The 288,358-nt window shown below is 36.8% G+C and overlaps 2 protein-coding genes, 2 long non-coding RNA genes, 1 other non-coding gene and 1 pseudogene across 9 annotated transcripts; 2 read left to right on the plus strand and 4 right to left on the minus strand.

Moving 5' to 3' along the window:
- The first annotated feature begins 9,293 nt into the window (after positions 1–9,293).
- Positions 9,294–21,254, plus strand: LOC116588311 (myosin IC heavy chain-like). Of its 2 annotated transcripts, none has more exons than XM_032339222.1 (2): positions 9,294–10,252; positions 20,680–21,254. In XM_032339222.1, exons 1-2 carry the CDS (start codon positions 9,736–9,738, stop codon positions 20,766–20,768), a joined length of 606 nt encoding a protein of 201 aa, XP_032195113.1. In that variant the 5' UTR covers positions 9,294–9,735; the 3' UTR covers positions 20,769–21,254. The 2 variants fall into 2 exon arrangements, with proteins under 2 accessions (XP_032195113.1, XP_032195114.1); XM_032339223.1 differs by having other exon boundaries at positions 9,295–10,053.
- Positions 21,255–23,599: 2,345 nt separating this feature from the next.
- On the minus strand, positions 23,600–42,148 carry IRAK1BP1 (interleukin 1 receptor associated kinase 1 binding protein 1). 3 transcript variants are annotated; one of them, XM_032339218.1, is made up of 5 exons: positions 41,739–42,148; positions 32,965–33,030; positions 27,077–27,130; positions 24,185–24,315; positions 23,600–24,085 (listed from the first exon to the last, which is right to left on the minus strand). In XM_032339218.1, exons 1-5 carry the CDS (start codon positions 42,051–42,053, stop codon positions 23,815–23,817), a joined length of 837 nt encoding a protein of 278 aa, XP_032195109.1. In that variant the 5' UTR covers positions 42,054–42,148; the 3' UTR covers positions 23,600–23,814. The 3 variants fall into 3 exon arrangements, with proteins under 3 accessions (XP_032195109.1, XP_032195110.1, XP_032195111.1); XM_032339219.1 differs by lacking the exon at positions 27,077–27,130 and having other exon boundaries at positions 41,739–42,143; XM_032339220.1 differs by lacking the exons at positions 27,077–27,130; positions 32,965–33,030.
- LOC116588314 lies at positions 42,124–147,778 on the plus strand. 2 transcript variants are annotated; one of them, XR_004284883.1, is made up of 5 exons: positions 92,527–92,568; positions 97,054–97,125; positions 114,480–114,533; positions 146,258–146,356; positions 147,557–147,778. It is a non-coding gene; the product is annotated as an uncharacterized LOC116588314 (long non-coding RNA). The 2 variants fall into 2 exon arrangements; XR_004284882.1 differs by lacking the exons at positions 92,527–92,568; positions 97,054–97,125 and adding an exon at positions 42,124–42,190.
- On the minus strand, positions 84,976–109,427 carry LOC116588317. The gene is made up of 3 exons (XR_004284886.1): positions 109,416–109,427; positions 102,661–102,668; positions 84,976–85,049 (listed from the first exon to the last, which is right to left on the minus strand). It is a non-coding gene; the product is annotated as an uncharacterized LOC116588317 (long non-coding RNA).
- On the minus strand, positions 92,869–93,979 carry LOC116588308 (annotated as a pseudogene).
- A 126,386-nt stretch (positions 147,779–274,164) lies between the features above and the next one.
- Positions 274,165–274,274, minus strand: LOC116589578. The gene has a single exon (XR_004285348.1). It is a non-coding gene; the product is annotated as a U6 spliceosomal RNA (small nuclear RNA).
- Positions 274,275–288,358: the final 14,084 nt, after the last annotated feature.

Below are 288,358 nucleotides of genomic sequence, written 5' to 3' on the forward strand. Positions count from 1 at the left end.
CCACCCAGGCATCCCTACTCACTTGCCTTTTAATATGTACATTTAATAAGACAATTTACTATCTGCAGTTTACTGTACTTGGTGATAAATATATTCAGATATTTCTAAGAGATAAAGGGACAGTTTGTATTTTTTTCAAAATGTGAAGTAAAATTTCTGCAAAAAAGATGGAATGTTGAAAATTTTCACTTGTTGAAAGTTACACAAAATAAGATTTGTGATTTCCTAGATTTTTTTTTCTAGATTTCCTAGAAGTTTGTTCAGATTGGCATACATTTTTGACTTCCTAAGAATCCCGATTTTAGTATAAAGAATGCATAAGGCTATAATAAGTGTTAATTCAGATTAATGGGATGATTTGTGATTTTATGCTATTAATGATCATTTCTCCCTAAAAATTTTTGTTTAAATGACTATAAAATAAATTTCTAAGTTGAGGAAAGCAGGTAAATATTTCCAAAGTGCTTTTTTCCCCCCTCTTTCGAACTAAGCTGATACTAATATCTAGTACGTACTTACAAGGACCAGTTGAGAAAAATTTCATTTTCAGCAATACTTTTTACTGGTTTCTCTTTTGTAATAACATCAACTTTATCTTCGAAGCTGTTTCCCTATAAGGACAGTAAGAAAAACCAAAGCACAAGACTTGGTCCCTTGTAATATATACCTTGTATTTGTAATTTTTTTGCACTTAACACATTTACTGTATGTTGATTGCTCTTTGGTTTTGTTTGGGAAAAGAACAGAAAGGATTCCATGAAGTTTCTGCCTAATCAGCTAGACATGGTGGCTGCAGTGTAATGGAATGAACTAGGCTTAGAGTTGAGCATCTCTTTTAGCTTCACTTTCTTCATATGTAAAGTTAAAAAAAAAAAAAAACAGAAGATTAGATAATCTGCAATGTCCAATTCATTTCAAATAATCAAATGATTATGTCTCATATGTATATTGTCCCCTGTACTTGTGGTTCAATCTTGACTTTATGTTTAATCCATAAATAAATAATGCCATGCTATGTTTAACTTCCAGGCAAGCTGTATCTTGTGACCGTGACTTACTGTAGCAAGTGCAAGATCCGAACCCTTAGAGAAAGGAGGTGTGAGTTGTAATATTTGTTTACACTAATAAATACTAAAGTTTGTGATTTTCCCAGAGCCCTCTGGAAAGTCTCAAAGATAGTTTCTGTATGAAATACATCGTGAAATTTTTATTTTAGGGTTCAATTTTGGGAAAGCAAAATCAAAAGTTTTCAGAGAAGATTTAATCATTTCATTAAGACAGGATCATGGGTGCCTTAGAATAATAGTTGGTTCCCCCCTCAATAAAAGTGAAATAAAACACTTAAAAAGAAACATAGAAAGCAGAACAATTTCAAGGAAACTTAACATCTTTCCCTAGTGGGAAACTTCTTTAATTTTGCTCTTTGTTTTAATAATCAAGGATGTTATAAAGTCTGTAAAACAAAGCCAAGCAAATTATTCTGATGAGATAGGGAAAATCTATCTGAGCAGATAATATAGAAGTTGAAGAGCAATTTAGTCTTCTATTGAGTTCTTTTTAAAAAAAATATTTTATTTATTTATTTGACAAAGATCACAAGTACACAGGCAGGCAGAGAGAGGGGGGTGGGAAGCAGTCTCCCCGCTAAGCAGAGAGCCAGACACAGGGCTCCATCCCAGGACCCTAAGATCTGAACGGAAGGCAGAGGCTTAACCCACTGAGCCACCCAGGCGCCCCCACAGTCTTCTATTGAGCTCTTTAAGACCAGTTTGTTATTTTAATGGAGAACAGCAAATTCTAGTTTGGTATTGACATAGTCCTTAACAGTAAAATTTTTACCACTCTTTCATTCCCTTCCTTTTGTTGTAAGTACATCAAAACTGGGGGAGTTTTGCCAAATTTTTTAATACATTTCGTAAGTTTCTTTTCAGACTCTTACTCTCTCTTCTAGAGCCTCAAGTTTTTCATGTTTTGTAATAAATAGACACTTCAAAACACTGTTGAAAAATTCATTCTGTTATTTTGATACTTAATTATATTTTTCTGTCAGTATTTTTCCCAGTATTTGGTCTCAGCTATATATGTTAATTACAAATTTTAAGCGATGTAACTATTTTACTGAGAAAACTCAAAGGAAAGGAATTGGGAACTGTCCAATGGAAGCATTTTTGCAGAATAACAAAGCTCATGAATACACATAACTTTGAAACCTTAAAGTTGCAAAAATAAACATGTCCATTAAATACATAACCCAAAGATAGCCATCCATAGTATATAAATACAAGAAGCAAATGTACATAAAATTATGCTCAGTGAGCAATATTTCAGAATTGAATCCTACATGCAATTAAATAGGTATCCAATGATTACCCATTAATTAATTTAATATTAATCCAAAGTTTTAAGTTACCTGAGGATCTTGGAAGTTATGTCCAAGCTGATATGCTATGAAACATAATTACTATTATACAAACATTTATGAGAATCACTATTCAATTTATTTGAAGACATTTTATATTTTTATTCTCAATATTATGTAAGTAATGTTAGCTCATCTAGTCAGTAGACTGACATGAGAAATTTAAGGGCTTCAGATTAACTTGTCTCTTAAGCAAGCCCAATGTTCATTTTAAAAATTAAATGTATTCTTGGATTATACTATATACTTATATGGAAAAGACAGCCATTCTTTAATTATTTAAAATATTAAATAATTTTCATAACCAGAATTATTAAATCAGCTTAATTTACCCAAATATTCACCTTAATTATATGAACTGGGACTCTTAAAATGTTTGTGAGCTACTTGTTTTTGTAAGAACGATTGTCAGGGTCTCTTAGAAGTACTACAAAAAAACCTGGGTGGGGAGGATGTGGTTTCCAATTACCATATTATAATATTTTAAATGCCCAGTTTTCAACAAAAAATTGAGGCCTGCAAAGAAGAAGAAAAGTATGACTATTCACAGGAAGGTAAGACCACTGTATTAGATACAAAACTGATTAAGACCAATACAATACAATACAGACCAATACAATAACTTTGTAGTTTTTCCAATGAACAGAAATGATTTTTAACTCTACTGGATAAAAGCTACAAGTTAACATGTAATTTTACTTGATTTGGTGGGACCTTTAGCCAAAATCTTAAAAGTCACTGGGAAGGACTTCATAAGCTCAGCTAAAACATTACCCCCACATTTATGAAACATAATTTCATCAAGTTTTGTGCTGTTTTCATGATACAAGGACAACCATGTTAGAACTGTTTAGGCCATATTTATCCTGGAGAAATAATAAACATCATGGCCATTGCTCTAGATAGAACTCTATCTTACAGACTCTGAGGTCCCAGTTTTGTTTTCTCATGAGTCACGAAAATCTGCTAATCGCCATGGTGACCTATTTCCTCTTTAACTTTAGTCAGCCTTCCTCACTTATGAAGACCACTTAAAAGATTGTCTGGAATATATTTCTCTGTCGTTACTAATACGAAACCACGAATGCTAATTAAACTCTCATAGTAGTTAGGGTGGCTGTTTTATAAAATAGAGTGACATTATTTCACCAGATATCAAACTACAATTAATAAATGAGCTTGCTATATAAAAACAGTACAAAACTTGGAGCAAGTGAAATTCTCCTTCTGTTCCTCTTCAGACATGCCACTGAGTGAACAAATTCTAGCTTTTTTGCTAACCATTCTGACCATCTCTTTTGTGATTTTTTTTTCACTTAAATATAGATTTTTCTCTAAGCCGTCTTCGCAAGCTACATGTACCCAAGTGCCAAACTCATACTGATAATAATGATCATTGATGTACCAATTGAACACTATGTGCCAAGCACTATTCCACATTCTTTACATTATAGTATTTTATTTTTTAAAGATTGTATGTTTAAGTAATCTCTACACCCAACATGGGGCTCGAATTTACAACCCTGAGATCGAGTTGCATGCTTTTAGCATAGAGTATCTCTTTTAGACTGCAGAATAGTTTTATGAGTTAGATACAATTATTGTTCCAATGTTATATTAGGGAAAGCACAGAGATTAAGTAACTTGCTCTCTACTCAAAAATGAGTTGACTGGATTAATAAGTGATTTCTATATATAATTTGAAGGATTTGAATAAAGGAAGTACCTGTGAAAGAAAACTGGGAGGGAGCTAGGAAAAGCTAAGAGCCATCAGATGTGAGGTTAAGTGTAACTCCAAATGAAGGAGAAAGGAAAGTAAGGTTAGATGAAAGTATCTTTGACTGCTGTGTAGTCTAAGGAAGACTCAGCAGGACAACTGGGGAGTCCTTGAACCAAAGTTGACCACCAGAGGAGTCCCCCATTTCCCATGTAGGCATACATCTGCTTTAGTAACCCTGCCTGCCAAATATTGGCAAGAAGAGCCTCAGAAAGGTGAGTCAATGGCACAAATGTAGCAATGGTACTTAGAGTTTAGGTGCAGGGGCCCCTGGTCTATTAAGCTCCCTGTAGCTGGAGTTCTTCAAGGCACATTCTCATGACTACCACAATATGCTCGAGCAGCTTTTGACTTGTAGTCATATGGTCAGTGTAACATTTTTGCTTAATTATTGCCATCACTTCTAACCTCTTGAGTACATTGTTAAAAATGCAGACTCACAGTCCTTGAATAATTTTCTCTGCAAATCTCGGTTGTTCATAATTTAATTCATGATATGCAACCCAGTATCCACTGATCCATATGATGTGGCCAGAAGTTCATATGGGAAGCATGATAACAATTCTGTCTATAATACCTAAGATATAAAAACTATAGCTTGCTAATATTAAGTAGTATCAATAAAATTTATTAATCTTATTAAGCCAACATAATGACCTAATAAAGGATTGTTGTTCCATCATTACATCTGGGCAATGGATGACTCACTGGAAATCTTGAGAACAATTTTATACATGCCATACTTCACAGAAAGCTTTGAAATTGTTTAGGAGTGTTGTCTTGAGTTAATCTTTACATGATAGAGGTCTTCAACCAGGAGTCAGAGGACTTCAAGCAAAGTCAACAGACTTTGCTGCCTGACTTTTTTTTTTTTGGTCATAGAGTTTGGATGCCTGTCAACCAATAGCCCTGGTGTACAAAAGCTAGATATTCTATTTTAGAAACATGAAAGCACTGTACAAATAATTTTAATGTGCTGGATACTGTGATACCAAAACTCAGATAATGGCTCATATTCAAAATTAAGATTCATTTCAGTGAAGACTTTAAAGAAGTTACCCTCTGAGTTAACCTTTTTATGTCTTCTCAGCTGAGGGACAAGTTAAGAGACACCCTTTTTCTTGAGTTTTGAGAAAATTTTTCAATGTTCTCTTACAAGTTATTAATCACCCAGGAGTTAGTTAACAAATGCATTAACTTGTTGATCCCTAGTTAAAAAAAGTTTCTTTTAATTTAGAGGAACTGTGGGCACCTGGCTGGCTCAAATGGTTAGGCATCGGACTGTTGGTTTTGGCTCAGGTCCTAATCTCAGGGATCAGAGATGGGCTCCATGCTCATCATGAAGTCTGCTTCTCTACTCCCTCTGCTCCTTCCTCCCTTCAAATAAATAAATAAATCTTAATTTAGAGGAATGGTTAAAATGGTCTACATTACAAATTTTATTTTGGAATACTGCATGTTACTCAAGTATTTTGGCATAGTATGATATTGCAATGATTACAAATATTGATTTTATATTGTCATCTTGTGCTTACTAAGGAGCAGCTAGAAAGTGTCATAAGATGTAAGACTATATCTTCTCCTGATTCTTATTTGCTTCTCTCCATTTTACTTACTATTTTATTAATATCAGTATTTTTCCAAGAAATCTAACAAATACCCATTTTTAATTTCTTTGACAGAAATAGTTGAAATACTGCTAAAGAAACAAAGGATTTCACTTTACATATGTGTTAGTTTGTTCTCACTTTTTGGCTTAAATTGTGTTTAATTTTTTCCCGATTTAACTAATATATAATTGACAAAAATTGTATATATTTAAGATATATAATAATGTGATGGTTTGAGATATACAGTGCGAAATGATTGCCACAGTCAAGTTAATTCATATATCCATCACCTCACATGGTTACCTTTTTTTTTTAGTCTGGTGAGAACACTTAAGATCTACTCTTTTAGCAAATTTCAAGTATACAATACAGTATTATTAACTATAATCACCATTCTTGTAATTTAGATCTCCAGAATTTATTGATAACAAAGTTTATACATTTGGCCAGCCTCTTCCAGTTCCCTCTCCGCTTCTTGGGCCCTGGAAACCACTGTTCCCCTATCTGGTTCTAGGAGTTCCACTTTTTTTGTTACTTAAAAATCCTTCAACCTGGTGTCTTGGGATAACCACCTGGAACGATATTTCAGACAGCCCAGAATCATATCAAGATAACTATAGAAACTGAAACCATCTTTTTGAGGATACATATCAAAATAGCAGTCTTGCACAGTGAATTTGCTGCTTCTCTTTTTGTCACTAGAGCCTGAAACCCCTATAGAAATGGAAAGATGGATGGAAGTTAAGATGGACACACTTAATTTGCTTCAAATTAAGTGCTTCAGCAAGACTTGACTTAAAACTGAACAAATTTTTCTCCTTTTCGTTCTTGAAACCTCCACCTCCCCTCCACTTGTTTTTTTTTTCTTTTTAAAGATTTTTCATTTATCCGACAGACAGAGACCACAAGTAGGCAGAGGCAGGCAGAGAGAGAGGAGGAAGCAGGCTCCCCACTGAGCAGAGAGCCCAATGCTGGGCTCGATCCCAGGACCCTGGGACCATGACCCGAGCCGAAGGCAGAGGCTTTAACCCACTAAGCCACCCAGGCGCCCCACCCCCTCCACTTGTTTTTCTGTAGAATCCTTTGTTCAAGGAACTTGGTATCAATATTGATATTTCTCTAACCTCAGTGTACACTTAGTAAGGAGTCTCGGATGGCTGGCGCTTGTGCTTCTCGGCCCCTGGAAACCACTGCTCCCCTGTCCCGTTCCAGGAGTTCCACTTTTTTAGATTCCACATATAAATGAGATCATTTCCTCTGCTATTTGTGCCATCAATCATGTTTTCCCAGTCCATTTTATGCCAAATGTAAAATGTGCTTATACAACATGTGTATTTAGGCTCTTTTAGATGTCTTGTAAATTATAAACATTCTAATATTTCTCTTTTTTTTGTAGTAAAGTTTTTTTTTTGTTTTGTTTTTTTAGATTTTATTTATTTGACAGTGAGATCACAAATAGGCAGAGAGGCAAGCAGAGAGAGAGAAGGAAGCAGGCTCCCTGCTAAGCAGAGAGCCCGATGTAGGACTCCGAAGACCCCAAGACCATGACCTAAGCTGAAGGCAGATGCTTAACCCATTGAGCCACCTAGGTGCCCCTCAAATATTTCTCTTTAAAAATTCTCTTTAACGAAGTTAAAGCCCTAGTGGTAATATCATTTTTGTACTTTTTGGTGGCATATTCTTTGTCTCTTTAAATGACAATAATTTTGTAATGTTTTCAAAATTTAGTCATGTTTTTACACGAGGTATAATTCATTCATTTTCACTGCTGTATAATACTTATTGTATTATATGTGTTAATATGTGACCATATAACAATCTAATCATTCTGTTGCCAATAGATGTGGTGGTTCTTTCCAGCTTTTTGCTATTATGGACATCATTTCCGGTGTTTCCTTTTGTCCCACAACAACTCATCTCCTGCACTGTTGCTGACAGTGAATGAGTGTGTGTGTGTTTATGTTCAGTAAATCCAATTCTCGTGCTCATCAGTAGACCCCTTGAGAGACATGAGGAGCCCAGCTGGCCCCACTTACGAGATTCCTACTGAAACAGCCCTGATTCTATATTTTCCTATAAAATGCTTTAGTGTTTTACTCTGGGATGGTCTGCCCTTTTGAAGGCATTAGCCTGTTGCAACCTCCTTTGCTTGGCAAACTAATTAGACTATTGTTCCTCTTTATCCTGAACTCTGTTTTCATGTCATATTTTCGCTCTGGATCACAGAATTCAGTTTTAGACACTGAACCGACGCTGTCCCTCTCTCCTGTATACTCTGTACTACCGACATCAGACATGAGAATGTGAAAATGAACCTCTTATCACCAAAGTTTTCTAGGAAGAAGTAAACACACACATACAAGCTCCTCTGGGGGGCTGTCCCAGAAAAAAAGCTACAATGGTGAAAAAAGTCTTGGAAGAGTCAAATGTCCCTGGTCTTCAATTACGGTTCTGTATTTATGAACTGTTAAGTCATTTAACTTTCCGAGTCTTTTTGCACAACAACAAACAGGCCATTATGATTCCTGAATGGCCTGCTTTCTGCTGTGGTATAGAAGATCAAATAAAACCTCCATTTATCCCACAACACCTGCTGTGTCCCAGCCACTATACTAGGTCCAGACATGAAACATATGGCTCTTGTCATAGAAGAGCTCACCAGGCTAGAGTGTGGTTCTCTGCTACTCACGGGAATCAATCACCTAGAGGATGATTTTTAAAAATATGGTGGCCTGAGTTCCCTGCATCCTGGTCATCCTGGACAAATTTCTTAAGCTCTCTTAGTTTATACTCCACCTGTATGGTGGAGATAATAGAAGCTACTACAAAGGGTAGTTGTATTAAATAATTCATAACACCTGCTTCACCTTGGGCCTGGGGCAGAGTTGTAGGTAATAAACTGCTGCAGATGGGCTGGGGAAGGTAAGTGACAACACAGCTGGAGCCGTGATCTTTGCTACAATGGAGACACACAGGTGCTCTGAAGACTCCAGGAGGGTAATTTAACTCAGCTGGAATGCCATCCCCGAAGGGAGGTCAGAGGCCAGTTTTTAACTCAAAGATGAGTAAATTAGCCAGACAAGCCCTGGGAGGCAATTGGGAAGAGGAATCTCCCAGAGAAAAGAGGCTGTTCAGTTCCCTTGGAGCCTACAAGGAGGGATGAGACTGGGGGAAGCACAGAGACCAGATCTTGAGGGGCCTTTGAAAGCAGGCAGAGGGGGTTGGCCTCTGGGCTGCTGTCCATCAGAAGCCACCAATCAGTTTTAAACTAGGAGGCGCCTGGCTGGCTCAGTGGGTTAAATCCTCTGCTTTCAGCTGGGGTCATGATCCCAGGGTGCTGGAATCGAGCCCCACATCGGGCTCTCTGCTCAGCGGGGAGCCTGCTTCCTCCTCTCTCTCTGCCTGCCTCTCTGCCTGCTTGTGATCTCTGTCAAATAAATAAATAAAATCTAAAAAAAAAAAAAAAAAACCAAAACCCACAAAACTAGGAAGAACGCGATCATAGTCGCGTTTAAGTTAGGTCACTGCGTCCTGGTGTGGATCCGAGGGGCTCGGATTTTGAAAGTGGAGTGGGGTGATCAGTGGGACTGGTGACCTAATGTCAGGCTGTTGCAACAGGGACAGAGGAGGAGTCTGAGAAGAGATGGGAGAAAATGGGCAAACTCGACAGCCCCGGGCGGGATGAGGAGAGTAAGGGATGAGGAGGACAGAAGGCCGGCCATCCTGCCTCTTGCCACTAACAGTGGCCAAAGAAGCGCGGGGCCAAACCTGACAGGAGCTCGAGTTCTGTGGGGGAACCACTGCGGATTCCGCGTAGGGCGCGGCGAGTCGGGACGGCCTGCAGGCCCGCGGACTGAGGCAGCCGGGTGAGGGCCCCGCGGGCGGCGCCTTCTTCCGGCTAACGCCCCCAGCGGAGGGTGCGCGCGGCGATGCCGGGGCGGGGGGGCGTTCGGGGGGGGGCCGGGGTACGGGGGGGAGCGCGGTCTGAGGTCCCTGCAGTCGCCGCCGGCGCCCCTCCCCGAGGTGAGAAGTGCGCGCCTCCGCCTGACCGCGCGGGCGGAAGTGGGGGGCTCCCCGGGGCCGGCCCGGAACCCGGCTTTCTGAGGGAGCGGGGCCGCGTGCCGACCGAGACCCCTGGCCAGAGCGCGGGCCGCGCGAGGGCCCTCCTCTCCCGCGCTCCGGGAACAGGGTTGAGGAGGAAACCGGGCGACGGCGGCGCCCTCTCTCCCTCTGTGGCGTCATTTCAGGTATTCGGGGGTGAGGAAGAAAGAGACGACGTGTATAACTTAGTGCTCCTTTTGGGACCTGGGGGACGACAGGTGTTCATCTTTCCGCCTTCAAGTCCGCTTCCGTCGTCTGCACCTTCTCTCGCTCTCTGCCGTGTTTCCTCCCTTCGTTACATCCCATGGCTGGAGTTCGTCATTTACCTTGTGGCGTTTAAACAACGTGGGTGAACCCCTGTATCGTTACAATTCTAGAAACAGCAGCTGCTGACTCTACCGGAAATAGATTTTTGTGTCAAATGGGAGGCCAGGGGGGACTGCTTTCCCTGAATAGTCCTCTCCGGGGATTCTGTTCTGGGTTCCTGAGCTGGGTTCACCCATGTGTGTTTCCCTGGAACGTCCCTTAGTGCCCAGCACTGTGAGGCCGCGGGGCCGACTGCCGGCGTATTCGTGACGATCGGTGTCGTCTGCGTGCAGGGGGAAGCCAGGATCCTCTCCTGTCCTGGTGAACTGAAATGAAGTGCTCAGACCCCCGTCCGAGCGGCGGTGCGGAGCTGTCTCGGCCAGGGAGAGCAGCAGCAGCAGCTGATTCCTGCTCCTGGCTTTTATTTTTTATTTTATTTTTTAACGGAAAAGCAAGGACAGATGTCTCAAAAAGAAGACCGAGGGGATGGCAAAAATCTTAAAGCAGGCTTGCACTTTCCCCTTTGCGTAGGCCGGGAGGGAGTCAATCATGGGGTCAAGGAGGAGCGGGATTTGGGATGGCGCTCGCCACCTGCAGAAAGGGGGGGAACTGAAGGTCACCTTCTTTCATAGCTCCTAACTTATGCCCTGCCCCTGGGGATCCTGGGATCCTGCTCCTCCCAGGGCACTGCGGTCAGCAGTAGGCCGAGAGCAGGAATTCTCCTGATGTTTGAGCGGCTTCCACACTCACGCCCTAGGGTTCACAATATATTTTCTAAGAATAACCCTACCTTCTCTCTGTGACCTGATCACCCCCCCCCCCCAAGCTTGCCCTCATTTCCCTGTCATGGACCTGGCACTGTCATCCAAGAGCTGCCCTTTCCCTTGCATTTCCTCAGATAAACGACAAGGCTTGAGCATCTGGCTTCATGCTACCTTGCCTTTTCTTTCTTTTTTTTTTTTTTTTCCCCATCCTTTTCCTATATTCTTCACAGAAACAGCATACTGTAATGGAAAGATGCCATTTTTAAAAAGATTTATTTTAGAGGGGGCAGAGGGAGCGGGAAAATCTCAAGCAGACTCCTCCACTCAGTGTGGAGACCTCTAGGGGATCCAGCCCACCACCAGGAGATCATGACCTGAGCAGAAATGAAGACTTGGTTGCTTAACTGACTGAACCACCCAGGTGTTGTGGAAAGTCAGCATTTTTAACGACCATATTATGAAAAATAGCAAACATATAGAATAACATCAAACATCTAATCACTGAATTTCCAAAAATCTCCTGCTGTAAATATTTTTTAGTTTGTTTGAATCAGAACCCAAATGAGCTTCATACGTTGTAATTGGTTAATTTATTTTAACTGATCCATTCATTCTCCCTCCGTCTGGACTTCATCTCAGCCTCTGTATCTTTTTATTGTTACTGGAGTAAGTTGTTTTTTTTTTTTTTATAAGATCTTATTCTTTGTTATATAAGATTTTATTTATTTGAGAGGAAGAGAGAGCACATTTGCATGCACAGGAGTTGGGGGGTGAGGGAGGAACAGAGAGAGAGGGATAAGAAGACTCTGAGCTGAGCTTCGGAGCCCCATGTGGGTTTGATCCTACAGTCCTGAGATCATGACCAGAGCTGAAATCAAGAGTCAGGTGCTTAACCAACTGAGCCACCCTAGTGCCCAGTAAGATTTTATTTTTAAGTAACTCTGCACCCACCATGGGACTCAAACTTACAATCCCCGGATCAAGAGTTGTATGCTCCACTGACTGAGCCTGCCAGGCACCCCAAGTTATTATTTTTTTTAAAGATTTTATGTATTTGACAGAGAGAGACACAGCGAGAGAGGGAACACTAGTAAGAGGAGTGGGAGAGGGAGAAGCAGGCATCCAGCTGAGCAGGGAGCCAGATGCGGGGCTTGATCCCAGGACCCAGGATCATGATCTGAGTCTAAGGCAGACACCTAACCACAGAGCCACCCAGGTGCCCCAGGTTAGTGTTTCATGGCCCTTCTCTTACATTGTGAAATGTGACACTCACGGGCGATGTTCAGATTTAGAGTTGTGGAATTCTTGTGCATTTTTCATGTGCTTAAAGCTAACATTTTGGCTTGGAATAATTTAACAAGGGCTTATAAATAGAAGTCTCTGGACTTCAGGGTGGCTCGGATGGTTTAGCATCTGCCTTTGGCTCAGGTCCTTATTTCAGGGTCATAGGACTGCAGCCCACATTGGCTCCCTAGTCAGCAGAGAGCCTGTTTCTCCCTCTCCCTCTGCCCGCCCCACCCCCTCTCTTTCTCTGTGTGTCAAATAAATAAAATGTTTTTTAAAAAACAACAAATACAAGTCTTATATTATGCTTCCATCAAGGGGGAATCTTTGATGTACTTTATAAAACACACACATACTCTAACACATGTACCTATAGTGGGTTTGCTGAGAGAAGCTGGGTTAAAATCATTGCAATTCAGAGAAAGAGAAGGATGTGCTGACCTGCAGGTCAATCTGTTATTTGCTTGCTTTCCCTTCTTAAATTAGTAGTTTTCCTTCTCCTCAATATATACTTTTCCCTCTTATTTCATATTTTCTCTCTGGTTCCAAGACTTTGATGTTATTGCCTTTGATGTTATTATTCTTCATAGTTTTTCACCAATGCTGTTATGCCAAAGACCACACATCAAAGATGCTGTAGAAGAGGTTTGGGATTAAGTAGAAGGTTGGCCCAGAGTCGACCTCTATGGTCCTTTAATTCCAAGATTTCAAGCAAATCAAGGAACAAAGCTGATGCAGGGAAAGAAGTTGAAAGTCCGGAGAGAAACCAGTAGGCTACTGCTGGTAAACAGTCAGCTGATGGTGGCTTAAAAAATTATTGCATACTGATTTTCTGTTCCAATGCATGTGTAAAACCAGCAGTTCTTTTGGTGGATGTACACACGGCAGCCATAACACAGAGCCTGTGTTACGTGGACCGACAGGTGCCGTCTCAGGTACCAGAATGAGAAGAGCTCAACTCAGCAGAAAAGCCCACTGTAATTTGGCTATCCCGTTGTTTTTGTTTTGTTTTGGTTTGGTTTTGGGGTTTTTTTTTTTCTGGGCCAGTTTCTAACCTTTCATTGCTTTGTTTATTTTTTTTTTAGGGATTTATTTATTTATTTATTTTAGAGAAAGAAAGTGTGCAAGTCGGGGGGGTTGGGGTGGGGTCAGGAAGAGAAAGAGAATCCTAAGCAGGCTCCATGCCTAGCATGGAGCCTGAGGCAGGAGGGATCTCACCACCCTGAGACCATGAGCTGAAACCAAAAGTCAGACCGTTAACTGACTGAGCCACCCAGGCTCCCCTCTAACCTTTCATTGTTTTAATACAGGAACGCTGGATTAAATGGGTCTCAGAAATGTCAATCTTCCCTTAAAAAAGTATCTTCTAATCCTAGTGAAGGAAGTTTTTCTTGCAGTCTAAGACTTCTCTTTAATTAGTATTACCTATATGGAGTGAGCTTTCACCTGGGCTCAAAAATATAAGACACTTGTTAAGTGAACCCAAATTTTGTGGGAAATTGGGTGCTTGAATCAGGGGAAATATGTTATGCTATCTATTATTTATTTTGAGTAGTAACTGGGGAGAAAACTAATGACCTGGTAATGCTTATGATTAGCTTTCAATCCAAAAAATAAAAATGCCAAAAACTAAAAATGAGTAACTTTTGGGAGTAGTAACTGGAAAACATCTATTGCTTCATGGGCAGATACTGCCTAAGGAATTTCCACATTAAAGGTGCATGAACATTGTTTTGCCCTCTTTGCCCAATAATACTACCTAGAAAAGCATCTTGGAAGACTTATTACTGTGGAGATTGTGGCAGATAGTGTGCTATGGTTTTATAGGCAGCTTTACCAGTTCAGTGTTTTGTTTTAGGGGTATGGTGACAACTCTGCTCAGAGTCTTAAAGGAGAAAAAAAGTTGTGCTGTATTCTAAATCTTTTATTTCCTTTCATGCTTAAAAAAAATGCTACTGCCCTTCAGAGGAGACCTTGACATATTATTTAAGATAATATTTTTGGGATTGCAGGGGCAGAAAATAATGATTAACTTAGTGGCTTGTGGCAAATAAAGGTTGTAAACAACATGTGCACATTTTATCATTTTTGTTGAAAAGTTAAGTCCAGGGATAGAAACCTCCTAACATATTGATACAATCATTCTTCTGTAGCTCTTTGAAAACAAAACTAATCCAAGATCAGTATGCATTCTCTTTTTGTAGTGGAATCTTTGTAATCAAAACATCCCTCCTTTTTCATGGAGGGCAGGAGTGGGTGGCTTAATAAATTATAACACTATATCTATTTATCCAGGTTAGAAGAATACTTCTCAACAGTATTTGAGTTATTTGGCTACTTAAAAGTTGTAGTTACCTTTAGGAATAAACAGGAAATCTACTAAGAACTAGCTTAAAAGAATAAAAACTAGCTTGCTTGAGCACTAATGGGCAAACAGGAGCTCAGACAATTTTGGAACAAAGTGAGGTCCCTTATAACCTTAGTTGACAAAGTGTGATTCCTGAAAAATACTGATTTTTTAGCTTTATTTCAAGGAAAATGAAGCAAAACTATGAGGATAATGAAAAAGTGATCTTAGTTTGATCTTAGTTCACTTTTTCATTCTTTCTTTCCTTCCTTCATTCTTTCCTTTCTCAGAGAGAGATCACAAGCAGGGGAAGAGGCAGGCAGAGGGAGAAGCAGGCTCCCCCAGGGCAAGGAGCTGGATGTGAGACTTGATCCCAGGACCCTGGGATCATGACCCGGCCTGAAGGCAGGTGCTTAGCCGACTGAGCCACCCAGGCATTCTGTTCACTTTATTTCATCTCCCTATATACTTGGAAAAGAAACCACATTCAGAAAAAGGAATATTCGGCCTTCCATATACTTGATGGTAGTTTATTCCAGCATACATAAAATCTTACTTTCAGCAATTTATTCGTGTATATTCTACTTATCCTTTGGGGGAAAAGAGATACCGAGTAACTCTTGCTATTTCAGACAGGTACCATGTATCATGTCACTGAAGGCTGAGGTAGAGGGTAAGTATGATTTTTTGGCTTCCCCAAATCTGGATTTTACCCCAAGCCTCCATTATTTTGTTTGCAGTTTTGTGAATTCTTGGGACATCAGAGAACGGTAGCAAAATATTATTATAAAATCGCATATCAATGCTAAATATTGGTATGTAGGACTTTAGAATTCTTTTTGCCATCAGATGACAAATTTTCACCCTACAAGGAGAAAAACTCCAAAGAATTCCAGAGGTTACTGATTGTCCATCCCATAAAGTGTATTTCACTTTCTAAAAATAATGTGTTCCTAAAAGATTTTTCTAAATAATTTTATCTTATTTACATTCCTTTTATTTTTTTAAAAAATATTTTATTTATTAGAGAGAGAGAGAGAGTATGAGTTGGGAGAGAAGCAAAGGGAGAGGGAGAAGCAGGATCCCTGCTGAGCAGGAAGGACTTAAGGCTCCATTCCAGGACCAGAGCTGAAGGCAGATGCTTATGCGCCACTGAGCCACCCAGGCGCCCTGTGATCTGTATTCCTTTTAAACATGTATAAAATGAGAAAAAGATCCTTTATGGAAAAAGGAAATTGGCTGTAAGGAAAAATGAAATTATTGTAGAAATGCCAAAAAATGTCATATAGCCTGATTATACTTTTCTGATTGAAAGATTACATTCTTGTTAAAAAATAATCTGAAGTTTGGACACCTAATTTCACAAAAGAAAATTTCCTGGTCATGTTATGGAATGTGCGCATGTACTTTAATACTCTTGATTCATGAGAGTTCTATTTTTTACTCTTGTACAGGTTAGCTCAGTGTGGTTGTATAAAAGACAAGTCTCCCTCTCCAAAGATAGCTAGACATTGTGTAACCAGCAACATCATTTGCTGTATATTAATATGCATAATGCCACTTGCTATTTTAAGCATTTTATTTGTTTTTAATGCTGATTTTTGGGATGGTTTTAGATGGTCATACCAGAGAATGAAAGATAATACATATAAGATGAAAGATGATGCATATAAAACACTGGTTATTAAGACAAGATAGTATACATTTATGTGATGTAAATCTGCTTTCAAATTTTACCTTTGAGTACTAACCTGATTCCTGGCTTGCACATACCCTTTCCAAAATATATTTTGAATTAAGATATTATGTACAAAATAAAGGAGTTAGGAAAAGTCGTTTCTGATCATCTGGAAGATTTATCAGGTTTCTTATAGTCTACTTAATACTTATTAAATCCATGTTATTCTTACATAAACATTTTAAAGACCAGGGAACGAAGAGTAAGAATAATTACTTCCTATTTAAAAAAGAGGCAGTGGTGCCTGGGTGGTACAGTGGATTAAGTGTCATGGTTTAGGCTCAGGTCGTGATCTCAGGGTGGTGAGATCAAGCCTGGAGTTGGGCTCACGCTCATTGTGAAGTCTGCTTGAGATTCTCTTCCTCTCCCTCTGGCCCTCCTGCTTGTGCTCTTTCTCCTAAAATAAATAAATAAATCTTTAAAAAAATAAGAAAGAGGAGGCAGATTCATTTTCTTTAAACTATAGTGTTAGTAGTAATGGGAATACAGCAAAGAAGTAATCCCTTTTATTTTGATGATTTATATATTTACATATCTGGCTCTATACATACATATAAATATTAATATAATTTTTTAGATAATAATGGAAATCCATGAATTTAAAAGCATCAAGACCACTTGAGAATGAAAAATGGTCTAAAAATAATTACTTGCAAAGGGATAGCTCTGACCACAGGCATCTAGTAAACAGAATAGTTTAATGAGTACTACAAATGTAAAAGGATTATCCAAAGTCCATTTCAAACCTTGAGGGTAGGAATAATTTATTTTTGACATTTGTGTGCAGATTTATTTTGATTTTCTGTGCATAAGAATGAGAAAAACTGTAAGAAATAATTAGGCAACTTGATATTTGTTCCAACGTTTGTCCCAGATTATTTTAGGCGTGGCTGGAAAGTGGGATGTATTTTGGAAAGAGTATGAAAAAAGAAATATGCTGTAGGTAACATAATATACCTTATTTTCTGTCCCTACTAAGACTTGATAAACAGTTTAAAACAATCTATTTTTTTTGCAAATCAGTCATGAAAACTTCTTCATCCATGAAAATTCATCCGAGTTATCAGTGGCAAAAACTAAAAGACATTCTACTTTGTGATATGGCTGACTCAATTAAGGGCACTTATGTTTAAGCTTTTGGCTGTTTATCCTGACTTTTTAGGACTTGACAGGGAACATAAATGGGAAAGAGTAGTTTGTAATGTGAGACAGGGTAGGAAGGGGAGAAGGGTATTCAGAATTTGTTTTTTTAAACAAAATTTTGGTGATTACTTTTTATTAATTTCAAGCATTTTAAATTTTAGCTTTTGCCCCTTTTTCATAAATGATGCTGTAAGTGTAGCATTACAGCTACACTACATTCCATATTCCTGATCATGATTTTAAAAATTCTGCAGATTTACTTGTTTCTTTCTAGGCTTCATACTCAACTTAGGCATAGGTGCATTGCATTTATCTGCAAGTGTTTAGAAGGCTTGGATAATAGTTCTGATAAGTAGTAGAAAGTACAACCTCCATTTTTACCTCTTGTCATGCTGTGCTGTCTTTCAAGTTCATTATTCTCTCAATTCTCATGTTGCCTTTCTGAACACTCTAGTTCACACATAGAAAAGCAGTAGTTGGGTGGGCTATGTGGATACTGCTGGGATTTCTACTATTCCTGCCTTCAGGGCTACTGTGGTGGTGAAAATGGAAGGAATTTGTATGAACTCAGAGCTGCCGGTATTCTCAGAGTTTTTCAGTGGTGTGGTTGTTGCAGTGTTATGTTTCCAGTTATTCCCAAATAATATGAAAAATCATTAGTTAATATTGGTTAATGAAGTGTTTAAACATTTACATAAAACATTTCTTTTTAAAAATAATTTATTTATTTATTTAACAGCACAAACAAGAGGAGCAGCAGGCAGGGGGACAGGGAGAAACAGGCTCCCCACTGAGTGAGGAGCCCAATGTGGGACTAGATCCCAGGACCCTGGGATCATGACTTGAGCCGAAGGCAGATGCTTAACTGACTGAGCCACCCAGGTGCCCCTACATAAAACATTTCTAATGTGTTGAATTTAATATTAGCTAATTCTCTATTATTCATATGAAGTACTAAAAAATGGAGTATTTTAAATGAATGTAATGTTTAAGAGTAGTAACATTTGGAATACTGTGAAATTTCATTCCTACAGAATGAAACCAGTATAGTGATTCCTCAGATACACGATGACCTCTGTGGTTTGCAAATACATTTTTTAAAGGTTTCTTTCTGCTGCATATTCATATTGATTTCTTTGCAGAGACATATCAGTTTATAATCCCTGCATCTTTATCATTTTAGAAATAGGTACAATGATGATGAAAAAGAAATCTATGCTTACCTTACATGATTCTGAACTATGAAACATTTGATATATTAAAAATAATTTTGTATTTGGTTGACACTCAACATTGAGTTAATTATACCTTAACTCCACTCCAATATAGAATATAGTATCTTAGATTTTCCATGATTCATTTAGCATAAACTAAGAAAAATTTTCTTTTGATGTTATTTTCTTACTTGGGCTAGAGTTGATATATTTGAATCATTGTACTAATTCTTTTTAAATGAAATTACAATTATATGACTGATCAATAAAAGGTAAAAGCATAAAAACTTTTTGAGTTACAAATGCATTATTGCTACCAGGTACAAATATGATTTCCTAAAATAGCTTTGGAAGTAAAATTAATGCTAATGGAAACAGATTCAATTTAGGCATCTGTTTATTAAAAGTTCTACATTAATTTATTAGATGCAGTTTTATAGTGGTTAATCAGAATTTCAAAAGCAACTTTCCCTGAGCACTGTGTTATGTGCAGTTGTGAGGAATGTGTGGCAGGAGTGACAATGACTCTGTTGTGCTGGGGTGAAGGGCAGAGATACACACTTAGAGCTGATCTGAAAGATTTAAAAAAAAATTTTTTTTTTTAAAGATTTTATTTATTTGACAGAGGGAGGGAGAGATCACAAGTAGGCAGAGAGTCAGGCAGAGAGAGTGGGAAGCAGGCTCCCCACCAGCAGAGAGCCCGATGCGGGGCTCAATGCCAGCACCCTGAGATCATGACCTGAGCCGAAGGCAGAGTCTTAACCCACTGAGCCACCCAGGCAGCCCTGATCTGAAAGCTTAAAATGAATATAGGCTCTGAAATAATTTAAGAGACTAGTTTAGACAACAAAATATTTGTTGTTGCATAGCCACAGACTTCTTTTCTGAGAATGCTAAGCTTTGGAGAAATAAAAATATAACCATTTAGCGATAAAATATGCAAACATTTTGGAACATCAGATTAGTGCTTTGCATTTTCCTTCCCTACTTCTGTGTATACCAACATTCAAGTACTCTGCTATAAACGCTATCCCTCTGATAGGGAATAAAGCGAAATATCTGACAGCCAGTTTTTCCTCCTCTTAGCCTTTTATTAGCCAGGGATACAGGGAAAAGAAATAGAAGATAGAGCCTTGCTCTTGAGGAGTTCAGTCTTGGGTAGAGACAAATGAAACATAATTAGTATGTAATTAATGTGATCAGTGTAAAGCTGATGTATGTATGAACTATTAATCTGTTTTTTTAACTCTTTGCCCAAAATTGTTTGCAGAAAGGAAGCAGAGGCTAAGTGATAGAATCTTTATATTTAAAAAAATAGACATACACATATGCCCCCTTCCTCCCCAGATGGTAAGTAACATGGTATTTGGAGGATTTTTTTTTTTTTTTTTTTTTTTTTTTTAGGGATCACTAACTGGTTTTAGGATCATTTAGATTAGCACTTTCTCCTGATGCCTGGGCTTTTCATCCCTTAGTGTGGAAACTAAGATAGGGTGGAAACTATTTTGAGGTGGGACTGGTGATCATTTACAAGGAAGGTAGCTAACTGAGGGTAATTGTTGGTTGGGATGCTGAAGCCAGAACTCCAGAAGAGTTGCTGAAACAGAAATATCCCCCTGATAAACAGGTTGGAAAAGGTTAGTATTCTTTTAATAAAACAGCACAAATCATTCCTCTTGAAAAATATCTATTACCTTATCCTGAGAACAGTGTTTGATTTGGATTAGTCACTATGAATTCAAACAAAACTGAACATGTTAAAGTAATTTAGGCCACATTAGATTATGGGTAGAAGATGTCTGGCTGTAAATCCAATATACATAAAAAATACTAAATATTATTTTAGTTAAACTATGTAGTGGGGTTCTTTTGGGACTGAGTAGGAAAGCATTTGCCTCCCATTCAATTTTGTAATGTAGATAATAATATATTAACTCCCATATTTGACCTCATAATTCATGTTTTCATATTTCTAGGCCAGAGAGAAGAATTCCTTGCTATCAAGTTCTCATCAACAAGTCAAATGGAATTAGGATATCCTCGACCTACATTCCTGAGGACATAACAATAATTATGGGATATGAAGTACAGCATCTTAAAGTTATAAACTATTTTTTCAGGTCTTATTAATTTATGTTGAACTAAAATTAACTGTCAAGTAAGAACACTGATACTTAAAGGTAAATTGCTACTATAAAAAAATGTAACCTTTGCCATGTAATGGAATAGAATCCTAAATTTTATCAGTAATATTAAGAATATTTACTTAATAGTATTTCTTTTTACAAAGGTGCTTGGAGTATAGTGGATCTGTTTCAGATATCCTAATGGGAATTTTTTTTTTTTTTTTCAGAAAACAGCAATTATAATTTGCTGCTTTCTGAAAAGATTTTTTAAAAAGGGGGGGGTTCACAAGAAAGAAATTTTGTCAGGGTTAGGTTTGGAATAGGCTTATTCTAGCAGCCTTTGTGGTACATGTCCCCTGAGTCATTGTGAGATTGAATTATATGCCATGTGTCAAAAATTAAACTGCCAACAATTGACAACTAAATTTGATACCCTTCATCTTGAGAAGTTGGGATGTTATACATAATCCAGGCCAGTCCTTGAAGGATTTTTTTTCTCTTAGCCACTTTACAGAATTGCAGGACTGCCCAATTTATAGGCTTTTTTTTTTTTTTTTTTGGAAGCACCATCTTTAAAAAAATCCTGTAAATTCTAAAAAGTGTTCGGTAACTTAACATTTATTTTTAGGTATTTCATGCTAAGCTGAAAACTCTCTTTACCAAATATGATGAAACCAAAATATAATGAAGCTACAGCTAAGAAAAATCTACCCATTTAATGAAATTTTTATTGAGTATAAATATTTGTTTCCTTGGTATTCAGCCCCAATATACTTTTCTACCCAACTGGATAAATCAAAGCTAAAATATACTTTATCTCTTTTTTTGGAAATAAAAAACATATCTTAAACTGATTTTGTGATAATGTCTTTAATATAACTATTTAAAAATCCATCTTAATGGAAGACTTGGAAGAGCCAACTTTTAGTTTAGTTGGGTTGACAGTAATCAAAGAATGTGGTTGCTATAATGGCTACTATTTATTGACTGACAGCTGTGGTATGGTAGGCATTATTCTCATGGTCTTGTATTTATCAATTTTAATCCTTAGAGTAATACTGCAAGGTAGGTATTTAGCATCATTTTTTTTGGTGAGGAAAGAGAAGCTTAATGAGATCAAAGTGCCTTGCTTGCTAAGTTTACACATCTGGTAAATTTGCCCAGAAGATATTTGAGAGCCTACTCTTTGTTGGCCCTGACACTACGTCAGGTTTGAGAATGCAGCTATGAACAAGACAAGATCTTCATTCTAAAGGAGCTTACACTCCTTTAGTAATAAAGCTGTAAAGTCTGAATTTGAACACAGGGTGTCAGATCCTAAAGCTTTTCTTCTTAGCTTTCACTTTCCCTCCTGCCACCGACCCTACAGAGGAGATGGATAAAACTATTTCAGTGCCACTTAAGGAAGTGGGCAGCGATATAAACTACATACTGGAGCATGTGGTAGGAAAATATTGGTATAGGAGGATGGAGATAGGTCAGAGGAAAAACCCTAGGGCCCATACCTCTGTGGTGGGGAATGGGAAACCTGTGCTGCCTAACAGTTCTGGTTGATGATCACTTGCAGATAATGTGCCATGCAACAGGAATGCCAGGTACTTGCTGCTACATCTCAAACAGCCTGAAGGTATTATCGCAAGTGTAGAACCCTACACTGTGCAACACAGTAGCCATTAAACCACTTCAAGTACTTAAAATGGTGTCTAGTACAATAAAGGAACTGAATTTTAAATTTTTAAAAAATTTAATTTGAAAATTGCTACCTGAAATTACTTCTTGATGTAGTTACTAGCTCTTTTAATCTTGTTTGGAACTTGCATGTATGAATCTAGTTTTTCAACTACATTTTAGGAAATAAATACAGATCAGGTATTTCTTTTTTTTTTTTTTTTTAAAGATTTTATTTATTTATTTGACAGAGAGAGATCACAGTAGACAGAGAGGCAGGCAGAGAGAGAGAGGGAAGCAGGCTCCCTGCCGAGCAGAGAGCCCGATGCGGGACTTGATCCCAGGACCCTGAGATCATGACCTGAGCCGAAGGCAGCGGCTTAACCCACTGAGCCACCCAGGCGCCCAGATCAGGTATTTCTGATGTAAATTTAGTATATGAATTAAGATGTTATGATGTAAACTACAAATTTTGAAAACAGTATAAAAAATAGAAATTATTTTTAAAATAATTATTTTAAAAATATTGATTACATACTGAAATAATAATATTTTGGACACCTTAGATTAAATTAAATATTAAACTTAGTTTCAACTGCTTTTTTATTTTTTATATTTTACTTTTTTAAATATATATCTCCTAAGTAATTCTAAATTACATATGTGGCTTGCATTTATTTGTATTGGAAAGTGCTGGTATAATCAAAGGAGCCCGGTGAAGAGGATCTGGTTTATATATTTTATTCCTGGCATCAAAATATTTTCCTAGTATACCTCACTACCCTTTTATCAAAAGTTATGTATTCCTTGTCATTAAGACTGCCAATATTTATTCCTGTAGTAGAAATATAAAAATTTCTTATACATGACTTATATTGTCAGTATATAATTGTGCACATATAACATATTTATTTTCAGAGTATTTGCCATAATAAGTTTTTTGTCAAAGATTTTATTTATTTATTTGTCAGAGAGAGAGGGAGAGAGAGACAGTGAGCAAGCGAGCACAAGCAGGCAGAGAGGCAGAGAAGCAGGCTCCCTGCTGAGCAAGGAGCCAGATGCGACTCAATTCTCGGACCCTGGGACCATGACCTGAGCTGAAGGCAGCGGTTTAACCAACTAAGCCACCCAGGCGTCCCCCCATAGTAAGTTTTTAAAAATGGAAAGTAAACCTAGGTACTTGTGGAACTATATTCAAGAACTGACAGATTTTGGGGAGAAATACTTTATAGAATATACAATATATATTTTCAGGACAAAGCAAACATAAAAAGTATAAAAATAAAATGATACAAACAATATATTTTAGTTGGAATTTCAGAGGTTTTTTCTTTTCTTCTCTTTGCCCTTTACTTCAAAAGTTATAAATACTTTTGAAGCAGCATGTATTGTTGCACTTTTGATTTTTTGTTGTATGGTTAATGAACCTGAGAGTCTGGATGACTGGAGATCATCTATCTGGCCTTCCCATTCTTTTGTTTCCTCTTCTTTGATTAATAAAGGTTTTCCTAGAGTTTGGCCAACAACGTTACAGACTTCTTGAGCTTTGCGCCGTGCGTTCTCAACAGCAACAAGACAGGCTTTTCGTCTTAGGAATTAAATGCAGACATTATTAATATGACATTCAATGAACTCTAACACTGAATAGTTTTAATTGGTAATTTAGTTAAAGATGTACTTAACTTACCGAAGATTCTCAACAGAACTTGGAGTATGATAGAACTGGGGTTGGCTGATGACAACAGAGCTATCTAACTTTTCAATAAGAAAGTTACAAATATTTTGCATTTTTCCAAATTCAGTAAATGTAATGCAGACCTGTAAATGAAATGACACTTGAAATTATTTTCATGGTTGATGCATTCTTTCAAAATTTTCTCTAAATGTGAGTAAAAGAAGTAAAGCCAGATAATAATGACGTCATTTTATAATATGTGACAGATAAGCCTACTTGACCCTTACAACTAAATTACTACATTTTATTGAATTTCTTTAAAGTAGTGTCTCAACTTTTCAACATATGAAATTCAGCTGTAATAACTAATGATCTTGTCTGTTAATTCTAATATCTACATTGGTTCTGGATGGGTCTGATTCTTTTATCCTTATTGTGAGCTTTATTTCCATGCTATTTTGCATGCAAGGCAATCTGTAAATTAACTTCATGGGAGGTATTGGATATTCTTGTATTTCTATAAATACTGATCTCTTTAGGTTTGCTTTTAAGATTTACTGGCTCACTTGGTTGGACCTCTGCCTTTGGCTGGGGTCATGATTCCAGGGTCCTGGGATGAAGCCCCGCATCAGGCTCCCTGCTCAGTGGGGAGTCTGCTTCTCCCTCTGCCTCTCCCCCTACTCCCCAGCCCACGTTAGCTCCCTCTCTTGCTTGCTTGCTCTCAAAGAAATTAAAAAAACAAACAAACAAAAAACTTATTAGGTGGGATTAGAGTAATGTTCAATCTGGCGCTAATTATTACCCCCTAATGAGTATAGAGAAGTGTCTATACTCCACCTCATGCCCTATTAATCAAGATTTTCTAGTCTGGCTGGTGTTGCACCTCAGCCTTATATGAACCCCAAACACTGTTTCCTCTAATTTTTGGGGTGACTTTTTTTCTAGCCTCTGGTCATTTCTGCACATGTATGTCTAATGGGTATTCTGCTGAATACTTGAGGGAATGGGGGAGGTGTTCCCTCTGTAGTTCTCTGAAGACCTCTCTTTGTGTAGCCCTCGACTCTCCTACAAACTCTCTAGCCGTCTTGTTTGGGCTCTCAATTCCACTTCCTCAATACAAGGAGTTTGCCAGGCTCTGTGTGGTTTTCCTACCCTGGGAAGGTGCCTGGACACTCTTAACACAGCAATATGGACATGGTAGGACCCCCCCCCCCCGCAAGATTTTATTTATTTGAGAGAGAGAGAGAGAATGAGTTGGGGGAGGGACAGAGGGAGAGCGGGAAGCAGGCTCTCAGCTGAGCAGGAAGACCAACACTGCACCCTGCATGGGGCTGGATCCCAGGATCATGACCTGAGCCAAAGGCAGATTCTTTTTTTTTTTTTTTTTAAAGGTTTTATTTATTTATTTGACAGAGAGAGATCATAAGTAGGCAGAGAGGCAGGCAAAGAAAGAGAGGGAAGCAGGCTTCAAGCCTAGCAGGGAGCCCAATGCAGGGCTCGATCTCATGACCCTGAGATCATGACATGAGCCGAAGGCAGAGGCTTTAACCCACTGAGCCACCCAGGCGCCCCCAGAGGCAGATTCTTAAGTGACTGAGCCACCCAAGCACACCAACACGGTAGGACTTTTTGTTTCTTTTTTCTCAGGGATCACTGTGTTTCACTTCCTTATAATCACTCTTTGAAAAGCACTCTTTCACATACTTTGTACATTTTTTGGTTTCAGGTAGGAAGGTAAATCTGGTTCATGTTATTCTATCTCAGCCAGAAGCAGAAGTCTTGTCTGCCTTTTTAAGAGAAGTCTTTTAAGTATTTTTGTTTGTTTGTTTCTTTTTTTTTTTTTAATTATGGTATCAGTCAAAATATCAATCTATTAGTCAAAAATCAATATCCCCAGCCTCATCCAGGTTGCTAGTTTTTAACCTCTGAATAGTTAAAAAATTTGCCTTTCCATCCTGGTTGAAAAATCAAAGTTCCAAAATGCCCGTAGACTACCTTTAATAATAAATACAGGGGTCTTCTGGGTGGCTCTTAGGTTTAGGTCATGATCTCAGGGTTGTGAGATTGAGCCCCTTGCCAGCTCCGTGCTCAGTAGAGAGTCTGCTTGAAGATTATCTCCCTCTGCCTCCTCTGCCACTTGTGCTCTCTCTTTCTCACTCTCAAATAATTTTTAAAAAATAATGAAAAATAAAGGGATGCCTAAGTAGCTCAGTTGGTTAAGCATGTGACTCGATTTTGGCTCAGGTCATGATATCAGGGTTGTGAGATTAAGATTCTCTCTCCCCTTCTGTCCCCTCACCACTTGTGTGCTCACTCTCCCTAAAAAAAAAAAGAAAAAAAAAAGACAATATAATACTCTTCTGCATTTGTATAGTGTATGGAAAAAATCCTGTCTCTTGTTGCTATATTTAACCTGTAAGAGTGTCACAGAGGCACTGTATATACACTTCATTACATGTTATGAAGTATAGCAAGATTTTACAGTGCCTCTGTGGAGTTGGAAGGTAACTAAATTTGAGAGGTTTTGAGAGTTCAAAGGGTTTCTTTGCATGCAGATTAAAGTGATTGAGCATAACAGGTTCCGTATCAACAAAAGCAATTCTTTGCTACATAAGTGTCCTTGAATTAAACTTTTTTTTTTTAAGATTTATTTTAGAGTGAGAGAGTGAACAAATGTGGGGGAGGAGCAGGATAGGGAACCAGAAACTTAGCAGACTCCCTGTTGAGCTCAGAATCTGATGCAGGGTTTGATCTCAAGAACCCGAGATAATGACCTGAGTAGAAACTAAGAGTCGGACATTTACTGACTGCGACACAGGGCCCTGAAATAAATTTTATTTAAAAAAAAATTTCCAATTTCTACTCTGACAGCTTAAAATGAAAACAGTGTTTATAAATATATACCCGCTTTGCTATGAAACATGCTGAATCTTTTGTATGCATCCTTGGTATTCTTTGCTACTAAAAAAAAAAAAGTAGTAGTATATGGAAGGAAGGACAGTGAAAATTCCTAAGCAGTTTTCAGAAAAGATACTAGTTCTTTTTTTTTCAATTCCCTACCACCCCTAATTATCTGAGGCAAATCTAGTCCCACAGAATCAGGTTTAACATGTGGTACTTACCTGCTCTATATCTAGACATAACAGGAAAATCTATCTGTTGAGATCAGTTCAGAGTTGCCCAGACACAATTTTCTCTGCCCTGCATCCTTCTTATCACTACCATGACTTACAAAGTTAGCAGATGAGCTTTTAGAGCTACATCTACATTGGTGAACAGACTATCAGCTCTTTGTCTTTGTCCCAAAGCACGGACAAACTATAGTTTAGGAATGTGTGGGTAAAATGATTAGTAAGAAGTAAATTAGTAGAAAAAAAACTGTATTCTGCTTTTTCTAACAGTTTAAGAACTGTTTTAAGCCTTCCAATGCCCTGAACTTCTTTTAAATTCAGTAATGTGGTGTATAATCAATACACAGCTAGGTAGAAATCCCAAGTTAATGAGGCAGAGTCACTTTACTAAAGAATAGAGGTGTTGCATCACAATATTTAAAAAGAGGTATTCAGGATAAAAAACTTTCAATCTATCTCATACATTGCAGATAAAAAAATTCAAGATAAATTCATATATCATATTCAAAATCCTCTATATGTTTCTTCAGGGCAAAATAATGTGATTACAAATCTACACACATATATAGATTTTACATACTATCTTGTACTAGCTATATTAAATTATAAAACAGACTGAGACATAAATGCTTCCCATCTCTTTGGTCAAGAAGAATCATTAGTTTAGAAATTTTAGTACTGGGGCGCCTGGGTGGCTCAGTGGTTAAGCCGTTGCCTTCGGCTCGGGTCATGATCTCAGGGTCCTGGGATCGAGCCCCGCATCGGGCTCTCTGCTCAGCAGGGAGCCTGCTTCCTCCTCTCTCTCTGCCTGCCTCTCTGCCTGCTTGTGATCTCTCTCTGTCAAATAAATAAATAAAATCTTTAAAAAAAAAAAAAAAGAAATTTTAGTACTGAAAAAAAAAACTGAACTCCAAAATAGGTGGTGGGTTTTTTTCCTGTTTTTTTACATAAACCCTACCCCCTAACATGGAGCTCGAATTCATGATCCCAAGATCAAGGGCTGCGTGCTCTGCTGACTCAGCCAGCCATATACCCCGAAAATAGGAGATTTTAAGTGCTTTCAATGAATTTGTCTATTAGATAAGTAAAATCTGTTTATTAAAAATTTCTGCAAACGAGACTTCTGAATTATTGCTACTCTCAATTACCATAAAAAAAAAAACCAGGCCAAAGTCCTTTTTAAAAATACTTTGAGTTCTAATTTCCAAAAATGTACAGCAGATAACACTGAACAAACTGCATGTAGTAGGGTAGATGCTTTTCAATTCTAAGCAGGATTCTAGAACAAATTATTTTAAAAATTAGTTTGTAAGAAATTAGAAAAGAAAGAAAAAAGGTTTCTGTGAGAAGGAAAGAAGACAAGGCCCTTTGTTCTATCATTTGTTATATCATTTTGTTCTATTGCCACAGACCTCAAATACTTTGCATATTTTCTTTTGTCATTTTGCCACAATCTGATCTGATCTTCCCTCTTTAAATCTTCACTGCTTTCTTAGTCCTGTCTCTGAAGAAAAGAATACGAATCTTTCTCATTTTAATGGTCCTGGAACAATAAAATAAGAACACAGGAACTAAAGACTGTAAGTCTTATAAGGTTCTCTAAGTATTGAGTTTCTTGATGAGATATTAAGTAGAAAACAAATCTGACTTTTGACTTTGCTTTTATTCCTGAGAGCGAAGTTCACCAACTCAATGCTTCTCTTCTAAACTATCTTCCGAACCACTGCCAAATTATTTCTATCCAAAGGCTAATCTATTGAGGATATAGATTTGAGATTAAGAACAAGTCATCATGTACTAAACTTGACTTCCTAGCTGGCAAGTTATCAGAGAAATACTATAGCAATAAAGTATTTATATTTTACTTATTTAAATAAATCTTAGGATATACTGACATATAGTCTTCATGGGAACATTGTTGGTTAGTGTCATAGTTGATTAATGCTACTTAATATTTTTATTAATTACACAGATGGGTACACAGATGATCAGATCAGCAGGTGACAAAAAGCTGGCAGGATGGACTATAAACCCTGCTTGATAAAATCAAGATCCAAAAAGATCCTAACAGGCTGGAAATACAGGTTAAATCTAGTGGATAAAATTTTACAGAGGTAAATTTAAACACATTTCATTTTGAAATAGCAATAACAAAGTATAAAATAAGAGAAATTTGACTTAAAATCAGCATGTGAGAAAGTTCAGTTAATTGTAATTACTAATTAGGCCTGTGAGCTCAAAAGAAGGTTAACACTGTGATGCGAGTATAAGAAGTTCAGTCTTAAACATTCTAGGATAAAGAAGATAATCATCCTTCTCTACTACTGATTGGCTAAATCACAATTAGGACACTATAGCTGCAGGTGCTTTAGATGGAAATTAGCTCAATAAAGAGTTTGTCTTACTATAAGAAATGACTAAAGAAACTGGGGAGTCTTACCCCTGAAGAAGAAAAAAGTAGCATCAACATGCTACTGAACCTCAAGTATCTATCTGAAGGAACAAGTTTAGTCTTTTGTTCTTGGAGAGGTGCATAATGGAGGAATACTAGTAAGTCAATTCTGGCTTAATGTTATATTGTATTGATTAGATGTCTGAAAATGGAAAAAACTGTTTATATTCATGCACTTACATAATTTCTAACTTTCGATATTATCTTTAAAATAAAGAGAGGGTAGGTGGGAGTTTAAAATAAAGAGAGAGTAGGTGGGAGTTTAGATAAAGAATCTCTGAAGTCCCTTTCAGGATGAAAATTTTAGTTATTATGTAATGTTCTACCATCTGATCTTACTTTATATATTTAACTGTCCATGAGAATATTAGTATGTTAGACATTATTTTGTACATTGTGACCCCTGGTCTCCACTGACTGCAGATGGCAGGATATAAGAATTCTGGCTATTGAGGAACCCTATACAAAATATAATCAGATTCTCTGAAGAAACTGAGTACATGACGTTAAGAAATAAGTATAGCAGAAGGAAGATGAGCAGTGTTTAGTCAAGTCCTCATTTAGTCATGTTCTTACAGCAAAACAAGCAGCTCTAATGCATTTTCTGTAACTGCACAATGAGTCCCTAAAAGAACTCAATCTGAAAAACAGGCCAGTTTTCCATGAAGCCTGTCTGTGCATTTGCTGGGACCATTCTTTTTCCTCCTTACTTCCTGGTGTTACCCTCACAATAAACCCAATTTACTTAAGATAATGTGAGCCAATGAACATTCACTATAGCCTGAAATCCTGACAGGCAGTAACTACTGGAGGAGTTCCTGAGTAACTCCCGGCTTTTGATCTCCATAATATGGAATCTTACTACTCTGTTCTATCCCCTGTTGTGATTTTTTTTTTTTTTTTTTGGATATCTAATCTCTACTGTGAACATCACCCAAAAAAGCCCCAAACTGAAAACCTATTTTAAGAAAACAATTGATATGAGACAATGATATCATAGTGTATATAATAAAAATCATTAAAAATTATATTAAAACTTTTCACATTTGAGAAGTTTCATAACTCTTTTTTAATAACTCCCTTTTTAAAAAACTATAGTTGGCATACATGTCACATTAGTTTCAGGTATACAACACAGTGCTTGAGCAAATCTATACTTTTTTTTTTTTTTTTTAAAGATTTTAAGTAATCTCTACGCCCAACATGGGGCTAGAACTTATCAACACCAAGATGGAGAGTCACATGCTCCACCAACCAACCCAGCTGGCCAGGTGCCCCAACAAGTCTATACTTTGGGCTCTGCTCACCAGAAGTGTGTGTGGCTACCATCTGTCACCATACAACACTGTTACAATACTACTGACTGTATGCCCTATGCTGTACCTTTCCTTTCTGTGACTTAGTCATTCATAACTGGAAGACTATACCTCTCACTCCCCACTCCCTCACCCATTTTGTCCATTCCCTCAGACCCCTTTCATCTTGTTTTGAAAGATACTTTTTAGTCCCAACTACTATAAAATAAATTTTGTCATGTGGATTCCTAAAATTATCAGGAGTAATTTAAAAATTCCTTGAGATAGTTCAATTAATTGATAATCTTAAGTGGTGAAATCACAAAACTATTAAATTAAGTACTGGAACAACAATGTTTGTAAAAATTACTATCTCAAAGAGGTAAGAAGCCAGGATTCTAATTTCCATTCTAATTCTTGCAACAGTCTTTGAGAAGTCTGAGCCCAAGTTATTTGAGATTAAAGTCACATCCTTAATACTAGAAAAATAATCTATTATCTGCCTAAAGGACAGATGATTTCTCGAGAAATTTCCCACCTCTAACGATAAAGGTTATCTGACTAGATCAATAAGAGTCCACTCTAACTCCATTCTTGTTTGCTTCCTGTGACAGGAGGCAGTATGGACCTAGCACCTATCCTAAGATGTTTAGAAGCTGAAACAACAGCTGTCCTATAACCTAACCACAGCTATACATACTCTGATTTCATGAAATCCTGATCATAAAAATCTATAAAGATAAGTAAAAAGTATAGGCAGTAGTAGGAACTAAATGTTATCAGTGAGTGCACAAAAAATATTTTGTTCTTTCTAATCTGGGCAAAGGTTGAGTGCTTTTTATTTTGTTATTTTTAAAATTATTTTAAAGACTTTATTTTAGTTTTAAAGATTTTATTTGAGAGAGAAAGAGAGAGGATGAGCAAGAGGAGAGGGAGAGGGGGAGGGACAAGTAGACTCCCTGGTGAGGACAGAGCCCAACATGGGCTTGGGGCTCCATCACAGAATCCTGAGATCATGACCTGAGCTAAGTCAGACACTTAACTGACTGAGCCACCTAGATGCCCCTTAAAGATTTTATTTTTAATCTGTACACTCAATGTGGGGCGTGAACTCACAACCCCCAGCATCAAGAGTTGACAGCTCTACTAACTAAGCCAACAAGGTGTCCCAAGTGGTTTTTATTTTTGAAGCTTTATTCATTTTAGAGAGTCTGAATGCACATGTGGAGAGGGAGAGAATCTCAGACTCCTTAGTGAACACAGAGCCCAAAGTAGAACTCATCTCATGACCCTGAGTTTATGACCTGAGGCAAAATCAAGAGTCCGATGCTTAACCAACTGAGCCACAAAGGAGCCCACAAGTGGTTTTATTTTTAAATAAAATTTAACTTACCACAACACAGTAAAATTGCATTACAAAAGAAAAGAATGTTGAAAGTGTTTTAATCCTTATGTTTATTAATTTACTTTTTATCTGAGAAGAAATTTCTCTCCTATAGTGTTTCCTGCTTACAAAGTGATAATTTTATTACAATTTTATTAGGTGGCAATTAACTGCCACTTCCTCCTTACTATTTTTATTCCATTTCAAAATTATTTCTCGCAAATAAATCTCATTAAAATTTATTTTAAAAGTTCACACAGGGGCACCTGGCTAGCTCAGTGGGAAAAGCATGTGACTCTTGATCTTGAGGTCCTCAGTTCAAGCCCCATGTTGGTTGTAGAGATTACTAAAAAAAATAAGTAAACAAAAAACCTCCACAGATATGAATACCAAGAGTGATTTTGAGAAAAATAATCTTTTATTAATACCATGAGAAGAATTTCTCCTGTATCTTTCAAGTACAAAAATAAATGCAAATTATTCCCACAAAGTCATGCTGTTTCCAATTATTTGTCATGATAAGTACATACCTCTGCTTCCATGTGATAAGCATTTTCCACTCTTCTAAAATCCTTTGTCACAGTTACATTTTCTGCCTGAAGCAGAAAGTACAAGAGTATGATTACTAACGGTTTGGCTACTAAATGCAGTGGCTCTAAAACATAAAGTAGAAACCTGAACTTACTAAAATCAGAATGACAGAGTATGTGGAAAAAACTGGTTTGCTTCATGTTTAAAACTTTCCTAAAAGTTACATAAAATAAATTCAAAGTCTATAAATATTTGCTGAAAATTTTATAATCGTCACTTCATTTGTAGTAATTTTTACATTAGTACACAAAGTAGGAACTTAAGAGTGGTATACAAATGAGGAATTATTTGTACATAAAGCATTCTGAATGTTACAGGGGTATGTGTTACAGGGGTATGTCTGCTGATCATGCTAAATAAACCTAAATTTGTTTCAGTGTGGTTATATTCCTGGTAATGAGAAAATATGAGATTTTCTGCTTAACTATAGGGTAATGGTTCCCAAGGTAGAAGGAAATTTTGCTCCCCAGGGAAATTTGTTAATGTCTGGAGGTATATTCGGTTGTTAAAATGGGTTAGGGGAGTACATTAATGTGATGTAGTAACTAGACAGTGAATAAATGCTCCTGTTTACCAGGAACCAAGGAGGTTCCTGAGATATGGGACTATCAGCTGCAAAACTGGGACAGTCCTAGGTAAATTAGGACAAGTTGGTCACCTGATGGGTAGGGGCCAGGAATATAGCTAAATATTCTACAGTGCAGAGGACAGCTCCCCATAACAAAGAATTGTTTTCGTAGAGGATGTTAAAAATAATGTTGAGATTGGGAAATCCTGAGATATCGGCTACAAACTAAAAAATACTAAAATATACCGGCCTAGTCCATTAAGTTTTCCCAATTACGCTCCTGGGAAGCTATTTTATATCCAAATATAAAGGGCCGATTTTATTTTATTTATTTATTTATTTATTTATTTGACAGAGAGAGAGAGATCACAAGTCGGCGGAGAGTCAGGCAGAGAGAGAGAGAGAAGCAGGCTCCAGCTGAGCAAAGAGCCCGATGCAGGGCTCGATCCCAGGACACTGAGATCATGACCTGAGCCGAAGGCAGCGGCTTAATCCACTGAGCCACCCAGGCGCCCCAAAAAGGGCCGATTTTAAAACACAAAACAGTCAGTATAAGAATAACTAAAGTCTATGAAGGTAGACATTCTGAATAGATACAAAAAACCATGTTATGGCAGGAGTAAAATTAAAAAGGATAAACATGAAGAAAGTCATAAAACCTCACAGAAAAAATGCTTGAGTAAATGTACCAGGACACAATATTATAAAATCAGCAATTCTCCTGAAATTAATACATAAACAGTGCAAAATATGAACAGAAGTTTTATTTGGACTGCAGAATTTTATACTGTCTGGATTTTCTGACTGTATCTTCATGGTGTCATTTAACATATCCCTCAAAGACAGGAAATCTTTTTAGTAGAAAAGTAATGAGAGAAGTTGCCCTACAAATGTTTTGCAAAGATATAATTACCAAGATGTAATTAAATAATGTGGTACTAATGAAAAGAACTAGTATTCTGAAACTGATCCAAGAATGTCTGGATTGCAAATATAATACCAGTAACATTTCAAAGTAACATTTCAAATCAGTAGGCATAAGAAGCAGTATGGAATCCTTATGTCATACATTCTACCTCTACTTTTTCTACGAAGCAACTATGTGGTTCAAGGTAAATAATCATAGGTCTAAACCATTCAGGATTATCACACCTAACTTGCTACAAGATTATGGTTAAAAATAGGCAGAAATCCAATCGAAGCTAATTAGTATATGCCATTTCTCTGGCCACAAGGACAAATTTAGGTTGTCAATTTGCATTGAACTACAGGAGTATGTGCATATATATGTATATGCACATATATATACATATATCTATATGTGTATATATATATATATATATATATTCATTGAGAGAGAGCACAGACAGAAGCAGGGGGAGAGGCAGAAGCAGACTCCTTGCTGAGCAAGGAGCCCAAAGTAGGTGGAGGCTCCACCCAGGAACTCAGGATCATGAACTGAGCCAAAGGTAGACGCTTAACTGACTGAGCCACCCAGGCACCCCGGAATATTTGTTTTTATGTGGTTGTGGGAAATGAGAACTATTGTCTTTCTTGTTATGGTACAGTATGTGGTGTAAGGCTTGGAAATGTTGCAGCTGTTTTGGTATCATGCAGGAAGCTGCAGGAAAGCCAGGAGAGCTGCATCAAAATAGAGTCTTGACCACTACATACTTAAAGGGCACATTACTGATTTAAGATTATGTAAAGCAATACTTTTAAGTTTTTATTAATTTAAAAATTTTTTTAATACTTTTTATTTTCAAGGCAATTTGAGTTAGGTTCTTGCACAAGCAGTAAGGGATAAGACCTCAATACATGATTTCAGTATAGCAACTCAACCATTTAGGAGAAAATAAAACCTTTTTTTCCTTATACCAAAATAAATTCTAACATAGCAAATATTTAGTGTAGTATAAAGGGTCCCTATAGGTTCCAGGAAATATTAGTTAATGGTTATATAACCTTAAGCTTTGGAAGGACCCAATAAGTGTTACACCAAGGGCAAGAGACCTACAGAAAAGATTAATGAATCTGACAAAATAAAACTTAAAAATTTTGAATGTTCAATACTGTAAAAAGTTATATGGCAAAGATAAAATTGGGAAAATTTTTGCAATACATGAAAGAATTACTGATAATCTTAATTTTAACGTTCTCTTAATCTTGAAAAAGAAGAACAAAGCTAGAGGTATCACAACCCCAGATATCAAAATATACTACAAAGCAGCAGTAATCAGAAGAGTAAATACTGGCACAAAAATAGACACATAGATGAATGGAATGGAAGAGAGAGCTCAGTAATAATCCCACACTTATATGGCCTATGACAATTAACTAATCTATGACAAAGGATACAAGAATATACAGTGGGAAAAAGGCAGTCTCTTCAACAGATGGTGCTGGGAAACCTGGACAGCTACATGCAAAAGAATGAAACTGTACCAGTTTCTCATACCATACATAAAAGTAAACTCAAAATGGATTAAAGACCTAGATGTAAGACTTAAAACCATAAAATTCCTAGAAGAAAAACCAGGCAATAACTTTTCTTACATAGCCATAGAAACATTTTTCTAGGTCTGTCTCTTCTGGCAAGGAAAACAAAAGCAAAATTAAGCTATTGATACTACAAGAAAATCAAAAGCTTTTGCACAGGGAAGGAAACCATCAATAAAACAAAAAGGCAGTCTACTGAGTGGGAAAAGATAATTTGCAAATGATATATCCATAAGGGGTTAATATCAAAAACAGATAAAGAATTTACACAACTCAGCACCACAAAAACAAATAATTCAATTAAAAAACGGGCAGAGGACCCGAATAGACATTCTTCCAAAGAAGGTATAGTGATGGCCAACAGACACATGAAAAGATGCTCTTCACTCATCTCAGGGAAATGCAAATTAAAACCACAATGAGATATCACCTCATATCTGTCAGAACGACTAAAACAGAAAACACAAGAAATAACAAATGTTAGTGAGGATGTGGAGAAAAACGAACCCTTGTACACGACTGTTAAGACTGCAAACTGGTGCAGCCACAAACAATACGGTGGTTCCTCAAAAAGTTAGAATTACCATATGATCAGTGTAATTCCACTACTAGGTATTTACCCAAAGAAGACAAAAACACTAATTAAAAAAGATGTCTGCATCCTTATGTTTATTGTAGCATTATTTATAATAGCCAAGATATGGAAGTAACCTAAGTGTTCATCTATAGGTGAATGGATAAAGAAGATGTGAGACTGGGTTTGGCTCAGGTTATGATCCCAGGATCCTGGAATCCTCTGCTGTGTGGGGAACCTGCTTCTCTCTCTCCCACTCCCTCTGCTGTGTTCCCTGTCTCACTGGGTCTCTCTCTGTCAAATAAATAAATAAAATCTTAGAAAAAAAAAAGTGAGACAGATATTCAGACACACACACACACTGGACTATTAGTCATAAAAAAGGAATGAAATCTTGCCATTTTTAACAATATGGATGTATATAGAGTACATACTGCTAAGTAATAAGTCAGCCAGAAGACAAATACCATATGATTATACACATATGTAGAACTTTAATAAAAAGCAAATGAACAAACAAAAAGAGACCAGAAAAGATTCTTAACTGCAGAGAACAAACCGACGGTTGCCAGAGGGAAGCGGGGAGTAGGATATAGATTGTTAAAGGGGATTAGGAGTATAATTATCTTGATGAGCATTGAGAAATGCACAGAATTATTGAATCATTATACTGTACAGCTGAAACTAATTTTTTAGAAGTTCCCATAAATTAATGGACAAAGTATTATGAATTGGCAATTTATATGAAAAAAGCTTAATCTCAAATGTAAAAAAATAAAACACAGGAAATGACAGTAACTTTTTTTGACTACTGAATTGGCAAAATTAAAAAAGAAAATAATACTGACTATGCCAACAATATGTTTGTAGTGAAGATGTAAACTTTTCTCCTAGACTGTAATTTTTTAATTTTTAGATTTTAGATTTAAATTAAATTAAATTAATTTTTAATTTAATTTTTTAAAGTATGTGTAAGCGAGGAATTCATGTCCAAAAAACATATTTAAAAATGTATAAACACCTAACAACAAGGAAAATAATTTTGTCACCATTTTTAATAATTAAAGACTGAAGCCAACTCATATGGTATGTTCAATCTATTCCTACTACTTCCTATCTTAATTTGAATGCCTCCAGAAATGGACTCTGAGACAAGGATGTGAGTACAGGCAGTTAACTTTTAAGATGATCCCAAGAAATACTACTACAGGGGAATGAGAGGTGAAACAAAAGGAAAGCAAGCCATTAAAGTATGCATTTGTCAAACAGTCACCACTGTGGGCAACTGGAACTTATTCCTGCAGAGAAACTCTGGGAACCAGGGCAGAACACATGCCTCAGTTATCCTGCCCAAGGGGTAAGGTCTCTTTCCACTCACTCCTCTCAGTTGTTAGTTGAAAGCTTCTAGAGCTTGAGAGGGGTTGTTAATTCTTTAGCACTACTGGCTGGCCCACTTGTAGGTGGAGCCAGGAAAAACTGCATCCGGAAAAACTGGCAAGGAATTCACAAGTGTTGGCAGATGGAAGTTGGGCCTGTATGCACACAAATGTGAAGTGCCAAGGGATACAAGTGTGGGATATCAATAGCATCTGCTACAACCCCTACTTAAAACTCAGTCACCCACTGGCAAGACAATAAAGCAGCAACATACTGGTTAAGAGCAAGAGTTTGAGGTCAAAATTCTTGACTGGAGTCTAAACTCTGCCACTTCCTACCTGTATGACCTTGGGCAAACTACCTGCCAATAATCACTCTGATCTTGAGAGTTCTGATCTATAAACAGCAACTGAAATGCCAGTCTCATGTGGTGGGAATGAGTATGAAATGAGATAACATTTGCAAAAGGTCTGGCAATTAAACAGGTGTGTGTGTTTTTTTTTTAATCCCAGTAATATCCAAACTCCTCAATATAGCAACGCCTTCATCCATGTTCGGTCTACAGCTTTCTTCTTCAGTCTCCTCCATTTTTCCCAACTAAAATGCCGGTCTCATGTGGTGGGAATGAGTATGAAATGAGATAACATTTGCAAAAGGTCTAGCAATTAAACAGGTGCTTTTTTTTTTTTTTTTAATCCCAGTAATATCCAAACTCCTCAATATAGCAACGCCTTCATCCATGTTCTGTCTACAGCTTTCTTCTTCAGTCTCCTCCATTTTCCCCATCTAGTCCTGTGTCCTAGCCATAATGCACAGCATATAGAGCTCAGAACACACATACTTGCTGCATTCTAGTGTGTAACTGGAATGCTTTCCTTTCACTGTTCAAGATCTGACACGAGAGTCACTTCCATTATGAAACCTTTCTGGAATCCCTCAAGTAAAATGAACATTATTACCTCTCTTACTCTACTGAATTGTCTCAGGTACATATTTTCTTCACAGCACTTATTATATATTAGTCTATTCCTATCATAAGACTCCTTCAGCACAGTGACTAAGTTTTACTCATTCTCTACTTTAGGTGCCCAGCAACATGAATCTATTACATATTTATTGAAAAAAAAAATGATGAGCCTATGGAGGGAACATACAAACCAGAAAGCAAAATAATTACAGATCATATTAAGTGCTATTTTAAAATAAGCAGTGATAGGAAATGCTTAAAAAATGTTTGATGGTTGAATAAGTAAATACTGCTTAGAACTTTAAAACATTTTTCCATGAAAACAACACTACAAACGAGGGTATGCCTTCACATGTGAAACTACATATGATCATAAAATTATCCATAATAGAGTTGAATAGTTTATTTAGGGCCTCATTTTTTTCTTTTAGTCATTCAAAAACCACTTTTTGAGTATATATTATGTGAGGTGTATAAAGCATCAAGCATGGGTTCAAACCATTAAACCCATGAATGCAAAGCAAGTGATAGAAAATGGCCCAAGCTCTGGAGAAGTTTAGAATATGAAGGAGACACCAGTAAAGCAACAGTTAAAATATAGAATGGTAAGTTTTATTACAAGTGGGGAATGGAACATGTTCCCCACTTGTAATAAATAATGGAACTAGCAAAGACTAGTGTTATGCTAGAAAAGGAATGCCAAGGAGGTGAGCTTGGCTGGTTCTTAAAGGAAAAAATGGGAGTCAGCTAGTCAAGGAGGGAAGAGAGATGACAGAAAATGGGAGAATTAGGGTCCATCTATTAAGCAAAGGAATGTGGAATATGAGGAGACTTGTAAGTAGGGGAGTGATGTTTAAAAATCCAAAACTCCAAAGTCTAAAATGAATAAAGACTTTGTGAAAACCCATTATAATTCATTCTGAAAAGTAGCATAATTGATTTTTTTTAAAAGATTTTATTTATTTATTTGAGAGAGAATGAGTGAGAGAGAACATGAGAGAGGAGAAGGTCAGAGGGAGAAGCAGACTCCCCAAGGAGCTGGGAGCCCGATGAGGGACTCAATCCTGGAAGTCCAGGATCATGACCTGAGCCAAAGGCAGCTGCTCAACCAACTGAACCACCCAGGCGCCCGCATAATTGATTTTTTGCATTTTCTACTGAACAAATGATCTCCATGACTGCATACTTAATTAGCAGAGATAATTGGGAGATTACTGACCTTCTGTGTCTTGAACACTGAACCCAAATATAATTATTAAATTATATTATTAAATATAATTATTAAGTCAGATGTAGTAATTTATTGCTTTACATATTAGAAGTTACAGCCATGTGAACTTGATATACATTTTGTGTAAATAAATTAGGAATTAGTCATATGCAAACAGGACTGGAAAATTTTCTACATATTAAACCATTTAATTCACGTTATTTATAATTAGCATTTGAATTCTTTTATCTTTTTTTAAAAGATTTTATTTATTTATTTGATAGTGAGAGAGAGGATGAGAGAAGGAACGCAAGCAGGTGGAGTGGGAGGAGGAGAAGGCTTCCCACTGAGGTGGGAGCCTGATGCTGGGCTGGATCCCAGGACGCTGGGATCGTGACCCGAGCGGAAAGCAGACACTTAACCACTGAGCCACCCAGGCACCCTTGAATTCTTTCAAACTGTCATTGAGACATCTTTTCCAAATGACTTTTTAAATAATTCTATGTTTGTAAATGCAGTACAAATATATTTTTCCTTAAAATAAAGACTTGCTTTTGGGCCTGTGTCATGTCTAACAATAGACAAGAAGCACTTTTATGAACTTGGTGTTATCCTGGATAAATCACAACGCTGGCGTTTTGAGTCCCACTGTGCAGAATGAAGGAAATGAGTTGATCCGTTCTGTGGTTTCTAATTTCCTTCTATTCTAATTATCTGGCGCCAGCTATGGTTAGAACAAATAGAGATTTCAGTTTCAAAAAGACAAAAGTTCAAATACCGCCCTGGCTGAAATTGAGAGCATGATTTAACCTCTTTAAATCGAACTAGGGGTATTAAAACCTTACAGAGCTGTCGTTCAGATTACATAAAGCTGGTTCATTTTTTTTTTCTTCTTAGAAGTAGAGTCGAGGTAAGATGTATTCAGTGTTTGGTTCATGGACATCTCTGGTAAGTAGAGGTATTTCATTCATGTGGCATCTACAATATACTGGCTCAGCTGTCTTGAAAGTTAAAACTAAAATAACTTCAGAATTTTTTTCTTTTTGTCTTTATAAAAGGATAATGGATGCAACTTTCCTACCCACGTTACTGTTTGCGAAAAATACTGAAGAGCCACTCCACGCGAAGCTTAACCCGGTTAGGAGAGACCAGGCCGAGTTTTCCCGCACTTGGTCATCGCATAGTGCAGAATCAAAACAAAGAATGATTTACATCTCGAGTGTCAAGTCTAACAGTTCCTATCAAGGTTAAGAACAAAATCACGGCGGCAAATACCGCCCCATAAAAACCTACTCGATTTGCCTTCTTGCACTTTAAAAGTCAATGGGGGGAATAACAACTTTGTTGGCCGAAGTGTCACTCCGCCAGGTTCTGGCGCTTTCTAATACCAGACAGACCAACGCGCCCCAGGCACTGAAGCCCCTCCCCACCTCCTCCTGGCTCCAGGGGCTGCCGGGGCCGAACCTCCGCCTCCGGTGTTTACGGTCGGTCCCGTGGCCTCCCCTGCGAAGCTCTCACCTGCAGGCCCTGCTGCTGGAGGCTCTGCGTGATGTAGTCTAGGCGGCGGCACACGCTCTTCTTGGCCTCAGCCGCCGTCTCCTTGGTGCTGCTCACTAACACCGCCACCTGCGCCCGGTCTGGGCTGGCGGAAAGCTCCGCGGTGCCGCTTACGTGCACCTCACGAGTCGCAGTTTGGGTCTGTGCTGAGGAGAGCGGGCGACGGAAGCCGGGCAGCAACTCACTGCCCGAGACCACATTGTTCTCCCGGCCCCGGTCAGCCCAAGGAACCAGTTCCACGAACACCCGCGACTGAGGGGCCTGTTGCAACGACATAGTGAAGGTAGCTATGTTTCCATAGCAACGCAGAGCCTACGGCGGCCGAAGGAGCCCAAGTGTTCCAGGGCTTTCTTGAGCGCGGCGCAAAGGATTCCGGGATGGGCTTGGGAGCCCGAGTTTTTTGAGTCGGAGCTGTGAGTAGGATTTTGCCGTACCTCCTTTACCTGGTGTTGGCTGGGCACGTCATTATAGTTTTAAGCGTGTTTACCTAAGGTTTTCAAAGACCATAGTGAGTTTTTCCTTTGAGAGCTCCGCCTCTCCACGCCCACCGCCCGCGTCTGACCCTCTGACGAGCTGACGGCCAGGAAAGCTCCAGGGAGGCCAGGCGGGGCAGAGCCGGACTGCGTTTGTACTTCTGCGAGGCGGCTCTGCCATTGTCCCCAGCCTTGCCTAATCTGACGTGACTCTACCTCTTGGATAGAGCTCTTTGAGGCCCCACAGCGCCGTGGCACCCGAGAGATTTCTGTTGGAATGAACTGCTCTCTGCCAGTTTGATCTTGAGTTTATAATTTCTAGAGTTTCAGTTTCATTGCCTTTACTGTCATATCGATAATCCATTTCACATTTGCCGTATGGGAAGTGCTTGCCATATGGGAAGCAAAGAAAAAATAATGGAGAGACGATAGTAGTAATAGATCTGACATCATTTTCGGCTCTTGACTTTTCTCTAAAATTTCTAGAATGGTTCTGGCTTTGAATACGGACAGGAGAGACTCAACAGGTATCAAAGTTCATTCAACATGAACGTTGTTGGTGCAGTACTACTAGGTTCTTATCTGTATCCCTTTCTTGAGAGAACACTACAAACTTCAACCGACTGATCCCCACTGGGGGGATTTCTTCTTACCACTAAGTATGTAAAATATATTTTTACATAGATAGTACCCTTCGGTCCCATGACGGGGAAAAAAACCGAAGTCCTTTTAAAAATAAATAATTTAAAAAGAAAGACATTCTCTTGAAAGGAGACTGAAAAAGCCAACACACAATCCTCATGAAGTTTATCATTTTTCTCTTGTTTTTGATTAGTAAGATAAAAAAATTCAGCTAAGTTAGATGTTACCCCCTTCACACTTTCATTTGGTTCATGTCTGGATTAAAGTAATTTTGTACCTATTTTGATGTTTATTGTTCGCTAAAACCGATTGTGATTATTTTAATTTAAAAACTTTCCTTCATAAATTTTTTATAATTTGAGACCCCCAAAATAGTGTTTCTTGCATTTGGTGGAAAATTATTTTTCCCTTATGATAAATGTGGAACAATATCATCTCCAAAATGAATTATCGAATGAATGAATGTCATTAGTACAAAGCAACAGGGGTTTTAAGTGCATGTAACTATTTAGGATACGATAAAAACATTTAAAGTAAATGGGAAAATGAGTAAATGGTACAGGGGTAATTGATTAGCTATCTGAAAAAAAGAATTGATCTGTATCTTACATCCTACATTGAAAGTAGAATTCAGATGAGATAAAAAGGACTGGAAGAAGATAAAGGTGAACCTAAATATACTGGAAAATGGAAGAACTTTCTTTTTTTTTTTAAATACCTACCTACAATCTAGCAATCATCTTTTATCCATCCATCCATCCATCACCATATATATCTTATCTACCTACCTACCAACCTACCTGCCTATTAGCTGTCAATCTATTATCTATCATCCATCCTATCTACCTATCAGCTATCATCTATTATCTGTCCATCCCGTCTTTCTTTCTTTCTTATCATCTATCGCTTATCTATGATCTCTCCATCCATCCATCATATCTATTTAACATCTCTCTATCATCCATCTATCTATAATCTATATCTATCTAATTCTGCATGGACTAGAAAAACAGAAGAACTTTCTAAGCTCAATTTCAAATGTAGCAGCCATTAAAGGTTTGAAAATTTTTACTGCACTAAAAAAACCTTCAGTATATAAAACAAAACAAAATAGGTGTGAGGGGCCAAAATAAGTTGGGAAAAATAGTTGTAACATTTATTTTGGATAAAAGGCTGATAACCTTAATGTTTAGAGAGGTCTAACCAGAAAAAAAAATAAAAGAAAAATGGATAATAAGCATAGGCAAACTGAATTAGTCAGCTAAGCCTGTTGTAACAACATACCACAAACTAGGAGGCTTAACAGAAATTTATTTTCTCACATTTCTGGGGACTAAAAGTCCAAGATCAAGATGCCCACAGTTTTAGTGTCTCCTGAGGCCTCTCTCCTTAATTTGCAGACAACCTTTTCATGTGTCTTTCCATGGCCTTTCTTACGTTGGCAAGCATCCCTGGGGTTTCTTCCTCTTCTTGCAACAGCTCCAGTCCTAGTGATTCGAGCTCCATGCTTGTAACTTAGTTAAACCTTAATTTCTTCTTTAAGGCTCTATCTCTAAATACAGTCACATGGGGGGTGGTTAGTACTTCAACATATGAATGAGAAGGGAAGACATATAATTCATATAACACAAATCAAGAAAGCAGGAGTAATAAAGCCTGTGTCATGAAGGAAAAATGAAAAGTGTTTATTTTCACCAGTAGTTAAAGAAATGCAAATTTACTATAGTGAAGTAACTTTTTTGGGATGAGTCATTTTGGTAAATAATAAAGGCAATGGGAAAAAAGAAATAGATAAAAGAGTAATTTTGAAAGAAGAATGAAATTGTTTTTGGTGACAGAACTATATAGTAAATAAGAGAGGGATAAGCCAAAGATGACTGAGGTTTTCAGCCAGGATAACTGGGAGAATAAATGAGGATGATGGAGTAAATGTATTTGTTCAATTTATAATGACCTGGTTCTCTCTCAGGGTCAAGGCAAAGCTTCTAGCAACCATTTTTAGTAAGATGACCCTCTCCACAATTTGTTTGGATCTGGGATAGGTACCTAATTCAAGCCGGGCCAGTTAGAGGTGTTTTTTGGCTTTATTTATTGGTTTGGTTTGGTTTTTAGCATAGGAATTTGTATTTACACCAAATTAAAAAAATTAAGTCTTAAGATGGTAGGCCATGACATGCATTCTTTTTTTCTTTTATGTAAATTCAATTAGCCAACTTATAGTACATCATTTTTTTTAGATGTAGTGTTCAGTAATTTATTAGTTTCATAAAACACCCAGAGCTCATCACATCTCATGCCCTCATTAATGGCCATCACCCAATTACCTCAGCCCCACCACTTCCCCTCCAGTATAGTTAGGATCTGTCACAGTTTTTCTTCTTCTCTGATGACTTCCCATACAGTTTTCTCTTCCTTTCTCTAAAGTCTTCTGCCCTGTTTCTTATATTCCACATAAGAGTGAAACCATATGATAATTGTCTTTCTCTGCTTAACTTATTTTGCTCAGCATAATACCCTCCAGTTCTACCCATGTCAGTATAAATGGTAAGTAGTCATCCTTTCTGATGGCTGAATAATATTCCATTGTGTGTATATGCCATTTATCTGTTGATGGACATCTTGGCTCATTCCACAGTTTGGGTATTGTGGACATTGCTGCTATGAACATTGAGGTTCAGATGCCCCTTTGGATCATCTCTACACTACATTTTATCTACACTTGTGTGTATATACACTATATATGTACTACATTTGTATCTCCGGGGGACATCCCTAGTAGTACAATTGCTGGGTCATAGCATAGCTCTATTTTTACCTTCTTAAGAAACCTCCATACTGTTTTTCCAGAACCTCCATACTGTACCAGCTTGCACTCACTCCCACCAGCAGTGTAAGAGGGTTCCCCTTTCTCCATATTCTCACAAACATTTGTTGTTTCCTGTCGTTAATTTTAGTCATTCTGACTGGTGTGAGGTGGTATCTAATTGTGGTTTTTGATTTGTATTTCCTTGGTGCCAAGTGGTGTGGAGCATTTTTTCATATGTCTGTTGGCCATTTGTATGTCTTCTTGGAGAAATGTCTGTTCATGTCTTCTGCCTTTTCCTTGACTGGATTATTTATATTTTGGGTGTTGAGTTTGATGAGTTCTTTATAGATCTTGGATACTAGCCCTTTATCTGGTATGTCATTTGCAAATATCTTCTTCATTCTGTCAGTTGTCTTTTGGTTTTGTTGACTGTTTCCTTTGTTGTACAAAAGCTTTTTATCTTGATGAAGTCCCGGTAGTTTATTTTGCCTTTGTTTCCCTTGCCTTTGGAGACATGTCTAGCAAGAAGTTGCTGTGGCAGGGTCAGAGAGGTTGCAGCCTATGTTCTCCTCTAGAATTTTGATGGATTCCTATCTCACATTTAGGTCTTCTGTCCGTTTTGAGTTGTTCTTTGTGTATGGTGTAAGAAAATGGGCTGCAAGCGTGGTTCACCATTCGCAAATCAATCAACATGACACGTTGCATTAATAAAAGAAAGGTCAAGAACCATATGATCCTCTCAATTGATGCAAAAAAAGGATTTGACAAAATACAGCATCCTTTCTTGATTAAAACTCGCCACAGTGTAGGGATGGAGAGAACAACCTCAATATCATAAAAACCATCTACAAAAAGCCCACAGTGAATATCATTCCCAGTGGGGAAATACAGAGCTTTTCCCCTAAGGTCAGGAACATGACAGGGATGCTGACTCTTACCACTGTTGTTCAACTTAGTACTAGAAGTCCTGGCCTCAGCAATCAGAAAACATAAAGAAATAAAAGGCATTCAAATTGGCAAAGAAGAAGCGAAATTTTCACTCTTTGAAGATGACATGATAGTTTATGTGGGAAACCCAAGGGACTCCACCCCAAAATTGCTAGAAACTCATATAGGAATTCAGCAACATGGCAAGATATAAAATCAAGACCAGTTGCATTTCTGTACACTAACAATGAGATAGAAACAAGAGAAATTAAGGAGTTGATCTCATTTACAGTTGTACCCCAAACCATAAAATACTTAGGATTAAACCCAACCAAAAAGGTAAAGGATCTATACTCTAAAAACTACAGAACACTTATGAAAGAAATTGAGGAAGACACAAAGAAATGGAAAAACATTCTCTGCTTATAGATTGGAAGAATAAGTGTTAAAATCTCTATGCTACCCAGAGCAATTGACATATTCAATTCAATCCTTATCAAAATACCATCAACTTTTCTCACAGAGCTGGCATAAATCATTCTAAAATTTATATGGAACCAGGAAAGACCCCAAATAGCCAGAGGTGTATTAAAAAAGAAAACCAAAGCTGGTGGCATCACAGTGCCAGGCTGCAAGCTATATTACAAGGTTGCAATCATCAAGACAGTATGGTACTAAACATGGATCAGTGGAACAGAATAGAGAACCCAGAAATGGACCCTCAAATGTATGGTCAACTGATCTTTGACAAAGCAAGAAAGAATATCCAATGGAAAAAAATAAAGTCTCTTCAACAAATGGTGTTGGGGAAATTGGACAGGCATATGGCATATGTAGAAGCATGACATGCATTCTTATATACATTTAAAACCTTGAGAGATATAGATTGGCCATTTTCCAATACTGTTTCTAGTAGAAAAGCAGAACATGACAGTATATAGAGAAAAGGGAGATAAAATGAGAGAGAAAGAGATGAAATCATATATTCAGAGAGAAACAGGAGATGGAGGAAGAGTTTAGGTACAATTCCAATCTCTATTTCTAGAATTGTCCTTAGGCCTGGTTTCATTCCTGCCCTGGAGTTCTATAAAATATTCCTGTATCCTTGACATAAAATCTCCCCCATCTTTTTTTTTTCCCCAGAAATAGCTTGACTAAGTTTTATGTTATCTTAAAATTGAAAATATTGACTGATAATAGTGAATAAGAGGAGAAGTCAAAGTTGACTTGTATAATTTTTAGCCTTAAGTAATTTATTGAGCTCCACACAAAGTGGATTATTAGGTAAAAGCTCAAAGCTTCACCTTTGAGAAAATTTTGCTCTCCATTGTTACACAAGGACACACTGAGTAATGCTGTCATGAAGTTGTTTTCCATTTCTGCCTGGAGCTTGCTTTGTTGCGCCTATCTTATCCATAAATCTATATACATAGGGCTGAGGCTTTTTCATCCTCCTTTAACTGTTCTTACAAGATCCCCCAATGTAACCATTGGTGTGAGCTGACAGTGGTATTCTAGTCTAACCTTGGTATGTGGAGTGGGGGTCTGGGATACCCCCTCATGCAGCATGATTATGCCTTCTGGTCCTGTTCATACTTGGTGGCCCCAGATGTTTCGCATTTTGTTGGATTTCTGCTGAGCTGCCTGCCTTTATGATTTGGAGTGTCTGACAGGACCCAGCTTATGATGGCAGTTCTGAACATCTAAAAAACCAAAATTGTCAGAAGGGAATGGACCAATGTATTCCAAATGCTAAGGGGAAAAAAAACCAAAACCAAAAACAAGACAAATTAACCTAGAAGTGTGCGTTAAACTGTTCTTCAAGAATGAAGGAAAAGAGAGGTATTTTCAGACATACAGAAGCTTAAAGGAGTTTACTACCTATAGACTCTTTACTAAAATGGTGTCATAGAATATGCCTCTGTGATATTACTAAGTCCAAAAGGAAAGCGTGGCATGGAAGAAACAACAACAATCACAGAAACTGATAACATATGTCAAAAAATTAATTATTGAAAATAATTTCTTGTTTGTGTGTGGGTGGTTAAACAAAAATTGAAACTATAAAAAATAATACTCTAGACAGTTATAACAAAGGATGAGAGACATTCATGGCATCTGGTTAAAGCATCTTAAGGTCCTTGGCTTGTTCAAAAGGAGGTTGGTTGGTACTTAATTACATTGTACTTTGTTGTAATACTTTGTAGTTAATTACCTATGGAAAATATATAAGTAAATGAAGAGATCAAAGGAAGCAGAAAAGAAGGCTCAAAGAGGTAGGAGGAATATTACAATAGCACAATTTTATGAACCACAGGATGTTAAATTCTCAAAAAGGGGAAGGTGATTAATAATGCCAAATGATACAGACAGGTAAAAAAAAATTGAGGGTATAGGTTATCTACTGAGTATAATATTTAAAAGTTATTAGTGACCTTCAAGGAATAGATTCACTGGGAACTGGTTGACACAGTGTTAACAGAAGAGTGAATGACTAGAAAAAGGAAAGACAGATAAGTATTCAATACTATTTGAAGGGTTTTGTTGTTGTTGTTGTTGTTTGTTAGAAAAAGTAATTGGATTCAATCTTTCCAGAAATGAAGATAATATCCTACCCTATCTTATAAATACCCCAGACATTGGAAATAGTTCTTTTTTCTCTTATCCCATTATTTCCAGGTTTGTTTTTTGCTTTCTTACAGGTTAAAGATGTTTAACTTCTAGTACCTTAAATTTGATACAGGTAGAAACAAGATAGTAGGCATATGGTATGCTGTGTCCCTGGGGACTTTTGACAGTTAGCTTTATTTACTTCTTTCCCCTGCCCATCTGATATAGATTTCCAGAGTCTAATAAGTATATCTTCATCTTGGAAGCTACAAATTAATACAGAAAAAGTATTCTCAAGTACATCTCTGTTCTCTGAGGGTAAAGTCTTAGGAATGAAAAAAGTTATTTTTCTTAAGGAAAAAATCATTATTCCTTAGTTTGCAGAGGAAATTTAAGTTCTTTGTGTGAAATAAGGAGTTTAAACTTTGTGTTTAATAAGAACTTTAGAAATCCATTATTGCATATTGAAATGAACATCTATCCTTGTTTCAATGAAAGCATAGAAATCAGTCACTTACCAGTATATAAAATGAAAAACAGAGTTTAGTTCAAAGACATTGGATTTACCATAGTAAACAATGTTTGAATAGTATGGTTACTTTAAAAGTGACAGATAATGGGTACTTGGGTGGCTCAGATGGTTAAGCATCTGCCTTTGGCTCAGGTCATGATCCTAGGGTCCTGAGATTGAGCCGCTGCATTAGGCTCTCTGTTCAGCAGGGAGCCTGCCTCTTCCTCTCTCTCTGCCTGCCTCTCTGCCTACTTGTGATCTCTGTCAAATAAATAAATAAAATCCTTAAAAAAACAAAAAAAAACCCCAAAACTTAAAAAAAAAAACTTAAAAAAAATGACACACTCTGGAGAGAAATAATTTGTTGCAAGTTTGAAAGAAAATGGATTATTCAAGATGTTATTTCATGAAAAGAAAATAATGTCTTTGATATTCAAAGCACTGAAAAAGAATTTAACATATTTTGCTAGAGAAACCAGAGACTCATTTAATGGTTAGAAAAGATAGGGTTTTAGGGAAAAAAGAAATTACCTTGTTTTTTTCTTCTCACAGAAAGGAGATTAGAAATTTGAAGAAATTGGGCAGAATTCAGGGAAAAAGCATATACAAATCAGATGATTTAAGGCAAAATTTAAAAAGCCAAATATATATGGATTGTTAAATGATAATGGAGAGAAATCATGCTTAACATAACTGCACTTAAAAATAAAACTATAGCCACATACATTAAATCCCGGTACTTATTAATCTTATAAACATAACTGCAGGTTAAATTAGAAAATTCTCTTGGTGGGATTGTAAATTGGCACAGCCGTTATGGAATTTCCTCAAAAAATTAAAAAAAGAACTACCATTTGATATGGCAGTCCCATTTCTCCACTGTCATTGCTCTACTCTACCACTTATGTACCGCACTACAAAAAACTGAAGGCTAATAATATTGCTCGGAATGCAAGTGACATGGCTTCACAGTCACAAATTAGGAATAGAGGACTGGGCCAATTATTTTATTTCCAGTATAAGAGAGATGGGCTTTAGATAACTATTCAAAAGCAAAGACACCGTTTTTAGATGTTTTGGCTTTAACTTGCTGCACCTATCAGTTTATTTAACAAGAAATTTTTATTAAAATTAAATGTTCTAACTCAACATGAATCGACCTAGAGGGTAATATGCTAAATGACATAAGTCAGAGAAGGACAAATACCATGTGATTTCACTTATTTATGGAATCTAAAAAACAAAACAAACAAAAAGCAGAAACAGACCTATAAATAGAGGATAAACTGATGGTTGCCAGTCTTCCAGTTAGGGAATGAATGTCACGGATATAAAAGGCACAGCACAGGGAATATAGTTAATGGCATTGTAACCGTACTGTATGGTGACAGATGGTAGCTACACTTGTGGTGAGCACAGCACAATGTTTAAACATGTCCAATCACTATGTTGTACACCATGTTAACATTGTATACTTCAGTATAAAAAAAAAAAAAAGAAATGGATCTGAGACCTTGAAAAAATTATCCTATAGTTATCATATTTTTAAGGCCAGAGCAGGTATTAAGTGATACAATGCCTGACTTTAATGATTACAGCCTAACTTTATATCAGAATTGTTTGCTTTTAAAAATTGGTATAAAGTGCATGTGTGTAAAGAGTCTAGGAAAACAAAGTTTAGGGTATGAAAGTTAGAAGAAAAGTATTTTGTTAAGTAAACTTAGGCCTTAAGCATTATAGCTATAGGGCCTGTTGGGTAAAATTACCTTGCCTTTTAGGCAGATTCATAATACTTAAACAAACTTTAACCTCTATATTACATACAAATTTGAGTGAGTGAATGCACACAGATTTCTGACGCAGGACAGGAATGAATGATGGTGGCTTAGGTGTTAATCATCTCCATACAGTGCCTCGTGTGTTTTTAAACTGTTATTCCTTTGAAATAACTGAAACGCACAGTTTCCAACCTAATAGTTTAGAAAATCCAGAATCTCAGTCCATTAAAATAGAGTAAGCCTTTAAGGTCATTTTAATTTTTCTTTTAAAAGGGAGTTGAAATATCAGAAGGATCTTCCAAGTCAAGTCTCCCCTGAAAGCCTCTTTTGTTACCATACACACTAGTGAACATTGTTCAGTTGCATGGCAGGGGCATGGTGAAAGGAGTTCTTTACTCTGATCGTAGCTGTATTCATCCTGGTTAGGGATTCCCTGTAGTGAGTAAAAGTCAGGTCCTTTGGCTGTCTAATTGTGATTTGAGGCTATAAGTTTTGCCATAACCTTCCTCTCCCCACTTTATAGGCTATTGGTAGTTAGTTATGAGTATAGAACTTCTCCCTGTAATCACATGACATAAACCAGGAATTCTGGGTTCTCTATTATCTATAGGATTAGGAAGTTTCACTTTAGTAACTAGAGTTTTAGACCAGTGATTTTCACTGGAGATTTAGACCAGTGATTAGACCAGTGATTTCCAAACTTCATTGTGCCTCAGAATCACCTGGAGGGCTTTTTGAAACATAATTCTTTGTCCTCATCACCTGAATTTCTAATTCATTAGCTCTGGATGGGGCCTGAAAATGCACTTTTCTCACAAATTCCCAGGATATAATATTCCTGGTCCAGATACCTCAAAATATTCCTATTTATTGCTTAAAAGTATTACAAATTTAAATTATGAAAAAAAATTAAATTGTGTCCTCTCTTCATAGGAAATTTGCCACTCAAGAATCTTTTGTAGGGGCGCCTGGGTGGCTCAGTCATTTAAGCGCATCTGATTTCTCCTCAGGTCATGATCTTTGGGCCTGGGATCAAGCTCAGCAGGGAGTCTGGTTGCCCCTCTACCCCTCTCACCTCCCCACCATTTGTGGGTATTAGGTGATACAATACCTTTAAAAACAATAATCTTTTTATAAACCAGTATCCTATCAGATATGGATATATTTGGCTGACAGATCTGCATAAAAGTTATTGATGGGGACTTACACTGAATTAATCTCAAGCCAAAGTATACAGTAATGGCATTTATATTCTGACTGCTTTTTATTTTGTGATTCTAAAAGTTAAATAAGCGCATTTAGGTAAAGTACAAAGATAGGAAAAATTAGATTTAACAATTTGAAACAGATTTTCTTTTTTTTAATTCAGTGATTCAGACTTCCATTTGTAATTTTTTTTTCAATTTAATTGAAGAATGTTGACAATTATGTTTATTTAGGTTACATGATTTTTAAAAGGTATACATTGTGGTAATTTAATATATGTATATATTGTGAAATGATCACAAACAAGTTAGTTAACATATTTATTAACTCATATAGTTTTCTGAAGCAGGTTTTCAAGAAGTATAATGCAGTTTTACTTTGAGGAATATATTTTTATAGAAATCAAAATAGATCATGACCTAATTTGAAAGGACTGCGATAACATTGTTGAAACTTAGATTCTTTGCTGAACACTGATGAATGAGATTTCAACATATTTACTGCTAAGAATTCAATGTGTACAAGAGGTATGTGAGGTAATATTAGTAACCAAAATGTATTCTTTGTTTACTGTGTGCCAGGCATTGTGCCAGATGCTTCCCATATATTAGCTCTTTTAATCCTCATAAAAGTATGTGAAATAGTAATACCCTTTTTATGTTAAAGATGAGAAGACCAAGGCTTAGAAAGTTTAGGTGACATGCCACAGTCATACATGTATGTAGGATCTGAGTGAAGGTCTCACTCTCAAGTTTAAGCTTTTAGTTAGTATTCTACATAGATTTTTAGTGCAGGGCAAAATTGAGAAGTCACAGATGTGAGCCCTCTGTATTGTCACCTTTTAAGAACCTTTGTTCCTTTGGAGAACTCACTCATACCCTTCAAATACAGAGCTTTTTCCTGATTTCTAGTCATTTATCTCTATCAAGGGAGTTCGTGTTTCATATGCCTGTGAGAACACTCACTCTAATGTGTTCACTCTGGCCTTTAAACTTGTCTTTGTTAATTAAAGGCTCTGTTTCCTATTGAAGACATTTTAGACACTATCAAGCAGGAGACCTATTTTCAAACAATTAACAGTTCTTATTTCTGAAATCATATTACTCCCAGGGTTGCATCTAATAAGCTGAGCTGCTTATCTTGTATTAGGATTCTTTGGAAGAGAAACTGGGATTCTTGAGCCTGTTTCATTTCCTCTTCTGACTCTGCTCCTCTTCTGGCTCAAGCTTTATGTACTTTGCCAAGTCACCCACCCTACTTAAATCTCAAATTTCTCATCTACCTTTAATCTTTGCTTCTTTAGCTTTCATGTTTTGATACCTCTATAGCATGATCTTCTCTCTGAGCACAATATTTACAAATCAAAGGGGCCAGTGCTTCCAATCATGGGACTTATTTTAAAAAGCAAAGAAACAGTGTTGAGAACTAGAGTTGCATATCATGCATCTTACGGATGCCTGTAATTTGCTTTAGAGCCTAACTTATATTTACTTCTTATTACAGGGAGATAATTTTGGTAAGAATTATTATGTTCTGGGTTTTGCTTTTTTTTTTTTACCAAGCGTTCTATGGATACTATTCCTGAAATGCTTGATGTGACCCAAGTTGACAAGTGCTTATTTTCCTTCCTGAAGCAAAAGCCCATTTAACACTTCAAAAGTTTTAAACTGTAAGATTCCCATTACTCTAAATATTCTTTGCAATTGAGATTGACAGGTTTCCCACACCATCAAATACTTGGTAAAAGAGCATGTCTTCAGAAAAGTGTAAAACAGAAAGTGTAAAGCAATGTATATATAAAATTTTATTCCCAGAATAGTGAAAAACAAAACTAAGGAAAGTTACATTATGTGTTCTTTCATGTTCTTTCAGTAATCAATTTATTCATGAATTCAGAATGTCTCTAGGGCCCAGAATGTCTGAAACACTGATGCTGCAGGACTCAGACCATTTGAATATACAAGGTTTGTTGTTTGTTTGTTTGTTTGTTTGTTTGTTTTTAACCTAGGCTTTTCTTTCATCAGGATAAAAAAATGAAAAAAATTTGTTAAAATAGTTTGAGATAATATTCCACAGCCTGTTCAATACTTCTATGTGTACAAAGTTGAAAAGAGCCTCTTATTTTCCCTAGATGGGGGTATGGGGTCTTGCATTATAGGCCGCATCTATTGAACATTTGTGGCTGGTGTTGTACCAGATGTTGAATGCATACTATCTCATTTAATCTGCTTATTAGCCCTCAGGAATAGCCATTGTTAGTTTTCCAGTTGTGAAAACTGAGGCATTAGAGAGGTAAGTCAGTTGCACAAAGTCACACAACATCAGACTCGGGATTCCAGTTGACTTTTGACTCCAAAGTTCAAGCCATTAATTCCTGTATTTGTCAAGTGTGTTTGCTTAAGGTAAAAGGTGATCCTACACTTTTTAAAGACTTAACTTTTAAAAAGCATTTTTGTGTTCATATCAAAATTGAGAGGAAGGTACAGAGATTTCCCAATATATCCCCCTGCCCCCACACAAATATAGCCTCCCCTGCTATTACCATCCCCCACCAGAATGATATGTTTGTTACAGCTGATGAACTTCCTCTGACATATCATTATTACCCAAAGTCCATACATTTTACATTAGAGTTTCCCTCTTGGTTTTATATATTCTACAGGTTTAGGCAAATATACAATGGCATGTATCCACCATGCTGGTGTCATGAATAACTTCACTGCCCTAAAAATTCTCCCTGCTCTGCCTCTTCATCCCTTCCTCTCCCTGACCTCTGGTAACCACAAATCTTTTATTGTTTTCCTATTTTTGTCTCTTCCAGAATGTCATATAGTTGGAATCATCCAGTATATAGACTTTTCAGATTGGCTTCTTTCACTTAGCAATATGCATTTAAATTTCCTCCATGTCTTTTCATGGCTCCATAGCTTATTTTATTGTAGTGCTGAATTTTTTTTTAAAAGATTTTATTTATTTATTTGAGAGAGAGACAGTGAGAGAGAGCATGAGCGAGGAGAAGGTCAGAGAGAGAGGCAGACTCCCTGTGGAGCTGGGAGCCGATGTGGGACTCGATCCCAGGACTCCAGGATCATGACCTGAGCCGAAGGCAGTTGTCCAACCAACTGAGCCACGCAGGCATCCCTGTAGTGCTGAATTTTTGATTGATGAGGTGTACCAGTTTATTTTTCCATTTACCTATTGAAGGAAAACTTGGTTGCTTCCAAATTTTGGCAATTACAAATAAAATTTCTGTCAACCTCCATGTGCAGGTTTTAGTGTGGACATGAGTTTTCAGCTTTTTTGGATAAATGCCAAGGAGCATGACTGCTGGATCATATTTTAAGACTGTGTCTAGTTTTAGAAGAAACCACTGAACTGTCTTCTGAAGTGGCTGTATCATTTTGCATTCATGTTAGCAGTAATGAGAATTCCTATTGTTCCACATCCTTGTCAACATTTGGTGTTGTCAGTGTTCCAGATTTTGACCATTCTAATAGGTGTGTAGTGACATCTCATTATTGTTTCATTTTGCATTTTCCTGATGACTTATGTTGTTGAACAGCTTTTCATATGCACATTTGCCATTGGTATATCTTTTTGGTGAGCTCTCTGTTAAGGTCTTTGGCCCATTTTTAAATTGAGTTGTTTTCTTATTGTAGAGATTTAAGACTTCTTTGTATATTTTGGATTATAGTCCTCATCATACATATCTTCTGCAAATATTTTGTCCTAGCCCAAGTCTTGTCTTCTCATATTGACATTATCTTTAATGGAGCAAAAATTCTTAATTGTAATGAAGTTTAGATTATCATTATTTCCTTCATGGATTGTGCCTTTTGTATTGCATCTGAAGAGCCATCTTTATACCTAGGGTCATCCAAGTTTTCTCTCTCTCTCTCTCTCTCTGTCTTTTTATTTAGAGAGGGAGGGAGGGGGGAGAGTTAGGGGAGAGGAAGAGAGAAAACCCTATTTAGGCTCTGTGGAGCTAGACATGGGGCTTGAACTCACAACCCGAAGATCATGACTTGAGCTGAAACCAAGAGTAGGATGCCTGCCTGACTAAGCCACCAGGCACCCCAGAGAATAGTAAGTATTTTAATTTAGATTTCACTTGGGGGCTTGAAGAAGTATATCTTTTAAAAATAAAAATCATTGCATCAAGTCTTTTTCTTAGATTAATTTTACTATATAAAAAGTAGTTATAATGTATATTTTAAAAATTAAATTAAATTTTAGGGGCACCTGGGCTCAGTGACTTAAGTGTCTGACTCTTGATTTCAGCTCAGGTCATTATCTCAAGGTTGTGAGGTTGAGTCCTGTAGGCCTTACACTGGGTGTGGAAGCTGTTTCGGATTTTCTCTCTCCCTGTCCCTCTTCCCCTCCCCCACATCTCTCTCTCTCTCTCTTGAATAAATAAATAAATACATTTATTTTAATTCCAGTGTGGTTAATGTACAATGTTGTTTAGTTTCAGGTGCCCAGTATAGCGATTCAACACTTCCATCAAGATAAGCATACTTATTTTATATTATTTTATTTTATTTTTTCTTTTAATTCCAGTGTAGTTAACGCACACTATTATATTAATTTCAGGTGTACAAAACAGTGATACAACAGTTGCATATATCACTGTATGCTTATTGTGACAAGCTCATTCCTTAATCCCCATCATCTATTTCATCTACTCCCCTATCCATCTCCCCATCTGGTAACCGTTAGTTTGTTCTCTACAGTTAATAGTCTATTTCTTGGGAGCGCCTTGGTGGCTTAGTCATTAAGGGTCTGCCTTTGGCTCAGGTCATGATCCGGGGACCCTGGAATCCAGCCCTGCATCAGACTGCCTGCTCAGCAGGGAGCCTGCTTCTCCCTCCCCGACTCCTCCTGCTTGTGTTCTCTCTCTCCCTGTCTCTCTCTCTGTCAAATAAATTAATAAAATCTTTTTAAAAAAAAGTCTATTTCTTGGTTTGTCCCCCTTTCCCCTTTTGTTCCTTTGTTTTGTTTCTTAAATTCCTTATCTGAGTGAAATCATATGGTATTTGACTTTCTCTGACTGGCTTATTTTGATTAACATTATACTCTTTAGATCAATCCATGTTGTTGCAAATGGCAAGATTTCATTATATTTTTTATGGCTGAGTAATAGTCCTGTGTGTGTGTGTGTGTGTGTGTGTGTGTGTGTGTATACACCACATATTCATTCATCTATGATGAACACTTGGACTGCTTCCATAATTTGGCTATTATAAATAATACTATAATAAACATAGCATACGTCTTTTTGAATTAGAGTTTTCATATTCTTTGGGTAAATATTTAGTAATGTGATTATGTGATAACTGGGTCATATAGTAGTTCTATTTTTAATTTTTTGAGCAGCCTCCATAGTGTTTTCCACAGTGACTACAATGGTTTGCCTTCCTACCAGCAGTGGACAAGGGTTCCTTCTTCACGCACTCACCAACCCTTGTGGTTTCTTGTGTTTTTGATTTTAGCCATCCTGACAGGTGTGAGGGGATATCTTACTGTGATTTTGGTTTGCATTTCCCTGATGATGAGTAACACTGGGCATTTTTTCATGTGTTTATTGTCCATCTATAGGTCTTGTCTGGACAAATGTTTGTTCATGTGTTCTGCCCAATTTTTAAATTGGATTATTTTGCGGGGGGGCTGTTGAGTTGTATACAAGTTCTTTATATATTTTGGATATGAGCCTTTTATCAGATATATCATTTATACATATATTCTCACATTCTATAGGTGGTCTTTTCATTTTGTTTTAGGTTTCCTTTGCTGTAGAGAAGCTCTTTTTTTTTTTTTTTTTTAACTAACGTATAATGTATTATTTGTCCCAGAGGTACAGGTATGTGAATCATCAGGCTTACACATTTCACAGCACTCACCATAGCACAGACTCACCCCAATGTCCATTACCCAACTATCCTATCCCCAACCCCCCTAATCCCCTGCAACCCTCAGTTTGTTTTGTGAGATTAAGAGTCCCTTATGGTTTCTGTCCTTCCTGATCCCATCTTGTTTCATTTTTTTCCTTCCCTATTCCCCACAACCCCCTGCCCTGCCTCTCAAATTCCTCACATCAGAGGGAGTGTATGATAATTGCCTTTCTTTGATTGGCTTATTTCCCTCAGCATAATACCCTCTAGTTCCGCTCACATCATTGCAAATGGCAAGGTTTCATTTCTTTTGATGACTGCATAGTATTTCATTGTATATATATACTACTACTTCTTTATCCATTCATCTGTTGAAGGACATCTAGGTTCTTTTCATAGTTTGGCTATTGTGGACAGTGCTGCTATAAACATTTTTGTGTGTGTTCCCCTTCGGATCACTACATTTGTATCTTTAGGGTAAATACCCAGTAATGTGATTGATGGGTCATAGGGTAGCTCTGTTTTCAACTTTTTGAGGAACCTCCATGCTGTTTTCCAGAGTGGCTGCACCAACTTGCATTCCCACCAACGGTCTAGGAGGGTTCCCCTATCTCCACATCCTTGCCATCATCTGTCATTTCCTGACCTGTTAATTTTAATTATTCTGACTGGTGTGAGGTGGTATCTCATTGTGGTTTTGATTTGTATTCCCCTGATGCCAAGTGATGTGGAGCACTTTTTCATGTGTCTTTTGGCCATCTGGATGTCATCTTTGCAGAAATGTCTGTTCATGTTTTCTGCCCATTTCTTGATTGGATTATTTGTTCTTTGGGTTTTGAGTTTGATAAGTTCTTTATAGATTTTGGATACTAACCTTTATCTGATATGTCATTTGTGAATATCTTCTCCCATTCTCTCAGTTATCTTCTGGTTCTATTGACTGTTTCCTTGGCTGTGCAAAAGCTTTTGATCTTGATGAAGTCTCAATAGTTCTTTTTGCCCTTGCTTCCCTTGCCTTTGGTGATGTTCCTAGGAAGAAGTTCCTGCAGCTAAAGTCAAAGAGGTTGTTGCCTGTGTTCTCCTCAAGGATTTTGATGGTTTCCTTTCTCACATGGAGGTCTTTCATCCATTTTGAGTCTATATTTGTGTGTGTTGTAAGGAAATGGTCCAGTTTCATTCTTCTGCATGTGGCTGTCCAGGTTTCCCAACTCAATTTGTTGAAGAGATTGTCTCTTTTCCATTGGATATTATTTCCTGCTTTGATGAAGATTAGTTGACCATATAGTTGGGGGTCTATTTATGGGCTCTCTATTCTGTTCCATTAATCTATGTGTCTGTTTTTGTGTCAGTACCATATTGTCTGATGATTATAGCTTTTTAATAGAGCTTGAAGTCTGGAATTGTGATGCCACCAACTTTGGCTTTCTTTTTCAACATTCCTATGGCTATCTGGGGACTTTTCTGGTTCCATATAAATTTCAGGATTATTTGTTCCATTTATTTGAAAAAAATGGATGGGATTTTGATAGTGATTGCATTAAATGTGTAGTTTGCTTTAGGTAGCATAGACATTTTCACAATATTTGTTCTTCCAATCCATGAGCATGTAATGTTTTTCTATTTCTTTATGTGCTCCTCAATTTCTTTCATGAGTACTTTATAGTTTTCTGAGTATAGATTCCTTGCCTCTTTGGTTAGATTTATTCCTAGGTATCTTATGGTTTTGTGTGCATTTATAAATGGGATCGACTCCTTAATTTTTCTTTCTTTTGTCTTGCTGTTGGTGTATAGAAATGCAACTGATTTCTGTGCATTGATTTTATATCCTGACACTTTACGAATTTTGTAAGAGTTCTAGTAGTTTGGGAGTGGAGTCTTTTGGGTTTTCCACATAAAGTATCACATCATCTGGAAAGAATGAGAGTCTGACTTCTTTGCCAATTTGGATGCCTTTTATTTCTTTTTGTTGTCTGGTTGCCGAGGCTAGAACTTCTAGTGCTATGTTGAATAGCAGTGATGATAGTGGACATCCCTGTTGTGTTCCTGACCTTAGGGAAAAAGCTCTGTTTTTCCCCATCAAGAATGATATTTGTTGTGGGTTTTTTTATAGATGGCTTTGATGATATTGATGTATGTACCCTCTATCACTACACTTTGAAGAGTTTTGATCAAGAAAGGATGCTGTACTTTGTCAAATGCTGTTTCAGCATCTATTAAGAATATCATATAGTTCTTGTTATTTCTTCTATTAATCTGTTGTATCACATTGATTGATTTGTGGTTGTTGAACCAACCTTGCAGGCCAGGAATAAATCCCACTTGATTGTGGTGAATAATCCTTTTAATGCACTGTTGGATCCTATTGGCTAGTGTTTTGGTGAGAATTTTTGCATCCATGTTCATCAAGGATATTGGTCTGTAATTCTTTTTTTATGGGGTCTTTGTCTGGTTTGGGGATCAAGGTAATGCTGGCCTCATAAAATGAGTTTGGAAATTTTCCTTCCATTTCTATTTTTGGAACTGTTTTAGGAGAATAGGTATTAATTCTTCTATAAATATTTGGTAGAATTCCCCTGGAAAGCTCTCTGGCCCTGAGCTTTTGTTTTTTGGGAAATTCTTGATGACTGCTTCAATCTCCTTACTGGCCATGGTTCTGCTAAGTTTTTCTATTTCTTCTTGGTTCAGTTTTGGTAGTTTATATGTCTCTAGGATTGCATCCATTTCTTCCAGATTGTCAAATTTGCTGGCATATAGTTGCTTATAATTTGTTCTTACACTCGTTTCTTTTTCTTTGGTGTTGGTTGTGATCTCCCCTCTTAAATTCATGATTTTATTTATTTGGGTCCTTTCTCTTTTCTTTTGGTTAAGTCTGGCCAGGGGTTTATCAATCTTATTAATTCTTTCAAAAAACCAGCTCATAGTTTCATTGATTTGTTCTATTCTTCTTTTGGTTTCTGTTTCATTGATTTCTGCTCTGATTTTATGATTTCTCTTCTGCTGAATTTAGGCTTTCTTTGCTGTTCTTTCTCCAGCTCCTTTAGGTGTAGGCTTAGGTTGTGTACTTGAGACCTTCCTTGTTTCTTGAGAAAGGCTTATATTGTTATATACTTTTCTCTCAGCCTTTGCTGCATCCCAAAGATTTTGAACACTTGTGTTTTCATTATCATTTGTTTCCATGAATTTTTTCAATTCTTCTTTAATTTCCTGGTTGGCCCATTCATTCTTTAGTAGGATGCTCTTTAGCCTCCCATGTATTTGAGTTATTTCCAACTTTCCTCTTGTGATTGAGCTCTAGCTTCATAGCATTGTGGTCTGAAAAAAATCCAGGGAATGATTCCAGTCTTTTGGTACCAGGTGAAACCTGATTTGTGACCCAGGATGTGATCTATGCTGGAGAATGTCCCATGTGTACTAGAGAAGAATGTGTATTCCATTGCTTTGGGATGGAATGTCTGAATATATCTGTGATGTCCATCTGGTCTAGTGTGTCATTTAAAGCCTTTATTTCTTTGTTGATCTTTTGCTTAGCTGATCTGTCCATTACAGTGAGGGGCGTGTTAAAGTCCCCTGCTGTTAATGTATTATTGTCAATATGTTTCTTTGATTCTGTTATTAATTGGTTTATATAATTGGCTGCTCCCATGTTAGGGGCATAGATATTTACAGTTGTTAGATCTTCTTGTTGGACAGACCCTTTAAGTATGGTGTAGTGTCCTTCCTCATCTCTTATTACAGTCTTTGGCATAAAATCTAATTTATCTGTTATAAGGATTGCCACCCCAGCTTTCTTTTGATGTCCATTAGCATGGTAAATTGTTTTCCACCCCCTCACTTTAAATCTGGAGATGTCTTTGAATATAAAATGAGTTTCTTACAGACAGGATATTGATGGGTCTTGTTTTTTTATCCATTTTGATACCCTGTGTGTTTTGATTGGGAATTTAGCCCAATTACATTCAGGATAACTATTGAATGATATGAATTTAGTGCCATTGTATTCCCTGTAAGGTTACTTTTGCTGTATATTATCTCTGTTCCTTTCTGGTCTATTACTTTTAGGCTCTCTCTTTCCTTAGAGAACCCCTTTCAATATTTCACATAGGGCTGGTTTGGTGTTTGCAAATTCTTCTAATTTTTGTTTGTCCTGGAAGCTTTTTATCTCTCCTTCTATTTCCAGTGACAGCCTAGCTGGATATAGTATTCTTGGTGCATATTTTTCTCATTTAGTGCTCTGAATATATCATGCCAGTCCTTTGTGGCCTGCCAGATCTCTGTGGATAAGTCTGCTGACAATCTAATATTTCTACCATTGATTGTTACAGACCTCTTGTCCTGAGCTGCTTTCAGAATTTACTCTTTATCATTGAGATTTGTAAGTTTTACTATTAGATGATGGGGTGAGGACCTATTTTTATTGATTTTGAGGGGGATTCCCTGTGCCTCCTGGATTTTGATGCTTGTTCTTTTCATAAAATTAAGGAAATTCTCTGCTGTAATTTGCTCCAGTTTACCTTCTTCCCCTTCTCTCTTTCTTCTTCTTATGGGATCCCAATTATTCTAATATTATTTCATCTTATGGTATCACTTATCTCTTGAATTCTCCCCTTGTGATCCAATAGTTATTTATCTCTTTTTCTCACCTTCTTTATTCTCCATCATTTGGTCTTCTATATCACTAATTCTCTCTTCTGCCTTGTTTGTCCTAGCAGTAAGAACCTCCATTTTAAAAAAAGGATTTAAAAAAAAATTTTCCATTTTCTTTTCTTTTCAGTGTTCCAAAATTCGTTGTTTATGCACCACACCCAGTGCTCTATGGAATACCTGCCCTCCATAATACCCACCACCAGGCTCACCCAACTCCCCACCCGCCTCCCCTCCAAAATCCTCAGTTTGTTTCTCAGAGTCCACAGTCTCTCATGGTTTGTCTCCCCTTCCGTTTTCCCCCATCTCATTTCTCTCCATATCCCATTGTCCTCCATTTTATTCCTTATTCTCCATAAGTAAGTGAAAGCATTTGATACTTGACTCTCTCTCCTTGACTTATTTTACTCAGTATAATCTCCTCCAGTCCCATCCATGTTTATATAAAAGTTGAGTGTTAATCTTTTCTGATGGAAGCATAAGACCATATCATCTTTATCTATTCATCCATTGAAGGGCATCTTGGATTTTCCCACAGTTTGGCAACTGTGGCATTTGCTGCTATGAATATTGGGGTACAAGTGGCCCTTCTTTTCACTACAGTGTATCTTTGAGGTAAATACCCATTAGTACAATTGCAGGGTCATACCGTAGCTCTATTTTTAATTTCTTAAGGAATCTCCACACTATTTTCCAAAGTGGCTACACCAACTTGCATTCCCACCAACACTGTAAGATGGTTTCTCTTTCTCTACATCCTCTCCAACACTTGTTTTTTATGAATTTTTTCATTTTATGATTTTATGAAGTTGAGGAATGTTTCCTCTATCCCTATTCTCTGAAGAGTTTTAGTCAGGAACTGATGCTGTATTTTGTCAAATGCTTTTTCTACATCAATTGAGTGGCCATGTGGTTCTTCTTCTCTTATTAATTTTTTCTAACACATTGGTTGATTTGTGAATGTTGAACCACACTTGTATCCCAGGGGTAAATCTCACCAGGTCATGGTGGATAATCTTTGTAATATACTGTTGGATCCTATTAGCTTGGATCTTGTTGAGAATCTTGGCATCCATATTCCTCCAGGAAATTGGTCTGAAATTCTTCTTTTTGATGGGATCTTTGCTTGTTTGGGGATCAGGGTAATGCTGGCTTCATAGAAAGAGTCTGGAAGTTTCCCTTCTGTTTCTTTTTTTAAAAATAGCTTCAAAAGAATAGGTATTATTTATTCTTTGAATGTTTGGTAGCATTCCCCAGGGAATCCATCAGGTCTTGGGCTTTTGTTTTTTGGGAGCTTTTTGATCATTTCTTTTTGATCACAATCTCATTATATTGGTCTATTTAGGTTGTCAATTTCTTACTGCTTCAGTCTTGGAAGTTTATAGGTTTCTAGGAATGCATCCATTTCTTCTAAGTTGCTTAATTTATTTATAGTTCTTGATAATAAATTCTAATAATTGTTTCAATTTCCTTGGTGTTAGTCACGATCTCTCCCCCTTCATTCATAATTTTATTAATTTGTGTCCTCTCTCTTTTCTTTTGGATTAGTTTGGCCAATGGTTTATCGATCTTATTGATTCTTTCAGAGAACCAGCTTGTAGTTTTGTTGATGTGTTCTGCTGTATTTCTAGTTTCTAACTCATTGGTTTCTGCTGTAATGCTGATTATTTCCCTTCTTGTGTGTGGGGTTGGCTTAATTTGCTTTTGATTTTCCAGTTCTTTACAGTGTAAAGAGAGTTGGTGTATTCTGGATTTTTCAATTTTTTTTTTTAGTGAGGCTTAGTTGGCTATGTATTTCCCCCTTAGGATCTTCTTTGATGTATTCCATAGGTTTTGGACTGATGTGTCTTTATTTTCTTTGGCTTCCATCAATTGTTTAAGTTCTTCTTTGATTTCCTGGTTGATCCAAATATTCTTGAGCAGGATGGTCTTCAGCTTCCAAGTGTTTGAATTCCTTCCAAACTTTTTCTTGTGGTTAAGTTCCAGTTTTAAAGCATTATGGTCTGAGAATGTGCAGGGAATAATCTCAGTCTTTAGTATCTCTTGAACCCTGATTTGTGACCCACTATGTGGTCTATTCTGAAGAAAGTTCCAGGTGTGCTTGAGAAGAATGAGTATTGTATTGTTTTAGAGTGGAATGTTCTGTATATAACTATGAGGTCCATCTGGTCCAATGTGTCATTCAAAGCTCTTATTTCTTTATTGATTTTCTGCTTGGATGATCTGTTACTGAGAGTGGTGTGTTAAGATCTCCTACAATTAGTGTATTCATATAAATATGGCTCTTTATTTTGATATAAACAGTTGACTTATGTAGTTGGCTGCTCCTATATTGGGGACATAAATATTTATAATTGTTAGATCTTCTAGGTGGATAGACCCTTTAAGAATGGTATAGTGTCCTCCTGTAGCTCAGACTACAGGCTTTAGCTTAAAATCTAGTTTATCTGTTATGAGATTTGCTACCCCAGCTTTCTTTTGAGGCCTATTGACATGAAAGATGGTTCTCCATCTGTTCACTTTTAGTCTGAATGTATCTTTAGTTTCCAAATGTGTCACTTGTAGACAGGATATAAACAGGCACTTTTGTTTTATCCAGTTTACAGCCCCGTACCATTTTATGGAAGAATTTAGGCTGTTCATGTTGAGAGTGGTTTTTGAAAGATAAGTTTTTATTGACGTCATGTTGCCTATGAAGTCTTGTTTCTATAATTATCTCTGTAAACATCTGTGCTATGTCACTCTTGGGTTCCTATTTTATAGAATCCCCCTTTAATATTTCTTATAGTGCTGGATTGATGGTCACATACTCTTAAACTATGCCATCTAGGAAGCTTTTTATCTCTCCATCCATTTTGAATGTTAGCCTTGCTAGATAAATCATTCTTGGCTGCATGTTCTTCTCATTTAGTGCCCTGAATATGTCTTGCCAGACCTTTCTGTCTTTCCAGGTTTCTTTGGACATGTCTGATGTTATTTTGATGGTCTTTCCTCTGTACATAAGGACTCTCTATCCCCTAGCTGCCCTTAAGACCTTCTGACTGAAATTATGATTCATGAATTTCACAATTAAGTGTTTGGATGTCTTTCTAGACTCACTGATCTTGTGGGTTGTCCTTTCTGCCTCTAGGACATGAACACTTGTTCCATTCCCCAGATTAGGGAAATTTTCATCCAGAACTTGTTCAACTATATTTTATATATCTCCCCCCCGAGATCCCAATAATTCTGATGTTGGACCGTTTCATGGTGTCATCTATTTCCCTAATTCTGTTTTCATGGCTTCTGAGTTGTTTGTTTGAGGCCTTCTCCTGATCCTTCTTTTCTATCAGTTTGTCTTCTAGATCACTAATTCTGTCTTCTGCCTTAGTTACCCTAGCTGCTAGAGTATTAGACTATATCTCATTGATATCATTTTTAATGAATAAAATGAATAAAAGTGGTGATAATAGACATTCTTGTCTTGATCCTAACTTTAGGAGAAAAACTCTCATTTTTCACTATTGAGTATGATGTTAGCTGTGGGTTTTACAAATAGGCCTTTATTATTTTGAGGTATGTTTCCTCTGAACCTACTTTGTTGAGAGTTTTTATTATGGATGGATTTTGTACTCTGTTATATGATTTATTTGCATCTGTTGAAATGACCGTATGTTTTCATCCATTCTCTTATTGATGTGATGTATCACATTTATTAATTTGCAAATATTCAACCATCTTTGTATCCCAGGAATAAATCCCACTGGATTGCGGTGAACAACTTTTTAATATGTTGTTGGATTTGGTTTGCTGATAATTTGTTGAGGATTTTTGCATCTGTCATCAGAAATATTGGCCTATAGTTCTCTCTCTCTCTCTTTTTTTAATGGTGTCTTTATCTTGTTTTGGAACTGGCAATGCAGGCTTCCTAGAATGAATTTGGAAGTTTTCTTTTCTCTTCTATTTTTTGGAAAAGTCTTTAAGAATAGGTGTTAATTCTTCTTTAAGTGTTTGTTAAAATTCACCTGTGAAGCCATCTGGTCCTGGGCTTTTGTTTTTTGGGAGTTTCTTGATTATTGATTCAATTTCTTTGTTGATAATTCATCTCTTCAAATTTTGTATTTCTTCCTGCTTCAGTTTTGTTAGGGTATATGTTTCTAGGAATTTATCTATTTGTTCTAGGTTTTCCTTTTTTTTGGCATTTAATTTTTCATACTATTCTCTAATAGTTTTGTATTTATGTGATATCAGCTATTATTTATCCTCTTGAATTTCTGATTTTCTTTATTTGAGTCCTCTTTCTATCTCTCTCTTTTTTAATGAGTCTGGCTTGAGGTTTTTAAATTTTACTCTTTCCAAAGAACCAGCTACTGGTTACATCAGTTCTCTTGCTTTTATAATCTCTATTTCACTTATTTCTGCTGTAATATTTATTATTTCCTTACTTTTGTTGGGTTTGGGTTTTGTTTGTTTTTTTTTTTCTAGTTCCTTTAGGTATAAGTCTAGGTTATTTGGGATTTTTCTTGCTTCTTGCTGTAGGCGCATGTTGCTATAAACATCCCTCTTCGAATCATTTTTGTTGGTCCCATGAATTTTGGACCATTGCATTTTCATTTTCATTTGTCTCCATGTATTTTTTGATTTCTTCTTTGATCTTGGTTGATCCATTCATTGTTTAGTAGCATGTTATTTAACCTCCATGTATTGATCTTTTTGAAATTGTTGAGACTTGCTTTGTGGACTAATATATGATCTATTCAGGAGACTGTTCCTTTGTAATTGAAATGGATGTGTATTCTGCTAAGACAGAATGGAATGTTCTGAATATATCTGTTAAATCCATCTGGTCCAGTGTGTCATTCAAAGACAGTGTTTTGCAGTGCCCGGGTGACTCAGTTGGTTAAATGTCTGACTCTTGATTTCAGCTCAGGTCATATTCACAGGATTGTGGGACTGAGCCCTATGTCAGGCTCCCTCACTCAGCATGGAGTCTGCTTGAGAGTCTCTCTCTCCTTCTGTCTTTGCCCCTCTCCCTGCTTATGCTCACTCTCTCTTTCTGTCTCAAAATAAATAAATCAATTAATAAGTAAAATCTTAAAAAAAAAGCCACTGTGTACTTGTTGATTTCTGTTTAGATGATCTGTCTATTGATATATATGTGAGGTGTTAAGTCCCGTACTATTATTGTATGCTGTTGGTTATTTCTTTTATGTTTGTTATAAACTGTTCTGTATATTTGGGTACTCCCATGTTGGTGCATAAATATTTACAATTGTTATGTCTTTTTGTTGGATTGTTTCCATAATGATTATATACTGTCCTTCTTTGTCCTTTTGTTTTAACATCTGTTTTGTCTCATGTAATTATTGCCACCCCAGCTTTTTTTTGATATCCTTTGAATGATAAATGCTTCTCCATCCCTTCCCTTTCAATCTGCATGTGCCTTGAGGTCTGAAATGAGTCTCTTGGAGGCAGAAAATAGACATTTGTTGGTTCTTTTTAATCTATTCTATCCCTCTTTTTCTTTTGACTGGAGTATTTGGTCATTTTACATTCAAAATAATTATCGATAGGTATATATTTATTGTCATTTTGTTATTTGTTTTGTGTTTGTTTTTGTGGCTCTTTGTTCTTTTCTTCTGTTGTTCTCTTCTCTCTCCATAAGTTAGCTTTCTGTAGTGATATACTTAGATTCCTTTCTCTTTATTTTTTGCATATCTGTTACTGGTTTTTTATTTGTGCTTACCATTAAGTTTGTATATACCATCTTTTGCATATAGCAATCTATATTAAATTGATGGTCACTTAAATTGAACCCATTCTTTACTCCTCTCCTCCCCATATTTTAGGCATATGGTGTCATACTTTACATCCTTTAAATTTTTGAGTCCCTTAACTGATTTTTGTATATATACATATTTTTTTGCTTTTGCCCTTTCTACTTTTCTAACTTTTACTTGTGATCTTTCCATTCAAAAAGTCCCTTTTAATATTACTTGTAGGACTGATTTAGTGATCATTAATTCCTTTAACTTTTATTTGTCTAAAAACCTCTTTACTTCTATTCTGAACGATAGTCTTGTTGGATAGAATATTTTTGGCTGCAGATTTTTTCCCTTATTGCACTTTGATTATATCACACCACTTCCTTGTGGCCTGCAAAGTTTCTGCTGAAAAATTCAATGAGAGTCTTTTGGTATTTCCCTTGTGTGTAATTTTCTTATTTTTCTCTTGATGCTTTAAGAATTCTCTCTTTATTGGTGGTTTTTTTTTTTGTTTGTTTGCTTTGTTTTTGTTTTTGTTTTTTGTCATTGTAATTATTGTGTTTATTGGTATGGACCTCTTGAGTTGAATTTCTTGGGGTATTTCTGCACATCCATATTCCACATTCTGGGTGTTTCCTTCTGCAGATTAGGGAAGTTTTCAGCTGTTATTTCTTCAAATGAATTTTCTGCCCCATTTTATCTCTCTTCTTCTGAGATCCCTTTAATGTAAATGTTGTTGTTCTTGATGGAGTTGCTGAGTTCCCTACATCTGTTCTCATTTTGCATAATTTTTTTTTCTCTCACCTGCTCAGCTTTACTACTTTGCATTACTCTGTCCTTCAGGTCACTGGTTTATCCTTCTGCTTCCTATAGCCTGGTATTTATTCCATTTAGTGTATTTTAAATTTCATTTATTGTGTTCTTCATCTGTGATTGGTTCTTTTTAATGTTTTCTGTCTTTGCTAAGGGACTCACTGGTGTCCTTCACTCTTTTCTTTTCTTTTTTTTTTTTAAAGATTTTATTTATTTATTTGACAGAGAGAGATCACAAGTAGGCAGAGAGGCAGGCAGAGAGAGAGAGAGAGGGAAGCAGGCTCCCTGCCGAGCAGAGAGCCCGATGTGGGACTCGATCCCAGGACCCTGAGATCACGACCTGAGCCGAAGGCAGCGGCTTAACCCACTGAGCCACCCAGGCGCCCTCCTTCACTCTTTTCTTTCAACTCCAGTGAAGATCTTTTTTATCATTACATAAATTCTCTATTGAGTATGTTTCTTATGTCCATTTCACTTAGGTCTCTTACTATGGTTATGTCCTGTTCTTTCATTTAGGACTGTAATGCCAATTGAATATTACCCCCACCTTAAAAGACCACCAGAGACGTGAGTCAAAGCCAATCAGCAAGGGTCGTTTATTGCAGGTTCGAACCTGGACCTCTGTGGCGCTCGTTGCCGATAACGCCGAGAGATCCAGAGCTGGGTTGGTGCAGGATTTTTATAGACAGATACAAACAAGTTTCGGGTGGGGCTGAGCTGATTGATTGATAGTTTGAACAGGCATACTTGGCGTCAGTGGATTGGGTCAGGGGACCCCGCGCGAAAGCAGACAAAGCAATCTTAACAGAAGCAGAACTGGCCGGTTAGCCCACGCATGCGAAAAAAGCACTACCAGGATATTGAAGGCCTGGTTACTTATCAAGTAAAGACAATTGGGAGTCTCCTGGTGCAATGTTACATTCCTGCTATCAAGCATCCTTGTTAATGAGATTTAGGTTTAGAAGAAATTGAACTTTATTTACTTTTCCTTCTACCTCCGCCTCCTTCCGTTTTCATGGAGGGGAGGGTGACATTAGGGCTTGAGGAACTGAGTTCTGTGTCCCTGGAAATTGGGCTATTGATAAGGTAACTTCTTTGTTGTAAATCTCAAGGACATTTGCAAACCAAGGGAGACTCCAACCTTGCAGGACTGTGATCTCTGCAAGTTAACTATTTATCGTTTTATGGCAGTCAGGGGTGCCTGAGGAATGCTACACATATGGAGGGGAGCGGGTGAAGGGGGGTGGTGCAAGGCGCCAGCCTTTGCTTTGTCCTCAGCCAGCCTCCTGCTCCTTCAGGACATAGTCCTTTGTCTCCTCATTTTGCCTAACTTTCTGTCTGCAAGGTGTGTGCATTCTCTGTGGGAGATGACCAGCTTCCCCTGTTGTCAGGATTCAGGACCTGCAAAGCATGCAGTGGGGAGACATGGTATTGGCAAGGTTTATGTGAGTCTTCTGGGGGAGGGGACCTGCACCATGGGGATTGATACAAGGTTGGCTGGAGGGGGCAGTACTCAGGACATTGTCTAAGCAAGTTAGGTAGTGAATGCAGATACCAGTCTAGTTCCTATAGGTGGCCCTATGTTTATGCTGAAGGGATAGGTAAGGGAAAGCACTTGCCAGCTCTTTTGTTCTTAGAGAGGTCCCTCAGTGAATCCTGCCCCTCCAGGACACTGAGATAAGTAAATACCTCTCTCTGACATATGCCCCAGGTGTTTTCCAAACTGCTACTTGTATGTTGTATCTCTGGGGGCTGTTTTTTAGGCTCTGTAAGGGTGGGAACTCAGCTTTCTGTGCCCTCCCGTTTCTCTCAGAACATAGCCTGCTTATTTTTTTTTTATTATAAAATATTTTATTTATTCACTTCAGAGCAAGAGAGAGCATGAGCATGGGGAAGGGGCAGAGGGAGAGGGAGAAGTAGATTCCATGCTGAGCAGGGAGCCCAGTGCAGATCTCAATCCCAGGACCCCAGGATCATGACCTGAGCCAAAGGCAGACACGTAAGTCACTGACACCCAGGTGTCCCAAGCCTGCTTATTTTTAAAGTTCTAGGCTTTAAGTACCACTGGTTATAAGAACTCATGAAATTTGGCCTCTCTGGTGTTCTAAGCCAAATGCTATAGGGACTTGTCTACCCTGTGTAGGCTCTCCAGTGTGATACTTGTTTCTCTCACCTCTTTGTGTCTGTGACTTCCTTCCTCCTATGGACAAAGGCCCATTTAGGTCCCTTCATCATATCCGGCCTTCCTACCCTCTTTGATGTGGCTTCTTATCTACATTTAGTTGTAGAGTTTGTTCTGCTCTTTTTCTGGGTTTTTTACACTGATGTGTTACTCCTCCTCCACCATTTTCCCAAAAGTCCTCTGTAATATATTTTTATTAAAACTGCTTCTTTTTAAACAATGTTATATTGGTTTAATAACATTAATTGTTAAAATATATATCGTGTAAGAAAGGTAAATTTATAGTATGAAATTTTTTTTCCTTTTTTTCACTAATTTCTTTGTCAGATGAATCTTCTGGGCTTACGTCTTAACTGATAAGCACTGTTCTAACTTCTTGGGATTAATTGGTAATTGACTACTTGTTTATATATACATGTTGGAGAATTCTGCTTTGTTAGTGAGCTAAGAATAAGACTACATTTAGGAGGGACGCCTGGGTGGCTCAGTTGGTTAAGCAGCTGCCTTCGGCTCAGGTCATGATCCCAGCGTCCTGGGATCGAGTCCCACATCGGGCTCCTTGCTCCGCAGGGAGCCTGCTTCTCCCTCTGACTCTGCCTTCCACTCTGTCTGCCTATGCTCGCTCTCACTCACTCTCTCTCTGACAAATAAATAAATAAAATATTAAAAAAAAAAAGAAAGACTACATTTAGGAGTCTAGTGATAAATCATTAATGTCATTTATGATTTATACCATTTAAATTTTTTTATTATTTTACCATTTAAATTTTGTTATTCCCAGCTTTATTGATAATTGACATACAACATTGTGTAAATTTAAGGTATATAATATGATGATTTGGTACATATGTGTATTACAAAGTATTTACTACAATAAGGTTATTTTACTTCAACAGAGTTTTGATTTCTAATAAAAGCTGTGAATTGAATGACAGAGGCAAAGCAGACATAATAGAAAAGACCTTTTTTGATACTTGTAAACTTTATGTATTTCTGCTTTATAGTATTTATTTTATATATTTATGTGTAAGTAAATTATTGTGTTTTTCATATGATCTAGAACCATGGTGTGTAATATGGAACTACTGAGTTAATGATAGTTTTTTGGAAAAAGCTATCACCAAAAAATATTAAATGTCTGTAGGATAAAGTAGCCATGTAAAATATTCATGCTTTTTTATTTAATATCTCAATGAAAATTTGAGTTAATGAAGACTTCATATTTAGCCTCTAAAGATTCTCCTTAATTAATTTTTCTTAATAGTAGTTATGCATAGCACTGGGTGGGTCAGTTGGTTAAGCACTGGACTCAGTTTTGGCTCAGATCATGATCTCAGGGTCGTAAGATTGAGCACCCCCATTGGACCCTGTGCTGGGCTTGGATCCTGCTCTCTCTGTCTCTCCTGCCCCTCCCTGCCACTTTCTCTCTCTCTCTCACAAAATAAACAAAACAAACAAAACCCCCCACAACTTGAATAGACCAGTTGCTAGTAAGGAGATCGAATTAATAATCAAAAACCTCCTAATAAACAAAACTCCAGGAGCAGATGGGGGAATTTGACCAAACATTCAAAGAAGATTTAATACTCATCCTCTGAAACTCTTCCAAAAAAATAGGAGAGGAGGAAAAGTTTTCAGACTCATTTTACATAAGACCAAGATTATCCTAATACCAAAACCAGATAAGGCCACCAAAAAAAGAAACCAATCAATATCTTTGGTGAACGTAGATGCAAAAATCCTCAGGATCATACACCATGATCAAGTGGGATTTATACCAGGGATGCAAGGATGGCCGAACATTTGCAAATCAATCAGTGTGATAGACCACATTAACAAAAAGAATGATAAAAATCATATGATCATCTCAATAGATGCAGACAGAAAAAGCACTTGACAAACGTCAACATATATCTTTGTAGTAAAAACTTTGAACAAAATGGTTATAGAGAAAATGTATCTTGACATAATAAAGGCTCTGTATGACAAATGCACGGGTAATGTCATACTTAGTGATGGAAAGCTGAAAGCTTTTTCTCTAAGATCAGAGATAAAACAAGGAGCTCATTGTCTCCGCTTTTTTATTCAATACAGTATTGGAAGTTTTAGCCACAGCAGTTAGGCACACACTACACACACACACAAAAGTCATTCAAGTTGAAAAAGAAGATGTAAGATTATCACTATATGCTGATTATGTATATGTAGAAAATATACATAGGGTATAGAAAACCCTAATAACTCCACCAAAAACTGTTGAAGCTAAAAAAATTCAGTGAAGTTGTAGGATACAAAACTAATATGCAAAAAAAATTTGTTGTGTTTCTATACACTAAGAATGAGCTGTTAGAGAAATCAAGAAATCAACCCATTTATAATTGCATTAACAAGAATAAAATGCCTAGGAATAAATTTAACCAAGGAAGTGAAAGACTTTATACTGAAAACCAAAAGACATTGATGAAAGTAATTGAAGAAGACACAAATAAATGAAAAGAAATTCCATGTGCATAGATGGAAGAATTAATGTTAAAATTTCCATAATACCCAAAGATATCTATAGATACAGTGCAATCTCTGCCAAAATTCTGAGGCATTTTTCATAAAAATAGGATAAATAATACTAAAATTTGTATGGAACACGAAAATTCTTAAAGAGCCAAAGCAATCTTAAGAAAAAAGAGGAAAGCTGAAGGCATCATGCCATTGAAAGTATCCTACAAGGATATAGTAATCAAAACAGTGATATAGGCATAAAAACAGGAACATAGATCAATGGAACAGAATAGAGAGCCAAGAAATAAACCACATATATATGGCAAAGGAATTTAGGAGAAAAGAGGCAAGAATATACAATGGAGAAAGGACTCTCTCTTCAATAAATGGTTTTGGGAAAAATAGCTGCATGCAAGAGTGAGACTGGATCTCTTTGTTACACCATATACAAAATGGATTAAAGACTTAAATGTGAGACCTAAAATTGTAAAATCCCTAGAAGAAGACATAGGCAATACTTTCTTTGACATTGGCCATAGAAACATTTTTCTAGTTAGGTTCCTTTGGCAAAGGAAACAAAAGCAAAATTAAACTACTGAGACTACACTAAAAAAGATTTTGCACAGTGAAGGAAACCATCAACAAAACAAAAATGCAACCTATTGAATAGAAGATATTTGCAAATGACATACCTGATAAAGGGTTGATACCCAAAATATATGAAGCACTTATATAGCTCAACACCAAAAAAAGCAAATAATCTAATTAAAAAATAGGTAGAGGACCCAAATAGACAACATACAGACAACATACAGATGACCAATAGACACATGAAAAGATAGTGAACATCACTAATCATCAGGGAGATACAAATCAAAACCATGATGAGATATCCTATCACATCAATCTGAATGGCTACTATAAAAAAGACAAGAGGGGCACCTGGGTGGCTCAGTTTGTTAAGTGTCTGACTCTTGGTTTCCACTCAGGTCATGACATCAGGTGTGTGAGATCAAGCCCTGCATGGGGTTCTGCACTCAGCATAGAGTCTGCTTGAGATTCCTTCTCTCCCTCTCCCTATGGCCCCCCTCACTTACATGCACCCCCTCCCTCTCCCCCAGTAAATAAATAAATAAAATCTTTAAAAAAATAAAGAAGAAATAATATGTTGGCAAGGATGTAGATAGAAGAGGAACCTTGGTATGCTCTTGGTAGGAATGTAAATTGGTGCAGCTGCTCTGGAAAAGAGCATGGAGCTTCCTCTATTAAAAACAGAGCTACCACATGATCCAGCAATTCCACTACTAGGTATCTATCCAAAGAAAATGAAAATACTAATTCAAAAGATGTAAGCACCCCTGTGTTCATTGCAGCATTATTTATAATAGTCAACATATGGAAACCACCTGTGTCCATTGATCGTTTAATGGATATAGAAGATGTGGTATATATAATATACAGTGGGATAGTACTCAGCCTTAAAGAGGAATGAAATGTTGCCATTTGCAACAATATGGATAGACCTGGAGAGTATTGTGATAAGTAAAGTAAATCAGACAGAGAAAGACAAATACCATATGATTTCACTTACATGTGAATCTAAAAAACAAATTAAACAAACAAAACAAAACCCAAACTCACAGATCCAGAGCACAGATTAGTGGTTGCCAGAGGAGGGGAAATTTGGGGGATGTGAAATGGGTGAAGGGGGTTAAGAAGTACAGACTTTCAGGCCGCCTGGGTGGCTCAGTGGGTTAAGCCTCTGCCTTCGGCTCAGGTCATGATCTCAGGGTCATGGGATCAAGGCCCGAGTTGGGCTCTCTGCTTGGCAGAGAGCCTGCTTTCCCTCCTCCTTTCTCTGCCTGCTTGTGATCTCTGTCAAATAAATAAATAAATAAATAAATCTTAAAAAAAAAAAAAAAAAGTACAGCTTCCAGTTATAAAATAAGTCATGGGAATATAATGTATACAACATGGGGAAAATAGTCAATGGTAATGTAATGACTTTGTAAAGTGACATATGTTATCTAAACTTACTGTGGTGACCCTTTCACATTATATACAAATGTTGAATAACTATGTTGTACACACCTGAAACTAATTAATATTGTATGCCAATTATACTTCAATTACTGAAAAAAATGAATACATAAAACTAGCATGTGGATCAAATATGCTACAATTCATGAAGTCCCTCTCATTCTCTTTATGGAAAATACTTTAGTATTTACAAAGCACCATTTCAAAGTGTGGTCAATATTGACATCTGTTAGTGGAAGAAGTATCAGGAGGTTCTCTCAGTTTTACTCAGTTGTCAGATGATCTGGTTGCCAGTAGAAGCCCAAGGCTGCTTTGTAGCAAAAAGATTTCACTGGTAGAAGACAGGATCATTAAAATCCTTACTCCTACCTGAGTTAAATGGGGAAGAGAAAGGCTTTATGAAAGCCTGTGCTTTAAACTAGTTATCCTGTGGTGCCCGAATATTGTCCCACTGCTAAAAATTGAATGAGAGATTGGGGATACAGATTGAATTAAAATTAAAAACGTAAATGTGTCATGAGACACCATAAACAAAGTGAAAGAGAAGCCATAGAGTGGAAGAAGATAAATGCAATTAGTACAATAAACAAATGAGTAGTATTTAAATAAAGAACTCATAAATAAGAGCAAGTTAAGTGGAAAAGGTGGGTTGTGAGATGAAGCCCTTCACACAGTGCAGAGACTGTGTGAGATTCTCTCATCCCCTCCCCACTCCGCCCACTTGGCTCATGCTCTCTGTCTCTCTCTCAAATAAAGAGAAATAAAATCTTAAAAAAAAAAAAAGAAACCATACTGTGTATTGTTTGGAGATCTATTCATATCTGGTTAAATTATAAAAACATTCAAGAAATAATAAACAGAAAATTTAGGATTAGAACTGATCACTCATTTGGAGAGGGCTGGTAGGGGTGAGAGGTTGTGGGAGAGGAAGAACATGAAGACTTTTTCAACTTTAATGTTTTATTTCTTAAGCTAGATAGTGGGTATCCAGGTGTTTATTATTTCTTATACTTTCTTGTTTATCTGAAATATATTTTTATACCTTTATCCACAATGGTTAATTTCAATTTCTCACTGTTGATTGAGTCTCAGCTCGGTCATTTTAAGGGTCATAAGACGTTGAGAAAACTTTCCGTGAAAGTTTAAGGTCACTAAAGTTCTTCAAATTGTTCAGGCTGCAAAATAAGTCTTTTTTTTTTTTTGGAAAAATAAGTCTTACTAGTAAATGGACTTGGAGTTTTCATAAGACCTGAATTTGAATGAATGCCGTAAAAAATTGTTGACATTAGTTGTTTTCAAGGCTTTTTACTTTGAGGTTACTTGACTTTATTAGCTATTTATTCTCATGGCCCTGGAAGAATAAAGACACCGGGGAGAATTTTTGCTTCAATTTCTTTCAATATTTCAGTAGTCAGCCCCTCAGGTAATTTCTTGGTGCCTTGGCTACTACACAGGTCATCTTTGTATTCTGGGGTTATAAAAATTATCATATTTATGTTTTTTTTTTTTTAAATATTTTATTTATTTATCGGGGGGGGGGGGAGAGTGAGCACAGGCAGACAGAATGGCAGGCAGAGGCAGAGGGAGAAGCAGGCTCCCCGCTGAGCAAGGAGCCCGATGTGGGACTCGATCCCAGGACGCTGGTCATGACCTGAGCCGAAGGCAGCTGCTTAACCAACTGAGCCACCCAGGCGTCCCCATATTTATGTTTTAATTCCTTTAGGAGCTAGCTCTTGGTTTGGAACACAGTTCTCTGTTTTGGATGCATTAAACCTGAAGAATATTATTTGGTATCATCTATTGCTATGCTTTTCAATCCTTTCTCTGTATTAGAATCACCTGGTAAATTGAAAACAAAACAAAACATGGGCTCAATTTCTAAAGATTCTGACTTAATTGATTTGTGGCTTTAAAAAAGATTACCCAGGAAATTCAAATTTGCAGCAAGGTTGAGAGCCACTGATTGTCCAGATGTATTTTCTGCTTAGCTGCCCAGCACTTTATTAGCTTTCTATCTCTGAATCCTGGTTTTCTGCCCCTTAGTACCCTGAACAGGATGGCATCAAAGTAGAATTTCCTCAGCCAGTCCTCTAAATTCAGTCCTCTGAATTAACTTTAGGAAGCTTAGGTCAAATATGCAGAACAGAATTAGAAGAATGATTCAGGTTATTTAGTTAATAATCCTTTTAGCTCTAGGAAACCAGAAGAGCCTTATGTGGCTTTAGGCCTAATTTGGTTTAAATTGACTTGGTAATTGAACTTGATTTAACAGTGATTTGTACTGGTACCCTTATCTTAGGAAACCAGGCTGAAAATTGATCTGTTACATGTATGTGTTCCTGTGTATGTCATTGTCTTAGCAAGAACTGCTATATAGCACTCTAATTAGATTTTGTCCCATTTTTATGTGGCCTATTCCTATTTGTGAAAGAATTATTTAATTTATGTTCTTTTGTAACTTTTTGTAGTTCTATATAATGAAGGAGAATGTGGTCATTGTTCAGAATCTATTCTTATATGTTCATTGTCATACTTATTTCTCTATATAAATGAAGTTATTTAAAGATCTGGAGGGTGACTAGGTGGGAAATTGTTATATTTTTTAATTAATCTTTTCTTTTTCCCAGAAATGATCAGTGCAATGTGTTTTTTCTTTTAATTTTTTATTTTTTTTTATAAACATATGTTTTTATCCCCAGGGGTACAGGTCTGTGAATCGCCAGGTTTACATACCACAGCACTCACCATAGCACATACCCTCCCCAATGTCCATAACCCAACCCCCCTCCCCCCAGCAACCCTCAGTTTGTTTTGTGAGATTAAGAGTCACTTATGGTTTGTCTCCCTCCCAATCCCATCTTGTTTCATTTATTTTCTCCTACCCCCTTAACCCCCCATGTTGCATCTCCACTTCCTCATGTCAGGGAGATCATATGATAGTTGTCTTTCTCTGATTGACTTATTTCACTAAGCATGATACCCTCTAGTTCCATCCACGTCATTGCAAATGGCAAGATTTCATTTCTTTTGATGGCTGCATAGTATTCCATTGTGTATATATACCACATCTTCTTTATCCATTCATCTGTTGATGGACATCTAGGTTCTTTCCATAGTTTGGCTAATGTGGACATTGCTGCTATAAACATTTGGGTACACGTGACCCTTCGGATCACTACGTTTGTATCTTTAGGGTAAATACCCAGTAATGTAATTGCTGGGTCATAGGGTAGTTCTATTTTCAACATTTTGAGGAACCTCCATGCTGTTTTCCAGAGTGGTTGCACCAGCTTGTATTCCCACCAACAGTGTAGGAGGGTTCCCCTTTCTCCACATCCTCGCCAGTATCTGTCATTTCCTGACTTGTTAATTTTAGCCATTCTGACTGGTGTGAGGTGGTATCTCATTGTGGTTTTGATTTGTATTTCCCTGATACCGAGTGATATGGAGCACTTTTTCATGTGTCTGTTGGCCATCTGGATGTGTTCTTTGCAGAAATGTCTGTTCATGTCTTCTGCCCATTTCTTGATTGGATTATTTGTTCTTTGGGTGCTGAGTTTGCTAAGTTCTTTATAGATTTTGGACACTAGCCCTTTATCTGATATGTCGTTTGCAAATATCTTCTCCCATTCTGTCAGTTGTCTTTTGGTTTTGTTAACTGTTTCCTTTGCTGTGCAAAAGCTTTTGATCTTGTTTTTTTCTTGATTACACTTTCTCTTTTGAATATTTTTACTTTGAAGGAGGAACCCCCTACCTTCTCTGCTATCCATAGTTGTTGCTAAAAAGTTAAGTAACCATCAAGTGGTTGAACAATTAACATCTTAGTAATTATCGCTTAGATGTTGAAAAACTGATGGAATCTATTAATATTCCTAGATTTCCTATTAGGGACGATTAATATTCTATCAAAAATTATTGACATGATGTAATTTGTGGAAGGGCCTTTTCCTTACTGAATAAAAGACCTAGAGAGACTTACATGTCTTCTCCAGTCTCCTTTTTCAAGCAACTGATGATTGAACCATGTTATTTAGCATTTAAATTTTTATTTTTGATATTCTTTTATTATAAAAGATAATGCACACTTGGACAATTCATCAAGATACAAATAAGGAAATGAAAATCACCCATAATCCTATCATGGTTGATTCTTTCTTAATAGACGTCTGGAAAACAAAATTTGGTTCCTGACCTGAGAGCTTATTTCAGAGTTTATTATCTTAAGAGTTACAGATTCTTCCTTTTATGTATCACTCTTATTCCAATTTTGATCTTTTTTCCTGAGAACAAAAACTTAATTTTCTAAAATACCTTAAATACTTGGAAAGAAGAATTTAAAAAGAGCACTCATGTATCTTCTGCGTGAAATGAAGCAAATCCACTTAATATTTGCTCCTAATACTGATATTCCATCTACTGGACAAATGTTAACATCTGTGGATTTTTCTAAGACTCATTTAAATTTGTATGATTGGGATTGGACACAAGACTGTGAATGTAGAAGGATGAATCAGCAGTATTCTCATAAGTTGTGTTTCTTCCCTGACCCCACAGACAGATCTTTTCCAAGTTCAGCTGAAAATTCATTCCTTTTAAGATTATTTTCTTAGCTGATGCTCTCATCAGGTCTAATACATTCATCTTTGTGAAGGTGTTTTGGAGACCCACAGGGCCAAGGAGTATGTCTTTGCAATTTTCAATTGTATGACCTTTGTCCTATATCATTTAGCTCTCTAAAATTCAGTCTGTTTTATATTGATTTATTCTTGTAAATGACTCTGTGTCCTTTAGCTCTTTTGTTTTCTATGAATGACATGTAAGTTCATTTTTAAGGCCATGGGAAGAAAGGGGCAAGACAGGTTTTCTGTTTCGGTATTTTTCCTTGTTTCCGTTCTCTAACTCCTAAAGACCTAGTAATGGATTATGTTTATAGTTATTATTTGTTAAAGTTGAGTCTTACAAAGACTGATTTGGAAAAGACCCTGTGAGATTGCTCTAGTATGGATGGGTCCCTGGGGATGATTTCTCCCATTTGTTGTGCCACTTGCATTTCTTTTTGTGCTTTTCCTTATTTGCCAGCAGCTTCATCCTCTTGTAGAAATTATCTTCTATATGCTATGTCACTTGAGGAAGTTTTCTGGTTGCCAGTTATAATATACTATAGGATCAACCTGTTCTAGACCATTTCCATTTTCTGTCCTTGGATTTTTTATTCTGGGTAAGTTGTATGAGAATTCAATATCAACATCTGCATGTAATGCAGGCCAGATGTTCTTATTTCATGCAAAAGGATAGTTTGGCTCAGGTCTGGGGCACTGCCCGTATTTGTATGGTGCCTTACATTGGTGGGAGGTGTTCTCTTGGCCAAATATCTCCTTCCAGGTTCAGTGCCAGCTGTTACATGTGCTTTGGGTCTGGTATCTTTACTTCTGTCTTTTGGGTATAAGCATTCCCATTACCTCTGTGGAATCTGGACTTTAGTTCCCAAGCATTATTATTGGTTCTCTTTGCATATAGCACTTGAACATTTCTCTTACTTGCTCTAAGCTCAGCCAATGTATATCTTCTCTAACATGTAACCTAGCATTAGTATGTGTTTGGAAAGAGAGAGATGCTTCTTCCTCCAACTTAACCTACCATCTGGACAGACTGTCTTAATTATAGATCAATGTTAATCTCATTCCTTGTGGTAGACATTTTTTGTTTCTTCCCACCGTCTATTCCTCCCTTGAATCTTGCTAATTTTGTTCAGTGACCTGTGCTAAACTAAATACTCTTTTCCCCAGGTTCCTTTGTGACTAGAAATAGGCAAATGACATAGTTCTGGCCATAAGATTAATAACAATAATATGGGGATGGATGCATCTGGTATTTGCTTTTTTTTTTCACTTTGTTCTGGTCTTGACATTGATTTATTGTCTGGAACAATAACAACCATTTTATGACTATGAAATGATAAGCATGGGGACAAAAGTCAATGTCCTTAGGATGGGGGAATAGAAAGCTGGAAGGAACCTTAGTAATTGATGACAGTTTTGAGAAATAGAATCAAAGGCAATGTACTCCTTGTGGAGATGAACTTTTATTTCTTTAAGCTATGGTTAGTTGATATTGTGGGTTTTTTTTAATTGTTGTTTTAGTTATCCATGGATGACTACATTCTTAATTATATATTTCTCTAATAGTTGGCATGTTGGTATTAAATAGTCAAAAAGAGTGGAGGGACTCTCCTACTGATAGCTTTCCACACTGTGTTGTATTATGGTCTTTTGAATAGTAATTGACTGGTGACACGTATTAAAAAAGAGTTGTTAGAATTTATAGAAAAAGAAATACAGATTTGTTTATGTCATGATTTTTTGATTGAAACTCTGGCATATATTTAAAATTGGCACATTAAATGAAAATTTTGGGGGTGCCTGAGTGACTCAGTCAGCTAAACATTTGTCTTTGGCTCAGATCATGGTCTCAGGGTCCTGGGCATGTCAGGCTTCCTGTTCAGTGTGCAGTTTGCTTCACCTTCTCCCTCTGCCGCTCCTGCTCTTGTGCTCTTGCTCTCTCTCTTGAATAAATAAGTAAAATCTTTAAAAAAATAAATTAAAATTCTGCTATGTAAAATTGTGACATGAATTCAGGATAGATTTTTGTAAGAAAGTTTGTTTGTTGCTTTAAAATATAAAATTGTGAAAGTCAAACAAAAAACAACAAAACAACAAAATGAATAGAAATGTGCTTTGTTTCTGTTTTATTGTTATACATTTTAATCACCAGCTTTTGTATTTCATTACAGTAAACTATATATAAGAAATAGTATAAATATGATCAGAATAGGAAGTTTAAGAAAATAATAGGAAAGGAGTTAATGATAATTGCTCCATGACCAAACGTGAATAAATCCTGTTGTAAGCACATAGGAAATAGAACAATAGATATTTAATTTTTATGTGAGAAATGTGGGTTGTTCTACAATTTCCAGAAAGTTCTCTTGGTTTTCCTTAATGTATATTCCTCCTTTTGTATTGTGCAATGACTAGTTATTACATAAGATGGCAGTAGGAGATTATAAATGTTCCCTCTCAGAGTGACACATTCCAACAAATCAGCCAGCCAAGTATAATAAACACAATTATGTAACAGCTATTTTGGATCGCTAGATTTCTCACATATATTATTTTCCTTTTCTGTTCCCCTTTTTAATGGAAAAAAGAAAGCTTCTAATTTTGATTTCAAATATGTTTTTAAAAGAATCACACACAAGTGTTATATTTCAGTATATTTTTCTGTCTCTCTAAAAACTAAAATTTTGCTTAATTTTTTGTAGTTATGGCTTCAAAGAGTAAATCAAGTATCTTAAAAAATGTAAATTTTTTATTGTCCACTTCAATTTTCATTTAAAGGGTGTATTTCTAAGAATTAACCATTTCCTTATTTTTTTTGTTCCCAGGGATTACTGGACTGGACTGTTTTTTAGAGTATATTGTTATTATAAATCTTAGAAACTTAATCTGAGATGAACTCAAGTTTTCTAGGATGTGGTTAGATAGGAGAGACTGTCAATAAGCTTTATGTCCTTTATTGCTTCCAAAGGAGATGAACATATTGCTTTGAGCCTCTCTGCATTTGAGAAGCCTGCACACTGAAGATGACTCATAATGACTGTATATTGATAAAGAGTGAAAAAAAATGGAGGGGAACTCTCTAATATTAAGTTTATACATAACTTTCCTGAAGTAACTTCTGTAGTCTTTAACATCAGTCCATTAAGTACTAGGGGACAATCTGAACACTTGAATGTGGACAATTATGCACATCTGTCAGCTAAGTTGAGAATAGAGACATTAAATATATTTGTATAGAATCTTTGTATGGATTTGTTGTTATCCCCAGAGAACTGAGATCCATAATCCAATGAATAAGTTACCAGGGGAGAAACACTTTATAGGCATATTACAAACTAGAAAACATTTTAGTATAACTGGAAAAATTTTTAATGGACTTTATTTTTCTTAGAGTAGTTTTAGTTTCACAGCAAAATTGAGCAGAAAGTCCACAGTTTCTATTACTCTCCATCCTCAAACATACAACCTCCCTTACTATTAGTATCCTGTCCCATAGTAGTATATTCAGTAGAACTGATGATCTTGTATTGACTCATTGTAGTCATCCCTGAGTCCATAATTTACATCAGGATGTTTACATCTTAGTGATGTATGGGTTTTGTTCTTGTTCTGTGGATTTTGATGAAAGTATAAAATTTTATAACCTGTATCCACCATATATCCATTATAGTATCACACAGACGACTTTCAGTATCCTAAAAATCATCTGTTGCTCTTTTCATTCTACCCTCCTTCTCAACTTCTGGCAATCACTTGATCTTTTCACTGTCTCCATAGTTTTGCCTTTTCCAGAATGTTACATAGTTGGAGTACAGTATGTAGCCTTTCCAGATTGGCTTCTGTCACTTGTAATATACATTTAAGTTTTCTCCATGTTTTTTATGGCTCGATAGCTCTTTTCTTTTTAACAGTGAATAATATTCCATTGTTTTGGTATACCAAAGTTTGTTTTTTCATTCACCTTTTGAAGGACATCTTGGCTGCTTTTGAGTTGGGACAATTATGAATAAAGCTGCTATAAACATCCATGTGCAGTTTTTCCATATAGACTTAAGTTTTTAACTCCTTTGAGTAAATACCAAGGAGTGTGATTGCTAGATCATACAGTAAGATTATGTTTAATTTTTAAAGAAATCACCAATCTGTCTGTCAAAAAGGCTGTACAATTTTGCATTCCTCCAGCAATAAATAAGCAGAATCCCTGTTGCTTGGCATCCTCAAGAGAATTTGGTGTTGTCAGTGTTTTGTTTTTTTACCATTCTAATAGGTATGTAGTGGTCAACCTGAACTTTGAATCTTGCAAGTTGGTACATCTTAGAACATGATAATCAGTTAGTATTACAAGGCATAATTTAAGATGAAATTGTATGGTATGATTGCTATTATTATTTTAAATTTGAATTATGAAATTTTGTTTATTTCTTTCTGATCACTTAAACCTTTTTAGTAACCAATTAAAAATGTAATACAGAGTTTTATCTCAGCTCTGATATCCTTTCTTTTGTATAAAGTTGACCAAAAAATAATGAAAACAAAAATATCAAAGCTAAGACCTGTTGGAAACTGTAAAAAACATAAAACTAAAGAATGTAATGCCATACATCAGTGGGGACCCAGGTTTTCTCTTACTGAGGGAAGATTCTATGAAGACATATGGGGAAGAATTTCTAATCCTAGTTTCAGAGGGGGAAAAAAGAGAGGGAAAAGACAATTATGTTTTACTGTAGAAGTTATGTAAAGAAAGAAATACAATACGAATCAAATTATTTAAAGAAAGAGTTTATGATCTTATAAACTGTCTTCAGTGTAATCCTTGTTGTGTATGAGGAGAGAGGATCTTAGAAGCTTTCTGAAAATTAGAAGTCCTGATGATGATAACAAATGGCTAAAATATTTTTTAGCTTTTGAAATCCAGTTCTCCTTATTATAATATTTTAACCTACCTTACAAAGTAGAGTATTTCCATTTTACAGAGGAGGAAGCTGAGATTCAGAAGGTAAGTAGTATGTTGAAGGTCACATACATGAAGGGTCCAATGGAGGAGCTGAAATTTGAATCATTCCTGCTGCACTAGGAATCAAATTTCGCTCAGAGAATGTTTAGGGAAAACATCGGTTTAACATTTTAAATATCATCATTCCTTGTTGAAAGTTATAGTTCTATTTTTTGTTTTCTTCTTCTAATGATGAATGAGTAATGTGGCCAAAGGAGCAGAAGTGATTTTTCTAGGCATCTGACTGACTATATAATGTCCATTGGGATAAATTCAAAACTATATTCCTTAAAAAGTGAGTAACTAATCTAAATCTATTATATGCTCCACAGTGATTCTGGAGTCCTTCTGTGGGGTCAAGATAATACATTCAAACTCAAAGTTAATGATAGGTCTTTCCAACTATAAATAAATACAATCATTTTCCAAACATTAAAAATAGTCTGAATGAACTCTAGTTATCTCTAGTTAAAAAACTGGTTCCCGCACTCACCAGCTCTGTGACATAGGGCAAATGATTTAATGACCCTAACCTTCAGTTCTCGGGTCTAATAATAGCATGGAGATTGGATAAATTAACTTAAGTAAAAGCACTCGGTATGGTCCCTACCACCAAGTAAGTAAATATTAACTCAGATTATTATATTATTCAAAGATACAGCTAAAATGGCCTAGTTTCAAAAAACACAACCAGAGGCATATTCCACAGGAGCATATTTAAAAAGTAGCTTTCAGGCACGACTTGAACTTCAGAAATGACAAGAGTACCAAAATAAGAATGGGGATATCCAGTTTAAAATGTGTTAGTGTAGGTGTTGGGAGTTGATGTGAAAGCCCTTGGTCTTTTGTGCTCTCTGTAATAGATGGCAGCACTTCAGTGAGAGAATAATGTCATATAAAATCAAATGAGCTATATATGGTTGGCTTGGGCATTATGTTAATATCAAATAGTGTAAACTGGCCTATGATCAGTTGGCATTTTAATCCCACAGGTGCTCTAGGCCCTTCAACATCAAAGTCCAGTTACATTCCTATTATTATTGATGTAGAATGTTCAGACTCATGGGGTTCCTGCCCTGTCAGTCAAAAAATGTTAAAGGAACAGCACGATCTTCATGCTGAGCTCAATATGAGTAAATCACTGATACTCAACCGTTTCAGCAAACTAATTATGCTTTCATCTTTCTAGTCTTAAAAAGAACAGTTTCTCAAAAAAAGGGAAACAATTTCTCATACAACTGTGAAAAATCTAAAAATCAGTTTTCCAAGTTTTGAAACTCAAATTCAGCCAATGCTATCAACCTTGAAAATATGTGAAATGATGAATGTGGCATTTCCACAGTTTGCCTGGGAAGTAGGTAACATTAGGATGCCCCATCTGAAAAGGGCAATGATAATTTGGTGGTTTTGGGAAATGGCATATTGGATGATAAATGCCAAGGTCTTGATGTGGATGCTGAGGTGTGAAAGTTACCCTCTGTTTTCGTGAAGACTTGGGGATATTGCTGCTTCTTTAATTTCTTACTAAGGAAATTTCAGTTTTCCTATGAGACGGAAACCAAGTTAGCAATAACTTTGGTAAACATTTTACTGGGATCACAAAACTCTTTTCTGGGGACATTGGTCCTTAGAGGATAATTTCTCGTAACTTTGTTACACTTACCTCAGTGGGGTCATTACTTTGAGTTTTACGAAAGGAAAAGCCAGTGTAATCAATAGAGTTTAATTAAATTCAACTGTCATATTTAGGTACCTGGCCTTGGAAGAGGAGGTGTTTCAGGCACAGATAGAAGCCGAAGGAAAAAATTTGGAGATTTGAAAGGACATTCTGTATTTGGGAAATGGCAAGTTAGGCGCTGGAGCCTTGGAGGAAGGCCAGAAAAGAGGAAAGAGACTTTTTTTATTTTTGGAAAGAGACTTTTTGATCTCTAGAATAAAAGTGTCTTTCAGTGAGAGGTCACTGTCAACGCAAAGGCCTTCTAGGTTGTGTAAACTTTTGCTGTTCCTTTTTCTTCACAGTTTCTCCTATTGGTTCTTTTCAGTTGGTAACTGAATAACTGTGGTTAACTGCCTTTGAATGACAGTCTTGGCATGGCTGGAGCCATGTCAGTCATGTCCATACCTGCCTTCTTGTTCCTATATCTTTCTTTTCTTTTCTTTTTTTTAATGTAAAGATCTATTTTTATTTATTCTGGGGAGAGGGAGGAGCAGAGGAGGAGGGGAAGAGTGTCTAAAGCAGACTCCATGCTGAATGTGGAGCCTGACATGGGGCTCAATCTCATGACCCTGAAATTACCACCTTAGCAGAAACCAAGAATCAGATGCTTAACCAACTGCACCCAGGTCCTCCCATATCTTTCTTTTACTTTTTTATCTGAGACTCTCTTGACTGAATTCCACTTTTTTAAAAAATTAAATTAATTTATTTATTTTCAGAAAAACAGTATTCATTATTTCTTTCACCATACACAGTGCTCCATGCAATCCGTGCCCTCTATAATGCCCACCACCTGGTACCCCAACCTCCCACCCCCCTGCCACTTCAAACCCCTCAGATTGTTTTTCAGAGTCCATAGTCTCTCATGTGAATCCCACTTTAAAAAAAAAAAATTATTTATTTATTTGAGAGAGAAAGACAGAGATCACAAGCCAGGGAGAGGAGTAGAGGAAGAAGCAGATGCCTCCCTGAGCAGGGAGTTTGATGTGAGACTTGATCCCAGGACCCTGGGTTCATGACCTGAGCTGAAGGCAGACGCTTAACTGACTGAGCCACCCAGGTGCCCCTTAATCCCACTTTTGTTCCTCAGATGGTTTGATTTCTTCTGGCCTGGCTCCTAATACCCTTCTGTTTGTTCACTAATTTTTGATTGTTTATGTTTATACTGGATGGAATCTTTATCCCTGGCTTTCAGTCTTGTCTGGACCAGATTCTGTCCCCACTCTACCTGTACCTCCCATAGTGTTCCAGCCATATTCTTTCAGGCAGAACTAACTCCTCACATATCTTGCTATTGACTTCAACTCTCTGTATCCTGCCTTGCAGTATAATTTCTCTCTTTCCCACTCTTTCTTTTTTTCAAGATTGCTTTAGCTACTTGATGTCTTACATGGCTCCATAGAGATCTTGGGGTGGGCTTTCTATTTCTGTGAAAATGCTTTTGGAATTTGGTAGAATTGCATTGAATTTGTAGCTTTGAGTAGGATGGACACATTAACAACATTAATTCTAAAGTCTTGTTAGTCTCATGCCTTGTGCTAGTATGTGTGGTGTACCATCTCCAGTGTACCTATATCTTCTAAAAAGCCCTCTCAGCCTCCCAGTTTCAGCCAGTAATGCTCAAAATGTCATTTTTATGCTCCCCTATGAACAGTTGCCTCATTGCATTGCAATAGTTTGCATACACAGCCACTACTGGGCTCTTGAAGCAATAGTCACACACATTCTGTCCATCTTTGACCGTCAATAACCATTAATTGTTTGAATTATCAAATATGCTGATTTTTTATTACCTGAGAAGACTCCTGCATGTCTCTATGATCAGTTTTTGGAGCTAAGAGATTATGAATCAATATAAACATAAGTATAAGGTACTTTTGATAGAATGATTCTATTGGGAATCCTAGACACAGTATTCTATTATCCATATGCAATTGGTATATAACTTGTTGCTTATTTTAAACATCTTATTTCTGCTCTTCTTTTACTATTTTGAAAAGTAAAGAGTGAGTCTCTATGTAAAATTACAATATATGTCTTCTTGGTTTAGGTTACATGAATGGAATAGGAATTTTCTGTCTATATACTATGACCACCTTTAAGTTCTCTAGTAACAAATGTGACTAGATTCTCTAGAACAGTGGGCTTCAAACTTTGTTGACTGCATACACATCTGTAAAAATAACTAAGCATATATCCCTATATATATATTAAACATTTTAATTTCATTATATAGATAATAAAGATACTTATATAGATAAGTATGCAAGATATACTTATATAGATACTTATATAGATATTACTATGTTCAAGGCACTGAACATAAATTTTAACTTTTTCTATAAATTTTAACAAATTTTTCTTCATAACAACCCTATGAAATAGGTATTATTATTATCACCACTTTCCATAAAAAAACTGAGGCATAAGGAGATTAAATAATTTGTCCATGTTAATAGTAAGTAGTAGGATTTGGCAGTCTGTTTCTATGTTCATGCTGTTAATCCACTAATCTGCCTTTATAATAAATATAAAAAAACTGAAATAAATAATGCTAACATAATTCATACATTACAGAAACCATATAAAAATGTAAAATAAGGCTAAGGTGAACAAAACAGTATTTTATAATGTCAGGTTAATTATAAGGGGTGCATGTTATTTATGACTAGTTTTCACAATGAAGAATATATGCACAATAATGTCCATAATTAAATAATTGTGAATATAAAAGAATAATTTAAGTTGTTTTGATAATTTTTAATTTTTGACCAACTCTTTGATTTAATTAGATCATCTTTGTTTTTATCACATAATGTGAGCAATGAGGAACATATACCAGGAATAGAACTCTCCGTGCTGCCATTTTCTTACTCACTTATGGGTTTGCGTCATTAACATTATCTTTAACACATGATGTTTTTGTCAGAATATTTTAAAGTAATTTGTTCTTCTTGTGAAGGTTAGTTTAGATAAACTTGACAATATAATCTGCAAATCCTCCTAAACTGCTGTAAGGTAAACTGCTATAAGTTGTAACCTGCTGAAATCAGAGAATGAATGCATGAGACACCACCATTTATTCTTCTGTGTTTGGATTATTTACTCTTTTTTGAGGACGTTTTGCTCACTGTATGACATGTGGGGTCTCTGATACACTTACTGAGCAAGGATGCCAGTGATAATATCTGTATTAAATATAGAGTCTTACCTTATTTTCTATTTTTAGAAAAAAATAGATGAAGAAGTTCTAGTATTTTTCTTTACATATCTCCCAAGGTTGTCTTGTGCTTCTCCTGGGTGTATGCACACCTCTTCTTAGTTAGAAGTCCTTAAAATGCAACTGAAGAAGTCACCTGACTGTAAGGACTTAAATATGAACTCTCCTGAACATAAATATTCAAATATGAATAGAATACAAATATGATTACTATTACTGCTCAGAGAGGCAAAGGAGGGCTTGTAAACATGAAATGCAATTGAGTTGCAGCAGAAATTTGGTTCCCAAATAAAAATAGGTATTGTTAATCTACTAAAAAAGTGACAAAAATTTAAGTTGCACTAGTTCTTTCCGTTAAAATATTTCTTTATAAATTTTTTTGGTTAGCCAGTTGCTTTACAGATATGCTTAATGCTTAATTTAAATCTTTTGGTTGAGGCCTATAGGCACATTGTGGAGTTAACAAAATGGGATACACCCCATTGTTTCTATCTTTACACTGCTAATCTGGGATCTGCTACTTGATTCTATGCATTAATGAGCCATGAAATATTATTCTTCTGCTAATTTAACTCAGGGAGGCCATTGGGGATTTGTTTGAACAATTGAGAGAGGGAAGGAATGCTTAGCTTACAAATTGGATCACTGAAATATACTCAGATTTTTCTTTGGGAAAAGAAAGTTGTGTGACAAAAAAAACTACTTCACAGTTTAGAAAAAGAATTTTCAGAAGCTATAGTATTGTTTACTCACTATTTAGAAACTTAAAGAAGACATCATGTTTTATAAAATAAAATGCTAATTTCTTGGTAAATTGCATAGTCTTTATAGTTGTCCCTTTCTAAGCAATCTGGGACAAGAAACCTCACTTTAATAGTTTGATGTTTTTGACTAACCTAAGACCTTATTTTACCTTTTGTAGTTCAGCTCAAAGTAGTTAATAGGCCTATCATTATCAAATGTAAACATTTTCATAAGTTTGGATAAAACAACAATGAAAATATTAAATGTAAATATAAGCAGATCAGTAATTTTAAGAAAAACTGTCCCTTGAATCTGAAGTATTATATCCTCTATAATGCAAAGATATTTTTGATAGATGTCAGTCAATGCAGAATGAATGGCATAAATGAAATTCACAAATTATACTGTTTTTATAAAATGTATTCATCCTCTGTTTTCACTAAATTAAAATTTTTCATTTCCAAGCAAAGAGCAAATGGCACAAATATTTTTTGAACATATAATTTGACTGTCTCATTCATTCTTACACATTTTTTTTTACACAGAAGTTACTTTTATTATATTAGAATATTCTTTTTTTTTTTTAAGACTTTATATATTTATTTGGCAGAAGGAGACATACCAAGAGAGGGGACACAAGCAGGGTGAATGGGAGAGGGAGAAGCAGGCTTCCCACTGAGCAAGGAGCCTGATGCAGGGCTCAGTCCCAGGAACCTGGAATCACGACCTGAGCTGAAGGTAGGCACCAAATGACTGAGCCTCCCAGGTGCCCCTAGAATATTCCTTAATGAGTTGGCAATTATTCATGTGAAGGAGAGTTTTTAAAAAAAAGATTTATGACTGTATTAACCTTGTCCTTGATTAAAGATTTATGAATTATATAAAAAATATTATTGCCTAGAGTAGGTTACTCTGGAAGTAGTAGTAGAGAAGATCTAAGAAGCTGTGAACTTAGAAGATCTTCTCCCTGCTTGTCTGGCTGTTCCAGTTGGACCACAAGTCTTAGGTACAAGGATGAACATGGTTTTTTTGTTGAATTTAAAGCTTTACAACAGTTTAAATGGTCTTTCCTGCATTCATCAGTTCAAAGGCTTCATTAATTTGGTCAGAAGACAGATTATGAGTCACAAATTCATCAACTTTTACCTTTTTGGACATATATTCAGACACAAACTTTAGAACACTTCCCATGCTCTTCTATCCTCCAGAGGCAGTGCCTTTCCACGTGTGGCTTGTTAACCAGCTAAATTGGGTGACTGGTGATTTCTAGAGCTATTCCAGTGACAGCGGTGACACCGCAGCCTTTGTTGCAGGCCTGCAGTGCTCTCATGGCTTTCATGTTACCAATACACTCAAAGGAATAGTCCACTCCCCCCTCAGTCATTTCAATGAGCATTTCCTGGATGTACAGAAGTCCTGGGAATTAATACATTCAGAAGCTCCAAACTCCTTAGCCCTTGCAAATTTATCTTTATTGATGTCCACACCAATGATCCAGAACTCACCAGCTACCTTACTGCCTATGAGAGCCGCCAACTCCTCCTGGGCCAAAGATGGCACAAGTAGAGCCAAGTTCCACCTTAGCAGTGTTCACAGCAGCACCATAACCAGTTGAAATGCCACACCACAGAAGGCAGACTATTCAAAGGTGCTAAAGGATCAATTTTAGCAACACAGATATCAGCCACAACTGTATATTCAGGAAACTTGCTGCTTCCTATGTAACATAAATTGTCTCTCCTTTGCAAGTAAATCTGTTAGTACCATCTGGCATTAATCCTTTCCCTTGAGTGACTCTTATTTTCTGGCAAAGGTTTATTTAGGGTTTAGACAAAATTTTCATTCTCCACATTGTGGGATGTAAAGTGGGATGACAGTATCACCTACCTTCAGTTTAGTAACACCTTTGCCAGCAGTTTTCATAATTCCAGCACCTTCATGTCCCAGGACCACTGGAGAACTCCCTTCAGGATCAGTCCCACTCAGGGTATAAGCATTGGTGTGGCAAACTGCAGTGGCAATAATGTTAATTTGAACTTCAGGAGCCGTTGGGGGTGCCACCTCTACCTCCTTTATAGAGAGAGGCTTTCCTGCCTCCCAGGCAACTTTAGCCTTGCACTTGATAACCTGGCTGGCCATAGCCTCAGACTCAGTCAGTGAGCAGGGGACATCTGGGGTGGGACCCCATCCTCACATAATTTTAAAAATAATTCATGCTTGTGAAAAGTCAAATAACATAAAAATGAGAAATTGCTGACTTCTGACTTTCCCTTCCAAATACTCTGTCAACTTACCCAGAGGCAACAATTTTTATTCCTTTTGGTGTTTCCTTCTAGTATTTTCCTCCATATTATTCTGCTTATTTCCCATCAAGGTAGGTCTTTCTGAATTGGTATCTTACATTCTTTTTTTTTTTTTTAAAGATTTTATTTATTTATTTGACAGAGAGAAATCACAAGTAGACAGAGAGGCAGGCAGAGAGAGAGAGAGAGAGAGGGAAGCAGGCTCCCTGCTGAGCAGAGAGCCCGATGCGGGGCTCGATCCCAGGACCCTGAGATCACAACCTGAGCCAAAGGCAGTGGCTTAACCCACTGAGCCACCCAGGCACCCCGGTATCTTACATTCTTTACCCACACTTTACTTTCCTGACCAACTATCATTCTGATGTAATAAGTTGGGGGGCCAATCAGTATTCACTTTTTACTTTATTATCAAGGTAAAAATGTTATTTACTACAAAGCCAAGTAGTAGTCTATAACTATTTCTTTCTCATAAACATTTTTCTTCATTGATAACAATTTCTTTTTTTTTTCTCTTGCATTAGTTTTCAGCATACCTACTATCAGTTTTCAAAGACTCTATCTAATGCTTATCAGTATTTATTTCCAAGCATTCAGCATTTCAAACAGTTTATCAATATCATGAACTTTTAGACTTCCCTCTGAGATCCTTCCATTTTACTTTTTCTATCTGGATCAGTTGTTTTTTTGGCCTGATGAATTACTGTCATCCTAGGATCTCATTTTGCAGCTCTATCCTATGTTGGCTTTACTGTTTGCTAGATTCTGTGTCTTCATCTTTCTTTTTTTTTCTTCTTCTTTTATTTCATTTTTTTCCGAGGCACATCTTCCATGGCTTCCTAAATTTTATTTTAAAAATTTTATTATGTTCAGTTAGCCAGCTTCCTAAATTTTAAAATTTATTACCTATCCAAAATTTCATTTGCTTTCTCCTCATACTTGATTGATACTTTGATGGATGAAAGTGGTAACTATTCATACTTTCTGATGGCTAATATTCCATTATGTGTGTAAACCACACCATCTTTATCCATTCATCTGTTGCTGGACATCTCAGCTCTTTTCACAGTTTGGCTATTTGTGGACATTATTGCTATGACATTGGGGTGCAGGTGCCCCCTTGGATCACTACATATGTATCTTTGGGGTAAATACCTAGTAATGAAATTGCAGGGTCAAAGGGTAGCTCTACTTTCAACCTTTTGAGGAACCTCCATGCTGTTTTCCAGAGTGGCTGTATCAGCTTCCATTCCCACCAACAGTCTAAGAGGGTTCACCCTTTTCTACATCCTCGCCAAATCTATTGTCTGCTGACTTGTTAATTTTAGCTATTTTGATGGGTGTGATATGATTTCTCATTATGGTTTTTATTTGTATATCCCTAATGCCAAATGATGTGGAGCATTTTTTCGTGTGTCTGTTGTCCATTTGTATGTCTTCTTTAGAGAAATGTCTGTTAATGTCTTCTGCCCATTTCTTGATTGGATTATTTGTTTGGGTGTTGAGTTTGGTAAGTTTTTTATAGATTTTGCATACTAGCCTTTTATGACATGTCACTTGCAGATATCTTCTCCTATTCTGTCAGCTGTCTTTTGGGTTTGTTGACTGTTTCCTTTGCAGTGTAAAAGCTAAAAGCTAAAAATAAAAATAAAAGATAAAAATCTTGATGAAGTCCCAAGAGTTCATTTTTGCATTTGTTTCCCTTGCCTTTGGAGACATGTGTAGCAAGAAGTTACTGTGGCCGAGGTCACAGAGGTTGCTGCTTGTGTTCTCCTCTAGGATTTTGATGTATTCCTGTTTCACATTTATGTCTTTCAGCCATTTGGAGTCTATTTTTATGTATGGTGTAAGAAAGTGGTCCAGTTTTGTTCTTCTGCATACGGCTGTCCTATCTTCTCAGCATCACTTATTGAAGAGACTTTTTTCCATTGGATATTCTTTGCTGCTTTGTTGAAGATTAGTTGACCATAGCATTGAGAGTCCATTTCTTTGTTCTCTGTTTTGTCCCATCGATTTATATGTCTAATTTTGTGCCAGTACCATACTACTATCTTGATGATTACAGCTTTGTAATAGAGCTTGAAGTCTGGGATACTGATGCCACCAGCTTTGGTTTTCTTTTTCAACATTCCTTTGGATATTTGCAGTCTTTTCTGGCTCCATACAAATTTTAGGATTATTTGTTCCAGCTCTGTGAGAGAATTTGATGGTATTTTGATAGGGATTGAATTGAATGTGTCGATTGCTCTGGGTAGCATAGACATTTTAGCAGGATTTGCTCTTCTAATCCATGAGGATGGAATGCTTTTGCATTTCTTTGTGTTTTCCTCAATTTCTTTCATGAGTGTTTTATAATTTTCTGAATACAGATCCTTTGCTTCAATGGTTAGGTTTATTCTTCAGTATCTTATAGTTTTATGTGCAATTGTAAATGGGATCGACTCCTTAATTACTTCTGTCTCATTGTTAGTGTATAGAAATGCAACTGATTTCTGTGCATTGATTTTAATCCTGCCATGTTGCTGAATTCCTATATGAGTTCTAGCAATTTTGGGGTGGAATCTCATGGGTCTTTCACAAAAAACATCATGTCATCTGCAAAGAGTGAGAGTTTGGCTTCTTCTTTGCCAATTTGAATACCTTTTATTAGTTTTTTTTGTGTGATTGCAGAGTCTAGGACTTCTAGTCTATAATAGTGGTTATAGTGGACATCCCTGGTATGTTCCTGACTGAAAAATTGAGAACTTTTCTCCATTAAGAATGATATTAGCTGTGGGCTTTTCATATATGACTTTTATGATATTGAGGTATGTTCCCTCTATCCTTACACTGTGAACAGTTTTAATCAGAAAGCTGTGCTTTGTCAAATGGTTTTTCTGCATCTGAGAGAATCATATGGTTGTCTTTTCTGTTATTAATGTAGTGTATACCGTTGATTGACTTGAGGGTTATTGAACCACCCCTGCAATCCAGGAATAAAACCCACTTGGTTGTGGTGAGTAATCCTTTTAATGTACTGTTGGATCTTGTTGTTTAGTATTTTGGTGAGAATTTTTGCATCCATATTCATCAGGGATATTGATCTGTAATTTTCCTTTTTGGCAGGTTCTTTGTCTGGTTTTGGGATCAAGGTAATGCTGGCCTCATAAAAAGAGTTGGGAAGTTTTCCTTCCATTTCTATTTTTTAAAAAAGCTTCAGAAAAATAGGTATTAATTGTTCTTTAATTGTTTGGTAGAATTCTCCTGGGAAGCCATCTGGCTCTGGACTTGAGTTTGTTGGGAGATTTTTGATTACTGCTTCAGTTTCCTTGCTGTTTATGAGTCTTTTAGCTTTTATATTTCTTTCTCTTTAGTTCTGGTAGTTTATACATCTCTAGGAATGCATCCATTTCTTCCAGATTGCCTAATTTGTTGGCCTATAGCTGCTCATAATATGTTCTTATAGTTGTTTGTATTTCTTTGGTGTTGGTTGTGATCTCTCCTCTTTCTTTCATGATTTTATTTATTTGGGTCCATTCTCTTTCTTTTGGTTAAGCCAGGGGTTTGGTTAAGCGAGCTCCTAGTTTCGTTGATTTGTTCTACTGTTCTTTGGTTTCTATTTCATTGATTTCTGCTCTGATCTTTATGATTTCTCTTCTCCTGCTGGGTTTTGGCTTTGTTTGCTGTTCTTTCTCCAGCTCCTTTAGATGTAGGGGTAGGTTGTGTATTTGAGACCTTTTTTTTTTTTTCTTAAGAAAGGCTTGTATTGCTATATACTTTCCTCTTAGGATCACCTTTGCTGCATCCCAAAGATTTTGAAGTTTTGTTTTCATTTTCATTTGTTTTCATGAATTTTTAAAATTCTTCTTTAATTTCCTGGTTGGCCCATTCATTCTTTAGTAGGTTGCTCTCTAGCCTCCATGTATTTGAGTTCTTTCCAACTTTCCTCTTGTGATTGAGTTCAAGTTTCAAAGCATAATTCCTTGATACCAGTGTTTTGGTATCAGTTGAGACCTGATCTGTGACCCAGTATGTGATCTGTTCTGGAGAATGTTCCATGCGTTCTCAAGAAGAATGCGAATTCTGTTACTTTAGGATGGAATACTCTGAATTTATCAGTGAAGTCCATCTGGTCCAGTGTGTCATTCAAAGCCTTCGTTTCCTTGTTGGTCTTCTGTTTAGATAATCTGTTCATTGCAGTAAGTGGAGTGTTAATGCCCCCTACTGTTACTGTATTGTTATCAGTGTTTTTATTTAATTTTGTTATTAATTGGTTTATATAGTTGGCTGCTCCCATGTTAGGGGTATGAGTATTTACAATTGCCAGATCTTCTTAGTGGATCAACCCTTTAATTATGATATAGTATCCTTCCTCATCTTTTATTACCATTTTTGGTTTAAAAATTTAATTTGTCTGATATAAGGATTATCACCCCAGGTTTTGCTTGATATCCATTAGCATGATAAATGGTTTTTCACCCCCTCACTTTCAATCTAGAGGTGTCTTTGGGTCCAAAATGAGTCTCTTGCTGACAACATACCTATGGGTCTTGCCTTTTTTTCCAGTATAATACCCTGTGTCTTTTGATTGGAGCATTAAGCCCATTTACAGTCAGAGTTAATATTGCAAGATAAGAATTGAGTACCATTGTATTACCTGTAAAGTCACTGTTTCTGTATATTGTTTTTGTTCCTTTCTGGTCTATATTACTTTCGTGCTGCCTCTTCACTTAAAGGATCCCTTTTAATATTTCCTGAAGGGCTGTTTAGTGATCACAAATTCTTTTAGTTCCTGTTTTCCTGGAAACTTTTCATCTCTCCTATTTTGAATGACATCCTTGCTGGATAAAGTATTCTTTGGCTACCTATTTTTCTCATTTAGCTCCCTGAATATAACATGCCAGTCCTTTCTGGCTTGCCTGGGTTTCTGTGGATAGGGCTGCTGCCAGTCTAATGTTTCTACTTTTGTAGGTTACAGACCTCTTGTCCTGAGCTGCTTTCAAGATTTTCTCTTTATCTCTGAGATTTGCAAGTTTCATTATTATATGTCAAAGTGTTGACCTATTTGTACTGATTTTGAGGAGGGTACTCTGTATCTGCTGGACTTGAATCCCTTCTTCTTTCCCCAGATTAGGGGAAGTTCTTTGCTCTACATTGCTCCAGTATACTTTCTGACCCCTCCTTATTCTGGGGTCCCAATTATTCTTATATTGTTTTGTTTTATGGTATCACTTATCTCTTGAATTCTATAGTTATTTCTCTTTTTCTCAGCTTCTTTATTCTCCATCATTTTCTCTTCTATATCACTAATTCTCTCTTCTGTCTCTTTTATCCTAGCAGTTAGAGGCTCCATTTTTTATTACTTCTCTTTAATAGCCTTTTTAATTTTGATTTGATTAGATTTTGGTTCTTTTTTTGTCTCCAGAAAGGGATTCTCTAGTGTCTTTTATACTTTTTTTCAAGCCCAAGTCGTATGTTTGTAATTGTTATTCTGAAGTTTAGTTCTGAGATCTTACTAATAGCCATACTGATTGCATCCCTGGCAATAAATACTATCTCTTGTTCTCTTTTTTGAGATACCTTTTTCCATCTTGTCATTTTATCCAGAGAAGAATAGATGAATGAGAGAGCAAAATACTAAAATGGCAGCAACAACCCCAGAAAAATACACACTAAAAAAATCAGAAGAGAACCAAAACCAAATATGTGTGTGTTTGTATGTATATATATATACATATATATGTGTATATATATGTATATATATATGTATGTATGTATATATATCTCATCCGAGAAGTGAACAGAACAATACAGTAGATCCTGTGTGTATTTTGGTTTGTTTGTTAGAAAAATTGATCCCAAAAATTATAAAGAAAGAAAAACATATATACATATATAAATAAAATTAAACATAATGAATGAATAGCATATAACTCTAAAAATGAAATATTTTTTCATTTCAAGACACACAAAAAGATAAGGAATATTGACAGGTGAAGAGAACAGAGCAATCCACTATATTATGAGTGTACTCTTGTCAGTTTGTTAGAAGAAAATATATCCCCAAATTATAAAGAAAAAATACACACACACACACATATATATATACACACAAAAATAAGATTAAATACATTGAAAGGATAGAATGTAAGTGTAAAGAAGAAAATTTTAAAAATTTTAACAAGAAAAAAAAAAGGTGATCAGACAGGTGAAGATCAGATCCATACACTAGATTTTGGGTATATTTTGGTCTGTTTGTTAGAAGAAACTGTGTCCCAAAAGTGGAAAGATAGAAAAGTTTATATAAATATACAAAAATAAAATTAAATATAATGAGTGGATAGAGTGTAACTGTAAAAATGAAAATTCAGAGTTAAAAAAGAATTAATAAAATAATAAACTTGTTGAAAAAAGAAAGAAAAAAATTAAAATTAAAAAGGCTAAGGAATCATGGGGAAAAAATCATGAATTCTATATACTATTTTTTCCTAGCACTGATGTTTTGTAGTACTCTAAGATCAGTAATCTTGGCCTTATCCAGATGTTCTTGTTAATCTTCTGGGGGAAAGGCTTGTTGTACTGATTCTCCTGCATCTTTTTCCTGAGGGGAATTGCACTGCCCATACCACGGGGCCAGGCTATGTAAGCTGCTCCAGATTGTTCTCTGTGGCTTTTGTTCCCTGAAGGCTTTCTGTGCCACTTTAGAAGATGAGAGTGGAAATTGTGACCTCCCAATCTCCAGCTCCAGAGCAGAAAGCTCAGGGCCCCAGGCTTCATTGGTCCTTCAGGAAAAAGCAGTCAATCACTCCTATCTCCCTGGTCTCTTCCCACAATGTGTGCTCACCCAGCCTGTGACCAAGTGTGTCTATCTGAGGCACACAAACCCACTTGGAGTCTCCAAGCCCTGCAAACTCCACCTGCTCCACTCCTCCTGGGGAAGAAAAGGAGAGTCTTGTCCCAGTTCTGCCCCTTGCTGGGCCCCTGCTCGTAGAGCAATTGACTGACCTATGGTTGTTGGAGGTTTCTGGCAACCCCAAGCTGAAAGCCCACTCCTGGGCTTGCTGATTAGAGCCAGCTTCTCCTCTCCAATGCCTGGAAACTCTTCCACACTCAGTTACCCCTGGTCTTCCTGTGACCCTGGGGATCCTGAGACCATACTGTCCCACCTATAAATCTGCCTCACTTCATCACCTGAGCGCCTTTCAGGCAGGGATATCCCTCACTGGAGCAGAATTCTAAAAGTTTAGATTTTATGCTCTGCTGCTTATCACTTTGTTGTGCCGGCTTATGGAGGCTCCCTTCCCCCCTCTACCCACAGTTTATCTTCCCATTTGTTGCCTCTGAGTCACTTGTCTAACCTCCTACCTTGCAGAAAGTGGTTGCTTTCTGTTTGTAGAGTTGAAGCTATTCTTTTCTTAGATCTTCAGTTAAGTTTCATGGTGTTTAGAATGATTTGATAGCTATCTAGCTGAATTCCTGGGACCAGACAAAACTAAGGTCTCATACTCCTCTATCATCTGGGACTATCTCACCTTGTACATTTCTTTAAACAATTCTTTTTTGATGAATTTATCCCCTCTGCTTTTTTCTGTCCCATCTTTATGTAACTCCTATTATTCAGATGTTAGATCTGATAGAACAATCCTCTAAGTCTCTTTTCTCAATTATTTTCCAATCTTTTATCTCATTTTAATTTTTTTTTTTTTTAGAGATTTCTTTTAGTGTGTCTTCTAGATTGTTCATTGAATTTTTCCTGATTCTAAAATTTTAATTTCCAAGTGCTTTTTCTTATTTTGGGTCATTTTTTTTTCAAAGTGTTTTCTTTTCTTTTATTTCTTTCTTTGTTTTTTTTTTTTGTGGACATAATAATTTTTTTATCTTTCTGATAATAATAAATTTTTTTCTTAAAATTCTCTTTTGAGAAAATTTTGGCTTTTTTGGCCCTTCAGTTTTCACTGTAGCCTAAGTCCTCTTTGTCCTGATTCTTCCTTCTCTTACTGTTGGCTGCATTTTTTGTGTTCTGCCAAGATCTGAATTCTCTGCTACAGTTAGGCTCCAGAGGCCATATTAATGAGAAGATTGTTGAAATAGTCACTTCCTGTTTGGTGTGTAAGCATATAATCCTCTAACTTGTAGCAAGAAGATGGACCCTAAGACTTATTGTCCGCTTCTACAGATCTAACAGATGCTCAGGGGAGAGTAGAGATTTTCATATTTAACTATTTCCTGGTGAATATTATATAGATTATATTGGCTCTTTCAAGTATCAGTGTACTGTAACAGAATCATACTGGTAAAACTTCTCAATACCAGAATCTAGAAATTGGGAGTTTTAGATTTTTTTGCAGGTTAGTGGTAGAAATATTTTGAGAAGGATGGGAGTTTGTGTGTCATTTTATTTAATTATTTTATTAAACAGGTAGATAGCCTCACCCATTTGTAAGTAGTTGGAACCAAGGTTCAAGGGCTGGGCTTTTCTTCCTTATAGTGATAAGTGTGGATGGTGTATGGGGGAATGTTCCATAAGAGAAGGAACAAAACATAGTACAACAAAAGGGGCTATGGAAAAACCCAGTGAGCAGTTTCATTGTTGCCTAGTAGCAGTAATGACTCTTCTAGGAAAGTCTAGTCCTTGGGCTTATAGCCTCTGGAAGAGTTACAAAGTTACTACACCGAGAGGTCATTGAAAAGGCTATTTTAGAAAGAGGCCATTTTTATGTGTTCTTTTAGATACCTGACACAAAACGTAGGTTTAATAAATAGTACATAAAATGTTACCTCTAGGGAAAAATTACATTTTAGATCTCCATTTGCTCTGTCACAGAACAGCATGTGAACCAAAGACAAGGGAGATAAGGATTTATATAGCAGTCCCAACTGTACACTGTACATGTACGCATGGTACTGGATTATAAATGGTAAATGTCTTCTGTTTTGAGGGAAATCAAAACAGCCCTCTCAGAGATAATTTTAGACTTTTACCAATATTCTGTTTCAGCTCTTTAAGAGTGTATGCACTGATATATGGATGATTATGGAGAAGAAAAAACTGAGGCTTAAAATACCAGAGGATTAGAGTTCAGTATCTTACTGGGTCAGTAGTATCTAGAAGAATGTACATAAAATGATTCTCAGACATGAAATTTGTTCTTTTGTATCTGACAGAACACATCTGATGAGAAACAAACCAACCTATTACCTCTGGATGAATGTGGCTACATAATTTGTGGCATATAGTGCAAAATGAAAAGGCAGAGGCCCTAGAAAGAGTCACAGCCCAGCCTGAAGCCAGGTTTGGGGTTCTTCTAACTGCAGGGCACTATGCAACTGAATAGGTCTCATGTGCATGAAGCCAGCCCTTCCTTTGGCTGTGTTTGCTCAGGATGCCAAGGAGGTATTCTAATTTTCGATATCTACCCAGCTTCCTTCCTCTTCTACTACTGATGTCTACAATTCTGTCTCCTCCCTGGTAAGATACAATTACCCCTAAATTATTGGTCACTATCGTCTCCATTGTTATGCATTTTGTAGATACAGTAGATTTGATATATGGCAGGATGAAAAGAATCAGGGATGGGAGAGAGATGAAGTTTGGGAGGCCATGAGACTGCCAGGGCATGGCATGAGAATCTGGAGTACCTGTGGCAAAGAGGTGCCCTACTGAAGGTGACATCCCTGAAATGGCCTATTAAGAATGGGTTGAAGAAAGTTTTTATGTTTCTCTGTTGTACATGAGATTTATATCAGGGTAATCTTTTATACACCGGGAAGATGGTGGTGGACTAAACTAATCTTGGTGAGTTTGGATGTCTGTATGCTTGTGCTAGGGAGTATTGAACTGGAGGGATTAAGGATACAAGGAAATATTCATTCCTCTAGCCTGCAAATGCTGGGTTCTTTTTTTTATGCCTCAGCAGATCCTGCAGCAGTTTACTTTTTTATGTCTAGAAACTTCAAAAATTGTTCCTGAGAAAAGTTTTCCTACCTTACGATACACTTGCCCATTACCTCAAAGCAGAGGTTGGATTTTTTTTTTTTTAAGATTTTATTTATTTATTTGACAAAGAGATAGAGAGAGAGCACAAATAGGCAGAGGGAGAGGGAGAAGCAGGCTCTCCGCTGAGCAGGGAGCCCGATACAGGGCTCAATCCCAGGACCTAGGATCATGACCTGAGCCAAAAACAGCCGCTTAACCGACTGAGCCACTCAGGTGCCCCGAGGTTGGATATTTTTAATGTGGAAAAATAGGAAACAATCTCAACTTTCATAGTGAAACATCAACTATCCATATACCTGTGTGGTGCATAAATAATATTACTCTCTTTTATTAACATACAGAAGGGCTGGGTATCAATTACCTATTAACAGTATAATGCTGTATAACAAGCAACCAACACCCCCCCCCCATAGTTTTACAATAAGCATTTATTTAGCTCATAAATCTGTAGTGTTCCCTGGTGTGGGCTGGGCTTTGCAGGGCTTGCCCAGGTGTCTGTGGTTGGCTACACAAGGCAATTAGGCAGCTCTTGTTCTTGGTTAGGTTTGCTCCCATGATGGGGCATTGGCAGGCTATTGGTCGATTCTTGTTCCTTTGGAGGACTTGGCTTCACTCTATGTGTCTATTGTCCACTAGTAAGCTAGCCTAGACATGTTTTCATGGCAACGGCAGAGGACAAGAGGCAGGCAGAGTCATAGAAATATTTTTTTCCATCTTCTATTTGCATCATATCTGTTATATCTCATTACTCAAGCAAGTTGCAATACCTTGATAAGAAGATGGATTCTGACCTTTTAGGGAAGAGAACTGCAAGGATATATGGCAAAAGATGTTGATAAAGGGTGAAGTGAAGAATTGGAATTGTTCAAAGAATCAATTTACCATAGTTGGTAATCTGGATATTTACCAGTGACTCTAACAGTCTGTCAAAAGTCCTGTTAAGACTCTTGATATTTAGATTAAAAGCACATGCTAAGTTTCTGTTCTTCTATATTGTTTAAGTGTTACCATTGAATCAAGCTGGATTACTCAGAAAAACTTATACCTATATACCAGTTTTTAATTTATTGTCTTTCAGCCCCAAATCAACATTCCATGCCCTGCTATGTGAAACTGGAACTGAACCCCGTTAATATTTCTTCTCTGCCAACTGGCTTGATATTAATCTTTGTTAATACATGGTGCTGCAGGGACCTTATCAAGGTGATGGTGGCAGGAAGGCACTTCCCTTCCAAGTTCTGATTCTCATTTGTTTTTATTCATTGTGGAAGTCAGTTGATCAGTGTGCAGATGGCCCAATGGGGCTCTCTCCAGTGGCATTCACGGACCAGCTCCTGCCTCTCACCTGGCCCCTGTGTCAGTGGTAGCTGTGGTTGCACCTTCTGGTAGCTATCTCCCTACCTGGCTGGGACACTTATACAGATCAGATGGCAAATGCCCTCTGGCAAGTTTCTTCCCCTCTGACCATCTATTCCTGTGGTAGCCCTTGCCCTCCTCAAAATCCTTAGTTTTTCATTGCTTGCATTCCCTTGGCCTAGTAGTTGCTTTTCTGCAAGTGCTACTTCTGAATCCCTTAGAGCAGGGGTTGGCAAACTATGGCCAGTGGGCAAAATAAGGCACTAGCACTGCATACTTATCAAATTAGTTAAAAATTCATAATTTTGATACCTAATTATGGGAAAGTTGTAGGTAAGCAAGTATTCAAATGCAATGTTGGAATGAGTGTACTAACTTTTGGGAAGTCAATATGAATTATATAACATATAATTATATATGCAATGTGTAATGAAACCCTTAAAATGCACACATCTTAGCTCAAAAGTTTATAAAAGAATGGAAGATGTATAAAGACTTACATATAGGTGTATTTATTATAGTTCTGCTTATAATAGCAAAAACCGGGAAAGCTTTAAATGTCTAACAGTTGAGACTGGCTGAGCAAATTATATCCATTATATCCATGAATTAGATTATATTCATGTTGGAGAATAATATTTATTAACATGGAAAAATCATAATTTTATTTTCATTCTCGCATTTGTAGTAATACATTCTAGAGGTTTAAAAGAAAGAATAATCAGTTGGGATTGGGGAGATTTTGATGTTTTCTTCCCTTTGTTCTTCTCAAGTTTTTCACATTTAGGTGTTTTTAAAGCTCCCTTTTTAAACCTTGTGCTACTGGGCCACTCATGTAAACCTATCTTTCTTTATTGCTTAAGAAGGCTTTTCACCTTCTCCAACTTGAGATGTGGTCTTTATTTAATATATTTTTATATCCATTGTACTGATCCTGGCCATAGAATCCCAGCTATCCACTCCCTTGGTATTGGGTTATCATTAAATCACGATGTAGTGTTTTGGGGAAGATGTTAAACCTCACTAGAGGCCAGGAACTTTCAAGAAGATGGAAAGTGATGCTTGCACACAAGCATTTTCAAATTGGGGATGAAGTTTCCTGACTCCTCTCATTTCTTCTGATAAAGATTCTACCCCTATAAAATAATATAAAATAGAGTTGTAGGGGTAGGGCTTGTGTTGGCAGGACCTGGGAAAATTGGGAAATATTATTTTATGAGAAGTGATTTCTTTTCTTTCTTTCTTTTTTTTCCCTTTAATGTGTATTGGCTCCAAGCCCAGCATGGAGCCCAATGTGGGGCACGAACTCACGACTATGAGATCAAGACCTGTGCCAAGATTAAAAGTCAGACCCTCAACTGACTGAGCCACCGAAGTGCCCCAAGAAGTGATTTCTTGATATATATGTATGTCATGGTAAAAAAATACGTACCTTGAGATTGACTGGTGGTATCGTTGCCTGTCTTATGAGGCCACAGTAGCATCAGGAGGACAGTAACATCCCTTAGACATCATCATCTCAGTGACCACAGAGGTCACAACTACCAAGGGAGAGACCTAGTATGGGTGATGGTATGTACTATCTAAAGGAGGCTAGAAGAAGCCCCTATACATGATAGAATTATGGATTTTTTCCTTTGTGTTTTAAATTTTTTTCTATAATAAATCAGTAGTATTTGTGCAAGTATTAACAAAAGTAATAAAAATTTATTTGGAATTAAAAGAGCCTCAATCTAAAGAAAAGAGGTCGAATTTTACACTTTCTTTTTTTTTTTTTTAAGATTTTATTTATTTATTTGACAGAGAGAGATCACAAGCAGGCAAACAGGCAGGCAGAGAGAGGGAAAGGAGGAAGCAGGCTCCCCGCAGAGCAGAGAGCCCGATGCTGGACTCGATTCCAGGACCCTGAGATCATGACCCGAGCCGAAGGCAGCGGCTTAACCCACTGAGCCACCCAAGCGCCCCAAGGTCGAATTTTATACTTTCTGATGTCTTCTTCTTCCTTCCATAAATCACAGTGCTTAACTGGCTACCTTTTCCATCTACAGATAAGGACAGAGTTTATGAGTATGACAGGCAGAAAAATATACAGTCCTAAAAAAGTATTTTTTTTTAATCTTTGACCCCTCAGGAACACTGCATTACACAATTCTAAGGGTCACTACTCACATGTCTTTGATGTGAATTATGCCCCATGGAGTTGAAATGTAGAGTTGCTCTTCTCTCCCCTATATTTACTTCTTAACTTACTTAATTATGTTGTTGAGAATAAGAAGCCCTAGAGGATATTCTAGATTGCTTCGTAATTTAATGTATTAAGTCAGTTTTTCAAAAAGATAAATTAACTTTGACACTTGACCTACTGTCCAAATAGAGCATTTTACTTCTTTGAACCATTTTCTAATTCTTGAAAAAAGTCAGGGTGATTTACTTGATATCTTACAAACTGAGACTCTGGGCACTAAGCTAGCGAAGACTCATTAACATAATCAATTTAAAATTGTTTAAAATTGCTGGTATGTGTGGTAGGCTCTAATGTCTTTAGGTCCTGGGTTAAATTCTTTAAACTGAAATTTTTGGTTGGATAGTTAACATATCTTTGCGCAGAGCAAGTATTTATTTAAGATACTCTGATGTTATATTTTTGCATTTCAAGTCCATGAAATTTTGAGAGGGAAATGTAGATGACTCCCTTATCAGAAAGTCATGACCTGTTCCACGTCTGAGTCTTACTGATTGTAGTTTTTTGGGTCCCATGTTGACTTTGTTATATATAAAATGAACATCATAATACCTGCTCATATTAGTTTTCTATGGCTGTCATCACAAATTACCATGAACTTAATAGCTTAAAAACAAATTTATTATTTCACAGTTTTGTAGGTCAGAAATCTGCATAGGCCTCATGGGACCAAAATCAAATTGAGAGCAGGGCTTCATTCCATACTGGTGGCTCTAGGGGAGAATCTATTTCTTAACCTTTTCCAGCTTCCAGAAACTGCTCACATTTATTGACTTTTTCTTCATCCTTCACCTTCAAAGTTAGCACTGTAACATCTCTCTGACCCTCATTCTTCTGCTTCCCTCTTCCTCTTTTATGGAACTTTGTGATTATATTGGGCCCCAATGGAAAATCTAGGATAATCTTTCTAACTTAAGGCTAGGTGATTATCAACTTTACTTCCCTCTGCAACCTTAGTTCCCCTTTGCCTGGCATTCTAACAGATTCACAGGTTCTGAGGATTAAGATGAGGACATTTCAGGAGGCCATTATTCTGCCTATCCACAGCTATACCCACCCTACTTGGTAGTTAAGAGAATAAGATATAAAAGCATTTTAACATTATCTATTACTATAATATAAAGGTCCATTTAAAATATTGGATGGATAGGGGCGCCTGGGTGACTCAGTGGGTTGGGCCGCTGCCTTCGGCTCGGGTCATGATCTCGGGGTCCTGGGATGGAGTCCCGCGTCGGGCTCTCTGCTCAGCGGGGAGCCTGCTTCCCTCTCTCTCTCTCTCTGCCTGCCTCTCCATCTACTTGTGATTTCTCTCTGTCAAATAAATAAATAAAATCTTTAAAAAAAAATATTGGATGGATAAAATATTTTTGTGTGTTTCAAGTTGAAATAAACTGAAAAAGTCATCCCCATCAACATTTGATATTACCAGTTTTTTGTTTTAATATAAACTAGTCAGTAGTTATTTTGTAACTTTGATCTGCAGTTACTTAAGACTAATAAGAGTGAATGCCATTTTATGTGTTCACTGGCTATTTGTGTATCATATTGTAAAAGGTCAACTAAAACATTTTATCTATTTTTAAAAGGCTCCATTCTATCTGCACTGAGTTGTATGAATTTGCAGTGCATTTGTGTTATGGCAATTTACCTAAGCTGGAACTACTATTCCGAGGATTCCCTGCCCTGCACAGTTCTGATTACTGTAGACCACAGGAGGAAATTTGCACAGAATTTGGGATACAAATGTGAAGAAATAGCCATTCTTCTTTTCATTTGTGGAAGGTTAGAGCAAAGCGGATAGCACTTTGTTGCTTATTTGCCGATTACCTTGCTGACATGAGACAGCAGCTGACTTGTAGCTCCTTTTGTGCAGCGAGGCTTCTCTACCCGACCCTGAATCCTAGACTGGCTACATGTTTGTCTCCTGTGACGGGTTGAATTATCCTTCCAGAAGATATGCTGGAGTCCTAATCTTCAGTCCCTCAGTATGTGGCCTTACTTGGAGATAGGGTCTTTACAGAGATACACTAAAATGAGGTCATTAGGGTAGGTGGTAACCCAATACAGCTGGTGTTCTCATAAAAAGGGAGGGTTTGGACACAAAGACAGACATGTACACTGCAGGGAGAATACCATAGGAACATGAAGGAAGAAATTAGAGTGGTTCAACAGAAGCCAGGAACATCAAAGATTGCCAGCAAACCACCAGAAGCTAGGAAGCTAAGATCTGAGAGGCATGGACCAGATGCTTTTTCAGCCCTCAAGAGGAGGCAACCTGCCAACAGGTTGATCTCTGACTTCTAGCTTCTAGAACTAAGACAATAAATTTCTTTTCTAAGCCACCCAGTTTTTAGTACTTTGTTAAGGCAGCTCTAGCAGACTAATGCATCTCCTTATCACTGATGTTAGAAGCTTGAAAGTGGTGAGAGATCTACAAGGGTTCCAGTTTGTCCTTGGGGTTTCTAACCCAAATTTGCAGATTCCTTTGTCCTTGCTTCCCTCATTTCACATCTGACTTTACTGCATGACTGTTTTATCTGATGACTTCATGTTCTAGTGTCAGATAAGAGGCAACAGATTCAGAGATTCTCCCATAATTTTTTGAGGTTCATATAATAAAAATGTCTCTTTCCCTGCCTGTGTGCATACATGCACATGCACACACACATACTTTCTAGTGGTTCTGTTTCTTTGATCCAGCCTTGATTAACATAGAATTCTTCATATGCGTTTCATAGCAATCCTTAGTTAGGTATATATTATGGGAATATTTTCCCCTCAGACTGTGACTGTCTTCATTTTTATAATGGTGTTTCTGAATAGCAACAATTCTTAATTTTGATGAAATAAGATTTATTAATGTTCTAAGTTTATGGTTAGTGATTTTTTTGGGATCTGGTCTAAGAAATCTTTCTTTACTCCGAAGTCATGAAGTACTCTCCCACTTTTTTTGAGCATAGTATGAGGTAGTGGTCAGAATTCTTTTATTTATTTTTTTTCTTTCTCTTTCTTGTGGAGATTCAGTTGTTCCAATACCATTTATTAAAATGACCTTTCTTTCTTCTCTGAATTGCATTAGTAACTTTTGTTGAAAATCAATTGACCGTTTTCAGGTAGGCTTATGGCTGGACTCAATTTTGTTTCATTGATTTACTTGTCTATCCTTGGACCAAGATCACATTGTAAGGACTACTATAGCTTTATAGTAAACCTTGAAATCAGGGGTGTAAATCTCCCATCTTTGTTCTTTTTCAAAACTGTTTTGACTATTCTAGATTCTTAGAATTTATATATAAATTTAGAATGAGCTTGTCAATTTCTTTAAAAAGTCTTCCTGGGACTTTGGGATTGAATTGGATATATAGATCAATTTAGGAAAGTATTTATATCTTAATAATGTTGAGTTTTCCAATCTATGAACATGGCATTTATCTCCATTTATTTAGGCCTTCCTTAAATTCTCTCAGGAAATATTTAGTTTTCAATGTAGAGGCTTCATCCACTTTTCATTAAATTTATTCTTAACCATTTTAAAGCTATTATCAGTAGTATTTTTTTTTTATTTTAAAAATGTGTTTATTTTATTTTATTTATTTACTCATGAGAGTGAGGCATAGGCAGAGGAACAAGCATGCTCCCAAGGAGCAGTAAGCCTGATGTGGGACTGGATCCCAGGACCCTGGGTTCATGATCTGAGCTGAAGGCAGATGCTTAACCATCTGAGCCACCCAGGCACCCATCAATAGTATTTTTAAATGTTTTCTAATTGCTTGTTGATAGTATATATAAATGCAATTTATTTTTGTATACTGACCTTGAGTCCAATAATTTTGTTAAATTTACTTGTTAGTTTTAATTAAAAAAAAATTGGTTCTTGGATAAAATTCAAAACACTGACAACACTAAATACTGGCAAGGTTGTGGGGCAACAGAAAATCTCATTCATTCCTGGTAGAAAGAAAAAAATGGTACAGCCTCTTTAGAAAACAGTTTGACACTCCTTTACAAAGCTAAATATAGGCCTACCGTGTGATCCCAGAACCATGCTTCTAGGTATTTACTCCCAGACCTGCACATGAATGTTTATTGCAGCTTTATTCAGAATCACCAGAAACTGAAAGCAGCCAAGGTGCATCCCAATAGGTTATTGGATGGACAAACTTTGACAAATCCTACAATACAATATTATTTAGCACTAAAAAGAAAGGAGCTATCAAGCTGTAAAAAGACATGGAAGAACCTTAAATGCATATTACTGAGTAAAAGAGGTCAACCCAAATAGGCTATGATTACAACTATATGACATTCTGGAATAATCCAAAACTATGGAGACAGTAAAAAGATTAGTCATTGCCAGGGGTTTGTGGGAAGGAACATTGAATAAGTGGAACACAGAGTATTCTTAGGGTGATAAATTATTATTTTAAATTATTTTTAAAAAGATTTTATTTATTTGAGAGAGATAGAAGAGGTGGGGGATGGGCAAAGGAGAGGGAGAAAGAGGCTCCCCGCTGAGCAGGGAGCCCAATGTGGGACTTAATCCCAGGACTCTAGGATCTATGACCTGAGCCGAAGGCAGACGCTTAACCAGCTGAGTCATCCAAGCACCCCTGGTCGTAAAATTATTTTAAATGAGTATGTGTTGGGGTTATGCAACATTATATATTTGTTGAAACCCACAGAATTGTAGAACACAATGCACGAACCGTAATGTAAACTATGGACTTTAGTTAATAATAGTCTATCAGTCTTGGTTCAAGAATTATAACAAATGGACCACACAAATGCAAGAAGTTAGTAATAGGGAAAACTATATGTGAAACTGTGAAGGGGCATGTAGGAATTTTTTTTGTACTTTCTCTTCAATTTTTCTGTAAACCTAAGAGAGCTCTGAAAGATAGCCTATTAAAAATAGCTTTCTGGAGAGCCTGGTTAACTCAGTCTGTTAAAAACCCTCCACCTTCAGCTCAGGTCATTATCTCAGGGTTCTGGGATCAAGCCCTCCATCAGGCACCCTGCTCCCCAGGGAGTCTGCTTTTCCCTCTCCTTCTGCCCCTCCCCCTGCTTGTGCTCACAGGTGTGCATGTGCTCTCCCTCTCTCTCAAATAAATAAAATTGAATGAATAAAATCTTAAAAAATAGGCGTCTTAAGATTTTGAAATCTCTCTGCAATCATATCTTTGAATAAGCAGTTTTACATTTTCCTTTTTGTGTGTCTGTCTTTCTGTCTTTCACACATTCTTTTTGTCTTTTTAAACTGTCCCATACACTGTGAAATAAAAGTGGTAAAAGCATACACTTTTTTCCTGATCTTAGGAGAGAATTACTCAGTATTTCCTCTTTTACTATGGTAATGGGAATTATATTGATTAGATTCTCCCATGATAAATTTTGCATTCCTGGTATCAGTTAGTCATATTTTATTATCCTTTCTATATATTGCTGGATTTAATTTGCTACTACTTTGTTGAGGATTTCTATGTCTATGTTCTTAAGTGCTTTTTAAATTTTCTTTCCTTTTTTTTTTTTTAAGTTTTTATTTAAATTCCAGTTAGTTAACATACAGTGTAATGTTAGTTTCAGGTGTCGGATAGGATACCCTTTGCTCATCATAACAAGTGCTTTCCTTAATCCCCATCTCCTGTTTACCCCATTCCCACCCACTGTTCCTCTGGTAACCATCAGTTTTTTCTCTGTGGTTAGGAGTCTGTTTCTTGTTTTGCCTCTCTCCTTCTTCCCCTATGATTGTTTGTTTCTTAAATTCTGCATATGTGTGAAATCATGTGGTATTTGTCTTTCTCTGACTGACTTATTCTGCTTGGTATAATACCATGTAGCTCCATCCAAGTCATTGCAAATGACAAGATTTCATCCTTTTTGTGGCCAAATAATATTCCATTGTATTTATATAACACATCTTCTTTATCCATTGTTGGACTTTGGGCTCTTTCCATAATTTGGCTATTATTGATAATGCTACTATAAACATCAGGTGCATATATCCATTTGAATTAGTATTTTTGTATTATTTGGGTAAATACCTTGTAGTGCAATTGCTGGATCATAGGTAGTTCTAATTTTAACTTTTTTGAGGAAGCTCCATACTGTTTTCCAGAGTGGCTGTAGCAGTTTGCCTTCCCGCCAACAGTATAAGAGGGTTTCCCTTTCTCCGGTTCTTGCCAACACCTGTTGTTTCTTGTGTTGTTAATTTTATATTTCCCCTTTTATAACTAGATTATTTGTTTTTTGAGTGTTGAATTTAATACGTTTTTTATATATTTTGGATACTAACTCTTTATCATATATGTCATTTGCAGTTATCTTCTCCCATTTGGTAGGTTGTGTTTTAGGTTTATTGATTATTTCCTGTTCTCAAGCATTTTAATCTGTAAGTCCCCCCCCCCCCAATATAATAGATCTTTTCCAGTTTTGGATTCAGGATTATTATCATCTCATAAAAGAAGTTGGGAAGTATTTCTAGGTTATTTGAAAGAGATTGTATAATGGTTTATTTCTTCTTAATGTTTGATGGAATTTACTGGTGAAGCATTTCTGGACTGAAGTTTTCTTTGTGGGAAATAATTTACAAATTCAAATACCTTATGTGGTTATTTGGATTTCGTTTTTCTAGTGAGTTTGGTATGCTGTATTTTTAAAAAAGATTTTTATCTAGTTTCTTGTAACTTTTGTATCTCTTGGCATGAAATTATAATATTTATTATCCTTTTAATGTCTAAGGCTTTAATAATGAAGTCTCTTCTTTCATTCCTGATAGGTGCGGTTATCACCCTGATGGATGTGGTACAGCTTATGGAAGCTTTATCCATTGGTGAGTGGCTGTTTTTATTTAAGTAGCCATTTTAATATGGACCAAACTTGCTTTGAGTAAATACATCTCAGTCCTTGTCTAAATCAAAAGTGAGATATTCAATAAAAGTGAGAGTTTCATCTTTGGCAAATATTAGGGAACTAATCTGGATTCAACCAGTATGAGGGCCATGCAAGTGCAGACCTTAGCAAGGCTATAGCTATAGGTAGCAGGGAGGCAGAGGGTATTTCATTAAATTCTGACCACAGCAACAGTAACAGAGTCCCACCATCTAAGATGTGCAGCCGTTGCAGCTCAATTGTGAATTATACAGGCCCTGGCTTTTGCTGTATTTGGGCCAAGTGAGGACCCAGAGGCTTAGGGAGAATGTGCTCCTGATGCAGTAGAGGATGAGAGTTTTACCTCTTTTATATGTAATATTTTCAGATATCAAGACCTAGCAAAATTATTTGATGCTTGTTCTACAGAAATTTATAGGCCAGGACTTAAAACTATACCTAAGTTTTCTGAGTGGCTCAGAGCATTGATGTGTGTGTTTCCAGCAGCCTGAGGTAGGCTGAGAAGACAGGTAACTTCAAGTCTGTTCTCTGTGTTGTTTTCAAGTGCATTCTGGCCCAAGGGAGGATCATGTAGATAGACTGACTGCTTGTGTTGTATGTGCCTTGACCACAGGCTTATTAGAGCTAGTCATCTCATCATGTGACCTCAGCTGGCTCTGGGTTTAATTACATAAACACTGCCTGATAACTTTGGAATGTCACAAAAACTGTGTCTTTATTCATAAGTGTAGCTCTTAATGATAAGAAGCAACATCAAGGTTTCTGGTTCTTATGAAGATGATGAATAAGCCAGGGTGGTCAGCTTGCTCCCCCTAAATCAACCTTGGAGAAACTGTAGAATCAAGAGATAAAAATAAATTCCAGGGAGTAACAATAATACTCCATGAAGAAATCCTTGGGAAACTGAAGTTTGTTTTCACTTACTTTGTATATAAAAGATAGATGGCTGCAACCCAGGGTGCAGGGTGGCAGTAAGAGGGTTTGTTGAAGGAACACAGTGATAAGACAAACAGAAATCTGTGGAGAGTGATTATACAGCCTAAAAAGATGTGGGTAGACAGGCCTCAGCAGTTTTGTAAAGAGGCAGAGGCTATTGCAGATGGGTCATAGGGGAAATGGAAGTGAAGAGGTTTTGAATGTGCAAGAAAGTCCCCTCAAATAAGCCCCAGTGACTAGGGCTAACACCACTGTAAATTCCTAAATTTTGCAAAAACACAGTAATAGTATAAATGCTGGCTCTCTGAGAAAGAGGTAAATTTTCTCTCCAGACACAGTAAACATAGTGTCATTATTAGTATGAGAATTAAAAGATGCAACTAAAGTGCTTAGCCCAGAGCTAGGACAATAGTTAGTGCTCAGTAAATATTTGCTAACATTTAAAATTATTTTAAAGATCAATTTAAGATGTAAGATACTCCCTGAGTGGCCTGTTGAAGTCATTTGAATAAAATCTCTGTTTTGCCCCTCTTTTTCTTCAACATGACTATCAAAAGAAAAGGTCTTATGAGGCAAGAAGAAATATGTATCTATGAAAAGGGTGTATTCTCTAGAAATCTATAAACCTATACCTAGAAGTACCCAAGAAATCCTTTGGAGGAGTTGACATAAATGATATTGGAGAGTATTAGAGACTCCTCAGGCAAATGAATATGTGTGATGTATTTTTTTTTATTATTAAAATATAATGTATTATTTGTTTCAGGGGTATAGGTCTATGGTTCATGTGAGATGTATTCTTGAAATAGATCACAAAAATTGCACAGAGGCAAGAGATGAAGAAAATCGGGCTTTCCTTTATCTAGAGATCTGTCAGTTGGGTTATTCAGTTGAAGTCAGACCCTGTTCCAGTCAGTTCATTTTTAATAGGTATAAGAGTGATAAAGTCAATTCCTTTGCTGGTCCAAGTTCTGGTTGGGAAGGAACTATTAGTTGATGACATGGAAATGATTGAAACTTTGGGATAAAGCAACTATTTATTATTTCAATTAAAAAAACTACAAAAAGTTAGTGAGTGATTAAAAAAAATACCCATATACTTCTCACCTGGATTTCATAGTTACTCATATTTTGCCTAGGCATCAGTTCTTTCTCTAGTTTTCTAATACTGTCAAATGCCAATATGGAAAATGTTACATTAGTTATAGCAGTTCTATAAGTCAAAAGTATTGGAATAGGGCTATTTATCAGTATAGTACTGCCTCTTGATTTGTATTATGCGTTGTGTTCATTTTTGCAGTTCTTTTGCTTATTGTGGGTGGGTGTGTTCCCGTCAAGTTTTTCATGAGCAGTCTTCATACCTGTGATTCCCCCTTTCAAAAAAGTGGGTGGCCATTTACTCAGTGGAATGTGCTATTTCTTAATATAGAGAAGAGACCATTTCAAGGAAATACTTTGGACCTTAGGATCCTTTACAGAGAAAAAGGAAGAAATCGATAATCTGATTTTTACTGATATGGAAAGTAATGATTCTGAGAAATACCTATGTATATCCAATACAAAGGTGGAGTGACTTCTATTTCAAAATAAATCTTGAATTTCTAAATAAAATAGTATTTCACTTTCATATAATGTTATTAATGCTATTCCTTTCAAGAGCTCAAATTTTTTTTCAAATTTATTTCTCCATTCATTTTCATCATAATTCTGTGATGTACATAAGATGGGGTAGATATAATTTAATGGTTAACATTCTAAAGAGAAAATACATCTTTTGGAAATTTTATTTGAAAGTTGAGAAAATGTATTTTATTTTCCCTTGCCAGAAATTGTGAAGACTATAAAACATATCAAAACATATATAGTATGTGTCTCTTTTTGCTTGAAAATTTGTATTATTGATGCTTATAACACAGAGACTAGAAAAATGAAACACATAAAAATACTTTGTGCTTTTTTTTATGACTATAGATGGGTGTCATTTGTCACTATACTTCTGAAAGCCATGAACTTTTCTATAGCAAATCCTGAAAGAATGAAATCAGCTTAAGTATATGCCTTGGTAAAAGTAGTATAGAGAGAAGAATCTTAGCAGGCTTGATGAAGTCCTGTTAGATACAAGTAAGAAAGATCATTAATACTGCTTAAGAAAATACTCTAATTATTTTCTGACAATTCAAACCCTGTGCATGGAATGCTTCTTGAAATGTTTGAAGTCATATCTTTCATTGAAGAATATATACCCGAGTATTATTAAGTCTAATATATGCTTATAGAGATGAAAGATGATTTTACTTACCTACTTATATTTCTAGTATTTTTGTCAGTTCTTATACTTTAGTATTAAAGAAGAAAAACATGTTTTTTTTTTTTTTAAGATTTTATTTATTTATTTAGAGAGCGAGTGCCTGGGTGGGAGAGGGACAAAGAGAGAGGGAAAGAGAGAATTTCAAGCAGACTCTGTGTTAAGTGTGGAACCAGACTTGCGACTTTTTTTTTTTAATTTTTAATTTTTTATAAACATATATTTTTATCCCCAGGGGTACAGGTCTGTGAATCACCAGGTTTACACACTTCACAGCACTCACCATAGCACATACCCTCCCCAATGTCTAGACGTGGGATCTTGACCCAAGATCTTGACCTGAGCTGAAATCAAGAATCACTTGTTTAACCAACTGCGCCACCTTGGCACCCCAGAAATACATGTTTTTAAAATGAAATAATGTCTCTTGAGCTTTTAGAAACTTATTTGATCTAATTCCAAACAGTACATTTACCGAACTGTGATATTAAAAAAATAAAAATTCTTTGTTGTACATTTGAGTTATTGCCCTTGTAATTATTGCATGTTTGATGACTTAGGAATCTGATCCATCAATAATTATTTATTAAGCAATCTCTGTATTATTACACTTTAATATGTGTTGTGGGACAAAAACAAAAAAAGGATGATAAATCATGGAACTTTCTCATAATGACCATCATTCTTTATGGGCAAAACATATGCATACTAAAAATTAGAGAATAATCAAATGCTAAACGGCATTACTGAGAGTACAGAGAATGGAGGTACCAGGCTGAAGTGCCTGAGATTTTTATGAAAAAGATGAGATTTGAGCTTAGCTTTGAAAAAAAAGGTTAAGGATCCTTGAAAGTCAGGACATAGAGAAACTAATTTTTTATGTGCTGGGCATAAAGGTTCATTAGTCTTGGTGAAAGCAAATTATGGGAATAATCCTGTCTTAGGAAAATTAGTCTGGATGTTCTCTGTTGAATAGGTACATGACTTGGGGAAGAGTGTCAGAAGAGACTAGTTAGTTATCTCTTATTCCTTTTTCCCCAGGGATTTTTCCTTAACTCTCTAGCAGGAGAATATTTGGATTATTGGGGTGCCTGGCCATCCATTTCCAGCTTTCCTTTCATTTAACTGTGGCTATGTGAAATGTTCTAGCCTAGGGTTTGTGAGGGAAAATGATACTTTGGAAGTGATACTTCCAAAGACATGTCCTTAGAGGAAGGGCTATACTCTTTGTCCGCCATACCTCTATCCTGCTGCTATGGGAGAGAAATGATCTCTTTTCAAAGCTAGAAACCCAGGTTTCTTATTTCATGCAGCTAAACCTATATCCTAATTAATTTAAAATCTGTTACGTGCATATGGAGTACTGCATATAACAGAAACTTAAATAGGTGAATTTGTTTGATGGCTTCAAGGATAAAGACATTGCATGATGTAAAAAGAGTCTTTTTTTTTTTTAATGGCATAGCAAAACAGTGGCAAGTATACCTCTGATGTCTGGAGTGGCAGATTATGGGCCAAGTGAGCCCATGGCTCTCCAGGGGTGGGAAAAATTCGAAGTCTGTTGACTGTTCCCTACCTCTTTCAAAAGGCCCTACCACAGAGAGGAGAACTCAGGCTAGCACTAGCTAGTTTGCAAGTAGAAATGCAAAGGGATGTAACTCTGCTGAGAGACTTTGTGCCTGAGGCAATCTTAGATGGCTGGGGGCTTGGTAATCTGGGGACTTGCCCAGTTGAAAAAGTCAACTGATTCTGTAATTCAAATTCAAGCAATTATAGAACTGTCAGTTTTAGCAGAAGATAAAGAATAGGGCCCTCAACCTTTTCAAGCATCACTGTTAGACTATGGGAACCTTTCTAGCTGTGGAGAGGAGATGAAGAGTGTTGCCTTGCCACCCAAATCTCAGTTGGCTTCCAGTAGCTGCTGGTTGTGCCAGAGTGTTATAGGCATAGCATAGAGATAGTAAATAAAATGTCAATCCTCAAGCCTTGAAACCATCTGTAGTTGTGTTTGGCTGTGTTTATCCCTTGAAAACTAAAGAACTAGAAGCCTAGAGAGTTTTTGAAGGACTATTACTGCCAAATACCTCACATGCCCTGGCTGCAGAAACTTGTGATTTTTTTTTAACCTCTAAAGCAACTTCCAAATCTACAAACTTACACTGGTTAGAAGTAGGTTGTGAAAGCTGTGCTCATTTCAGATGAATCTAAGGAGGATAATGGACAAGAAAGAAGCCCCTAGAGGGCAAAACCAGAGGCCTGTGAGGAAAATGGGCAAGCAGATAGCAGAACTGACATCTTCTAGATTGGCTGAGACCTTTATGAGCTCTTGGAATTTTTACAATATAGGACCATTATTTTTTTCAATGTTAAGATTAATTTTTTTTTAAAGATTTTATTTATTTATTTATTTGACAGACAGAGATCACAAGTAGGCAGAGAGGCAGGCAGAGAGAGAGGAGGAAGCAGGCTCTCTGCCAAGCAGAGAGCCCGATGTGGGGCTCGATCCCAGGACTCTGGGATCATGACCTGAGCCGAAGGCAGAGGCTTTAACCCACTGAGCCACCCAGGTGCCCCATAAGATTAATTTTTAATTTAAGTATGTATGTATCACATATAAGTTTTGTCATAAAATTATGCCCATATTCAATAATTTTAAAGACACACAATTACTTATATATGCTTTTAATCTAGTATATCCATTATCATGAACCCTTTTGGTCCTTGAACTTGCCTTTGTTTTCCCATCCTAAGTCTTGGTGCAGACATAGCTACCCTGTTGGGGAGAGGTAAGTACTCAAGGATACTAGAGCGGTCAGTCTCAGTTATGGATGATTCTGAGAGGCACTTAGCACCATGACTGTGTTATTCAAAAGTAAGTAAGAAAATAATGTAAATGAGTCATCTTCATGAGGTTTTTGCACATAAGATGTATTTCATATCACTAAAGATATTTGATAATTAGAGAGCTTTTATTGTGGTTCTCCTGTACCTCCTCAGTGATTTGGTATATTGGGTAAGGAACTACTCCACCCCCCCCTTTTTTGAGTTGGTAACAAATGACTAGACCATCTCTGCACTTGACACAAAGGAGTGCGTATCTTTGAAAACAATTGGATTTTGAGCTGATGCAACAATTGTATACAGCCTTGAATTGGTATCCTTTGAGGTCTGGGTCAGAATATTGTATATATTGAAGGAAGCATGAGACTCAGTTTTTTTTAAAGAGAGTTCTACAGCAAGAGTACAGTCAGCTGTGGTGCATTTGAGAGCCGTGAAAGTGTTCAAGCAGGGTATACACTCTTCCTGACTCACTCTGAGCAACTATAACCAATGATTGAGCATGGCTGGGTTTCTAGGTGCTGGCCATTTCTGCCCAGCATGAGACTCATGCAAAAGGCAGTTTTTGCTTTTTGGCTCCCTTTGGGGCTGGTTGAGTTTTTTGAATGGTACCATAGTCTGGGCTCTTTTTACTCAAGCCTCTTTCTTTCTTCCTTTCCTTTATGAAATTGTTAATAATTTTATCTTTGAGATTGTGTTATGTAATTGAAGTCCAGAGGGACAATGGAACATGCATTGCACAGAGGTGGTACATTTAATGTGTGTGTCCATCTTACCTTGTCACTCCGTTGACTTAATGCAACTAACATGCTCCATGAACACAGAATTCCAGTGAATGAACAATGTGTGGGAGTTCAATGACATTCAGACAAGTACAAGGTTAAGTATTATGCCTATGACCAAGTAGGGGTGCTGATATCCCTGAGAGGCCATGCTTTTGTTGAACCAGAATTTGCTTTGAATGTGAAAGAAAGACAGTGGCAATCTGGGAGACACAAATGACCATGGAAAACTGTGTTGGCTCTCTATTAGGCAATTATGCTAGAAATGATAAGGAAAGATAGGATAACCCTCAGTTCCTTTTCCTTTTCGTCCTTCCTTACTTAATGGTGAACCAAAGGTAGAGAGTGTTGGTAAATGTACCAGTACCAAGAAATGAAATAAAAGCAGTAAGTTAGTTTTGTTTAGTATTTCCACTCTTCTTCTAAGAATGAACTATATCAATTGTGTAATTTCAATGATTCTGCATATCATTACATGCTCTTGAATTTAAAGCTGTTATTGCATAAGGTAAATGTAAATGGTAGAAGTCAGGCTAATAATTTAAAATTTTAATTTTAAAAACTTAGAATGGCATTAAGTAGTGAGTAAGAAATACCGTAACAAGTTAAGAGAGAGACTATGGAAGAAAGGAAAAACTGTACATTTCAATAATTTAAATTGTTTCCCCCAGTATTTTGAGCATGAGACTTCATGCTTTCGTTTTACACTAGGCCTCGCAAAATAAGTAGCTCACTCTGCTAATCAAAACTTTTACTGGATTTCAAAGCCTGTATTTTATCAGCACAATCTGGAGAATGATAGCAAGTAAGTTGTATTTCCAATTTTCTTTAATGAAAGATGGAAGCAGTATCACAGGACACAATCTAATGTTGCTTTTAAGTGGTTAATTGTTTTTGCTGAATTGGTGAGTCCAGGGCCAAAAATCCTGCTTAAAAGGTAAAGTGGAAAGGGTAGAGATGGTAAATCTTTTATTGGGCTTTAGTGGTTTTAGGAGAAGAAATTAAAGAACAAAATTGCGTAGAGGAGGTACCAAATGTGAATGCCTTTTAGGGTTATTCTACTCTTTTATGAAAGATTTGTGTGTGGGTGTCAGTAGAAGATTCTAGAATCCAGGGCCACTCAAGGCTCCTGCCAATCCTACCAGGCTGATAAATTCTTAGTGGCTGGGAACTGACGAGAGAAACAGAACAGAATTGAATGCTTTTTTTTTTTTTAAATCCATGAGAAAAAATTAACATGAAATTCATCATCTAATTAAAGACTGAATAATAACTGATGGTACTAGTGCACCAAATCCATATTTGTAATTTTAAATATACAGCTTGTTGTAATTTAGAGTAAGTTTTATAGATAATCGCTGTAAAGGGGATAGCAACCAAGATGAAAGCCATTGACAAAAGGAGGAAAGATTAAGGATTCTCTAAGCAAGGCTGGAAGGAAGTTTCATGGAAGAGTTTCAGGGAAGTTTTTCTTGTGATTACTTCTCAAGAGAGTATAAAGTGATGGTTTCAGAACTTCAGCCATAATGCTCAATTGTGTATTATTTATTTCACTTTAGAAAGGCATTCAAATGCCACAGCAATCTCTGTGGCTTGGCTGCCTTAAAATAGGTAGCTTCCCGTAGGTGACAGTGCTTGCATATTTGCTGACCAGAGTTGTTCAAAGAAAGTTGCTTATTGAGAATTCAGGATCTGAAGAAAAGGATAAGAAAACCAGTTTTGTTTAAAATATACTCCTACACAAGCACACAGAAGCCCTTCTTTATTCAGATTTCAGTACTTTGAATATATAAGGTTGAGATGTGGATGAATTCAGAGCCTATAGGAAAGGTTAAGACAAAATCTAACATATAAAGCAAGCAAGAAGGGAAAGTACTGCCTTTTTTATATACCACCACTTCCCTTTTATTTTTTCTTCTTATTGACAGTTGTCATATATTACAATAGAATATTCCTGTTCTTAATCTTCACTCACGGTCTGGAGTTCTTGGAGGGGTCTTTGCTCTATGAGACGCTGAAGGCATTTTCTTGCTGGTCTTGCTGCTTCAATAATGTGTATGATATGTCACCAGTAAGCAAAAAACAGGGTGCTTCAGGGTTAAAGGCTTCAGGCTTTCTAATTGTTGCATTAATACTTTATCTTCCTAGGTCCCTTTAAAAAACATTTTAAATTATGGAGGTAAAGTCTTTTTTTTAGTTTATTTTCCACAGGTAAAAACTGAAATGTCAAAAGAAGGAATGGGCAAGATGTATACATCTTTCAAATTGGTAGTTGTATAAAATAAAAGATAATTTGTTGTGAATAGATTTTGATTGCTGGTGATCATTTCTTTTTTTTCCCTAAATGCTCACGGGCAGTCTCTTTTATTATTTAATAATACTAATGATGATAATAATAACAAACATAATTTATGGTGCTTACTATATGCCAGGAACTACTGGACTTTATATGTATGTATCTATATAATACTTATGACTACCCTATAAAATACTATTATTCTCCTTTTATACACAAAGGAAATGAAGCACAGAAGTATTAAAAAATATGCCAAGACCATACATCTAATAAGTGCTTAATGTAAGATTTGAACTCAGGTTATCTGGTACCACTGCACTATGCTGCTTTCTGAACTTTAATCTGTAATTTTATAATTTGGAACCAATTTCTTAAATGCAATGAAGTGATATTGTTATATGATAATACTACATTTGGATTTAAGTCTTTGTATTCTGATTATAATGCACATTTTGAAAATTAGGAATAAGAGAGGCACCTAGGTGGCTCAGTCAGTTTAGCATCTGCCTTGGGCTCAGGTCATGACTGGAGTCCTGGGATTGAGCCCTCCACTGGGCTCCTTGCTTAACCAGGAGTCTGCTTCTCTCTCTCTCTCTCTCTCTCTCTGCCCTTCCCCCCTGCTTGTACACTCTCTTTCTGTCAAATAAATAACTGAAACCTTTAAAAAAAAAAAAAAAGAAAGAAAGAAAATTAGGAATAAGAGCAAAAATTTTTTTTTTTAAATTTGTGAAGCTATGGAAAATTTTTTGTGTGCTATCTGGGTTTTGAGAGATACTTAAGGTCTCCTTATTCATTGTTATACTGGAAGTAGAAATGATTGCTATTGCTATGGTGGCTGAGTTTGACTGCACTGAAGTGCCAGGCAGAAAGATCAGCCTCTTGCTTCTCTTTATATATAGAGTAGGGGTTTACATAATTTTATGTGATTGATACCAGTTAGCAGTAGCAGAGTCTGAAAACAGCGCTTTCAGACATGTTAGAGCCTAACAATACTTTTTAAAAAAAGATTTATTCATTTATTCAAGAGAGAGTGGTAAGAGTGGGGGATGGTGTGGGTACAGAGGAGAATGAGGGAGAGAATCTCAAGCAGACTCCCTGCTGAGTGTGGAGCCTGATGTGGGGCTTGATTTCATGACCCAGAGATCATGACCTGAGCTGAAATTAAGAGTCAGATGCTTAACTAACTGAGCCATCCAGGCACTCTAAGCCTGACAATACTTTCGAGAGAAGGTTACCTATTAGCAATCTGCCAAAAATACAAACTAATACCTGAATCAAGAGTGGAAAAGATGTAGAACTTCAATAACTATTGTTGATTTGATGTTATTTAGTTCCAAATTATTTAAAGATTATCGTTCTTGTGCCACTTTGCTGATCTCTTCCTATGTTTTTCTTCTTATGATTAGCCAGTCTCCTCTGCTTTCTTCATGCATTTGTGAAAATCATATTTGTGAATATATGTATATTTGTGAAAACCATATTTATGTATATTAATGATGCATTTTTAGGAAAAGAAAATGATGGGATGGTACCTTTTCATTACAGTTACAGCATATGTATTCAAACATAAATAACCAGAAATCTCCAAACCATGGCAGGGTATAATCTGTAATATTCTAGATCAATAGGAAATTCTGTGACTAAAGAATAAGGGTAATTCTCAATTCCCATATCCTATATGGTTAGCAAATGAGTCTTGCAACTAATTAAGAATAAAGTTATTAAGCAAATTCTTCCACCAACCAAAAGTACAAATAAAAGAGACCCATTTTTATCTACAAAACGACAATAAAAATGGATTTTATTCAGTGATAATGTAGGGGAATGGTCACTGTCATATATTCTTGAAGGGGAACCAAGTGATACAATTTTTATAGAAGGCAATTTAGCTACATATATGTATCAGAAATTTTAAGATGTTTGTACTTTTTGATATAGTAATCCCAGTAATAGGAATTTATGTTTAGATAATATTTCATACATGTACAGAAGGATAATTATCTAAATATTATTTATAAAAACCCCAAATCGAGAAACCACCTTTGTGTCCAATAATGATAATTTATTATTAAACTAAGGTACTGCCTAAAACAACAATAAAAAACTCAGGAAAAAAATATTTAATGACTTGGAAAGTTGTTCGCAAAATATTTTAAGCAAAAAATTATAAAATCATAATCATATTTTTTGCAGAAAAAATCTGTAGAGTAAAATAACAGAAGAGAATATAGACCAAATGGCTAGCTGAATTTACTTCTGTATGATGGGCTTATGGGTCATTTTACTTTCTTCTTTATGGTATTTTTTAAAAAAGATTTTATTTATTTATTTTAGAGAGAGAGAGCACTATTGGGGGTGGAGGGGTAAAGGGAGAGGGAAAGATTCTCCAGCAGACTCCCTACTGAGCATGGAGCTGGATGTGAGACTCCATCCTACAATCCTGAGATCATGACCTGAGCCAAAATCACGAGTCAGACACTTAACTGACTGAGCTACCCAGGCACCCCCTTCTTTACAGTTTTTTAATGTTCAAAGCTTTTTATTTTTTTAAAACATTTTATTTTTATTTATTTATTTGACAGAGATCACAAGGAGGCAGAGAGGCAGGCAGAGAGAGAGAGAGAGAGAGAGAGAGGAGGAAGCAGGCTCCCTGCAGAGCAGAGAGCCCGATGTGGGGCTCGATCCTAGGACCCTGGGATCATGACCTGAGCTGAAGGCAGAGGCTTTAACCCACTGAGCCACCCAGGTGCCCCTAATTTTCAAAGTTCTATAGTGAACATATATTGCATTTGTAATAAAATACATTAACAGTTATATTTTTCCCAGGAAAAAGAAATGTAACACTTTACTGTTATTACTCTAAACATAGAGAGTCAATTGTTATATCAACACACTTTGAAAGAGCCCTTTTACAAATAAATAGGTCAATTTCCTTTTTTAGATAATAAAGTAGCATATATTCAGATCTACTTTCCCACTGAGAACAACTAGAAATGCTAGATAAATCACATACATATTTTTCGAAAAGGTTTGTTTGAAAGCTTTGGAGAGTTAAAAGTCAAAAGGTGTTGAAGGCCAAGATCTCCAAGAAAAATAAATGCATTGAAATTAGTGCCATATTTTGCATTGCTAGAGGTTTGAGAAACTGAGTAGAAAATTATGATTAAAAGAAGGGCCCACTCTAAGAGCCTCTAAAGGCTCTCAGTTATTTCTATTCACTGGGGAGATAAAAGCTTAAATTCAGTGCCCATTAAAGAGCAGGAGACTTTATAAACCATACAGGCTGTATTTGAGAAGCCTGAAGGACTATATTCTCAGAGATGTGGCCAACTGGATAAAACCATCATAAGGGCTGAAACTAAGCCTTGAAATAGATTAATTATGATTGAATTAAGGTAATCAGCTTCCATTCTTACTGATAGAAGTATTACGGAATACTCTGTGGAAGTACATGAAATTTTAAACCTTAATTTGTTCCTTCAAACTGTCCCTCAAAATGCTTGTTAGTGAATAAAAATCTTACTAACCATACTAAAGACCAGGTTCAAAAATTGAAAACCAGAGGAAAAGAAAGAAAGAGAGAAAGAAAAGAAAAAGAAAGAAAAACCAAGAGAAAAAAAGAAAGAGAAAAAAACAAACAAACCCATAGGCAAACCAAGAGAAAAAAACAAAACAGACAAAACAAATCCATAGGCAATCCAGGTATTGGATAAATCACACATGGACTTAACAACAAATGTGATTTATATGTTCAAAATATAAAGGGTGAGATAGAGAGTTTGAACTAAAACAGGAAAAAAATTATAAAACTGAAAAGCAAAATAAACATTTAATTCTCAATAGGTGAGTTTAACAAAAATTAGACACAGTTGAAAAATTAGTGATTGAAGGATAAGTCAGCAGAAAATATTCAGATTGAAGCATGGAAAGGAAACAAACGACACAGAAAATGTATAAGACATAATTAAAAGGTCTAATGTGTGTGTAACGAGTCTCAGAAAGATGTGTGGTAATAGAGCAAATACAATGTTTGATGAGAAATTGAGTATTTTTTCATCCAAAGTTGAAGACTTCAATCTGTATATTAAAGAAGCATCACAAATCCCAAACACTACAAATACAAAGAAAACCACACCTATGTGCATTATAATAAAACAGCTCATAATTAAATGCAGAAAGAAAAATCTAAAAGCAGCCAAGAACAAAAAAGGTAAAATTACCTTCAAAGGAGCAATAACAATTCTGACAGCTGACTTCTCTATAGAAATTATCAAAGCCAGAAAGCAGTGAAAAAGTACATAATGGTCTGAAAGAAAATATCTTTTCAACTAACATTCTTTAACGCAGTGAAAATATCTTTTAAATATTTTAAAGGATTAAAATAAAGACATTTGAAGTAAAACATGAAAACCCAAAAGATGGAAAAAAAAACTTGTTCCCAGAAGATTTACACTAAAAGAAATAGTAAATAGTAGAAGAAAAATAATTTAGTGCAGACACAGGGTAATTCAGGTAGGAATTAAATGATTAATATACTTGGGGCACCTGGGTGGCTCAGCTGGTTGGGGGTCTGCCTTTGGTTCAGGTCATGATTCTAAGATTGAGCCCCACATCAGAACCTACTTTTCCCTCTCCCTCTGCCACTCTATCTCAAGTAAATACATTTTTAAAAATTAAAAAAAAAGAATAATACACTTGAACTAAGTGACAAACATGGAGCACTATACCAACTATAATCAAATGCACATTTTTACAATTATACATTGATCATTTATCAAAATTGACCATATGTTGAATTATAGGGGTGGCTGGGTGGCTCAGTTGTTAAGCGTCTGCCTTTGGCTCAGGTCATGATCCCAGGATCCTGAGATCGAGCCCCGCATTGGGCTCCCTGCAAACCCTGTTTCTCCCTCTCCCACTTCCCCTGCTTGTGTTCCATCTCTCACTGTGTCTCTGTCAAATAAATAAAATCTTAAATTTTTTAAAAAATGAATCATATTTAAACAAATGTCAATAGGAGATGGGACTAGGATAAGTTTAAATGCCATGAAGTTTGCTGTTCTTACTGAGATTCAAATATTTTTCTTGAATAAGTACTCTCCAGGTGACTGTAGTCTTTGTCTAAGTTCCAGAGTTTTGAAAAATTGATTCTGAGAGGTTTTTTTTTTTTTTTACCACTTTCATGAAGGGGCAGAATTTTGGAGTTCCTCTCTCCACCATTTTCACTGATATTCTCAAGCATTATAACCCATAGGAAAGAATACATTTCAATGAGATTATAAAATTTACTGACTACGTAATAATGATAATCAAATATACCAAGTTGGTAGGGGTATAGGAAAATTTGAGCTTAGAAGAAATGTATGGTCTTACATTCATATATTGGAAAAAGAGCGGCAGAAAAACAATGGACTAAATATTAATATTTAGTCATTAATATTAACAAGTTAGAAAATTAAACCTAAGTAAGATTGAAGGAATGAAAGGATGGGGAGAAATTTACTAATATAAAAAAATTGAATAATAAAGAAAATAATAAATCTAAAAGTTTGTTCCTTATAGAGATAAATGTAATTAACAAGCTATTAGCAACATTTATAAATAATATAAAAATGTTACAAGTTTTTATCAGGAAAGAAAGTGGGGGTGGCACTATTTTTAATATAGTTATTAAAAAGTTGATAAGAGACACCAAAAACACATGAAGCCAAAGAAAAAATAGATAAATGGTACTTCACGATTAAGAATTTTGGTGCATCAAAAGCTATATATCAAGAAAGTGAAAAGACAACATACAAAATGGGAGAAAATATTTGCAAATCATATATCTGATGAGAGTTCACTATTCAGAATGTATAAAGAACTACTAAAAAAACCCAATTCAAAAATTGATAAAGGACCTAAATAGACATTTCTCCAGAGAAGATATACAGATAGACAATAAGCACATGAAAAGATGTTCAATGCATTATCTTTAGGGAAATAACCTAGTGTCCATTAAAAGACAAATGGATAAACAATGTGGTATATGCATACAATAGAATATTATTCAGCTATAAAAATAAAGTTCTTTTTTTAAAAGATTTTATTTATTTATTTGACAGAGATATAGAGAACACAAGTAAGTAGAGCAGCAGGCAGAGGGAGAGAGAGGCAGGCTGAGGCAGAGAGAGGCAGAGAGAGGCTCTGCTGAGCAGGAAGCCCAGTGCAGGGCTTGATTGCACCCAGGACCCTGGAATCATGACCTGAGCCAGGGGCAGCCGCTTAACCAACTGAGCCACACACATGCCCCTAAAAATGAAGTTCTGATACATACTACAACATAGAAGGACCATGCAAATATTATGCTTAGTGAAGTAAACTAGGCACAGAAGGATAAATACTGTATCAGTCCACTGCGAGGTCCCTAGAATAGTAAAAATAAAATAGAACAGAGGTTACTGTCGGAGGCAGGCCCCTGGCCAGGGCGGCCTCCGCCATTAAAAGATGGCGCCTGGCTAGTTGCCAGGCTAGGCAACTTAGTCGTGAGACTAAGCGGAACGCCCAAAGAGGAAGTAAACAGCATTGGTTGCTAGCAAAGTTGTTCGTTTAGGTGCACAGCCTGATTCGTGTAAGCCTATATAAGTGTGTAGACTTGCGGAAATAAGGAGAGAGAAGATGCATCCGAACTGGGGCTTCTTGTCGTCCTTGCGGGGCGAGGGCGATAAATGGCGCCGGCACCCGGGAACTAAATAAAGGAATCTTGCAAGGTAATCCGCAGGAAAGTGGGGAGTAAAGGTCCGCAGGTAAGCGGGGACATTAGCCACGTTCAAAAGTGGGAATTCCGTGGTAGAGCGGGGAGTAAAGGCCACGTTCCTGCCTACTTGTGATCTCTCTGTCGAATAAATAAATAAAATATTTAAAAAAAAAAAAAAGTGGGAATTCCGTGATAAAGCAGGGAGTAAAAATAGGAAAACCTTGCAAGGGAGAATTCCGCAGGTAAGCGGGGTAAAACCACGACAAAGGTGGTGGGAAACTTGTACAAGACCGCAACAAGAAGCGGGGTGGCCATAGAGCCAGGATTTTCTTATTGAAACCGCAGGTAAGCGGGGAAGGGACCACGATCAAAGTGGTGGGGATCTTGTACAAGTCCGCAATTAGAAGCGGGGCAGCCTTAGAGCCGGGATTTAGCGAGTCCACAATAAGAAGTGGGGTGGCCTTAGAGCCGGGATTTTACAAGTCTGCAATAAGAAGCGGGGCGGCCTTAGAGCCGGAATTTAGCGGTGAGTCTTTAACGTCCGCGTCTGTTGTCTGTGTGTTCATAATGGGATCTGAAGTATCTAAAGTGCGGTTGGAAGGGTCTTTAGAAGACCTGCTGAAAGCCAATGGAACTCCACTAAAAGCAAACACTGTTCGGGCCTTTTTGAATACAGTGGAAAAGGTGGCTCCATGGTTCCTAGATGAAGGCTTGCTAAACATACCTCAATGGGACCACTTAGGGGAGGATTTGAAGAAACAGGATGCTTTAACTCTTCGAATGATACGTTGAATTGCACTAAGAATTGCTATCTTTCCCAGTGCTGGAATGTCACGGCCTTCAAGCTGGCTGTGATTATGCGTATCCCTACCCATGTTCCTATCCCAGTTTCCATTCCAGAGGACAAGTTACAGGTGGTGCTATCCAGAAAGAAGAGAGATTTTGGTATCATAGCCGCCGTTGTGACAGCATTGTCTATATCTACAGCAGCTGCCACGGCAGCAGCAGTCTCGCTTGCTACAACTATACCCACTGCGGAAGCTGCGAACACCCTTGCAGAAGGAATGGCGGCTGCCCTTCAAACATAGACTCAGATCAATGCACATCTGCAAGCAGAAATCCTGATAGTCAACCAGAGAGTGGATTTGGTTCAAGAACAAGTGGACATATGGGGGGCCCTATTGGGACTGGGATGTATAGTACCCTTCCCGGCAATTTGTGTAACTCCCATAGCCTATACTAATATGAGTGACTTACAGAATGTCTCCCGACAGCTCTCCCAATACTTGCGGGGGAATTAGTCCGCAGAATTCCAAAACTATACTCAGCACCTGCTACTAGGCATAACAAAGATAAATAACACCAGAGGTGAGCTTGCAACCCTCCCAGAGATAATCAAAACATTGCAAGATGTGTTAACCTTTACGAAACAATGGGCTAGCGTAATTGGTCTGATGACAATCCTCGTAGTGGGCTTGATTCTGCTAGTAAGGAAACTGCAAATTTGGAGGCGACAGCAACCTAGGCAACAGCAAGCCATGGTGCAGGCCTTGTTAGCCATTGAGGCTGTGACATCCCCCCAAGTGTAGCTAAGTATGCTGGATCGGTAGTCAATGACGGGTAAGATTGGTGGGGGAAATATACCAACCTAAGACAGGACGCAGATCATTGATATCTGCCGTCTGATGACGGGTAAGGATATTCCCCGCCACTGACAACCTAAGACAGGCACGATCCCTGCCATAAAAGAAAAAAGGGGGAGATGTCGGAGGCAGGCCCCTGGCCAGGGCGGCCTCCGCCATTAAAAGATGGCGCCTGGCTAGTTGCCAGGTTAGGATTGCCTCGTGAGACTAAGCGGAACGCCCAAAGAGGAAGTAAACAGCATTGGTTGCTAGCGAAGTTGTTCGTTTAGGTGCACAGCCTGATTCGCTCCCTCATGTACCCTGCTCGCTGATTGGTCATGTAAGCCTATATAAGTGTGTAGACTTGCGGAAATAAGGAGAGAGAAGATGCATCCGAACCAGGGTTCTTGTCGTCCTTGCGGGCCGAGGGCGATAGGTTACCAGGAGTTCAGGAGAGGGGGAGATAGGGAGTTATACAGGTATAGATTTTCACTTTGGGATGATGAAAATCTTTTGGGTATAGAGAGGTGATGGTTATACGACTTTAGGAATGTATTTAATGCCACTAAATTATATACTTACAAATAATTAAAATAATATATATTATCTTATATATACCTTACCACAATAAAAATTTATTATGAGGGTATTATGTGCAACTTTATGCCAATACATTTGTAAAAACATGAAATGCACAAATTCTGGAAGAAAACACTCCACAACTTATCAAATCTGATACAGGAAGGAAAATAAGATATATTAAAATTAAGTGTTTTTGTTTTTGTTTTCTGGGAAGATGGTGAAATAGGGGAACCTTAAGTTCACCTCATCTCTTAAATACAACTAGATATGTCTCATATTAGTGTAGCTAATCCAGAAAATGACCCAAGACTGGCAGAACAAACTCCATAACTTAATGTAGAGAAGAGGCCCCATCAAAGAGAGTAGGAAATTCAGAGAGGCTATGGGGGAGCTAAACAGACTCACAGACTGTCCATGGGAGGGAGGGACTTACAGGTGTGGGGAGAAGAGAAAAATAAACTGTCACACCAGGGAGCCTGACCAGGGGGGATGAATCCTCCTAACATTTGGTTTTGAAAATTAGGCTGAATTTTGTGAGTTCTTACAACTAGTGGTGCTTAAAACCTGGAATTTTAAAAATCTGCAGGCTTGTCTCTGGGACAGCTGGGAGGGCAAGAGGAAACTGTGTCCCTATCCTTAAAGAGACAGCACAATAAGCAACCCACAGAGATAGAGCATAGAGGCAGCAGTTTGAAAAATGCCTGGGGCATAGTGGATAGAAAGTTGGGTATTCATCTCAGAGCATGTCCTGGAGGGACAGGGATTCTTGGTGGATATCTCTAGGACCAAAGGAGCTAGCAGGCACCGTTTCCCTCCCCCACCCCTAGCCTAAACACATAGCCACCTGTAGGAGCAAGAGTGGCACTGACCCTTGCTAACTACTTGCTTACATGTTGCAAACCCACCACCTTGTACTTTGGCAGAACTGCCTCCTCCAGCCTAGCCTGCCAAAGCCCCAGTGCTACTGGTCCCAGCACCAGAAGACCCATGCAAATCTTGCCAGTACTGCACCTCCCACATACATGTGCTTTGTAGATCTGCCCTCTCCAACATGCTGTTGGTTGGAGCCCATCCAACCAGCCCATCCTGGTGTCACAGGCCTGGCAGTGTGTAAGCAGCCCCAACAGGACCAGTACTACTCCAAAGTAACTCCTGCACTGGAGAGAAGGAAAGATAACCACACATATCAGTAAGATTGTGGCTCTAGCAGCAGCCTGGGGGCAGATACCGGTCTGACTGTGGACTCTGCCCACCAGTGAAACTTTTCCAGGGGACAACACAGGGAAGCACCCTGCAGTTTGGTGCTATTTCATTTCTGACAAATACCTAGTCTGAATGAACTCAAGACCCGAGTAGCCCTAGACTGGCCCATTAACACTACTGGGAGCAAAAACTGCCCAAAACAGGCAAAGAGAGCCATTGCAAATGTTTGTACTGAAGGAAGAAGTGGCAAGCCACAAAAGCAGGGCACATGCAATGCACATAGGAGACACCCTTGTAGTGCCAGATTCTGTGAATAGGGAACACTGCACTCACTGTAGGGCACTATAGGACCTCTTTTTCATATGGCCACTAATTTCAACAGTAGGAGGTATAGCTGACTTTCCTAACACACAGAAACAGACACAGAGAATTAGACAAAATGAGGAGACTGAGGAATATGTCCCAAATGAAAGAATAGGGCAAAAATCACAGCAAGAGACCTAAGTGAAATGGAGATAAGTAATACACTGGATAGAGAACTTATAGTAATGATCATAATGACACTCACAGTATTTGAGGAAAGAGAGGAGGACATCACTGAGATCCTTAGCAAAGACATAAAAGAAACAACAATTAAAGGTGAAGAACACAAATGACATTAAAAATACATAAGATAGAATAAATAGCAGACTAGAGAAAGCAGAACATATCAATGACCTGGAGGACAGGGTAATGAAAGTAATCAAGCTGAGTAGGTGGAAGCAAAAAAAATTATGCAAAATGAGAATAAACTTGGGAACTGAGTGACACCATCAAGCTTACAAGATAGAGGTCCTAGAAGGAGAAGAGAGAGAAAAGGGGACAATATATATTTGAAGAAATAATAGCATAAGAACTCTTGAATCTGGGGAAGGGAATGGATATTGAGATCCAGGAGACAGAGATCCCTGATAAAATCAACCCAAGGAGGTCCATACCAAGACACATAGTAATTGAAATGGTAAAAAGTTGTAATAGAAAATTTTAAAATGAGGAAGAGAAAAGAAAATAGTTACAAGGGAAACCCATAATGCTGTCAGCTGATTTTTCAGCAGAAATTTTGCAAGCCAGAAAGGAGTGTCATGATACGATCAAAGGCTGAAAGGAAAAAATATGCAATCAAGAATACTCTATCCAGCAAGGCTATCATCCAGAAGAGAAGGAAAGATAGTTTCCCAGACAAATAAAAGTCAAAGCAATCATTGATCAATAAGCCAAACCTACAACAAATATTAAAGGAGACTGTTTGAGTAGAAAGGAAAACCATAAGTAAGAGTAAGAAAAGTGGGAACACAGAGATGCCTGGGTGGCTCAGTTGGTTGACCATCTGTCCTCAGCTCAGGTCATGATCCTGGGGTCCTGGGATTGAGCCCTGCATTGGGTTCCTTGCTCAGTGGGGAGTCTCCCTCTCCCTCTCCCTCTGCCCTTCTCCCTGCTTGTGCTCTCTCTCTCTCTCAAATAAATAAAACCTTTTAAAAAAAGAAAAAAATAGGAAGCACAAAAGCAGCAAAAATAAGTATATCTGTAAACATCAGTCAAGGGTCTCACAAAAAAAAGAATGTAAAGTGTGACCCCATATAACTATAATGTGGGGCAGGGGTGTGAAGTAAAGAATGGGTACAAACTTAAGTGACAAACAACTTAATATAGATTGCTATATGCAGAACATGTTATATACAAACATAATAGTAACCACAAATAAAAAACCAGTAATCGCTATACAGAAAAAAGAGAAAGGAATCCAAGTATATCATTAAAGAAAGCCAACTAATTTTAAGAGAAGGGAGCAAGGGGAGAAAGGAACAGAAAAGAACTAGAAAAATAACCATAAAAGTATAAAAAGGCAACAAATATCAATAATTAATTTGAATAGGGCATCTGGGTGGCTAAGTCAGTTAAACTTCTGCCTTCAGTCCAGGTCATGATCTCAGGGTCCTAGAATCAAGTCCCACATTAGACTCCCTGCTCAGCCAATGGGGAATTGTCTTCTCCTTCTGTCCCTCCCCCTGTTCATGATCTCTCTCTCTTTCTCTCTCTTATGCTCTTCCTCAAATAAAGAAATGAAATCTTAGGAAAAAATTACTTTGAATCTAAATGGATCAGATGCTCAGACCATACCAAACCAACAGACATAGGGTGTCAGAGGGTTTAAAAAAAAAGCAAAGCCTATCTGTTTGCTGCCTATAACACTCATTTCTGACCTAAAGATACATGCAGATTGAAAGTGAAGGGATGGAGAATAATTTATCATGCAAATGGATGTGAAAAGATAGCTGGGGTGGCAATACTTATATCAAACAATATAGACTTTAAAAGAAGAGACAGGGGCACCTGGGTGGTTCAGTTGGTTAAGTGTCTGCCTTTGGCTAAGGTCACGATTCCAGGATCCTGGGATTGAGCCCCACATCCCTACTCATCAGGGAGCCTGCTTCTGCCTCTCCCTTTGCTTGCTGCTCTCCCAGATGATGCCTCCCCCACCCCCCACTCCCCATCACATAACTAAATAAAATAAAAAAGACAAAGGACATAGTATAATTATAAATGGAACAATTCATCAAGAAGATAGAACAAATGTAAATATTTATGCACCCAACATGGGAGCACACAACTACATAAAGCAGTTAATAACAAACATAAAGGAAGTAGAAGATAGTAATGCAATAATAGTAGGGGACTTTAACATCCCACTTACAGCAATGGATAGATCATCCAAACAGAAAATCAACAAGGAAACAGTGATTTTGAATGACACACTGGATCACGTGGATTTAACAGATATATTCAGAATATTCCATCCTAAAGCAGCCAAATACACACTCTTTTCAAGTGCACATGGAACATTCTCCAGAATACATCACGTATTAGTCCATAAAACAAGTTTAAACAAATTAAAAAAGATGGAAGTCATACCATGCATCTTTTTTGCCAACAATGCAATGAAACTAAAAACCACCACAAGAAAAAAATCTGGAAAGAGCACAAACACATGGAAGTTAAATAACATGCTATTAAACAATGAAAGGTTAACCAAGAAATCAAAGAAGAAATACAAAATCATATGGAAACATATGAAGATGAAAACACAACAATCACAAGTCTTTGGGTTGCAACAAAAGTGGTTCTAAGAGGGAAGTTCTAATAGCCCTAACTCAAGAAGCAAGGAAAATCTTAAACAACCTATCTTGCACCTATGGGAGCTAGAAAAAGAACAGCAGACAAAACCTAAACCCAGCAAAAGGAAAGAAGTAATAAAGTTTAAAGGAGAAATAAATAAAATGGACTAAAACCACACTAGACCAGATCAATGTAATCAAGGACTTGTCCTTTGAAAACAAAATTCATGAGTCTCTATCCAGACTCAGTAAAAAAAAAAAAAAAAAAAAAAAAGAGGACTCAAAATCAGAAACAAAAGAGGAGAAATAACAACCAACATATAGAAATACAAAGCATTGTAAGAGAATAGTATAAAAAATTATATCCCAACAAATTGGACATCCTAAAAAACTAGATATATTCTTAGAAAGAGATAATCCCTCCCCAAATTGAATCAGGAAGAAATAAAAAATTTCAACAGACCAATTATGTGCAATGAAACTGTCAGTAAAAAACAAAAACAAAAACAAAACAAAACTCGTAAAAAAGAGGTTTAGGACCAGATGATGTCACAAGTGATTTCTACCAAGCATTTGAAGAAAAGTTGGAGTTAGTATCTTCTCCAACTATTCCAAAAAAATAGAAGAGGAAGGAAAGGAAAGGAAGGAAGGAAAACTTCCAAATTTATTCTATGAGAACAGCACTACCCTGATACCATTAACCAGACTACAGGAGCACCTGGCTGCCTTAATTGTGGAGCATGAGACTCTTGATCTCAGGGTTGTAGGTTAGAGGCCCACTTTGAGTGTAGAGATGACTTAAAATTAAAAAATCTTAAAAAAAAGCTACAAAAACAGAGAGCTATGGGGTAATATCTTTGATGAACATAGAAGTAAAACTCCTCAACAATACATTAAAAAAATCATTCACCACAATAAAGTGGGATTTATTGCCAGGATGCAAGGATGATTCAATATTCACAAAACAATCAATGTGATACATCACATCAATAAGAGAAAGGATAAAAACCATATGATCATTTCAATAGATGCAGAAAAAGCATTTGACAAAGTACAACATCCATTCATGATAAAAACCCTCAACAATGTTGGGTTAGCTGGAACATACCTCAATATAATGAAGTCCTCATATGAAAAACCCATAGCTAGTATCATTCCTAAATGATGAAAAAGCGAGATTTTTTTCCCCTAAGGTCAGGAACAAGACAGGGATGTCCACTCTCACCGCTTTTATTCGACATGGTACTGGAAGTCCTAGCCACAGAACTTGGGCAAGAAAAAAAGGAATAAAGTCATTTAATTTGGTAAGAAAGAGGTAAAACTTACACTATTTGCAGATGACATGATACTATATTTAAAAAACCATAAAGATTGCACCAAAAAGCTACTAAAACTGATAAATGAATTCAGTAAGGTCACAGGATACAAAATCAATGTACAGAAATCTGTACCATTTCTATACCCTAATAACAAAGCAGCAGAAAGATAAATTAAGAAAACAGTCCCATTTATAATTGTATTCAAAAGAATTGCATCTAAATCCCATGTACAATTAGGAATAAACTTAAGGGGGTCAAAGACCTGTACTCTGAAAATTATAGAACATTGATGAAAGAAATTGAAGATGGCATGAACAAATTCCATGCTTATGGATTGGAAGAGCAAATATTGTTGAAATGTCCATATTACCCAAAGCAATATGCAGACTTAATGCATTCCTTATCAAAATTCCAAGAGCATTTTTCACAGAACTGGAACAAACAATCCTAAAATTTGTATAGAACTACAAAAGACCCTGTTACAGCCAAAGCAATATTGAAGAAGAAAAACAAAGCTGAAGGTAACACAATTCTAGCTTTCTTTCTTTCTTTTAAAGATTTTATTTATTTATTTGACAGAGAGATCACTAGTAGGCAGAGAGGCAGGCAGAGAGAGAAGGGGAAGCAAGCTCCCCGCTGAGCAGAGAGCCCTACACGGGTCTCAATCCCACGACCCTGAGATCATGACCTGAGTCGAAGGCAGAGGCTTAACCCACTGAGCCACCCAGGTGCCCCTACAATTCCAGCTTTCAAGTTACATTACAAAGCTGTAATAATCAAAACAGTATGGTACTCACCCAAAAATAGACAATGGAACAGGATAGAAAGTCCAGAAACAAATCACAATTATGTGCTCAGTGAGTCTTCAACAAAAGAGCAAGAATATGCAGTGGGAAAAAGACAATGTCTTCAACAAATGGTGTTGGAAACACTGGAGAGAGCTAGCTACATGCGGAAGAATGAAACTGGACACCTTTCTTACGTTATACACAAACTCAGAATGCTTTAAGGACATAAATATGAGACTTGAAAGCATAGAAATCCTAGTAGACCTCACAGGTGGTGATTTATGTCACCTCAGCTGTAACATCTTTCTAGGTATGTTTCGTGAGGCAAGGGAAACAAAAGCAACAGCTATTGGGACTACATCAAAATAAAAAGCTTCTGCACAGCAAAGGAAGCATAAAAGAAAACTATAAGATAGCTTACTGAATGGAAGATATATTTGCAAATGATATATCTGACAAAGGTTTTATATCCAAAATATATAGAGAACTTACACAATTCTATACTAAAAAAACAAATAATCCAACTAAAAAAATGGGCAGAAGATGTGGACACACATTTCTCAGAGGATATACAGATGGCCAACAGAAAAATGAAAAGATGTTCATCATCACTTGTCATTAGGGAAATGCAAATCAAAATGACAGTGAGATCTTATTTCACTCTTGCCAGAATGGCTAAAATCAAAAACACAAGAAATAACAAGTGTTGACAAGAATGTGGAGAAAAAGGAAGACTTGTGCTCTCCTGGTAGGAATGCAAACTTATCCATCTACTCTGGAAAACAGAATGGAAGTTCCTCAAAAAATTAAAAATAGAATTACCCTATGATCTAGTAATCACACTACTGGGAGAATATGGAAACTCTAATTTGAAAAGATATATGCCACCCTATGTTTATTGCAGCACTATTTACAATAGTCAAATTATAGAAGCAGACATGTCCATGGATAGATGAATGGGTAAGGAAGAAATGATATATATATACACATATATGTATATATCACTTCAGCCATAAAAAAGAATGAAATTTTCCATTTGTAAGCATATGGATGGATCTAGAAAGTATAACATTACATGAAAGTCAGAGAAAGATAAATACCATATGATTTCACTCATATGTGGAATTTAATAAATAAAACAAATGAACAAAGGAAAAAAAAGAGAGAAACCAAAAAACAGACTCTTAACTATAGTGAACAAACACATGGTTACCATAAGGGAGGTGTTTAAGGTGATGGGTGAAATAGGTGAAGGGGATTGATTAGGAGTACACTTATGTTGATGTGCATTAAATAATATGTAGAATTGTTCAATCACTATGTTACAGACTTGAGACAAATTTAATACCGTATGTTAACTATACTGGACTTCAAAAAAAAATTAAGTTAAAATTAAACCTATAATTAGAAAACTTCCTACTTTTCAAAGAAAACTGTATGTCCAGATGGTTTTACAGTCAATTTATAAACATTTAAAGCACAAATGACCCTAATCTTACATAAATTCCAGGTAATATAGAAGAAAAGGGAATACTTCCTAATTTATTTCGTGAGGCTAGAATAACCTTGATACCAAATCTTTAAAAGGACATTACAAGGAAGAAAGTCTCCATGACTACACTTGTGCTCATGTCTCCTATGAGCACAAGTGTAAAAATCCAAAGAAAATATTATTCAGTTGAATGCAGCAATGTGTAAGAAGGATAATTATAATAACTAAGTATAAGTTATTCTATGTAGACAAAACTGGTTTAACGTCTAATATCCGTCACTATAAATCAATCAGTATAGTTCATCACAGTAACAGACTAAAAGAGAGAAACTTAATAGAACATTTTCTATTGTTCTGTTTGATAAAATTCATCATAACCTAGGAAAGGAAGTCAACTTTGTTAACAGAATATTTACAATAAATTTAATGCAAATATTATACCTAATCATGAAATATTAAAAGCACCTTCTGCCCCCCAAGAATGGGTGAATGTTATTTTTACTGCTTATATTCAACATTGTAGTCAATGCACTGTAACAAGAAAAAGTAAAAGTTGAAAAGGTTTCAAAAGGAGGAAATGAAACTTTTATCATTCACAGATTACATATTTGCATAAATAGAAAATCCAATGTAAATAACAAATTATTTAAACTAATAGGTGAGTTAGCCAGGTTGCTGGACACAAAATATATATAAAAATGAAATGTTATTGTTTATATACAGTTGACCCTTGAATAACATGGGTTTGAGCTGCATGGGTCCACTTATACATGGATTTTTATAGTATGGTAGTGTAAGTGTCTTCTCTCTTCCTTATGATTTTCTTAATAACTTTCTTTTCTCTAGCTTACTTTACTGTAAGAATACAGTATATAATACATATAACATACAAAGTATGTGTTAATTGACTGCTTATGTTATTGATAAGGCTTCCAATCAACAGTATGCTATCAGTCGTTAAGTTTTTGAGGAGTCAAAAGTTATGCACAGATTTCTAAGTGTGCAGGGGTAGCACCCCTAACTGTCACATTGTACGCAAAAAGCTACAGAATATTTTGAGTGAAGTTGAAGAGAACTTAAATTGATGGAAGGACAGGGGCGCCTGGGTGGCTCAGTGGGTTAAGCCGCTGCCTTCGGCTCAGGTCATGATCTCAGGGTCCTGGGATCGAGTCCCGCATCGGGCTCTCTGCTCAGCAGGGAGCCTGCTTCCTTCTCTCTCTCTCTCTCTGCCTGCCTCTCAGTGTACTTGTAATTTCTCTCTGTCAAATAAATAAATAAAATCTTAAAAAAAAAAAATTGATGGAAGGACAGTATATGGCTTAGGTGACTCATTGCTTTAAAATGTCACTTATCTCAAATTGATGTATTACATCTATAGATTCAATGTAATTCCTGGAGTTATTTTACAGAAATTGGCAAACTGTTTCTAAAACTTATATGGAAATCAAATTTTTAAGAATAGACAAGAAAATCTTGAAAGAAGATCTAATTTGATCAACTTAACCTATTAGAAATGAAGGTTTATTGTAAAGGTACCATAATTCAGAGAGTGTGGTCCTAATACAAATCTAGATAAATAGATTAATTCAACAGATTAGAAAATCTAGATACACGTTTATACATATAATACATTTGATTTGTAAAGTGCTACTATAAAGCAGTAGGCAAAGGAAAAATCTTTTCATTAAATAGTTGCAAAGGCAATTTTTTTTAAAGATTTTATTTATTTATTTGAGAGAGAGTATGAAAGGGGAGAAGGTCAGAGGGAGCAGACTTCCCATGGAGCAGGGAACCCGATGCGGGACTCGATCCCAGGACCCTGGGATCATGACTTGAGCTGAAGTCAGTCAGTTAACCAACTGAGCTACACAGGCGCCTGGCAATTATTTTTCTTAAGAAAAAAAGTGAAGCTTGGCCTTTATCTTTTACCATATTAAATATTAGTTTCTGATGATTATAGTTGTAAATGTAAAAGGGAAATAATATTTCTAGAAAAAAATTTGGGAGAATATCTTCATGAATTTGGGTAAGCTATATTGTCTTAATCATAACAGAAAACACTAGCCATAAAAGAAAACTATTGCGTTAAAATTGAGAACTTTTGCTTTTCCAAAGACAGCATTAAGAGTATGAAATGGTAAGCCATAGAGTTGTGAATGATTTTTTTTTTAAAGATTTTATTTATTCATTTGACAGAGAGAGATCACAAGTAGGCAGAAAGGCAGGCAGAGAGAGAGGAGGAAGCAGGCTCCTGGCCAAGCAGAGAGCTGGATGTGGGGCTTGATCCCAGGACCTGGGATCATGACCTGAGCTGACGGCAGAGGCTTTAACCCACTAAGCCACCCAGGCGCTCCGTGAATGATATTTTTAATGTGTGTATTAGTTTGCTAGGGCTGCCATAACTAAATACTACAAACTGAGTGACTTAAAGAATATAAATTTATTTGACACACAGTTCTGGAGACTAAAAGTCCAAGATCAAAAAGACTGATTTCTCCTGAGGTTTCTGTCTCCTTCACTTGCAGATGGCAACTTCTTACTGTTTGTCATGTGGCCTTTTCTCTGTATATAAGCATCTTTGGTGTATCTTCCTCTTATTATAGAAACACCAGTCATATTGGATTGTCGCGGCCAGCGCGACCAATCGACCAATCGACCAGGGTAACCGTGGGGGCTAAGAGGATGATGAAAAAAAGAGACAAAGAGATGGGGGCAAAAGGGACACTGAAGAGGATATCCAACAGTGCCAAATTTATTCCACATCTTACAAGCATTTATAAGGCAGACCAGAATAGGAGGAGCATTACATCAGTACCTAGTCAGATGACTGCAAGTCCTATAACAAGCTTACATTAACTACAAGCAAACCTCGTGATGTCAGGTAGTTTCAGGTAGTTTCTCAGGCTAAAGCCATTAGCAAGACAATCAACCAGGGAGTGGATCATGGGAGGTACAGAACAACAAGGATTAACTAAGAACTCAGGACTCTGGCCACATTGTTCCCTACTGCAGGGAGAGTATGTGGGAAGTCACGTAGGCGAGCGCACGACAGATAGCACAGACCCTTTTTCAGTGCACTCAACTTTCCCGTCCTTAACCTTGTCAAGGTGTCCGGACTTTGAAGGAGACAAAAGTCAGGGCCTGGTTTGGTCCTCGACTCCAACCGTGCTGTGGCCTCCGACATTGGATTAGAGCTCCACCCTAATGATCTAATTTAACCTTGATTACCTCTTTAAAGGCACTGTCTCTAAATATAGTCACATTAAAAGGTACTGGGGGTTAGGGCTGCAATATATGAATTTTAGGGAACATAATTAAGTAGGTAATATATATCTAACAAAGGACTTGTCTCCATTGTGTAGTAGGAACAAACACAAGCCAATGGGAGACAAAAATAATTCAATAGAAAAATATATAAAAACCTTTAACAGTACAAAAAAGAAAAGGAAATTTGAAGGCTATTAAACATATGAAGAGGTGCTCAATGTTATTACTCATCAGTAAAATAGAAACTTAAATTACAACAAGAAACCATATACACTATTTTAATGGATAGATTTATACACAGAAAATACCAAGAGTTGGCCAAAATAGTGATTAAGTGGAAATCTCATATACTGTTGGTAAGAGAATGAATTGAAAAGAGAGTTAACTTTAGAAGAGTGTTTGACAGTATTTACTAAAGTTGACCATGAGTATATCCAAAGACCCTGCAATTCTACTCTCAGTTATATACCCAATGAACACACATGCATATGTGTACCTAAAGATATGCACAGTTTTCATAGCGGCACTATAAACCAGTTCATAATGAAGCAATATAAGTGCCCATCAACAGTGTAATAGATACTTAGGTTATAGTAAATTTATATTAGGGATTCTATATAGCAATGAAAATGAATGAACCATAATTACATAATAGCATGGATAAATCTCGGAATCAGAAAACTTACTGAAAGAAACGAAAATAATTTTTTTTGTATAATTCTGTTTGAAGTTCCCAAACTAATCCAGGGTATTAAAGGTCAGGATAATGACTTTGAGGAAGTGAATGTATTGATACCTAAGTTCTGGAAGACATAGGATGATACTCTATTACTTGAACTGAGTGATGGTTACATGGGGTATACTTTGTGAAAATTCATTATATTGTCCATGTGATTTCTATCTGTGTCCTGCAACCAAATAGCTTATTAGAAATACATAAACTTTCTGAAAATAAGGAAACATGAAGATATGTATTGACTTGTGGGCAAGGAGCCCTTAATTTTGCCTTTCACATTGTATCATACAAGTCCCTTCTTTATTACCTTCCTTCAGAAGGTTCTGATATAAACTCTATTATTCTCATACTCTAACCTTTAATTTTACTTCCTTTTATTTTGCCTTAGGGAAGTTGATGATTAACCTGTTGCCAGTTAAGAGGATGTTAAAACTATTATGTAATATATTGTAAACACAAAATATAATTGTTTTCAAAGAACAAAATAATTTAAAAACGTAATTTGTTTAGGGGCATTAAATAAACATGTCTTGCAGGTGGCAAAATTTTTTGAGCCCCAATTTTTACTAGTATATAAACCTCATTTTGACAGTTTATATATTATTTAATGTTACTCAAGACCTGTGTTTAGACTTAGAGAATTCCTGTGTATGGCTTCATGTCTTCACTTTTCCTTTATATAAGCACACTTCTGTGAAAACTAAAAAATTAGCAGAGGAAACAGAACTATTTACATTTTGTAGGTCTAGTGGAAAGAGTATTTTATGTTATGGATCAATGGTAAATGCCAAATACTCACTGTAGCTAGACTTAGATGCATTACATTTCTCCGGAGAAAAGAGGGAGACTGGTAATAAGATGTAAGGTGTAGTACTTTGTGTTTTTTTCCTCATTAGTTTGTTTAGTTTTCCTACACAGCCTACAAAAAAGGTATTACTACGTTAAATTTCCAGGCAAAAATCTTGGGGCTCAGAGAGTCTAAGTAACTTCCTAAGATTGCATAGCTAGTAAATGGATATGAGATTTAATCCCTATATATTATTTGGCTTAAAGCTCATGTTTTAACATGCTGCCACATAGTTTCTTTGAAATTACATACCAGGGCGCCTGGGTGGCTCAGTTGGTTGAGCAACTGCCTTCGGCTCAGGTCATGATCCTGGACTTCCAGGATGGAGTCCTGCATCGGGCTCCCAGCTCCTTGGGGAGTCTGCTTCTCCCTCTGACCGTCTCCTCTCTTATGCTCTCTCTCACTCATTTTCCCTCAAATAAATAAATAAAATCTTAAAAAAAAAAGAAATTACATACCATTTAATTTCTTTCACTTTATCATTCACCATCTATCCATCCATTCATCCATCCAGTGGGTATATGTTGGATAAATATTGAGTGAATGATACTATTTTAATATAAAAATCTGATAAGCCATTCAGATTATAGTAACACAAACTGGACAATTTACAAAGGCTTTAGTTATGTTAGAGGCATATGGTTCTCTTATCATCATCATATACAGATTTCTTTTTTTTTTTTTTACCATGAATTACTATATCTCATGAATTACTGTAATTCTTCTCTTTGCTTTTTTGGTGTCCGTGTTGATTCTCCATGTAGATTGCTGCTGAACTGAGAAGGATTCAATGAAGATACAAGCTACTTGTATTCCTAGGGGTGTATTAAAAATTGTGTCACATTTTCCTGAAGCTGTTTCAGGTAAGTGTGCATTTAATCATGAAATGTAATGATACTTTTGGAGAGGGTAGGGAATTCTTGCACTTGTGTGACCAGAGAAACAAAATGTATATGTTTATGTGGCTGGGGTTTTGATTTTAGATGGACTGTTTTTCTCATCTGTCTTGTGTTAAATCGTCTACAAAATTATGTTCACAAAAGGCAAAAGAATCATAAGTGTAATTATACTTACTCAAGTAGATATCTTGAAAGTCCATTACATCAATGGACACTAGATTAATTGTATATTCTATTACTTCACCATCACTTCATTATAATGCTGTGGTCTTGATTATGTTTTGGCATGGAGGTCAAGATGTTAAACCTCTATTTTTTTGCAGTGGAAAGAGACTACTTAGAGATCTACTACCAGGAAAGCAAGTTCTTTCTTAGTTGTTGAGCTAAGAAGTTAAAGAAGAAAACTTCGAAGTTATTGAGTTTCTAAGTTATAAGTTATAAAATACTTATATAACATATAAGTATATTAAAACATGAATAGGAAATAAGAGTCAGATTATTATTAAAAACTTTGCTTTTAAAATTATTTTGGAAATTCCTATATAGATTTTCCCTCAAGGACAGTTAATCCACACAAGAATTAATTTCAGCTTATCTAGTTTTTAACTGAACTCTACTTATTTTTTTTTTAAGATTTTATTTATTTATCTGACAGATAGAGAGAGATCACAGGTAGGCAGAGCGGCTCATAGAAGGGAAGGGAGGAGCAGGCTCTCCACTGAGCAGGGAGCCGGATGTGGATCTCTATCCCACAACCCTGGGCTCATGTCCTGAGCTGAAGACAGCCACTTAATCAACTGAGCCACCCAGACACCCCACTGAGCTCTACTTCTAAAGAGTCCAAACTCAGTGTATTCTAGAGGAGAGCTGAACATCAGTAAGAGAAGTAAATCTTCCCGAGTAGCTTTGAATAACCAGGTTCTGATCAACAGGTATATTCTGTATGATACTGAGAATGATGCTTACTTAGGAATATTAATTTTGCCATTAAGCCCTGTTAGCTCTGCAATGGGCACTGCTTACCTGCTTTTGTTCTCTCTCAGCATTAGAGTGTGGCTGCAGTAGTTAGAGTGAGTGCCCTTGAAGCCAGGAAAATCTGCTCAGTAGAGGGTTTTAATGGTCTTGTTAGAGTTTTTGACTTGGGAACATTTTCTCCTGTCACAGGACTTTACAATACACACCCTAACAAGGACCACAGGGGATGAGGCAAACTTGCTGTTGAGATGGCTAATGAAAACATGGAATGATGGCCACTTCTCAATAAAGTAGAAATGCTCAAGTTGTCCTGGCAGGTGTTCAGGTAGGAAGAAAGACTGAGGGAAGTGAGTGTGCTGGATTTAATGAATTATGTAAAGCATCAAATGGGCTATTTTTTGTTTGTTTGTTTTTTTAATTTTTTATTTTTTATAAACATATGATATATTTTTATCCCCAGGGGTACAGGTCTGTGAATCACCAGGTTTACACACTTCACAGCACTCACCATAGCACATACCCTCCCCAATGTCCACAACCTCAACCCCCCAAACCCCCCTCCTCCCAGCAACCCTCAGTTTGTTTTGTGAGATTAAGAGTCACTTATGGTTTGTATCCCTCCAAATCCCATATTGTTTCATTTATTCTTCTCTTACCCCCTTAACCCCCCATGTTGCATCTCTACTTCCTCATATCAGGGAGATCATATGATAGTTGTCTTTCTCCGACTGACTTATTTCGCTAAGCATGATACCCTCTAGTTCCATCCACGTCGTCGCAAATGGAAAGATTTCATTTCTTTTGATGGCTGCATAGTATTCCATTGTGTATATATACCGCATCTTCTTTATCCATTCATCTGTTGATGGACATCTAGGTTCTTTCAATAGTTTGGCTATTGTGGACATTGCTGCTATAAACATTCGGGTGCACATGCCCCTTTGGATCATTATGTTTGTATCTTTAGGGTAAATACCCAGTAGTGCAATTGCTGGGTCATAGGGTAGTTCTATTTTCAACATTTTGAGGAACCTCCATGCTGTTTTCCAGAGTGGTTGCACCAGCTTGCATTCCCACCGACAGTGTAGGAGGGTTCCCAAATGGGCTATTTGTAATCAGTAATTGAGTATGTCAGCTCCATGTCAGATAAAGGACTCTCTCAGCTTTGGTTTGAGGACTGCGGGTAGGCTTAGCTCACACAGCAGTTTAGGAAGCTTTCATTCAAACTTCCCTCAGATTTGCACTGAGATTGACAGCTCTTTTACCCATACTTGATGCCCACATCCCTATATTCACTCATACAAGTCCTTCCTCTAATAATGTACTAGAGTTAAGTAGTTCTGAATCAATTAAAAAGCTGTCCTTGGAAGCTTAGATAAAGATAACTTTACATTTGCCCCGCTATCTGATTAGTCAACTCTTACAGTAACTGGAGTGAATCTGGGAACAACGTCTCTGTCAATAAGATATTTAAATTACTGCCATAGCCACCTTATAGAAAGGTAATTGGGAGTTTCTGATAATTTCCTGCCCAAATTACCCTTACAATAAAAATACTCAATTATGTTTAATATGGTTTATATGTAGGTATATTTTAATTATTATAGTAGATAAAGTGATTCTTTCTTGACTAGATAGATTACCTAATCATAGTACCTTGACCTATCTCTAAAAATACAGAACAAAACAGAACAAAACCTTGGGGTGCCGGGGTGGCTCAGTAGTTAAGCAGCTGCCTTCGGCTCAGGTCATTATCTCAGGGTCCTGGGATTGAGTCCCGCATTGGGCTCCCTGCTCTGTGGGAAGCCTGCTTCTCCCTCTGCTTGTGCTCCCTCTCTCGCTGTGTCTCTGTCAAATAAATATCTTTAAAGAAAAAAAAAAGAACAAAATCAGTAACTATCATGTTTAGATATTAAGATATCTGGGAAAAAGAAGATTTGGAAAAAACGCATCCCATAGTTTTCATTAAAATAAGAATACAACAATTCCCCCTTAGCTGTGGAGGATATATTCTAAGGCCCCCAGTGGATGCCTGAAAACTGGGATAGTATTGAACCATATATATAATTTTCCTACACATACATACCAATGATAAAGTTTAATTATAAGTTAGGCACAGTATGAGATTAACAATACCTAATAATAAAAATAGAACAAATATAACAATATACTCTAATAAAAGTTGTATGAATGTGATCTCTTGCTCTCTCTCAAAATACCTTATCACACTGTACTCACCCTTCTTTTTGAAGTAATGTGAGATGACAACATGCCTGTGTGATGAGGTGAGATGAGGTGAAATGAGGTGAATGACATAGATATTGTGACATAACTTTAGGCTACCAGTCACCTTCTAGCTGTAAGAAGGAGAATCATCTGCTCCTGGATGGTGGTTGAAAGTAGATCACGGAAAATGTTGAAAGGGGAACTCCAGAAAACAAAACCACAAATAAGGGAGGACTACTGTAAGATAGATTTCAAAAAGGTCAAAATATTTTCTGTACTGATTGATACATGTCATTATACATTTGTCCGAACCCATAGAATGTACCATGCCAAGTGTACCCTAATGTAAACTGGGGAGTTTGGGTGATAATGAAGTATCATGATAGGTTTGTCTTGTAACAAATGTACTACTGTGGTGGAAGATATCCGTAAGGGGTAGCTATGCATGAATGGGTGCAAAGGCTTTTGAGAAGTTTCTGTATTGTCCTCTCAATTTTGCTGCAAACCTAAAACTACTCTAAAAAGTCAAGTTAGTAAAATGGGAAAAGAAAAAAAAACCCTCAATGTATTATATTTTCTCTAGCTTTTAATTTGCGGGAGATAGAATTTTTCTATTTTTCTAAACGGTATAGTTTTCCAGGTAGACTCTTGTTTTCCTTAGTGTTATCCTTATCTAAACTAGCTGTATCCATGAAACCTAGGTGTTAGCTTTCACTCCGTGTGACTATATGGATTTCAAATATATGATACACTTTTAAAGGAGATTCTGCAGCTTAATCTTGAAATTTGTTACACTTTCAAATGCTGGGACAGCAAATGAAAGGTAATTTTATGATCATCCGAAATTTGGCTTCACTCCATGGCATCTGTGTATAATAAAACCATTCTTTTTTCTCTTCTGAATGAGTAGAAGGATTCAATTTTCATAAGCTATTTTCTTTTATATGCCCATATTAGTGAAATATACAGTTTCACTTATTTACTTCCACTGTCACTGATTTTTCAAAGTTGTATTGCAGGCATTAATTTCTCCTCTTAATCTGCCTTTAAAATATTTGTTCTTAGCTCTTTTACAACATCACCACATATTAGTAATATATAAAAAATATATATACTAATACATATATCTCACTTCTGCAAATAGATATCACTATAAATATTATTTCAATAAAGGACAAAACAAGCCCAAGTTATCTAAGATGTGAATGAGTTATTATTTAATCTTGCCTCTTTTTTCTGGTAATGAAGAAAACAATAATTTTGTGATTTCCAAATACTGTCTGACATTTTAACTTCCCAAGTTTACCTCACAGTTTTGTCCGTTTTTATTTCTTCTAAGTGAATTTATATGGCCATTTATATTTGTCCCCTTTCTTCACTTTTCACTTATGTAGCCCCTTCTTACTTATATCAACTTAATTGCCACATGCCAGTCACACTTTGAATTTGCCTAGCTTGGAACCTGTATTTTATGAGAAATTGCTGGAAACCCCTGGCCAGGTAAGTAGACACTGCTCACTCAATACCATCCTGACTCAAGCTCATAGTCTCCAGTCTAATTTCTTTACACAGAAGGAAGCTCAGATACCTACTGCAATAGACTTCAGGTGGAAAGTTTGATTGAAAGCTGCAGAACAGCCTTGCTATTGAATTGCCATTTGGGGGTAAGTCCTCTCTAATTTGACCTCAATAACTTTATACAAGATTGACTATAGTCCAAATCACTTGCCTTATTTTCTCTATTAATTTGGTCACTTTTAGAAGCCCATTTGAATGTGGGTAGCCTTATACTGAAAAATTCCTATGTTTGGGCATTTGCTGTCCGGGATGTATGTGTTAGGGTCCGTGATCAAAGGAATGAGACTGATGCCAAGCAAAAGTCAAGGAAAGCTTTATTTCGCGCCAAGCATCAAAAATCAAACTGACTGGTAGGGGCCCTCTCTTAGGAAGAGAAGACGACGATGACCCCGACAAGGCTGCTCCCAAGAAGGCTGCTCCGGACGAGGCCTCTCCCCGAGGAGGCCGCTCCCAGGATAAGGCCGCTGCTGAGGAGGTCACTCACTGGACAGGGCCGCTCCCCAGAATGAGGCTGCTCTGGCGAGGCCGCTCCCCGGACGGGGCTGCTCCCTAGAATGATGCCGCTCGGGTGAGGCCGCTCGTGGCAGGGCCGCAGCTCAGTGGTGGCAAGGCCGCTGGCTGTGGCAAGGCTGCTGGCAGCGAGGCTGTTCGCTGTGGTGCCACTGCCTATGACTACGATGACCAGGACGACCACGATGCTCCCGATGACCATGATGACCACAACGCTCGGACTCTCCTGAAGACTACACAAACGGCGATCCCAATGGCTATTCTAACTGCTATTCTCACTCCTCCTACTACTCTAAGGGCCATTCTAACTCCTCCTACTACCCCCCCCCCCCCCCCCCCCCCCCGTCAGCCTCACAGACTAACCTTTATAGAGGTGGTTGAGCCTGGCCCACACACAGGTGGCCAATGAGATTTCAACTCACCACAATAAATATATGCACGCCCCACTGATTGGATGTCTCCATCTGGCCTGGCCCGCCCCTATATCCAGGGTTTACAAGGAAGTTCCTCTGGCTAACCAGGCCCCAGTATGAAATCTACTTTATTACCAATGAATGTGGGCAGTGTGGCACAAAGTAGGGTGGAAATCAGGGTTAGTAATTCCTAGCCGTGACCTTGGGAAAGTGTTCGGTTCCATTTATAAAATGGGTGTAATAGTACCCACTCTCCAGGATTGTTGGGAGAGTTAAACAGAATCGTGTCTGTAAAGTATTTAGCCAGCACCAGGCTCCTCCTCTCTCTTTCCTTCCTCTCAAGAAGAGCCATCATCATATATATGTTCCATACATGCGTATCTGTAGTATGTTGTGTAGTAAATGCTTACATGGCTCCTACTCTGACTGATTCATTCTAATGCGTTTCATTCTGATTGTATTCCCTTCTCTACTTCACACCAACAACCTTCCCCCTCCTCACCCACCACCTGCCTAGAATTGGATATATGCTAACTTGTGATTGTAGACTTCCTGAAATCACTGCTTTTGCCATTCATTTGCTCCTATTCTTCTGGCTCCTTTTTCACTTTGTCCTGTCATGAGTAGAAACCAATGATGGATTTACTGTTAACCTACTAAAGCTTAAGTTTCAGGCCCCTCACTGGAAAGGACACCTTTGAAGGCTCTAGGAGGGATCCTCTTAATGCTTTATAGAAGCATTTTATGCTTCTATGCATAAAAACATATGATTTTATGCTTTGGTAAATTTTGCAAAGTAAGACATTTTTACCACAATCAGTTAAAACTGTTCTCTTTTCCATTCCATTTTTCCCTCCATCTCATTTCTTCTCTTATCAGATGGATTTTACATAATTGTGGATATCTTTGAGAATTGGCTAAGGGTAAAATAAGATGGATCATCATTTAGTCTGGATTTAGTAGGCTATATATGATTCTCAGTCACTTGTATTTATAGTTAATGGCTTCCAGGAAAACCTCTACATCATACAGATTCATGACCAAAGTGGATATAAATGTGTTCTGTGATGTCTATTGTTATGAAGCTAGAAGTTTTTAACTTTGTAAATCTGTTAACAAAATAAGTTTCCATCAACTTTTGTAGAAAAAAGACCAAATTATTTTATTTTCTCTAGAAAATAGTGGTAGACAATTGTCATAAACTGTGATCAAAGAATAGGAAATCAAAATGTGGAAAATGTATAGTATCAGTTAATAAAAATGCTAGGTTGTTTTCCTAAATTTAAAAATTTTTGTGTTGTGCATCATTTCTTAATTTTAAAAGTTGTGATTTATTTTCTCATTTTCATTAAGCATTCATATCTAATTTTATACTTCTAATATGATACTATTTTTCATGGAGATAGCCTCTCATATTTATATCCACTGTGATCCTCACAGAACCTGGATCTACTCCTAGGGTAACAAATAGCAAGGCAAGAGTAACTGGCTGAAGGGGTGGGGTGGAAATGGATATAATTGCTTGTATCATGAGTGAAAAATTTGCTAGAACTGCCAATGAAAGCATCTCCTACAGAGTCAATAGTAATTAACTGGGCTGGAACTCAAGACTGTGGCTTGTTCTTATAGTAGATAAGTGTTTTTGTCTCACAGAAATTTAGCAATTTATGTAATCCCACTTGGTAGTCTTTTCTTTATGACTCCTCAGTTTGAGTCTTGCCTAGGCAGACCTTGTCCACCAGAAAACTATAAAAAATTATTCTATATTTTCTTCTAGCACTTTTATATTTCTTAATGGGATTTAGCTCTTTAGTGTATCTTGTATTTGGTGTGAGATGCTGATGTTTACTATATTTTTCTCTTAAATATGCCACACTCTTTATTCAATATTATGTCTTTTTCTCAATAGTGAGGAACTTTTAAAGTGAGTTAATTATTCCTTCTAAATATTTGATATAATCGTTTATAATACTTTTTTTTTAAAGATTTTATTTATTTATTTGTCAGAGAGAGAGCGAGCGAGAGCGAGCACAGGCAGACAGAGTGGCAGGCAGAGTCAGAGTGAGAAGCAGGCTCCCTGCGGAACAAGGAGCCCGTTGTGGGACTTGATCCCAGGACGCTGGGATCGTGACCTGAGCTGAAGGCAGCTGCTTAACCAACTGAGCCACCCAGGCGTCCCAATGGTTTATAATACTTAAAAAAAAATTTCTTTTGTAGATTTTTTGAGAGAGAAAGAAAGAGAACAGTGGGGGAGGGTCAGAGAGAGAGAGAAGGAGAGAAAGAATCCATGCCCAGTGTGGAGCTCGATGTAGGACTTGTCACCACCCTGAGATCATGACCTGAGCCAAAATCAAGAATCAGAAGCATAACTCCTGGTTTTAATAAGTTCTATTGGTTAACAAAATTTAGATGATTATAAGCTTCTGTAATATGTTGAATTAAAAAAAAAATCTGTTGAGGGGCACCTGGGTGACTCATCTGGTTAAGTGTCTGCCTTGGGCTTGGGTCATGATCCCAGGATCCTGGGATTGAGCCCCGAGTTGGGCTCCCTGCTCAGCGGTAAGCCTGCTTCTCCCTCTGCCTTTCCCTCTGCCTGTGTTTTCTCTCTCTCTCTCTGTCAAATAAATAAATAAAATCTTTTAAAAAATCTGTTGGAAATATGGAGTAGGCAGTAATTGGAGAGAAGCTGGTATAAATTTAAAGAGAAGAAAATATTTCATTTTTCTATAAATACTTCAGATATTGATAGCTGATTTTTTTTTAAGGATTTTATTTATTTATTTGACAGAGAGAGACAGTGAGAGAGGGAACACAAGCAGGGGAAGCCAGAGAGGGAGAAGTAGGCTTCCTGCTGAGCTGGGAGCCCCAAGCGCTTGATCCCAAGACCCTGGGATCATGACCTGAGCCGAAACCGGCTGAGCCACCCAAGTGCCCCGAAAGCTAGTTTTTTATTGAGAAGCTATTGATTTGCTTTTGGTCAAACTTTTCTCTCCTTTCCCTTTGCTTCCTTTTCAGGATGGTGGTAAATGGACAAAGGGAAATTGTTGTCATTCCTTTTAGGGGTGTGTGTGTGTGTGTGTGTGTGTGAGTGAGAGAGAGAGAGAGAGAGAGAGAGAATCTTCTTATCTCAGGAAAAGTCAGTGTTTCAGTCTGAGCCTAAATTCAGAGCTCAGCTCAGTGAGGCGGACAAATTTCCTCTTACTCAAAGGAAAGCTCAGCCTTTTATTTTTTATTTAGGTTTCATCCTATTGGATAGACCCCACCCACATTAAAGAGGGTAATCTGCTTTACTCAGTCTACCAATTCAGATGTTAATCTCATCTGGAAACACTTTCACAGACACAGGGAAATAATTTTTTTTTTAAAGGTTTTATTTATTTGACAGAGATCACAAGTAGGCAGAGAGGCAGACAGACAGAGAGGGGGAAGCAGGCCCCCCGCTGAGCAGAGAGCCCAATGCGGGGCTCGGTCCCAGGACGCTGGGATCATGACCTGAGCTAAAGGCAGAGGCTTTAACCCACTGAGCCACCCAGGCGCCAGGGGAAATAATGTTTGATTGGGCACTCTAAGGCCTAGTCAGATTGGTACATAAAATTAACCGTAATACTTAGTGTAGGAAATGATGACTAGAACTATAATTTAGTAGATACCTGATTATTATCCTAGATTTGGGCTAAAGATACAATGTAAAATTTCTCACCTTTTGAGATTAAACAACAGCCAAAAGATTTCTATTACTGAAAAACATATATCTGAAACATATGCTAGGTTTGGTTCTCTTTTGCTATTTGTTTATCTTGTAATAGTTCATGTATTATTCTGAGATGAGCATTTTAAAGATGTCTAAATTATTCAATAAATATATTTAGAGAGTCAGGTTTTTATGACATAAATTATAATAATAATAGACTTCTATTTTTCTTGAAATTAACTTTACAAGGGGATAGGAGAAGATACAATATTGTATTCCTTTTTTTAAAAAATTTCTAGTATTCTTAAAAAGAGTCTTTGACATGTAAATTTTTAAAATATAGTTGACACACAATGTTACAGTAGTTTCAAGTGTGCATTTAGTGACTTGACAAGTTTATACATTGTTTTATGTTCACATGTGACTTTAACTTGATTCTAGTAATTAAAACTTTAATTTTACGTGTTTTACAAGAATATATAATTACACTGGACTAGAACTTTCTCTAAACTTCATATGCTGATAAAGATATTATTTCACCTCATTTAGTTTTCAGTGAGGCTCAAAATCTTTTATAAATGTTGGTGCTTTACTGTACTTCATTGGTGAAAATTTTATCAAATATTTCCATTTTGCAAATATTAATTAGCACCAGAGGGAATTCAGGGTACTAATCCAATATACTGATCACAGCTAGTGTTAGGCTTAGTTACGTGCAGTCACCTCCAAGGTATATTTTGAAGAATGCTGACAAAAAGCCTCTAGTCTGAAAGCCTGTTGTTAGGAGAGTGAAGGGAGAATCATTTACTAATTAGAAATTGATCTTGGTTAACAAGAGTCTTTCTGGGGCAAAAATTCCCTTTGAGAGGTGTAAGCATATTACTTCCTTTTAAATGCCAACTTAATCAGAATAATAACTCATTTTGGTGACTGGGAGTTTGGCTAATAATTAGGAAGGAGGAAAATAAGCAGGAGAATAAACAGGACTTTAAATTTCTTTTACTAAAAACAAATTGTCAATGACCAAGGAATGCTGGGACATCCTACTTAAATTCTAGTTATACGCTTTTTTCATGTAACATGTCCTCTCAGGTAACTGTATGTTTCAGTTAAGCTTTGATGGATCTCCTGTTGGAACGAGTAAAAGAACAGATATCTTGGTACAGTTAAACATTTCCCTTGCATACACAGCTTTGATTTTCTCTGATGTTCTCACATCTTACTTACAACTCTCTTTGAAGCTGCTTTGGAACACTTATAAGCATTCTTCCATATAAACATATAAACATTCTACTAGAATGCTTAAACATATAAGCATTCTACCAGAGACCTTCTACCATTTTCTCAGACACCTTCCTTACGGGTCTGCAGGGAAGATTTTACATCTTGGCATTTAGCATAATTAGCTAAGAGTGATCATCTACAGGCAGAGCCAGGCAAACAAAGTCCTCGTTTTGGGGCATTTCCATGCAACGTCCACATCTTTTTTTCAAAGAGTTCTTTCGGTTACCAGCCTTTTGCATGTGTACCCTGTCTCCCTTTCTTCAGCACTGGGCATGTTTGGTAGTGTAATTCAGTCATGTACACACTCACCTTCAGACTTCAAGGATCAAACAATCTCAGCTGTTACAGGTCAAGGGGACAGCAAACCTCAAGCTGTGTTACCTTTAGGAGACTTAGAAGCTCTGCATTGCTGCACACTCTCTGAAATGCCCCTTTTCCTGACTTGCCAATCTTCAGTTATGTACTTCTTTTGTCCCAACATGACTCTGAGAGATTTGCTGCCTTACTTGTGTTCCTTTTGTTGTTAAACTAAAAAATTATTGCAAAGCAATGTAGCCAAAGCAAGTGACCAAATGGATTTAGTAAAATATGAGTCTGTCCTCTGTTTCTCAAACATTGAAATTGTTGCCTAGTTTTTTGTTTTTGAAACTGTGGACTTGGCATCCTATATACACAGCTGTGTCACTCATGTTGGAGATGTCAAATCTGATGTCTCAGATGAACATCAAGTATTGTCTGTAGCCAAATTCTCCCTTAGATCATTCAAATTTGGCTATGGTTGAGATGAGACTAAAAATATTCTTTCAGGTTTTATGGTTTCCCATTTCTAATGTGAATATGAACACATTGAACAATTTTGTACTTTTGTGTTTCTGGTTCTTTTGTTTTCTATTCATTGTATTTCTAGGAATGACAGCAAGCACAAAGGAAAGAAACTGACAATGTAAATTTTTGAATCCTCCACCCCTACCCGAAGCCTCTAACTTGGAACCCTTAAAGCTGAAATTTTCTCCTCCTCGTTAAAAAAAAGTTTTCAGTTATAAAATATGTGTAGATTGTGTTCAGTATAATTTCCAGTACAACGCAACATGGGTATCATAAATATTCATTAAGAAATTCAATTGATGTCTATTAAGTGCCTACTATGTGTTTTGATGGTCTCTAACCATTTTACCATTGGAACAATAGCCACGACTTCAGTATCCTTAGTGCTGAAGCCATAGTTAATGGCTTTAATAGAGTTGGTATATAATAACAAAGATAAGAAACAGCTCTTGGGAGCAAAAGGCCACTCTTAGATAATGCTGTTTTCACTTGTTTGGTGCTATCTAGACAGTCGGCTAACCAACAAAAGTACCAAAATCAGGAACTGATGTCTAGAATCTATAACTATAATGAACCCTATGAGATTTATTGACTATGTAATTTAGAGTCTCTAATTCCAAAGTGGAAGATAATAGGGCATCAGGATCGATCAAGAAATAATGACCTCATTCCTTACTCTTCAGTTATAGAATATGCCACCAGCATGAACTCATTTTAAAGAACCACTTGAAGATTAAAAGACAGTTCCATTCACAGTAAATAGTTTGAGTGTTTTAAATAATTCTTATTGAAAGAGGTCAAAGACACAATTCTTCTAGAAACTGTGATATAAATTGTCCTTGTAATTTGTAGATAGTATTCAAAAGATAAGCTTAGCCTATTGCTGTATGACTGAAAATAGAAAAAAAAAAACACATAGTAGTAGTATATGAAATCCTGACTGCTTTGCTTATGAACTCTGTGATCTTGGGAAGTTATTCACCTCTTTGGTATCAGGTTCCTTATGTATATAACATATTTTTATTGATGATGATGATGATGATGATGATCCTATCTGGATGGGTTCTACTATTTGTTAGTCCTTTGAACTTTGGAATCACTTTGCTTTAGTTTTCTCATTTTTCTGGCTCAGAGTAAGTACTCAACAAAAGTTAACTATTATTAGGTGGTGCTGTTTAATATAATGGACCTGTAAGGGAGGGTGGTAGGGAACAGTTATTCGTTGAGTGTGTACTTCTTGCCGTATCTAGAACAGGTTCTGCTTCAGTCAGGGTTTCTTGGTTGCTAATAACAGAAAGCACTGTAGCTAGTCTTGTTAAAAGGGTATATTAAATTATCTTGGTTTATGAAGTGATATTAGCTGAAATCACGTTGCTGGATTGTCTTAGGGAGATCCTATTGGTCTTACTGCAGGGTACAGGCCCCAGGTCATTCTGTCAACACTGAGCGTACTGAGTAGGAGGGGCATCTGACTAGCGGGGAAGCCTGGGTCACATGTCTGCATCCTAGGCTTAAGAAGGAATAAGATTCTTACCATCTACTCTCAGAAGGAGAGGCCATAATGCTGGAAATCTCCCAGACTTTGGAAGGGTATTGAAAAGGTGCTATATAGTTGGAAAACATGATAATAAACACTACAGGACCTTTACATAAATTATCTATTTTAGTCCTCACAAGTACTTGGTGAAATGACACTATAAATGCCCCTTTCTAGACAATGTAACAGAGACTGAGGTATATAGTAGGGCCTTTCCAAAGCTCTCAGCTAGTAAATAGCAGATCTGGAATATAAGTCTAGTCTTATCTGTCTTGAATCCTCATACTTTTTCTTTTCATTCTTTTTTTTTTTTTAAATATTTATTTGATAGAGATGGCGAGAGAGGGAACACAAGCAGGGGGAGTGGGAGAGGGAGAAGCAGGCTTCCCGCTGAGCAGGGAGCCTGAAGATGCCATGCTGGACCCCAGGACTCTGAGATCGTGACCTGAGCGGAAGGCAGATGCTGAACTATTATGCACCCAGGCACCCCTCATATTTTTTTCTTTAATATTATTTTGCTTCTTCAGAATGGTTAGGGATGATGCATTCTACCTTGGCACCATTAACCAGTAACCAAACAAAATAGACTAAAACACTAGTTTTTTAAACAAAGGAGATTGATATCCAATAGGAAGTTTCCTTCAGAAAAGCAGTTTTGGTATGGTATAAGCCAAATAAATTCTTATTTTTTTAATGACTAATTGATCTAAAATAATCAGAACTTAGTATTACTAATTGGAGAATGTTGATTCTTCAGGCATAGTTTTAGTGTATTTGGGATGATAGAATTTTTGATATAAAAAAAGCCTGCTAGTTTACAGGCTATGGATGAGAATATGAGCAAGATTACGAGTGCTCAAGGTAGGTTTAAAAACTATAGCCTTTCATATTTCTTTGTGCTCCTAGAAGCACTTTTTAAATACTTAAAGAATCTGCTCATTAATTTCCTTTTCTGAGCATTCAGTAAAATGTAGAGAACTATGGATCTAACTCAAACTCCTTCATAAGTGACCTAAGATGCTGCAAGAGCATCAGCTGATTTGGCCGCTATTTAACTGCCTCAGGCATTTCTAAAAGGATTAAATTAAAGGATTGGTAGATCTGTCATTCTTATTGGTTAATCAGTGTGTTTTGGAGGAAGCTTTCAGTGGGTATCAGCCTTCGAGACAGAAAGCCTTGGTGCAACTCCCTGTCCAACCACTCACTAACAGTGTGACTATGAATGAAAATTTGCCCTCTAGCAGCTTCAGGTTTTTAATTTAGAAAAGGATAAGTGATAGTTTATTTCTCTATTTCACAGGGATTGTTGTGGATATTTAAAAATTTTTTTTAAATTTTTATTTATTTTAGTGAGGGAGAGAAAGAGAGACAGCGGGGCGAGGAACAGAGTGGGAGAAAGGACAAGCAGACTCCTGCTGAGTGTGGAGCCCAACAAAGGCTCCATCTCAGGACCCTGAGATCATGGCCTGAGCTGAAACCAAGGATCAGACATTTAACCAACTGAGCCACCCAGGCACCCCTGTTGTGTATATTATTAAAAAAGAAAAAAAAAAAAAAGAGAGAGAGAGAGATAGGGGAACCTGGGTGGCTCAGTCAGTTAAGCATCTGACCCAATTTTGGCTCAGGTGTTGATCTCAGAGTCATGATTTCAAGTTCCCTGTTGGGCTCTTGCTGGGCATGGAGTCAACTTTAAAAACAAAAAAAAATTGAGAGAGCTCTTGCATTAGAAAGTGCTTTAAAAGTTCCAAACTACTGTGCAAATCAGAAAAAAATTTTAAGGCCAGAATATTAAATGGTGAATAGCACCGTGTGACATTTAGAAAGAAGGAAATATAATCTTTTCTTTGTTGTGTTTCCTCTCACCCAGTTTCTAAGGTGCTGTATGATAACCAGAAGCTGTCCAAATCCATGGCATGGTAGTACAAGGTATATGGAGTGAATGTTTCATTTTTTGCTTGTCTATTTAAAGGAAAACACCTTTCCCAAACCAAATAAAGCACAATCTTTGATAATTTTGTCCTTTTATTCGTCGTCATTGCTGTCGAAAGGGGTGAATTTGGTTTTTATTTTTATTTTTTAAAATTTTTATTTATTTATTCATTTATTTTTTTTTAAAGATTTTATTTATTTGACAAGAGAGAGAGATCACAAGTAGGCAGAGAGGCAGGCAGAGAGAGAGAGAGAAGGAAGCAGGCTCCCTGCTGAGCAGAGAGCCTGCTGCGGGATGCGATCCCAGGACCCTGAGATCATGACCTGAGCCAAAGGCAGCGGCTTAACCCACTGAGCCACCCAGGTGCCCCTGAATTTGGTTTTTAATATTTTCTTCAGGGGGAAGTCCAAAAGGGGACTGAGAAAGTGAAGAGTAAGTTCTAGAAGAAGGTGCCCAAAATGAAATTACTAATATAATGGGAGAAAAACATTTTCCTATTTATAATAAATAAGTAACATTTTTTAAACTTTATCTTGAGCTAGGTACTCCCCTAAGACCTTATCTAATCTCTGTAATGTCTTTCTAAGGGAGGTATTATTCCTGTTTACAAGAAGAGGAAACCAAGGTGAATAGACTTAAATTGTTTGTCCAAAGTTACGTAGTAAGGGGTGGAGCTGTGATAAAAACTCTGGCTCTCTGAACCAGTCTGGTAGTCTCCAATAAATATATAACCACCATCTACCAAGCTAAGAAGAGATGGTTATGCAATGTCTTGCCAAAAGCTTAAGATTTGGCATAGTAGTTTTGGAAGCTGATACTATTTATTCCTAGATATCTTATTTGCAGATCTATATCAGAGTTTTGGTACCAGATAAGACTCAGAGTAAAAAAAAATATAGACAGCATTAGGTTGAGATGAGATACATGCTCATAGAAGTAGTCTCTGCACATTTGGTCTTTGACAATGCAGTTTATTTTATTTTATTAAAGATTTTAATTTATTTATTTGTTTGACAGAGAGAGAGAGTGAGAGCACAAGCCGGGAGACAGAGGAAGAGGGAGAAGCAGGCTCTCTGCTGAGCAGGGAGTCCAATGCAGGGCTCAATCCCAGGACCCTAGGATCATGACCTGAGCCGAAGGCAGCTGTTTAACTAACTGAGCCATTTAGGAGTCCTGACGATGCAATTTTATTTTGACGATTACTTATTGAGCATTTGCTATAGCAATCATCACAAAAATATCTCTTTTCCTCCCAATAGTATTTAGAACTTGGGAAGGGAGTCTTTTAAGAAAGGTTATGTCATATCTGCATCATTGTAAATAGTTTCTCTACATTTTTGGAGACCAAAAGGGTTAGTCTAGAAAGCTGGAAAATGAAGAAGAACTTGATGCAGATATACTACTTATGACTAAAGAACCTGGTAGAAAACCCATGCAGCACCAGCTCTGTGAACCCACTGACTGAAGGGAAGGTAAGCTTATATCAGGAGTTATATACCACATGGCATCTCGCAGTGGCCTAAGAGACTTTGGCTTGAAGCCTGACTCAGAAACACTGAATTATTTGAACTATGCCATGATGGACAGCAAAAGGGCCTTTATTTGAAAAACTGCGAAAGTGGAGTGCTACTGCAATAAATGGGAAGCCCTTATGCTGTAAAAATTCCCTTAGCATTCTCAAGGGACAGAGCACTACAGCTCAGAGGAAGGAAAAAACATACTAATGGAGTTTCCTCTTGACCTCTTAGGTCAGCATCACTCCTGCTATAGTCGTGACTTTTGAACCATTAATTTTCCCTAGCGGATTGCTGTAGGCTTGCTTCTCTTTACTTTTGCCTCACATACATTTTTTTTTCCCCTTCAAGAAACTAGAAAGGGGTATTTCATGTTATTTCTTGTTAGCATTTACAAAGAGACTTTCAGTATTGTTCAGCTATCTGTGAAGCATTTCACCAGGTGATTCGTACTAAGTAGGAGCATTTGATGGTAATTTATGAATTTAAAATGTTCTAGAAGAGGATCAAATGACTGGCTGAGCTCTCTGTGATCTGAAGTATAGGGAAACATTCATTTCATGTTCCTTTGATTGCCAATGATGTCTCGTTGAACTACCACTCTATTCTTGTCTTCACCAAAATAGTTAGAAAATGTAATCTACACATAGTCTGTCCTTTCTTCATTTCTTATTTCCTCAGTTTCTGGTGTCAGGTTCTACCACTACATAGAAATTTCCCTTTAAAAGCTTGAATTGCTAAATGATTTTTTTTTCTTTGGCTTTATTGTGCTCCATCACCTTGTAGTATTTCACAGTATTGACAACCTTTTCCACATTGAAACAGTTACCTCTAGCTTCTGTTTTCATACATGTTCATAATTCTCCTACCCCATTACTTCTCCTTTATTACTGAAGGAAAATCTCCAGATTATGGATGAATGGTTGTTTTGTTGTTGTTGTTGTTTTTTGGTATCTGTGACAATTCAAGGAAGGGGGGAGAGATGAGAATCTAAAGATGTCCTGGTGCTTTCTTGGACCCTTCAGACTTTGGGAAAAATCCCATAGAGTTCATGGAGGCTCCCCAAGAACTCCTGCCCTGTTGAGCCTTTGGGGCAACAACTTAGATTAGCTTCTTTCCCACTTTGAGTGTTGTGGAGATTGCTAGGAACTTTCCCAGGCTCTGGAGGTGGCAGGAACAACTCATCTCTAGTTCTGGAAAGTCTTAGGAACAGTTTACCTTCTGATAGCATCCTTGATATAGTTTGAATGCCTCGCCAGCATGGTCTGATCTCCATCTCCATCTAATAAAAGCAAGCCTCTCTTTCTTTATTAAGACCTGGAAGGGAATTTTAGTTACTTGTTCACCTGCATGTTTCTGAGGGAATTATGAGGAAGAGTGAAATTATGTAATCAGGCAGAATATAGGAAATGCTATACACTATACTGACAGCATAATCCTGAAACTGTTGATTATAGGAATGGACAAAAATTTGGAAAACTGTATTTTTAGTAGGCAGGGAATTTCGTGGAATTACCACATTCAGCTTTTCTGTTATTTACCTCCATGTAAGACTGGCTATATAATTACAAATGCAAGGCAGATGCTATCCAACAATAATTTCTTTCCTCCTTACATAGCCCTGAATTTGTTGTAAAGCAGTGTGCCATTGTCTAACCCAATCACGACAGTGCTATTCTTTGCCATAAAGTCAGTCTCCCACACTCTCTTTCAGTTAAAATGGTTCACTTGACCAAATTCTACCCAGTGTCACATAAAGGGAGTTCTCCTGTGGGGTTGGTAAAAGAAAATTTTCTCCCTGTTTAAAAAGAGAGAGTAGCTTGGCTACCAGTTTGTTCCTGCCCGTGACTGTGGTCATGATGCTTGGACTTGTGAGATTGTTAGACCATAAACACTAACCATGCTAACATGCCAATGATGGGTGATAGGAAGGATCGAAAAGAAATCTGAGTCTGAGGGTATTGTTGAACTTCCAGACCCACCCCTGCCTAGCTATATCTAAATTTCTTATTAAGCAAAAAACAAATGTCATACTTGTTCTTCGTTGATTATTCATTTATTTTAAGAAACATTCCTTGTGGGGATGAGGCAGCTTTGTCCTGGTCATGATCATCAATAATGTGTTCTTATAAAAATATTTATTTGAATTTCCTTGAATATATTCTGCTGTGTAATCTTTTAAAATATGTTCTCCTGAATTCTTAGTCAACTTTCTTTAATATCTTATAGGAATTTAGTTGTTCATCACAAATTTAGATAAGAATAATAATTATTTCATAGGTAAATAACAACTGTTGGGGTTATATCATGTGAAGGATGTATCTGCCTATTAATAAATAATATTAGATTTCTTAAAATTTGTTCCAGAGTACACTGAAGTAGTAGGAAAAGAGTACTTTTTTTTTCCCTCTTGATCTAGCTGTTATGTAAGCTTTTCCCTGTTGGAAGATGAAAGTAAAGGTGGGGTATTTCATATACCTTACAGATGCAAGACCTTAATTTTTTTATTGAATAAAAAGTCAAAACAGGGGCGCCTGGGTGGCTCAGTGGGTTAAAGCCTCTGCCTTTTGCTCAGATCATGATCCTGGGGTCCTGGGATGGAGCTGCCGCGCATTGCATGGGGAAATCTCTGCTCAGCAGGGAACCTGCTTCCTCCTCTTTCTCTGCCTGCCTCTCTGCCTACTTGTGATCTCTGTCTGTCAAATAAATAATTAAAATCTTAAAAAAAAAAGTCAAAACAATGCATGTCATGTCTTTCTACGTGTACTCCATTTTGTCTTCCTTTTATCTACTTTCAGCTATAACCATTGAAACTTATAGAACTTACAAGACAAACTTTGTTTTCTTCTTTTCTAGATTATATTAATAGAATGAAACCATGGAGGTGTTTCTATATTGTAGATTTAATTTTATTGCTTCATTTTGTCCTTTGCTCTTTGTAAGTTGATAATATGATGTGTTAATTCATAATGTGTGTATTAACTGGCATAGTAGCTCTTGTCAATATTTGAGCTCTCAGTGCTCCTTAATTTTAGAAGAACTGCCACTTTCTGGTGATTATGGCAATATTCTACTCCAGATTTTATGCTAATAATATTTTCTTCACCCTCTGGGACACTAGTTTCTTAGGTTTTATCAATCCTAAACTACCAATTAAAGTGGAAGAATAAAAAAGGCTAGTCACATTTAAGACTTAAGACCATCATTTATATTATCTATCTATCTTATGAAGCCATGTAGATTTTTTTCATTGTAACTATGTTGGGAGAACATTGATAGAGGTAACCAGAAGCATGAACAAACTTTTTGCCTGTTTCCTGGGAAAAATGCTGTCTTGCCATACATCTCTTGTGAGGTTGCTATCACTATGGAGTGCCTTCACTTCAGATGCCTTCACTGCCAAGTGCCCTGTTGTTTCCTCTTCTAATTTACCCTATATACATCATGGGTTTGATAGAGGAATTCAAAAGAGATCAAGGCATTTCTCATCCTTACCTCTTCCATTTCTCTGTAAATGGTCTCTGATGCACAAATATGGAAATGTTAGGGAATTCTGAAGGAATATATTTTCCCACAATTTTAGTAATAATATTAGGACAAACATTGAGACTAAAGATTTTTCTTATCCACACTCTTTATTCCACAACATTTTGACTTGAAGTTTACCTGGTATACATCTTAAGGGTGAGGCTTTGTAGAGAGAAAGACAGTATGGTGAGTTTAAATGGCTGATGGAAAGGAGCATGAGCATAGGTGAGATTCTTTTAAAGGCCTGGAAAATAAGAGAAAGGGTGGAGGACTTTTATCATGTGTGGATTGTTATTATATAAATGTGAAAGCAGTTGTCATTCTTGGTGGCCCATTCTTAACACAATGGTTCCTTCTGTGTAGTATTATTTATAGAATTTACCTCTGAGCATCGAGCCTTACCCTTTGATTTTTGTTACTTGAAGAACAGAGATTTCTGTCTACTTGGTTCTTCATTTTCATATAGGTGAGAGGCTCCCCTTGTTAGAGTGGCTTCACATTTTATAGATAGGTTTGAAAAGAGCTCAATGTCTCCCTCATACTCTTGTGAAAACACTTATAAAAATTTCAGATGATGATCTACATTTTTTTTAAAGACTTAATTTATTTGAGAGAGAGCAAGCATACAAGTGGTGGGGGGCGGACAGAGAGGGAGAAGCAGACTCCCTGCTGAGCAAGGAGCCTGATGTGGAGCTCGATTCCAGGACCTGAGCCAAACACAGCCTTAACTGACTGAGCCACCCGGGCACCCCCTAGATTTCTTAATATATTGTTTAATTGTTTGCTCTACACACAAAGCAAAAAGGTGTATGTTAAATTTCAAAATCTTATTGATAATACTACAATCACCTTGTGCTCAGCACATTACATGGAACTTCTTTTGGATTTTATACATAGGGCTTCTGACACCCCAATGTCCTCAAATTATAGCTTTATATTATTTAATAAAAGAATATACATTCTTATTGTAACACGCCTATTTAATATTAGACATAATATATTTGAGTTCATATTCTTATTTTTTTTTAAGATTTTATTTATTTATTTGACAGAGAGAGAGATCACAAGTAGGCAGAGAGAGAGAGGAGGAAGCAGGTTCCCTGCTGAGCAGAGAGCCCTATGCGGGACTGGATCCCAGAGAGCCCTATGCGGGACTCGATCCCGAAGGCAGCGGCTTAACCCACTGAGCCACCCAGGCGCCCTGAGTTCATATTCTTATTATGTCTGAAGGATGAGAGGAAGGTTTGGCTACTTCTCAAGTAGTTTATCACAGAAGAGTTTAAAATGATTGGGTTCACGTCTTGAAGATGCCTATGAACAACAAGATGACTCAGTGGAGCAACAAGAGAATACGCTGAGCGGGAGACAGACTTGCACTGCTGGTTTTGTTCCACCCTGTCCTTAGGGGGCCCGTACTCTCTCTTCTCTGCTCTTTTCAATAAATAGCATTTAGGCTTAAAAAAAAAAAAAAAAAAAAAAAGAATGGATGGGTTCTTATTAGAGATATCTGTTTTAGAGATACATAGTTGTAGTAATCACTCTAGTTAGTATATCTAAATATATCTAACCTTGTGATCTGCTGTACCTATGAGTTCACACACATACACACACACACACACACACACACACAAAACAAAAATTTTATCAACTAATAATACTATTATATGTAATACTTTCCAATATTGTCATATTATTTCTGTAGATATAGGTAATATGTATTTCTTTCAAATAAGCTGGTCAAACAGATTAAATTGCTTTTACCCAGAATAGGTTGTGATGCACAGTTTGCAAAATACCGGTATAGCCTCTCATAGTTCATGCCCCAGACTTCGTGGAGCCTAAAATTTTATGTTAATGTGTGGATTTGTTTTTCTGGAGATAAAGTTCTTAGGTTTTGATGATGAATTAGTTTCTTTCATCAGAATCATTTGCATGTACAGATGGGGAAACTAAGGCAAAGGGACCTTAAGCAATTTGCCCTGGGATGCACAGCTGAGAAGGGGTGGAGCCAGGATCAGAGCCTGTGCTATAACCTGTAATGCATACAACCTCTGAGTAGTATGTCTTGCAAAAGAATTCACCAATGGGATCCTAAGAGGTCTTAAGCTGGCGTAGATTTAGGTTCAGTGCCATGATGGTCAAATTAAGCTATTTAGTTATGAAAGATACAGTAGCTTATCATCAGTCCCCAGGGGTAATTAGTTCTTGAAATAGGTTGAGAATCAACATCATAGTAGAAATATCTCCAGTGGAGAAAGTAGATTTGCTCTTTCCTTTTTGAGGCTTCTCACACTGAGAAATGCCTACTGACAGATTTTAATGTTTGTTCAGTTGGGGGCCAGGGGACTAGTTCACTTGTACTAGTTCGGTGTCAGTGAGCCTCCAGAAGCAAAAGCACCTAGAAAAAAGGCTGCCTTTTTATTAAACGCTGGAGCAAAGGCTATACAGGTTTTTATTTTTCAAAGCTTCTACTTCTCATAGAATTTCTAATTCTGCTTTCAAATCAGAAGAGAAAAAAAAAAAAACAAGCTAGGAGGGAGAAGTAATTCAAAATAAAGAAGAGGACAGAGCAGGATATTTTTTAGAACTTCAGATAAAAATTTTGTCTCAGGGAAAACTTTCAGAGAAAATAGGGGAAAAAAATCTCCTTTTTAGAACAAAACAAGAAGTAGTTTAAAATGCAATTTCAAAGAACTATCAAAGTTTTAAAGGTACCACAGAAATGAATTTTCAGCTCCATTTTCAAATTCGTCAGGTATCCACTTTTATATGAGGTTATATTTTTTTGAGACGGAGAGGGTCCTTAATGCTATTTAATCCAATATTTTATTATTTTTCCTAAATTGTTCAGAATACCAAGAGACTACTGATTTGATGATGAATTATTACAGTCAGAGAGACTCCCCTCTAAATAAAGAAAAGGCTATCAAGAATAAAGGGTTATAATTGTAGAAATTGGTGTTTTCTTCTGTAAGTAGAATTCATACTCCTCAGTGTGTGAAAACCCGTTTTGTTACCCAATATATGATGATGGCATTTTGATTGCTCTATAGAAAGATTATAATCTGCCGACTACCCACTATTAGCAGCTCACATTCTTTGTTTTTGGGTTTTTTTTTTTTTCCCTGTAGGATTTCTAGGTTTGTGTCATTTTGTCTTTTTACTTTTGTCACCTATGGCTGACTATAGTAAAAGTAGCAATCTGGTGTCTGGGTGAGATCACAACTATCTTTTATCTGGAGTCTCAATGTGTGACTGGCCCCTGATGACATTTTTCTAACCATCTCTCTGTGATGCCATGGGAAGTGCTTTGGAATTAGAGGGCAGTTATTCCAAAAGGTGTAGACTGGCTACATACCCAAGTGGGGGTGAGGTGGGACTGAAGAGGCTCTGTGCTTCAAACTAATATTTGGGTTGGTTTTAGTTCCAATTTTTACATGTCCTGGTGATTTTTGAAAAAAAGAAAAAAAATTAGGGGGTGGGGAATAGAATAGCAGTGGAGGTAGAATGAAATTAATAGTTTTACAGTCTTAGTAGTCTATCTTATTAAAATTGGGAATCTTTCCATAATAAGATATATTTTTAAAGTCACTGGCTATGTGTAAACAATATCACATAACCCTGTAGAACACATGTTGGCCTTGTGGAATGGTGTTTACTGACGGGTACACTGAAGAAGACAGGAGAGAGTGTTGTGTCCCTGGGCAATGCCCGGAGATCAGGCAGGGCTGGATGTCAGATTCCAGTGAGCAGGGATTCTAATTCTTGAGATGGGGAACTTTTTAGCTGGATGATTATAGAATCACTGATTGTCTTCTGATTGCTCAAGAGCTGGGATAGAATCCCAAGAGATTACAATCTTGACTCTCACAATCTTGAATTCTTGACTTTCACCCTAATCTGCCAGTTTAGCATTCATGGTTAAGGGAGCCCCCACTATTCCTCTGATGTAATATGGGCATTGGGGTCAAGTTTTGCAGTTGTGCCTCTATGACATTGTAAGCTAGTAGCATGATTCATTACCTCAGCTTTCAAAGATGAAGACGGGGATTATCATCCTCTCTGTAGTGTGATCAGGGACTGTGCTCCGAGCTTTGAAAATGATTGGGACTGATGTCCATAGCTCTGCTCAGGGCTGAGTTCTAAAGAGCTTTGTTGGGGATAACACCTTTTAGGAAGGCATGTCGGCAAGGGATCAGTCTCCCATGAATTAACACTTACTTACAGAGCTTTGAAGATAAAGAAAAACTTAGAATGTTTGCACAAAAAGATCAAGTTATCTAAAAGGGGTAGGATATTTGAATGGCTCCAGAATTCTCCTAGAGGCATTCAAAGTTGGAATCAATGAAGTCTCTGTTTACCCCAAACTCCCACCATTTGCAAAAATCCTAAGATGAGTTTTAAACATTCACAGGCCGTAGAGTTTAGGGAAGAAGGTACGAACCGTGATCTGTGTTACGCATATCATCTCTTGCTCAGTGGTGTACTTTTCTTCTTTTTCTCTGTCTCTCTTCTTCTCTTAGTTTGTTGTTTTCTCTGTATCTTGTTCTCATCTATGTTCTTTTCTGTTTTTCTCTCTGCTTCTTCCAGTCTCTGTACATTTATTGCTCCTTTTCATACTAGTCACGCAGAACAATGAAATTAAATTACTTCTCTTTATAAAGCTGAGGCGTTCTTCTACTTAAGAGTGTGCTATCATTGAGCTTGTTTAGATAACTTATCAATATTGCATTTTTGGAGACTCTGAGACATACCTTGTCATCACTGTCCCCACTGTTCTCTCTCTCTTTGTTGTTGTTGTTTTTAGTAAGTATTTTTATATTCTGCTAGGTAATTCTAACTCATTCAGATTTTTAAAAAATAGTGTCTTTTATTGCCTTTTGCTTTTCTCTCAAACAACTGCAATTGACTGCCCATTAGGTTAAGTTAGTTTAAAGAGAAAACAAATGACTTGTGTTTGTTGTTGGTAATTAATGAGACAATGAATGAACATAAGCAATGACTCTAGTTTCCATTTGTAGAAGGTGAGTAATGGTGAGCAATTCAAGGCCTGTGGTGGTCATAGGTGCTTATATCAGCAAGAAGATGCTACACTTAGAGCACTAGGATGTACTGAAACTGTGCAAACTGAGTCTATCTAACCAGATGATGTCTGGTTATTTAAGCCTTTGAATCCTGCCAGAAGGAATTGCTGATTGCCTCTGAACCATTCCACTGTGATATTTGCTGAAATGTGGTGGTAAAATAGTGACAGACTTTTTTACTTTTTATTACTTATCCATCACAATTCCTTGTGCCTTGAACCCAAGAAAATATAATAATATTGATTGTGTGAGAACTTAGACGAAGCTGACTCTGAGGAAGTACATTTTCCTCTCTCCCTCCAATGCCCTTCAGGCAAATGACAGGGGGAATATCTCATGCATGTTAAAAGCTGATATCTGCCAGGAGAATTAGTCAGCATATCCTAGATTTATTTCCAGTCTCAGTGTCCTATGAATGTAAAATGAGAGAAGCCTTTACACAATCAACACACTTGAGTGCTGGGGTGACTCAGATCTTTACTCTGCCCAGGGTAGGAATGACCTGAATGGACTGGAAGAAGGTCCGTGTTATTGAGAGCAATTCTTCAAGTCTTTGACTTGGCTAAGATTCCATTCAACAAGGAGTTAACTCAAATAAAATATCAATAGAATGCACTTAATGAAAATGCCTTCCCCAGTATTTCTTAGTGCTCTAAACATTCTTCACCAGAAAAATGAATATGACAGATGGCAGACATGAAACTAGCTCTAGCTGCCTCTGAGCTTTACATAATGTTTGATTTTTAACAGAATTATAGGCTCAAAGAAAGTTAAAATATTTTCTTTGATTTAAAGATGTGATGGAGTCCTTTCCTTTATTCGTTCAAAAATATTTACGGTATGCCTACTATATTCTTGGCCTATGCTAAATCCTCAACTTGATGGATGATCTTTCTTATGACACATCTTCTGTAATACAATAATATATTCCAAAACGGGACACAAAACAAGTCTGTGGAGTGTTAAAATGGAGGGAGGGAGAAGGCTTAGAGATGTTTTCAGACTTTGATTCCTCAGAGTAAGCAATTTTCTAGCAGGGACACGCATTGTCACTAAGAGGTGAAGCTGAAAGTCTGGAATGATTTTAACTGGAGAGGATAATGAAAGATAATGGAACCAGTTTGAGCCATAAAATATCTATGTTATCTAAGTATTAGCCTGACTATCTGATAAGCCATTGGACAGTGGATTTCCTAATCACCAAGGGACAGCTACAAGAGCAAAGGTGAGCCAAGTGGGATTGATTGAGCACCTTCTTAAGTGCTTATTTAATCTGCCTAAGAAAACTATGTGTACTATTATGAATTTTTTAAAAAAAATTTATTTATTTGACAGAGAGAGATCACAAGTAGGCAGAGAGGCAGGCAGAGGGGGAGGGGAAGCAGGCTGTCGCTGAGCAGAGAGCCCAATTTGGGGATCGATCCCAGGACCCTGACTGAGATCATGACCTAAGCTGAAGGCAGAGGCTTAACCCATGGAGCCACCCAGGCGCCCCTATCCAATTTTTTTTTAGAAGATTTTATTTATGTATTTGAGAGGGAGAAAGCATGAGCAGGGGGAGGGGCAGGGAGAGAGGGAGAAGTAGGCTCTCCACTGAGCACAGAGCCCAGTAAGGGGTTTGATTCCAGGACCCTGAGGTCAGGACCTCCTGCTGAAGGCAGATGCTTAACCTACTGAACCACCCAGGCACCCCTAATTGTCAAAAATGATAGTTTCTGAGTGTTCCTACAAGCATTAAATGAGACATGAAAAATGCTTAGAGCAATTCCTGGCATAAAGTAAGAACTCAGTATAGGATATAGTTATCATGTGAAGCAACATGTTCTGGGCTCTGGTGGGGCGGGAGCGGTGTAGTAGCAGGAAGATGAAGAGAGAAAAAGAGAAGACCAAACCGCATTATGAGGCTGGAGAGAAAGTTAGGGAGAGAATTCTGTTAGACTCTGCTGTACCTTATACCTACCACCATCCTTAGGAAAAGAAGGTGAAAAGGGTAAAAATTTAAGTCTTTCCTCTTTTCATTTGTCTGTCCCTCTTGAACCCAAGTTTCAGGTCTCAGTACAGCCTGCTGGCTTTCCAGAACATGTCACGATCTATCCATATCCCTTTCTCCTTAGCTATCTTTAGTTCATGTTTTTAAGACTATGGTTCCTAACCCCCAAAATACTCTTGCCCTTGTTCCAATCTTTTCAGAGTAAACTCATCTCTGTTAATTTGAGACATGGATTTATAAGTTATTTTATCAGTGAATTAGCATTATTGTGTATTTTCTTTCAAGGAATACATTTACATTTTATAAGATGACTTATGGAGGGCAAACCTTAAATCAAAGAAGTGACCTTATAAATTACTGTTTTAACTTCTTTTTAAAAAATATTTTTATTTCTTTTCAGTGTAACAGTATTCATTGTTTTTTGCACCACACCCAGTGCTCCATGCAATCTGTGCCCTCTCTAATACCCATCACCTGGTTCCCCCAACCTCCCACCCCCTCTGTTTTTCAGAGTCCATAGTCTCTCATGGTTCACCTCCCCTTCCAATTTCCCTCAAATTCCTTCTCCTCTCCATCTCCCCTTGTCCTCCATGCTATTTGATTTCAAGCTTTACTACAGAGCTGTGATCACCAAGACAGCATGGTACTAGCATAAAAACAGACACATAGACCAGTGGAACAGAGTAGAGAGCCCAGATATGGACTTTCAACTCTATGGTCAAATAATCTTTGACAAAACAGGAAAAAATATACAGTGGAAAAAAGACAATCTCTTCAATAACTGGTGCTGGGAAAACTGGGCAGCTATATGTAGAAGAATGAAACTCGACCATTTTCTTACACCATACACAAAGATAAACTCAAAATGGATAAAAGACCTCAACATGAGACAGGAATCCATCAGAATCCTAGAGGAGAACATAGGCAGTAACCTCTTCGATATCAGCCACAGCAACTTCTTTCAAGATATGTCTCCAAAGGCAAAGGAAACAAAAGCAAAAATGAGCTTTTGGGACTTCATCAAGATCAAAAGCTTCTGCACAGCAAAGGAAACAGGCAACAAAATAAAGAGGCAACCCACGGAATGGGAGAAGATATTTGCAAATGATAGTACAGACAAAAGATTGATATCCAGGATCTATAAAGAACTCTTCAAACTCAACACACACATAACAGACAATCATATTAAAAAAAATGGGCAGAAGATATGAACAGACACTTCTCCAATCAAGACATACAAATGGCTATCAGACACATGAAAAAATGTTCATCATCACTAGCCATCACGGAGATTCAAATTAAAACCCCATTGAGATATCACCTTACACCAGTTAGAATGGCCAAAATTAACAAAAAAGGAAACAACATGTGTTGGAGAGGATGTGGAGAAAGGGGAACCCTCTTACACTGTTGGTGGGAATGCAAGTTGGTGCAGCCACTTTGGAGAACAGTGTGGAAATTCCTTAAGAAATTAAAAATAGAGCTTCCCTATGACCCTGCAATTGCACTACTGGGTATTTACCCCAAAGATACAGATGTAGTGATAAGAAGGGCCATCTCTACCCCAATGTTTATAGCAGCAATGGCCATGGTCGCCAAACTGGAAAGAACTAAGATGCCCTTCAACGGATGAATGGATAAGGAAGATGTGGTCCATATACACTATGGAGTATTATGCTTCCATCAGAAAGGATGTGTTGTGCCCAAATTCCGAGACCACCCCAAAGACGACCACCAGAGTTCAGAGTCAAAGCCAAACAGCAAGGGTCGTTTATTACGAGTTCAAACTCAGACCTCCACACACTTGTTGCCAGTGACACTAAGAGGTCCCAAGCTCAGGATCACAACACCTTTTATACACTATTTTTGGGGAGGCAGGGACTTAGCATACATCATAGTATCTTGTAAGAAATCACCAAATACCACGGGAAAATCAAAAAGCAACTCTATAATATGACTGGTGTGCTACAGAGCGGGAAAGGGCTGGGAACAGATTATTGGTTAGGTCAAAGGGCTGTCATTCTTCAAACTGCTTAGTTGGTGCCGCTAGGGTATGTGTGTCACCTCAGGATTGGCTGTGGTCTTCCTGTCAAGCCGCGGGGCGCCAGATGGTTGTTATCTCTCGGCCCAGAGCCGGGTGGGGGGTCCTGGAGCAGTCATTCTGTCAGGTTCAATTCTGGGTGGGAGATGTGTGGTTACAGAGTGTCTATAGAAAGTCTGCTGGTATTTTTCCATCTCCTCATGGGTTAGCAAGTGAAGGTACAGAAGCAGAAATAGCGGTTAGGTGTATAATGGTCATAATTTTATTCCCTAAGCATCTCAGATGAATACCCAACTTTTGTAGCATCATAGATGGGACTGGAAGAGATTATGCTGAGTGAAATAAGTCAAGCAGAGAGAGTCAATTATCATATGGTTTCACTTACTTGTGGAGCATACAGTTTTAACTTCTGTGCCAGGATGGTATTAGAGACAAATTGGAGGAAGGTAGCTTTTCCCAGTGTTGTTCCGATTAAGTGTCCTGTCTTCTGGGACCCCCTCTCCCTCAACATCTTTAAATAGGTGAAATGTCAAATGCACTTAAAGGCAGTCTGGTTCATTTCTGAGGTGATCTGACTTTGATGTTTGGGAGGGGGAAACTAGAGAAATTCTTGTGTTTAGCATTCATTCATTTCTTCACATTTTTCATAGATTGTCCTTTGTTTCCAGTTGTTCTGTTGCTTTCTTATGGAAGGAACTGAATTAGCCAACTGTCACTGCTTTAGGGGGAATGAATTTATAAAAGGTTATATTTTAGTGAACTTTTATCACTGGATGAATTATTTTATATCCCCCAAAGGGTCTCTTTATTAAATGGCCACTAGACACATCCATAATGCTACTACCTTTCTGAATTAGTCTTTTTGGATGAGTGCTTTCCCTGTGGCTCAGGGCTTTGGATCTATCTCCTAGTGTTTAGCTGTAGTAAAGTCTGGGTAAGTTTTTGCAATGCTTTAGTTTTACATTAGTGTACTTAAGTCATATTCCTAGCTGGGGTTTAAAGAGTTACACTAAAGAAATTACAAATATGTACACCATTAAACACTTTCTGATTTATATGGATTCATGCTTTGAAGTTTCCCAGAATTCTTGTCAACTCACCTGGTGAAGAGAAGTGTTGGTCTGGTCTAAAATATTTTTCTTCATTGTCTTACTTAGACAAATGGAAAGGGATTTTACTCCTTTCCATATCTTTTTTTCCTGCCCACTGTACAGCTATTTAAAAGTTACCTCCTCATCTACTCTATCCAGAATTAAAACTGAGAATATCACTTCTGTTTTTATCCACAAAATGTGTGACAAACTAAAATTATATCCTTGTAGTCATTAAAATATTTTTGACTAACCCATTAGGAATTTATAAAATAAGATGTCAGTTTTTATTAAATGCATTTTCTGTGAAAGCAAAAGCAGCTCCTTGTACTTGACCTGATAGACAGCTTCCCAGTAAGAATTTTCTTAAAGACTAAGTCTATGATTTCTAGAAGGTATCTTCTAAACCTCATGGAGGAGCAAGTGATCCAGAAAATGTTGCTGGAAAATGCTTTGGTTTATTCTGAGATTTCTATGAGTTTGTACACAAATTTGGCATAGGAGAACTCTGTTTTTCCCAGATTTGGAATAGTTATTAGCAGTTTCTGTAAAGAAAATCATCTCAGTAACAGTGGATCATGGTGGAATTTTCCTCAGGGCCATAATGAAATATATAAAATAGAATCAATACTTGTGAGTTCTTGATAATGTTTTGCATAGTTAGGTGAATTTCCTTCTCCTTATATTGACTGAGAAGTCTTTTCTTAGGCAATTTTCAAGTTAAGATTTTGTTTTTACTCTCTTCAGAGAGAGCTAGCTCATCTTCTTTATTCTCCACCCAGCACCTTTATAATTGGGTCAAGTTGTACTCCTACTCCAACAACCACAGTATAGTAAGGCTTGAGGTTAAAATACATTGGAGAAATGATGAAAGAAAGCTACCTCCAAACATTCTTAGACTGCTAATGCTGACCAAAGCTTAAGGAACTATTTTTAGAATCTATTAAAAGAAACCAATCAAAATCCTTTTTTGATGTTAAGATCAGAAAAAGGGAAAGAAAATGTTGCAGAGTTGAATTTGTGCAATAGAAGCAATGATTAGAACATACACACATTTTACTTGGATGACAAACACATTTTTCAATCTTTTATGAGGTTGTCACACTGATGAAAATACAGTTTAAACTGGCTTTTTTTTCTTTTAACCTTTTGCATCCCTGCAATTTAGCTCCTAGTGAATCGATTGAAACTTAGGTCCCCACAGGGCTGCTGGCCAGACTTTTCAAGATAGCCATCAGCAAGAGCATTCATCGATTCTTTGCTTTGGTAGACATTTTGGATGTTGTTAAGTAATATCAAGGAAAGGGATAGCAACATCCTACCCCTCCCAGGTACGTCTCCTCTAGGAGCTTGACTGACACATACACTGCCCTTCACATCTACAGTACCTGGAAATATTTCTATTGGGAGACTATCAGCCCGGAAACCTTTGTTTTCCATTTATAGCACCCTAGGCGCTCTCAGTACAATTCCCAGATCTGACTTAACAGTTTTACGTGATAACAAGTCAAATAATACATGAAAAACTAGAACGCTCTTAACCTCACTAGTGTATAATAGTTGTAAATGCTTATAATAGTTTAATTAGCCAATTGTCTCTCCGTAAGTACTTCTATGAGTCTGAAACTGCTAAGCCTTTCACATATTTAACTTCACTTAATACTTATGACACTGCGCAGGTATTTTTACATGCATGAATGAAATTGGAACGTTCAGAGATGTTAACTTGCCTCCCTGAGATCACATAGAAGGTAAATTAGCAGGGCCATATTTTTCTGACTGTAAAGTTTGTGCTCTAACTCAGTTTATTCCCACAACATTTACATGAGGGCTCCAGCTGCCCCAGCAACAACCCCCAAATGCTATCCCTGAGGGTGAGAGACCTGAGGGGTTTAGTAGTGGCAGTATATTGGTTGGGAAACTTGGCTCTAACCTAATATGTATGTTACTCCCCTAAGCAGGGCCATTGTAGTTGCTTCTTCTTTTTTTTTTTTAATTTTTAATTTTTTATAAACATATATTTTTATCGCCAGGGGTACAGGTCCGTGAATCGCCAGGTCCACACACCCCACAGCACTCACCAAAGCACACCCCCCCACCCAATGTCCATAACCCCACCCCCCTTGTAGTTGCTTCTTATAACCAGTTTATTTTCCTGCTTTCATACTTATGCCTATGCAAAATTGATGTCATTGTTAAGGTTGGAGAAAATAACCTAGGATTTCTGAATTTCTCATTGCCCTTTAGCTGCTTCTCATTCTTCCTGCTCTTTCTCTCCAAAATTTTTATCCGTTCTTCTTCATCCATTAGAACTATCACGTTTATAGTATATTCATTCCACCATACAGTTAGGAGGGAGTTGCTTGAATCAATTGATTTTAAGTTGTAACTCTCTGATATCTCATATCTATTAGGGATACTTATTAAGTAAGTTCATTTCTGCATACTGTAAATTCAGCCAGTATGGGGGTGACAGTTTGGGACTGACCACTCACTGACCACTCAGCATTCTGCATATTAGGAGGTCTAGGGACAGATTGGGGAAATATATGTTACTAGACCTATGTAAATCGTTGAGCAGTAGGTGACACTCAGATGAAGAACTGATGAGATTATAGGTATCTAGAAAGGCTCAGAGCTTTTTTAGTCCTGTCTAATTTTCCTCTTTCCCTCCAACAATTAACCTCTGAAATACTTTCTGAGAGTACATGCAAGTATTAATAATTTACAGTGATTAAAGTAATAAATTATGCCTGACTGCATTGCAGCACAAAAACAGTCATGCCCATTTTATTTTATTTTATTTTTAAAAGATTTTATTTATTTATTTGACAGACAGAGATCACAAGTAGGCGGAGAGGCAGGCAGAGAGAGAGGAGGAAGCAGGCTCCCTACTGAGTAGAGAGCCTGATGCGGGCTCTATCCCAGGACCCTGGGATCATGACCTGAGCTGAAGGCAGAGGCTTTAACCCACTGAGCCCCCAGGCACCCCAATCATGCCCATTTTAAAGAGCTGTTATAATTTACCTGCTTGGAAGATCACTTTGGTGGTAGCTCCACACCCTCTCCCAGGGTGCTTAGGCTTCATGTCTTAAGATGTATACAAAGTAGTTATTTGCTTGGAATCTCAAGTCAGAGAGGACATAATGCTCAAGGTCATCATTGAATCATGCTTAGCTACTGGGAAATCATAGAAGCATTTGGTACAGTTATGAGAACATGGGCTTTGAAGACAGCTGGAACTGGATTTAATCCCTCTTTTGCCACTTTTTAGGCAAATTATGATCCTGAACACTCTTCTTAAACTTGTTTTTCTCTCTTATGGAGATAATACACTACTGTCAGGAATGAGAGTGAGAGCTTAAATAGCACAATAAATATTAATTCCCCTTCAGTCTGTTTAGAGGCAGGGCTGTAGGGCTGCTCAGAACTGGCTTTTGCTTACACAGAAACTGCTTATTCATTCATTCATTCATTCATTCACCTGTTGATTGAAAAAAAAATGTTTGAGTACTGAGTGCCAGATAGAGACTTAATTAAGAGCCGTAATGGAATCCATGGCTAATGCTATTTCAATATTGCTTCTTATTCATGGACATTTTCTCTCTGCTTCTTGTATAGTAAATAACTAGCCGATCTGGCATTGAGTTTGAATTTTCTCTATAAGATAGTTTTTCTTTCCTGTGGAAAGCAAATCCTGTCTTCAGGCTTATTGATGTGATAATAAATAAGGGAGGCCTTCCCTTAACCAAGAAAGAAATAGTTGCATGTGTTCTCTTCCTCACCAAAAACTTCAGAGCAGAATTTCCCTGTCTTGTAAGTGTGTGATAATTACTCACCTAATTTTTTTGTGGATGTATAGACTTTGGCAATGAAGACCCCAAGTCATGATCCCCTGATCTGTTCTTCCATGGTCCTGGGTTGATTTTCTAATTGCAGAGAGCCTATTTATTTATTTATTTATTTTTAGAGATTTTATTTATTTGAGATAGAGAGAGCACAAGTTGGGGCAGGGGAGAGGAAGAAGTAGGCTCCCCACTGGGCAAGAAGCCCCGTGTGGGACTTGATCGCAGAACCCTGAGATCATGATGAGAACAGAAGTCAGACACTTAAAACGACTGAGCCACCTAGGCATCCATCCCTGAGAGCCATTTTCCTAATGGAGTAAACAGAGATTCAGAGAAGTTAGTTGGCTTTAAGTGTGAAACTAGGGTCAAGGTAGAATCAGATTAGCAATATCTATTATCCTGAATGTGGGAACTACTCCTAGTGTTTTAAGGGTAATTAAGTCAGAACTATTTTGGTAATTACTTTCAGGATGCATGCATATTTGTATGTAGATCACAAATGATTATCTATAAAACTCCATTGTATGTCTCACTCTTCATTCCTCATCCTGCATCACCCCCCTGAAAAACATATAGCCCCAGACCTGTGGATAAAGAAATCATTTACATTAAAAAAATAACTGCTGACAGCTTATCATCCAGGCTGATTACACAACTGGATAACACAGTAAGTAACTAAAAGGGCTGGAGGGATTAAGTGGTTGGGGGTGGTGGAGGCATCTATAACTACCTGGGGGGAAAATGTAACTCATGGCAATGTGGGTTTCCTAAAGCTGGTAGAGGGTATCATCACGTCTGTGGCTACAGATCTCTAAGTAATCAGTTTTCCTTTGAGATAAGGAACAGTAACAAAGGCAGAATTGTCTTGTAGAGTTCTGAGGCTGCAAACTGAGATTCTCAGGGTTCATTCACTTCACAATTACTTGTTGAGCACCTACTTTTTCCTAGCAATACTAAGTCTTTGTGGTACAAAAATAATGGGACACAAATTCTCTTCTGGAAGGATTCACAATGGTAGGTTAGGAAATAGCCATCAGTGCAGGAGGCCGTCACTGTCTGTTGCTCTGGTTCTAATCCAGGCACCTCTCCTTCCCGGCTTCTGGCCTTGGAGTCGGCCCATCCGTCATGGTGTTAGAGCAAGTGGCTACTGTGTGGCATCACTGGGGCCCCGTCAGCTTCCCTTTGTCCTGGTGGGGTCTGCATCACTCAGTGGAAGGTGACAGGGATGGGTGGCTGCCCCCAAGGACCCCCGGGGCTCTACCCACGAAGGCCCATTCCCACATCTGAGCACACTGGACACCCTCCGAATGTGGGTTTTCTGTTCCTGTGAGATTTGAATACCTGAGCTGCAAATGTCACAGTGGAGCATGGAAATAAAAGAATATTTATCTGAAAAAAAAAAAAAAAAAGGTCAAGACAGATAAACTTTGGATTAGGACAAGTACTCTTAAGTGAATTATGTAGAAGGTATTGAAGAAACAGCAGATTCTGTGCTCAACTTTTCTATGTTGGCATGGAAGATCTTGAACTAAACTGAACTAATTTGAACTGAATAAAAAAGCTGTGTTGAGGTTGTCCCAGGGTAAAAGTGGGGAAGGATAGTCTAGCCAGAGGAAAGAGCATGTGCAGAGAGTTATGAGAGATTATGTATGGGAAATAGCAAGTAGTTGAGACTGTGGAACTCAAGGGTACTCGGGGGTTGGGTAGATGCAGGGTGAGGCTGGAGGATTAGGCTCTAAAACAGGCACATCGTTTCAGGATCCTTATTCAAAAGTGAACAGAGCTTTTGCACTCCTCAAATACAGAATGTTCATTAACAACTTGTAATTTCAGATTTTTTTCCCTAAGCAAAATAATTTGAAAGTACAGATATTACACTAATTGTGTTTAGCTGCAAGAGATCTTTTTCTGTTTTAAATTCATTTTAATTGAATCCAATTATAATTTGTGGTGTAACCTCAAAGAATTTTGAAAAAAATGTTTAAGTAGGAATAAAAATAAGAAAAAGTTTCTACTGCCCTGGATTTGATGATTTGTAGGAATAGGCAAAAATAAACTCTAATCCAAGAAAGGCTAGGAAGAGTGCCATTTGAAAATGCTAACATTACAGAGCAGAAGGCAGGACTAACCTGCCACACAAGTGGGGGTGAGTGTGCTCTTGGAGGACATGAGGTCAGAGTTTTAAAATCTGAGGAGGTTTTCAGGAGCCATATAGGTGATAGAATAGGAGAAATCATCTGGGCTAAGAGATACTCATGAGCAAAGCTAGGAGGAATGTGGAAAAGCGCAGTGTAGATTCAGATATGTGGAGTAGTATGGTGGCACTGGAAAGGGAGTAGGTGTTGGGGTTGTGAGAGATAAGCAGGAAATTTGAAGAGCCATATATTCTAATGTATAGTTCATTCATTCAACTCATTCATTGTTTTACAAATAATTACTGAGTTCCCAGGTTGTTTGGTGCATTCTAAACTTAGATGCAAAGGAGTTAAGAAAGACCTATTCCCTGCCCTCTAAAAGCAGTAACAGTGGGAAGACACAGAAAGTTTCTGAATAGAAAGACACAGTATAATCCCTTTAGCTGCTCCTCCTAGTTGAAGTCATCCATGGTCCAGACTCTCCCGATGACTTCTGTCAACATTTTTGTCTTTGCAATATTCAGATGCTCCTTCCAACATGGTATATACTGTCTCAGGTCCTTGTCTTCCTCATGGGAAAGTTCCATCTAGTTGTTCAGAGTAAAAATCTTGGACTAATCCTTCACTTCTTTATTTCATATATTACATCCAATCTCCAGCAAGTTCTATAAGATTTATATTAGTATATCCTGAATCTAGCATTTTCATTCTCCTGCCCTTACCTTCCTAGTCTCTTGCATGGATCACTGAGTTCCTGCTGCAACTGGCCTCTTCCACTCTCTTCTCAATTTCACAGTCAAAGGGATTCTTACAAAATACTAAGTCAAAAGATTTCTCTCTGTTCTCACTACCCTCTCAAGGCTTCCAAGTACATGTAGAATAGGATACATTTTTAACAAGGCCTTTAAAAGCGCATATAGACTGCCTTCTACCTCTGATTTCTATGCCCATCTCCTAATACTTTTCTTGCATACTGAACTCTACTATATTGGCTTCTTTGATGTTCTCTGAATATAACCAGTATGTTCTTATATCAAGATATTTGAACTTTCTTTCTAGAATTTTGTTCCATATATGCATTTGGCTTTCTCTTGTACTGCCTTTAATGTTTTGCTTAAACTTTACCTTCTTGGGGCACCTGGGTAGCTCAGTCAGTTAAGTGTCTGCCTTCAGCTCAGGTCATGATCTCAGCTCAGGTCCTGGAATTGAGCCCCACATCAGGCTCCCTGCTTAGTGGGAAATGTGCTTCTCCTTCTCCCTCTGCCCTTTCCTCCTCCCCTGCTGGTGTATGCATTCTCTGTTTCTCTCTTTCAAATAAATAAATAAAAGTCTTTAAAAAAAATAACATTACCTTCTCAAGGAAGACTTCCTAGATACCTGTCTCAAGTAATAGCCACTGTCCTTGTCCACCCCCTTGTTTTATATTTCTTCAAGGTCCTTATGATATTATATTGTGCATGTATTTGCTGATTGGCCTGTCACCTTCAAGAGAATTAAACTTCTTGAGGATAGGGATCTTGGCTTCTTGCTCACAATTTTACCCCAGTATCTAGAACACTCTGTACATTGTACAGGATTGAAGTGTAGTCGGTAAGTGAAGTAAATTTTTGTAGGGTTAGTACTTAAGAAGCATAACATAGTTGGAATACACTTCAAGGAGGAATAGGGTTGAAGGAGAACTTCTTTAAAGGAGATTTGATGATGTTTAAAGATTGAAGGAAAGCTGTGTGATGGAAGATCATATACTATGAGTGATTCATCTGCAAGTTTCCTGGAGGAATATGATGGGATTGGGGGTGAAGAAAAAGGGTGAGGTGTTAGTTTAGGCCATACTTCTGAACTGATTTGCCTCAGCACAATAATAGGCTGCCAGTGGCTTAGCATTTTGCTGAAACACTGATCCCTTCAGACTTTGGTGTAGCTGGTTTGGGCCTGGGTGATATAGGTCACCTCCAGCCGCAGACAGCCTCTCCTGTTTACCCAGCGAGCCACACAAACATCGTTTGCTACATGTACCATGATGTAAAAGAACCTGAGAAACTGTGGATTAAAGAGTAGGAACATTGCCTTTAAGTCTTACAGGATGAAAGCAATTTAAGAAATGTGGTGAAAGTGTTAAAATACCCAGATCTTTGGTGGAAATAAAGAGGACTCGTTAGTCCAGTCCTGTCTCAGTATCTTCCTTTCTCCCTCCTTCCCTGCCTTCATGGATTTTTGATTGAATGTCTGCTATCTGCCCCTTTCTGCACTAGTTACTGGAGGTGCACATCCTCAGGTCGTAGCTAAGTCCTCACCTCCTTTAGGAGTCTTCTTTGAACTAGCCGAGCTGGGTTCAGGGCCTGCTTGCTCATGCTCTCACCACCTCATGCTCTTGCCATATCTGCATATTCATAGTAGTTTCTCCCACACTGTGTGGAAATGAAATGATCAATTAATGTGCCTGCTTCCTCCACTTGTCCATAGCATCCCCCAAAGCCAGTGCTTTGTCTCATTTATCTTTATAGCCTAATCATCTACCTTGGATGGCACAAAGTACAAGCTCATTAAATAGTTGTTGAGCTGAAACCGTTCTAAGGTGATAAGACAGTCTTTGCCATGAATTCACCAGATGGCTGACTGGAGACGGGTGTACATTGACAATTATGCCACAATGTGATGAGCGCTATAGCAGTTATATAAAAAGGTACAGCTGGAGTCCAGTGGTGGGTTGGACTCATAGCACGATGAAAGCAGTGGAGCAGTCACTGTGCCTTTTCCCTGGTGATTTTGAGCAGAATTTAAATTCATTGAGGAAAGGAAGAATATTGACTGCAGTGACATTAGATTGTTTGTAAAGTTACAAAGCTCATAGAAACCTCTGTTAGGAAGTTGCTGTATTAATAGTGAAATATTAACCTCAAACCAGGAGTTGGCAAGCCTGGTTCTCATTGAGCAAATTGCTGAATTAATTGACATCTATAACATTTCCTTTTTGTGAAAAAGAGGTTTAAAAAGGTTGGCTTTTTTAATGTTGTTCTTACATATCCTGCAAAGGCTATTTTTCTAAGTAGTAAAAGTCAGATAACTAAATAAGACAGGCGATAGGGTTTAATAACAATTAAAATGGACAAGCTCTTTACCTCCCTTGTGGTTAGGGATGTTAATTGTTGTATATTCTCCTTGTTGAAACTATCGCAGTTGTTATAAGTGCTTCATAATAACTTAAGCTGCTCTGTCTTCACACCAGGCATATTGATTTATCTGAGCTGACACAATACTTGATGGAAGGTGTTCACAGAATATATTGTGGAGGCATCTTTGTTTGATAAAAACACATGAATTTGGGAGTTGGATCTACCAATGTTAGAATTTCATCTTTGCCTCAGATAAGCTGGGTAGTCTTATACAAGTGACATAAAATCTCTTAGGCTTGTTTCCTTTACTGTAGAGTCACAATACTTGCAACGTTTAATATGCAGGGTTGTTTTGAAAGTTAAACAAGACAACATATCAGGAACTAACAGAATTTCTAGGTAAGAATATGTTAGCTTAGTAAGTGTACATTCATTATTTTTTTCTCATAGCTAAAACTTTTCTACTCAGAATTCTCCTAGATAAATATTTCAAGCTTCTTTTATGGTTTGCACTTTAGAATCTGTTGCCTTTATGCTCAACACCCCATGTTTCTATAGTGATAATACTATAAGAACTAATGGTAATACTATAAAAACTAATATACATACCATGTCAAATATGTACCCAGTAAGTGATTGACCACAATAATTTCATTTCTTTGTTATTTGGATCCATTCTACAGATGAAGAAGATGAGATATAGAGTAGCGAAGTAATTTGTCAAAGGTAAAACCAGCAAACTTCAGGTCAGCATTCATATCCTCAGAATTCAGCTTCAAAACCATGTTCCTAACAGCTGCCTCTAATGTAATATTCACTTTCTGTCTCTTTTCCCAACATGTTAGTCTGTATTCATCAGATAAAGAGAATTAGGTAGAAAAAAAAATAATCCATTTTGCATCATCTTTATAGTTTGAGGCCAGAGCCAAAGAGAAGATCAGAAAGGAAAGGACATCATTCCTGGGAGGCCAGTGGTTTTAGTGTCCAGTGGAGGTGAGAGGGTCATGGGAAATCTCAGCTAAAGGTGGGATCATGATGTAATCTCAAAAGCTCCTTCATGGTAAGATGACTGGGCTAGTGACTGGCCACAGATCTTGGGTATTAAGCCTCTGGAAGCTTACTGACCACTAGAATCATTGCTCTTTTGTCAGATTAAATCACTGAGTCTGGGTATGACAATACTCAGGCTGGGTTATCTGTACCTAAGGGGGATTCTTGGATGCAGAGTAGAGGAGGACTCTTCTCTGCTTGCCTAGTCATTTGGCTAAGGCTTTGAGGCCAGGGACTCTTATGGACAAATTAGGTTTTACATACTGAAATGTTTTATTCAAATGCTGCTTTTTTTCTCAATTAAAAAAGGAATCAACATTCAAAGAGGAGAAACTATTATCCTTGGCCCTTTACACCAGTGAGGCATCAGGAAGTCTACTGGGCAGTCTGTGGTGTGTGGTACACACTTCCAACCCATGTAACACAGTCAATTTAGGTGATTGTCCTCAGGCAGCTGTGTTCTTGAGGATCCTTGCATTATAAACTCAGGCCTCAGTGGCACACAGAATAAAGGGCATCCAAGCACACTGCCTTCATCTTCAACTCCAGTCTCAGAAATTTTCCCCTTCATTGATGTGTGATTAGATGTTATTCATGTTTTCAGGTTGTGGCTTGAATTTTGAGTCTGTACAGCATGAATGAGTGCATTACATACATTTGAAGTTAAGGACCTTTGAATTGACTGCATGGAAATTTATGCAAAATAGACAAACTAGCAAACTACTGATTTTTTTCTCCATTTCATTTTTACCATCTTATACCCCACTCCCTAATCTCCTTTCAGCAGTAAGTCTTGCTTATGAATAGGACTGGGATTCCTAGAGCCTTTGGCTTTTGTATCTACTGTTAGAAAAATTTTGAATTGGATGAAATTGAAACTGGGATTTTTTTTTTAAACATCATTTTACCTCTACACTATTAGTTCTTCTCCCTCTGTTCCCAAAGGGCAACTATGTGCTAGCACTTAGCACAATTCTAGGAGAGAAGAGTGTAATTTCCATTTATAGGTGAAAAACTAGAACTTTGGAAATATTAAAGGACTGCCCAAAGTCACATAGATACTAAGAGTTGAAGCCAGGAATCTGACAAATTGCAACATCCACTCATGATAAAAATCCTCAAGGATTTTCCTCAAGGGAAAACATACCTCAACATAATAAAAACCTTATGTGAAAACCCAGAGCTAACATCATACTCAGTGGTAAAAAAACTGAGGTCAGGAACAAGATATGGATGTCCCCTCTTACAGGTTTTATTCAGCATAGTACTTGAAACCCTAGTCACAGAAATCAGACAAGAAAAAACAACAAAAGGCACTTAAATTGGTAAGGAAGAAGTAAAACTTTCACTATTTGCAAATGACATGTTACTGTATATATAAAACACTAAAGACTCTACCAAAAAGCTACTAAAACTGACAAATGAATTCAGTAAGGTTGCAGGATACAAAATCAATGTCCAGAAATCTGTTGCATTTCTGTAATAAGCAGCAGAAAAAGAAATTAAGAAAACAATCCCATTTACAATTGCATCAAAAGAGTAAAATACCTAGAAATTAACTTAACCAAAGTGGTGAAAGATCTGTACTCTGACAACCTAAAACACTGATGAAAGAAATTGAAGACAACACAAATAAATTCCATGTTCATGGATGGAAGAACAAATATTGTTAAAATGCCCCTATTACCCAAAGCAAACTTAAAGTAGATTTAATGCAATCCCTATCAAAATTCCAGCAGCATTTTTCACAGAACTAGAACAATCCTAAATTTCTATGGACTCACAAAAGGCCCAGAATAGCCAAAGCAATCTTTTTTTTTTTTTTTTTAAAGATTTTATTTATTTATTTGACAGAGAGAAATCACAAGTAGACGGAGAGGCAGGCAGAGAGAGAGAGAGGGAAGCAGGCTCCCTGCTGAGCAGAGAGCCCGATGCGGGATTCGATCCCAGGACCCTGAGATCATGACCTGAGCCGAAGGCAGCGGCTTAACCCACTGAGCCACCCAGGCGCCCCGCCAAAGCAATCTTGAAAAACAAAAAGAGGTATCACAATTCCAGATTTCAAGTTATACTACAAAGCTATAGTAATCAAATTAATATGGTACTGGCACAAATACAGACACATAGATCAACGGAATAGGATAGAAAGCCCAGAAACAAGTCCATAATTATATGGTCAATGAATCTTTGACAAAAATAGGAATGAGAAAATACAGTCTCTTCAACAAATGGTTCTGAGCAAACTGAACAGTTACATACAAAAGAATGAAACTGGACCACTTTCTTACACAATACACAAAAATAAACTCAGAATGGATTAGGGGCCTACATGTGACACCTGAAACAAAAATTGGGACTACATCAAAGTAAAAAGCTTCTGCATAGCAAAGGAAACATAAAACGGAATGGGGAAAGATATTTGCAAATGACGTCTGATAAAGGGTTAATATCTAAAATATATAAAGAAGTTATGCAACTAAGCACCAAAAGAACAAATAATACAATTAATAAATGGAAAGAAGACACGAACAGACATTTCTCTGAAGAAGATACACAGATGGCCAATAGACAGAGGAAAAAATGCTGACTATCATTCATCTCAGGAAAATGCAAATCAAAACCACAATGAGATATTACCTCACACCTGTCAGAATGACTACAATCAAAAAACAAGAAAGAACAATTGTTGGTGAGAACGTATAGGGAAATGACTCCTCCCAGCCAAGTACTAACCAGGCCCGACCCTGCTTAGCTTCCGAGATCAGACGAGATCGGGCGCGTTCAGGGTGGTATGGCCATAGATGGGAAATGACTCCTGTGGGCTGTTGGTGGGAATGCAAATAGGTGAGCCACTATGGAAGACAGTATGGAAATTCCTCAAAAAATTAAAAATAGAACCACCCTATGATCCAGTAATTGCACTACTGGTTATTTGCCCAAAGAATACGAAAACATTAATTTGAAGGAATATATGCATCTCTGTGTTTATTGCAATGGTATAAAGCCAAATTATGGAAGCAGCCCAGTGTTTATCAACTGATGAATAGATAAGAAAGAAGTGGTATATAAATATATATATATATATATATATATACACACACACATACACATATACACACACACACACAGATATACATATATATAACAGAATATTATGCAGCCATTAACAAGGAATGAAATCTGACCATTTGCAACCACATGGATGGACCTAGAGAATATAATGATATGCAAAAAAAGTCAGAGGAAGAGGAATACCATATAATTTCACTCATATGTAGAATTTAAGAAACAAAACAAATGAACAAAGGAGTGAAAAAGAGAAGAATCAAAAACAGACTCTTTACTATAGAGAACAAACAGATGGTTACCAGAGGGGAGATGAAGGGAGAAGGTGGATGAAATCAGTAAAGGGGATTAAGAATACATTTATCTTGATGAACACTAAGGAATATACAAAATTGTTGAATCAGCATATTGTACAACAAAACTAGTATAAAATTGTAGGTTAACTATACTGGAATAAATAAAATAAAATAAGCAATATAGTTTAGTTAGTAAAAAGAGCAAATAATAAGATGTTTGATATTGATAGATCAATAATTAAATTAAATGTGAATAGAATAAATACTTCCATGAAAAACCAAAAAGAAAAAAGAAAAAAAAGAGTTGAAGCCAGAAGTCCAAGCATCATGTACACAAAACTCCCAAATAATGAGTGGGTATTTGCTGGCTCTGTTTTTCTTTAGTTTTGATAACACAAAGTTTGTTGCTATAAAATATTTTTAAAAAACTACCAAATGAGAGGAGTCAAGATGTGGGAGAAGTAGCACGCTGAGATGACATCAGGTAGCAGGAGACCAGCGAGATAGCTTATCAAACCATTGTGAACACCTACAAATCCAACAGGAGGTTGAAGAGAAGAAGAGCAACAATCCTAGAAACAGAAAATCAGTCACTTTCTGAAGGTAGGACAAGCGGAGAAGTGAATCCAAAGTGATGGGAAGATAGACTGCAGGGGGAGGGGCTGGGTCCCAGAAAACAGCGGAAAAGTGGAGCAGCAGGGCACAAAACCAGGACTTTTAATTAAAAGTCTGCTCCACTGAGTGACATTGCTCCAGAGGCTAAACCGGGGTGAAGCCCACGTGGGGTCAGCGTGGCCCCAGGTCCCGTGGGGTCACAGAAGGATCAGGGGTGTCTGAATGTTGCAGAGCTCACAGGTATTAGAGTGGGGAAGCCAGCTACAGAGACAGAGCCAAGGAGTGAGCTCTCAACTAGGGGTTACCTTGAACCGGTCACAGGCTCAGTGAGCTCGGAGCGTGGCAGGAGGCCAGCGAGACAAGAGTGATTGAGTGCTTTTCTTTGAGGGCACACTGAGGAGTGGGGCCCCAAGCTCTCGGCTCCTCTGGGCTGGAGATTGGGAGGTGGCCAATTGGGAGGCCGCCATTTTCATTCCTGTCCTCTGGAACTCTCTGGAAAGGGTTCAGGGAACAAAAGCTCCTGAAAGCAAACCCGAGCAGATGACTTAGCCCGGCCCCTGGTAAGGGCGGTGCAATTCTGCCTGGGGCAAAGACAGTTGAGAAGCACTACAACAGGCCCCTCCCCGAAGATCAACAAGAAATCCAGCCAAGACCAAGTTCACTTACCAAGGAGAACAGCGGAATTCCTGAGGAGGAGAAAGCAAAGCATGGAATTCATGGCTTTCTCCCCATGATTCTTTAGTCTTGAAGTTAATTAATTTATTTTATTTTTTTTTCTTCTGCTAATTTTTTTTAACTTTTACCCTTTTCTCTTTTAATGTTTTTTAACTAGTTTATCTTAAAAATACCTTTCATTAAAAAAAATAATAATCCTCTTTGAACCTTCATTATTATAGTCATTTTTTATCCTTCATTGTATCTAACTTTATTTTTTGTATACACATAGGGTTTTTTCTTCTAAAAAATTTGGGCTACAACTTCTTCTAATAGATCAAATTGTACCCTAAATCTAGCTCCGGGCTTGTTCTAATCTCCAGCCTGAGCAAATTCTCTCCACTTTCTTTTTCTGTATTCTCCCAACGAACTTACTTTATCAACTCCTTTTTTAGAAATTAAAAATAATTTTTTTTCTCATCTTTATAGGCATATTCCATCCCTTCATTGTGTTTACCCTTATATATGTTTTTCATTCTTTAAAATGTTGGGAGACAGTTTCTTCTAAGAGACCAAAATACTCACAAAATTAAGTGGGTGACCCTGTTCTAGTGACCAGTTCTATATATATATATATATTTTTCTTTTTTATATTTTTTCTTTATTCGTTTTCTTTTTTTAATTTTTTTTCCCCTGAACTTCTTTTTATCCCCTTTCTCCCTCCCATGGTTCGGGATCTCTTCTGATTTGGTTAAAGCACATTTTCCTGGGGTCTTTGCCACCCTTTTAGTATTTTATTTGCTCCTTCATATATTCTTATCTGGACAAAATGACAAGGCAGAAAAACTCGCCACAAAAAAAAAAAAAGAACAAGAGGCAGTACCAAAGGCTAGGGACCTAATCAATATGGACATTGGTAATATGTCAGATGTAGAGTTCAGAATGACGATTCTCAAGGTTCTAGCTGGGCTTGAAAAAGGCATGGAAGATATTAGAGAAGCCCTCTCCAGAGAGATAAAAGCCCTTTCTGGAGAAATAAAAGAACTAAAATCTAACCAAGTTGAAATAAAAAGGGCTATTAATGAGGTGCAATAAAAAATGGAGGCTCTTACTGCTAGGATAAATGAGGCAGAAGAAAGAATTAGTGATATAGAAGACCAAATAACAGAGATTAAAGAAGCTGAGCAAAAGAGAGACAAACAAATACTGGACCATGAGGGGAGAATTTGAAAGTTAAGTGACACCATAAAATGAAACAACTTTAGAATAATTGGAATCCCAGAAGAAGAAGAAAAAGAGAGGGGAGCAGAAGGTATATTGGAGACAATTATTGTAGAGAATTTCCCCAATATGGCAAAGGGAACAAGCATCAAAATCCAGGGGTGCAGAGAACCTCCCTCAAAATCAGTAAGAATAGGTCCACACTCCATCACCCAATAGTAAAATTTACAAGTCTTAGCGACAAAGAGAAAATCCTGAAAGGAGTCCGGGAAAAGAAGTCTGTAACATACAATGGTAAAAATATTAGGTTGGCAGTGGACTTATCCACAGAGACCTGGCAGGCCAGAAAGAACTGGCATGATATATTCAGAGTGCTAAATGAGAAAAATATGCAGCCAAGAATACTATATCAGCTAGGCTGATCATTGAAAATAGAAAGAGAGATCAAAAGCTTCCAGGACAAACAAAAACTGAAAGAATTTGCAAACACCAAACCAGCTCTACAGGAAATATTGAAAGGGGTCCTCTAAGCAAAGAGAGAGACTAAAAGTAGTAGATCAGAAAGAGACAATATACAGTAACAGTCACCTTACAGGCAATGCAATGGCAATAAATTCATATCTCTCAGTAGTTACCCTGAATGTAAATGGGGTAAATGCCCCAATCAAAAGACACAGGGTATCAGAATGGATAAAAAAACAAAATTCATCAAAATGCTGCCTTCGGGCGCCTGGGTGGCTCAGTGGGTTAAGCCGCTGCCTTCGGCTCAGGTCATGATCTCGGGGTCCTGGGATCGAGTCCCGCATCGGGCTCTCTGCTCAGCAGGGAGCCTGCTTCCTCCTCTCTCTCTCTCTGCCTGCCTCTCTGCCTACTTGTGATGTCTCTCTGTCAAATAAATAAATAAAATCTTTAAAAAAAAATATGCTGCCTTCAAGAAACTCATTTTAGACCCGAAGACACCTCCAGATTTAAAGTGAGGGGGTGGAAGACAATTTACCATTCTAATGGACATCAGAAGAAAGCTGGGGTGGCAATCCTTAGATCAATTAGATTTTAAGCCAAAGACTATATTAAGAGATGAGGAAGGACACTATATCATACTCAAAGGGTCTGTTCAACCAGAAGCTCTAACAGTTGTAAATATCTATGCTCCGAACATTGGAGTAGCCAACTATATAAACCAATTAATAACAAAATCAAAGAAACACATTGACAATAATAGAATAATAGTAGGGGACTTTAACACTCCCCTCACTGAAATGGACAGATCATCCAAGAAAAAGATCAACAAGAAAATAAAGACTTTAAATGACACACTGGACTAGAGAGACATCACAGATCTATTCAGAACATTCCATCCCAAAGCATAGTATACACATTCTTCTCTAGTGCTCATGGAACATTCTCCAGAATAGATCACATCCTGGGTCATAAATCAGGTCAACTGGTATCAAAAGATTGGGATCATTCCCTGCATATTTTCAGACCACAATGTTCTGAAGCTCGAACTCAATCACAAGAGGAAATTTGGAAAGAATCAAATACATGGAGACTAAACAGCACCCTTATAAAGAATGAATGGGTCAAACAGGAAATTAAAGAAGAATTTTAAAAAATTCGTGGGAAACAAATGATAATGAAAACACAACAGTTCAAAATCTGTGGGACACAGCAAAGGCAATCCTGAGAGGAAAATATATAGCGGTACAAGCCTTTTTTAAGAAACAAGAAAGGTCTCAAATACACAACCTAACTCTACACCTAAAGGAGCTGGAGAAAGAACAACAAAGAAAGCCTAAAGCCAGCAGGAGAAGAGAAATAATAAAGATCAGAGCAGAAATCAATGAAATAGAAACAAAAAAAAAATAATAGAACAAATCAACGAAACTAGGAGCTGGTTCTTTGAAAGAATTAATAAGATTGATAAACCCCTGGCCAGACTTAACCAAAAGAAAAGAGAAAGGACCCAAAAAAATAAAATCATGAATGAAAGAGGAGAGATCACAACCAACACCAAAGAAATACAAACAATTGTAAGATACTATGAGCAACTCTACACCAACAAAAAATACAAAGAATTGTAAGATACTATGAGCAACTCTACACCAACAAATTAGACAGTCTGGAAGAAATGGATGCATTTCTAGAGACATATAAACTACCAGAGCTGAACCAGGAAGAAATAGAAAACCTGAACAGACCCATAACCAGTAAGGAGATTGAAACAGTTATCAAAAATCTCCAAACAAACAAAAGGCCAGGGCCAGATGGCTTCCTGGGGGAATTCTATTAAACATTTAAAGAAGGATTAATTCCTATTCTCCTGAAACTGTTCCAAAAAATAGAAATGGAAGGAAAAGTTCCAAACTCATTTTATAGGCCAGCATCACCTTGATCCCCAAACCAGACAAGGATCCCACCAAAAAAGAGAATTACAGACCAATATCCTTGATGAACACAGATGTGAAAATTATCACCGAAATACTAGCCAATAGGATTCAACAGTACATTCAAAGGATTATTCACCGTGACCAAATGGGATTTATTCCAGGGCTGCAAGGTTGGTTCAACATCCGCAAATCATTCAATGTGATAAAATACATTAATAAAAGAAAGAACAAGAACCATATGATACTCTAAATAGATGCTGAAAAAGCATTTGACAAAGTACAGCATCCCTTCCTGATCAAAACTCTTCAGAGTGTAGGGATAGAGAGCACATACCTCAATATTATCAAAGCCATCTATGAAAAACCCACCGCAAATATCATTTTCAATGGAGAAAAACTGAAAGCTTTTCCACTAAGGTCAGGAACATGGTAGGGATGTCCATTATCACCACTGCTATTCAACATAGTACTAGAAGTTCTAGCCTCAGCAATCAGACAACAAAAAGAAATTAAAGGTATCCAAATCAGCAAAGAAGAAGTCAAACTATCACTCTTCGCAGATGATATGATACTACATGTGGAAAACCCAAAAGACTCCACTCCAAAACTGCTAGAACTTGTACAGGAATTCAGTAAAGTGTCAGGATATAAAATCAATGCACAGAAATCAGTTGCATTTCTCTATACCTACAACAAGACAGAAGAAAGAGAAATTAAGGAGTCAATCCCATTTACAATTGCACCCAAAACTATAAGATACCTAGGAATAAACCTAACCAAAGAGGCCAAGAATCTATACTCAGAAAACTATAAAGTACTCATGAAAGAAATCGAGCAGGACACAAAGAAATGGAAAACTGTTCCATGCTCCTTGATTAGAAGAACAAATATTGTGAAAATGTCTATGCTACCTAAAGCAATCTACACATTTAATGCAATCCCTACCAAAATCCCATCTATTTTTTTCAAGGAAATGGAACAAATAATGCTAAAATTTATATGGAACCAGAAAAGACCTCGAATAGCCAAAGGAATATTGAAAAAGCCAAAGTTGGTGGCATCACAATTCCAGACTTCAAGCTCTATTCCAAAGCTGTCATCATCAAGGCAGTATGGTACTGGCACAAAAACAGACACATTGATCAATGGAACAGAATAGAGAGCCCAGAAATAGACCCTCAACTCTATGGTCAACTAATCTTTGACAAAGCAGGAAAGAATATCCAATGGAAAAAAGACAGCCTCTTCAACAAATGGTGTTGGGAAAATTGGACAGCCACACGCAGAAAAATGAAATTGGACCATTTCCTTACACTACACATGAAAATAGGCTCAAAATGGATGAAGGACCTCAATGTGAGAAAGGAGTCCATCAAAATCCTTGAGAAGAACACAGGCAGCAACCTCTTCGACCTTAGCTGCAGCAACATCTTCCTAGGAACATCGCTAAAGGCAAGGGAAGCAAGGGCAAAAATGAACTATTGGGACTTCATCAAGATCAAAAGCTTTTGCACAGCAAAGGAAACAGTTAACAAAACCAAAAGACAACTGACAGAATGGGAGAAGATATTCGCAAATGACATATCAGATAAAGGGCTAGTATCCAAAATCTATAAAAAGCTAGCAAACTCAACACCCAAAGAACAAATAATCCAGTCAAGAAATGGGCAGAGGACATGAACAGACATTTCTGCAATGAAGACATCCAAATGGCCAACAGACACATGAAAAAATGCTCCCACATCTCTCAGCATCAGGGAAATACATATCAAAACCACAATGAGATACCACCTCACACCAGTCAGAATGGCTAAAATTAACAAGTCAGGAAATGACAGATGCTGGCGAGGATGCGGAGAAATGGGAACCCTCCTACACTGCTGGTGGGAATGCAAGCTGTTGCAGCCACTCTGGAAAACAGTGTGAGGTTCCTCAAAAAACTGAAAAAAGAGCTACCCTATGACCCAGCAATTACACTACTGGGTATTTACCCTAAAGATACAAATGTAGTGATCTGAAGGGGCACATGCACTCGAATGTTTATAGCAGCAATGTCCACAATAGCCAAATTACTGAAAGAACCTAGATGTCCATCAAGAGTGAGTGGATAAAGAATAAGTGGTATATATACACAATGGAATACTATGCAGCCATCAAAAGAAAGAAATCTTGCCATTTGTGATGACATGGATGGAACTAGAGGTTATTACGCTTAGTGAAATAAGTCAATTGGAGAAAGGCAACTATCATATGATCTCCCTGATATGAGGAAGTGGAGATGCAACGTTGGGGGTTTGGGGGGTAGAAAAGAGTAAATGAAACAAGATGCGATCAGGAGGGAGACAAACCATAAGAGACTAAGATCTCGCAGAAGAAACTGAGGGTTGCTGGGGAGAGGGGGTTTGGGAGAAGTGGTGGGGCTATGATGGGCATTGGGGGGCTTATGTGCTGTCTTGAATGCTGTGAAGTGGGTAAACCTGGCAATTCACAGACCTGTACCCCTGGGGCTAAAAATACATTATATGTTTATAAAAAAGTAAAAAATTAAAAAAAAAAATTTAAAAACCTACCAAATGATTAAATCTTGGAAAATAATGTTTTCTTCATCATACAGAATTCCACATATCAGTGAATAAATATTAGGTTGATGAAAACAGTATAAATAAATTTTCCTGGTGTTCACTGAGCAAGTATCCACTTTTGCAAATACAAACAGCTTATTCCCCTAGAGCTCCTTTTCACATTACCTGAATGTTGAAAAGTAGTGACGTTTGACTTTTGTGAGCAGTGTTCAGTAATAGGTGGGCATTTTGATGTGCCAGTAAGGTATATTTGTCAATAGTTAGCATGCATGCTAATGCATGCATTTCCTTCTCTGGCTACATCTCCCCCTCATCAGTCAAATTGTGTTTAAAAGGAAACATTTTTGAATTGTTTTTAGTCATCATTAAATGATAGCATGGTCACATCCTCCTCCTGGCTCTAGGCCTCATACTCCCTAATGGTTTGGGAATAAAAACACAGTGACATGGAAACATTACCCAGAAATTGCCTTTCCAACTTTGTTATTAATTTCTCAAATCTAACATAGAAGTACTAAAGTGAAGACACAGAAAAATAAGGTAGGCACTTCAAGTGGAGTGAGATCAATTTGTTTAATGTAACTAGCATTTCTATAAGCTAGATTTCATGAGTTTGCATTTTTTTGGTGGGAATAATTCACAATAAAAAAAATCTTAGGGGAAGAATCATATAGAGTATAAGAAAATATGTATCCAAAGTAAGGTACATCTTGAAATGAGAGAAAATTGATTTGATTGAATCTACAGGGTTTTCTGTGCTAGCTTTTTGTTTATGCTGAGTTAGGACTTGATTTCTTTTTGGATCATACATAATTTGAATCATCATAATAAAGGATACCACAGTTGTATATACAAATAGCAAGTTTAGGAATCAAAAACAAAGTTATAAGGAGCCCTGTGGGATCAATTGGTATATGTTCTGTACCTAGGTGACTAGAGCAGGGGGGACTTGAAATTTTGAAAGGATCTCAGTATTAATCCAGACTGTTTTGTTTTGTTTTGTACTGGAGGACGAAGATGTCTTTGATGTCAATTTGTGGTAACAAAGATCTGTTTTAATCACATATACTTAAGACCACTTGCATTGAAATGTATCAGATCTAGGAAAAACTATATCTGATTGAATCTATAGAAAAAGTGTGTGAAAGTAGAGTATTCTTCAAGCATATTAATTTGGTGATTGTTTATGTTTCTAGGATCAAATTTTGGCTTCAGATCATGGAACAGCTGTGATTTCAATTTTATTCTTAGCCTCAAAAATGCAGAGTTAGAAATGCAAAGAAAAACCATGGGTATGGCAGGTCCATTTAAATAAAGCAGGTCGAAGAGTGTGTTTAGTGCTAAACTGAGAAGAGAAATCACAAGCCCCTCCCTGAACTGTAGGAACAGAAAGACTTCTGCCGTTCAAAATCCTCAAAGCGAAATTACCAGAGCCTCCATTTCTTATTTTCTGGCTGTTTCTTGCTTTTGTTTAATTCTGTCTTTCTTTTATAACACAGAGTTGCAATAAGAATCAAATTTAAAAATCTTATGTGGAAAGTCTTTGAAGGTCATAAAACACCATACAACCTAATGATTATTAAAAAAAAAAAAACAACCTCAAGTAACTGCATGTTTATTACAGAAAAACTGAATTTAAAATAGAACTTCTCAAAAAAAAATTAGAACTTCTCACTATGAAAAGTCTCATAGCAATTTTAAAGAGGGTTTTGTAGTTCTCTAAACTTTTCCAGTTTCACTTTTATTTTTCAGTGCTTAGAATTTGGACTGAGTGCCGTTACTAATTACTTTTTTTCCCTCTCATTAATTTGAGTAAGGTATCTCAAGAAGTTAACCAAATAGATCACAAGTGTAAAGCTGATTTCTTTGACTCTCTGGCCTGCTCTTAAATCAGTTGAATGCTATGATAAAGCTGAGTCCTGCCTGAACTCTGTGATTAATTAGTAATGTCTGCAAAGGGGTTGGAAGGGCTGTAGATTGTGGTATACAGATCTTGTGATTGTTCTCCCTACATTAATTAATGGAAAAGGAACCTCAGATTCGGGGGAAATATTAAAAATAAGAGTGTACCCTATATTGTAACTCAGCAGGTTATACTTTCCTATGTTCATTACTGTGGAGGTCAAGAAAAACAAGACTGTACCCACCTCGAGTTTAGCCCTGACATAAGTACAGCCATCTTGACTAAGCAAAAGCTGGCACCTTGCACCCCCTCTCAACCTGCTCCCCTCCCCTCGGTAGTATGTGTGAAATTCCTCAGCCACCCCTGGCTGCCCTAAAAGAAAAATAAATAGTTAACCTGCAGAAATCACAATCCTGCAAGACAGGAGTCTCCCTCAGTTTACAAATGTCCCAGTGCTAAATCTGACTAACAAGGACGCTTGATAGGAGGAATGTGACATTCTACCAGGAAACTCCCAATTGTCTTTATGTTAGTGCCTCATTAGAGGGAAAAATGGCCCTGCCTTGATAATAACCAGGCCTCTAATATCCTGACAGTCTTCTTTACCCTGATGGCCCTTCTGAATATCCCCTTTGTCCTCACCCACCACGGAGTTCACCCCTCCTCTGCCTTTAAAAACTCTGACTGTAATCTGGTTTGGGGTCCAAGTCCCTACTCCACTGTGTTGGGTATACTTGGGCCCAAGCTTAAGCTTGTTAAATAAACCCTCATGTGATTGCATTGGTGTTGGCTCCTTGGTGATCTCTCAGACACGCAAACTTGGGTGTAACATTTACTATAGGGTTAAACCCTGTTCCTAACGAACTTGCCTCCTTTTTAACTCACTTCCTGATCTATGGATACTTAGTGTTACAGAATGTAGCCACTGAGCACATCTGAAATTGAGCTTCTGACACTTTTATGCAGAATTATCTCAATGTAACTTCACTTAGCAAGTAGAAATGAAATATACTATATATTAAGTCAGAATTTCCTAAGGAAAATGTAGTTCTTTAGGTCATCAAAATCTGAATCTGTATATGTCCTATCAGTTCTGTGCCTGAAGAACAGTATATCTTCAATACAGACACTCTAGCTGAGGACCAGACCTCCGGTCTGTTCACTCCTGTAGGAAACACCGTTGATGATGATACGGGCTTGGCTGGATGCTTATCTGCCTGGACGATTAGCAAATCCTCTGCTCACACCTCCTGACCTTCCTGCAAAAAGAGCTTTGGTTCCTTTCACCCCTGTGTTGCCTTCTTTTCTGTTGTTTGTAGTATGACTTGACAGCTTTCTTCTGTCTTCCTCCCTCCCTAACTCCCCCTAAGGTCTGTGGTGATTCCTTTGTCCCGTCAATCTTTGTACAACTCTTCTCCTTAATGTCTTTTAACCCTTTTCTCTATGGTACAGTTCCCTCCACCCCCAATTTCTGCAGAATTACTGCAAAGATAAATGAAATATCAGGATAAATCATAGAGTAATAGAACTCAATTAATGAAGTTTTTATGGGAAAAATGTACTTTAAACTAATTTAGCCAGTTCTACTCTTTAATGGGGAAGCTTTCAGTCAGTCAACTGCTGTTTCACATTTCTTTGTTTGTCCCAAACTGCAAATTACTTTTTTAATTGTTCATGGAATGCAAATAAAGTAACGATCCTTTCCTACCAGATGTGCTGGATAGGCATGAGGGCACAATCATTTTCCTAACCAATATTTTCATCAAGAACCTATTCAGACTCTTAGAATTACTTCCTACTTCAGCTTAATTGAACTGCAAAACACTGCCAGTGGCAGGTTTGTGTCCTTAAGTGCTCTCAGAGGCCTGGGGACTAGGATGCTAGGATTATTACAAAGAGCTTTAAATTGTGTCTTGATCTTGTATTGAAAGGCAAAATCTGTATTTACATTCTGTTAATGGGGACTTCGAGGAGATTTACACATTTCAATAAGAATCGAGATGGATGTGCTGAAGTCCCTATAGGACAGCACTTTGTCAAACTGTTTCTATTGGAGACCCCAGTGTCTTGGTTTCAGCACAAACAGCCCTGTAGACATTGAACAAAATGGAGCTTGAAGATAGCTTCCTTTTTTTCTTTGCTTTTCTTCTCTTACCCTACAGTAATATAGGTGCTACTCAAGATATACAAAAATAAAAATAAGAATTTTTAAAAATGACAAAAATAGTGAAAAATCATGGTGCATTACTTTGTATCATATCTTTTGTTGGAGTAAATAGGGGATTATGCTTTATAAGGGAATAATAACTATATTGTAAATCTGGAGTCTGGAGTTTCTTCTTAAATGTGTGACTTTCCTTGTTCCTTATCTAGGAACGTGTTTCCCATGTATAAAATGAGGAGGATTCAGAAAATTATCTATGAGGTACTCATCAGTCCTAAAATGACAAGTTTATGATAGCTAATGGAATGGAATTCTCATAATGATGCCTCCTTAGAAGGATCAGATTGTATTTTTTCTACTTCCTTCTTAGTCTTTCTTCTTCTGTCTTTCCCCTTTCTCTTCCTCTGTCTTTTGAAAATTGACCTGCTTGGGTATCCAGTCACTTTTTAAATGACAAACCTTGGGCATCCAGTCACCTTTTAATTGCTATCCATTTCAGAGACTGTAGTGCAGAAAGGGGCCCTCTGGCTTTCCATCTATGCTGAATCCATTCTGCCTGATGTTTAGTTTACTAGTTATCCATTGCTTCTGGAAACTTTCTCCTTATGCAGCCTTCGTTTTACTAAAATATCCTGTTTCTCCTCCTGTATATAGCTGGCTCTACTTATAGTTGTAGTAGAAGTATTCATGTGATAGTTAATGAATATTGCCTCACCTACAAGTCATTTGTATACTTGCTGGGCTGGCATTAGGTCATGCTGTAAGGACCTATTTAGAAACTGTCCCTGCTCCCCTTTCCCCAGGGGATTTATTTGGAGACAAGTCCTGGAAACCAGCTTCAGGTAACAAAGCCCAGATACAAAGGTGGGTCAGGCCAGGTGGAGACATCCAATCAGTGGGGGAATGCATACTGTCTCCCTGGTTACCAAGGAGTATGGGCCCACCCGTTGGGCGCCAATCCCAATCAAGGTGTAATAGGCTGGTTCAAATGTCTACTAGGGTAAATTGTAACTCAACTGGTCACCTAGCATCACTGTGCAGTTCCCTGTGTGTGTTACAATCTCATCGGCCACCTGTTCGTGGCCAGGCCCGACCGCATGGCCTTTGCCCTTAAAAGCTAGTCTGTGAAACAGAGAAGGGTCGCCCTCTCTTGTAAGAGGTGTGACCCTGAACGTTCGGTTAGATTCTTGATGCTTGGCGTGAAATAAAGCTTTGCTTGACCTTCGCTTTGTATCATTCTTGCTCCTTTAACCACGGACTTGTTATTGGGGCATAACAGTGCATTGCAGAGTCTGTATCTAAAATTGCGTCATCTTCTCTCAGTGTTATAAGGCAAAATAATACATTTTTATCTGTTATATTCCATTTCTTCTTTTACTTATGGATACCATTGTTTTTCCTTTATAAAGTAAATCTAAAATAAACCAACTTGCTGGATGTATGTCTGGTTCATGTTTTAAATAAAATTTAGATTATTTGCCAGATCTACTTTTTTCTTTAGTTAGTCATGGATTTAAAAAAAATATATATTTAAGACTTTACTTCTCCCCTTTTGTTTTCCTTATGTTTCTATTTTTTAGGTTTTTATTTTCCCATGAATTGAATATTTAGTTCGTTTATTTTCATGCTTTCTTTGTTAAATAGTGAAGACATAAAGCTCAGTATATTGAGCTTTATTGTTTGTTTATTACAATTTGCTTCATGAGTATGTTGATTGTAATTAAAGTAGCAGATCATTTAGACATCATTTATTCCTTATTAAAAGACTTTTTTTTTCTGCTTTTGGATTCCATCCAGGTTACCACATTACATTTATTTGTTATGTCTTGGGCCCCTCTTAGCTGTGACAGTTACTTAGTCTTGCTTTCTTTTTGGTGACATTGGCCATCTTCAGGAATGCTGGTCAGGTATATTGTAGGATGTCCCTTTGTTGGAATTGTCTGAATTTTTCCTCCTAATTAGCAAGTTTGTGGGTTTTCAGGAGGAAGATCACAGAGGTAAAGTGTCATTTTCATTATATTATATCAAGATTGCCTACTGTCAACATGATTTATGACTGTTGATGTTGACCTTGATCACCTGGCTGAAATAGTGGTTTTAGGTTTTTCTACTTTAAACTTACTCTTTTCTCTCCCTTTCCATACTGTACTCTTTGCAAGGAAGTTACTATGGGCAGCGTTCCCTTAAGGAGCCAAGAGTTTTTCTTCCCTTCCATAGGGAGAAGTTCCCTATATAAATTTATTTAGAATTCTTCTACAACGGAGATTTGTCTTTTCTCCATTGATTAATTTAACCATTTATTTATATCCATATGGACTCATGATATTTATTATATACTTGGGCTATAATCCAATACTACTTAATTTTGTTATTCAAGTTGTTCCACTTTGGCCACTAGAATCTCTTTCAGTTGGCTCTTGTGCCTGTTTGACATACCCCATCATTATGGTTTCCCTTTTTTGGGAATATTCCATAGGAACTTACTTTCTGTCACTTCAAGAGCTCACCTTGTATATTTCCTGCTCCAGTTCTAGAATCAGCCATTTCCTTGGTTCCTTTTACTGAAAAGTGGTATTAGAAACCAAGATCAGGGCCTTAGGTATTTTTTTTTTTAAGATTTTATTTATTTATTTACTTCAGAGCAAGTGTGTAAGCACACAAGCAGTGGAAGGAGCAGAGGGAGAGGGACAAGTAGAGTCCATGCTGAGTGTGAAAGCCTGATTCAGGGCACTATCCCAAGACTGTGAGATCATGACCTAAACCAAAAACAAAAGTCAGACACTCAACTGACCAAGCCACCCAGGTACCCCTGGGCCTCAGGTATTCTTGTTGCTTCTAGGATCCCATTGTTTCTAGGCCCCCCTCAGATGACAGAGTATATAAATGTATGTGTATACTAACCCATGTATACAGACACACACATATTTCTATATGTAACCAGTAAAATACGAGTTCTTATTGATGTCTCCAACTCTAATACATTACTACATGGATCATTATAGCCTCTTTCCCTTACTTGTCTGTGAATTTCCACTCCAGTAGTAGGAAATCTGGCTCCCACCCACTGCAATCCACTTACCTAATTATTCACTTGCAGTATACATGTATGTTGTGTCAAAATTGTTAATCTGTACATCCAGCTTTATCAGTTAGAATACAATGCTTTTGTGCATTCCTTTTGACTTTAGTTTTACAGATGCCATTCATTTCCAAATGTACTCAGGTCAGTACCTTTCTCCTCACCCCTTTCTGTGAGGTTGCCTTATACATTTGTAATAGGTACAGGTAGGTTTTTTGTTGCATTCTGCATTCCATCTGAATTATTCCTACTGAAAGAAGGATGTTGAAGTCTCAAATATAATAGCAGACTTATTCTCCTTGCAGTTCCACATTTATATTTCCTACTATTTAAAGTATTTTTTCCCAAGCTCAAGATTTATTTTTTGTAGTTCTGTTACTTGAGAAATTTTAATTTCACAATAGTTGGAAATGGTTCATTTTCAAGGCAAACTTGCAAATTTGTCAGGAGGAAGAATATTGTGTCTTATTGATAATATGGAAACTGAGGTATCTAGAAGCTAGAGTTAGTTAAAGAGTCTACGCATGTATAGATATAGGTTTGGTTAATCTATTTCCATGCTCAATAACAATAGCTGCCTCTATTTCTGAATGAATTGATCTAACTTTACCCTAAGTTAGAAATTAGTATTAGCATAATGAGGTTTGTGGGGGTATTTGTCACTCTAAAATTAATGTTCTGTCATTTAGCACAAGAGTATTTGAAACATTTTGGCATGATGGGAAAATGAAAATTTTTATTTTAATTCAGAATCATCTTCCTTAGTTTTGAAGAAAATTTGTGAAGCCAAAACATTATTGAGTTGAAGTGGAATTAATAAGTGGTATTTGTGGGGCACCAGAGTGGCTCAGTCAGTTAAGTGGCCAACTCTTGATTTCTGCTCAGGTCATGATCTCAGGGTCATGAGATGGAGCACTGCCTCTGGTGCAGTGCTGGGCATGGAGCCTGCTTAAGAGTTTGTCTTTCTCTCTCCTTCTGCCCTTCCGGTTCCCTTACCCCATGGGGTGTCGCACATGCTCTCTCTCTCTCAAAAAAAAAAAACCTTAAAAAAAGTGGTATTTGACTTGTTTTTGTAGTGCTTAGTGGTCTCCCAAGAATAATGAGAACATATTGACTAATAGAAGATTTAATGTTTGTGTCAGATTGGGACTGAAGTACTAACACTGAATAATTGTCTTTTTATAAACCTGTGCCTTGATAACAAGATATATTTTTAAAAGTACATGACTAGTTATAGAATTCTGTGTAAAAGTAGTTCATTAAGGAAGAAAATAGCAACTTTAAAGAGTACGAGTGAAGAAAATGACACAGTAAAAGCTCTGATGAGCCATGTAAGATTATGTTGGGTCACAGACTTCTTCCCCCTCCTAAATCCCATTCATGCTGTATGAGAATCATTAAAGTATTTAGTAATATGCTTATATTCTTTAAAAATTTTATCTATTCAAGGGTGCCTGGGTGGCTCAGTGGGTTAAGCCGCTGCCTTCGGCTCAGGTCATGATCTCAGGGTCCTGGAATCGAGTCCCGCATCGGGATCTCTGCTCAGCAGGGAGCCTGCTTCCTCCTCTCTCTCTGCCTACTTGTGATCCCTCTCTGTCAAATAAATAAATATAATCTTTAAAAAAATTTTTATCTATTCAAGAATACTTATCCTTTGGTAGAAAGAGATAGTTCAAGGTTATGCTAAATAAAATATTACATGGGATGCCTATCTGAAAAATTGCCCAAAGCAATAAATGTTAAGTAATTTTATTTGTCCATCTACCTTGGGTCTCATTTTTTGCCAGTGGATGGTGTTAAATTGGGTGTTTTCAAAAACATCCTCAGAAAGATCCTAAAAAATCAGACTAAAGCACCAAAGAGGTCTTAAATTAGGATATTAGGGTTATTTGTCAAAAAAAAAAAAAAAAAAAGCAAAAACCTAGACATGTGACCCTTACCCACCATTATTGATAAGAATAAAATAGCTAAAGGACACATGTACTTTCCATAGAGAATAGTTAAAGGTAAAAGATACAGTGGTTGTGATAGGAGAGTGATAGCACCAACAATTCTTGAGTGTCTGTTATATTCCAGGTTCTTAAAAATAATAGCAGCTAATAATAAATAGTCATTATACTAAATTATTTATGTAGATTATTTCATTTATTTAAATATAAAACTTATAGCTATAAACTGAGTGCTCTTATTACCTTCAATCTATGTATGGGATAAATTATTCTTACAAAGTTAATTAACTTTATTGGATTTAAAATGGAGACATCTGACTCCAGTGCTCTTAACAACTGTGTCAATTTACATGGGTAGCTTATTTATTTCTCAAAACACACTTGTAGGCTATATTTTTACATTTTTAGGATTAGAAAATAGGGACTCAGAGATCAAAAAACTTGCCAAGGACCATGTGACTAGTATGTGACCATGTGACTTAGTGTGTCATTAGATTTTAAAACCTAGATCTGTAAATTTAGAGAAAAATTTTTAATATGGAGAGAAAGTATGTGTATTTAAAAGGGAAGATTAAGGCATATTTTAGAGAGGAGAAATCTATGTAAAATTATCACACAGAAGAGCTGTATGTTTTATTTTATTTTTTTTTTTTTAGTAAATATCTTTATATTTCAGTATCGTGGCAAGTAGAGAATGATGTGGGAAGTGTGTTCTGATTTCTTATTTATTTTCTGTATCAATTAGCTTGGCTTTTGTTTTTTGTTTTTCTTTTTTAGATTCCACATTTAAGTGAGATCATGCAGTATTTGTCTTTCTCTTTCTTATTTATGCAACTTAGCATAATGCCTCAAGGTCTACCCATGTTTAAGCAAAGGGCAAAGTTTCCTTCTTTTTAATGGCTGAATAATATTCCATTATAGTAAATTTCTTTTTTTAATACTTAGAAAAAGAATATATGTAATTATATAACATATAACATATTGGCATAAATATTGATATAGTTATATTGTCATAACATTGATTACTTCATTATGTTTTCAGAAATTCTGAAAAAGTCAAATTTTTTTAAAATTATATTTTATTTTTTCAGTGTTCCAAGATTCATTGTTTATGCACCTTACCCAGTGTTCCATGCAGTATGTGCCCTCCTTAATGCCCACCACCAGGCTCACCTAACTCCTCACCCATCTCCCTTGTTTCTCAGAGTCCACAGAATCTATGCTTCATCTCCCCCTCTGATTTCCCCCAGTTTACTTTTCCTTTCTTTCTCCTAATGTCCTCCATGTTATTCCTTATGCTCCACAAGTAAGTGAACCCATATGATAATTGACTCTCTCTGCTTGACGTATTTCATTCAGCATATTCTCCTCTAGTCCCGTCTTGTTGATACAAAAGTTGGGTATTCATCTTTTCTGATGGAGGCATAATATTCTGTTGTATATATGGACCATATCTTCTTTATCCATTCGTCTGTTGAAGGGCACCTTGGATCTTTCTACAGTTTGGCGATTGTGGCCATTGCTGCTATGAACATTGGGTACATATGGCCCTTCTTTTCACTACATCTATATCTTTGGGGTAAATACCCAGTAGTGCAGTTGCAGTAGTGCAATAGGGTAGCTCTATTTTTAATTTCTTAAGGAATCTCCACACTGTTTTCCGGAGTGGCTATACCAACTTGCATTCCCACCAGCAGTGTAAGAGGGTTCCCCTTTCTCCACATTCTCTCCAACACTAGTCTTGTTAATTTTACGCATTCTAATTAGTGTAATGTGGTATCTCAGTGTGGTTTGGATTTGAATCTCCCTGATGGCTAATGATGGTGAACATTTTTTCATGTGTCTATTAGCCATTTGTATGTTTTCTTTGGAGAAGTGTCTGTTCATGTCTTCTGCCCATTTTTTGATGTGATTATCTGTTTTCTGAGTGTTGAGTTTAAGATCTTGCATATCAGCGCTTTGTCTGTAATATCATTTGTGAATATCTTCTCCCATTCTGTGGGTTGCCTCTTTGTTTTGTTGACTGTTTCCTTTGCTGTGCAGAAGCTTTTGATCTTGATGAAGTCCTAAAAGTTCATTTTCACTTTTGTTTCTTTTGCCTTTGGAGACATGTCTTGAAAGAAGTTGCTATGGCCAATGTTTAAGAGGTTACTACCTATGTTCTCTTCTAGGATTTTGATAGATTCCTGCCTCATGTTGAGGTCATTTATCCATTTAAAGTTTATCTTTGCTTATGGTGTAAGAGAATGGTCAAACATCATTCTTCTATACATAGCTGTCCAATTTTTTCAGTACCATTTATTGAAGAGACTATCTTTTTTACACTGGATATTTTCCCCTGCTTTGTTGAAGATTATTTGACCACAGAGTTGTGGGTCCATATCTGGACTCTCTACTCTGTTCCACTGGTCTATATGTCTGTTTTTGTGCCAGTACCATGTTGTCACGGTGATCACAGCTTTGTAGTAATGCTTGAAATCAGGCAACATGATTACCCCAGCTTTGTTTTTCTTTTTCAACATTTCCTTAACAATTTGGGGTCTTTTCTGGTTCTTTACAAATTTTAGGATCCATGAGCATAGAATGCTTTTTCATCTTTTTGTGTTTTCTTCAATTTCTTTTATGAGTGTTCTGTAGTTCCTTGAGTACAGTTCCTTTACCTCTTTGGTTAGGATTATTCCCAGGTATCTTACGGTTCTTGGTACTATAGTAAATGGAATTGATTCTCTAATTTCCCTTTCTATATTTTCATTGTTAGTGTATAAGAAAGCAACTGTTTTCTGTGCCTGATTTTGTACCCTATCACCTTACTGAATTGCTATGTGTTCTAGTAGTTTGGGGATAGAGTCTTTGTTGGGTTTTCCATATCAAATATCATGTTATCTGCAACAAAGGATGATTCTGGGGGAAGGAAGCATGCATTCAAGTCCAGGAGGCACAGAGAACACCCTCAAAACCAATTGAAATAGTTCAACACCTTGATATATAATAGAGAAACTTACAAATCTCAGAGATAAAGAAAAAAATCCTGAAAGCAGCTCGGGACAGAGGCTCATAGCCTGCAAGGGTAGAAATATTAGACTGGCAGCAGACCTATGCACAGAGGCCTGCCAGGCCAGAAAGGACTGGCATGATATATTTAGGTACCAAATGAGAAAAATATGCAGCCAAGATACTTTGTCTAGCAAGGATGTCATTCAGAATAGAAAGAGAGATAAAAAGCTTCCAGGATAAACAGAAACTAAAAGAATGTGTGATCACTAAACCAGTCCTGCAAGAAATATTAACAGTACAGAGGATCATAGGGGAACTGAGGAAAAAATAAAACCAGACAAAATCAGAGAGGGAGAAAAAACCGTAAGAAACTCTTTTATTTTTTAATTTTAAATTTTATTTATTTATTTGACAGAGAGAGATCACAAGTAGACGGAGAGGCAGGCAGAGAGAGAGATAGGGGGAAGCAGGCTCCCCGCTGAGCAGAGAGCACAATGTGGGACTTGATCCCAGGACCCTAAGATCATGACCTGAGCCGAAGGCAGTAGTTTAACCCACTGAGCCACCCAGGCACCCAGAAACTCTTAATCATAGGAAGCAGAGTTGTTGGAGGGAAGGGAGGTGGGAGGATAGTGTAACTGGGTGGACGTTAAGGAGTGCAGGTGATGTAATGAGCACTGGGTATTATATAAGACTGGGTATTATATAAGGTTGGTGATGAATCACTGATCTCTGCCTCTGAAATTAATATATTACATGTTAATTAATTAAATTTAAATAAAAAATGCAAATTTTAAAAAAGCAGATTGATCTGCATGCTGAGGAATTTATTTACTTTTAACAGATTCAATCATTCATTAATACCCTCCATCATTCTCACTGGGGGCCATAGGAAAGAATTTTAACTTCTGCCTCTTTTTCACCATAGGCAAGGTCATCCGTAGGATTTTAGGCTAACGAAGCAGGCATATTAAGGATATTAGCAGGATGTTAGCTAATTTGAAGTGATTAAATAGTGGAGAGGATGATGTTTTCTGAAAACTTGATGCCCCACTGTTAGTAGGTCTTCATTTAATGACTACTCCTCTCACGAATAGATTGACTTTCCATCTTGGCACCTGGAAAGATTCCAAAGTTGCAAACCTACTTCATAGCGTTTAGTACACATATTTTGGTTTGTCCTAAATCTGTCAATTGAAGACACTGAAGCACATTTGAATTGTTTTTGTCCAAAATACAAAAAATGAAGGCTATTTATTCATTTCTGTCCTTTTTCTCTTCAAAGCATTGCCCCCCAAATAAGTAGTTCCTTTCCTAGACTACTTTTTTTATGTTCAGCCATGATCTTTCTTTTTTGTTCTCTAATCTCAGTAGGCTCTGAAATAGTTATGTTCACTTATTTTCAAAATTATTAGAGCACAGTTGTGGTATATGGTTATTGAAAACAACTTCAAAAATATAGGAAATCTTTTAAATTCTACTAATCAGAGTTATCTATGCAACATTTTTTAGTCTCTTTATTTTTCTTAAAATGCATATGGGTTCATATGACAAATACTATTTTAAAGACTGTTTTTTTTAAATATTTGCTAAGTATGTTTAGCATTTTCCAAGTCATTAAATTTTATTGACTGGGTCACAACTTTCCACTATTGAATATAGCATTATTTATTTAATCAACCCCCTACCTTTGGAAGTTGAAGCTGCTTAAAGTTTTTCTAGCATTATAAATAATACTGAGATATCTATTCTTATAACTTTATGTACCTCACTGATTTTGAAGGATGAAGGGGAGTGGAAAAATATTTTATGAAAGGTTTTTGATAAACCTTGTTAAAATCCACTCTTCAAAGTTTACATGCATTTAGACCCTGTTGTGCTTTATATTAAATGCCATTTCTTGGATTTTTTGCTTTTGAACAATGACTTCTATCATTCTTTTCAATATTTGATAACTTAATCTAAATATGACATCTTGTTTTTTAATTCATAGTTCTTTAATACTGTGGGGATTGAGCACATTTTTAAGCCCGAATTTTTATTGAGATAGTTCATCTCTTTAAAATTAATTTCTAAAATTTCCAATAAGGGCTTACTATTTCAACTTTGGACTCCATATATTTTGGTGCATGCAAGATCTATTTCGTATTGTCTTACCTGTTCTCTTTAGTTCAGTCCCAAAACTTTTCTCTTTTAAGGATTATACCTCTTATTTCTTTATAAAACTTTGTAGCTTTGTACAATAATTGGACTTTCATGCAAACTTGAGCCAAGGGGCTAGTAGTCCCAGACTTCACCCTGGAGGCTGAAGTCCCAGAAGGACTAGAGACTTAAAATACTCACATCTGTATTTTGTTGAACTTATGAACCAATTTGCATATTTTCTTTTGAGGAGGAACGATTGTCAGTAAGTTAAATATAATGAAAACAACAAACTTAGGTCAAAATTATCAAGAAAATACTTTGGGTCTTACTGGTTTATATTGGTGCCCATATAACTTAAAGATAATGAGTTAATATTTTCAAGGGATATAAATATTTTAAAGGTCTTGAATGTATGTTATCAAGTTGATCTCCACAAAATTTTTATTAAATTATAATTTCACTATCAGAGTATTCATTTTAGATTCTGAATTTATAAAAATGGGATAGTAATAGTACACATTTTATAGGGTATTTACAAGCCCTAATAATCCATGTTGAACACTTAACCTGATACAACATGAGGGATTAATAAATGCTAGCCATTTTGACTAATGTTTTAAAAATCAGAATAAAACCTTAAAGAGCTTTAAATTAAAGAATGGATAAAAATCAGAGCATACCTAATGGAAACAGAAAGAGGAATTAGGAACCTTGGCTATTTGGTTTGACTCTGGGCCCTGTTGTACCCTAATGTAGTTCCTATTACTTCTAAGAAATCATAAGTTTCTGAAAAACACAGCAAGAAAACCATTAAATTGAGAGACTCGTAAAACTAATGAGGAGGGCAACTCAGTTTGTGAAACGAAGTTTGCTAAGTGAGGTAAGGTATTTCCTCCCAGATGACAGAAGCCAGAGCTATCAGTTTTCTATTTATAAAATGTGATTATTCAAATTAGAACTATAATTTGACTTCTACCCAGAGGATGACTTGCCAGAGAATTGTATTTCTTTATTTTAGGAAGTTTATAACATTTATGTGTCACTCATTCAGTTTTCCATCCATTCATTCATGCATACATAGATTCATGCATTAGTTCAAATTAATTGAGCATATAACCAGTGTTGATCTTTGCTCTCAAGACACTTCTTGGCTAGTGACCTGACTTTCCTTGAATGATAGGAGTATTAGGGATTACTAGCAGGGCAGCTCTTGGTTTTTATTTAGGGAGGTTTTTTTTTTTTTTAAAGATTTTATTTTAAAGAGAGAGATCACAAGTAGGCAGAGAGGCAGGCAGAGAGAGAGGAAGGGAAGCAGGCTCCCCGTCCAGCAGAGAGCCCGAGGTGGGACTTGATCCCAGGACCCTGAGATCATGACCCGAGCCGAAGGCAGCGGCTCAACCCACTGAGCCACCCAGGCGCCCTAGGGAGTATTTTTTATGGGATAATGTTTTCATTTATTCCTCTACCAATTAATTAAATATTTTTGTCACCTACCATAAGTACCTAATCACTGATAGTCACTGTGCTAAGTGTTGTGATTATAACAGTGAACAACACACAGTCCACCCACTTAGGTAATTTAGACAAGAAAATCAACTACAGTGTTAAAATAGAGGTTTTATGGGGTGTTTAGGAATATGAAGGCGACAACTAACTCAGTTTAAGGAGGGGGTAAGATGATGAGGAAATTCTTTCAAAAGGAGGTGACATTTGAAATAAGTATTATAAGATGAATAGGATCTGGTCAAGCATTTTGAGGGGAAAAGAAATTCAAGGTAAAAGCAACAGAATGTGGTATGCATGGCTATGTGAGAGAACATGGACTTTACTAGCTCATATCTGGTGCAGCAATCTGGACCAATGAGACCCAAAGAGAGACTTCCTGGGAAATTCTAAGGAAGAAGTTTCATAATCTTAAAAGAAACTATAAGAAGCCTTCTTTTGGTCTCCTGCTGGATTAGTGAAAGATGCATTTAGCCTCCATTGCTATTGGAAGTCATCATGCAACTTTAGGGGAACCAGTCTTAGGATGAATCTAATACTTGATAGAGCTTAGAGATGGAAGGACCACGAGTTCTTTATCTTATCATTGAAGCACTTGAATAACAACCAACTTGAAAGCTCATTTCACTGTGGGGCTTTTCTTCCTTGTTTTATAATCTGAAAACATCTTACTTTTGGCTGGAGTGAGTGTCAGGGTGATGTAATAGTCAAATAGGAATCTGGAAAGGGAGGTAGAGATTGTATCATGAAGACCTGTATACCATTCTGAGGAATTTGAATTAGAAGTTAAAACACTGAGGAGAATATTGAGGAATTGTTAAGGAAAGGAGTGCAGCCTTTGGTCTAGACTTGGAAGGAAGAATATAAGAGAGATGTTTTTCTAACTGCTCATAAATTTCAAGACCAAAAGCAGTCCTGTGGTCCTAATCTAGAAGCCTTGGACTGATGACTTGTAGGATTTAGTTCAGGATTTAGTTCAGTTTTATTCAGAAGAATACGTTCCTCAGGATTTTTTTGTTTGTTTGTTTTCTGAGAAGGCAGACATTTCATTCCTTTAGTTATGGCTGAGTCTTAAAACCTCAATAAAAAGGAAACAAATAGAATTACTTACTTGAATAACTTGGAGAACTTCAACCCTGTGGAGTTAGCACAGACTGTGCCTATACTCTGTCCACTGTCGACCACAATTCACTGTGTAGCAACATCTGCTCTGCATTGATAACTACATGTTGTTTTTGTATTATATATTTTTCTTGTTTTTATGACTGTCTCAACTTCTAGAGCAAGTATTTTCAGAATTGGGTCCCAAGATTACCTGGATCAGAACACTTGAGGTACTTGGATGTTTAACAAACTTCCTCAGAAAATCTTTTTGTAATGTGTAATGTACCAGAGATGCTGAGTATGTACTTGTAGATTCATGTGGGATTAAAATTAGAAAGCTGTGAGTTTCAGATATTTCTGTCAGGAGTTCAAGTGTATGAGTTTTAAGAAGAAAAAGGAGAGTCAGTCTTAAATTTTTTCTCCTAGTATATGTGTCCATTTTCATGCACTTTATGCATGAAAGGCTCAAGGGCTACATGAACAAATGAACAAAATTATTTGAAGTTAATGATAAAATATAGAATTTGACTTTTATTTTTAAAATTTTCACTTCATTGGACTTATAACACCATATAGGAGGAGTGGATAAGATTCTAATGGGTGGCTCAAAATTATATTAATTTTAGTAATAGGCAGTAAGAGAGAGAGTAAAGACCTAGTGAACTGGGTCTTCAGGTTTGAGATCATAACTGTTTCTTTGGTTTAGTTTGTTGCTTTAAGTTAGAGAAATTTCACATCTGTTCCATTTCCTATTCTAAATATAGATAATAACATCTATTGTCACCTGAGAAGGTATAACAAAGGAATTTTATCATGCAGTAATATATTTTGAGATCCTGTGAAGAGAGATTTCATCAATGGAGATATTAATTGGCTTCAGTCTTTGAAAACTGTGGGACTATTAGAAACTGTTCAGTTCTATACATTCTGTATATATAGGATATTTTATTCTACAAAGTTTCTAATGGAGCACAGAAATCTTCAGGTATTAATGAAAGTTTTTACATTTAAAAATGCACATTTTATTTAATCTCTGAAATCTCTGAAATGTCATTTATCTAGATCTCTTCTCTTGAAATGTAATTTTTTTGAGCAAAATTTACCAACATCTTAAAAAATCAAAGACAATTTTAAAACTGATGCTTTTATATTATAATATATTAAATAAGGGATAAATAGGATATTCTGAATACCTAAGTATGATGAAAGCTTCCCAAAACTTTTTTCCTTTTTGTGCGTATTATGTCTGCTTTTCTCTGAATTCTTCTTGTTTTCTGTAATTGAAATTTTGTTTTACCTCAAAACTCCTTATCTAGTCACATAATTCTGTTTCTATTGGCTACAATCTCTCTTCATTATTTTTCTTCTTTCTGTGCTGTGACAATATCTCTTTTCTTTGCTCCAGTCAAGCCTAGGCACATTTTAACCATCCTCCCTCACCGGTATCATTTTCATCTTTCCCTCCCGTTCAAGAGCATTTCTGTCACCTCACTATATTAAAGTACCTGTTTCCTGAATTTTGAGAGATCTCATGCATAGGGGACCATTACAGACCTTGGGTAACCTGTTGAATTTTTCTGGATAATTTATTTCTACAAGTTTGATGTTTAGTTAAACACTAATTATTTGTGATTCTGTCAATAAACTATTAATTCTGGCCAGTTGGTTAGAATCACTGAGTAAATCAGAAAAACCATCGTCCAAGCTATTGTACTAATAGGCTAACATTTGTGTGGTTCCCAATGGTAAATCTTTAATCTTCTTTTTCTGTGGCACTGTCTCTGTTATGTTTTTTTCAAATTCAACTCAATTCAACAAATATTTCAGCACCTGCCACCTACTCAGCTACATGTTAATTGTGTGTGTGTATATTTGTGTGTGTGCCTATGCATGAGGAGCTGACATAGGCAAGTGTGCCTATGCATGAGGAGCTGACCTGTGGAGTTAGGTACATAACCATGAGGAAGCAACAAAGATTGCATTGCACTATTCTCTTATTTCTTCAGTTTTCAAAGCTGAAACTCACTATCTGCATTGAATTAAACCTTCTTCCCTAGGATCTCAAAGTATATTATTGTATGATAATATCCATTTGAATGCTATCCACTATCACAGTGTTTATTCATTGAGTTGAATTTTTTTAATATCAAAAGCAATACTCTTAAGTTATTTATATATACTCTTTTACATGATAATTTATACAATTTTCATAAAAGCGTTGTTCTCAAGATAACGGCTTCCACTTACTGAGCATTTACAAGTATCACAAACACTGGCAAGAATTTTCTTTGCTGAAATCTTATTAGTTAAGTACCCACTATGTGCCAAACACAGAAGATAGAAGAATGAAGATGTCCTATCCCTGAGGAGTTTATATTCTGATTGGGGGAAACTAGCTAGATAACAACAATAAATAAATAAGATAATGAAATATTCTGATGATTGGTATAAAAGGGAATGGGATCTTGAATAACATAGGATGGCCACTTTAAATAGAAGGTAAGGGAAGTCATGTATAAGGAGGTGCTGTATTTAAGAGACACTTCAGGGGGCGCCTGGATGGCTCAGTGGAGCATCTGCCTTCAGCTCAGGTCATGATCCCAGGGTTCTGGGATTGAGGCCCGTACCAGGCTCCCTGCTCAGTGGGGAGCCTGTTTCTCCCTCTCCCTCTGCCTGCTGCTCCCCTTGCTTGTGCTCTTTCTGCATCAAATAAATAAATAATATCTTAAAAAAAAAAAAGACACTTCAGGAATAAAAAGATGTTTATGTGGAGGGCTCAAGGAAGGGATTACAGTCCTGGAGAAGAACAATTTCTCATGACTCTGCAATGGGGAAGGACTTGCTAGATGGGAGGGAAGACAAGAGGATGGTGAACAAATGAACAGATTTATAAGAGGTGACTTTGGTGGATTAAGAGGAAATGAATTATGCTGGACTATGCTGGCTGTTAAGAAGTCTGGCTTATTCTTAAGGAGCACTAAGAAGAGCTCATTAAAGAATTTTTAAAGGAGAAGGATGTGATTTGATTAAATTGTTTAAAGTGGTTACGTTGGGGGGCCGGGCCCCTGGGTAGCTCAGTCAGTTAAGTGGTTGCCTTCGATTCAGGTCATGATCCCAGGGTCCTGGGATAGAGCCCTGCATAGGGCTCCCTGCTCGATGGGGAGCCTGCTTCTCCCTTTCCCTCTCCCTGCTGTTCTGCCTACTTGTAATCTCTCTCTCTGTCAAATAAATAAATAAAATCTTTTAAAAAAATGATTACATGGGAAAATGTCTTGGAGGTGGAACAGTGTAGATGCAGGGAGATCAGGTTTTGCAGCTGTAAAATAATGGTGGCCATAATGAATGGGGGCATGGGGAGGAATAGGAGAGATGGAAAGGCTTGGGGTATGTTCTAAGGAAGACTAATAAGACCTTGTGATCAAGTGGATAAGGGTTGAGAAAATGAGAAATCAAGGATCACATCAATAATTTTAATATTCACAACCACCTTATGAGGTAGATGTCATTATTCCATACCTTGCAGATAAGAAAATTGAGTCACTGAGAAGAGTAAAGCTCTGCCCGAGGTCATACACTTAGGGAGGCATGAGGATTGAGCCCTGGCAGACAATTGTATAGCACATGCCAAATACCGTAACAATAATGAAAACCAAGTCCGATATCTTTCCAAATGTGATACTTGATTTTACGCTTTCCACTTCAAAATATCCCCATTTATGTTGAATTTGAGTCCTAGAATAGCCCCGAAGTGTACCACTTTTCTTTCATTCAGTTAGAAACAACTGTTAAATAAATCAGCTGGCTTAAGTGATATATTTAAAAATCTGACTTCCAGAATATTTTATGGAGTCTGTACAGATTTAGCCTAATATGTATGTAGTATTTCTACTGTAGTATGCAGTGAAAAAATGATTCTAATAACCCTGACCCTCAAGTATAGTTAGATACTGAAGTTCTTGCTGAATCACCAATGAGATGCTGTGTTTGGTTTAGGCATATTTTATTCTTACCTTTTATTTTAGTGTGTTCTAAGACTTTGAAAATTGGTAATCAATTGGCATAGCCTTCGTGAATACAGTTTAATCTTACTATCACAGTCCCTTGGGTATCCTCACCTCCTTAGAGGCCAGAAGTAAGTGGGAATTACTTTAATTTTATATTTTCAAGAAAGCAGTACTTTTTAAAAAAATGAAATCAAATAGAATAAACTCTCTTCCCAGAACAGAGGAAACTTGCATTTTGCTGTGTGTGGAGGGGGATAAGGAGAGATCTCTCCAAACAGCCTCCTCCCCAGACTACCTGCTTTTCTTTTTGTAAGAAGATGGTTTCATCAGGACTTGTTTGACAAGAAAAAAATGACTTCCACTGAGGATAGTGCCTAGTGAAAAAAACAAAACAAAACAATACAAAACAAAACTGCTTATGAGACAGTGAGTTTTGATTATACATTACATAACTTCCTCTATTTCTTTGTAATTTGACACCTATATTACAATCTGAGGCCGGATGTTTATAGCACTAAATGATCTGATTAAAGTATATGTGTTTAATTGGATAAAAGCTTTAGGGGATGGGAAAGGAGGCTGGTTCTTCTCTAAGGAGGCCAGATGGATTTTATTTTTAAAAGTAAAGAGAAAGTTTAAGAATAGAAAATTTATATACTTTGTTTCTAACAGTGACAGTATCAAGCAAACATCACAATTTCAAAGACATTGTGTGGGAAATTGTTATAATTCTATTTTCTTTCTAGACACTGGGTATCTCCCATTCCATGTTTTCTTCCATTTTATTTTTAAAGTAAAACTCTGGAAATTTTCTGTGATTAATTTAAAATGATAAGCAGATAGGTTACGTTTATTGGGAAATTAATGTCACAATTTCATATTTAAAAGTTTTTAAATTCAAGACATCCTACAGTCTTTCTTTTATTCTCTTTGCTTATTTAGAAGTTAGGTCTCTAATAGGGAACAACTAAATGTACAATGCTGGAGAAATGTATTTATAAAGACTTTTTTAAAATCCAAGTGCAAATATGGCAAATACAAATCTCTATTTAATTTAGTGACATACTAGTCTAACCAAATCATTTATTGTTTGCTTCACTGAATGGATAAAATAATAAATAAATGCTTCACACACATAATCTTAAAAGTTAGTGAACATTTTAATACATTTAGTATTATTGATTTTTCTGTGGAGGCTTTCATTCCCAATCTTTCCTGATAGCCAAAATTTATTTAATGAAACGGCTGGTAGAGGAAAAGATTTATCTATATGACTGGTATTTGTTTTTTAGTATTTGAATCTTAGTCCATCCTGTTTCTCATATTTCTTTCCTAGATTTAGATTATAAAATTATGTATCTTTTTTCAATGTTACTCATAATAGAAAGTAATTAAATTTCAAAATTAGTAGGACTTTTCAGTCAACTATGCAAACACACATTAGTTGACAATTATTTTTAATGCCAATTACATTCTATGATGTTATAATTGACGTGTTAGTAGAGTGTATGTTTGGAGTTGTTTTTCTTCCAGTACTAATATAGCCAAAATGTAGGACTGCCAATGCAGATGGAATTGTATTTGTAAAATGGAACAGTTCCACTGGTAATGACCCATGACTTTGCCCTTTTCTTAGTACAACAGTATGAGATGAGCAGTTATTACTTAATATTTTAAAAACATTTTTGGAAGGCATGAGGAGCTAAAATGGCAATAATATACAACATTGTAAGAAGTCTACAGAATATAAAGAAAATGCTGATCTAGAGCTTGTGATTTAAGGATGTATGACTGCATACAAGATACTACCACCTGTTTCATTAATAAAAATACCAAACACTATCTCTTTAGAACTAAAAACTACCATTGAAATATACCAACAGAGAAGCAGAAAATAAAATTGAATGATCAACACAAACTTTGTGAAGCTGGTAGTAGGTAACGAAGTGTTCATAAGGATTGTAGGAACTAGTCCAATTAGATGGATGTTTTTATTTTATAGCAAAGAAGTAAGGGAAAATTTAGCGAGTAAATATTGTTAATTGTGCTGAGGACAACAGATGGGTTTGTAAGTGAAAATTCAGGACAAACAACATAAAGTAAAACAAATGCAACATTTTCCTGCACATAGGTCTTTTTAATACTCCGCCTTTTCTCAAAATAGAGACCTAGACATGGATTGAGACCTTTTCAAAGATTCTTCAAATGTGAACACTCATAGGTGAAAGACAGTTTTGCAGGTATGCATTCAGAGACATTAGGCAAGGGTAGCCCATTTCAGCCCAGTTTAGCAGAAGTAATATTCATCATTCTCTGTGATAGTGTCTGGATCATGACCTTGAGTCTGAGAGCTCAGGCTCTCATTTCCATGATGTTTTGTGATAAGGAAGCTAGATTTAGCCCAGCTAGCACCATGCCTAGAGGGGTAAAGTCTCTACTTAAAAGAAAGATGTAACAAACTGCTTTCAGTATTTGTTGATGGATCACTAAATGATAATTTATCAGGATGAAGAGATATAAGAATTTCTGGGTGGGGGTAGTTCATCCTAAATTATTTTGAAATGTCCCACTTTTCCTACTTTTGGGCAACTTCCACTTCTATTGAAATCATTTCTCTGAAGATAGAAACAAAACTAAGAATTTTAAATCTTAAAAGTTCTGTATTTCTCTGACATTTTTGACTGAGATACATAGTAAGAAATATTTTTTACACAGCAACCCATTATTCTCATAGACATCCTCCCTTCAACATGAACACAGATCTGTATACAATTGAAACAAAACTTAAAAATACTTTGGTACTCTATTATTTTCTCCTCTAATTTATTCCATTTTTTAAATTTTTTAAAAAAAGATTTTATTTATTTATTTGACAGACAGAGATTACAAATAGGCAGAGAGGCAGGCAGAGAGAGAGAGGAGGAAGCAGGCTCCCTGCTGAGCAGAGAGCCCGATGTGGGGCTCAATCCCAGGACCCTGGGATCATGACCTGAGCTGAAGGCAGAGGCTTTAACCCACTGAGCCAACCAGGCGCCCCAAATTTATTCTAATTTTTTAAAAGGTTAACCATTAAAATAAATTTCTTTGCCCATAAAGGGTAGTAGTCCATTTAAAGACAGGTAAGCTATTTTCTATCTGTCAATACTATTAACTAGAAGACAAGTGTGTATAACCAAATGCAGGAAGAAAATCTTAATTCTAACACGATATTATAGGTGTGCCCTGAGCTTAGGGTCTTTGCATATGTTCTCTCCACCTGTAATGCTCTTCTCCAACTTAACCAGTTAGTTAACTCACTTTTTTTCAGAACTTTGCTCAAAACAACCGCCTTCAGAGGTTAGTTGAGCCTTTCCTTAATGTGCTATATTTAACTTTGTAACCTCCCCAGTGCTCCCTGTACCCCTTCCAGCTTTGCTTTTTTCTATAGTAGTATGTATTTTACTATATGGCTTAGTACTTCTCTGTAGTATTATAAATATAATCACATTTGACATACTAAATGCTTTCAGTGATTTGGGATTTGTGTAATGTCTGTCTCTCTTTTCTAAGGTGTGAACTTCATAAGGCTGGAGGATTTTTGTTTCTTTTTTCATCGTTGTATCTCCAGTGCCTAGAACAGAGCTTGGAACATAGCAGCTACTAAATGTATATATTTGTTGGGTAAATGAATACTTGGCTGACTGAATGAACACATGAAAAAAATAATCCTGTATCCCAAAAGAAAAGCAGTCCAGCCGATGAAATAAAGATAATTCTAAACTTTTTGTTCCTCTAAGAAAGAACTCAGAAGAGGGTTTTAATTTGTTATCTGCAGCTGCATATATTTTAAATCCCTTTTCTTCTCCTATCTCTTCCACATCTCACCAGCTGTGCTGAGCCTTCCTCCTTTAACCCCTACCTCTTAGTGTTTTCCTCAAAGCTTTCCTGCAATGCTCACCAACCTGGGCTTTTCTCTTTTCCTCCAACACAGCAATATACTCACAAACTCGATTTGAAATTATATAACATCAATTATATCTTTTGCAATAGAGATAATCTATATCAATTAAAATTAACTTTCCTACCTTCTTGTTAGGTAAAAAGAATAGAAAAGATAGTTTAGTTATTCCCTCAGCATCCCCCTTCCACCTCAGAAGAACTAGTATACCTTGTAGAAATATCTTATTTTTTATAATAAAGATACTATTTAATATTTCCTTGATTTTATTTTTAAAGACTAAGTTTATTCCCTAATTTGGTTTATTCCCTAATTGGGTCGAATGTGTGCAGTTATATAACTATAACTTTGGTGACACCTATTCCTTTGGACTATCAAAAACATCTGAATCTTATCAACCTAAAAATAATTTATTTATGGAGAGTTGACCAGAATTAGCAATTAGATTGTTCTCATTTTTCTTCTGACATTAGTATTCTAGGCATGAAATGTCATCAGTGATAGGACATGGACTGAGGTCTGGCTAAGTGTTAGTGAGTACAGATGTACATGTCTTTTACATGTAAGCAAAAGATAGCTCTGCCTTAGGGTTTGCAGTAGATTTTGGTGCCCATCCACATCTCTTTACCAGAGAGATGGACTCATCTCCCAATTGCTATTTGAGTGTTTTCAGCTAAGCCTATTGCCTTTTCTTCCAGGTAGAAAACTGTGGATCCATTCATACTCCTTCTGGGATCAGATGAAGGCTAGACTTCAGCTGAAACCACGTCTTTGTTTATCTTCTTCCTCTTTTCTACCTTCATTTCCTTTAAAAAAAAAAAAAAACTCTTGCACAGGTATTGCTTTCTCAAGCTCTGTTTCTAGGGAATCTAACCCAAGGTAGGATTTGAGAGCAATTCTCTGAGTTTTCCAGCTTTATCCCTTGTTACCTCATTGCTCCAAGGAACAGATCACTTAGAGCACAATTGAGAAAATTTCCTATCTTTAGGCCTTTCTGACTTTATGAAACCTGTAAGAGGTAGAAACATATTCTGTAAGTTTTATTTTATATTTTGGTCAAGTTTCAGGATGATTCAATCACTCTCTTTGTAGAACTCAGTTTTGAGTTCAGTGGGTTCAAATGAACCCAGAGTGACTCCGTCCTTTTTTTTTTTTTTTTTTTTTACAAATCTTGAGCAAATGAATCACATAGGCAGACCGTTAACATACTAGGGACAGGGGAGTTGGAGAAATGCAGTTTCTAGGCTTCCATCCTCTGAGATATGGAGAACATAGTAGAGAATGGGAAGGAAGTGACAAAGAGGAAGGAGCGAAGAGAGGAATGCTAGTTGGCAAAGGAACACAAGTATTTAGTAAAAGCTTGCTCTCTACTCTGGTAAGTATATCTAACCAAAAATGAATCCATTTTCTTCTAGGAACTAAAAAGAGGGAAGAGTTTGGTATATTAAATATGCCGGATTTAAGTTGGCATTTTTATATGATATCAGCTCTATGGCTTAAACCATGAAATTATTAAGATATAAATAAAAACAAGACCAAAGCTCATTTAAGTCGCAAGACTGATTTTTCAGTAAGTAAAGGGAAAATGTACAATTTTATAAAATATTATTAGATTCACTTAGTTTAAAAAAGATGTGGACATTAGAAATAATTTTAATTATTTCTAATAATTAGAAATAATTAGGTGGCTCTGAGACAGATTTTGAATTTTATCCAGAGGGAGAATTTTGTGATGAGAAAAACAAATTTAGCTATCAGAGCCATATTGTTGGATGTTAATGGAGTTTAGTACAATTTTTAGAAAATATGAATTCTGAAAACAAAGCATTTCAGAGAGGTAGAAGCATAAAACAAGAAATCTTTTCTTATTAATGAAATAGCATATTTTAAATTTGACACAAGAATTAGCAAAAAACTGAAAATTGAATCTTCCTTCTTCTATTTTACTAAATAGAATGTTCATTTAGGAATAATTAATGTTCATTTAGGAATAATTAATTACTCTTGTAATGATATCACCCAAAGTGCAGGCCTTTCCATGGCACTCTTTTATCATCAGTTCCAAATGCATTGGGACTCTTTAGTTTCTGTGAGCCTTGCATGTTCAGTTATGTAGGTGCATATTTCAAAGTCCAGAATACTGGACATAATTGCTGTCAATGTGAGCCTTCAGTTGCTTGTTTTAATCCACACAGACTTTCCCTTAGTGGAGTAATATGCTCCTCTGCTCTATCAATCCTGTCTTATCTACTCAAGGATGTATTCCCAGAAGTGTCTTTCTTATTTCTAGGAATCAGGCGTCTCTGGATCTGTCTGAAAGTCTCTCCCCTCTGCAGGGACTCTCTGTTTCTCTTTAGTATCCATTCCTCTGTCTCTTTGGTTTCTTTAAAGATTTTATTTATTTATTTTCACAGAGAGAGAGAGAGAGAGAGAGAGAGAGAGAGAGTTAGTGAGAGAGAGAGAGAGAGAGCGCACAAGCAGGGGGAGCTGCAGGCAGGCAGAGGGCAAGGGAGAAGCAGGCTCTCTGCCAAGCAAGGAGACTGATGTGGGACTGGATCCCAGCACTCTGGGATCATGACCTGAGCAGAAGGCAGCTGCTTAATGGACTGAGCCACCCAGGTGCCCTTGTCTCTTTGATTTCTTAAACTTATCTCCTCTGTGCCATTTTTTGGATTTCACTTCTTCTCCTCCACATTTAGGCTGGTTTGTTGGGCATCTTTTAATTTTTTTTTTTAATAATTCTGCTTGATATGACTGAATAGGGCTTGAGATACAAACAAATGAAAGTGAGAATAAAGAAAATGACCATTTCTGATCTTCCCTAGGCTCAAACATCAATGAGAAAATTATTTAGAGCTTTTACACTGGGTAAGAGTGGGGAAAAAAAGATGGTTTTTGTAGATTGAAAATCCTACCTAAGAGAATTCAGGATTTAGGAGAATCCCTGTTGAGTCAGACAGGTTTCTTACTCCCAGGTGTAGTCAAAGGTCCTGCAAATTTGACAGACAAATTCGACAGACTTAGAAAAATATGGAAGGAAGCATTGTGTGAATGAAGGCTGGTAGAGTTTTAACTTGGAAAGAATGAAATTTCTGGCACCCCATCCTTCCCATATTCGGGAAGAAGGAGGTGGGTGAGCAGAGACCTGATTGAGATTACTGCTGTCTGATGCTTTAGAGGCCCTACCTAGAAATTAAATCTTATTATTGAAAAATCAAATTTACAGTTTTTGCATTTTGATGACTGAAATTTATAGCATTATTTTGCCTGTCCTGATTGGGTGTGAGTAAGTGCTATGAAAAGTGATGCAGTAGGAGAAAAACTCCTGCATGGCAACTCTCTTTTCAGCCTAATATAATTATTCAAACTTTTTTTTTTTTTTTATTATTCAAACTTTTTAAACTAAGGCATATTTAGGACTGAAATACAGCAGCAAGACAAAACAGGAAAGAATAGATTTTTATTCATTCCTTACTACTCACAAACTGAGAAGAAGTTAGCAAAGATCTTTCTGGCGGGAACTACATTGTGAAGAGAGAAGGGCCAAGAACAGAATTTAAAAATAACATGCAGTCTATCCTGGAGGTAAAAGTCTTGGTCTTCTTGCACCGGGAGGCACAATAATAGTATATCTATGATATCCACAATAAAATTCTTAGACATACAAAGAGAAAAAGTAGCATAATTGTTGTGGGATAGAAAAATGTTAATAAGTTGATTTGTAGTAAACTCATAAGAAATTAGGTAATAAATAAATCTAAGTCTTTATATTATATTATACACCAAAGTTCCTTTCTAAGGGGTGTAAGATTTAATATGAGGTAAAAACAAGGGAAAGTGAAAGAAATATGAATGAATATATGTCTAATCTTAGGGTGACAAAAGCATTTCTAAGCATAAAACAATGGAAGACATCATAAAGACAAATGTAATAGATGGAAATAACTCTTCTATATAACATATAGAATGTATATATTTGATATAAATTGTTTTTATCATAAATAATATAAAGAATAGACATTCCTAATGTATAATCTGCTCCTATGACTAAGTTATATTAAAAAGTCCAATAGAAAAATAAGTAAATGAAAACGTAAAAGTGGATATAAGGAGAATTTTTTAAAATTAACATATAATGTATTATTTGTCCCAGGGGTACAGGTCTGTAAATCATCAGTCTTACAGAATTCAAAGCACTCACCATAGCACATACCCTCCCCAATATCCATAACCCAGCCACCCTATCCCTCCTCCCCACCCCCCAGCAACACTCAGTTTGTTTCCTGAGATTAAAAATCTCTTATGGTTTGTCTCCCTCCCGATCCCAACTCGTTTCATGTTTTTTCCCTTCCTACCCCCCATGACCCCCTGTCCTGCCTCTCAAATTCCTCATATCAGAGAGATCATATGATAATGGTCTCTGATCGACTGATATAAGGAGGATTTTAACATGAGTAGTAATAATGTATAAATTAATAAAATAATATATTTTATTTGTCAGATTAAATCATCAAGATTTAAAAGAATGATACTCAGTGTTGGCAAAAGCACAGTGCCAGGGATGCTTAATTGGGAGCATGATTTGGGACAAATATATTGTTCTTAGGGACTGTGTCTCTATTAACCAGTGTAGTTCCTGACATTATCCATGTTTAATATGGATTTGTTGAGTAAATACGTTTTAGAGTATCTCTTTGGCAAAAGTATAGAGGGCCTCGAAGTTTCATTAAAGCTTTCTATTAATTCCAATTTTAAGATTGTATCTTGATGAAGAAAGAATTTTTGTTGTTGGAACAATTCTTCTCAAACAGAATATAAGGAGTAAGCAAAAGACAAAGATTGTAATTCACAGTGAATTCATACCGTTTGTTAAAGTTATAGAATAAAACTAGTGACGTTGTAGGCAGTGAGTTAGTTAATCATTATTGTGCTGTGTGTGTATTACAACTTAAGGAAATAAATTCAATTGCCTACAGCACTATAGCCTAATAAATATAATTTACTTTACCAAACTTAGTGAGTAAATTCAATTTCTTACAACAAACATGTAAAACCAGATTTACAGTATTTATAGCCTCAAGGACAATTATATTCCATAGGTGAGGACAAAGAATCATTAAACTTAAAAGCAGACTATTAAAGAAAATCTCTTTCTGTCCTTCTCGACAAACCATCCAGACAAATTCAATTTTGTGATGACAAGGTACAGAACATGTATAGATCTAATAAAAAGAGGACCTTCAACCCAAGCTGCTAATGCTCTTTTCTTGGCACATTCATGGTATCTAATTTATACAATTCTTCAACCTTTCTACTGACGCCAAAGTGGATTGCCTAGCCCAATATTTTATATTCCCATATGCATACTCTAATGACCTATATAACCTGTGGTCTGAAATTAAGTTGTGAACAAGGCAGAATCAAAATATGAAATTTTGATTTTACTAAAGCATAAATTAAGATTTATATGTAAAAATATTTATCATAGCATTATTTGTAATAGTATAATGGAAAATAATTTACAATACCAAAATGGAAAAATGGTTGAATGAAATATGATATGTCCATGATAGAATGCTCTGAGGGCATTAAGATGGTGTTTATAAAATACTTAAAGGCATGAAGAAATGCTATGATATAATGTTAAATGAATAAAACAGTATATAAAATTGCATATGCAATGATCTCAGTTTTGTTGTATATAGATGAGAAACAGGATGCTGATAACACATTAGGTTACTAGGAATAATTATCTCACAGGCGATGTAAATATGGGGGAATCTCTATTTTCTTTTACTTTTTGCGTATTCCAAAATGTGTACAATGAGAATGTGGTATTGTTAGAATCATAACTTTATTAATGTTCTTTAAAACTTCAAAATAATGAGTTTATCTTAGATGTATAAATTAGGACAACATGAACAAAAGATGTTAAAATAGGAGCTCTAAAATAAGTATGAACAATAATGATTTTTTTATTAAAATTGAAAATAGGATACAAGAAACAGTATGTATTATTAATAGTTGCTGCATTATCACTTATATATCAAAGAGATGTCTGTTATTGACATAAAAGATCATTTATCTATTTACATAACAATCTTCTCCATTTTGCCTTCCAGGATTCAAATAAATTATTTCTGCCTAAGGCACTATACAGAATTTAAGTCATTCACTGTCTGATAAAATAGTTGAACTCTAGCTAAGCTGCATAAGCTTTTTAAGGTATAGATTCATACCTAAGTATTCTTATAGGTTTGAATCTATAAAATAAGGATGTAACATTTACATCAACAGGCCATATTTTTATACACATAAAATGTGCAAATCACAGAGTTGTGGGTTAGAAAGGGGGAGGATAGGATTAAAAAAAGTGCAGCTTGGCTCTAGAAAATGAGTCTAGGTGGGAAGACATGCTCAGTAGCAGGATGAAGCACATAATGTAGCAGAAATGTTACAGAAACATAAATTTCATATATGGGGGCCTTAAATTTTTTTTAAAATTTCTATTTTCTATTTTTTTATTTGAATATAGTTAACATAAAGTAATATATTAGTCAGGTATATGATATGGCTTAATATTTCTGTACATTTCTCAGTGTTCATCGTAAGTGTACTATTGATTCCCTCCATGTTACCCATTCCCCAACCCACCCCCTTCTGACAACCACAAGTTTGTTCTCCGTATTAAAGAGTTTCTTTATTGTCTTTTCTTTCATTCCTTGTTCATTCATTTTGTTTTTTTAAACACCACATATGAGCTAAATAATAGAGCATTTATCTTCCTCTGACTGACTTATTTCACTTAGCATAGTACTTTGTAGCTCCATGGTGTTGCAAATGGCAAGATTTCATTCTTTTTGATGGCTGGGTAATATTCCATCACATATATAACATATCTTCTTTATCCATTCATCAATCAATGGACATTTGTGCTCTTCCCTTAATTTGGCTATTGTTGACAGTGCTGCTATAAACATTGGGGTGCATGTGCCCCTTTGAATCAGCATTTTTGTATCCTTTAGATAAATACCTAATAGTGCAATTGCTAGATCATAGGGTTGTTCTATTTTCAACTTTTTGAGGAATCTCCATACTGTTTTCCAGAGTGGCTGCACCAGTTTGCCTTCCCACCAACAGTGTAAGAGGGTTCTCCATTCTCCCCATCCTCACCAACATCTTTTGTTTCCTGAGTTGTTAATTTTAGCCATCCTGACAGATGTGCGGTGGTATCTTACTATAGTTTTGATTTGTATTTCCTAAATGAGTGATGTTGAGCATTTTTCATGTGTCTTTTAGCCATTTGTATGTCTTCTTCTTTTTTTTTTTAAGATTTTATTTATTTATTTGACAGAGAGATCACAAGTAGGCAGAGAGGCAGGCAGAGAGAGAGAGAGAGAGAGAGAGAGAGAGAGAGGAGGAAGCAGGCTCCCTGCTGAGCAGAAAACCCAATGTGGGGCTTGATCCCAGGACCCTGAGATCATGACCTGAGGCAAAGGTAGAGGCCTAACTCACTGAGCCACCCAGGTGCTCCTATTTGTCTTCTTTGGAGAAATGTCTAATCATGTTTTTTGCCCATGTAACTGGATTATTTATTTTTTGGGTGTTAATTTTGATGAGTTCTTTATAGATTCTGGATACTAGCCCTTTATCTAATATGTCATTTGCAAATATCTTCTCCCCTTTCAGTTGCCTTTTAGTTTTATTGATAGTTTGCTTTGCTGTGCAGGAGCTTTTTATCTTGATGAAGTCCCAATATTTCAGTTTTGCTTTTTTACCCTTGTCTCTGGAGACTTGTCTAGTAAGAAGTTGCTTCACTTGAGGTCAAAGAGATTGCCGCCTGTGTTCTTCTCTAGTATTTTTGATGGTTTCCTATCTTACATTTAGATCTTTCATCAATTTTGAATTTATTTTTGTGTATGGTGTAAGAAAGTGGTCCAGTTTCATTCTTCTGCATGTTTTCCGAACCCATTTATTGAAGAGACTGTCCCTCCACCCCCATTGGATAGTCATTCCTCCTCTGTCGAAGATTAGTTGGCCATATAGTTGTGGGTCCATTTCTGGGTTCTCTGTTCTGTTCCATTGATCTAAATGTGTCTGTTTTTGTGCCAGTACCTGCTTGTCTTGAAGATTACAGCTTTGTAATGGAGATTGAAGTCTGGGATTATGATGGCTCCCTCTTCGCTTTTCTTTTTCAACATGACTTTGACTATTTGGGGTCTTTTCTGGTACCACACAAATTTTAGGATTGTTTGTTATAGCTCTGTGAAAAATGCTGATGTTATTTTGATTGAGATTGCACTGAATGTGTAGATTGCTTTGGGTAGTATAGGGATCTTAACAATATTTGTTCTTCCAATCTGTAAGAATGGAATGTTTTTCCATTTCTTTGTGTCTTCAATTTCTCCCATAAGTGTTCTATAGTTTTCAGCATACAAATCTTTTATCTCTTTGGTTAGGTTTATTTCCAGGTATCTTATGGTTTTTGGTACAACTATAAATGGGATCAATTCCTTGATTTCTCTTTCTGCTGCTTCATATTTGCTGTATAAAAATGCAACAGATTTCTGTACATTGACTTTATAGTCTGTGATTTTGCTGAATTTATGTATCAGCTCTAGCAATTTTTTGGTAGAGTCTTTTGGGTTTTTAATGTAGAGTATCATGTTGTCTGTGAAGAGTGAAAGTTTGACATCTTCCTTGTTGATTTGGATGCCTTTCATTTCTTTTTGTTGTCTCATTGCTGAGTCTGGGACTTCCAGTACTATGTTTAACAACAGTGATGAGAGTGGCCATCCCTGTTTTATTCCTGACCTTGGGGGAAAAACTCAGGTTTTCCCCATTGAGAATGATATTTACTGTGGGTGTTTCCTTTATGGCCTTTATGATATTGAGGCATGTTCCCTGTACCTGGACATGGTGGAGGGTTTTTATCAAGAAAGGATGCTGTATTTTGTCAAATGCTTTTTCTGCACCTATGGAGAGGATCATATGGTTCTTGTCCATTCTTTTATTAAAGTGGTGTATCATGTTGATTGATTTGTGGATATTGAGCCACCCCTATAGCCCCAGAATAAATCCCACTTGATCATGGTGAATAATCCTTTTAATGTACTGTTGAATCTGAATAGCTAGTATGTTGTTGAAAATTTTTGCTTTCATGTTCATCAGGGATATTGGTCTGTGATTCTCTTTGTAGTGGAGTTTTTGTCTGGTTGGAATCAAGGTAATGCTTGCCTCATAGAATGAGTTTGAACGTTTTCCTTCCCTTTCTATTTTTTTGAAATAACTTTGAAAGAATGGGTATTAATTCTTATTTAAATGTTTGGTAGAATTCCCCTGTGAAGCCATCTGGTCCTGGACTCATGTTTGTTGGGAGATTTTTGATCACTGATTCCATTTCTTTGCTGATTATGAGTCTGTGTTGGTTTTCTATTTCTTCCTGTTTCAGTTTTGGTAGTTTATATGTTTCTAGGAATTTGTCTATTTCTTCTGTATTGCCTAATTTGTTGTCATATAATTGCTCATAATGCTCTTTTATGGTTGTTTGTATTTCTGCAGTGTTGATTATGATATTTGCTCTTTTATTCACAATTTTATTTGTTTGGGTCCTTTCTCTTTTAGTTAAATCTGGCTAGGGGGATTATCAATTTTGGTAATTGTTTCAAAGAACCATCTCCTTAATTTTTTTTTTAATTTCTGTAATATTTATTTCTGCTCTGATCTCAATTATTTTCCTTCTGCTGATTTTAGGCTTTATTTGCTGTTCTTTTTTGAGCCTTTAGGTGTAGCTTTCAGCTTCTCTTGCTTCTTGAGATAGGCCTGTATTCAAAATACTACCGTCTAATGACTGCCTTTGCTGCATTGTTGGGAGTTTTTTTGATTAGTGATTCAATTCATTACTGCTAATTGGTCTGCTCAGATTTCTATTTCTTCCTGATTCAGTTTTAGGATGTCATATGTTTCTAGAATTTATCCATTTCTTCTAGGTTGTCCAACTTGTTGGCATATACATTTTTACAATCCTTTGTATTTTGATGGTGTCAGTTTTTGGTTCTCTTTCATTTCTGACATTATTTGTTTGAGTTTTCTCTCTTTTTTCTTGATGAGCCTGGCTAACAGTTTATCAATTTTGTTTATCTTTTTAAGGACTAGCTCTTGGTTTCATTGATCTTTTCTGTTGTTTTTAAAGTCTCTATTTCATTTATATCTGCTCTGATCTTTCTTAATTCCTTCATTCTGCTAACTTTGGGCTTTCTTTATTCTTTTTCTAGTTTCTTTAGGTATAAAGTTATATTGTTTATTTGGGATTTTTCTTGTTTCTTGATGTAGCCCTGCATTGCTATAAATTTTCCTCTTAGAAGTGCTTTTGTTGCATCCCAAGGTTTTGGACTATTGTGTTTATATTTTCATTTGTCTCCATGAATTTTTTAATTTCCTTTTTGTTTTTTTAGTTGCCTCATTCATTGCTTAATAGCATGTTATTTAACCTCCATGTATTTATGTACTTTCCAGATTTTTCCTTGTGGCTGATATCTGGTTTCCTAGTATTGTAGGCAGAAAAGGTGCATTGTATGATTTGTCTTCTTAAATTTACTGAGTGTTTTGTGGCCTAATATATTACCTATTCTTGAGAGTGTTCCATGTGCACTTGAAATGAATGTATATTCTGCTGTTTTAGGATGGAATAGTCTGAATATTTCTTTTAAATCCATCTGGTCCAGTATGGTATCCAAAACCACTCTTTCCATATTGATCTTCTGTTTGGATGATATGCCCATTGACATACATGGAGTGTTAAAATACCCTACTGCTTTTGAATTACTATTGATTATTTCTTTTATGTTTGTTATTAGCTGTTTTATGTATTTGGGTGTTCCCATATTAGTTGTGTAAATATATATAATTGTTCTATCTTCTTGTTGGATTGTTTCCTTTTTGATTATATAGTGTCCTCCTTTATTTCTTGTTATAGTCTTTGTTTTAAAATCTATTTTATCCAATGTAAGTTATGCTACCCTGGCTTTCTTTTCACTTCAGTCTGCATGGTAAATGCTTTTCCATCCCTTTGCTTTTTTTTTTTTTTTTTTAAAGATTTTATTTATTTATTTGACAGAGAGGGAGATCACAAGTAGTCAGAGAGGCCGGCGGGGAGGGGGGGAGCAGACTCCCTGCTGAGCAGAGAGCCCAACGCGGGGCTCGATCCTAGGACCCCGAGATCATGACCTGAGTCGAAGGCAGAGGCTTTAACCCACTGAGCCACCCAGGCACCCCCGCCATCCCTTTGCTTTTAATCTGATGTGTCTATAACCTGAAATGAGTCTCTTGTAGGCAGCTTTTTTTTATCTATTCTGTTACCTCATATGTTTTGATTGGATCATTTAATCCATTTACATTCAAAATAATTATTGTTAGGTATGTATTTATTGCCATTTTGTTACTTGTTTTATGATTGTTTTTTGTAGTTCTCTGCTTCTTTCTTCTCTTGCTCTCTTCTCTCACAGTTTGCTGGCTTTCTTTAGTGATATAATTGGATTCTTTTCTCTTTATTATTTGCATAATGATTAACATTTTTTGTTTTTTTGATAACCATTAGATTTGCATATATTATTTTATGCACATAGCAGTCTATATTAAATTAATGGTCACTTAAGTTTGAACCCATTCTAAAAGGATTACATTTTTACTCCTTCCTCTCCACATTTTTGGCATATGCTTTTATATGCTTTTATTCTGTGAATTCCTTGACTAATTTTTATATATAATCTTAACTACTTTTGTACTTTCTACTTTTCTTACTCATGTTGGTGGGAATGCAAGCTGGTGCAGCCACTCTGGAAAACAGCATGGAGGTTCCTCAAAATGTTGAAAATAGAACTGCCCTATGACCCAGCAATTGCACTATTGGGTATTTACCCTAAGGATACAAACGTAGTGATCCAAAGGGGCACATGCACCCGAATGTTTATAGCAGCAATGTCCACAATAGCCAAACTATGGAAAGAACCTAGATGTCCATCAACAGATGAATGGATCAAGAAGATGTGGTATATATACACAATGGAATACTATGGTCTTTCCTTTTCTTTTTTTTTTTTTTTTTTTTTTTTTTTTTTAAATAGACTTTTTTTTTTTTAATATTTTATTTATTTACTTGACAGAGAGAGATCACAAGTAGGCAGAGAGGCAGGCAGAGAGAGAGAGAGAGAGGAGGAAGCAGGCTCCCCGCTGAGCAGAGAGCCCGATGTGGGACTCGATCCCAGGACCCTGAGATCATGACCTGAGCCGAAGGCAGCGGCTTAACCCACTGAGCCACCCAGGCACCCTGGTCTTTCCTTTTCACTCAGAGTCCCCTTTAACATTTTTGCGAGGCTGGTTTAGTGGTCATGAATTCCTTTAATGTTTGCTAACTGGGAAGCTCTCTCTCCTATTCTGAATGATAACCTTGCTTGATAAAGTATTCTTGATTGGAGAGGCTCCCCCCACCCCACCCCTCTCACTCTCCCGCCCAGTACTTTGAATTTATCATGCCACTACCTTTTTGGCCTGTAAAGTTTCTGGTGAAAAATCTGCTGATAGTCTTTTGGCGTTTCACTTATATGCAACTGTTTTCTTTTGTCTTGCTGCTTTTAAAGTTCTTTATCAATACTGATTGCTATTTTAATTATTATGTGTCTTGGTGTCACCTCCTTGGGTTGATTTTGTGGTGGGCTGTCAGTCCATTTTGGGTGTTGCTATGATAATCTAGTGTGAGAAAATAAAGGCCTAAAGAAGCAGAGTATACAGAAGAGAAAAGAGGAAAGCACAGAGTTTTAAGACACACATGATGTACTTGGTGGGAAGAAAAGTAAGGGAAGAAACAGGAGAAAGAGGTTCAGGGCCACTAGAGCCAGAGGAGGCAAGAATCTCACTAACAAACCTAAGTTTAATATTGACAAATGCTTGAATCAATGTTGTGAGATTTGGCAATGGTACTACTTGGGATTTTTAAGAAAGTTTCGGTAAAGTGGTGTAAATAGAAAGTATACTGGGATGAAGATTGAAATGAACAATGAAGGATTGTGGAATTGAAAGAGAATTACTTTTATGAGTATTCACAGGAATGAAAAGGAAAAAGGTAAAAGGACAGAGTTGAGAAACAATTTATTTAGAATTGGAGAATCTTTAGCATATATATGAAGAAAAAAGCCAACAGAGAAGAACCGGATTGAAGCTCATGATAAAAGAGAATTTATGAGGCAAGTTCCAGAAGCCAAATGAGATCAAAATTAAGAGTGAAAGGCCATCCTTAGAAAGGAGTAACCTCATTTATTATTTTAAGACAAAGGGGAAAGAATAGATAATTGATAAAATCTAAAGACTTTTTTAGGTTAAAAGAGAAAAAGATAAAAAAAAAAAGAAAAAGATTAAGAGGTCTTATAGCAGAAAGCCTTCGTCATTTAAGTGCAGTACTTATTATAGGCTGAGTAAAGGGAAAAATATTGAAAAGGAATAGATGCTTTAGAGATCAGTTAGAGATAGGAAGTTTATGAGGGGAAAAATTGATGAAAGAGAAGATAAATACTTCAAAAATTAAGGCAAAGTTTGAAAATTGTGAACAGAAAGTATATCTGTTAATACTTCTAGATCTTACCCATACCAGCCTTTAACAGAGTTCTTGTCATCATCCTGAAACAAAAAATGCCAAGTACACTAATAACCAACTGTTTATCAGGAGTGTGTGGATGTCTTTGCTTATACATGGTTTCCAAGCATCTTTTTATTTTATGTTTTGTTCATCTCTAGTTTTGGTTATCCTGCCAGTCTCTGTGCCAGGCATTTTTGTTGGTTGGACTTCCAGATGCATTCAGGCGAACATGGAACTCTGAGTTTGTCAGGAAGATTGGGGAAACCTCTTCCCATGAAATCAGTGTTTTGGTTTTTTCCCCTAAAGTCAAAATTACCTCTCTTTCTGGTATACCCATGCTTTTAATGCATTTTTCCATTAATTATCCGAAAGAGAAGTTGAAAATTACCACACAGAGGACACTGCAATGTATATTATCACTTAAATCTTACCCTGTTTTTTTTTTTCTTCTGAATTTCATGTTACCTTTTATTTTTCAAGCTCTTGTTTTTGTAGGAAACAGAAGTATTGCTGATGGCTTCATCATTTTGTGTGGTGCCATCACAAATGATATCTAATCTCTATAATTTGACTGCTAATCCTGTTTCTCATAGATCCTTATATGTCATTCAAGGTTGGGGACATGAATTTTGCCTACTACCTTAACCACAGATCTTCTTGACCTCTCAAGGACAAATTCCTTGTAGTCTCCAAAACCAAAATTCTATTTTATAGAGATGTTGGTTTCGGTGTGATGACATTCTCTACACCTTCTGCAAGGAAAATTTTTATGTATCATTCAAAACAGGTTCAAGAATCTTCTCTGTACCTTCCTTCTGATTTCCAACATCTACCCACACTAAGCAAAGTCAATTTTTCTTTTCTTTGAACTAGTACTGATTATTTTGTATGCCATAGTTTAGCACTTCATGAACTTCACTGTAATTATTCATTTAATATTTGGATCCTCAATAGGTAACAAGGTCTTTGAGAGCAAAGGTGGTATTTTACAAATCTTTAGATCTCTAATGTTTAACATTTAGTAGGTACTCTATTAGTGTTTCTTTTATCTAAATGAATATTGTAGCATTCTCTTAAGAATGTTCCACAGAAAACAGGTCTTTCAAGATATTCCGTGAAAAAAATATTGTGGTCTCAAATAAGTTTGTGAGATATTGAATACTCCTCCCTTTAGGGATTAGTATGTTAAAGAGTCCGAGAACTCTTACAGAAAAATCCTTAATTTTACTTAACTGTTTTCCAAACGTTTTGACCAGGTAATACCTAATATAATCTCAGAGAACCAGAGCAGGGATAGCGAACATTTTTGATAAAGGGCCAGGTAGTGAGTATTTTAGTCTTTGCAGAACATGCGGTCTTTGTTGCAACCATGTAACTGTTTTTGTAGCAGAGTTGTTTGGGGAAAGCAGCTACAGACAATCCATAAACAAGTGAGCATGAATGTATTCCAATAGAACTGTATTTACAAAAACAGGATTTAGCTCATGGGTTGTAGATTGCCTATCTCTGAATTAGAGTTTTAAGAACACACACTGGAGAGTACCAAGTTAGCTCTGAGGCACATAAATAGCAAAGTCATTCTTCACCAATTTTCAAATTTCTTAACTTAAAACATAACATTTAACAGTTCTGAAAAGTTCTTAAACTTAACAGTACTGTCCTTCAGCCAGCACCTATTTTCTGAGCTTGCCCTGCTTATTCCTACAAAATTATATTATCCAGCCAGGTAAGGGCTTATCAAGGCTAAGCAAAGGTCATATTTCCAGTGAAATTAATTTCCTCAGAACTTTTTCCTCTGAGAGCTGTGTTACTGTCCTTTCTAAGATGGAAATTAAAAATCTTTATGAATAAACTAGGGCTAATGTTCTAAACAGATCTCAGGATGGTTCTCTTCCTTCTAAGTAACACATATATGATATCAGAGGAATTTTTAGAGATAAGGCCTTAGGCAAGGGCTTCACACTTTGGAATGATTTCAGTTTCTGGTAAAACAAGATGAAAATAAATCCTAGTGCAGAAGAAGATTTTGGGTAGATGGAGCAATTTTGTCAAAGCAAAGCACATAGTATTACATCTATAGCGATTAAACATTGACCCAGTCAAAAGGAAGGAAGGTCTCTAGTTACAGCTCATATCAAATTAACTTGCCCAAACTAAAATGAGTAATTCAATTATATTTACTGATTTGTTGTCCTAATTGCGAGCTAAATCACTTTGCTTTTCTTCTTGGTTGCATAACCTTAAAATATTTATAGTCTGTTATTTAGGAGCAGGGTAAATTATTATTTAGTTGAGGTCTACATACTTAGTGTATTTAATCTGTAAATCAGTGATATAAATCAATACCTCTGTTTTTCTAAATACTTTTCAGCTTTCCTGTGAGTCTTTTCATTTAATCTACATTTTGCTACACTGAGATTCCCCCAATTAAATGTATCATTCCAAGGTTAAACAAAGAGAGACCATTATTTTTATGGGCTTATGATATGTTATTTGTTTATTTGGGTTCCAAATAGCTATGGCCTTTGCTTCATTGCTCTCTCTCACTGCAGATTTATCTAATTTGATGTCCCAAACCATCTCTGAATCTCTTATGATTGATTTAAAGCAGGTTTCTCTCTACTTCAAAAATTAGTGAGTATGTTGCTGAAGGGGAACTCAGAAATACTGTTGTTTCCACATTTTGTGATCCCTATCTGTTATCTGTGTTTTTAAACAGTTATTTTCTTCCCACAATTCTACTTTTTCTTAGGGCTTACCTATTTCTTCCTATTGGCATGTCCTTCGTGCAATCACGCCATCAACTTCCCTCCTTGGGACCTTCCTGAGACAGGGTGGTGGGTAATATAGATAAAATCTAAGTGCATTCATGGCCATCAGGAAGAAAGCAAGCACACAGAATAAGAGGTAGTCTGAACTGTCCTTCAGTGCAGTGATATCACCACTTGTGAAAAGATGATTATATCCATGTCTCACATGCTGACTAATCATATTTTTCTTCTTCCTCTTATGAGTGTTGAGAGTTCAAAACTTTTCACTTCACCAGTCTGGCACCTCCTCGCGGGGATGGGAGTGAAAGGCTTAACTTTTATAGAAAGTGAGGAAAGAGCAGTGATTTCATTCCAATGGAAGACTGTGTTTCTTTCTGGGTATTTTGCCTTGGCACCTCTGTGATTCCCTGATTGTCTTCTGTAGTATTTGCATTGAAATCAGTTTTTAGATCTGTGACCCAACAGCTTATCCACTTCATATTTATCTAAAACAGAACTATGAAGTGGTGAGAGCTCCCAAATAGGTCAACAGTGTGGGGCCAAGTACTTGATTTTCTGAGCTTCAGTTTTTCATTTGTAACACCGTCTCTAACTTTCTGTCTGTGACTCTAGAACAGTTGTTCCCCTTACATCACATTCTACTTTCTTGGTAAATGTGATATTTGCCACATTTCCCCCCCACTTTAGACTCAACCAAATGCTTTTTATTTTCATGACTTAACTTATAGTTTTCATTGCTGTTTTTTAAAAACATCTTGCTGACATGAGACATCATTAAGATGGTGACATAGGTTGTTCTTGACTTTGGCTCCCCTCACAAGATGATCAGTCAGTAACTCTTCATAGACATGACACCACTGTGAAAATCTCAGAACCCAAGGATGAGACTAAAACACCACTGTGAACTACAGGGACTGAGAAGGACTGTGTTGAGAAGGTTAAGAGGAATGGCTCATCTCAACCACACTGCTCCTCCTCCACCTCAACATAGCATTGAACCAAGAGTGTCCCCTATGGCATCTCTCATGGGAAAAAAGAGAGGAAGGTGGAATAAAAACTTTCTCAGTAATGCATTATGCTTTTTAGGAGGCCCACTCAGATGTCTTCTCATGAGGCTCTCTGGGGGAATCTGCAAAGCTTGACTATTCAGGATCATTTAGAGACAGAAAAATGGGTGCTGGTTAAAGCAAACAGCAGTCAGATCTCAGTGAACTGCATTTCTGCTTGTGGTGGCACCCAAGTGGAGATCCCAGTCTTCAGCTCTGACCATCTGCAGAGCCAAGTTGGTGGCCTTGTCTAGCTAGGAAGCTCAGTTGGCAATTCTGCCTGATTTCAATCCCTAGCCAATAGGCCATACTAGTTATGGAACCCATTTTATGGCCCTGCCTGGCAGGGGAGCAAATTGGTAGCCCTGTCCAATTGCTGAGCATAGCTTCCAGTCTTGTTCCTCTGAGAAAACTGGCCACAGATGCCTGGCAGTTGTGGAAGACATCCTATAGTTCACCTAGGCAGAGAACCAAGCCAGTAGCCCTGTCCAGCTGATGAGCATAGCCTCTGGCCTTACGTAACCAGGGAGCCAGAACAATGAACCTGAGCAGCCTTAAAGCTCAGTCTGCATTTGCCAGGCATGAAGTCCAGCCTGCAAACACACCTAGCAGCAGAGCCCAGCCTATGGCCCTGCTCAGTTGCTAAACACAGAGTGTGGCCAAGCCCAGTCAGGAAGCCCAGTGAGTGACCCTTCCTAACTGAGGCGCATAGCCTTCAGCCCCACCTAACCAAGGAGCCTGGTTAGCTCAATCACAGAGGCTAGTCTCCAGGCTAGTCTCACTGCAGGGTACAGGTGGAAGCCCCCTGGCCAGTGAGCTCCCTGAACTGTGACCTCACCCCAAAACAGAGCACAACCAACAGCCTATACAATTGCAAAGCCCAGTGTGTAGACTTGCCCATATTCAGGGCATAGTCTGCAGCCCTGCTTTAATAAGGAGTCTAGCCAGTGGCACCATCTGGTCAGGGAACAGAAGCCTGAGACCAGACTTGACCAGGGGCTGTTAGGGAGTACAGCCTATAGCTCTGCCTACATACACATTTGACTGTATAAAGCTCAATGGTAAAGGTAAATATATACTCAAATTCATATTCCCTAATAATGTAATGGTGTATATAAGTCACTTGTAACTCCAGTTTAAAAAGTTAAAAAACAAATGTATTAAAAATAATTATAACTACAATATTTTATTATTAGATACACAATATAAAATATAAATTATAACATTAATAATGTAAAATGTGTGTAGGAGGAAAAGTATAAATGAAATTATAAATGAAAGAGGAAACATTACAACCATAGTAATACAAAGCATCATTAGAAACTACTATGAACAATTATACACCAACAAATTGGATAAACTAGAAGAAATGGATTAATTCCTAGAAACAACTACCAGTACTGAATCACAAAGAAATAAAAAATCTGAATAGACCAATAGCAAATAAGGAGATTAAATCAGTAATCAAAAGTCTCCCAACAAAGAACAACCCAGGACCTGATGAATTTACTGGCAAATTCTACCAAACATTTAGAGAAGAATTAATCCCAATCCTTCTTAAATTATTCTAAAACACAGAAGAGGAGGGAACACTCCTAAGCTCATTTTATGAGGCCTGCATTATACCGATAGCAAAGCCAGAAAAAGAAACTACAAGAAAAAGAAACTACTCCAGTATCCCTGATGAATATAGATATGAACATTCTCAACAAAATAGTACAGAACATTACAAGGATAATATATCATGATCAAATGAGATTCATTCCTGGTATGCAAGAACGGTTGGTTCAACACGTGCAAACCAAAAACGTGATATATCACATTAATAAAATGAAGGATAAAAATCATATGATCATCTTAGTAGAGGCAGAAAAAGCAACTGACAAAAATACAACATCCTTTCATGACAAAAAAAAAATCTCAAAAAATTGGGTATAGAATGAATGTACCTCCGCATAATAAAGACCATATATTACAAGCCCACAGCTAAAATCATATTCAATGGGGAAAGTTTGAAAGCTTTTCCTTCAGAAACAGGAACAACACAAGAGTGCCCACTCTCATTCCTTCTCTTCAGTATAGTACTGGAAGTCCTACCCAGATCAGTCAGGCAAGAAAAAGAAATAAATGGCATCCATATAATAAAGAAAAAAGTAAAATTATCTCTGTTTGCATATGACATGATCCTATGTACAGGAGGCCCTAAAGACACCACCAAAAAACCTGATAGAACTAATAAATTCAGTAAAGTCGCAGGATACAATATTCAATTGCATTTCTATACACTAACAACAAACTATCTGAAAAAGAAGCAAAACAATGCCATTCATGATAGTGTCGAAAAACAAAAAAATACTTAGGAATAAATTTAACCAAGAAGGTGAAAAGTCTGTGCACTGAAAAGCATAAGACCGATGAAGAAAATTAAGGAAGACTCAGATAAATGGAAAAATATCTTGTGTTCATAGAGCCAAGAAATTACTACTATTAACATGTCCATACTACCCAATGCCATCTATAAATTAAATGCAATCCCCATCAGAATTCCAGTGACAGTTTTACAGAAATAGAAAAAACAATTCTAAATTTCATGTGGGACTGAATAACCAAAGAAATTTTGAGAAAGAACAAAGCTGGAGGCATCATTATAAGTCCTCATATCACACTATATTATAAATCTATAATAATTAAAACAGTATGGTACTAGAATAAAAACACACCAATGGAACAGAATCAAGAGCTCAGAAATAAACCTCTGCATATATGGCCAACTAATATTTGACAAAGAAACCAGAATACTCAATAGGGGAAGGATCATCTCTTCAATAAATGCTTTTAGGAAAATTAGATAACCACATGCAGAAAAATGAACTCAGACCCTTATAACATTCACAAAGTTAGCTTGAAATGGTTAAAGACTAAAAAGAGCTGAAATTATGAAATTACTAGAAGAAAACATAGGAGAAGAACTTCTTGATATCAGTCTTGGCAATGATTTTTTGGATATGACACCTGTAGCACAAGCTACAGAAGCAAAAATTAAGTGGTACCATATCAAACTACAAAGCTTCTGCACAGAAAAAGCAATAATCAACAAAATAAAAAAACAACGTAAGGAATGGGGTAAGATGTTTGCAACTCATATCTGATAAGGGGTTAATATAAAAATATATAAGGAACTCATGCAACTCAATAGCAAAAACACAAATAATCCTATTACAAATGGGCAAAGGACCCAAATAGGCTTTTCCCCAAACAAGATGTGCAAATGGCCCATAGGTACTTAAAGGGGTGCTCAACATAATTAGTCACCAGGGAAACACAAATCAAAACCAAAATGATAATATCATTTCACACCTATTGGAACGCCTAATATGAAAAGGTAAGAATAATATGCTGTTCAGCATGCAGAGAAAAGGGAACTTTTGTACAGTGCTTATGGTGGTGTATATTGGTATAGCCACCATGGGAAAAAGTATGGAGGTTCTTCAAAAAATTGAAAATGGAATTATCCTATGACCCAGCAATCCTACTTCTAGGCAAATATCTGAAGGAAAGGAAATAACTAAAAGAGATGTCTCACTCCTACATTCATTGCAACATTACTTACAATAGACAAGACATGGAAAGTTGTCTGCCAACAAATGACAGGATAAAGAAAATGAAAGATATATGTATATAAAAATAACATTCAACCATACAAAAGCAAACCCTGCCATTTGTGACAACATGGATGAAATCTGAGAACATTATGCTAACTGACCTAAGTTAGACAAAGACAAATACTGTGTGATCTCACTCATATGTGGGATCTAAAAAAAAATCTCTAGCTTATAGAAAAGAGTAGATTGGTGGTCAGGGGCGAGGACATGGGGGAAAATGGGTGAATGTGGTCAAAGGGTAAAAAATTCCAGTTATAAGATGGGTAAGTTCTGGGGATTTAATTACAACTTGGTGATTAAAATGCTGTCAACTTCAGAATTGTTAAGGTAGTGGATAGTAAAGGTTTTCATTACGAAGAGAATGGGTAACTAAGTAATGAATATGCTAACTAACCTTTTGTGGTAATTATTTTGCAATATGTATACATACATCAACTCATCACCTTGTACACCTTTAACTTATACTATTTTCTATGTCAGTATATCTCAATAAACCTGGAGAAAAAAAGAAACCCTCTTCATGTCTCACCCCCACATAAGAATTGATCCCTTGGGACATATTCTTTGCATTACTATTCTATACTGATCTATGAGGAAATATTAAACTTCAAAATTATCACAAAGAAAAAAAGTGAAACAGAAAAGTAAAGAACCAGACTACATTAGATAGAAATCAAAATATGAAACTGATTTTAAAATTTTCTGGTTTCAGTGCCCCCATGGCAGATATGTTTTGGAAACTTGGATCAGAAAATATAAGAAGCCTGGATGCTATATAACATTTTATCCAAAGAGTTAAGAATAAAAAGTCCAAATCTTTGGAAAAAATATACTTTTGAACTGTAATAAATTTAGCACACAGAAATAAAATATAGCCACCTAGCTCCAAAGAGGTGAAAAATAGTTTTTATGCTAGTAGCAATACCTTGAAATAAAATTAGGGTACAACTAGGAAAGAAAGTGAAAGTTGATATTGGGAAATATCTAACAGACTCTGCCATACTTACAAAAATAACTTCATTTATTGCTAATTTTAAGATGCAGGATGAAAATGTTAATATAATGGTGCTTCCTAACTAGAAATATTATTAGTTGTAATGATCAATTATTGGGTGTCTTAATGTACTACATGGGAGTAATGAAATCAGAGTGTATTTCCACCAATTATAATGAAGACTATTTTGGTTGTCTTTACTGTGTTTTCCATTTGTGATGAAAAGAACAGTTAGCTATAAGACAAAAAAGCTCTTAAGTTGGTCTCTTGCACAGAAGACACCAGATTTCCCCACTATAAATTTTATTTAATAGAGAGAGGAATCCAAAAAACCTTAGCTTATAAGCATTTATTTCTTGATTTCTTCATTGTTTCTTGTATTTTTTCCCCAAGGTTTGACTTTTGTGAGTAGTTTTTTATGACATTAGTGAATGATATTTAATATGGAAAAATCCATCAGGAGAATGTTACCCCTCTGTGGAACAAAAAAAATATCTCACCCCAAAATGAAACTCTTTGAGCATATACCATTTGCAGTTCTATTTCTGTATGACAGAACCTAAAAAGATTACGAAGTATAGGAAACAAAGATTTACCTCCACGTATATATCTTTTATGCATATATTTACATAAATTTAAACTTCCCACTTACTTAAAATAGAACAGAACATTAGAAAGCAAAATTCCTTGACTCTCTATTTCCCTTTAAGTGTATTCTGATTTTTTTTGTATATATAATATATATTTATTTTTTTAAAATTATTTTTTATTTTCAGCATAACAGTATTCATTATTTTTGCACCACACCCAGTGCTCCATGCAATCCGTGCCCTCTATAATACCCACCACCTGATACCCCGACCTCCCACCCCCCAACCCTTCAAAACCCTCAGATTGTTTTTCAGAGTCCATAGTCTCTCATGGTTCACCTCCCCTTCCAATTTCCCCCAACTCCCTTCTCCTCTCTATCTCCCCATGTCCTCCATGCCTTTTGTTATGCTCCCCAGATAAGTGAAACCATATGATAATTGACTTTCTCTGCTTGACTTATTTCACTCAGCATAATCTCTTCCAGTCCCATCCATGTACTCTGATTTTAATCAAAATCAGTAATAGAATGATATTTCCCATATAACAGTAGTAACATGTTCTGTAATAAATTTGGGGAAGTATTATTAGCCTAAAGTTTATTTGTAGTCTCAACATGTCATTTACACACAAAAACCTTATAATTATTAACAGCTATTTAAACATGAAAGGGATATATTAGTTTATGAGAAATAGATAAAAATGGAATTTGGTGTTGCATTCGATCATTAATTCTTCAGGTTTTTATTTGGTTACTACTGTGTGTGTGAAGCTCTGTGCTAAATTTGATTGGAGAAATAATGGCATAAATATGGAGACAGCACTTCAAATTGACTACAGTTTGATTAGGAATGTAGATAGATGAACACAATTCATTTTGAGTCTACACTACACATACAGTCCTATCTGTAGTCTATTTTGAAGTCTATTTTAATGCCTCCAAAATGAGGCATTTTGGAAATGAGCTAATTTTATGAGGAAGAGAGACTAACCTAGTAATGAGCCCTTAGTTATACAATGGGAGAATATAGTTTCAATGTGACATAGATTAGTCTATGGCTCAGACCACCATGTCCCTTCATCCAGACACCATTCATGTCCATAGATAAGCCATATATATATAGACACCACATTTGGTGTTCCTTAGGTAAGGTGTTGGAGCCTCAGAACTACTCTGCTGTCTCCATATCTGAGTATAATACAACATTGGGCTTAAAGAATTCTCTCTATTGGGCATGGAATATTAGGCAGCACCTGGACATGGAATTTCAAGAGGATTCCTATGGTATTTAGTGGAAAATAGAATGGCAGTGGTGATACAAAGAAGGAAAGTCATATGTGAGAGCCAACAAGGAGATGTTACATGGTTGGTGACTAGATTTGTTACCCCAGGTTACTCAGAAACACTTAGTGGCAGGGTGGTGGTGGTCATATGTGAAACTCATCTGGGGGCAAGTGCCTGTTCATGGAAATGAACAGTATATTTAGTAGTAAATATACTTAAAGTGTCATGTATAGAAGGCTATGAAAGATTTAATGAATAGAAGAGTACTAACTAGGAAGGGCAATGAAAACCTCATTAGGAAGATGGCCCTAGGAGAGAGGGGAGCAAGATGGTGGAGGAGTAGGAGCCCCTATTTAAACCAGTCCCCTGAATTGAGCTGGATATGAGCACACATGAAATCAACCTGAGATATAAGAAGATAGATACGGATCTATACCAACAGAACATCTCCAGTGGTTGATTTCAAGGTATGAAGTGGGGAGCCATGATTCTGAGGGCAGATATCAGAAGATAAATGGAAGGGGGAGGGAGCCTCCAGGATCCTCTGCCACTGGAGCACAAAGGCTTCCCATGATGGGGGCGAGGCACAGACTCACAGACCAGTAGTGGCAGGGGAAGAACTTCAGGGCAGCACCCCAGACTGAAACCTGGAGCTGAGGGGGTGCATATGCAAACTGGGGGCAGCTGGTTCTTTTACAAACACAAAGGACAGAGATATGCCTGGCTCTTGAAGTGAGGGCTGGGAGTGCTGCTGTGGGGCACACAACTCAGGATGCTGTGGTATTTCACAACACAGATAGAAACAGAGGTGGTGTGGCCTGGAGAGCTCAACGAAGAGCAGACTGCAATCTCTCTATTCTGAGGCAGAGATTTGGATATGGTCACTTCCGTTCTGACTCTCAGAAGAGATGTGGAAAGCCTCCAGGGAAAGCCTCCAGAGAACAAAACCTCCCCAAAACTGGTTTTCACTGAGTCCATCCCCCCAAGAGGGGGAAGGGCAACTCTGCCTAAACAGGGGTGCCTGAATAACAGCATAGCAGGCCCCTCCCCCAGAAGATAGGCTGGAAGAACAAGAGGCGGACAACTCTAAGGTCCCTATAAAACAGGTGCATCTTGCTTGGGTTGTGGTCAATAATTTGATCTCTGTACATTCCCTCAACCACCCCTCAACAGAATTACTAAGACGAGGAACCCTGAACACAGGAAAAATCAGGGACTGTGACCTCTGCCAGAGAACTACTGGATATGAATATAAGCAAGCTGTTAGAAATAGACTTCAGGGTAACAGTTATACAGACAATAGCTAGGTTGGAGAAAACCATTAATGACAAAATAGATTCTTTAAGGGCAGAAGTGAGAACTGATCTGCAGAGCTTTAAAATATCAATGAGATCCAATCTAATCTAGATACTCTAATGGCTAGGGTAAATGAGGCAGAAGAACAAATTAGTGATCTGGAAGACAAACTGATAGAAAAGAAGGAACAAGAGGAGGCCTGGAACAAACAGCGTAGAATCCATGAAAACAAAATTAGAGAAATGAATGATGCCATGAAACATTCCAATGTCAGAATTATTGGGATCCCTGAGGGGGCGGAGAGGGGGGACTAGAAGATGTATTTGAGCAAATCCTAGCTGAAGACTTCCCTAATCTGGGAATGAAATAAGCATTTGTGTCCTAGAGTCCGAGAGAACATCTCCCAAAATCAGGGAGAATAAACCAACACTCTGGCAGGTAATAGTAAAACTTGTGAATCTTAAAACCAAGGTAACGATCTTAAGGGCAGTTAGGGGGAAGATATTCCTTATGTACAGAGGCAGGAACATCAGAATAACAACAGACCTATCCACAGAGACCTGGCAAGCCAGAAAGGGCTGGCAAGACATATTCAGGATACTAAATGAGAAGAACGTGCAACCAAGAATACTTTATCTGGCAAGGCTGTCATTTAAAATGGGTGGAGAGATAAAGAGCCTCCAAGACTGGCAAAAACTGAAAGAATATGTGACCACAAAACTGGCTTTGCAAGAAATATTAAGGGGGGTTCTATAAAAGGAGAAAGACCCCAAGAGTGATATAGAACAGAAATTTACAGAGACAATCTACAGAAACAAGGACTTCACAAGCAGCATGATGACCATAAAATCATCTTTCAATAATCACTGTCACTGTGAATGGCCTAAGTGATCCCATAAAATGCCACAGAGTTTCAGATTGGATAAAAAGACATGACCCATCCATATACTGTCTACAAGAACCCATTTTGAACCTAAAGATGTATCCAGACTGAAAGTGAAGGATTGGAGAACTATCTTTCATGCCAATGGGTAGCTATTGCATATCAGACAAATAAGATTTTAAGTTAAAGAGTGTAGTCAAAGATACAGAAGGACACTTATCATTCTTTAAGTGTCTGTCCAACAAGAAGATCTAACAATTGTAAAATATCTATGCACCCAAAATGGGAGAAGCCAACTATGTAAGCCAATTGTTAACCAAAATAAAGAGACATGTTGATAATAATATGTTAAAATGTAGGAGACCTTAATGTTCCATTCTCAGCAATAGATCATCTAAGCAGAAAATCAACAAAAAACAAGAGTTTTGAATGACAAACTGGACCAGATGGACCTCATAGATATATGCAGAATATTCCACCCTAAAACAACAGTATACTCATCCTTCTCAAGTGCACATGGAACTTTCTCCAGAATAGACCACACACTGGGTCACAAATCAGGTCTCAACTGATACCAAAAGATTGAGATTATTACCTGGATATTCCCAGATGACAATACTTTGAAACTGGAACTCAACCACAGGAAAAGTTTGGAAGAAATTCAAACACTTGGAAGCTAAAGATCATCTTGCTCAAAAATGTTTGGGTCAACCAGGATATCAAAGTAGAACTTAAACAATTCATGAAAAACAGTGAGAATGAGAACACATCAGTCCAAAACCCATGGGATATGGCAAAGGCCATTCTAAGGGGGAAAATAGATAGCTATCCAAGCCTCACTTCAAAAAATAGAAAAATCCCAAATACAGAAACTATCTTTACATATAAAGAACTGGAGAACTAAAAACAAATTAAGCCTAAGTCTGGCATAAAAAGGGAAATAATTAGGATTAGAGCAGAGATCAATGAATTAGAAACCAGAATTACAGTAGAACACAGCAATAAAACTAGAATCTGGTTCTTTGAAAGAATTAATACGATCAATAAATCACTGGCCAGACTTACCCAAAAGAAAAGAGAAGGACCTGAATTAATAAAATTAGGAAAGAAAGGGGAGACATCATGACCAACACCAAGGAAATATAAACAATTATCAGAAATTATTATCAACAGCTATATGACAATAAGTTAAGCAACCTAGAAGAAATGGATGCAAACCTATGAGCTTCCATGACTGAAACAGGAAGAAATTGACAACCTGAATAGACCAGTATCTAGTAAGAAGATTGAAGCAGTGATCAAAAACCTCCCCCAAAACAAGAGCCCAGGACCTGACGGATTACCTGGGGAACTCTACCAAATATTCAAAGAAGAAATAATACCTATTCTCCTGAAGATGTTTCAAAAAACTGAAATAGAAGGAAAGCTTCAGACTCTTTCTGTGAGGCCAGCATGACCTTGATCCCTAAACCAGGCAAAGACCCCATCAAAAAGGAGAATTTCAGACCAATATCTCTGATGAATATGGACGCCAAAATTCTTGCCAAGATCCTAGCTAATAGGATCCAACAGTACACTAAAAGGATTATCCAACATGACCAGGTGGGATTTATCCCTGGAAAACTAGTGTGGTGCAACACTCTCAGCTCAATCAATGTGACAGAGAAAAGAGAAGAAAGACATGGTCCTCTCAGTTGATGCAGAAAAAGCATTTGACAAAATACAGCATCTGTTCCTGATTAAAACTTTTCAGAGTTTAGGGGTAGAGGGACTATTCCTCAATTTCATAAAATACATCTATGAAAAACCCACAGCAGATATCATTCTCAATCAGGAAAAGCTGAGAGCCTTTCTCTTAAGGTCGGGAACACAACAAAGATGCCCACTCTCGCCACTGTTGTTCAGCATAGTACTAGAAGTCCTAGCCACAAAAATCAGACAACAAAAAGAAATAAAACATATTCAAATTGGCAAAGAAATCAAACTCTCTCTCTTTGCAGATGACATGATATTTTATGTTGAAAACCCAAAAGACTCCACCCCCAAATTACTAAAATTCATATAGCAATTCAGTAAGGTGGCAGGATACAAAATCAATGCACAGAAATCAGTTGCTTTCTAATACACTAACAATGTAACTGTAGAAAGATTAGAGAATCAGTTCCATTTACGAGAGCACCAAAAACCGTAAGATACCTTTGAATAAACCTAATCAAAGAGGTATTGGATCCATAGTCTAGGAACTACAGAACATTCATGAAAGAAATCAAAGAAGACACAAAAAGATAGAAAAACATTCCATGATCCTGGATCAGAAGAATAAACATTGTTAAAATGTCTATGCTGTAAAAACAGACACATAGACCAGTGGAACAGAGTAGAGAGCCCAGATATGGACCCTCAACTCTATGGTCAATTAATCTTCGACAAAACAGGAAAAAATATGCAGTGGAAAAAAGACAGTCTCTTCAATAAATGGTGCTGGGAAAACTGGACAGCTATATGTAGAAGAATGAAACTCGACCATTATCTTACACCGTACACAAAGATCAACTCAAAATGGATAAAAGACCTCAACATGAGACAGGAATCCATCAGACTCCTAGAGCAGACCATCGGCAGTAATCTCTTCGATATCAGCCACAGCAACTTCTTTTAAGAAATGTCTCCAAAGGCAAAGGAAACAAAAGTGAAAATAAACTTTTGGGACTTCATCAAAATCAAAAGCTTCTGCACAGCAAAGGAAACAGTCAACAAAACAAAGAGGCAACCCACGGAATGGGAGAAGATATTTGCAAAATGACAGTACAGACAAAAGATTGATATCCAGGATCTATAATGAACTCCTCAAACTCAACACACACGAAACAGGCAAACATATCAAAAAATGGGCAGAAGATATGAACAGACACTTCTCCAATCAAGACATACAAATGGCTATCAGACACATGAAAAAATGTTCATCATCATTAGCCCTCAGGGAGATTCAAATTAAAACCACATTGAGATATCACCTTACACCAGTTAGAATGGCCAAAATTAACAAAAAAGGAAACAACATGTGTTGGAGAAGATGTGGAGAAAGGGGAACCCTCTTAAACTGTTGGTGGGAATGCAAGTTGGTGCAGCCTCTTTGGAGAACAATGTGGAGATTTTTCAAGAAATTAAAAATAGAACTTCCCTATGACCCTGACATTGCACTCCTGGGTATTTACCCCAAAGATACAGATGTCATGAAAAGAAGGGCCATCTGTACCCCAATGTTTATAGCAGCAATGGCCACGGTCGCCAAACTATGGAAAGAACCAAGATGCTGTTCAACGGACGAATGGATAAGGAAGATGTGGTCCATATACACTATGGAGTATTATGCCTCCATCAGAAAGGATGAATACCCAACTTTTGTAGCAACATGGACGGGACTCGAAGAGATTATGCTGAGTGAAATAAGTAAAGCAGAGAGAGTCAATTATCATATGGTTTCACTTATTTGGGGAGCATAACAAAAGGCATGGAGGACAAGAGGTGTTAGAGAGGAGAAGGAAGTTGGGGTAAATTGGAAGGGGAGGTGAATCATGAGAGACTATGGACTCTGAAAAACAATCTGAGGGGTTTGAAGTGGCAGGGTTGTGGGAGGTTGGGGTACCAGGTGGTGGGTATTATAGAGGGCATGGATTGCATGAAGCACTGGGAGTGGTGAAAAAAATAATGAATACTGTTTTTCTGAAAATAAATTGAAAAAATTAAAAAATAAAAAAATTTAAAAAAATAAAAAAAAAGGAAAAAACAAAAACAAAACAAAACAAAACAAAACAAATTTCTATGCTGCCCAGAGCAATCTATACTTTCATTGCCATCTTGACCAAAATCTCATTGGCATTTTTCAAAGTGCTGGAACAAACAATCCTAAAATATGTATGGAACCAGAAAATACCCCAAATTGTTAAGGAAATGAAGAATAAGAAAAACAAAGCTGGGGGCATTACGTTGTCTGATGTCTGATGTTTGATGTCAAGCTATCTTACAAAGCTGTAATAACCAAGACAACATGGTACTGGCACAAAAATAGACACATAGACCAATGGAACAGGATAGAGAGCCCAGATGCAGATCCTCATGTCTATGGTCAACTAATCTTCGACAAAGCAGGAAAAAATATCTAATGGAAAAAGACAGTCTTTTCAAAAAATGGTGCTGTTCAAAAAATTGAACAGCTATATACAAAAGAATGAACCTCGGCCATCTTCTTACACCATACACAAAGAAAAACTCAAAATGGATGAAAGACCTAAATGTGAGACCGGAATCCATCAAAATCCTAGAGGAGAACATAGGTAGTAACCTCTTCAACATCAGCCACATCATCTTCTTTCAGGATACGTCTCCAAAGGCAAGGGAAACAAAAGTGAAAATGAACTTTTGGAACTTCATCAAAATAAAAACCTTCTGCACAGCAAACCAAACAGTCAACAAAAGAAAGAGGCAACTCACCGAATAGGAAAAGATATTTGCAAATGACACTACAGACAAAGAACTGATATCCAAGATCTGTAATGAACTTCTCAAACTCAACACCCAAGAAACAGATAATCAAGTCAAAAAATGTGCAGAAGACATGAACAAACACTTCTCCAAAGAAGATAAACAAATGGCTAACAGACACATGAAAAAATGTTGAGCATCATTAGTTATCAGGAAAATTCAAATCAAAACCACATTGAGATTACCACCTTACACCAGTTAGAATGGTAAAAATTGAAAAGGCAAGGAACAATAAATGTTGGAAAGACTGTGGAGAAAGGGGAACACTCCTACACAGTTGATGGGAATGCAAATTGGTATGGCCACTTTGGAAAACAGTGTGGAGTTTCCTCAAAAAATTAAAAATAGAGCTAGCCTATGACCATTTAATTGCACCACTGGGTATTTACCACAAAGTTACAGATGTAGTGAAACAGAGGCCATATGCACCCTAATATTCATAGCAGCAATGTCCATAATAGCCAAACTGTGGAAAGAGCAGAGATGCTCTTCAACAGATGGAATAGATAAAGAAGGTGTGGTCCATATATACAACGGAATATTACTAAGCCATCAGAAAGAATGAATACCCAGCTTTTGCATCAACATGGGTGCTGGAGGAGAAGTGAAATATGTGAAGTGAAATAAGTCAAGCAAAGTCAATTATCACATGGTTTCACTTATTTGTGGAACAAAAGGAATATCATGGAGAACATTAGGAGAAGGAAGGGAAAAATGAAGGAGGCAAATCAGAGGGAGAGAGGAACCGTGAGAGACTATGGATTCTTGGAAATGAATTGAGGATTTTAGAGGGGAGAGGGTTGAGCATTAACGAAGGCATGGATTGCATGGATCACTGGGCATTAACTAAGGCATGGATTGCATGGAGAACTAGGGTTTTTTTTTAAATTTTTAAAAAAAATTTATTTGACAGAGATCACAAGTAGGCAGAGAGGCAAGCAGAGAGAGAGAGAGACAGAGAGAGAGAGAGAGAGAGAGAGGAGGAAGCAGGCTCTCTGCTGAGCAGAGAGCCCTATGCAGGACTTGATCCTAGGACCCTGAGATCCTGACCTGAACTGAAGGCAGAGGCTTAACCCACTGAGCCACCCAGGCGCCCTGGAGCACTAGGTATTCTATGCAAACAATGAATCCTGGAACACTACCTCAAAACCTAATGATGTACTGTGTGGTAACTAACATAACATAATTTAAAAAAAAAAAGGAAGATGGCATTAGGATAAGTCCTGAATGAATGTAGAATTTGGGTATTTGGAGATGGAAGTACTTGAGATATGGAGAAGAAAAATCAGGGAGTTTGGTTCTAGTGTGAAGGAGGGGAGGTGAGAGAATATGCCAAGGAGTTTACAGGTTCAGAGGTTATAAAAGGAAGGAACTGTTAATGTGATCAAATATTCCATAAAGAAGAAGAAAGGACTAAAAAGAGAATAGGAGAATTGTTATCAACAAGAGAAAGGAGAACTGGTAAGCACTAAATATGGAAGATTGGATGATAAAAAAGCATGGCAGTGGATTTTTGAATAAAAGTCTACTGTCTTTTACTTATAATCCAATCAATCCAAATAGTTATTTCTTGAATTTCATGGCAGTAATGGATATAATATGTTAAACTGGTAACTGTAGATCAGGGTAAAGATTTAGACTTTGATACTAAAGTTTTTCCCTTCTCTAAGTGCAGTGGTGCTTTAGATTCTTGTCATTCAGTAATCATTTTCCGACTGTATCCCGATAGTGAGATGAATTTTTAGCGTTCACCATGTAGTATCAATTTTTACAGTAAAGATGACCTTTTAAATTCAATTTAATGCTATTTTAAAGAGAGCCACTAGAGGGCATTACTTTATCTAAGTAAAGGAGAGATACAACTTAAAAATACTGTCCTATCAACTTGAAATAATACTTTCTGAAGAGAACCTAATCTAGTATAAAGGAAACGTGGTTACACTTATAAGATTCAGATTCTAATCCCAGTTCTTTCATTATCTTGACTGCCTTAGAGTTTAGTTTTCCAGTGTCTCTAATCCCTCTTCGATTAAGTATATGCCATTCCCCTCCTGACAAGATATGAGTTCCATAAAATAGTATATGTACTTAATTTCTTTATTGATTATTTGTTTTGTTCCAAAAAGTAAGTGATTTACCTTTTCCCCTTGTTTTCCAACAATAAGTGTGTATGTATTTGTGTTTCTAAACTTTGGGAGGAAAACATCTGTGTTTTAAATGCAGTACAATGTAGTTTCTTATTAACATGGAATTTCATCTTGCACATAAATTATTGATTGGGCTGTATTTCTGTAAAAGTTAAATCACTTTAAGCCCTCATTTTGGTGATTTCAATGTTCCATTCCTCCCAACTAATATGCAGCCAACCCTGATATGCAGTTGACCAAGGACAAATGAGCATTAATAATATAAATCTAAAAATCTAAAGACAACTTTGTCATGCTTCTGATAGAGATAAAAGCTTCTCTATTAGTTTTTGATGCTGAAAGTGAAATATTACCTTATTAATTTAGGTGGAATGCAGATAGAATAGAATGCTTGGTCATTTATTTTTAAATCTCTTATTTCTGGTATTGACTTTTGCCTGTCATTGGACTTTTCCAATGAGGAAAAATAGGCCCAGGGTCAAGTACAATGAGATTGGACTGGGGGCTGGAGTAGGAGAATGCTAGAATGATAACCAAGATCCTGCAGTCACCTTTCTTGGGTAATGTGATCTCCTGTAGTCTGCTAAACTATTCCTCAGGACACAATAAGGAGCATTCAGGCTTCCTTCATATATAAGATTCTATGTTGTGTTTACATCTAGTACATGTGGCAATACATCACCCAGGTCCCCTGCTGCAGGTGGAAACAAGTGTACGTTTCAGATTTGAAAAACAGAGAGTAGCATTAGGATTGCCAGACCAAACTTGATTTTCTTTCAGGCAGTTTTGAAGTAAATCAGTTAACTGAGCATACCTAACTTGTTCAAATAGAAAAGTAGTATAATTTCAGTGAATTTGACTATTGAACTTCCTGCTTCCATTCATTTCCTTTTACAATAACCTTGTTAAAATACATACTATTTTATTTTTTATATTGACAATTTTATTTTTGTGTTTTAATCTGAGGCTATTCCTTACCAACAAGGTCAGCTGAAAAGAGAGAGGCTGTCCCTTATTTTCTGTATTCTTAAAATGTTTTATTCATCAACCACGTTTCAATTCTCATAAATATAATTTTTAAAGCAAGGCTTTACATGAGGAGAGGCTTTACTAGAGATCAGATAGGGGTTTTCTCAGATCAGAATATATCACATTTACTTGATAATGACAATTTTAAAAGTTTCTCTCAAAATTCTGGTCAACTCTTCTGAACTTCGGGGTCAATTAAACTTTTCAATTCATCTCACTTTTGGTTCAATTGTGGATTCTATTAATACCGTGCTTGAGTCTGAATAATAAGGCAGATATATATAATACTGAGTAGTTAGCATTGAGCTCCTTTTATGTTCATGTCTAAAAAAGCCTTAGATTCTTTCATGATTGTCTATCAAGCATCCAGCCTTATCCCAGGAACATTTTTGGATCAAAGTAGATATCGGTCTAAGTTTAGTCTTGTAGAAATTTTAATTCATAGTCACAGTCATCATTTTTAGCCTTGAGTATCTGATCAGGCTTGACATGGTTTTGTTGCTATTTTCAATTCTTCCTGGTAGGGCATTATTTTAAAATGTTGATACTTTTAAAAATACTTAATTTTTTTTTTTTATGTAGGCACATTATAAAATGAATGTTCTCATCTAGCATGTAATTATATAAATAGAATAACCTTTAAATGACTGTTTAATAACACAATAGCAACATACTATTATGTATTCCTCCTACCTTATAGTTAGAGTATAATTATTTATGTTTAAGGTGAAGAGCGGCACTTACTTTTATGCATAAGCAGCTCCACAATGGATCATAGAAGTGGAGTTACTCCTCTGTAACATTTCTAATCAGTGAATGGCTCCTTTATAAACCTGCAGCCCAAGTCACAGATGAACATGCCAATTAGGCTTCAAAGAAAATGAAGAGTTGGCCTAATTTCTCTGTTTCCTAATGTCTTAACTAATTTTTAGAGATCTATTGATATTAGCAGAATCTAAAAGCATTTGCAACTCTTATCTCTTTTCCCTTTCTGTCTGTCTCTCTATGGCTTTATAATCTATCTGATTAACTGATTTTATACTATGCACTGTGTATTTAACTTTAAAAAAAGTTGCACATGCCTGAATGAGAAAGCAAATTATTTTCATTTAGGCCAGATAGAATGTGATAATCAAATAAATAAATTTTAATGGAGCACCAATCATTTCCTGGATAAAACAAACTCCCCCTAATATTGTCTGCAATGTCAAGACTTGGAAGACAGGAATCTCTCAGAGGTTTCTCTTCCCTTCAACTCTGATGTACTTTATTTTGACTTTATGTATGTTGTCTATGACTGGGCTCTAATAAGAAGAAGGAAAGAGAGGATGTATCCCATGCCCTTGTTTTCTTTTTTCCTTTTAAAATTTTATTTAAAATCAATTAATTAACATATGGTATATTATTAGTTTCAGAGGTAGAGTTCAGTGATTCATCAGTTGCATATAACACCCAGTGCTTATTACATCAAATACCCTCATTAATGTCCATCACCCAGTTCCCCATCTCCCCACCCATCTCCCCTCCAGCAACCCTTTTGGTTTCCTATAGTTAAGAGTCTCATGGTTTGTCTCCCTCTCTGATTTTGTCTTATTTTATTTTTTCATACTTCCCCTGTTTTAATCTGTTTTGTTTCTTAAATTCCACATAGAAGTATGAAATCTTATGGTATTTGTCTTTCTCTGACTGACTTATTTCACTTAGCATAATACCCTCTATTTCCATGTATGTTGTTGCAAATGACAAGATTTCGTTTTTTGATGGCTGCATAATCTTCCATTATCTCTCTCTTTCTCTCACGCTCTCTCTACACACACACACACACACACACACACACACACATACACACACACACACACGCACACATCACATCTTCTTTATCCATTCCTCTGTTGATGGACATCATCTGGGCTCTTTCCATATTTAGGTATTGTGAACATTGCTGCTATAAACCTTGGGGTGCATGTGTGCCTTCAAATCACAATGTTTCTATCCTTTGGATAAATACCTAGTAGTGCAATTGCTGGGTCATAGGGTAGCTCTATTTTTAGCTTTTTGAGAAACCCCATTCTGTTTTCCAGAATATCCCATGCCCTTGTTTCCTAACTCTAGCTACCATTGATTACCCACTATGGTAGGTCATGGGCCACGGACAACAAGGAATATCAGTAGGAAGAGGGATAAGAAAATTACAAATGCTTCAGTGTCTACAGGTGCATCCTTGTTTGACATGAGCTGGCTGGAACTATAGGCAGTGAGTTACTAATTGCTCTGATATGCAAGCATGATCTGAAAGATTATATCCCAAAGATGCATTAGAAATGATTTCTTTACTGGTTGTGATAATGAACTATTATATGTATATAATGACATATTTCTACTTTTCAAGATACTTCTTCATAATTTTCTCGTTTGTTTTCACAACAATGTGGGGGAAGTCTGTACAGTAATGGTTATAATTTACTTTTATCTATGAAGACTCTGAGGATCAGACATATTAAGTGATATGCTCAAGGCCAATAGTAGGTGATGAAAATGACACTTTGTGTCCTGATCTTCTGATACTGTTGCTATTACTTCTCCAAGCTGCTATTTATTATGTATTCCTTGTGTCAGGATATTGTTTTATAAATGTAATCTCAATGAATTCTTTCAACAGCCCTTTTAGTGAGGTATTGTTTCATTTTACAAAATCCAGTGCTCTCTAGCAGTTCCTTTCCAAAGCTCAAAGTTGATAAAGCAACAGTACAAATATTGTCTTAGATTATCATTGCCTTTTCATTGCTTTTTAAATATGGAGTTGATAATTCTAACTCCCTTATTCTACTTTGAGATCAATTCAATTTCTTATTTTGAAAAATTACCAGCTTTTGTATTCATTTCTATTTCCTTCATAATAACAGGTATTAAAATTCGCATTGTATACAGCCCTTATTTTGCTCTAAATCAGACGCAGAAAAGGACTGTAGACAATTCTTTGTACCACAAAATGTCATACAGATAAATTATAGAATCCAGAAGTCACTGGTAACATGTTGTCCTCTCAACAAAGAAGAAGTTACTGGAGTTAGAGATAGAAAAGAAATATATTGGCTATGTGACAAAGGATATATTTACAATATAATGGTTTGTAGGTCTCAGTGAAATACTTAAAAGGAAAAAAAAGACATGAAAAATTTACTTTCTTGTTTCCTTTTACAGTACGTTGTTAAGTGACAAAATACCTCCCAACAGCACAATGGCTAGTTTTCTCTACATGGGTGAAGGGTCTGTGCATTCAACTGCAACTCCTTAAGAGACTGAGTCATGCAATTTTGGGCCAAACTACAGCCGACCCCCTTCCAACCCCCTACCAAAAAATAAAAATTCAGAACATATATTCTCCAAAATATGGGACCTCCATTAGATATAATAGCAAGAACACTTAGTTAGATTCTGAATTATAGTAACAGGTAAAACTGAATTTGTTCTTTGATATCAAGTAACCTAGATTCTTAAAATTCCAAAGCTGTTTTGAGGCTGGATGTGCTATGATGATTCATTGTGTGGTAATAATGCTTAGAGTGTTCCCTGTTCTTGTGACTGTATGATTTTCATTTTTGAAATGAATAAAATTGTCCCTGTTAATCACAGTTAAGAAACATATGTTTCAAATAAACACCAAATTCTCTAAAATTAGTGAATTAATCATTATCTAACTTTCTGATTCTAGAAAATCATATTTTTCATTAAGTTGAATAAACTTTATGGTTCATCCAGAGGGGTTAAACATGAAGAGATTTTTGGAAATTGAATTTTTAGCTGTGAATGGAAGGATGACTAGTATTCAAATATTCAAGAATTCAACCCTGGTTTATCTATTAAGAACCCTTAATAACTGAAAACACATACATTTAAGAAATTGAAGAAATATCTTTTTTTTTTTTTTTTTTTTTTTTTTTTAGAGGCAGAGGGAGAGAGAATCTAACAACCTGGAGATCATAACCTGATCTGAAAAAAAGAGTCGAATGCTTAACTGACTGAGCCAGAAATAGTGTTTTTTCAGAACTGACTCCTGTAAGTAGAAGTATAATAAGAAATCATGTGTTTATTGAATATTCATCCTCAGCTTGAGATTTTAGATCCATTCTATCCATAATTGTGACGTGCTTCATATTTTTTCTGCCTTACATGGAAAGGAATAATAAATGGACTCAGTTATACTTTATTGAAAAAAAATTCATATAAAAAGTCAAATAATTAGGGACCTCTCTTTTTTCTAAGTATTTCCACAGTTGCATTAATGTAACCTCTGCCCTCTCCTGTACCTCCATGTTGTATTTTTATAAGTCCATCAGCCACAATATCAACAAATTAAAATAAAGCTCTTCTCTTGTCTTCCTTATTTGGAAAATATCATCATCTGGTGCTTATCCTCCAATAGAAATTAACAAACACTATTTTTTGAACCCCAGATGATCAAGATTACTATGGGATAGTACCCAAATTTAAAGAAACTAAAAAACTCATATATAATGTATATGGATGCACCAATATACACTACAGGAAAAAAATTATGCTCAGTATCAAAATAGAACTGTTGTGCCCAAATTTCGAGACCCCCCAAAGACAACCACCAGAGTCCAGAGTCAAAGCCAAACAGCAAGGGTCGTTTATTACGAGTTCGAACCCGGACCTCCGCGCACTCATTGCCAGTGACGCTAAGAGGTCCTGAACTCAGGATCACAACACTTTTTATACACTATTTTTGGGGAGGCAGGGACTTAGCATACATCATAGTATCTTGTAACAAATCACCACATACCGCGGGAAAATCAAAAAGGAATGCTATAATATGACTGGCGCGCTACAGAGCGGGAAAAGTCTGGGAATGGATTATTGGTTAGGGCAAAGGGCTCTTCAAACAAAGGGTCATTCTTCAAACTGCTGAGTTGGTGCCGCTAGAGTATGTGTTACCTCAGGATTGACCGGGGTCTTCCTGTCAAGCTGTGGGGCACCAGATGGTTGTTATCTCTCGGCCCAGAGCTGGATGGGGGGTACGGGAAAAGTCATTCTGTTACATCCAATTCTGGGTGGTGGTTTCTCTGGCATCAGATGACTGTTATCTCTTGGCCCAGAGCTGGGGGAGGGGTCCCGGAGCAGCCATTCTGTCAGGTTCAATTCTGGGAGGGGGAATGTGTGGTTACAGAGTATCTATAGAAAGTCTGCTGGTAGTTTTCCATCTCCTCATGGGTTAGCAAGCGAAGGTATAGAAGCAGAAATAGTGGTAATGGTTATAATTTAGGCATCTCAGAACTACAAATGACATATAATGGAAATACAAGAAAAAGATTTATTTGAATTAATGGATAAGAGAAAAAGCATTTGAACCAGATATTAAGGAAGGGAGAGGGGTTAGGAGAGAGAGAGGAACTTTCTAGTTGAGATAATAGCTTAATGAAAGCCATACAGTGAAGTGTAGACTGAAGGAATGACAAGAGAATGGTATGTGTGTGTGTCCATTGTGTGACTATTTACAAATAGTTGTTAAGAAAATGGAATCCATGTTGTAGAAGGCTTTGAATTCCAGGTTGAGAAGATTGTATTTTATTTTGTATTTAAGGGAAAACCATGAAAGAATTTTGAAAAGGGAATCTATAAGCCGTTGTTTTAAGGACACAACTGGTGATAGCAGAACACAGGCTGAATCAGAAGGGGAGAAATTAGAAACATAAAGACTAACGCATGGTTGTTATTATAGTTCAGACGCGGGTGATAATGGGAGCTTGGACTTCAGCAGGAAAGATAAAAATGGAATGCAGACAGAATTTATGATAGGAAAAAACCACAATAACTCATTTGGTGAGGTTGGAGCCTCAGTCTTCAAGAGGATGCTGATGGCATTAGCCAATACAGGAAGGTACAGAGAGAGTGGCATGAGGATGCATGTGATGTAGAAGGTTCGGTGAGAGTAGAAACAAAAATTGGATAACTTCTGCAAATCTTTGGGTACAATGATCTATTTTCATGTGTATGTTAATGCTTTTAGAAGAAACTATTTCTACTGCCATATCAGCAACACTAAACGAAACAGGTTTGATTGTGATTGAAAAGACTGTGGTGGTTTTATTTTTGTTTTGCCATTGATGTTTGAGCTGTTGAGTTTAGATGAAAATCTGGGTAGATGAACTCTATAGTGAATGATATCATGGGAATGTTAGGAGATAAGAAAAGCCACAAGGGATGAATATTTCTGACCCAAACCTTATAATCTTAAGTGTTTTGTCTTGTGTTCTGTACTTTCTGACTGCATGGTCCATGATTATTTTTATTCCCATGGTATCCAGAGTATAAAAAGATAGCAGGAAAGCAAACTAGAGTATGACTGCATGGGAAGGAAAAAAGAAAGCATAATTTGTTTTATGCTGATTGAATACATCTCTGGGATTTGATTTTTCTTTGTGCTAGCATACTTAGAAAGCAGATAGTCAAGTGGTAGTTGTGAGAAATGAAATTATTATAATACATAATCATTTATATATAAATTATATTATATATATAAATTTAAATAAGTAAAATATATGCAAGTATATGGGTAATAATAAATTATAAAGATATATAAATGATATATACAAAGTATAAATATATAAGTAAATAATTATATATAGGTATATAAAAAATGAAGTCTTTACAATATTACTTATATTAGTGAAATAGGTGCATATATCAAAATCTAGAAGTCAAGGCCAAATCAAATTAAAATGTCTTCATTAAAATCAACTAAGTAGGGGCACCTGGGTGGCTCAGTGGGTTAAGCCGCTGCCTTCGGCTCAGGTCATGATCTCGGGGTCCTGGGATCGAGTCCCACATCGGGCTCTCTGCTCAGCGGGGAGCCTGCTTCCCTCTCTCTCTCTCTGCCTGCTTCTCCGACTACTTGTGATTTCTCTCTGTCAAATAAATAAATAAAATCTTTAAAAAAAAATAAAATAAAATCAACTAAGTAGGGGTGCCTGGGTGGCTCAGTGGTTTAAGCTGCTGCCTTTGACTCAGGTCATGATCTTGGGGTCCTGGGATCAAGTCCCGCATCCGGCTCTGCTCAGCAGGGAGTCTGCTTCCCTCTCTCCCTCTCTCTCTCTCTCTCTGCCTGCCTTTCTGTCTACTTGTGATCTCTCTCTGTCAAGTAAATGAATGGAGTCTTAAAAAAAATCTCAACTAAGTAAGTTATATTGTGGTAATTATTAATAGAAGGGACTATCCAAATGTGGCTTTTTAGATCTTTTCACTTTCCTCCGTATTTCAAGTACCTGTTGATTCAAATATTCCACTGATTTACCTCAGCCTTCAAATAAACTTGAAAGGGAAAAAAAAAACAAAAACAAAAGCAGTCCATTTTATTATTTTTCTGTAGATTATTCAGTAGGAACAACTGCAGCTTTAGGTTAAGTGAATTTTTCTTTTTCTTCTTATGTCTTTGGTTTCCATTAGCACTTGTAGCCCATAGGTAAGAGCATGGGGACTTACTCTTACCTGAGCACTTAACTACACATTTTACTTCTCTATCAGTACTTACTATTAGTTTTAATTTTAATGTAAATAGGTTAACATTGTTTTCTGGCCCCATTAGAACAAATACTCTTTACGTTCTTTATCTAGGGATAACAAATAGACATCAAATGTCTAGGATATTCCCTACCCTCCCCTATTACCACAAATGTTTCTGAATCATCACTCCCTTTGCTTTGACAAGAGGCTAACGTATTTACAGTTTTAGTAAAATCCAGACTAAGAAAGCAGTCAAATCAGTACCAGTCTCCTGACCTATTTGGTGAAGGAACTTTTTTTTTTTTTTTTTTTGGTAGTGAGAAGAATATGGGTATTTAAGCAGCACACCCTACAAATACACTTGCAAATGTAATAAATAAACCTTTCCTTTATTGCATTGTCAGGTAGAGGAGGGCAGTTCTAACTGGTCCTTTATGTGGAGGACAATAAGGGCTAACCTTTAGTGGCTCTGAACTCCTCAATTCCAAGACATAGCAAGACTCATTATATTCTCTTTCTGGAGATAGGCACTTGGGAAGCCACCCAGGTATAATTCTCATGGCAGATTTCAGGTGGAAGAGCCATTCATTAACCATTTTCCTGACATAATTGCTTATAATTATGTAAGTAAACATGGTAAATGCTATTTCTACTTGCCCCTTATATGTTTTATTAGCAAAACCATTATAACATAATCAAAATTTCATAGTCCAGAAGTGGGAGTTGGTATAAGAATCAGGGTGCCACTTCCTGCCTGAATTTATAAGAAGCAATTATCCTGTTGAAAGAGAAAAGATTTTATAGGTAACATTAAAGGATGACATCAGGTTGAAATCTGCAACAACACTGCTAGATAATGAAAGCAGAAGTTTAGTTTTTGGAATGTAAAGAAATCTAGATGTGAATTTCTTCTGGGCATGGTATAACATTTGACTTATGAAGATTCCAGTATCTTATGATCAGTGAATAATAGATTTGAGCTTGTCAGCATGTCCCCTATCTGGAAGAGGTCATGGAAATGCAAAGTAGAGTTTCTGAAAATGGAAGAGGAATGTTATACAGAGTAGAATGAGTGTTTTTTAGTAGTTCTTTCTTTCTTTCTTTTTTTAGTATTACTTTTTTACAGCAAGAAAAGTATATAACTTTTGTAAGCACTTGGCAATTTCTATGCTGGGATTGACTAAATAAACTTATGACTAAATAAAAATGAGGCTGTGGTAGAAGGAATCAAAAAACAGAACTGATCCCAGACCAATTATCTATAAAGAGCAAAAAATTCAGTCCTTTCTGGAATTTTTAAATATCTCTTTTCCTATGATTAAGAGATAGAATACACATTAGGTTTTTTTAAGTTGACAACTAAAATTTGGCAACTAAACCTAAAGCTGGTAACTTAAAACATATGTACAAATCTTTGACAATAATTAAATATTAACATATATATAATACATGCCATATTTGGACATAGATAATTTAAAAATTAAAATGCTAAGGCTGATGACTAAAATGAGGGGTCATTCTGATATTTGAATAAAATAATTATAATATCAAAAATTCAAATTAAATTGATAAAGAAAGGTGTCAGTTTCTACCTATAAACTCATATCTTAAAAATGGTGGGGCCAAGAAGGGAATGGTATTATATATATTCAAAGTACTGAAAGGGTAAAATCTGTAGCCAAGGATACCTGATAGCCAGCAAGGCTATTATCCAGAATAGAAAAAGGGATAAAAGAATTTCTCAGATAAACAAAAACTAAAGGATTTCATGACCACTAGAACTGTAGGGTCAATTTTATTGTAGGGCTATCAGCTCTACAATAGATATTAAGGGGGACTCTTTGAGTGGAAAAAGACCATAAGTGATAGTATGAAAAGTAAAAAACACAAAAACAGTAGAAGTAAGTATTTTCACAAAAATTAATAATGGGATTCATAAAATAAAAAGATGTAAGGTATGAAACCATATACTTAAAATGTGGGAGGGAGAGGAGTAAAGAATGGGTTTAAACTTAAATGGCCAATAACTGAATATAGATTGCAGAAGATATTTTAAACAAACCTAATGGTCACCACAAATGAAAAACCACTAATAAATATGCAAAGAATAAAGAGAAAGGAATACAATATGTCATTAAAGAAAGCCAACAAACCATGAAAGAGAGCAAAAGAAAGGATCAGAGAAAATCTGTAGAAACAACCATGAAGTAAGTAACTAAATGGCAATAAATACTTATTTATTAATAATTACTTTGAATGTAAATGGGTTAAGTGCTCCAATCAAAAGATAGGGTGACAGAGTGAATAATAAGACAAGACCCATTTCTATGCTGCCTGCAAGGGACTCATTTCAGACCTAAAGACACATTCACATTGAAAATGAGGGGATAAAAAATGTTTATCACACAAATGGATGCCAAAAGAGAGCTAAGGTAGCAATACTTATATTGGAAAAAATTTACTTTTATTTATTTACTAATTTTTAAACATTTATTTATTTATTTTAGAGAGAGAGCCAGGGAGAAGCAGAAGGAATGGGAGAAAGAGGTAGAGAAGCAGACTCCCACTTAGTGAGGACCCTGATGTGGAGCTTGATCCCCAACTCCTGAGATCATGACCTGAGCCAAAACCAAGAGTTGGAGGCTTAACTGACTGAGCCACCCACATGTCCCCCAAATAGACTTTAAAACAAAGACTGTAAGAAGAGATAAAAAAGGACACAATCCAACAAGAAGTTATAATAATTGTAAATATTTATATGCCCAAAATGGGAGCACCCAAACACATAAAGCAGTTAATAACAAACCTAAAAGAAATAATCAATAGTAATTCAATAATAGTAGGGAACTTTAACACCCCACTTATACTGGTGGACAGATCATCCAAATAGAAAATCAACAAGGAAATGGTGGCTTTGAATGACACACTGAACCAGAAGGTTTTAGCAGACATATTCAGAACATTCCATCCTAAAACAGCAGAATACCCATTCTTTTCAAATGCAATGGAACATTTTCCTGAATTGATCACGTAGCAGGCCACAAAACAAGTCTAACAAATTAAATAAGATCGTGCTCATACCATGCATCTTTTCTGACTACAATGCTATAAAACTAGATATAAACCACAAAAAAAGTCTGAAAAGACCATAAATACATGGAAGTTCAACACCATGCCACTAAACAATGAATGGGCCAACCAAGAAATCCAAGAAGAAATACAAAATTACATGGAAACAAATGAAAATGAAAATACAACAGTCCAAAATCTTTTGGGATGCAATAAAAGTGGTTCTAAGAGGGAAGTTTATAGCAACACAGACCTAAATCAAGAAGCAAGAAAAATCTCAAATAAACAACATAACCTTACACCTAAAGGACCTAGAAAAAGAAGAACAAATAAAACCCACCCGCCCCAAAAGGAAGGAAGTAATAAAGATTAGAGCAGAGATAAATGATATAGAAACCAAAACCAAACCAGACAACAACACGCCCCTCCCTCCCCGCACACACATAACAAACAATAGAATAGGTCAATAAAAATAGGAGCTTATTCTTTGGAAAAGATCAATAAAATTGATAAACTTCTAACAAGACTCATTACAAAAGAAGAGAGATGACCCAAATATACAAAATTTCTAACAAAATAGGAGAAATAACAACATTATCACAGAAATGTAGGTATTTTTTACAGAATATTATGGAAACCTATATGCCAGCAAATTGGACAACTTAGAAGAAATGGATAAATCTCTAGGAACATGTAACCTTCCAAAACTCAACTAGGAAGAAATAGAAAATTTGAACATACCAATTATTAGCAATGAAATTAAATCAGTAATCAAAAAACTCCCAAAAACAAAGTCCAGGATTAAACAGCTTCACAGGTGAATTCTACCAAACATTTAAGAAGAGTTAAAATTCAGTCTTCTCAAATGAGTCAAAAAAATACAAGAGGAAGGAAAACTTCCAAATTTATTTTATGAAACCAATATTACCCTGATACCAAAACCAGACAAAGACACCACAAAAAAAAAAACCCCACAAAAACAAAAACAAAAAACAAACAAACTGTAGGCCAATATCTCTCATGAATATAGATGAAAAGATCCCCAACAAAATACTAGCAAACCAAATCCAACAATACATAAAAAATCATATACCACAATCAAGTGACATTTATTGTTGGGTTGCAAGGGTGGTTCAATAATCACAAATTAATCAACATGATACATCATATTAATAAGGGATAAAAGCCATATGACCATTTCAATAGATGTAGAAAAAGCATTTGACAAAGTACAACATCCACTCATGATAAAACCCCTTAACAAAGTAGGTCTAGAGGGACCATACTTCAACATAACAAAGTCCTTATATGAAAAACCTGTAGGCAACATTATACCCAATGGTGAAAACCTGAGAGTTTTCCCCCTATGGTCAGGAACAAGACAAGGATGTCCCCTCTCATGACTTTTCTTCAACTTAGTACTGGAAGTCCTAGCCACAGAAATTAGACAAGAAAAAGGAATAGAGGGCATCCATATTGGAAGGAAGAAGCAAAACTTTCACTATTTGCAGATGACATGTTATTATATATATGGAAAACCTAAGGAAGGCACCAAAAAACTATTAGAACTGATAAATGAATTCAGTAAGGTTTCAGGATATAAAAACCAATGTACAAAAATCTGTTGCATTCCTATACACTAATAATGAAGCATGAGAAAGTGAAATTGAGAAAGCAATCCCATTTACAATTGCACCAAAACCAGTAAAACTCCTAGGAATAAACTTAACCAAGGAGGTGAAAGACCTGTACTCTGAAAACTATAAAACACTGATGAAAGAAACTCAAACCTACAAAGAGAAATGAAAAGAAACGCCCTGCTTATGGATGGGAAGAACAAATATTTTTAAAATGTCTATATTATCCAAAGCAGTCTACAGATTTAATGCAATCCCTATCACACCAATGGCATTTTCAACAGAATTAGAAAAAATAATCCTAAATTTGTATGGGTCTACAGAAGACCTTGAATAGCCAAAGCAATCTTGAAAAAGAAAAAGGTGGATGTATCACAATTCCAGATTTCAAGTAATGTTGCAAAGCAGTAGTAACTAAACAGTATGGTACTGGAATAAAAATATACACATAGATCAATGGAATAGAATAAAAACCCAGAAAAAGACAGTCTCCTCAACAAATGGTGCTGGGAAAACTGGACAGATACATGGAAAAGAATGAAACTGGACCACTCTCTTTCACCATACACAAAAGTAAATTAAAAATGGATTAAAGACCTAAGTGTGAGACAAGAAACCTTCAAAATCTTTGAAGAGAGTGCTGGCAGTAATCTCTAACATTGGGCATAGCAACATTTTTCTAGATATATGAGGCAAGAGAAATAAAAGCAAAAACAAACTATTGGGGCTACATCAAAATAAAAAGTTTCAGTATAGCAAAGGAAACTATCAAGAAAACTAAGAGACAATCTACTGAATGAGAGAAAATATTTGCAAATGATGTATCTGATTAAGGGTTACTATCCAAAATATATAGAGAACTCATACAACTCAGCATTATAAAACAACAACAACAAAAAACAAAACCCAACTTATCCAAGAAAGAATGGGCAAAAGACATGAACATACAGTTCTCCAAAGAAGACATGCAGATGGCCAACAAACACATAAAAAGAAGCTCAACATCAGTCATCATCAGGGAAATGCAAATCAAAACTACAATGAGATATCACATCATGCCTATCTGAATGGCTAAAATAAAAAACATAAGAAAACACAAGTGTTAGGATGTGGAGAAAAAGAAACCCCTGTACATTGTTGGTGGGGTTGTAAATTCTTACAGCCACTTTGGAAGACAGTATAGAGGTTCCTCAAAAAATTAAAATTAGAACTACCCTATGATCCAGTAATTGCACCACAGAGTATTTATCCACAAAATACAAAAATACTAACTCAAATAGATACATGCCCCCTTACGTTTGTTTCAGCAATACTCAGAATAGTCGAACTATGGACCAGCCTAAGTGTCCAACAATAGATGAATGAATGAAAAAGATGTGATTTTACACACACACACACACACACACACAAACACACACACACAGGACTATTATTCAGCCATAAGAAAGAATGAAATCTTGCCATTTGCAACAACATGGATAGAGCTAGAGAGTATAATATTTAATGAAATAAGTCAGTCAGAAAAGGACAAATATCATAAGATTTAACTCATGTAGAATTTAAGAACAAAACAGGTGAACATAGGGGGAAAAAGAGAGGAAAACCATAAATCAGACACCCACACCCCCGCTTTTTTGGAGAGAAAAAAGGCGGGGGCAGAGGAAGAAGAAAGGAGAGAGATCTTTTTTTTTTTTTAAATTTTATTTATTTATTTGACAGAGATCACAAGTAGGCAGAGAGGCAGACAGAGAGAGAGAGAGAGAGAGGGAAGCAGGCTCCCTGCTGAGCAGAGAGCCCGATGCGGGACTCGATCCCAGGACCCTGAGATCATGACCTGAGCCGAAGGCAGTGGCTTAACCCACTGAGCCACCCAGGTGCCCCAAGGAGAGAGATCTTAAGCATACTCCGTGCTCAGCTCAGAGCCCAAAACAGCACTCAGTTTCACGACACTGAGGTCATGACCTGAACTGATATGAAGAGTCAGATGCTTAGTGACTGGGCCACTCAGACACCCCAAGATTCTTAACTATAAAGAACAAACCAAGGATTGTTGGAGGGAGTTTGGGTGGCAGATGGGTTAAATGGGTGATAGGTATTAAGGTAGGCACCTGTTTTGATGAGCACTGGGTGTTGTATATAAGTGATGAATCACTAAATTCTACTCCTGAAATCAGTATTACACCAAATGTTAACTAACTAGAATTTCATTAAAAACTTGAAAGAGGGGCACCTGGGTGGCTCAGTGGGTTAAGCCGCTGCCTTTAGCTCAGGTCATGATCTCAGGGTCCTGGGATTGAGTCCCGCATCAGGCTCTCTGCTCAGCAGGGAGACTGCTTCCCTCTCTCTCTCTCTCTCTCTCTCTGCCTGCCTCTCTGTCTACTTGTGATCTCTCTCTGTCAAATAAATAAATAAAATTTAAAAAAAAAATAAAAACTTGGAAGAAATAAAAAAAAACACACAACAGTTAAGCAAAAGAAAAAAAAAAAAGGGAGAAAAGCAAACCAAGAAACGGACTGTTAACTATAGAGAACAAACTGATGTTACCAGAGGAGAGGTGGTGGGTGGATGAGGGAAATAAAGGATGGAGATTAAAGAGTATACTTATTATGATGAAATAAATACAATACAATATAATACAATAAAATAAAATGATAATAAAGTAAAATAAATTTAAAAGTGGGGCCAGAGATGGCACTACCTTTTAAGAAGTGTTCTAAAATTTGTGAATTTGACACAGTGTTGAATAGGCTGATAATTTGCAAAGACACAGGCTGACTCATCCAAATATTCCCCAAGTCATATCCCTACATCTTTTATTCTCATGTTGGTCATTAACCTGGAGTGTCTCTACCCAGAAATGTTTGTGTTTATGTCACCTCTGTGAGCCTTCCCTATGGAATTAATTGCTCCTTCTTTAGTATTTCCACTTATACATTCTGGCCTGTATTCTAGTATTAATATATATATACTTGTCTGTCCCTACCATAGATGTATGTTCCAAGGTAGGAAGTTTTGCCCCAATTTTTATCACTTATTCCTGGTAGCAACTAGCATATGTTGTATACATGATAAACACTAGATAACTATTTGTTGGAAGAATAAACATAAAGGGTCATTACACAATTAATCAACTGGATAAAATCACATTGAAATCATATGAGGTTCTGATTGGAAGTGATTCTCTTGTCATTCTGCTCATGAAAAGATATTTAGTATGCCCTTAGGTATAGATGGTGCTATGCTGACTTGCTGAATCTAATTAGTATATCAATTCCATTTTAATTTTGTGAGATGCATCCAAGATATATCTTAACCAAAAATTGGAATTAAATTCTCATAACATTTTGTTAAGAAGTATGTCAAACTCACATCTCATTTTAAATGAGAGAACTTCATGATCTTGCAAGTGGACTTGCTCAGAGCTCTCTAAAATATTGGTAGGACAGTGCATAGAAGAGGGTATTCCAGTTTTGATGGAGGACAACTCGGAAATGTGCAAGTTTTCATTTTGAACTAATTTCACATGTCTTTTGACAGGTAGACATATATAATGCTGAGGTTTTGAGGAACCCAAATGTAAGAATAATCTGAAAAGGAAAAAGTAATTTAATTTATATTTTTTTCACCTAAATACTCTTCCATTTATCAATATTAATGTATCCTCTGTCATCCGTATTTACTGATAGTAGAGTTCCAGAAGATAGAATATAAATTATTTCCATAAATCCATTGACTTTTACCTTCGCTGAACTTCAACTTTCTGAGGACAAAAAGCCATCTAGTCTCATTGAAGCCTCTCCATCAACAAAACCATACATCATCTGAAATTGTATCTCATCCCGGGTTATGCTTCACCATTTGGGGTTAGGCTACTCTACAGTGGTAAATTCTGGAACATAATGATAACTATAATTTATCAAGTGGATACTATATTGGAGACCCTGACCCAAATACTTTACACATATTCACTTACGGATTCTCAAAAACCATCCCATTTACCCCAATCCCACAATTACTGAGGCAGAGATAGGATTTGGCCCCTGAAAGTCTGCCTTCAGGACATGTGTATGTTGCCTGTCAAAGAAGTAACCTCATTTGATTTAAAATTCTCTGACTACCACTTCTCCCAGCTCATTGCTTATCCTGCTTGTAGCCTTCACATATGTCATCTAGCAACTTGTTCCTCTTTCTTTCTAATCCTTTCCCATTCTGTTTCATGTAGGATGGATTCACTTGTCATCCAATGCAACTGTGTACTTGCTATTACCCAGAAATTTCTGCCCCAAACCTCTTATCTCTACCTCCTGCCCCAAATCTAGGCAACTAGTCAATCACTTCATCAGTTCTCCTTCTTAGGATCCAATACTTGGTTACAAAATTAAGTTGAGTAAATGGATTAAAAATTGAAGCTCTCTAGCTCTATTTAGGTTCTTATTATTGCTTAGTAAACTGTTAATTCTGTCCCTTGACTCTTCTCTCTAATCTACCTTTAGGGCAAATACACATAAACTTTTCCATATTTATTAAGGCCTCAATGTTCTCAATACCTATCTCATATACAGCAGATAAACTTAATTCTTATTTTACTGAGAAATTTGTGTATGCTTACCTTTTTCAGCTTGCAATTTTTCTATTTAATCTCCCACCTTTTTTTTTTTTTTAAGAGAGGAAGAGAGAAAGAGAGAGGGAAAAGAGAATTCCAAGCAGGCTCTACATCCAGTGTGGAGCCCAATGTGGGGCTTATTCTCAAAACCCTGAGATGATGACCTGAGGCAAAATCAAGAATCAGACGCTCAACTGACTGAGCCATTTAGGTGCCCCTTCATATACCTTTTTAGCCCTAGTCTTGGAAATAGAAAGATTCTTCCATTTTAAGGTTGAATGCTTTACCTGTACTTTTGGTCTGTTCTCACATAGGTTCTTCTAGAAAGTTATCAGTTACGCTCTCCTGATTTTCCATCTTCCAACTGTCTTTTCTAACTAATTTTTCCCTCTCAGCAAATTAACTCGTTTGAGTAATCTTTATTCTGGGAACAAAGCAGAGTAGAACACTTCTATGCTTTGATCCTCTACATTTTAATTTACCTGTCTCATCTCCAGCACTTGTTTCTTGAACAATTTCTTGAAAGAGTAGTTTACTTTCATTACCTTTTCTTGGGATAATTGGCCCAAGGCATTCATTTCAAATCCTTTTTTCTCATCTTGATCCCTGTTTAGTCTTCTAAAAGTGGGAATCTTGGTCCTTGGTTGTAGAAAACTATAACTTGTCCTATTGCTCCAGATGCATGTGAGCAGAGAGACTAGAAAATAAGAACACGAAGCAATCCTGAAAATAGGCCATGAGAGGAATCTCTCAAATATAGGCTGTTTACAAAGAATTAAGAACTTTTAACATCTCTAAAACCTTTCTGCTAGCACTGAGGACCACCTGTATCTTGGCCTTGACACAAAGTGATAAAGGAAATGGGGCCTTGAACTCCCTTTTTAGATAGGAGAATACCACTGGTTTTAGGGTTGTTCCAAAGCTAACAAGTCCCAAGCAATAATGGATCATTTGCCTAGGAATCCATCTGACTGCCTGATGGCTGACTTGAAATTATACCAGTTTCCAGGGCTTCTACTGGATGGGCTCATATATCTGAAACAGTATGGACAAGCAGTCCATCTGAAACTCCAAAGGATATAGGTGTGAGTGAAAAGACTTGTAAAGGCCATACTTTGTTATCTTTATTTGTGTGTTATCCTTATACAGGGGCCATGCTAATTTTCTATGTATTGTTCCAATTTTAGTGTATATATTGCCAAAGTGAGCACATAATTTGTTAACTTTAATTTTATGTGTTTATTAAAGCTCTCATTTTACTTCAGGTCCCTAGCCATTTTTTGGGACAACTCTGAGGTATAACTTATTCTTTGAGTTTTCCTTGCAAACAGGCTGTAGCTGGGTTAAATCCTAACATGAGGTTAAATTTACTTCATATAGCAAATATTTATGCCTTACTTTTAGAATTATTTTTAAAAACCCAGGAATTTACCATTTTGGGGAAAAAAAAAAAGAATCCTTCCAGATTCTTTCTATACCTACCTTGATCTTGAGAGCTAAGAAGGAATGTAATGGGCTTCATGGCTTATACAACTGGGAACACTGACATAAGAAGAAAAGAAAACTTTAAGACGTATCATAGGAGGTGCTTCTACTTATAGCACATGAGCTAGCACAGTTCATGGGAAATCATTTTTTAATTCCATAAAGTGCAGCTCCCTTCATGGTAGGAGCATTAGCACATCTTTAAATGAATGATACCAAATCTCTCAAATGTCTATAGCCTTTACCTAAATTTACATCTATTACCCAGGATATTCTATAATGTATCAAGTGGATTGTCATAACATCTACTATAAACTGTGATAAAAATTTCAGTGAGCTGTCAAATCTTTTTGAAATCTGAAGACCTTTGTGGCTAAAACTAATGTGTTAACATTTGATGAGTTGATAATCAAGACATTCGCATTCACTCAAAACCTTGGAATTAGTACTTCTCGCTAATTTTTCAATAGAAAAAAATAAGTTCTATCGTGGACATAATTTTTAAAAAATGGGGCCTTTGTAAATAAAAGTACACCAAAACACAGCTTAGGCAATTGCCATTCAAACTAAAAATATACCACCTACAAACCTGTTATGGCAGAGATATACTGGTAACTAACTTGATAAACATGTTTTTGAACAACTCTTCTATTTTCTAACATGCAAGTTTTATCATAATTTAGTAAAAAACAAAAGCCATTACCTTGACTGAATGCAGTCACTCGCCTCACTGCTGTATTAAAATATGACTCTGTTCTCAGGATTGCTTTGCAGTTATTAGTATGCAGTAAATGGCTTAAACTGTATAAATTTAATTCTAGAGATAAGAAAGTACCTTGAATTAAGTGTGGCTTTGCCATTAATATCACCTTCAGTCAGCCCAACTTGGTACGTGGCTTCAGACAATTCACTTTAGGAATTCAACTTCATTATTTACTGTCAAAATTTCATTTTTCATGAATTTACGTTACTTATCTGCAAAATAGAGGGACTGAATTAGGTATTCTCTAAGTTGCCTTCCCCCGTGAGTATAAAAACAACTATTAAGTAGGATATATTTTTGTTATCAGTTTGCAGAAAAGGAATGCGAAACTGAAGTACACAAAATTTGAAGTGCCCCTTGTGGTATCATTGTGTGTTCAGTATGGAATAGCTTCTTTACAAAGTAGGGAGGCTAAAGAGAATTGCTTTGGTACAATTTCAAGTGTCAACAATGATTTAAGAGAACTGGTTTCAGGCATTATTTCCCTTTATTACTGAGTGAAAGTTCTTCAGATGCTTATTGAGATGACCGAAGAATCAGGAGAGAAAACAGTGAAATCAGTGAAGAAGAAATGAATCTTAAAGAGAATTCTAATAAAGCAGCATTTATCATTCTTTCTTCTTCATATATCTACTCAGTCTGAATGCACATTAGCCTCTTCCTTAGTGTCACTGACGTAGCTTTGAGATGGCATTCTTCTTTAACTGAGCATTGTGAATGAAATTCAGGTCCTTGTGATGAAATAAGATTATCAAAATTTACAGCTTTCCTCTCCCTCTACTATGCTTTAGTCAATATGTAGATAGAACCTGATGCATGAATGAATATCTTAGTATGGTAAGATTGAGCAAATCAGGAATCTCCCCTGGTTTGGTCATTCTATTTTCCTTAGATTATCATTATTCAGCTTAAACATCGCAGAGAAAAAAATTGAGGGCCATCCTTGATCTGGTAAATTGTTTTCTTGTCCACATTTTTTTGTGCTTTCCTTTTATCTTCTCTTTGGGTTTCCTTTGCAGCCCTTTGTCATCCCATCAGTTTTCCTGAGCTCTTAAACATAAAGTGACCTACTAAAGTAATTCGTATTAATTTTTTTAACACCTTCAATAAGTACAATTTTATTGGTCAAAAATAAATAAATAATGAGAGTGGTAAACTTAATCAAATTACATGGTCTTTAGAATGTTTCTAGGCAAGAAACAATATTTAGACCCAGTACCCATTGACTGTAGAGGTGGTTCAGTCTCTGGGAGGTAGAACCCTGCAACATTATGAAGTATATACTATAATGATTCTCCTAGTTCTTCCCAAAAGTTCATGCCGTTATTTACTCAGATGATTATACAGTGAAGAAAGGAGGATAACTAGACATTTCCTGTTGAACACAGGAGACCTGAAATGTCACCATGACTTCCCTTTTAGGGAGGTGACAAGGTAAGCGGGCCTATGCAATAAATAGTACGCTTAACAATATCTAGTTTATAGTGGGTCCTTTGGGTCTGTGTCCTCACTCTGGTCATTACCCCATACCTGAATGTTTAATTAGGACTGACATATTTGACAATTGAAGAAAAGCTTACACTGAGTCCACCTGGGGTTGGTGGTGTCATGCCATCATATTAAGTAAGGCCAAGTTGAAACCACCACTTTGCCAAAGTAGAACTTTTAAAAAAATTATACAAACTGCTATATCTAGCGAAGATGCAGCAGTAAGGTTCAATTTAAAGAACTAAAAAAACTGAAAGAACTATAAAGCTAAATGAAATATATGAAACAGACAAGGAAGGCTATCAGACAAGGAAGGACAGTGGTTCCCAAAAGAAGGGAAACAAATGTGGCAAATGTTACAATCACCCCACCTTTCTGCCTGGATCGAGTTTCCAGGCTGCTGTGTAGAGGTGGAGAACCAGGTGTAGTCCAACTGTCTTTCTGAGTTGAGGAGACAACGGTGGCAGGAAAGGGAAGCCCAGGGTAGCTAGAATTCTCAGTGCAAATACTGGAGAGTGGAGAGAATTGCAGAGAGAGAGAGAGAGAGAGCTCCAGTGATTCACAGATGGCATCCAGCAAGTCCTCAGCATGTGAGGAAACTATCTGAGGCTGGGGAAGTACTACCCAGAAGGAGCAATATACAGAGATCCCAAGAAGCTGGGAAGAGATTGTGTTCCCAACAGCCAGAGTAGAAAACTTTGTGCCTCATGGTGCACACGGTGGAATATTCAGAAGAACATTGTCTCAGTAGTGGCTAAAAATTAATCCTAGACTAAATACTGTACTGCACCCACCTCAAAAGACTTTAAAGGCAAGTCTCAAGAAGATTAAACTTTTTCCAAGTACCTTAATTGCTTTACAGAACAAAGCTCTAGAATCTCTCTCTCCCTCTCCTTCTCTTTCTCTCTCTCTCTGTATATATATATATATATATATATATATATATATATATATATAATCTTTAGCATATATTGTTTTTAATGATTTAATATGCATTCTTTCCTTAGACTTAGATTTTGCATTTTAAAGAGAAGACTGCCTCTAATTGTAGATTATCTAGAAATGAGACATCTTGAGGAGTTGTTCACATGAAGAGGCCCTGTACTCACCCCACATGGAACTTTGGTTATTACACTTGATGCCAATCTATGACCCCACTTCAGATCTACTGGATCACAATCTCCTGATATTAAAAAAATTAAGGCTCATAAGTTGATTTTAATGATTAGCTTTCTTTTTAAAAATTTTTAATAAATTTATTTATATTTAATTAACATATAGTGTAATATTAGTTTCAGAAGTACAGTTCAGTGACTCCTCAATTGCATATTATCACCCAGTACTCGTTACATCACTTGCCTTCCTTAATGCCCATCACCCAGTTATACCAACCCTATGATTAGCTTTCGTTGAGAACTTTGATACTCATGTCTGTGCATTTTACCCATCATAATAAAATGGACACAGTTTAGAGAATAGTCTTGATTCTCAGATATCCTTAACTTGCCTTTTGTGGGATTACTCTAGGATGTGAGAAGCCCTGGGAGTCTTTGCTTACAGAGACCACTCATTAATTGACTTATTCATTCAATATGTATTTATTGAACATATTGAACAAGGCCTTGTGCTGTACTATGAGAATATGAAGATAAATAAAACTGATGCCTGATTTTGAAGAGCTCACAGATTAATGGGAAATAATATATAGATATAGCTAAAAGTTATGTAATATAGCTATGTATAAAAGAAAGACATCAATTGAAATCTGAAATCTATTTTTATTTTTTAAACTTAAATTTGGAATACTTCTAAAAATGCTCATTATACTAACAAAAGGGAGATTTTTCTCTCATATTCAGCATAATTTATAAAGTAATACTTCAATTTTTTTAATGCTTTTCATGTTGTTGTGAGTAGTTCTGTATAAACCCATGAAATATATTTAAGAGTAGTGTTGCTGGAAATAAAACCAAATGAAGTTTCATGTTTTCCTCCAAAATATGGCCAAAGTGGATATGTTCCAAATTGAATTACTCTGCAAATAATAGCCAGAATCTTAAATAAAGATTGACTTCCAAATATTAAAAATTAATGTGTGAATAATTTTGATTAAATGTAACATAGTTTGGCAGATTTTGTATGAGCTAGCCATGCTTTTCAAATAGGTGCATAACTCCCCTTTATTTTTAATTTTTTCCATAAACTCCCCTTAAACACAAGATTTCGACAAAAATTTCCACATTTTATATATGACTCAAAGTCATATGGCTGAGTCATCTAGAGAATGGGAATTCAGCTTTTTCAGGTTTTATCTTTATCTAAGGTATGTGGACCAAGTCATTATCTCTTAGCCAGAGCAATCTTTTGGTATTACTAAGCAATATGAGCATTTAGAACAGATCAGAATATTCATTGTTTTGTTGGAAATCACCTAATTCATGTTAATTTTCAAAGGAGGTTACATTGTTTACCAATCTGAGGGGAAAAAAAAAAACTGCCAGAGATTTTGATAAAACATTTTAGAGGTAGATAGAGATAAATTATAAATGGAAGGAATGACGACCTTGAAGATGAAAAGATTGGCCTGAAATTCTCATACAAATGTTGCCAAATCACCCAACCCTGTTTAAATTCAATTTCTAATTATGTAAACTTTTATTGCATGTACTTTATTTCACTGTGCATGGGTACCGAAGAAAAGTTAACTCAATCAGAACCAAAGAGGGAGATCATTATGTGGTGTGACAATCTGACTGTAAAACCCAAAGACAAGTAAGGAGAGCTTTTCTTATGCATAAGTTGTATGGACTGTTGTGGGGAGGAAAAAAAAAAAGCCTTACTTTCATCAGCATGAATTATTCACCTTCAACATTAAATACACAAAATATTGCAGTCAAAAGTCAAAGATAAAGGAGATTTAATTTAATTGGTGAGTTATTATTTTTCAAAGTAATTGTTTTCTGCTGACTCTTTTCTCTCTCTTAAATGATCTTCTCCTGATTTTTGACTATCATCTGCATGATTTTCAGATATCATATTAAATGTCATCTCTTCAGAGAGACCTTCCTTAACCTCCTGTTGAGAGGGGGGAAAAAAAGAAAGAAAGGAGGAAAACAAGACCCAAGGAATATTGTTGTGCAAAAGTAACCCTGAGTGTGTACAGATAGACAGCCAGTGGCTATAGAGTGGTAATGGATTTTCAGCTCTTTTTTATATGGAAAAATTTGTTGTTATACATTATTTCCATTAACTATAGTTGTTATACATTATACTAGTTTTAGTAAAGAGTTGGTAGATATTCTAGGATTTTGATAGATTCCTGCCTCATGTTGAGGTCTTTTATCCATTTAGTTTATCTTTGTGTATGGTGTAAGAGAATGGCTGAGTTTCATTCTTCTGTACATAGCTGTCCAATTTTCCCAGCATCATTTATTGAACAGACTGTCTTTTTCCCACTGGATATTTTTTCCTGCTTTGTTGAAGATTATTTGACCATAGAGTTGAGGGTCCATATCTGATCTCTCTACTCTGTTCCACTGGTCTTATGTGTCTGTTTTTGTGCCAGTACCATACTGTCACAGTGATCAAAGCTTTGTAGTAAAGCTTGAAATCAGGCAACATGATGTCCCCAGCTTTATTTTTCTTTTTCAACATTTTCTTAGCAATTTGGGGTCTTTCCTGGTTCTATACAAATTTTAGGATTGTTTACTCCTGCACTTTGAAAAATGCTGGTAGAATTTTGATCAGTATAGATTGCTCTGGGCAGTATAGACATTTTAACAATGTTTATTCTTCTGATATATGAGCATGGAATGCTTTTCCATCTTTTTGTGTTTTCTTCATTTTCCTTCATGAGTGTTCTGTATTTCCTTGAGTACAGATCGTTTACCTCTTTGGTTAGGATTATTCCCGGGTATCTTATGGTTCTTGGTGCTATAGTAAATGGAATTGATTCTCTAATTTCCCTTTCTATATTTACATTGTTAGTGTATAAGAAAGCAACTGATTTCTGTGCACTGATTTTATATTCTGCCACATTACTAAATTGCTGTATGAGTTTTAGTAATTTGGGGGTGGAGTCTTTTGGGTTTTCCATATAAAGTATCATGTCATCTGCGAAGAGAGAGTTTGACTTCTTCTTTGCCAATTTTTAAAAAAAGATTATATTTATTTATTTGACAGATCACAAGTAGGCGGAGAGGCAGGCAGAGAGATGGGGGGTGTGTGGGAAACAGGCTCCCCACCTAGCAGAGAGCCGCATGTGGGGCCTGATCCCAGGACTCTGGGATCATGACCTGAGCGGAAGGCAGAGGCTTTAACCCATTGAGCCACTGAGGCACCCCCTTCTTTGCCAATTTGAATACCTTTTATTTCTTTTTGTTTTCTGAGTCTCTTGCTAGGACTTCTAGTACTATGTTGAATAACAGTGGCAAGAGTGGGCATCCTTGTCGTGTTTCTTATCTTAAAGGAAAAGCTGTCAGCTCTTCCCCATTGAGAATGATATTTTATGTAATTCTCTAGCAGTACCTTCTATGGCTGCCTTTGATGTGTAACTTGGCTTTTGATTTGTTACATCCTTCTACGTTCCTCAGTGAGGTTAGGTTAAGTTCTGTTTCCCATACAGCTAAATTAAGCATCCAGCTGTTCTCATATGACTTCATTTTAATTTTCTTCATACCATTTTTTGTTTTCTGATATATTTTTTAATTTTTTTTTGGTTTATTTGTCTCTCTTTCTGTATTAGACTGTAACTTCCAGTGACAATCAATGGATGTATGAATATTTTTGTGAGTTTATGTTGGAGTCATAAATTCTAAATTAAGTATAGAGACAACTCTACATATAGAAATTTAGATATATTTAAATTTTTCTTGTTATATATGTAGTAACTATATATTTGTATAACTCAATATTTGTCAGTAACAAACAAATGCAAATAGCTTTTCAAATGCTAATTAGTAAATGGATAATTTGATATTATTCTCTGAAATTTAAGACTTGTGAAACTCCTAACATGTTTGTTAAGTATAAATATATTTTCATTTACTAACAGCTGTAATCAAGATAATAGGCTTTTCTGTAGTTATTACAAAAGCAGCAATTACTTGGCTGTACAAGTTAAGCACAAAAGTGCAATTGCAGCATTCGCCGATCACTTTTCCTCCTTTAAGTAAGAATCTGAGTTGATGTTCATTTAAATTCATCCAGATTCGTCTAAGAGGAAACCAAGGCATAATGTTGTTTATTTCCCTATTGGTAGAGCAGAATTGGGAAAATAAGGAAAATAATAAGAGAGGAGTCTTTATATTTCTGTCTTTTCAGTTATGAGGTTATTTTAGACCACTTTCCCTCTTTTCTTTTTTCTTCCTAGTGCTGATTGCAGAGTTTTCTGTCTGTTTTTGAGTTCTGTGTTATCTATATTGCTGCTTAACTGGCTAAGGTGCAGCCCTTGTTTTGCCCCAACCGTGCTTTTTCATGTCCATTCCTATGTTAATACTGAATTACTTGTAAATTGGGCCTTTAGGAAGAGATCAAGTGCATGTGTGGAAAATTCGCAATTTGGGAAATTCTCTTCTGTTCTCATATGTGGAATATATATGGAGAAATCGGGCTTTATATGGGCCTTTCAAAAACAACAATGAGAAAAGCACTATCAACATAAATTAAAAGATAGTTCAGGTTTATTTTCTATGGTGATAACACACCATAGGCATAAAGAAGATTTCTATATGTTATTAGTAGTACTTAATTCAATTTTCTTTTTAAATGTACTTGGTTTTATAGCTTTATTAATCATTATTGAGACCTAGCTATATCTCTATTCTATATCTACATTTGTGTGTGTGTGTATACACCTAATACACATAAATATGTTATGTGTGTATATATACACATATAATATTGTGTATATGCATACACACATATATGCAACATTGGGCAAACGTTTTCAGATAGTTATTTTTTATTTGTATGAGTAGGGCAGGCAGAAGAATAGATAAATATTGAGTTCAGTGGGCATTACTTTTTGGGTTTGAAAAAATAATGATGTTTATGTTTATCCACACTTTTGCCTTTCCCTCCTTATGTAAATCAAATCATTATCTGAGAAAGAACTACCTGCATACACACACACACACACACACACACATGATCTCGGAATTTTTCAGGAATGAAAGTATGAAAGCTAGTGTCAACAGATTGTTTATGTTTCTTTGCCTGTAAAAAGTTAACTGAATTATAGAAGAGAGGGGCCCTGAATGGATTTTGTTTGTGTGTTTAGGTTATAGATGCCTATTTCAGGACCGGAAATGAAGAGCAACTCCACTTTCTCATAGATTTGGGGGGTTATCTATTGTGAGGTTTTCAAAAAACTGAGGATTCAGCAAATCATCTAAACCTTTGACATACTAATATAGAATCATTTTGAAGGAAAGGGGATCTAAACAATAAAAGAAAAAAAATTGTCAAACAAAAACCTGTTATGTTTTTTCACTGTTCGAAGTAAAGAAACTAGCTTTTACAAATACTTTGTTATTATCATTACTACATAATTACTTGCTTATACAAATAGTTACCTTTGTTTCTATTCATTTTGAAAAATTTTAATTTTTAAATTTAATAGCAATCTCCGAGTACAAACTAAGGAACAACTCAAAATAGTGATAAATTTTGGGTTTACTAAACTGCACTGAACCTTCACAGTGTTAGAGAAAGAGTAAGAAAAACAAGAAACAAGAAAAAAAGAAAGCAAAGACAGAGAGTGTGCCCCGAGAGACAGAGGAAACAGGAGAGGCAAAAAGGATGAGAGAGACCAAGAGGTAGAGGGAAAGATGTTCTCATGAAAAGAAGTATGAGAAGCACTGATGTATTCTTTCTTTTCAGGGCTCCTAAGTAGTAACATCAATAAGAATTGATGTCAGAAGAGAGCTCTCGCCATCAGAGTTTTGTGTTTATTAGAGCAGAACAAAGGAATTTAGGGATTGGCCTATTATAGTAGCATATCCAGTTATTACATTAAGACAAGTAGTAACCTTTAAAGGAAACTTGTGATCATTTGGAAGCTGACGTTTGATTTCCCTGTGTACTGAGTCTCTGCTATAATTTTCTGCCTCTAAACAAAGCAGTAAACAGTGTTCAACTTAAGGTTAGGGCACAGAACAAATGTCTGCCCTATTAAAATAAAAACTGCATCTTGAAAGTTGGCAGATGGTACTGTTAGTTGCTGGGAAATTTGTGGGGAAAAGATTGAAACTGCTTTTATGAATGGAATATTGAGGAAAGCAATATCAACAGAAATAAAATCAGCCATGGTCATAATGTTCTTAATTGATGAATTAAATCAGGTTAAATTCCTCTGGGACTTTGGTCTAAGTCAGTATGTTAGATAGTCTCGTCGAGGACCACCTTCTCCTTTGATGTTTTCTTTAATACTACTTTTTGATCGCCAGTACTTTAGTGTTGGTCATATTTGAGTGCGTCATCAGGTATAAATGTTGTTGGCTCTGTTCCTGCCTGTTTCTCCCTCGGTTCTCAAGGCCCTCTCTATTTCCACTTAGATGCTGGCTTTGTAACTGAAGCTAATCCCAAACCTGGGCTCTGGATCCCTTTCCCTCCTGCCTCCTTGTTTTTAAAATTTATTTTAAAATTTACTTCTTCCTTCTGCTTTATCTGATGACTTCTTCCTAGCAGACTTTCTTTAAACCAGTCGACTCTTCTTTTCTTCTTACTCCCTCTTCAATAACTACATTGTATTTTGACAGCTACCAGGCCTCTTTGGTATGAGACCTGGGCAGGTCACAATGGTGACTGGAGCTTGGGGTTTGATGATCTGTGGTGACTATGTTGAAATTTTTGAATGGGTGCTTTGTAAATCAGTTGAGATAGTGGATCATGCTTGGGACAATGGGTTGTCCTTCGGGGGCTTGGAGCTTTGACTCCTGTGTGAGCTTGCCTCCCAGTCTGTCTCCCTGGGAGACGTTCTCATCAGCTTGCTCCACCACCCTGCACAGGAATGGGTGTCGTTCTGCCCCAGGGGGCAGTCAGGTTGGTTGTCGGGGAAGAGAGAGGCTACATTTGCTGTTGCTGTGCACTCCTAGTGGTCACCTGGCCATGAGGGGTGGAGGTAAGGTGGCAGCTGTTCTACTCTGCAGGCAGCACTGCCGGTGAGTTGGGGTGGGAGAGTGGGGTGACATGGCAGGGCCTCTCGCTAACCCCCATTAAGGTACCTAGCTCATCCCTACATGGAGAATGCATTTCCTTGGGGGCCCTCGGTCTAAAATGTGTTGGGGCATGGAAAGGAGCTAAACTTTGCTGCCCTGGCCTGCTTGCATATTCATTTTGCGCTGAGCCCTGCAAATGCTTTTAGCCAGCCCTGACTGGCAGCTGTTCTCTCTAGTATCACTGTAAAACTCAGTGGTTGCTCACCAGGGCTTCTCCTGCCTAACTTCTCTGGTGTTGGCCACGTCGACCAGGACAACTTCTTTTTCTTCAATCCCTCTCTTCTTCCCCCTTTAGTTGCCACTCAAGTCCTTGGTTTTCCTCTTACCTCTTCTTGTCTGTACACTTGCAGGATTCTCTTCCTTAGCTGTTGTTCACTGTTGGTGCTTTTTGGGGGAGGGAGGTTAGGGATGGGTAGCTTTAAGGGTTTCTGCCCTTCTCATTCACACATCCCTTGACATAGCTTTGATTCCACCACGTGCTGATTGCCCTGACTATTCACATCTTCTCCTCAGACCTGAGCTTCAGCCTCGGCTATGCCTGTGTCTAGTGACCAAATCTGACTTTGGAACTTCCACAAGTTCTTCTCAGCTAGTTGAGAAGTTCATCTTTGCTAATAACAGCTGCCATTTACTTAGCATCTCCTAAAAGTTAGTATTCTTATTTATAACTTTATTTCTAGGACTCCCAATTTTGCTTCAGGGTAAGGATTTTCATAACATTTTATAGATGAAGAAGCACTCTCAGAGAGTTTAAGAAACCATCCTGAAGTCACACAACTGTTACATTACTCAAATTAATGACCTCTTTTGTTACTTCTACGTAAAAACAATAAAGCATTGGTTATGTGTCAGTTACTGTGTCCTAGTGGCTCTACATATATTAACTCATTTTCTCAATAATAATATGGGATAGATGCTGTTTTGTAAGGCTGATGAAACTGAGGCACAGAAGGGCTCAGTAAGTGAGGTCACACTGGCAGTAGGAGGAAAAGAGCCAGGATTTCAACCAAACCAGTCAGCCTCCAAACTCTAGGCTGTAGCCATCACACACTCTGCCTTTGCTACTTTTTTCTGTCACTGTCCAACTCTGAGGTGTTTGGAAAGTGGCCTCTCCATATCTCACACATTCTACATTTTCAACAGTGGTCATAGTATACTCTTACATTATCTTCACTGGGAAAATATCTGGGAGAATGCCAAAGGCATGAGATTTCTCTAGGAGAAACATGCCTGATGATAATCTTAAACATAATTTAAAAATCTTGTTTAGCTTTCTGTAGTTCATTTCTCCTATAGTCCTATCATATAGTCCTAAGTTATTCTTTCAAAGTTTGAATTAGCCATAGTTATATGGGAATAATAAAATACCTAAAATGCCGAGGTAAGTAACTATGGAGGAAACATTTAAAAATGCATAATTTATTCATTTATAAATTATTTATTGAATGTCTGCTGTGTGCCAGGTATAGTATTAGGCTTCGGGGAGACCATAGTGAACAAGACATACTTTCTAGCCATTCAGGCTTCATTCTTACAGGAGAGACAGGAAGACACTGAGGCCGTAACTCCACAGAGCACATGGAAGGAAGGATCTACAGAATCCCTACGCAGGAGGAAACAAACCTGTTGCTGAGGCCAGAAACATAAACAGCCTCAGATCAAGTCTGTCCACAGTAGACCCAACTTTAAATCGTAGCTGCATACTAACGATTTAACCTCTCAATGCTTTACTTTCCTCATCTACAAAATGGGTTTTTGCCTCATTGCCCTGTAAAAGGGATTAAATGAGCTAAGCTGTTTAGCCTGTACAGCATAGTGAGTGGTTACTAAATGTTAACCGGTATGACTACTATTACAATTGCCATCATTAGAGCTGGGGCTGAGCTCAAGAAAAGACAAAAGTGTCTCTTACTAAGCAGCATATTACCCTAAGCTGCTCCCACCCACTCCACATCAAGTCAGAACTCACAGCACTCGGGGATAGGCTAAAGGAGCAGTGGAGCCCGCCTAAGTCACGCTCGGCCTCTCTCAAAGCAGAAGACAGAGGAGTGAGTTTGTTGCTGAGAGAAAATCACTTAATAACTGGAACAAGTCCTTTGCCGACTTTAGTGATAGTCCCTAGGATGTGCCCAAATCCCTCTACAGATATGTGGCTACTCTTTCGCGGGGGGCTGGCTGTCTGCATAATTGCTGAGCTGAGCACTCCGCTTCGTTGGTGTTGAATGTTTTTGGAGGACAACTTTGTGAAATGCAGCCCTGGAAATGCTGCATCTACTCGTATTTTTCATCACATTCACATGGGACAGCCACTTCAAACTGCAGATGTGCCTTTCATATGTTTTAGGACACAGAGTCTTTTTGTTTTCAGTATACCCGACATAACCATTCAAACTTCTGGTCCTCATCTTGGCTACTCCTCCCTCTGCAATCCTCACAACTAGTCCAATATACATTAATGTCAAATCATCTATCTACCTATCTATCTATCATCTTCACTCATAAGGGCCAAGACAAATTAAAAATAAGGAATTTAATTGCCTTTGTTGAAAATAAGGGAAGAGACTGACCACCTCCCTGCCTCCATTAGAGCATGTACTTTAGAAAACTTGTAAATTCCGTTTCTTTGAAATGTATATATATCTTTTTAACAGGTAATCTCTTTACAGATTTATTTATTTTTTAAAAATTTTTACTTATTTTTAAAATTTCTTTTCAGTGTTCCAGAATTCATTGTTTATGCACCAGAGCCAGTGCTCCATGCAATATGGGCCCTCCTTAATACCCACCACCAGGCTCACCCAACCTCTCACCCTCCTCTCCTCCAAAACCCTCAGTTTGTTTCTCAGAGTCCACAGTCTCTCATGGTTCATCTCCTTCTGCAATTTCCCAACTCACTTCTCCTCTCCTTCTCCCCATGTCCTCCGTATTATTCCTTATGCTCCATAAATAAGCAAAACCATATCATAATTGACTCTCTCTCTTGACTTATTTCACTCAGCATAATCTCTTCCAAGTCCCATCCATGTTAATACAAAATCTGGGTATTCATCTTTTCTGATGGAGGCATAATACTCCATTGTATATATGGACCGTATCTTTATCCATTCATCTGTTGAAGGGCATCTTGGTTCTTTCCATAGATTTATGATCCAGCAATGTCTTTCTCAAAGACTTGGGAGCCACGTCTTTGAAATGTAAACATTAAGGGAACTAGTGCCCCGTTTCCCAGTGTCTGGGATAGAGTACGAGGCTAACTTGGCAGTGCCTCACTGCAAGGTGCAAAGTTATTTCCTTTCTAACGATATGAGAAGTTTCTTTTTCCTGTGGATAAAGCTAATTAGC

The sequence above is a fragment of the Mustela erminea genome, chromosome 4, assembly GCF_009829155.1.
Source record: "Mustela erminea isolate mMusErm1 chromosome 4, mMusErm1.Pri, whole genome shotgun sequence".
Classification (NCBI taxonomy): domain Eukaryota; kingdom Metazoa; phylum Chordata; class Mammalia; order Carnivora; family Mustelidae; genus Mustela; species Mustela erminea.

Coding starts and splice junctions, on each gene's coding strand:
- IRAK1BP1 (XM_032339218.1), bottom strand. CDS start 42,053: ATGTCGTTGCAACAGGCCCCTCAGTCGCGGGTGTTCGTGGAACTGGTT. Junction 24,316..27,076: donor CATGTTTCATAGCAAAGCGG/GTATATATTTAT, acceptor TTTCATTTACAG/GTCTGCATTACATTTACTGA. Junction 24,086..24,184: donor AGTTCTGTTGAGAATCTTCG/GTAAGTTAAGTA, acceptor TTAATTCCTAAG/ACGAAAAGCCTGTCTTGTTG.
- LOC116588311 (XM_032339222.1), top strand. CDS start 9,736: ATGCCGGGGCGGGGGGGCGTTCGGGGGGGGGCCGGGGTACGGGGGGGA. Junction 10,253..20,679: donor CCTTGTGGCGTTTAAACAAC/GTGGGTGAACCC, acceptor TCATATTTCTAG/GCCAGAGAGAAGAATTCCTT.